This window comes from Blastomyces dermatitidis (assembly GCF_000003525.1).
Source record: "Blastomyces dermatitidis ER-3 genomic scaffold supercont1.4, whole genome shotgun sequence".
NCBI classification, from domain to species: domain Eukaryota; kingdom Fungi; phylum Ascomycota; class Eurotiomycetes; order Onygenales; family Ajellomycetaceae; genus Blastomyces; species Blastomyces dermatitidis.
Window position 1 is genome coordinate 4,834,681 of NW_025544777.1, and position 247,848 is coordinate 5,082,528.

The 247,848-nt window shown below is 39.4% G+C and overlaps 45 protein-coding genes and 1 pseudogene across 54 annotated transcripts; 26 read left to right on the plus strand and 20 right to left on the minus strand.

The window, feature by feature from the left end:
* Positions 1–6,608: 6,608 nt before the first annotated feature.
* On the minus strand, positions 6,609–6,697 carry BDCG_16942 (annotated as a pseudogene). The gene has a single exon. The product of its transcript is annotated as a tRNA-OTHER (tRNA).
* Positions 6,698–31,425: 24,728 nt separating this feature from the next.
* On the plus strand, positions 31,426–34,805 carry BDCG_04472 (uncharacterized protein). The gene is made up of 2 exons (XM_045420132.1): positions 31,426–34,600; positions 34,656–34,805. The coding sequence occupies exon 1, from the start codon at positions 31,700–31,702 to the stop codon at positions 33,785–33,787; it is 2,088 nt and encodes a 695-aa protein (XP_045276295.1). The 5' UTR covers positions 31,426–31,699; the 3' UTR covers positions 33,788–34,600; positions 34,656–34,805.
* Positions 34,806–35,330: 525 nt separating this feature from the next.
* BDCG_04473 (nitrogen metabolite repression protein nmrA) lies at positions 35,331–36,601 on the plus strand (the record flags this gene model as incomplete). Its single annotated transcript, XM_045420133.1, has 2 exons — positions 35,331–35,977; positions 36,100–36,601. 2 exons carry the CDS (start codon positions 35,331–35,333, stop codon positions 36,599–36,601), a joined length of 1,149 nt encoding a protein of 382 aa, XP_045276296.1.
* A 480-nt stretch (positions 36,602–37,081) lies between these two features.
* Positions 37,082–38,838, plus strand: BDCG_04474 (serine/threonine protein kinase). Of its 4 annotated transcripts, XM_045420134.1 has the most exons (5): positions 37,091–37,364; positions 37,442–37,492; positions 37,596–37,737; positions 37,787–38,004; positions 38,063–38,838. In XM_045420134.1, exons 1-5 carry the CDS (start codon positions 37,155–37,157, stop codon positions 38,405–38,407), a joined length of 966 nt encoding a protein of 321 aa, XP_045280894.1. In that variant the 5' UTR covers positions 37,091–37,154; the 3' UTR covers positions 38,408–38,838. The 4 variants fall into 4 exon arrangements, with proteins under 4 accessions (XP_045280895.1, XP_045280894.1, XP_045280896.1 ...); XM_045420136.1 differs by having other exon boundaries at positions 37,442–37,737; XM_045420137.1 differs by lacking the exon at positions 37,091–37,364 and adding an exon at positions 37,375–37,397 and having other exon boundaries at positions 37,466–37,737.
* Positions 38,196–39,423, minus strand: BDCG_04475 (uncharacterized protein). The gene has a single exon (XM_045420138.1). It carries the CDS (start codon positions 39,303–39,305, stop codon positions 38,880–38,882), a length of 426 nt encoding a protein of 141 aa, XP_045276297.1. The 5' UTR covers positions 39,306–39,423; the 3' UTR covers positions 38,196–38,879.
* A 3,536-nt stretch (positions 39,424–42,959) lies between these two features.
* On the plus strand, positions 42,960–45,273 carry BDCG_04476 (NAP family protein). Its single transcript, XM_045420139.1, has 4 exons — positions 42,960–43,180; positions 43,465–43,643; positions 43,825–44,778; positions 44,874–45,273. The coding sequence occupies exons 2-4, from the start codon at positions 43,508–43,510 to the stop codon at positions 44,993–44,995; spliced, it is 1,212 nt and encodes a 403-aa protein (XP_045276298.1). The 5' UTR covers positions 42,960–43,180; positions 43,465–43,507; the 3' UTR covers positions 44,996–45,273.
* On the minus strand, positions 43,030–46,264 carry BDCG_04477 (syntaxin-t-SNAREs). The gene is made up of 3 exons (XM_045420140.1): positions 46,113–46,264; positions 45,362–46,032; positions 43,030–45,273 (listed from the first exon to the last, which is right to left on the minus strand). Exons 1-3 carry the CDS (start codon positions 46,154–46,156, stop codon positions 45,197–45,199), a joined length of 792 nt encoding a protein of 263 aa, XP_045276299.1. The 5' UTR covers positions 46,157–46,264; the 3' UTR covers positions 43,030–45,196.
* Positions 46,265–46,324: 60 nt separating this feature from the next.
* On the plus strand, positions 46,325–49,401 carry BDCG_04478 (uncharacterized protein). The gene has a single exon (XM_045420141.1). The coding sequence runs from the start codon at positions 46,533–46,535 to the stop codon at positions 48,519–48,521; it is 1,989 nt and encodes a 662-aa protein (XP_045276300.1). The 5' UTR covers positions 46,325–46,532; the 3' UTR covers positions 48,522–49,401.
* Positions 49,402–49,904: 503 nt separating this feature from the next.
* On the plus strand, positions 49,905–53,279 carry BDCG_04479 (kp-43 peptidase/serine peptidase). Its single transcript, XM_045420142.1, has one exon. It carries the CDS (start codon positions 50,788–50,790, stop codon positions 52,873–52,875), a length of 2,088 nt encoding a protein of 695 aa, XP_045276301.1. The 5' UTR covers positions 49,905–50,787; the 3' UTR covers positions 52,876–53,279.
* A 353-nt stretch (positions 53,280–53,632) lies between these two features.
* BDCG_04480 (mannosyltransferase) lies at positions 53,633–56,603 on the minus strand. The gene is made up of 4 exons (XM_045420143.1): positions 55,653–56,603; positions 55,331–55,594; positions 54,643–55,261; positions 53,633–54,555 (listed from the first exon to the last, which is right to left on the minus strand). The coding sequence occupies exons 1-4, from the start codon at positions 55,801–55,803 to the stop codon at positions 54,399–54,401; spliced, it is 1,191 nt and encodes a 396-aa protein (XP_045276302.1). The 5' UTR covers positions 55,804–56,603; the 3' UTR covers positions 53,633–54,398.
* On the plus strand, positions 56,016–59,423 carry BDCG_04481 (gamma-tubulin complex component GCP5). The gene is made up of 2 exons (XM_045420144.1): positions 56,016–56,262; positions 56,318–59,423. Exons 1-2 carry the CDS (start codon positions 56,191–56,193, stop codon positions 58,964–58,966), a joined length of 2,721 nt encoding a protein of 906 aa, XP_045276303.1. The 5' UTR covers positions 56,016–56,190; the 3' UTR covers positions 58,967–59,423.
* BDCG_04482 (phosphoribosylformylglycinamidine synthase) lies at positions 56,677–64,273 on the minus strand. The gene is made up of 2 exons (XM_045420145.1): positions 63,648–64,273; positions 56,677–63,578 (listed from the first exon to the last, which is right to left on the minus strand). Exon 2 carries the CDS (start codon positions 63,532–63,534, stop codon positions 59,443–59,445), a length of 4,092 nt encoding a protein of 1,363 aa, XP_045276304.1. The 5' UTR covers positions 63,535–63,578; positions 63,648–64,273; the 3' UTR covers positions 56,677–59,442.
* A 1,109-nt stretch (positions 64,274–65,382) lies between these two features.
* On the plus strand, positions 65,383–66,039 carry BDCG_04483 (MFS multidrug transporter; the record flags this gene model as incomplete). Its single annotated transcript, XM_045420146.1, has 3 exons — positions 65,383–65,405; positions 65,469–65,788; positions 65,906–66,039. The coding sequence occupies 3 exons, from the start codon at positions 65,383–65,385 to the stop codon at positions 66,037–66,039; spliced, it is 477 nt and encodes a 158-aa protein (XP_045276305.1).
* A 1,610-nt stretch (positions 66,040–67,649) lies between these two features.
* Positions 67,650–70,513, plus strand: BDCG_04484 (fungal specific transcription factor domain-containing protein; the record flags this gene model as incomplete). The annotated part of the gene is made up of 4 exons (XM_045420147.1): positions 67,650–68,467; positions 68,584–68,843; positions 69,131–69,221; positions 69,298–70,513. The coding sequence occupies 4 exons, from the start codon at positions 67,650–67,652 to the stop codon at positions 70,511–70,513; spliced, it is 2,385 nt and encodes a 794-aa protein (XP_045276306.1).
* An 898-nt stretch (positions 70,514–71,411) lies between these two features.
* On the minus strand, positions 71,412–73,719 carry BDCG_04485 (cytochrome c oxidase polypeptide VI). Its single transcript, XM_045420148.1, has 5 exons — positions 73,690–73,719; positions 73,160–73,576; positions 72,947–72,992; positions 72,701–72,818; positions 71,412–72,586 (listed from the first exon to the last, which is right to left on the minus strand). Exons 1-5 carry the CDS (start codon positions 73,713–73,715, stop codon positions 72,465–72,467), a joined length of 729 nt encoding a protein of 242 aa, XP_045276307.1. The 5' UTR covers positions 73,716–73,719; the 3' UTR covers positions 71,412–72,464.
* A 1,800-nt stretch (positions 73,720–75,519) lies between these two features.
* Positions 75,520–76,754, plus strand: BDCG_04486 (fatty acid elongase 3; the record flags this gene model as incomplete). Its single annotated transcript, XM_045420149.1, has 3 exons — positions 75,520–75,927; positions 76,008–76,290; positions 76,363–76,754. 3 exons carry the CDS (start codon positions 75,520–75,522, stop codon positions 76,752–76,754), a joined length of 1,083 nt encoding a protein of 360 aa, XP_045276308.1.
* A 2,774-nt stretch (positions 76,755–79,528) lies between these two features.
* BDCG_16943 (uncharacterized protein) lies at positions 79,529–79,747 on the plus strand (the record flags this gene model as incomplete). The annotated part of the gene is made up of 1 exon (XM_045426122.1): positions 79,529–79,747. The coding sequence occupies one exon, from the start codon at positions 79,529–79,531 to the stop codon at positions 79,745–79,747; it is 219 nt and encodes a 72-aa protein (XP_045276309.1).
* A 1,147-nt stretch (positions 79,748–80,894) lies between these two features.
* Positions 80,895–83,795, plus strand: BDCG_04488 (uncharacterized protein; the record flags this gene model as incomplete). Its single annotated transcript, XM_045420150.1, has 6 exons — positions 80,895–81,343; positions 81,438–81,485; positions 81,997–82,194; positions 82,245–82,850; positions 82,982–83,061; positions 83,130–83,795. Exons 1-6 carry the CDS (start codon positions 81,202–81,204, stop codon positions 83,793–83,795), a joined length of 1,740 nt encoding a protein of 579 aa, XP_045276310.1. The 5' UTR covers positions 80,895–81,201.
* Positions 83,796–86,214: 2,419 nt separating this feature from the next.
* BDCG_04491 (uncharacterized protein) lies at positions 86,215–90,834 on the plus strand. Its single transcript, XM_045420152.1, has 2 exons — positions 86,215–87,903; positions 87,961–90,834. Exon 2 carries the CDS (start codon positions 88,124–88,126, stop codon positions 90,086–90,088), a length of 1,965 nt encoding a protein of 654 aa, XP_045276312.1. The 5' UTR covers positions 86,215–87,903; positions 87,961–88,123; the 3' UTR covers positions 90,089–90,834.
* BDCG_04490 (uncharacterized protein) lies at positions 86,870–87,422 on the minus strand (the record flags this gene model as incomplete). The annotated part of the gene is made up of 1 exon (XM_045420151.1): positions 86,870–87,422. One exon carries the CDS (start codon positions 87,420–87,422, stop codon positions 87,141–87,143), a length of 282 nt encoding a protein of 93 aa, XP_045276311.1. The 3' UTR covers positions 86,870–87,140.
* Positions 88,357–93,420, minus strand: BDCG_16944. 2 transcript variants are annotated; one of them, XM_045426123.1, is made up of 3 exons: positions 92,971–93,409; positions 90,832–92,884; positions 88,357–90,744 (listed from the first exon to the last, which is right to left on the minus strand). In XM_045426123.1, the coding sequence occupies exons 1-2, from the start codon at positions 93,125–93,127 to the stop codon at positions 91,368–91,370; spliced, it is 1,674 nt and encodes a 557-aa protein (XP_045280898.1). In that variant the 5' UTR covers positions 93,128–93,409; the 3' UTR covers positions 88,357–90,744; positions 90,832–91,367. The 2 variants fall into 2 exon arrangements, with proteins under 2 accessions (XP_045280898.1, XP_045280899.1); XM_045426124.1 differs by having other exon boundaries at positions 90,729–92,884; positions 92,971–93,420.
* A 245-nt stretch (positions 93,421–93,665) lies between these two features.
* On the minus strand, positions 93,666–93,879 carry BDCG_16945 (uncharacterized protein; the record flags this gene model as incomplete). The annotated part of the gene is made up of 2 exons (XM_045426125.1): positions 93,666–93,707; positions 93,739–93,879. The coding sequence occupies 2 exons, from the start codon at positions 93,877–93,879 to the stop codon at positions 93,666–93,668; spliced, it is 183 nt and encodes a 60-aa protein (XP_045280900.1).
* Positions 93,880–95,113: 1,234 nt separating this feature from the next.
* On the plus strand, positions 95,114–95,708 carry BDCG_16946 (uncharacterized protein). The gene has a single exon (XM_045426126.1). The coding sequence runs from the start codon at positions 95,178–95,180 to the stop codon at positions 95,634–95,636; it is 459 nt and encodes a 152-aa protein (XP_045280901.1). The 5' UTR covers positions 95,114–95,177; the 3' UTR covers positions 95,637–95,708.
* Positions 95,709–95,714: 6 nt separating this feature from the next.
* BDCG_16947 (uncharacterized protein) lies at positions 95,715–96,176 on the plus strand. The gene has a single exon (XM_045426127.1). It carries the CDS (start codon positions 95,757–95,759, stop codon positions 96,015–96,017), a length of 261 nt encoding a protein of 86 aa, XP_045280902.1. The 5' UTR covers positions 95,715–95,756; the 3' UTR covers positions 96,018–96,176.
* Positions 96,177–96,225: 49 nt separating this feature from the next.
* BDCG_04494 lies at positions 96,226–98,333 on the plus strand. Of its 2 annotated transcripts, XM_045420154.1 has the most exons (2): positions 96,248–97,517; positions 97,596–98,324. In XM_045420154.1, the coding sequence occupies exons 1-2, from the start codon at positions 96,632–96,634 to the stop codon at positions 97,811–97,813; spliced, it is 1,104 nt and encodes a 367-aa protein (XP_045280903.1). In that variant the 5' UTR covers positions 96,248–96,631; the 3' UTR covers positions 97,814–98,324. The 2 variants fall into 2 exon arrangements, with proteins under 2 accessions (XP_045276313.1, XP_045280903.1); XM_045420153.1 differs by having other exon boundaries at positions 96,226–98,333.
* Positions 98,334–98,408: 75 nt separating this feature from the next.
* On the minus strand, positions 98,409–103,271 carry BDCG_04495. Of its 2 annotated transcripts, XM_045420155.1 has the most exons (7): positions 101,784–103,271; positions 101,417–101,691; positions 100,814–101,363; positions 100,462–100,748; positions 100,309–100,409; positions 100,141–100,239; positions 98,409–100,032 (listed from the first exon to the last, which is right to left on the minus strand). In XM_045420155.1, the coding sequence occupies exons 1-7, from the start codon at positions 101,853–101,855 to the stop codon at positions 99,809–99,811; spliced, it is 1,608 nt and encodes a 535-aa protein (XP_045276314.1). In that variant the 5' UTR covers positions 101,856–103,271; the 3' UTR covers positions 98,409–99,808. The 2 variants fall into 2 exon arrangements, with proteins under 2 accessions (XP_045276314.1, XP_045280904.1); XM_045420156.1 differs by having other exon boundaries at positions 100,814–101,691.
* A 211-nt stretch (positions 103,272–103,482) lies between these two features.
* Positions 103,483–106,288, plus strand: BDCG_04496 (uncharacterized protein). The gene is made up of 5 exons (XM_045420157.1): positions 103,483–104,464; positions 104,528–104,695; positions 104,793–105,115; positions 105,221–105,290; positions 105,399–106,288. Exons 1-5 carry the CDS (start codon positions 104,176–104,178, stop codon positions 105,530–105,532), a joined length of 984 nt encoding a protein of 327 aa, XP_045276315.1. The 5' UTR covers positions 103,483–104,175; the 3' UTR covers positions 105,533–106,288.
* Positions 106,289–108,893: 2,605 nt separating this feature from the next.
* Positions 108,894–110,430, plus strand: BDCG_04498 (uncharacterized protein; the record flags this gene model as incomplete). The annotated part of the gene is made up of 6 exons (XM_045420158.1): positions 108,894–109,092; positions 109,161–109,180; positions 109,244–109,280; positions 109,349–109,416; positions 109,523–109,998; positions 110,070–110,430. 6 exons carry the CDS (start codon positions 108,894–108,896, stop codon positions 110,428–110,430), a joined length of 1,161 nt encoding a protein of 386 aa, XP_045276316.1.
* Positions 110,431–110,905: 475 nt separating this feature from the next.
* Positions 110,906–111,181, plus strand: BDCG_04499 (uncharacterized protein; the record flags this gene model as incomplete). Its single annotated transcript, XM_045420159.1, has 1 exon — positions 110,906–111,181. One exon carries the CDS (start codon positions 110,906–110,908, stop codon positions 111,179–111,181), a length of 276 nt encoding a protein of 91 aa, XP_045276317.1.
* A 1,508-nt stretch (positions 111,182–112,689) lies between these two features.
* On the plus strand, positions 112,690–113,182 carry BDCG_04500 (uncharacterized protein; the record flags this gene model as incomplete). Its single annotated transcript, XM_045420160.1, has 2 exons — positions 112,690–112,861; positions 112,959–113,182. 2 exons carry the CDS (start codon positions 112,690–112,692, stop codon positions 113,180–113,182), a joined length of 396 nt encoding a protein of 131 aa, XP_045276318.1.
* A 197-nt stretch (positions 113,183–113,379) lies between these two features.
* BDCG_04501 (WSC domain-containing protein) lies at positions 113,380–117,248 on the plus strand. The gene is made up of 3 exons (XM_045420161.1): positions 113,380–115,263; positions 115,373–115,529; positions 115,633–117,248. The coding sequence occupies exons 1-3, from the start codon at positions 115,098–115,100 to the stop codon at positions 116,795–116,797; spliced, it is 1,488 nt and encodes a 495-aa protein (XP_045276319.1). The 5' UTR covers positions 113,380–115,097; the 3' UTR covers positions 116,798–117,248.
* Positions 117,249–117,547: 299 nt separating this feature from the next.
* Positions 117,548–118,685, minus strand: BDCG_04502 (oxidoreductase; the record flags this gene model as incomplete). The annotated part of the gene is made up of 4 exons (XM_045420162.1): positions 117,548–117,814; positions 117,924–118,127; positions 118,309–118,556; positions 118,646–118,685. The coding sequence occupies 4 exons, from the start codon at positions 118,683–118,685 to the stop codon at positions 117,548–117,550; spliced, it is 759 nt and encodes a 252-aa protein (XP_045276320.1).
* Positions 118,686–119,868: 1,183 nt separating this feature from the next.
* BDCG_04503 (uncharacterized protein) lies at positions 119,869–120,156 on the minus strand (the record flags this gene model as incomplete). Its single annotated transcript, XM_045420163.1, has 1 exon — positions 119,869–120,156. One exon carries the CDS (start codon positions 120,154–120,156, stop codon positions 119,896–119,898), a length of 261 nt encoding a protein of 86 aa, XP_045276321.1. The 3' UTR covers positions 119,869–119,895.
* Positions 120,157–120,158: 2 nt separating this feature from the next.
* On the plus strand, positions 120,159–123,368 carry BDCG_04504 (cytochrome P450, family 3, subfamily A). Its single transcript, XM_045420164.1, has 5 exons — positions 120,159–120,974; positions 121,072–121,860; positions 122,025–122,339; positions 122,446–122,612; positions 122,771–123,368. The coding sequence occupies exons 1-5, from the start codon at positions 120,906–120,908 to the stop codon at positions 122,928–122,930; spliced, it is 1,500 nt and encodes a 499-aa protein (XP_045276322.1). The 5' UTR covers positions 120,159–120,905; the 3' UTR covers positions 122,931–123,368.
* Positions 123,143–127,889, minus strand: BDCG_04505. Of its 2 annotated transcripts, none has more exons than XM_045420165.1 (2): positions 126,265–127,889; positions 123,143–126,200 (listed from the first exon to the last, which is right to left on the minus strand). In XM_045420165.1, the coding sequence occupies exons 1-2, from the start codon at positions 126,359–126,361 to the stop codon at positions 123,928–123,930; spliced, it is 2,370 nt and encodes a 789-aa protein (XP_045280905.1). In that variant the 5' UTR covers positions 126,362–127,889; the 3' UTR covers positions 123,143–123,927. The 2 variants fall into 2 exon arrangements, with proteins under 2 accessions (XP_045280905.1, XP_045280906.1); XM_045420166.1 differs by having other exon boundaries at positions 123,217–126,196; positions 126,265–127,789.
* On the plus strand, positions 126,654–128,331 carry BDCG_04506 (mRNA splicing protein Yju2). Its single transcript, XM_045420167.1, has one exon. The coding sequence runs from the start codon at positions 126,997–126,999 to the stop codon at positions 127,831–127,833; it is 837 nt and encodes a 278-aa protein (XP_045276323.1). The 5' UTR covers positions 126,654–126,996; the 3' UTR covers positions 127,834–128,331.
* On the minus strand, positions 127,955–140,765 carry BDCG_04507 (transformation/transcription domain-associated protein). Its single transcript, XM_045420168.1, has 4 exons — positions 140,191–140,765; positions 139,885–140,042; positions 129,176–139,789; positions 127,955–129,115 (listed from the first exon to the last, which is right to left on the minus strand). The coding sequence occupies exons 1-4, from the start codon at positions 140,282–140,284 to the stop codon at positions 128,435–128,437; spliced, it is 11,547 nt and encodes a 3,848-aa protein (XP_045276324.1). The 5' UTR covers positions 140,285–140,765; the 3' UTR covers positions 127,955–128,434.
* Positions 140,766–140,790: 25 nt separating this feature from the next.
* BDCG_04508 lies at positions 140,791–146,534 on the minus strand. Of its 2 annotated transcripts, XM_045420169.1 has the most exons (9): positions 146,083–146,502; positions 145,477–145,655; positions 144,960–145,361; positions 144,224–144,832; positions 143,798–144,151; positions 143,552–143,722; positions 143,354–143,481; positions 142,872–143,283; positions 140,791–142,343 (listed from the first exon to the last, which is right to left on the minus strand). In XM_045420169.1, the coding sequence occupies exons 2-9, from the start codon at positions 145,498–145,500 to the stop codon at positions 142,083–142,085; spliced, it is 2,361 nt and encodes a 786-aa protein (XP_045280907.1). In that variant the 5' UTR covers positions 145,501–145,655; positions 146,083–146,502; the 3' UTR covers positions 140,791–142,082. The 2 variants fall into 2 exon arrangements, with proteins under 2 accessions (XP_045280907.1, XP_045280908.1); XM_045420170.1 differs by lacking the exon at positions 140,791–142,343 and having other exon boundaries at positions 142,429–143,283; positions 144,960–145,352; positions 146,083–146,534.
* Positions 146,535–146,685: 151 nt separating this feature from the next.
* BDCG_04509 (RNA polymerase III transcription factor subunit) lies at positions 146,686–149,614 on the plus strand. The gene is made up of 5 exons (XM_045420171.1): positions 146,686–147,174; positions 147,247–147,601; positions 147,682–147,759; positions 147,843–147,951; positions 148,010–149,614. Exons 1-5 carry the CDS (start codon positions 147,028–147,030, stop codon positions 149,286–149,288), a joined length of 1,968 nt encoding a protein of 655 aa, XP_045276325.1. The 5' UTR covers positions 146,686–147,027; the 3' UTR covers positions 149,289–149,614.
* A 567-nt stretch (positions 149,615–150,181) lies between these two features.
* Positions 150,182–151,766, minus strand: BDCG_04510 (uncharacterized protein; the record flags this gene model as incomplete). Its single annotated transcript, XM_045420172.1, has 2 exons — positions 150,182–151,602; positions 151,664–151,766. The coding sequence occupies 2 exons, from the start codon at positions 151,764–151,766 to the stop codon at positions 150,182–150,184; spliced, it is 1,524 nt and encodes a 507-aa protein (XP_045276326.1).
* A 702-nt stretch (positions 151,767–152,468) lies between these two features.
* Positions 152,469–152,842, minus strand: BDCG_04511 (uncharacterized protein; the record flags this gene model as incomplete). The annotated part of the gene is made up of 2 exons (XM_045420173.1): positions 152,469–152,767; positions 152,836–152,842. The coding sequence occupies 2 exons, from the start codon at positions 152,840–152,842 to the stop codon at positions 152,469–152,471; spliced, it is 306 nt and encodes a 101-aa protein (XP_045276327.1).
* A 29,674-nt stretch (positions 152,843–182,516) lies between these two features.
* Positions 182,517–183,324, plus strand: BDCG_16948 (uncharacterized protein). Its single transcript, XM_045426128.1, has one exon. It carries the CDS (start codon positions 182,729–182,731, stop codon positions 183,137–183,139), a length of 411 nt encoding a protein of 136 aa, XP_045280909.1. The 5' UTR covers positions 182,517–182,728; the 3' UTR covers positions 183,140–183,324.
* An 8,156-nt stretch (positions 183,325–191,480) lies between these two features.
* BDCG_16949 (uncharacterized protein) lies at positions 191,481–191,965 on the minus strand (the record flags this gene model as incomplete). Its single annotated transcript, XM_045426129.1, has 1 exon — positions 191,481–191,965. The coding sequence occupies exon 1, from the start codon at positions 191,919–191,921 to the stop codon at positions 191,481–191,483; it is 441 nt and encodes a 146-aa protein (XP_045280910.1). The 5' UTR covers positions 191,922–191,965.
* A 13,577-nt stretch (positions 191,966–205,542) lies between these two features.
* Positions 205,543–207,367, minus strand: BDCG_16950 (uncharacterized protein). Its single transcript, XM_045426130.1, has 3 exons — positions 206,768–207,367; positions 206,388–206,707; positions 205,543–206,327 (listed from the first exon to the last, which is right to left on the minus strand). The coding sequence occupies exons 1-3, from the start codon at positions 207,315–207,317 to the stop codon at positions 205,857–205,859; spliced, it is 1,341 nt and encodes a 446-aa protein (XP_045280911.1). The 5' UTR covers positions 207,318–207,367; the 3' UTR covers positions 205,543–205,856.
* A 27,287-nt stretch (positions 207,368–234,654) lies between these two features.
* Positions 234,655–234,987, plus strand: BDCG_16951 (uncharacterized protein; the record flags this gene model as incomplete). Its single annotated transcript, XM_045426131.1, has 1 exon — positions 234,655–234,987. One exon carries the CDS (start codon positions 234,655–234,657, stop codon positions 234,985–234,987), a length of 333 nt encoding a protein of 110 aa, XP_045276328.1.
* Positions 234,988–238,762: 3,775 nt separating this feature from the next.
* BDCG_04513 (ribokinase) lies at positions 238,763–240,606 on the minus strand. Its single transcript, XM_045420174.1, has one exon. The coding sequence runs from the start codon at positions 240,524–240,526 to the stop codon at positions 239,153–239,155; it is 1,374 nt and encodes a 457-aa protein (XP_045276329.1). The 5' UTR covers positions 240,527–240,606; the 3' UTR covers positions 238,763–239,152.
* Positions 240,607–247,848: the final 7,242 nt, after the last annotated feature.

Here is a 247,848-nt window from a genome sequence, read left to right on the forward strand (position 1 = left end):
GAATAATCTTCATAAAAGAAGTTTCAGAGGACTTATCAATCACTCATAGAATATCATTCTCTACATCTGTGACAGAGAAACTCTCTGAATTCATGAATAAATCAATCTCAGTGAAGAACATTCTTGAGCATCTCTCACAGAATTAAGCTATTTTTCTACAAGAAATGCTTACTGTCTGCAAACACTCTCAAACTGAGTCTCTAGACATAATCTTCAGAGATACTCATGAACTGAAAAGAAACTTTCTTAAGCTGTGATCACTTAAGATCACTTATTGAATCACAATCTATAAAAGCTTTTATAAGTTTGTATTTGAAATTGACTTACAAGCCTGACTGTGTAATATGAAAGATGAAGAAGCTGTCATCTATATAATAACAGACCTCTATTACACTGAAGTCAAGAACTGACTGAATTATCTAGAGAATGATTATAAGAGATTCTGCTGATCTGTTCTCAAGATCTATCTAGAGAATAAGTTAAGAGACTCTGTGAGCTAAACAGAGAATACCTGAGCTGTGATCATTAATATTAGAAAAAGAGATGAGAAATCTGATGAAGACTACTCACAGTGCTTTATAAAATTATGATGCAAATTGAGATCTGTGAAAACAGGGCTCTGAAACAAGACCTGAATAATAATATTTATAAAGAGACTGAATAAAGATATGCAGAACAAGCTCATTGAGTAAGACTCTAAGCTCTTGACTCTGAAGAAACTGATGACTCTCATTCACTGCTTGTAAATCACTGTGAGAGTCACAGATCTGCAGAGAGCAGATCACTGATCAGCTCTGCAAGAATCAGAATAACAGAGAACAGATTTATTAGAAAAAGATGATAAGATACAGAGAGATTTGTATCTGACTGCTGAGCAGAGAGAGAGAGCTTCACAAGCTTCTGTAAACAGAGTATATAATAGAGAGATTAAGAAAAAGAAACTCTGCTTCATCTATTCTAAATCAGAACATCTCTGCACAAACTGTCTGAATAAATTAAAATAGAAATTTAAGAAGTTGCAGACAGAGTCAGCAACAGTCTTCTTAAGAGTCTTGAAGCTGACATCTGAATCTGTTACTCTCTTAATAAAAATACTTACTTATAAGAAGAGACTGCACTGTAGTACTACTGCTCTGCAAGTATGAAAAGTATTAATAAACTCAGAATCTCAGATCACTGTGATGTCTCTAAAGCTCATAGAATAAATGAGCTGAAAGATGAAGACTGAGAACCTGCTCTTATAATAAGTAAAGTGTGAGAACTCAGATCTGAGAGCTGAGAGACTCACAAGAGTCATCTTTGAATTACAAGATCTCTCTGAAATCTGAAGAAGATTTGTAGAAACTGTGATTATCACAGATATTACAGATGACATGTACTTGAGACTTGTATGACTTTAAAGACATAATCTGCACATAGCTGTCTGTAAGTCAGGTTTATACTTCTGATCAGTGTTGACAGACTCACTTATAGAGATAGAATCAGTTAATGCTGCAGAGTTGATTAGAGAAGATAAGCTTATCTATATAATGACTTTATGAGTGTCTGAGAATCTTGCAGTCATGAAAACTGAGCTTCAGATATCAGAGAAATACTGAGATCTTGCAGAGATATTCAGCTCAGTAAAGATAGCTGAGCTTTCTTCTTACTGTGAGAAGAATCTGATAATAGATTTAATAGAAGAGCAGAAACTCTTCTGAGAACTAATCTATAAGCTCTCTTATTATAAGACAGAGATCTTGTAAATCTATGTAAAGAAGAATCTGAAGAATAACTTTATCTGATCTTTACAGACCTTCATGAGAGTCTCTGTGATGTTTGTGAAGAAGAAGAATGAAGATCTCAGATTGTGTATAGATTACTATGACCTGAACTTCAAGATAATAAAGAGCTGCTATTTCCTGTCTCTGATTGAGAATGTGATCAATTGTCTTGTGAGAGTTGTTATATTTATACAACTGAATGTGATCAATGTATATACATAGCTGTAAATACAGTCTGAAGATAAATAAAAGACTGTCTTTAGAACTGCACTGAGATTGTTTGAATATCTAGTGATGTCTTTTGATCTGACTAATATTTCTATAATATTTCAGTCTTTCATTAATAAAATACTTCATATATATCTGAATATCTTTGTAATAATATATCTGAATGATGTGATGATGTACTCTGTGAAGAAGAAAGAACACACTGAGCATGTATGAAGTATATTGAAGATCTTAGATGAGGCAGAACTGTATATTAAGCTTATAAAGTGTAACTTCAGTACTCACTGAATTAATTTTCTAGAATATGTAATCACTGCAGATGATATTCAGATAAAATCTTCACAGATTGAGACTATTCTATCATGACTGAAGTTAACTAGTATTTATGAGATTCAGATCTTTCTGAGCTTTGTAAATTTCTATAGATAATTTATCTTTGTGTTTGCAAGAATCTTCTTGACTCTTACAGACATACTGAAGAATGAAAATAAGAAGAAGTCATTTCATAAATAGAGAATGAAAAGATTGTTAAGAAGAAAGAACTGTAAGAACTTTCTTATCTCAGAAGCTCACAGAGTCTTTGCAAGATTGAAATAGATATTTATAAATACAGTGATACTGTTTTACTTTGATTTCTTACTCTTAATCAGATTGAAGACAGATGTCTTCTTCTTTATAATTTCAGAAATAGTCTCATAACTACAGTTAAATGAGAACTGAGTTTCAGTGATCTTTTTCTCACAGAAGATGTAATCTGTGAAGATCAACTATGACATTTATAATTAGAAGCTTCTCATGATAGTGAAATTCTTCTGTCACTGATATTACTATTTTAAGAGCCTTATAACAGTGATTACTGTTAGAACTGATCATGATAGCTTGTAACAGTTTACTTCAATCAAGAAACTCTCACAGTGACAGATTCACTGAGCTCAGAGACTGAGTGAGTTCTGATTCAAGATAGAATATATTAAGAGAATTAAGAACTCAGTGAACAGACTCTTTCACAGGCCAGACTATGTTAAGAAGATCAGAGTGATAGATACAGAGAGACTAGAGAAGACAGAAAAGCTTCATAGAATGCTTAAACTGAGTGTTGTAAAGAGATTGACTGAAGAGTCTCTCAATTCTCTGTAAGAGAAGAGAGAAGAGAGAGGAAAGAAGCCTGTACAACTACTTCTTATAACACTGAGAGTCAACACTCTGAGAATCTTCATGAGAATTCTTGAAGAGAGTATCTATAATCTGAAGAGTTTGCAGGCTTTGAGAAGTATTATGAAAGACCTGATGTAAGAGAAAACAGAGTATAAGTCTTTATAAGATCTTCTATTCAGATTGTCTGAACTACAACTAAAGAATAAATATACTCAGTATATTTAGAAACTGCTTATGACAGAGATCAATCCTGCAGAAATAAAGAATTGAAGAGACTTAAATAGTCTCTTGTAAAGAGAGAGCTGAATTTATATACCTGTGAATAAGTTTCTATGTGTAGAACTTATCAAAAGATATCATAACTCTTCTCTAGCAGGTCATTTTACAGATACTAGAACTTATGAGTTGCTTATAAGAAAATACTTCTGACTGAAGATGCAAGAACTTATGAAGAAGATAGTGAATTCTTACACTGTTTATCAGAATTTGTGAATAGTGTGATTCAGATCATATAAAGAACTTACTTCTCTATTCATCTCATAGAAACCTTGGAAACAGCTAGAAATGAATGCTCTTGTGAGTCTCTCTGAAAGTAAGAACATATATGATATCTGCTTTGACAGTGTACTGATGATAATGAATCACTTTATCAAGATAATACACTTTATACTCATCTGTAAGAACTTGAAGTTAAAGAATTTGACTCATATCTTCATCTGTAATGTGATCTGATTGCATGAATTATCTGTAAACATTATCTCAGATAGAGAATCAATCTTCACAGAAGAGTTCTGATCTGATCTGATGACTATATTAAAGATCTCATAAGATCTAAGTACAGCTTTTTATTAACAGATAGATGATCAGATAGAATACCTGATAAGTATATTGAAACAGTATCTGCAGTGCTTTGTCAATTACAATCAGAATGACTGAATACATTGATTATCACTCACAAAGTTTGTATACAACAACTCAAAGTATGTCAGCATAGATAAAACTCTCTTTGAGATGCTCACTGAGACTTATCTGTAGATGATCTTGATAAACCTGTGAGAGTACACTATAGAGTGTGGTAATGCCTGTGAACAGGCTGAGAGAATTCAGGAGATTTAGAAGAAAGTCTGTGAATTCTTGAGAAAGACTCAAGAGTATCAGAAGAGATACTATGACTTCAAGTATATTATAAAGAGTTTCAAGAAAAGTGATAGAGTCTGACTGAGTCTAGAAAACATCATTATACAGAGATTTAGCAAGAAGCTGAATCTCTTGTAGATAGAGTCTTGTAAGATTATGAAGAAAGTTAGCTCATAGTTCTATAGATTGAAACTGTTATCTAAGTTACAGATATAGAATATTTTTTATATCTCTTTACTCTGCAAATATAAGAAATTCTTAGAAGAGAATTCTGTGACTTATCACTCTGTTCATGAAGTACTAGAGAGTGAAAGAGAATATCAGGTCAAAGAGATTATTAACTCAGAGAAGTGAGATTGTGAGCTCTGATTCAAGATTCAGTGATAAGAATATTCTGATAAGATGAATAAGTTCACTTAAGAATCATCTGAGCAGATAAGATATCTGCAGAAGCTGAGATATAACTTTCATACTATAAATTCTGATAAGTCAGAATAATGCAGTCTTCACTAAGAATCTGATTGTAATAAAGATATTAACAATGTTATTTATAAATTCTAGTCTATAAGATGATGAGTTTCTACTGAAATGAACAGTCTGTGATGTATATAAGAAAAGAAGAAATTATATTCTTATTAAAACTAAAAAACAGAAAATAAACAGGGCTGTAAACACAATTTAAAGACTAACAAAGAAAAAATAAAGAAAACTCATATTTATACTCTTAATATTCATGACACTCAATTCTCTTACAACTATCAATTTCTCTCTTCAAAGAAGCAGAGAGTATTATGTCTGCAGTACAGATAATTATTACATTTGATGCAAAGATTATTAGAAATGCACAGACTTTAGAGAAGTCAGATATCAGAGTGTGTACAGTTGCAGCAGAGTCTTGAGAACTGACTGTCTATATATATAATCAGATATCTCTTACAAAGCTGTGTCTGCTTCTTCAGTTGTGCTGAAGTATTCAGTCTGAAAATAATTAAGACATAGAGAGAGAACTCATCTGCTCAGATTAACTTCTGTTACAAATTCATGACATTTGCATTGTCTTAATTACTCAGATTTTGTAAGTACTCAGAGACTTATCTCTCATTAATAATGAGATTACAGAAATGTGTCACAGTACAAGAATCATTGATAGAGAATCTAGACATATTTGTATATGTCTGATCAGAGATTGTGTAAGCAGGAAGAGAGTGATTATAGACTCATGAGACTGCAGAAGACACTGATAACATCAGAAGCTTTATAAGAACTATCAGCTAGAGTCTGTAAGGAATTACTTATAAGAAGACTTACAGTAAAGAGAGAAACTATACTGCTTAAAGTCAGAGACTGGTCTGAAAGAGACAGGGAATTAGCTGCTGATCTGAAGATCGGGTGCAGTGACAGAGCTAAGAAGAATAAAGACACAGTTGTGAGTGACAGTGTTCCTGCTTCATCAGCCAGTAAAAAGTGATCAGAGAAGTTATAGAAATACTTATAAGAAGCTCAGTGATGACTGAATATTGTTTATAAAGAGATTAAAATTGAAAAAATTTTTATTCTTGAGAAGTTCTTGAATCAATATATAGACATTGTCAGGAACACTCTCTCTCTATTATCTGAGTGAAAATACTTCACAGATGAATAAGAATACTCACAGTTTGTAAGAATAAGAGCTGTTATAGAAAAAGAGAAAAGAAGATAAGATTTCACAGACAGATCTGAGATATTTATACTACTCTAGAGAGATTTGCTTACACTGTGAATGATTCTGTGAAACAGTCAGATTACTCTAGTAAATAAGAGTGATTATAAATTACAGGTCTGAATCTTTCTATATAACTATAAAGAGTGATTACAGACTGTGAACATCTTGATTCTACAATTCTACAGATTTGATAAAAGAATGAAAAATTTCTCATAATTCTACAGTGTTAAAGAACAATGATTCACAAGAATGAGTGAAAGATTAACTTATAAATATTTCTCTTTAATAAGAATGATCTCACAGAGAGTGATTCATCTGTGAGATGAATCTGTGTGATTATTATTATTATTATTATTATTCTTTCATTATACTCATATGCAAGCGGAGCTTATGATGAGTCCTTGCGTGATGTTAAATACAGGCCAAGTGTTGATTATACAGAAGGAAATACAGGTGTTGTAACCACACCAAGATAACAAGAACATAGGAAATACAAAGAAGTGACAATTAGATACATGCGATAATAACTTCCCAGCCCAGGAACATAGAGTGATTTTATTGAAGCGATTTGTACACCTCTGTATTTATTAGAAACCTGAGGTGCTTGAGTTCCGGATTTAATGTATCCCCTGCGGGTTTCGAACCCACACGCCTTGGTTTCCCACGCCAAGGCGCTACCAGGTGGCCGCATTAACCATTCGGCCACCGGGGCGAATCTGTGTGATGATCACATAAAGAATCTTGTAAAAATGATTAAGAGTTAACTGAAACTCTTCTGTATGAAAGATGTGAGATGAATCTGTATAATAGTCAGAGAAGAATCTGTAAATCATAAAGAATCTCATGAAACAAGAAACTGAGTGACAGACTCTTTTCTCTTCATAGTAACAAGGGATTTTTCCTCACTGAGATTTTTATAGATGTGAAGGATTTTTAATGAGTATCACTGCAGTGCTGAGCTGATTCTATGAAGTCACTCAGTGAAAGAGTTCACAGACAAAGTCTTAGAGAGGAGAAGAAATATAAGAAATCTCACTTCTTATGAATTCTTTATCTCTATTTCTATCTCTCATGTAATTAATAGAGCTAGCAGCTCTTGACTACACACAACTATATACACTGAAGTTCATGAATACTATTCATAACTCAGCTTGAATGCTATTATACATTTAATCTCTACATTTTATCTTTCTACTGTGAATACTTCTAGTAGTTAATAGTACATATCACGTCAAGCTGCAAACACCCGAATAATCGCCTGCGAGCACTTATTCTTACAAATGTCTGTGATAATCACAGTTTCTGTAAATCTTCTTCAGATTTCAGAGAGATCTTACAATTGAAAGATAATTCTTATAAGTTTCTCAGCTCTTACATCTGAGTTCTCACACTCTGCTTATTATAAGAGCAGATTCTCAGTTTTTATCATTCAGCTTATTTACTCTGTAAACTTTAGAAATACTACAGTGATCTGAGATTCTGAGTCTATCAATACTTTTCATACTTGCAGAGCAGCAGTACTGTAGTACAGTCTCTTCTCATAAGTAAGTATTTTCATCAGAGAAGTAACAGATTCAGATATTAGCTTCAAGACTCTTAAGAAGGCTGTTACTAGACTGGCCGCTGAGACCATGAATTTCACATTTAATCTCATTTAGTCTGGTCTCATACATTTCTTGGCGTGAATCCCGCTGGGACTGGCTATTAAAAAAACATGTAAAGTGACTATATATCAGATCTTAAAATGAAACCATGACTTGAAAAAAATAAGAAAGTGATCTCATTTGGTCTCATTTAGTTCCATTCTTGGCATAAAGTTACTATTTTTAGACATTTTAAGGTTTTTTTTAGACTATTTTTAATTTTTTAAAAAGTAACACTTTTTGATAACACTTAAATGAGATTTAAAGTCATTTAAAGCAATAAAAATAATTTAAATTGAGAAGTGGAAATCATGATCTCATTTGAAAAATGTGATAAGAGTAGACAGTAAGTCTCACTGAGACAGTATGAAACTACTATCTAATGTTAAAACTGTGTAATGGGATCAGTTGAATTGGTAATGAAACTATCAAAAAATCTGGTCCTGGTCTCAGACACGGTCACACGGTCAGTCTAGCTGTTACTAACTCTGTTTATAACTCTTCAAATTTCTATTTTGATTTATTTAGACAGTTTATGTGAAGATGTTCTGATTTAGAATAGATAAAGCAGAGTCTCTTTTTCTTAGTCTCTCTATTATATACTCTATTTACAAGAGCTTGTAAAGCTCTCTCTCTCTACTCAGTAGTCAGATATAAATCTCTCTATATCTTATCATCTTTCTCTGATAAATCTGTTCTCTGTTATTCTGATTCTTATGAGACTGATCAGTGATTTACTCTCTGTAAGTCTGTGACTCTCACAGTGATTTATAAGCAGTGAATAAGAGTTATCAGTTTCTTCAGAATTAAGAACTTAGAGTCTTACTTAAAAAGCTTGTTTTATATATCTTTATTCAGCTTCTTTATAAATATCATTATTCAGATCTTATTTCAGAGCTCTGTTTTCACAGATCTTAATTCACATCATAATTTTATAAAGCACTGTGAGTAGTTTTCATCATATTTCTCACCTCTTTTTCTAATATTGATAATTATAATTCAGATATTCTCTGTTCAGCTCATGAAGTCTCTTAATTTACTCTTTAAATAGATTTTAAGAACAGATCAGTAGAATCTCTTATAATCATTCTCTAGATAATTCAGTCAGTTCTTGACTTCAGTGTAATAGAGATCTGTTATTATATAGATGATAGCTTCTTCATCTTTTATATCACACAGCTGAGCTTGTAAGTCAATTTCAAATACAAACTTGTAAAAGCTTTTATAGATTGTGATTTGATAAGTGATCTTAAGTGATTACAGCTTAAGAAAGTTTCTTTTCAGTTTGTAAATATCTCTGAAGATTATATCTAGAGACTCAGTTTAAGAGTGTTTACAGATAATAAGTATTTCTTATAGAAAAATAGCTTAATCTTATAGAAGATACTCAAGAATGTTCTTCACTAAGATTGATTTATTCATGAGTTTAGAGAGTTTCTCTGTCACAGATATAGAGAATGATATTCTGTGAGTAATTGATAAGTTCTTTGAGACTTCTTTTATAAGAGTTATTCATGATTCAGATGACTGCTTCTGAGTGTCTGCAGTAGAGTTTACAGAGATTGAAGTATATAAGTTTCTAGTTCTTTCAGTTATAACAGGTAATTACTAACTGACTGAGCTTGAAATATAAGAATAAGTGCTCACAGACAGTTATTCAGATGTTTACAGCTTGATATGATATATACTGTTAACTACTAGAAGTATTCATAGTAGAAAGATAAAATGTAGAGATTAAATGTATAATAGTATTCAAGCTGAGTTGTGAATAGTATTTGTGAACTTCAGTCTATATAGTTGTGTGTAGTCAAGGGCCACTAACTCTATTGATTATAAGAGAGATAGAAATAGAGGTAAAGAATTTGCAAGAAGTGAGATTTCTTACATAATCTTTATTAACAGAATGTTGGCCGTTACGGCTGTTACGGTTAGCAATTTCACTAGATCATGTGACTCACCACTATATTATGTTCTTATAGATAGATCTATCAATACAACCTTCAACTATTCTACAGATTATAGTCTGAATGATATGTTTTTCTTTTTAGAATGTTATATCAACATTTTTTAACACAGATAGTTCATCTTTTTTAAAAAGACTCTCACTCTTTATTAGAGATATTTCATTTTCCCTGAATCTGCTGATCAGCAGATTTATATACTTTATATTTTTAAGAAAGTGTGTTCTTCATTGTGGAAAATATCACTCTTTTTTTTTTATACCTAGAAGAAGCAGAGTCATCTCAATATGAGTGATACATCTGTTACTTCAGAGTTCAGCTCAAGGCTCAGAATCACATGCTTCACTAGATAACTTATTGATAGAATAATCACTTATTATGAGAAGGCTTCTGACTTGCAAGATGAGACTGAGGTCAGTTTTCATCAGAGTATGGAATTTGATGATGAGACAATGAAGAAACTTCAGAACAAAGAAAAGCAGAGTTAACATTCATCTACAGAATCTGTTCATTTCAACTCATTAAATTCTTCACTGTCTCTTATCTCTGAAATGCTAACTTTTAATGATGATCTGAATCAATCTATTTATTACATCACAGGCAATCTTATAAATCTTATGCAGATGATGCTATAAAACTAAATGACTACAGCTGAAATTACTTAATATCTCACTATACCTGTCTCTGCACAAAGAGACACTACAAGAGATGAGTTGCAGAAATATCAAAAGAAAGTCAAATATACACTAAATATTAAATCAGTGACCACATTTAATGACTCTAATTATAAAGTCTGATATATTGATATATTGACTGATACAGAAGTTATTGATAGAACTGACATTCTATTAAGAACTCAATGAGAATTCTCTTTTACATGTCATATCAACTCTGAGAAGTGAAGAATTCATTTCAAGTCTCTATATAGATGTATACTATCAAGTCTTATTAGAAATGTTTGAATCACTATTGAAATCTTGAAAGCTGATAATGCTGCAGCTCTGTGAGATAAGATTAATATTAAATATACAATATCACTGACAGAAGAATGAGTTAATATCTTCAAGAAATTGATAAAATTACAAGTCAAGAAGAATGATTATCTTACTTTTCAGAGATATTTCTGCTATCTTATTACTTATTATAAGAAGCTCTGTCAGAGCACTGAGAATGTATATCATAATCTTTTCCTTAACAATCTACAAGATTATCAAAGACTGTTTGTTAAGATACATTTGAATGAGTTTTTCTTCACTGATCAGAGACTCATTGTTAACATTGATATCAATGATTTGATGAAGTAACTGATCAATCATACATTCAAGAAGATCATCACTGAGTGAAAAAAGCAGCCTCAGACTGATTCTGTGACTGTGAAAAAGAACAAGAACAAAGATAAGAATAAAGATGAGAATAAAAGTACATCTGTATAAAAGTGCACTCACTGTAGAAGACATGAACATACTATTAATAGATGTTTCATCTTACACTCTGATAAAAAGAAAAAGAAGAATGACAAGAAGAAAGAGAAGAAGAATGACTTAACAAGTTCTTAATCAGCAGTAAATGCAGTAATTACAAAGATTGAGTTCTATTTCTCTTTCACAGTCATCAGAAAATCATTCTCTAGATCTTGATATTTAAACACATGTGCAAGCCTGAATATGATGAGTGAGCTTCATTCTTTTTCAAATATCAAATCTTTTAATGATAATATCTCTGTTGATTCTGCAACTGAGGAAACTGAGTTTATCAAGAAGATTGAAACTGTCACCTTGAAGATTGAGAGTGATGATGTTAACTTGTAGAATGTTCACTATATTTCTAATATTACAGTTAATCTGCTCTCATTCACAAAGCTTGAAGATCAGAGATTCTGATTTACATTGTCTTTTACTATTCTCTCATTTTTCATTTACAGAGTCTCAAACAGCATTATTTTTCATACAGTTCAGACTGCTCAGAACAACATATATAAGATTAATAAATGAGAGTTCAATGAGAATTTCAATCATCTGAATAAGACAGTTAAGTATATTACAATGCCACATAAGTACAATTTTAACTGAAAAGTTAATCTTTCTGTGACTGCTGTTACTACTGTTAATAACATTGATTCTACAGTTCTGAATGCAGGCCTTAAGAATATAAGAATATCAAAGACTCTTTTAAACTGACACTGTGACCTTTATCACATTTACACTGATGCTATAATTGCTATGATCAAGGATTCTCATACTAGAGTCACAATTAAAGATTCTAAGACTAAGTTCTTTTGTAAAAAATGTGTCAAGACAGATATGACATAAGATTATTTAAAAACACTAATGCCTAGATCTATTCAACTCATTGAGAAGATTCATATTAATCTTGCAGATGATAGATATACATTGAAAGACCTCTCTGACTACTTCTTAGAGTTCTGTCAGAGAATTAAATACTGAATACTTATCATCTGTGATGCAACTCACTACTGTTGAGTATATTTTTTAAAGTTCAAGAATAAGACTGTTCAATACTTTGAATTATGACTCAGATTCATGAGTAATTTCAGATATACAGTCCCTGCTTTTCTACAGACTGATATTAATAATGTTTTTCAATTCACACATATACACACAGTTATGAATTCATATAATATCAAATGAGAATCAACAGCATCACATTCACCACATCAGAATGATATTTTTAAACATGAGATTCACACTATCATGATTCATGAGACAGGTTAGAGCTGCTCTTTTGAAAGATAATCTTTCTAAGAAGTTCTGAGCAGATATTCTAGAGACAGTAATTATAATAATTAATAATACTTTCATATCTACAGTTCTTTGTAACTCAAAATTTTGATCCTCTACTACAGAGACTTCTGTGATTTCAAGTTTATATAAGATTTCTTAATGTGTACTTACAAATATCTCACTGAATGTAAGATATTTTCACTGATTGAGTGCAGAGGTTTTTATTCACTTGCATGAATCTCAGCAGTTTATAAATAAGCTTTCTTTACATGCTGATTTCTATCATATCATTGAATTCAGTGATACTTTGATATATCACCTATGATATTCTGAATCTGATAAGATTATTATCAGTAGTGATATGAGATTCTTAATCACTGAAAAATCAGTCATTATATCTGTGAAACTCATTAATCATGTTGTTGAACCAGTTGTCACATCTGTGACACTTATTAATAATGCTGATGAACTAGAACCTGATATTCATCTGATTAATGATGAAGATGCTTCTGATATTGATGATCCGAATTCCATATAATTGCGGCCCGCGAAATCGCTGACTACATATACTCTGAGTCTTATTACAGGTAATCTTCTGAAGTTCTACAAGAATGTCATATCACAGTCAGAGAGAGTAGAAGATTATTGAAAGAAGTTCATACAACACAAGATTACTAATCTGAAGAGATGTAATACATGAAGTTTGATCTCTAGATCTGATGTCTCAAGAGATGAATCAATTGCTTCAGATCATTGAGTGTTTCTTGAGAAAGATAGGCCTGTGGACCTGAATACTGATTCTGATAGTATTCTTAGAAAATCATATTAAGTGATTTATAGTAACTGACTTAAGAAGAATTCTAGAGAAGAGATCTATACTTCTGTCATCACTGATACTGTTAATCATATTCTTTTTGTAATAGCAGTACTACACAGTTGAACACTTTGTCAAGTGAATATAGTGATAACATATCTGCATAAGTGTCTCACTAAGAAGATCTATATAAGACAATTCACTGAATTTGAGACAGATTCACTGAAAACACTTATCTGTGCAGTTGAGAGTAGTCTATACAGTCTGAACTCTGTGACAAAGATCTGATATGATTACTTAACAGCTCTGTTAAGCAATCTTGAATTTACAGTCAGTATCTATGATTCAGCACTCTGATATTATACATTCAGACATCATCTCTATATAACAATCTATATTAATAATCTTAATATCATATTCAACGGTTCTGAGAATACTGATTAACTAGTGAGTATACTCAGTGAGAAATTGAAAGTCAAGAATCTACATCAGTCAATCAAGTATTTAAGTATAAAGATCAATTATTCAGACAAGAGAATTGATTTAATATATTATCAATATATTAAATATCTTATTGAAGATTTCTATCTTAATGATACAGCTGTTGTCAGAATATTAATGAAGAATGAATTCTGTATTAATAATTTCTCTATATCTGAGAAAGAGACTGATTTCACAATTCAGTAATATCAATATAATGTGAATTACTTACAATATCTTACAGTTAAAACACATTCTGGTATCACTCACACTGTCTCACTACTCACTCAACATCTTCTATTAAAGCAATGGAAATTGAAGCTTCAATTCCTCCTCCTGCTATTAGATTTGAAAAGGCCTGTATGAACTATGCTCTGAGAGTTGTAAAGATGAGCTCAAATCATATAATCAGAGAAAGAGTCTCTTCTTCATTTTCATTAATTAACTCTGGAAATGAACTGGATTGGAATAGATTTCTTGATTGAAATGAAAATAATTCTTCAAAGAAAATGCCTTCTCAACTGTACAGACTATGCTCTCTAATTAAAAATCAATTTTCTTCTTTAAATGTTGAAAAAGTTGATTATGAGAAGTTATCTCTCTGAAGAGAAAAGCTTGAATCTCTTATAGACTTACAAATAAGTGAACTATCAAAAGAGAAAGAATATGAACAGCATTTGAAGAGAATTTCTACAATCAATATAAAAGACTCTATTCTGATTTATTCAGATGACTCAAAAAATGAGAACTTGAAAAGATGTGATTCAAAGGTTGCTTAAGCTAGCGTACGATTACAGGCGTACGCCGGCTTCTTATATATTGAATCTCATATGCTAAATTAATTAGCGGCTGCTAGGGCCCCTTTACATTTGTACGCGTACACTAGTAGTTCGGAAGCAGCTGTGTTATTATCTGACAGTCATATGTTCTTCTGAATCACATTCTCTCTCATCAGATTCAGTCACGCCCATGTGACCATATTGTATGCCCTAGCTTCATGCGGATTAGCTCACCACTAGTGTTTCACAATCATGTGACCTATTCCTGATTCAGCTAGCATTCTGCATACACTCTTACAAAGAAACTTCCACTATATTACATCACTCATTTACTAACTTTTCTCATTCTTCAATCATCTTCTTCATCATCATCATCATTGAATATCACTATTTCATTCAAGATTCCTGCCTCTTCTTCTGTTCAACTCTTTTCATCTGTTCATCTATCATATCATACACATTTCTGACAATGGCTTCTCATTCTCACAACAAGCATTATCATAGTGCTCATACCAGGCAGTTCATTAGCAGTAAGTGTAACGCATTGTGAAACATATGTGGCCAGAACTTGTTTATCTTCTAATGATTGCCAGAATGTACTATCATGAATGGCACATCTTCTTCACCTCCTTGTACATAGACTGACCGTGTGACCGTGTCTGAGATCAGAACCAGATTTTTTGATAGTCTCATTATCAATTCGACTGATCTCATTACACAGTTTTAACATTAGATAGTGATTCCATACTGTCTCAGTGAAACTTACTGTCTACTCTTGTCACATTTTTCAAATGAGATCATGATTTTCACTTCTCAATTTAAATTATTTTTATTGCTTTAAATGACTTTAAATCTCATTTGAGTGTTACTAAAAAGTGTTACTTTTTAAAAAATTAAAAATAGTCTAAAAAAAACCTTAAAATATCTAAAAATAGTAACTTTATGCCAAGAATGGGACTAAATGGAATCAAATGAGATCACTTTCTCATTTTTTTCAAGTCATGATTTCATTTTAAGATCTGATATATAGTCACTTTACATGTTTTTTTAATAGCCAGTCCCAGCGGGATTCACGCCAAGAAATGTATGGGACCAGATCAAATGAAACCAAACGTGAAATTCATGGTCCCGGCGGCCAGTCTACTTGTACACTCTCTTCACTTTCTCATACACTCTTGATCATTTCTCTTCTCAGCAGGTTTCTGATCATGTTTTCTGGCACAATTTTGCATAGACACAGATGCTGATATGTTTGTTTTTATTGATGTAGAATCTTCATGTGTTGACAGATCTGCATCTGCTAATGATAGTGAACTCAATATTGAATCATTGATTGAGAACTTGAAGAACATGATAATGAAGAAATTGTCTGTGTCATGTGTGACTGAGTCTCCCGCGTTCTCCCCTGCTCTCTCTGTTTCTTTCTCTGCTGCTCTCTCTCAATCTTCTACATCTGTCTCTGTGTCTGATTCTCCTGCTCCTGCTACCCCTGGTTTTACTGCCTCTGCCTTTGTTACCAGCTCTCCCTGTTTTAAGAAGATGTTATATAGACTTAATGAATCATATCTCTCAGTGTGTATGCTTCTGCCCTTCTTACCAACTCTCAGAATAATTTATTGTATGAAGACTGTGTATAACACAACTATCTGAAGCTCAGTTACAGACACTGATTATTACATTCATTTTAAATATTCATGATAAGACAATTATTCATTCATATCAGAGAATCACCTCTCTTCTCAACAGTATCAAGATTATAAGTCTTTTTCTTTTCATCTTTTCAATCTGATGCTGATTTTTCTATTCTTAGAGAAAATCATTATGAATTTTACTGTGCATGAAGTCATGATATTCATAGATACTAAGAAACTTTTCATGACTGTAAAGTTCAATATTGCTGAAACATTCACTCTGATGAATTTCTTTGAGATGATAGATCTGTATCAGCCTATTCTCTGACATCTGTTATCTGACTTCATGATGCAGACAAAAGATATCTGTGTTTTCAGAAACAGGAACACAGATGTTGTACTCTTTTACACTCACAGGCGTGAGACTTGTACATCTTGTCTGAGATGTCATCATAGAAATGAGCTGTTTGCATGCTGTGTTCTGCTTCCTGCATTCTCCTGTGTTTCTCTCTCTCTTTCTAAGAAGTCTTGTGCATGTTGTAATTGTGTGTACAACTCTAAGATCAGTGAGTGTTCATTCAGTAACTGTTTCCATCTCTGATTTTATAATTTTCATATACTAATAATAATTCTTAGTTGCTCTGGCATCAGAGGCTATTCTGATCAAAGATAATAATATCACTGAGACTATTCTCTTTCATTTCTAAGCTTCTTCTGTCACTTTCTCTCCCTTCTCTGTGGAGAAGGTTATGCACACACTGAGTTGTAAGCATTCAGCTCTAAGTGACTCTCATCATTGTTTGTCTGATTCTGCATCTTCTTCTTCTTCTGTTTCTTTTACCTTCACTCTCTCTGCTCTGACTCCTGATCCTGCAGGTTCTGCACTCTTCTTCAATTTCTCTATATATACACATGCGCATTTCTATATTGGCATTCCAGTCAATCTTGCAATAAATGACATTAATGTTATACACAGAGTGATAGAGAAATCAGAGACATGCACAGCATTGTTATAAGAGTAGCTTGCAACTCTTGAATTTCTTACAGATCTTGAGTTTTGAGATTTTCTTTGTTTTTAGCATTTTTCAGATGGTGTGATATTGAAAATAGATTAAATATATAATGTATGAAAATGAATGAGATATATATGATAACATTTGTCTTTTACAGCTGACTCTTACAGTTAATGATTAATTCATTATTTCTTTTCTTACACTTTTTCTTTATCTGCTAGTCACTACTCTTACATGATCTCTATATAATACAGTATTCAGTGACTAGATTCAGTAGCTTTCATCTTTTGTGATTCTGTCTCACATATTATACTGTCTCTCTTCACCTGCTCAGATCACTACAGTGAACAGCTCATTGAAACTAATCTTACTCAATCTCTGAGCATTCTCAGAGATCAAGATAACTTGGTCTTACATGTCTGTAAGTATTTCAGATAGTTCATCCTCTGTGATCTCTGCAATTGAACTGATGTAAACAGTTAAATTCAACTCTGAATTTCTTTTTCTTCTGCAATCTAACTCATATACAAGTCTGCTACTCTGAGATTACTCTTTACTGCATTGTATTCACTGTCTGCAGCATGTTATTATACAATCAGCTACAGTCTCATTACTTATTAAAGTGTGATATTCATCTGATTTCTTCATTACTTCTCATTCTTTTCTTATAATTATAAAAAGATCAGAATAAGTGAGATTATCTGATTTGTAAGTATCTATGATTTCTCTTACTTTGTGAGACTTTTCAATTATAAGTCTCTTCTTTTTCAACACTGATGATAGTGCTGTAGATAATTATAATTCACTCAGATCTTGCATCTTTGCTTTCACAAGTTGTGAATTATTAATTAAGTTATGTAAGACTCATCTCTCTGATTCTTTCAATATGTACATTCTCAGAGAATGTAATTTAAGTATCTTATATAGCTCAAACCATCTAGATTGAAACTTCTCAGAACTCTTATTATGTACAAGAACTCACATTTTCATCTTAAGACTTGATTTCTTAATAAGTGAGTCTCATATTCTTTTTGATTGAATTGCTCAGTTCAGAAGTAACTTATTAGCTTTTGTGTGTGTGTGGCTGATCTCTTTCAATCTTGGTTCTGTGTCCATGACTGCTGTGTCTGCAACTGCTGTTCCTGCTGCATCTGCAACTGCTGTTTCTGCTGTGTTCACAACTGCTGTTCCTGCTGTGTCCGCAACTGCTGTTCCCTTTCTCATCTTTTCCGAAGCATTCTCCGGGATGCGCGGATGCAATCCATACAACAGGTAGAATGGTGAATGCTTGGAGACTGCATGCTGTCAAATTCACATGGTCAATAGTGCCTGTCTGAGATATTCATTTCATAGTCTCATAGGCTTATTCACTAGATATTTCATCAGCATGTTACTCAAGATTCTATTCAAGTGTTTCATCTTTCTGTTTATCTGTGAATGATATAGTGTTGTTCTACAATGTCTTGTCTGTAACTGGCTCATGAAATGCCTTATCACTTCTTCTACAAGATTCATATCATTATCAGTTAGAATCTCGCGCAGCATTTCATAGTTGATATAGATCTCATTATATAGAAACTTCACTATTATCTTCTCTGTCATCTCTGAAACTGCTTTCACAACTGGCCAGTCAGTAGTGTAATCAATAGCAGTGATTATTCATCAATTTTCATTTGATATTTGCAGTAATATGTCTATGAGATTCATCTCTTATCATTTGAACAGTTATATTATACACTTTATCTGATATTGTACTTTCTCATATTCTAACTCTTTCTTAGATTCTTTCATGACCTGGCAATTCAGGCACTTGTGAGTGTACATCTGAATATTCTCAGTCATGCTTGATCAGTACACTCTTAGTTCAAGTACACTCATGAGTTCAGAGCTTTCTAAGTGACTGAATTCTTTGTGCATGTGAGTCATCACATCACATTGAAATGAAGATTCTAGATAGAGAGCTTCTGCATATTCTAGATTACAGTAAAGCATAACATTGTTTTTCAATTTTCTCAGCTTAAAGTTCAGAAGTATCTCTTCTACTACTTTCATAAGATACTTATTATCTGACATCTTGTCATTCTCTAAGTGAGAGATCATGATATTCACTTATTCTGATTCCTTGCATCTTCTCAGTGCATTTAATATAAATGTCTCTTATGCCTGGTTTGCAGAATTCTCATCTATGAAATTGAGTCTGTGACTGATTGTGTTCAGCATCACTGTGTCTGATTCTTTTCAGTATTTGATATGAAGATTGTATACTTAAAACTCCAAGATTCAACATACTAAGTATTTGAAAGATTTTATTATTAATTATAGATAGACAAGGCTTTCATGATTCATAATCACTGTTATCATATGTCTGTTGTTGATATATCTATCTCATAACACTAGTATGTGCTTGATCACTAGCAATTTCTTTTCATACACTGGATAATTGAGCTCAGTGCCTGATAGTTTTCTACTATTATAGATCACTGAGTGCAGCTTGTCATTCTTGCTCATCTGTAGAAGAGTGTCTCTGATAGCTCATTCAGATGCATCTGTCTTGATGTAGAAAGGTTTATCACAATCTGATTAAATAAGCACTGAGAATGTTATTACACATTTTCTCAGTGTGAGAAAAGCCTCTTTACACACAGTATTTCAGATGATTGAATAAAACTTCTTCTTTCACAGATTTGTATTCATTTCTCTTAAGAGATCTGAGAGTGATGCAGATATTTGTGTGAAATCCTTAATAAATCTGTGATAGTATGAGATTAACTCAAGAAACTGTTGTATATGATGTACATTTCTCAGCCACAGCTAATTTACTATAACATTCAATTTCTTCAAAATAAGATGTATACAGTCATCACTCACTACATGTCTCACAAACTTCAACTCTTTCATTTCAAACACATACTTGATTGATTTAACATAGAGCTTATACTCTGCCAGAGTTATAAGCACTTTATCAAGATGCTTCAGATGTTCATTGTATAAGTTTGAAAAGACTAGAATGTTATCAAGATATACAAGATATAAGGTTTTATTCTGTTTATGAAGAATTATATTCATCATCATTTGAAAGATGACAGATGCATTTATCAGATCAAATGACATTGCTAGGAATTCAAACTTTCTTCATTATATATTAAATACAGTTTGCAGAACTGATAGTTCATCTACACAGATCTATCAGTATTCTGAGAGAAGATTAATCTTTGATAGATATCAGACATTTCTGACTGTATTCAACTGTTATTAAATTCATGACAGTGAATATTCATTCTTGATTGTAAGCTTATTGAGTGCTTAATAATCAATACACATTCATCACTTCTCACCTGCCTTTTTCATAAATAGAACTGAAAAGCCTCACACACTTGATGAGAATTGTATGAGATCATGTTCTAAAAGGTCTGTGATCTGACACTTCTGTTCTTCAAGATGCATTTGTGACAGAGAGTACACATTCTGATTGACTGGTTTTACATCTCTCATGTCAATCTCATGTATAAATCCTCATTTCAGTGATAATTCTGATAAAAGATCTGTTCAGAAGATCTTTTCATACTTCTTCAGAAGCTTCTTCATACACTTGTTCTTCTGCATATTCTTTATCTTGGTTTTCTCTGCTTCTGAGTTCTGTATGACATACAGAATGCTTTCAGATGAGATCTTATGAATTATTCTCTTTACTTGTTAATATATAAGCAGATTTAATCCTTCTATATCAGAGACATGGAATGTCCTTCTCATATCAGTTGATAGAATTGTATGAACCATTTTCTTTCTATCAGTCAACTGCATATGATATGTACATCATTGAATCTGCAGATTGAATCTTTGAAATCAATCAAGTCTGAGAATAAGGTTGTATTTCATGTTCTGCAGCTCTCACGCTTAAATATAGCAAGATCATTCTCTGAAGTGTAAGAAAACTCTTACTTTTGTAAGTAATATCAGATATCAGTTATCAGATAATCTTATATATCAGAGATTCTTCACTCAGCAGATCTCTTTCAATCTTTGAATTATATAATTATTAATATATTGTGTAGAAGCTTCTGTGTTCACTAACACTTTTACAGTCATCTCTTGATTCTTACTCAAGTGTTCTCTATACATTAACATTTTAAGTCTCAAGACATTGAGATAAGTATTCACTTTATCATTCTCATCTATATCTCATTCAGAAGTCTGCTTCTTCTTTACATTCACAGAATTCAGAGAGTCATCTAACACAGACATCTCTTTCACTTTAAAGACTTTTCATAGAATATCAGTGAGTGTCTCTGAGCTCACTGATTCTGCTAGTTTTTTGACTCTCTTGCTTCTCTTGACTGTGCACACTGAGTGTAATCTTTTATATCATGATTTTGACATCTGCAGTTGAAGCAAGCTCAATACTTATAATATCAAGATTTTCACTCAGAGAATTTCTTTTTCAGAGAATTCAGCACTTTAGCAATGACATTCAGATCTAGATTCATTGTGTTCAGATATATAACTTGTGTCATAGAAGTCTGATTATTCATTCTCTGCTGAGATATACTCAATTACAGTATTTTCTGTCACAATTGACTCACTTGTTTCTATATAATGAGAATGTTATATGCTTCTTTCATCATGTCTGACTGTGAGATTAAGCATTTTCATTCTGCTCTCAACTCAGATGTAAGATCATGAATGAAGATCTATAAATAGAAAGATGTTGAAAGCTCTTCATTCAATATAAGATAGTGTAAACTGAAGTGTGTGAAGTATATTATAAGATTATTCACTTATCTACACTCAGTGAAGCATTTATAATACTTGTCTTATATATTCACTTTCTCAAAGTTGTATAAGATTCACTTGAAAAACTCATTTCATATTCATGAGAATGAATATCACTTCAGATCTGTGAGATTCATCTTTTTATCAGTTATTCATAATAACTTTGCTTTTTCACATAGAAACACAGCAAATCTTAAGACTTGTTAAAATTCTGTTAACTGTCTGTCTGTGAGTTTACATTCAATCTGATAATATGATTGCATCTGACTTAGTCAGCTGATTACAGCATCATTTTTTCAGTTGCTATTAAAGCTTAATAACTTCAGCAGATCTCTCAGCTTGATATATTTCATACTCAGATTCTCATTCTGTGCAGCAGTCTCTGATAATGTGTATATTTCTAAAGAGATTGTGAACAATCATGATAAAATCTTCAGATTCAGTGTAGTTGTCTGTCTGTATAAATATTTAATCTTCTGCTGCAGACCTAAGATCTGATTTTCTCTATTCTTATTGATGATGATGATTGCATCAGTGAAGCTCTTTATAGTGAATGCTTAATCTGCAGTAAATGTCAATTGTTGTTTAATCTCTGTCTCAGCCTGTCACTGCATATGCAAGACCTTGATCTTGTTTAGAATCCTTGTACATGTACAGAGCTTCAATTCCAGTTCAGCAGTCTCAGCTGCTTTTCTTACTACTTTGAGTAAATTCTCTGAGAGATTCTGCATATCTTTCAGTTCAGATAGCAGAGAAGAATGTTGTTCATATCAGCTAGAAGAGATATTCATTTCAGTGATTTCTGGTTGATCATATAATGTCTATTGTTATATTGCTATATCACTGTATCATTCTATTGCTATATTGTTATATGATTTCTGTTATCATTGTATAACTCCGGTGATGATCACTTTCTTCTTTTATCCTTCTTTTGAGTAGGGAGCAGACTTCTTTGAATCTGGTTCACTGCTCTCATTCTCTTTCTCACATCTCATTCATTCGCGTCTCATATGTGGCATGTGTCTGAGTGTGAAGTGTTCCTCCAACAAATGAAGCAGCATCAATCAGATGCTCTTTCACTCACTGCTTTTCATACACTATCTTTTGAGGCATTTTCTAGAATCACACTGGCATGATAACTATAAATCACTTCATAGACAGAATTATCACATTCTGAAGAAGCCTGCACTTCTCACCAGTTTTTAGACATACTATCAGATGTGATTCAAAGGTTGCTTAAGCCAGTGTATGATTACAGGCGTACACCGGCTTCTTATATATTGAATCTTGTACACTAAATTAATTAGCGGCCGCTAGGGCCCCTTTACATTCGTACGCGTACGCTAGTAGTTCGGAAGCGGCCGCGTTATTATCCGACAGTCGTACGTTCTTCCGAACCACAAAGATTAGACGCAGGCATTGCTTATACTGAAGATAATATTAATTTTATCTCAGATTTCTGGAATCTAGGCTCTGAATGTGAAGTCTTTGATGCTGAACTATTTGCAATAGTGAAAGCTTTCAAACTTATTAAAATAAAATCTCATAAAAGAGGAAATTGTTTGAAAGAGACATGAATATTCTCTAATAGTCAAGCTGCTTTAAAAAGACTTAGAAATAGTCAGATTCATAATGATTAAATGAATCTTGAACTGATTTTAAACTCTGTTTTAAAAATTCAAAAGAGAAGAACATCAAAGCTGAGAATTCATCTACACTAAGTTCCTGCTTATATGAATATTCATGACAATGAATTGACTGATTCAGCTGCAAAAAAGAGTGCAGAATTAAGTAGATCTATTTAAAAAATTGTATCCTGGTCTTTTATAAAGAGAAAAATAAAAGAATCTTATTTAGATAAGTGAAATGAAAGCTGGTAAAAATAAAAGAAGAGTATACATTATTCAAGATTTGAAACAAAACTCAAGTGAAAATCTTGTTCAATTAAATATAAAAAGAAAATATTCTCATCTATAATACAGCTGAAACTAGGACATGGCTATTTCAAATCTTATATACAAAGATTTGATAATAGATTTGACTCAATAGAATGCTCATTCTGCAATACAAATAAGAATTCTGAGCATATTATAATACACTGTGCATTATACAATAGTCTCAGAGTCAGATTGAAAGAGAAGTATGATCTAAATCAATTAAATATGAGATTCTTATTCTCAACTGAGACAGGAATTAAATACTTAATAGACTTTCTATCAGAAACTCAAGCAGCTATAAGAAAATGACTAAATTCAGAATTATCTGAATATGAAGAGGAGAAAATCAATCAGATATAGTCTGTTAAAACAGCTATACACTCTCTTTTAATAACTTATTTTATTATAGTCTCTCTTTACTTTATCTTTTTCTGTATCTTTTTCTTTCAATTTCTTTCTATCTATCTATTTAATGTGTCTATCTTTGAGACTGTATTCTTTCTCTCTTTTCTTTTATCATGATATTGTCAAATGATTTCAAAGTATTAAAAGATGTTAAAACACTGCAATTTATAAACAGTTTTTGTATTCTGAGCTGGAATTTTCTGATTTTGCATATCTGAAATTGATGAATGTACAATAGTTAACTTTACAGACATAGAAAAAACCCTGAGAACTAAAGTTCTTAGGTAGATGTCATAGTCTCTGACTGCATACATCTATAATTGAAGAATAATAATAATAATAACGGCAACTACTGCCGCGGCTGCAAGAGAAGCAGAAGAAGATGTGACAATGAGAGCAGTGCTTCTGCAGCTCATTGACACTGCCACCTCCAACCTGGCTTTCTTGACGGCCACGGAGGCCGCAGCTGCACCATGAAGATGTTTGTTACTCACTAGAAAACATCAGAATAAGATCCTTATTATCTCCCAAGAATGATACTTCCATGCACTCACTATTGCAGATGAGAGAAGGAGGAGAAAAATATATCATAAAGAGAGAAGATCTTTTTGAAAAAATTCTGTCACTACTGTTAGCTTTGTCTCTAAAACACATCACTTTTGCAGGGAATTTCATATATAGAATGAAATATGTTGAGAGATCTGTAAGTCACTTATTAACTACATTTTTCACATTTCAAATTAATATATAAGAAACCCACTTATCATGCATTTGATTTGAATGAAGATGAGAAAAGAAAGATCTACACAGTCAGCAGAACAACTCACCTATTTCTTTGTACAGCATATACACTATCAATTGATTGATAATTATTGCTATATAACAAAGATAATTTCTAATCTGATAATCTTGAGAATATCAGAACTATACTCTTAAAGAGAAGAGTATTATCACACTCTCAGTTATATTAAAACTCTGTTACAGTTTTATACAGCTCATTGCTTTCATGCAGATAATTTCATTCTGTCTGAACCAGTTTTCAATCACTCTATAATATCATTTAACTATATCATAGAAAGATTCAATTGATGAATATAAGAATTTTACTTTTATACAAGGTCAGCAGATTACTCTTTCTTAATAATAAAATATCACTGAGATATCACTCTGACTATTCTCACTTATAAAATAAGAGAAGAGTATTCACTTATTATCTATATAGAATAGCTAGATACTGACTTCTTATCAAAGAAGTCAGTGATTCATTTTTCTCTGACTGAAATATATATAAGAGTTACTGCATGTCTTATACAATCTTCTTAGTATACTAAGTATCATATCTGTGATATTCTTGCAATAACTCTGTAGTCTACAAGCTCACTATTCAAGCAAGATAGTTAAGCTCACTTATACAGCTTCTCAAACAACTACTTCTACATGACACCGCCGACTAGCCACCGCTTCGGTTCCGCTACATTATAGTGACTAAGAAATGTACATCATGTATAACAGTTTCTTAAGTTAATCTCATACTACTGTAGATTTATCAAGAATTTCACATGAATATCTGTATCACTCTCAGATCTCTTAAGAGAAACAGATACAAATCTGTGAAAGAAGAAGTTTTATTCAATTATCTGAAATACTGCATGTGAAGAGGCTTTTCTCACACTGAGAGAATGTGTAATAATATTCTCAGTACTTATTCAATCAGATTGTGATAAATTCTTTTATATTAAGACAGATGCATCTGAATGAGCTATCAGAGACACTCTTCTACAGATGAGTAAGAACAGCAAGCTGCACTCAGTGATATATAATAGTAGAAAACTATCAGACACTGAGCTCAATTACTCAGTGTATGAAAAGAAATTGCTGATTATTATTATTATTATTATTCTTCAATTATAGATGTATGCAGTCAGAGACTATGATATCTACCTGAGAACTTTAGTTCTCAGAGTTTTTTCTATGTCTGTAAAGTTAACTATTGTACATTCATTAATTTCAGATATATAAAATCAGAAAATTCCAGCTCAGAATACAAAAACTGTTTACAAATTACAGTGTTTTAACATCTTTTAATACTTTGAAATCATTTGACAATATCATGACAAAAGAAAAGAGAGAAAGAACACAGTCTCAAAGATAGACACATTAAATAGATAGATAGAAAGAAATTGAAAGAAAAAGATACAGAAAAAGATAAAGTAAAGAGAGACTATAATAAAATAAGTTATTAAAAGAGAGTGTATAGCTGTTTTAATAGACTATATCTGATTGATTTTCTCCTCTTCATATTCAGATAATTCTGAATTTAGTCATTTTCTTGTAGCTGCTTGAGTTTCTGATAGAAAGTCTATTAAGTATTTAATTCCTGTCTCAGTTGAGAATAAGAATCTCATATTTAATTGATTTAGATTATACTTCTCTTTCAATCTGACTCTGAGACTATTGTATAATGCACAGTGCATTATAATATACTCAGAATTCTCATTTGTATTGCAGAATGAGCATTCTATTGAGTCAAATCTATCATCAAATCTTTGTATATAAGATTTGAAATAGTCATGTTCTAGTTTCAGCTGTATTATAGATGAGAATATTTTCTTTTTACATTTAATTGAACAAGATTTCCACTTGAGTTTTATTTCAAATCTTGAATAATGTATACTCTTCTTTTATTTCTATCAGCTTTCATTTCACTTGTCTAAACAAGATTCTTTTATTTTTCTCTTTATAAAAGATCAGAACATAATTTTTTGAATAGATCTGCTTAATTCTGCACTCTTTTTTACAGCTGAATCAGTCAATTCATTATCATGAATATTCATATAAGCAGGAACTCAGTGTAGATGAATTCTCAGCTTTGATATTCTTCTCTTTTGAATTTTTAAAACAGAGTTTAAGATCAGTTCAAGATTCATTTAATCATTATAAATCTGACTATTTCTAAGTCTTTTTAAAGCAGCTTGACTATCAGAGAATATTCATGTCTCTTTCAAACAATTTCCTCTTTTATAAGATTTTATTTCAATGAGTTTGAAAGCTTTCACTATTACAAATAGTTCAGCATCAAAGACTTCACATTCAGAGCCTAGATTTCAGAAATCTGAGATAAAATTAATATTATCTTCAGTATAAGCAATGTCTGTGTCTAATCTTTTCAAGTTCTTATTTTTTAAGTCATCTGAATAAATCAGAATAGAGTCTTTTATATTGATTGTAGAAATTCTCTTCAAATACTGTTCATATTCTTTCTCTTTTGATAGTTCACTTATTTGTAAGTCTATAAGAGATTCAAGCTTTTTTCTTCAGAGAGATAACTTCTCATGATCAACTTTTTCAACATTTAAAGAAGAAAATTGATTTTTAATCAGAGAGTATAGTTTGTACAGTTGAGAAGGCATTTTCTTTGAAGAATTATTTTCATTTCAATCAAGAAATCTATTCCAATCCAGTTCATTTTCAGAGTTAATTAATGAAAATGAAGAAGAGACTCTTTCTCTGATTATATGATTTAAGCTCATCTTTACAACTCTCAGAGTATAGTTTATACAGGCCTTTTCAAATCTAATAGCAGGAGAAGGAATTGAAGCTTCAATTTCCATTACTTTAATAGAAGATGATTTGAATGCTCTCAGAATTCTTCTCAAGACTCTGTTTTGCAGACTTTGAAAGAGTTCAGTGAAATTTCCTTGATTATTTCATCAAACTTAAACTTCATAATCAGCTACTGATGTAATACAGGCTATATATAACTGTCTCATAGCCTGGAAGAATAGACTCCTCTCTGTATTTGATAGTCTGATTATGTTATTCAATAGTCTTTCTGCCTTGACAGTTCTTTGTTGAATGTGATATTTAAAATTCAACTTGAAGTTTAATCATACTTCTAATCATTTGACATTTACACTGAGTTTAATCTCTCTATTTAAAAGAGTTAGAGATAGTTCTTTCTCATTGAATCTAGAAAAGAAATGAATTAACTCAGTTTTATTCATATCAAATTAAATTTGATTAATATCTGCTCTAACAAAGATTTTCTTTGCAGCTTCTTCAATTACTTTCAAATTTTCTTTGATAGTTTTTGAGCTGTAGACTAGACTAATATCATTCATATAACTCAGAGATCACACTATTCTCATATTTCTATTTTTGAATAGATATGCAGTGTATATTATAAATAAAATGAGTGAGATTGAAGATCTCTGTGATACTTCTATTTTTATCTCAGTCTTGTCTTATTTCATTTCATCAAAGAAGAGTTATATAATTCTTTTAGATATAAAACAGTTAACTTATTTTATTAGAGAAAGTGACAGTTTTAATATCTTCAATATCTGAATTAACTTTGACTTTGAAACATGATTAAATGCTTCTTTTATATCAATAAAAACTACAGTTGAGACCAGACTCTCATGCTTTGCTATTTGAATATCATGAACAACTGAGAGAACAGTGTTAATTACAGAACACTGTTTTCTATCTCTCATTTATTCACTGAATAAAAGAGAATCATCTATAGAGCTTATAAAAGATAGTTAAGTAGCTATTATCTTTTCTAAAACCTTTTCTAGGCAGTTCAATAGAGATATTACTCTATATAACTTAGAAATTGAAGTTTTTCTATTAGGTTTTATAAGAATCACTTCAGTGGCTTCTCTTCAGCATTCAGAATGATATTCATTTTTCAAGAGATTGAAAAAGAGCTCAAAATATTCATTCTTTAAGTAAGAATATGTATTTTGAATAATCAAGTGATTAATTGAATCAGAACCTGCAGCAGTTTTAACAGAACTTGAGAAGATAGCTGACTCTAATTCATCTTGTGTAAGATCAGGTCATTTTCAGTCATTTTCATCAATGTAGTTGAGAAGTGATATATTCTCTTTCTCTGAATCTGAATCTGAATCTGATGAGTTCTGAAAGAGAATTCTTATAAAAGCTTAACATTTTTTCTCAAAAGAGTTTGCTGTATATAATTTATTCTGAAACTCATATTCTAAGACTGAAAGTTTTGCTACACTTCTTGTTTTAGTATAGTTAAAAGCTTTAAAAACTCTCTTCTCTTATGCTTCTTCAAGAAATTTATTTCAGCAGTCTGTTTTAGCTCTTTTAATATCTGAAAAATATTCATTTCTGACAGCTTTGAACTCTTCATCAGATATTACATCATTCTTTCAATCTCTTCTAGCAGTAGCTAATTCTTTTCTTTTAGATGAGATATTCTCATTTCATCAAGATTTTGAATACTCAGAAGATTTTCTTTTTGAAATATTATCTCTAATACTTGTTAGAATAATAGATGTAATAAGCTTCACTCTATTCTCAAGCATTTCATTTGAGATATCTTGATCAGAATTTCAATATAGCTCATTCTATCTTTCAGATTTTAACAGTTTTATACTTTCTTCAACTGCTTTTCAATCAGCTTTTTCAAAGTTATACTGATTAGAGAGAAGAGAATTTTCACTCATTTATTTTTCACTCAGTTCAATATTAAATTGAATAATCTCATGATCTGATTCTGATATCTCATTTGAATTAATAAATCAATTTACAAGTCTTCTTTTCATTAGATTTTATGATATGAAGATTAGATCTATAATAGACTTCTGTTTCATATCTTTTCTAAAGAATGTTTGTTAATCAGACTTATTAACTAAATCTATTGAATACTCAAAGATTCATTCAATCAGATTATCAGCTCTCACTGCTCTCTTGCATTCTGAATTTCATCAGAGATGATGTGCATTGAAATCTTCTACAATTATAGAGTTTCTTGATGAAGTTATGTTCAGAAATCCTCTATCAATTATTCAGATATTGTTATTTTTCTTCAATGACTTTTCATTATAGATATTTATAAGCTGTATAGTATCAAACTCATTTTCTTTATCTATAATATCACTCATCAGAATATCAGAGTCAGACATGATATCAAATCTTAAATTAAATTAATATCTTGATCTCTTTCTTTCATAGATTACTACTCTTGACTTTATCTCAGACTTTTGAGGTAAAAAGCAGTAGTAACTTGAATGAGAAATGACATATTTTTACTCAGCATCAAAATTCAGCTTCTGAAGTAGTATAAAATCAACTTTTTATTCAAATGCAATTTGAAGATAAGAATAAATATAATTTGAGTTTCTATTCACATTATTTTGAATAAATGTGATTTTTGAAGAGTTTTTAAACTTTTTTTGTTGTTTTTGTTGTATATTCATACTAAAAGAGAGTAGAGTAGAATCTAATCACTATCATTAGATAGTAGATTATAACTGTTCTGAAAAGTAGAAATCTCAACTGCTTGCATTATATCTAGTTTATTATCAGAGTCATTTCTCAATTCTCTAATCTTAACAGAAGTTTGAAAATTCAAATTCTGTTTACATTTAGCTGAAGAATTGAAGTTTGAAGACTTAGATAGTTAAGAGTTTCTTCTTTTTAAGCTTGCAGTTGTGAGTTTTCTGACTTGACTCTTCTCTTCAGTTCTAGATTGACTTTGAGCTTCATCTTTTCTTCAGTTCTTTTGAGTTCTAGAAGCAAACAATATAATAATATAGTGAATCAGTGAATTTTGCATGTATTTCTTGATTTTTACAGTTATTACTGTACAGATGCCTTTCCTAATAAGAAAATCAGAATCTGATTGATGTAATTAATTATTATTGCATTTTTGAAAGATTTGAGGATAGAGGAGGCCTCAGGTGGCGGCTTATTATAGGTCACAGTGTAGCAAGAGTAGACTGATCATGTGACTGTGTCTGAGACCAGAACTAGATTTTTTAATAGTCTTATTATCAATTCAACTGATCTCATTACATGATTTTAATATTAGATAGTAGTCTTATACTGTCTCAGTGAGACTTACTGTCTACTCTTATCACATTTTTCAAATGAGATTATGATTTTCACTTCTCAATTTAAATTATTTTTATTACTTTAAATGACTTTAAATCTCATTTAAGTGTTATCAAAAAACATTACTTTTTAAAAAATTAAAAATAGTCTAAAAAAAACCTTAAAATGTCTAAAAATAGTAACTTTATGCCAAGAATGAGACTAAATGGGACTAAATGAGACCACTTTCTCATTTTTTTCAAGTCATGGTTTCATTTTAAGATCTGATATATAGTCACTTTACCTGTTTTTTTGATAGCCAGTCCCAGCGGGATTCACGCCAAGAAATGTATGGGACCAGACCAAATGAGACCAAACGTGAAATTCATGGTCCCAGCGGCCAGTCTAAGCAAGGGGGGGTGTTGGTGATTACTACACCTACCCTAGTCACGTGCCACCCCAACCTATTCATTTAGTGTAACTCGCGTAGTTAGATTACAACACAACAACGTTATCCTCCAAGACCCTAACCCATGACTCACACACACATATATATGTATATTAGTTGCTATCCTCCGTACATCCTCCTACATCCTCCTCCTACGCTCCCTGTTTCTTCACGGCACGTCATTTCCACAAGGCAAAGAGATTTTTTTCCTCCTGGCACAACGCAGCCATCAGATCATCCAACATGGCCTCTAATAAGTGCGATCGTGCGGAATTGCAGCGTCCACTGGCTGAAGCAATACGGGCACGACTGGAAGCTAAACAAGAACGACTGAAAGCTCAACGAGCACGACTGAAAGCTCAACGAGCACGACTGAAAGCTAAACAAGCACGACTGAAAGCTAAACAAGAAAGACTGAAAGCTGAACAAAAGTACGCCGAAGAAAAGGAGCGAGTCGACCAATTAAGGGCGAACATAGCACCGACAAATCTTGAAATATATCTCCAACTTGTCCAACAGTGGCTTGTGTCGATGCTGTCTATCGAACCAGACCCTGATAAAACTTCAACTGGCTCTGTTACATCAGTGGACGGGAAGTACTATCCACTAGAGCTTTATGTATGGGATGATTTTCCACATAACGAAACCTTTGACAAGTTTATGAACCTCTTCTCACACAAGCCACTTTTTCCTTCTAAAACCGATGTTCTCGGTGTCCAGGGCGACCTCTCGCTCAATCCCTGGAGGAATGAATATGACATTCGACCCCTTATTCGGAGTGCCATTGAGAAACCGGCGCACCGTGTTGTGACAGCTTATCTTGAACAGTCTGGCAAAGCGGATCGATTTTTCTTCATGGACTATGCTCATAGCCTGGACAACAGGGCCCCACAGGAGCAATCTGACAAATGCAAAGTCTCATCATCTTCCCAGAAACAGTCCCAGTCCCCTGAACACAAAAATACCAAGCCAATTCCTGATCGTTGGGGCATCTATGAATTCTTGTCTAGAGATGTTCGCCATGTGTGTGTGGGGGAATATAAAATAGCTCGTAAGATACACACTGAAGAAATCAAACAAATCCTAACCTCTTCGTCTGCAAACCTATTTCTGGAGGTTCTTCGCCGAAAACAGTCTGGGTTTGTCAACTCTGATATAGAGAAAACTCAGGAGAAGGTAGCACAGATTCTGTGTCAGACATTCCATTACATGATCACAAGTGGCCTTTTATATGGATATATTATATTGGGAGAGACTCTGATCTTTCTGAAGATTGAAAATTCCTCACCTCAGAAGCTGTATTTCTATCTCACCCCCCAGGTAGTCACTGAGACTGAGTCCCCCCATGAATTTGAGATTCGAAATGCTCCAGCTGCCCAGCTGGCAACTTTTGCAACTGTGGCTCTCCATTCAAAAGAGATATCCCGCGATTGGATTACCAAAGCTCAAAACTGTGGCATCTGTCGATGGCCTCTCCTTCCCCCTAGTCCTCTTATACAGGGTGCCATGCTGCAACCTCAAGGGTTTGATGAAGATCCAAGTCAGAGTAGTGAAGACGAAGATGAAGACTCCAGAGACAGCAATTACAATCCACCAACTGAGAGACAAGCAAAGACTCAATCCCAGCAAAACCAACAAATCAGTCAACGCCGGCAATCTACTCATCAACGAAACATGACTCAGCGACCGATTCTACCATATTGCACGCAGGCTTGTCTTCTCGGCCTTGTTAAAGCTTTGCCTCTTGACCTAAGTTGCCCCAATGCTACCCTACATCAACAGGGCCAGGCGTCCAAGAGGCATCTTGTTATCAAGGAAGACCTCTGTTCCCTTATCAAGGGGCAGCTTGCCTGCAGTCTTGATGAAGACTGTGAATGCCTAGATCGAGAGGGTTTATTTGGGAGAATCGGTGTGCTCTTCAAAATCACCTTGACCAAATATGGATATACCTTTGTGGCCAAAGGTGTGCAGAGTGTGGATGAGTCTTATCTTGCTCATGAAGCTTGTGTCTATGCTCACTTATCTCATCTACAAGGAATTAAAGTCCCAGTCTTTCTGGGAAACATTACCCTTGAGCAGCCATATCCCCTTGTCAGTCTTGCACTTGTCACAAAGATGATGTTGATGTCTTGGGCTGGGTGTAGTATAGGGATGAATAGCTGGCCAGAAGATGTTAATATTGAGAAGGAAAAGGAGGAGACACTACATGCATTGACGTCCTCTGGCATCAGCCACAATGACATCAGAACTGCGAATCTGGTTTGGAACCCTGAGCGAAAACAGGTGATGGCAATTGATTTTGATCAGGCTACGATTCACCACAATAAATGAAAGGCATTTATCCACCTTCAGGCGTCGCCAAGGCGGAAAATGATTGGGAATTGAGGTAAACAAAAGACATCAGGCGGGTCTCATCCAGGGATGAGAGAGCTTTGGCAAGGAGGATATGTATGGGCCCTGCGAGTCTTGAAGACTAAGTGTCTTACTGCCGGTAGTCTGTTCCTAGAATGGCACTGTCCTATTGTTGCCAGCTCCTCTCTTTTCTTTTTGATGGCTTTTTATCTTTACAAGCCTGCCACGGTCGCCCGGTTTGGTGGATTGTATTTGGGGGATTTAACAGGTTTTTCTAGAAAATTGGCTGTATCAGCTTGGGGGGATACATGGAATTCTATATGTTGAGCAAAATGAGAGCAATAGGTCCGGGTGCGTTGCTAGGATGATGTTGGTAGAGAATGTTATCGGACTCGAATCCTGCATTGTATTGGACTTTCAACAAAATGAGAGAGCCCTGCAAACACAACATGACGGCCTATCCCTATCCCCACCCCTGGCGGACATTGCATTCTAATATGTGTGTATGTGAACAATTGTTGACGCGAGATGTTCTGGCGTTGGTTGAAGTTATAATACTCTGTAGTGTTAAGTTGTCATTAGTTATTAGTTGTTTTATACTAGTTGCTGTTTATTTCATAGACGTAATCCAATCTAACTAGTTAATTACCAGCAGGGTAACTTAGTTATGTTGATATTTTAGTGCAGCTGATGCAATGACAGTAGTTAGTATCCAGCTCTCAAACCTCAATTCGCCTCTCCAATGGCACTGCACTCTCTTTCTTCTAGTAGCGTCCCCCGCATTGCTCTAAGGTAGTCTTTCGAGTCTTTTAAAAGTCTTCGAGTCTTATTTATTAACTTATATTAGCCTTTAACTATTTAGGTCGCGCCTTCAGCCCTCGGTCTTCTTGTCCCACTCCATCTCCCGCGTCCAGACCACGCAAGAACAAGATCAAAACTTGGCCCCCCCGCCCTAAATAAAAGAAAAAAAAAAAAAAAAGAAAAGAAAGAAAAGAAAACACTGCACGGGATCAGCTCAATTTTTCTCTTCTCTAGCGCCATTCTTCTGTTCTATTTCAGTGTGGCATTCCGTTTCCCTCTCTTTTTGTCTCTTTTCCCTTCATTTCCCGCTTTGGTTCTGCGGGGAAGAGAGGGTTTCTTCACGCTAACTTAGCTCAGACAACCGCGCGATATCACGATTTATTTTATTCATTTCCATTTCGCTCTTCTCTACGTGGCACCAACACGCAATATCTCTGCAATTGATGCGGCTTCTTCTCTCCTCGCGCTCCTAGAGCTCTGGTGTTGTGTGTGAGAGAGTGTGTGTCTGTCGTGTATATATATGGTGTCCCTCATAACCTCTCTCTCTCTCTCTCTCTCCCTCTCTCTCTCCTCTCAATCTCCCTTATACTAGTTGATCTCTTAAGCCCCACCGCCTAAATATTTTTTATATACTCCGTACTGCCTCCTCCCCTTTCTCTCCCCTCCAACTCCTGAGGACCCTCTATCTCCCCCTCCCCTCCCCTCTTCCTAATCAATCCATATGACCAAACCCAAAACAATCGCCATCGTCAATGCCTCCGGCCGCCAAGCCGCCTCCCTCATCCGCGTCGCCTCGGCCGTCGGCTACCGCGTCCGCGCCCAAATCCATACCCTCGAAGGCGTCATTCCGCAGGAACTCGCCAGTCTCCCCAACGTAACCCTCTTCAAGGGGCCCCTCCTCAACAATGCCCCCCTAATAACAACCCTCTTCGACGGCGCAAACCTCGCCTTCATAAATACCACCTCGCAGGCTGGCGATGAGGTCGCCATCGGCCGCGATCTCGCCGACGCCGCCAAACGCGCCGGCTCCATCACCCACTACATCTACAGCTCCATGCCGGACCATGCCGCCTACAACCCCTCCCGCTGGATCTCCCTGCCCCTCTGGAGCTGCAAGTTTGCCGTCGAGAACTACGTGCGCCAGCTGGGATTGCCGGCCACGTTTGTCTATGCGGGCATCTACAATAATAACTTCACGAGCCTGCCGTACCCGCTCTTCCAGATGGAGCTGTTGGAGAATGGCTCGTTTGAGTGGCGCGCCCCGTTCCATCCAGATATCCCGCTCCCCTGGCTCGATGCGGAACATGATGTAGGACCTGCTGTGTTGCAGATTTTCAAGGATGGACCGAAGAAGTGGAACGGACATCGGTATGTCAACACTTCTCAACCACCACCCCCCCTTCCCCTTTCCCTTCCAGTCCCCTGAAACCATATATATACAATACAACACAACTTAACTTAAATTTCTCTTTCGAAAATGAAACACACAGCATCGCCCTCTCCTTCGAAACCCTAACTCCCAACCAAGTCTGCGCCGCCTTCTCCCGCGCCCTCCGCCGCCCATGCGTCTACACCCACTCTCCCAAAATCGACATCAAAGTCTCCATCCCCGCCGGCTACCGCGAGCACCTCGAGGGCATAGAGGTGCTGTTCGGCCAGATGCAGGCGCCCTATTTCCCCCAGCCGGAATTTATCAACGCTGGCCACGACCAGGGTCAGAACCACGTACACACTCCTATCTCCACCGTAGCGACACCGACGACGGCGATGACGAAGAAGATTGCGATGATGAAGGGGACTGGTATAGGTGTAGGGCAGAAACAGGGGCACGGTACGGGGAAGGGACCTGGGGAGCCGTATGGGGGTAACCGGTCTCTGGGGCTTGTGGATGAGGCGAGGGGTTTGTGGGAAGGGTGGAGGGATATGGAGGAGTATGCGCGGGAGGTTTTCCCGGTAGAGGAGGAGGCGAATGGGTTGGATTGGATGATTTGAACTTTTTAGGGGACTGGCCAGGATGGGATGGTACGGTATGGTATGAGAGGATGAGAGCATGAGCCATGAGGCTATGAGATATGATATGACATATTGGGGATATTGAATGGCTTGCAAAGGAGGGGTGTGTGCGTGTGATGGGGTTTGAATAAGTTGAGAACGGGTATATCCTACGTTTTTTTTTTTTTTTTTTTTTTTTTTTTTTTTTTTTTTTTTTTTTTTTTTTGGTTTTGGCTATTCTGTATCCGTACGATTACGACCATGATCCTCAGTTTCTGTCTTTCTTTTCTAACAATATAATATTGTCGTCCTATTCCTGCTTTCCGTCTCTCCCTCCTCTTATTACTAACTGTAGGCTGCTGGGGCAAAAGAGCTCAGTCACCACCAGCGCACTGCTGGTAGAAGGGCCGATCAACCCCCGGGACCCCCAACAGAAACTATATGGATATAAGTTGGGTGGCACGTGATTAGGGTAGGTGCTGAGGGTGTAACTTTTGGTCGGTCCAGATCTGCTAGAATATCAACAGCACCTTCTCCGAATTGATTGCCTCTCATGCTGTCATTAGGCTCACTCTCTTTCCTGGCTGTTCGTGCTTGCAGAAACAGGGCATATTTAAATCTCGCGACACGGAACCTCTCCAACTGCAAACCGGCTTTAGTACCAAATACCACCCTTCATCGCAGAATAAACACAATGTCAACTGCCTTGACAGACTCTGCGGAGTACATCGGCCAGTCTGGCCACAGTTATAGGATTGAACAGGTGCTTCAGGAAGAGACATCTCCCCCACAGCAGGTTTGCCTTGCTACGTGAGTTGGCACTGATTACCCCTTCTCAAGGTTATGCACTCACGACTTCCTCAGCGCTGGCGACCGAAAGTTCATATTGAAGTATATTCACACAGTTAATTTCGAGGATCTTCAAGAGATAAATAATAGGCTACGCGGGGGTGCTAATCATGTCCGTCTTGTCCAAGACATCATTCCGGAGAAGTCAATGTTCGTTTTCAAGTACTACACAGATCATCTCTTAAATCTTACTCAGAAGGACTTGCCTCTCAAAGTGAAAAAGAAGATTCTCAAGTGTGCTCTTCATGGAGTTGCAGAACTCCATGATCATGATATTGTTCATACAGGTAGGTTACACCTTTCACAGAGCAGTGAGTGATGACTTATTCTGAATAGATATCAAGCCAGACAATGTTTTTATTGACTGGAAAGATGACCGGGATGGAATCATTATTGATCAAGTCAAACTTGGGGATCTTGAAGATGCCGCGCATATCCCTCCTGGGTCACATATGATTGAAAAACAGGTGGGGAACTGGATGTGGAGGAGTCCTGAAGCCCACGCCAAAGGACCAGTGAATAAGCCATCTGATATTTTCTCTTTTGCTCTTGTTGTAAGTTTGTCATAAATCTCCACGCCTATAAACTCTTGGATTCTCACTTATTATATAGTGTATTTATGCGATGCATAAACGCGTCATATTTGCTGTTGGGGAAGAGGAGTTGGACGAAGGTGTGGATCCCTTGGCTATTGTAATTGAGCGCCAAATCTCGTACTTTGCAGATGAAGACACACTGAATGGGTTTTTGAAATACCTTGGCAATAATCCCTGGGTTCGCGTGTTTGAAGTAATTCGGGATGGTTTCAACAAAGACAACCCGCGCAGACCATTTTTCCTTTGGAAGGGTGTTGACAATGATTTTAAAAGTTTTATCCGTGCAACGACAAATTTTGATCCGGAAAAGAGGATCACTGCTCATGAGGCATTGGCACACAAGTGGTTTGAGGGTGTTTGAGATGGGCAGAGAAGCAAAGACATGTGAAATCAGTTACCCTAATCTACTCTTCTTAAAATGGGTGACACAGGTGTGCATAGCTATGCAGCAACAGCAGAAGTGACCTGAGTTTCCTTGGAATTACAGAACTTTCTAATTAGGAGGAACGAGAGAGAACTCGACGTGGTGTTGAGTAAACGGGGGAGTGAAGAGACATTAGATAACATAATGTTTTTCCTTTGCCGCGAGCTTAGAGAACAAAAGAATAAGAATCCAAATTATATAGTGATGAACAGTTCCTTAATTACCTGGGGTTTGTGTAGTTAACATCGTGGTGGAAAGTGGGCTCTAATTAGCAATGAAAACTGCCGAGGCCTTATCTATAAAAATGAGTTACAGAAGAGAGCAAGGCCAGGTTTCATGAATATAATCTCAAAGTGAAATGATATCCATTCTTTCCATTGCGGTGCAGTAGGTAAACTTGAGGCTCCCTCTAACTTCTGACAACTCTTATGTACAAGGTATGCTCAGGTTTGGCACTTTCTTGCCTCCAACTTTTTGCCTTTTGGACCGTTCCCCTACCTATTTCTAGGGTATTATCCTCTCCCTCTTCCACCTCGTCTTCAATATGATCTGTAAAGCTCCATTGCGGGGCGCCCACACACTCAGCGTCCGTTTCGTCAGCTAAAGTATCAGACTCCACGCAAACTGGGCCAGCCGCTGAAATAGAAACTGCCCCATTGCCAGATGATGCAAAAGACTGAGATTCTGTACACACTCCCGGACCCTTTTCGTTCGCAACCTCAATAAGCGCGTCTCTCGCTTCCTTCGCACAGTCGCGAGCATTTCGATATGAAGTAGCTCCATGCCGAAAGGTATCTGCATTGCCAGTCATGCCCCAAGTATTGAGTTGAGTCATAAAATATTCGTCGTATGTTGATGTAATAGTATAACCCTTGTGATCATTGCAGCCTCTGATGTCTTAAACCTGCACTCTTGTATATTTTCTATATTCTTGTCAGTTCATCGCTACGGAACCCTGATTGTCATCGAGAGGCAATGAAAATAGTAACCCTAACAACGCCAGGATCTTTTTGGTTGCTAACTGTGCCATGCTTACTCACTCTCTCTAGTGAGTGCCACAGTGTACAGAAAACCACACTGTACAGAAAATATTTTGAATATATTAATCTTCAAAAATTAATTAATAATCATCATCACATCTATCTATAATATAAAGATTATCTATATACTCATTAGAAGGTGTAGAATCCACTGTAGATTGAGATTCTATAGAATTATCTTATTATAATTGAGTGACTGTAGATTTTATAGATTTGATTTCAATCAATCAAAGAGTCTTATTAAATATCTTTTTTATCTCATCTACTCTACAGATTGTGATCTTACAATTGATATTCTTAATAGTAAGAACTTCATCTACTTATATCTATCTGTGAGAGAATTTAACAATCTGATATTTATTTACTTAATAATAATCTATAAGTTCACTCTCACAGTGTGTATTTAATTTCATCTAAATCATACTATTCTTGAAGATCTTGTTCAACTATCTTATTAAATCAGATATAAGAATATTCTTCATATCTTCTAAGATCTTAACTGCTGTATTAATTTAATGATATAGTTTTACAATCATCTCTGAGAAGATTAATTATAAGAAGACAGTTAATAGTTAATCTGCAGATAATGAAGTAAAGTGATTGTATATATTATCATTATTATTGTATATATTAAGATTCAGAGCATCATCAATGATAAGAGATCTTAATTAATTAAGAATTATATCATGATTAACTGAATATATTTTACAATTAATAAAGCCAGCTCTCACAGTATCAGATTTAAATATTTACAGTCAGACACTTTTCAGATTAGTAAGAAATTATCTGTTATTATACTGCTTATATCTGTAACAGACAGTCTTATTAATAATATTTAACTAATGAATTCATATCTTAATTATCTCTTTCTGACTGTTATTCAATGCTTAATTCAGTGAAACTCTCATAGTTCTTAATTTCTTTCTATTGATTCTCTCATATAAGATAATATATAAGACTTTGAATTCTTATAACAGAGATATGATTTTTAATTTTGAATTACTTTTATATATATCAACAGCTCTTTATAACTGCTTCTCAGTATAATTAAAAGATTTAGACATAGTTATAATTAATGATGATTATTTAAAGATGAAGAATAAAGATATTGAAAATATTTTCTGTACAGTGTGGTTTTCCATACACTGTGGCACACTCACTAGAGAGACTGAGAGAGTGAGTAAGTATGACACGGTTAGCAGTCAAAAAGATCCTGGCGTTGTTAGGCGTCAATTGCCTAAGTGCAGTCATGGAACATACGTTTCGTCATGATCTACTCATCTACACGTAAGTATAAAGGAATAAAAAATATATGTAAAATATCATTCAATATTCGATCTCAATGTGAAACTTTGCAAAGAGCAATGAAGTGTTCAGAAGAAAGGTTCTCTGGACATAGAAAGCAAGGAAGGATGCATGCATGCCTAAAATTACCAAGGATAGTTTCTTAGCCAAGCCTTCTATTTCTTGTTGAATGATTGATATCAGAGATGCTAACTTCAATCAACAATTCTCAACCTGATTTGAAGAGAAGGATTGTGTGTTGCCTGCATACAACATGCTAAAAGACATGGGCCACTTGGCCTATCTCTAATGGCAAAGAGCAAGCCGCTTCATTGCAAACGCTATCACTGTGTGTGTCACTATTATAAGTAGTTACTACCATATCACTCAAACATTTGATCATTGTCAAGGTCATAATGCACTAGCAAACTTCCAACTAAGCTTGCCTATAACAACCTTCTATTCCCAGATCTCTACAGTAAGAAATGGCCCCTTAATCAGAGTGCAAGCATAAGTCTAATGAATTTGAATGCTATGATACAGGTATGAGCAATAAAAAGCGCCTATATATCTCCATTCATCACTGTGATGAAATGAGCCTTCAGGAGGGAATACGCGGAACGCACAGAGCATATCATTGAGGAGTTTTGTTAGCACCTTAAGAAGTCCAACGGCCACGATAATACAGCATTCGGTTAGATAGTGAAACTAGGCGAGATCTAAACCCGGAAAACGAAACATCTTTAAGGGTATTGCTCTGCCGGATAAGGAAACAGGAGAAAGGTGTCGCCATTGGGTTTGAAGAGCCATATCCACTCTACAAAATGTATCATTGATACCAAGCTTTGACATCAAAAAATTCAAAATCTGGATATTGGGAAATATCCGTGATTATAAAGAGACAATCTAGTGATGTACAAGATTTCCTAGTTCATCATAAAGTTCTCAAAGATGGTGTTCTGCCTCAAGCTTATCTGCATATGATATAGAAAGCTTATCTTTGATGCACTCAGGTCATTCCAGCATCTTAAATGAAGTATAATACATCTTTGTTAGCTTTCAATACTCTGGATACCAGCCTGAAAGTGCTCAGTCAACAACTCTCACAATTCTATCATCATGAATGATGATATTTCTCAGAGCTAAGTCTGTATGCATGAAGAAAGTCTGATAATTATTGCTATAACAAGATACAATATTTTCCTCAAAAATTGTAGCTGTGTTTTCTAACAGAATGCCATCTCATAGAAAAGTGTGGAAGCTAGAATGTGACTGAAATGGGCCAACTGATTGACCCCCAATCCGGTAATCAAGAATAGCATCACCTTGGGCTGATGTAACTACTCCTTCTTTTGAGGGAGTAAGTGTTCAAAGCTGAGTCAAGATAGCTATCATATCATTGACAATATTTTTCTTTTCCTTTGTTTGGTTCTAGGCGGCCGTGCATCCATAGAGTTTGAAGGTTTGTATCTGAAATGCGCTCCATTATTATATATATGCCCCCGGGTCCATTGTATATATAGTGAATTTGAGGAACTGGAATTGTAGTGTGTCCTGAGATATAACAAAGCACTTCAACCTCTGACAGATTGCATGGCCCTTTGATAATATATTTCTGATCAACTTTAACAACAGATGGACCTAGGGATCCAAAGGTTGACCGGGAGATTCTAAATAGAGTGTAAAGAATGATGCTTTTCAAGTCTAGTTTGGTGTCAGCATTGGTTTCATTGTGTGATAAGGGTTCTGGGTGGGCAAACCTTGTAGTACCATCATTTAAAGCTTTGAGGGATCAATAAACGGAATAAACAGGTGATGATATATATGAAAGGCAGGTTTAATAAACCAGTGTTCTCTGAGATTTCCGTCGTGAAATAAAAAGGGATTTATACAGAGATTTACGTGGATAAGATTAATCTCCTGCCAAGGCTGCACTCCACATAGTTATGCAACGGCGCTACACAAAACTCAACCCAGCCCAAAGCGAAGTGATAAGGCTTAGGGCTGGTGTGGAATGCGGAATTACAGTGGGGAGCTTATTGGAAATTAGGGGAGAGGAAGCTTAGCTGTTAACAGCTTAATTAGAAACTGGGGGGCCTAAACAAGGTAGCGGAGCGGAGCCTAAAAAAAAAAAAAAAAAAAAAAAAATCTGTTCATTGTTTAAGTTATTTGAGTTTTTCACCCAGGTGAAGAAACTTTCTTTTTTTCTAATTCACAATTATTAAATATTATTACATTCTTTCTCTGTATTATTTTCTTCCCCTGTGTGTGTATTTCTTCTGTGCCTCTTTTGCCTCCTTTGACAAGATAAGGTATCTCTCTGGATTGTATTCTGTTTGGACTTTATCCCTTGGTTTTGATTGAGAAAGAGAGACAGAAAGAAAAGGTTTGTATTAATTTATTAATGTTACCTATCAACCACCATCGTCAACTTGCGACAGGAAAGCATCCCAATCCCAATCTCAATCCCCATAAAAACACCAGCACCAGCACCAACACCAGCATCTATCCTCACGACCCTCATCAATTGCTTGTCCTCCTCCAGAATATGCAACCCCCCCCCCGGGTCTCTCTCCCTTACTCATTCCCAAACACAATACCGCCACCCTACCATACATAACCTCCGCCGCAGTCCACCAGATCAAATTGACCCGCTAACCCCCCAAAAAGCCTCATCTAGGCAAATAAAAAGAGTTTAGCATTACCCTTCGCAATGGCCTCCGACGACGGCCAGGTTCCGCTCCTCGAGCGCGCGGAAATGCCCGACACCACCCCTACAATCCCCAAGGAAACGGCGCGCGAAATCGCCCTGCTGGAGCGCGAGTTTGTGGAGGCGGAGGTTCAGGCGTGTACGTATAACATCTATCTACCTCATTTCGCGTATCGCCGTATCGCTAGGGAAAACATCATATATTAGTTATCGGCGTGCACGCATCAACATCTAAGAGTTGTATAATAATAATAATAATAATCATAATCATAATAATCATAATCTAATAACAAATAAATAAACCCCCAAAAAAAACACAGTCCGCGCCTCCATCCCACTCCTCCGCCCCCTCTACACCCGGCGCAATGCCCTCATAGCCAGCAAGCTCGCCGACGCCGACTTCTGGCCCCGTGTCTTTGCCTCCGAAATCGAAGCCTACCTCCTCCCCTCCGACGAAATGATCATCAGAGAGTGTCTGAAGAACTTCACCGTCGAGCGCGTCAGCGTCAACGAGGCCGGCGACGCCGGCGATCCCCGCGACGTCCGCTTCACCTTCGAGTTCGACACGAGCCCGGAGCGCAACGTGTGGTTCGGCGGCGATGGGAAGCTCGTCAAGGAGTTTTATTGGCGGAAGAGTATTGGAGTTTCGGAGAAGAGTGGGCGCAGGAAGGTGTGGGAGGGCCTTGTGTCGCAGCCTGTGCGGATCCCGTGGAGGAAGGCGGAGGTGGATCCTACGAAGGGATTGTTGGATGCGGCGTGTAACCTTGCGGAGGCAGAGGCCAAGGTCGCTGCGGGGAAAAAGATTACGCCGGAGCAACGGTTGGATTTACCCGAGTATGAGAAGTTGGTGACGGAGGTGGCCAAGGTGGAGGCTCAGGCGGGTTTGCGTGCTGAGCGTGCGGCGGATGGAGATGACGATGAGGATGAGGATGAGGATGAGGATGAGGATGATCATGAGGATGGGGGTCCTGCTGATGTGAGCTTCTTTGCGTGGTTTGGGTATCGTGGACGGGATATCTCGGCTGAGGAGTCGGAGGAGGCCATGAAGGCTGATGAGGAATATTGGGGGAAGATCGCTCGGGGAGAGAAGGTTGAGGGTGACGAGGAGAAGGAGGGTGAGGGTGATGCTGCGTCAGGCGATGAATTCGAGGAGGATGAAGATGCTGACGACGACGACGAGGATGGGCTTATGGATGCTGAGATCTACCCCGAGGGTCATGAGCTTGCCATGTCGCTTTGTGACGAAGTCTGGGACAATGCGCTTAAGTATTACGGTATGTCTCAATTTGGATCGTTATTTCTTTTCTTCTATTTTGCTTCTCCGTTTTCTTGCGTATCTTTCCTGCTAACCGTTGCTTCTTGTGTGCAGTACAATCGCTCCAGGCGCCAGAGTTCGGTTCCGATATTGATTTCGACATGGACGGGATGGAAGACGACGACGATGATGATGAAGAGGAAACTGACAGACCTCGCAAGAAGGCCAAGACTTGAGCTCCTTTTTCCCCCTTTCGTTTCGCCCTTGTATCTTTTCTCTGTTGAACGAAAATGGTTTTGATGGGATGGTTTTGAGTTTTGCGTGGAAATTCATATTTTCGTTTCGTCTTTTTTTGTCTTTCGTTTTTGTTGAACAATGTATACCAAAGGAAGGGAGAGAAAAGAATCCCCATCTAACCCTCCGTTTCGAATTTGTAGTTATAGCACAATAACCAGAATTAATAGCAGTATCAACACCATAATTAACACCGCTATACAACAGCTCGACGCCGTATCTACCCAAACACGAAGAGTAAGAGTTAGCGAAGGATCTCTCCCATATTCTCATGCAAAAAGGTACCAAGCGGATAACGAATTCCATACCTTCATTCCGCCGTATAATCTTCCCCACCCGTCTAACCCCACTCTGCAATTTGCCCCCAACCCGCTCCGCCAACGTGTCCACCTCCTTCAGCATCTCCACCTGCTCCTCCAGCTCCCGCCCCATATCATCCGCCTGCTGCCGCAGCGTGCCCACCGTCTGAAACACCCCATCAAGTTGTTGGTCCTGCTCCGCCATCAGCTCCTGCTGCCGCTGCTCCTCGAATTCAGCATAGTAGTCTTCCCGCTCGCCGTCGTCGCCGAGCAGGTGATCATCATGGAGCTCGAAGTGGGAGGGGCTGGGCAGCGATCCTCCGCCGATCCCGGTTCCAGTGCCAGTGCCGGCATGTGTGCCTCTGAGAGCTGTAGTGCTGGCGGTAACCGTCCGCTCAAGCTCCGTGCGCATACCCTCAATCTCCCTCCCGACATCCTCGACCAACTGGCGCCGGCGGCCGACTTCCTCTAGCTCTAGGCCATAGCGGTATGGATCCTTCTCGACGACGCGCACGCTTTCGACTAGGTCTTCTAGATCTGCAGAGAGTTGGCGGAGGGTTGTTTCGAGCTCTGCGCGTGCTTGTTGGAGTTCGGGGGACGACGGCGACGTAGCTAGGGAGCGGATGCGGAGATAGGAGGAGAAGAGGGGGCGAATGTCGTTGAGGGCGGAGAGGACGTCCCTGTTGGTTTTGGGGGGATAGTATCAGTAGGTGACTGCTGGGATGATGGGGAAAGCGGGAGAAGGGGCAATAGAACGTACGCTTGGACTTGGAGGAAGGGGTCTGTTTCTGTTGAGGACGCCATAGGGGTGTGTGTGTATAGGTGTGTAAATGTTGTAAATGTCTAATGATGGATGCGACGTGGATGGATGTTGGTTTGTCTCATCGTCCATTTCATTGTTGCAGGCGGCGGTAGAGATCAGGCTTGGCGCCAAGCCCGGCGGCCAAGTGCGGAGTTTCAAAATTCTACTTCCGCCAATTGACTTTGTATTCTTTCTGCTGCTGCCCTGACATTATTCATTTAATTTTTCTTTCTCTTGATACACAATTGTGTAGCTGTCTATGGCTTCCTTCTTTTGTACAATCCTTCATGTATCTAATTGCTAGATGACTAAAGCCTCCCTCCAATTGAGGAAGGCCCACAATCCCGCGCCCTACTACCCCTTGTTCCCCTCTTAACTATGCGCCCCGAAAACCCCCTCCCCCTCTCCCCCTGCTGGCCGGACACCGACACCTACATATCCTCCCTTCTCACCTTCGCAACAACCTCTACCATATTCCGCAATTTATGTGGAGGCGTACATATCCTCGATTTCCTCACGCGCGTTCCAGATCTCTACACAACCGTCCTGCCCCAGGACTGGAGGGATTTCTTCGCGCACCATGATATCGGGGTTATCTTAGACTTGCTCTTGAGAGATGACATAACACCTCTTTTGCAGGATTTTACATCTCGGAATGAGCGGAGTGAAGACGAGGTTGGCGGCGGCTGGAGAAAAGGACCCGTTCGTCCCCCGGAGAGTCTGCTGCGATATATCCATGATATACGCCGCCATTGCCTCCAGCGCGAATTCACGCCGTTACCTATGCCAGCACCCGACAAAAATAAAAGTTACAATAGCAATAATGACAATATCACTAATAATAATGATAATGATAGTAATTTCAACACCATCCCCCGCCACATCGCCGTCGGCATGAAACCTAAAAAGGCGCACGAAGTCGCCCATTTCGCGCGCTACGTCGACGCACTATCCGACCACATCGAGCAGCAAACAGGCGGGGCTGAGCGCATCTCGCACATTGTCGATTTTGGCTCTGGGCAGAATTACCTTGGTAGGACGCTGGCGAGCCCTTTATATAACCGGCACATTATTGCTATTGAGCGCAAGCAGATGAATATTAGTGGCGCGATGGGGAAGGATGTGCTTGCGAAGTTTCAGAAGTCGAAGAAGGACAAAAAGAAAGTCAATGGCGATGTTGAAGTTGGGACGGAGTCTGATTCCGCGGTGTCGACGCCGCGGAGTGGGGAGCTGGCTCATGTTCAGGGTTGGAATGAGGATGGGTTTGATCCTGATACGGATGGATGTGCTACCTGCTATACTAAGCGGACTACCCTTGACAAGGGGGCGGAGGAGGAAGACAGTTCCAAGGGGTCTATGGATTATATCGAACATGATATCCAAGACGGCTATCTCGAACCCCTAATCAGACACGTTGTGGAACCATCACCCCCTGCCTCAGCTCCAAACGATCAAAAGCCACAGGTGGAATGTACATGCACATATTCAAATTCGCTACCCGGCTCCAAAAATTATACCAACCCAGCCCGTGTGATGGTCATCTCCCTTCACTCCTGCGGCAACCTCGTTCACCACGGCATCCGGTCTCTCCTGCTCAATCCCTCCGTCACGGCCATCGCCATGATCGGCTGCTGCTACAACCTCATGACCGAACGCCTGGGCCCCGTAACCTACAAACTTCCCCTCCTCCGCTCTTTTCACCCGCGGCTCGAAACCACCTCCAAAGCCTACGACCCTCACGGCTTCCCCATGAGCAAGAAGCTGGAAACGTATCCGCACGAGGGCGGTAGTGGCATCAAGCTGAACATCACCGCGCGCATGATGGCTGTCCAGGCACCGCATAACTGGGGCCCGGAGGACAGCGAGAGTTTCTTCACGAGGCATTTTTTCCGCGCGCTGCTGCAACGGGTTCTGGTTGATTATGGCGTTGTTCCTGTTCCTGGAGTGGGTGTTCCAATTGGCGATGCACCCACGAAAGACGGGGTGAAGGGGGAGGTCCGCGGGACGCCGTTGATTGTCGGGTCAATGCGAAAGGCCGCGTTCGTCTCGTTTGCGGCGTATGCGCGAGCAGCTTTTGCCAAGTTATCGCGGGATACGCATTATGGCCAGGCTATTCGGGAGAAGGTGTCGGGGCTGCCTGAGGAGGTGTTTGGGGAGTACGAGGAGCGGTATGCGGTCCATCGGAAGAATCTGAGCATCGTATGGAGTCTTATGGCGTTTAGTGCTGGGGTTGTGGAGTCCATGATTGTGGTGGATCGGTGGTTGTTTCTGCGTGAGCAAGCTGGAGTCAAGGAGGCGTGGGTAGAGGCGGTATTTGAGTATCAGCAAAGCCCGAGAAACTTGGTTGTTGTTGGGGTTAAAGGGTGATTGTGATATATTTATTAATCTCCTTTTGCTAGGAGACTATGTTACAGTTGTCTATCGACTATCGGGAGTTTGGCTGTCGAGTTGTACTGTGGATATATTACACTCTCCTCCCACGTCCAAGTCCAACCCAGGCCCAAGGTGATGGCCATGGCGATCACGCTGAGGCCAGCCTGCCTCTCATCCTCCTGTTTATTTACCCTACAAAAGTATTATCTCTCACCCCAATTACCACTTCTGGCTTTTAAGTGGTTGAGAGGAAATTCGCCTAAATGCACTGGGTGTGAGCAGCGTCAATTCATCTGCTGGCAGAGCTCCGTGCATGGGACCAAAGGACCAAAGTATGTGGTAGGCTTATTATCAACTTGATTGATCCCAAGGATATAATACCGAGACTACTATCTAGTCCTTGTACGGCAGTCTAGTGACAAATGTGACAAATGGGTATTTTATACTAGTGTTACAATGAGCACACATTAATGATACTGATTGTATTAGCAATCAAGATCTATCTATCTCTATCCTCATCTTACCATTCTACCCCTTTCTCATCATCTCTATCACCATCACTGCCTCTATCACCCCTCTCTATCACCTTTTCCACTCTCTAGTCTCTCTATCATCATCACTACCTCTACTTGTCTCTTACTATCTCTACCACATTTTGATCACTGTGTTTATAGTATATACTGCTAAATACTCTGTAATAAAATCGCATGTGATGTCATGTGAATTATGAATGAGATTCTTTTGAATAGCTGACTCTGCAGTCTGTACAGCTCTGATTAATCTGATAATGGTGATGGAGATAATACAGAGTGAAAGAGAGTAGTAGAAGAAGTAGAGGATGATAGTGGTAGAGAGGGTAGAGAGTGAAAGAGGTGGAAGAGGTGATAAGAGAGGGGTAGAGATAGAGAGTGGAAGTGGTAGAGAGAGGGCTGCGCAAGCAGCAAAGCGAGCGTAAGCGAGCATTTGATGCTTGTGTGAAATTAAGTCTTTACACTGAAAAAAACATTGAAAAAAGCTATTTGACATATTTGTCACTATAGACTGCTGTACGTTAACTACTAACTACCTAGTCACATTTTCAAATGAGATTATGAATTTCATATTTTAATTCTAATATTGTAGGCTACTGGGGCAAAAGAGCTCAATCACCACCAGTGCAACTGCTGGTAGAAGGGCCGATCAACCGCGGGACCCTCAACAAATATTATTTAAATCACTTTTAAAAATAACTATTATTTAAGTGTTATCTAAAATAGCTCTAAAATAAACTCTAAACTTTCTAAAAATAGTAATTTTATATCAAGAAATGTCAAGAATAGAATTAAATGAGATCAAATGAGATCAAATGAGATCAAATGAGATCACTTTCTTAATATTTCTCAGTTAATCTCATTTTGTGCTTAAAAATAATAACTCTTCAAATATATACATTGACTGGTGATTATTTTTCATGTTTTATAATTGATCAGTCCTAGCAGGATTCACATCAAGAAATACATAGAACCAGATCAACTGAGATCAAACATGAAATGCATGGTTCTGGCAGCCAGTTTAAGAACAACCGACTTGGCTAACAAAGCTGCTGGAGATCTTGGTTTATTCGTCAGTCTTCCCTGCGATGGTCAGGAGTTCAATCGAGAGAAGTTGATGGCTGGTGAGACTGGCCATTGCTCAAGGAGGTGAGCCATAGTTACATATATATCTCGCTGAAGTGAATGCACTGCAATCATCTGATTGATGCTTCATGAAGAGGTGGACAGACGGACTACTCCTAAGGCAGTCAATGTCCGCCTGGCGATATGGAGGTTATATGGTCATTCCATTTCTCCATCCTATAATATATTATACATGGCGATGGCTGCGATCTGTATAGGGCAATCCCTCTTCTCTGCGCCAGATGTTCATGCCATGCCATGCCATGTATGAAGCAGGAGTGAATCGAGGCTGCTTCGACCTCCCACGGCTCTTTCCCTCCTGTCCGAGTCCAGGGAATCCTATATATTCCTCTCCTTGTCCTCTTTGTCCCTCCTTTTCTTCATCTCCTTCTTCTTCTCCTTGTCCTCCTCTTCTACATCCTCTCCGCCCTCTCTATCTTATATATCCCAGTCTCTACTGTCTTTGTTTCAGATTATATCCAGTGAATAACTTCTTTTTTACACCCGCTATTCACGTATCAAGCACATAACTACCTATCTATCTCTTCTAAACTCTTAGCACCCGTTTAAGTCCTCGTGTCCTCTAGCAGGCAGCAGCAACAATCATGACCCTTATCTCAATCAACGGCAATCAGCTTGACCCGCTCGCGCAGTCCCGGCAGCTGAGGGGCCTTGGCTTGCAGGCAGAAAATGCTTCCAAATCAGACTACATCCTCATCCAGGCAGGGCCTGACCGTCTGTCAGAGAATCAGCGCCGCGTGCTTAAGGACTTAGGTGTAGATATCAAAGAATACGTCTCTAAGGATACATACCTTTGCAGCTACAAGGGTGTGGACCTAACGGAGATCCGTTCGCTAGACTTCGTCTTTTGGGCCAATCCCTACTTGGAACAGTTTGTTGTACAGTCGTGTCTCAAGTCAAACCCACCGCGTTCCCAACCTATCTCAGCTTTCACCGCTACCCCCAAGACCAGTCGCCTCCAATTGGTCGATATCATCATGCACCACGATGTCGATGCGACGGACGATGCTGTCAAAGCGGCAGTTGCAAGGGCTGCTCGTGCTGATTTGAAGTCTCTTAAAGCTTCTGCAAGGAGCATCCGTATTCACCTGCAGCAACAGTATCTCGATGATGTAGCCGCCATCGACGCCGTCTACCTCATTCAGCAGGTCCATCCCTTCGTTCTTTGGAACAACAAAGCCTGGGAGATCCTAGACTGTGACACCACTAACATGTCTGCCCATGTAAGCGAATATCTGGGTGAGGGCCAGGTCGTCGCGGCCGCTGACACCGGATTCGATATTGGCAAAACGGATGATACTCATCCTGCTTTCACTGGCAGGGTCAAGCACCTTTACGCTCTGGGGAGACCAAATGCAACTGACGACCCAGACGGACATGGCACCCATGTTGCCGGCTCCATTCTTGGGGATGGCGACTCCCCTTCTATGGGTGGGAAGATTACGGCCGCTGCACCCAAAGCCCAGCTTGTACTACAATCGGTCCTCGATAGTTCTAATGGCTTGGGTGGCATCCCGTCAGATTTGAGTGAGCTTTTTATCGTTCCGTACGAAGAACACGGCGCACGCATACACACCAACTCTTGGGGGTCGTCCTCTCTATTTGGCCAGATTCCCTACGATGTGTCAGCTTCGCAGGTGGACAAGTTCATCTGGGAGCATCCTGATATGCTCATCCTTTTTGCTGCTGGTAACGAGGGTTTAGACCGCAACTTCGACGGCGTCATCGACCTCAGCCAGATTGGGTCACAGGCAGCGGCGAAGAACATCCTCACTGTTGGTGCGAGCGAAAATAATCGTCCTGATATCGGCGTCCAATACGGCTTTCGTTGGCCATCAAGCCCTTTCCGTACTGACCTAATGGCCGACAATCCTGCTGGAATGGCGGCATTTAGCAGCCGTGGGCCTACCGTAGAGGGGCGTTGCAAGCCTGATGTTGTCGCCCCTGGAACTGCCGTCTTGTCTTCTCTCTCTCGAAATGCCCAGGCCGACTCTCAATATGGAGAAAGCCTTGATCCCCAGTGGTGGTTCCTTGCGGGCACAAGTATGGCAACTCCCCTGGTTGCTGGATGTGCTGCAGTTGTGCGCGAATCTCTTGTCAAGAACGGCACACCTAACCCTAGCGCCGCGCTTGTGAAAGCTCTTCTTATCAATGGTGCAGTTGAGCTTGTCGGGCAGTATGACCCCAGCGAAGCAGGCCCGTCCCCGAACAATAACTCCGGGTTTGGCTTGGTTAATCTCAGAAACTCCATTATTTTACCCAATCAGGAGGACGGAGGCTTCTACGAAGGAGGTCCCTTGGAGCAGGGTCAGGGCCTGGACAAACCTATCACCGTCAACATTCCTCCAGGTACATCGGCAGAAGGTTCGGTGCTGAAGGTAACACTCGTATGGTCCGATCCACCAGGTGCAGAGCTTCAAAACGACTTGGATCTGCTCGTGAGAACTGCTAATGGCCAAGAGCGTCACGGAAATATGGGCGAGGAGACTGATTTCGATAGAGTTAACAACGTCGAGCAAGTTACGTGGACCAACATTCCAGACGGAGAAGCACAAATCATCGTAAGCGCATTCCGCATCACCCGTGATGACGCCCCTCAGCCATACGCCGTGGTATGGAGCATCAACCGGCCTATCAAGCCTACGGCCGCAGGAGGAGATAAAGCAAGCTGAAACGATGAACCTTCCCTTCCTTCACCCCCTATTAAACCTATATTGTTACGTCTGAATTTCTTGCAGATGATTTGCACATGATCAAACCACACTCCTTAATTAACCTAGGACAGAACCCTAAAATGGAGAAGAAAAAAAAGGGGAAGAGAAAGAGAGAAAACTGGCAAAAATGGAACCGAAAACTCGAAGCTTTCTCCGTTAGGGAAGACAACTTTAAGAGCCCCAGTTTGTTTTATATCTCAGGAATGGAAATTTGAATCAATTAATTGCCTTCTCGACTAATTGATGTACTGTGTAGCTGTGCAACTGCCAATCTTGTGGTATTTCAATTAGTTGTAGGCCATGGCGACCATCAGCCGCAAAATAAGCTCTCTTGTAGACGGGACTCGGTGATCTGCAATCAGATATGATGAACTAAATCTGAACCTTGACAGCACATGGTAAACAAATAGGCCTCTGCTCCTCTCCCTATTGTTTAAATAAAGTGTCAGAGAACATAAAGACGAGAAAGCTTGGTTGTATTAAAGTAGCTCTTGACGAGATCTACAGCGCAAAGGGTCACGTGCCATATAAGGACAGAAGCTAGTTTTAAAGTATTTCACATGAAAATAAAAACATATTGACGTATATTAATGACACAGGGCATCTAGAATACATTGTCTGAGCTAGCTGTGGGTAACTATTAGAAAATTAATAGGGGAGGTAGACGTGTGAAGGGACGCCAGAGAGTTTAAAAAAATTCCTCCCCACCCAAGGGAAAAAAAAAAAAAAAAAAAAAAAAAAAAAAAGGGGGAAGGAAAAGGAAAAGAAAAAGGAGAAAGAAGAAAGGAGAAAAGAAACCGAAGAATAGAGAAAAAAGAAACATGCATGACAGCTCTGGGTCCCCAACACCTCTTCCCGTCCCGTTCCGTTGAACAATTGAGTAATATGGAGAGTGTGAAGTGAAATAGTTGAATGGTATTAGCGGGTGTGCTGAATGTAGACGTTGAATGCCCCCTATTAATAAGATATGTTTGTATCCATCTATACAAAACAACACATAAATATATATATATATACATAGACCAACCGGCCATTGGTTCTCTGGCCCCGTGCTGCCCCTTCCCCCTGTCTTAGGTTGTAATGTTGTAGGCATCATGGTACAAAGATTATGAAACTTCGGGATTTTCTTTTTTTAGCTCTATCGGGGATCCATTCGTTGGGAGGAGACAAGGGGGGGGAGGGAGGGAGAAGAAGGCTAACGATTTTCTGCTTTTTTTTTTTTTTTTTTTTTTTTTTTTTTTTTTTTGAGTTATTATTTCAAGTGCCGCCTGGGGAAATGTCCGGTCCATGCAGCAGCGGAATTGGTTCGTGGGTACAGCCCGCTCATTTTACTTGGGGGGGTTTGAGGAGGCACAATTGGAGGTCAACTAGGGGCTTGTTATCTATTTCCTGCGCCTTGATAAGTGTTGGGGGGATTGTAGATGTGTGGCGTGCCAGCATCATTTCCGAAGTCATGTTATTGTTTAATGTAGATTGCGAGATCAATCAGTCCCAACGTATTTAAACCAGTTTGGTCGGCAATCTTCGAGCTGGAGGAAAGGTTCCCCGGCGTAAAACTTTCCCGGAGTGCAGCCTTTGCATTTTGGAGAGTTCGGGCAGTTGAAGTATGGGACATGTTGGTATCCGATGTCACGGAACCTAAATAAAAAAAAGTGATGGTTAGGATAAGGAATTGACATTGTGGTGGAATCGGGGCACAGAGAGGAATAAAAAGGGTTAACAAACCAATGAATTTTACTCTTGTCCTCAAATAGGCCTAGGCCGATAGAATGTACTGGTGCATCGCCCCATCTTTCGTAGAAGAAGCCTCCGGCACGATCCAAATGGTTAAAATAATCTTCATAAGCCTGGCTTCGATAGAACGACATATCCGCGATTTCGAAGTTAGACCAAAAGTGGCAAGTGGAGTACCCGTTTGCGTCCTTATTATGTTGTGGTCTTTGCTTATTGTCCACCAGCCAGTCCATTGCGTTGTTTGGATGTAGGTGATTGGGGTGCGCTTCGAGGAACTTAAGCGTCTGCGGCCATAGAGTAGCAATACTCTCAGGAGCATCATAGAGGTTGATGGTGAAGCCATAGGTTTTGTTGTGGTCTTGCATGTAGCGGAACACATCGTAGTCGACGTCGCAGAAGAAATGGACCTTGGGTTCGACTCTCCAATAGTACTGCACATTCGCCAAGGCTGGGTGTTTGTAGAACATGCCACTGTTCCAGCGGCACATTTGATGGTATGACATCAGGTTGCTGTATTGGATATTCTTCTCCTTGAGGATTTTGGAGGATTCTTCGTAGAGCTCCATACTAATAAAGTCGGGTACGTCCCAGTGCTCCTTTGGAATTAATTCTGGGTAAATAAAACAAAATTAGAGTGCCATCACGGTTGACAAGGAAGCTCAACCGCATTCATCCATACCGTAATTGCATTGTGCCTTTGTTTCAGCTTGTGTTCGAGTCTTGAACTCTTCCGTAAACTCTTTATCGTTAAAAAAAGTCCACGGGTAATTGAACTTGCTATTCCAAGTCCTTTCCAAATCCCTCATCGTCATTATTAACTCGTCCAATTCTTCGTTTCGAACCAGGGCTAGGAGCGTCGCGTTGATGCGAGCGGAATTGGGGTTGTCGGGCGCATAGGCATCATCTTTTGCCCGCCAAAGAGGCTCAGGAGGCTCTCCTGTAGCTGTAGATATCGTCAATACATATTGCATTAGGATGAGAGGAGAAGGAAAATTACTCACGATCCAAAAGAGGCTCCCTCTGGAGTCCATTATCGTATTGCCCCTTTCTTCCAGTTAGCAACGGGGGCGATTTCGAAACCTGGAAGATGAGAAATAGAGCAAGAACAAAGCAGGCGGCTAAGAGCAAACGAAGCGGTCGTGCGAGGCCCATACTGCTATTATGCGCATGGCCGTGAACAGCATAAAGAGAGATAAAATGTTTTTCTCACAGCTGAACAAAGATCGCCCCTGGTTGTTCATGTAGTTAAAAATAGGATTTGGCCGCGATGATGCTGCCAGCTGCCAGGCTGCTGAGTCAGCGCGCCCAGGGCGGCCGATGCAGCTCTTCCTGCCTGTTACGGACTAGTGTTTATCGCATAATATCAGACCTTCAGGGGATTGAAACGCGTTGTTGTTGGAGCATCGAACGAAGTATGTGTCAGAGTACTTGTTCTATAGCATATTATGGGGAAACATGAACAAGTAGACGCGTAACTGTGCATTTTCCGCCGACTTGGTGTCTGAGAAACGATTTGAGATTGCCTATGTAAGACAAGAAATGGCTCATTCAGCGAATGTCAGCGCTCTGACGGACGAGCTTATTATCATAATTACGAACACGCCAGACAAGGCGAGTATTTGTGTCAATTGTTAATAGTTTTTTCTGCTGCTGACTTTTGTACTAGGGCAGCCGTCGTTTCCACAGGTTGAAATCTCTCGTTGAGAGGACTCTGAAGCAGAACAATGCTGGAAGAACAGACCATCTGGAGGTTGCGAAGCGGCTTGATGGTCTCCAAGAAAAGTTTCAAGTTTTAGACAATGATGCTCTTTCCGACGCGCTTCATTCGCGACTGGAAGAGCTGAATCAGAGGAGGATCCACCGGGCTCCTGAAGCCTTGTCTTTACTCCTAGAACTCTCAGATAGGCCAGCAGTACATTCCACCATCGAGGACTTGGATTTACTTCGACGACCAGCTTCACCACCTCCTTTAACATGGAGTGATATTTATGCATCTGACCCTCTAAGTGACGAGGAAGAGATTTGGCAGGATATTGATTATGCTGCACTTACCTCCGGTGACGATCTATCAAGCACATCGAGTGGCGTATCTATCCCCCGAATTGTTCCACAGCGGTCCAAAGTTCCCCTGGATGATTTTAAGACTCCAGATACTTGCTTCTTACCAGTTGAAGATGAGATATTGCTCTCACGCATTCAGGATCTTGAGCTCTGGAGAAATAGGGTCGCGCAAACTAATCGACCGACGAACGATGATGACTTGTATCTTACAGAGTTACAAGTAATAAGAGAGACGATATTTATGCTTCAGGGCCTCCCCACCACCTTATTCTGGTATTTAGACGATAGCGTTGAGGTTGATCGAAGATTTAGATTGCGTCATGCATCACCAATCGCCTTTGGGAACTTGCTTCGCTCATTTAGTGTCCTAGGAGCCCAATTACATGTTATTCGGCGATTTGCACAGCATCCCCAGAAGCTTCAATTTATGCAGATGTTTCAGCGTGAGGTGGAATTTCACTTGTGTAGATTTAACAAAGACCTATCGAATATGGAAGCAGAACACTCTGGAACAGCTGAGTCTTCTACGCCGAGTTTGATTCGACTCTTCTCAAATGTGTACGAGGAAACGTCTCTGCTACGAGAACTGTCAGATCTCATCAACAAACTAGCGGATCAGTCGCCAAATGAGGCGTTCCAATGCCTAGATCTGCTCTATGATCTTGTTTGTTCGAAACAGGCATGCGGAGACGATACAACTTTCCAGCATGTGGCTAAGATATTTTTCAAATGCTTCGAAGTCTACGCAAGGCCAATAAGACTGTGGATAGAAAAAGGACAGCTGGACAAGACTTTGGGTACATTTTTTGTCTCTGACTCGGGAAAGCAACTCACCGACCTGAGAACACTCTGGCACGAATGGTTTGTACTGGATGAGGTTCATGGACGACTTTATGCGCCTGATTTTCTACGTCCTGCGGCCAAGAAGATTTTTACCACTGGCAAAAGTATGATATTCATTCGCCGCCTTGGCTTGGATCCAGATGTTTTAGAGACTCCAAAATGTATGAACATTTCATATGAGAATATCTGTTCATCCGACCACTTCTCCCCCTTGCTACCGTTCCCAGTACTGCTAGAGTACTCATTCGATCGACTCATTGACTCCAACCACACTTTTGCTTCGAACTTGCTTCGGAAACAACTTGACGAGCAGTGTGGCCTGTGGATTTCGTTGGAGGCGCTTGAATACATATACCTAGGAAAGGATATGTCACTTTCCTCGATAATCGATCACGAAGTATTCGACTTGATCGATAAAGGAATTCAGTCCTGGAATGATAGGTTCTTCCTTACCGAGCTAGCACAAGGAACATTCGGTAGCCTAGCATGCATCGACCCCAGTCGCCTCATAATCAGATCGAAGCAGATCGGGCTACAGGATTTTGAATATCACTGTCGCTCCGCCCAGATCTTGAAGGCGATCGCCATGGACTATATTCTTCCTTGGCCAGTGGCTAATATCATCACAAAACAGTCGCTTTCGGCATATAGACGTGTGTCAACCTTCCTAATGCAAATACGACGAGCCAAGTACGTCGTGGAGCGACAGCGTCTCCTGAGATCGCTACATTCCGAGACCGAAAGCGAGAAGAAAGACGATATCCTCGGGTATAGCATTCGACACCACCTCCTCTGGCTTCTAAACGTCCTCTACGCACATCTCACACAGCTTGTCATCTGCACCTCGACTACAATCATGAAGGAAGCGCTATCGAAAGCGAAAGATGTAGATGGGATGATAGCCGCTCACGAATCGTACACCTCGTCATTGGAAGACCAATGCCTCCTGTCCCCCAATCTCACTCCTATTTACCAAGCGGTCATATCCCTTCTTGACCTGTGCATACACTTCTCTGACATTCAAATCTCACGTCACGGCGACAACCAATTCGACCAGGGAAACAGGAAATCATTCCATTCATCCTCCGGGCGTCGATACAGGACTAGTGGTAGTCTGCATCAGCGGCGTCGTCGTTCACGGTCCCGAGAGATTGAATCTAGCTCTGTTGCAGATGATGATAGCGTAGATGATGCTGATGATAGCATGATGGACGAGGGAAATTTAACCAGTGTCTCCTTTATTGAGACCTCATATAGGAAACGATTAATAGGCGTTAGGGATAAATTCGAACATCTATGTTCGTTCATTACGGCAGGGTTGCGGGGAATGGGACGGGTGGATGGCCACAATAGTTGGGAGATTCTCGCAGAGAAATTAGAGTGGAGGAAGAGTAGAGGTGGACATGTATGATGAGTTGTCGAAGATAGAGTTAGAGGCATCCTATGTCCGCCTGGCAAATGCAACGAGCCAGGTTGATTACTACATATATTGTACGCCCTATAATTATCGATACCGGGGCTTCTGATGTAGATACTCCCGTCGATCAGAGCTATCCTGAAATACTCATGCCAAATACCCGAAGAGCTAGCTTAACGAGATCCGCGTCCTTATATACAATCAAAACTCGAGTCTGTTTATATGTTTTCTATAATTACCCAGTATGAATATGAACATGCGACTCTCGGTGCTCAACATGCAAAAGAAATAGAGAGGTGCGTAAGAAAGAAGCCACAAGTAGGGCGGTAGTAGATGGGGAACATGACAATTGGTACACTTCGTAGCCAAGAATGGAACAGCAGAATATATCAGGGTGACTTTATAACTAGAACAAACCTAGGTCACGAGAGATGTAATGACAATCAAAAAGAAGCAGCTTTTAGAGTAATCTAACCAACCCATCTTCTTGCACTGTAAAACATCCGGCCCCAGGGACCGATATTGCCCCATTCCTCGACCTTTTCGGGGGGTATCCAACTTCCAACGCCTGCCATTATAGTCCGCTCAGGGTGCGGCATTAGCGCCAAGACCTTACCATCGGGCGTTCGGACTCCAGCTATACCTTCTGGGCTACCATTAGGGTTGAACGGGTATTTCGTTGTAGGTTTTAGCGAGGAGTTATCGACGTAGCGGATCGGTGCGAGATTCTGTTTCACAAGGCTCTCCGCGTTTGAGCTGGAGTTCGTGAACGATGCCCGGCCTTCGCCATGGGCGACGGCGATGGGCAAGCTAGAACCGTGCATCCCGTGGAGGAAAACACTGGGTGTTGCCGGGTCCGGATCGCTGATGCCGACCATGCAGACGCGGCCTTCGTACTGTTCACTCGCGTTTCGTTCAAAGCTAGGCCAGTCCTGTGCGCCTGGGATGAGTTCCTTGAGACGACTAAGGAACTGGCAGCCGTTGCAGACGCCAAGGGTAAAGGTATCTGAGCGCTGGAAGAAAGATTGGAATTCGTTGCGGGTGTCTTTATGCAGGAGTACTGATTTAGACCAGCCCTGGCCAGCACCGAGGACATCACCATATGAGAACCCTCCGCAAGCTGCGAGGCCGACAAAGGATGAGAGAGAAACTTGTCCGGAAATAATATCTGTCATGTGCACGTCAACGGCAGTAAAGCCGGCCATGTTGAAAGCGAAGGCCATTTCAGCTTGGCCGTTAACGCCCTGTTCACGAAGGATCGCAACCCGTGGTTTGGCGGAGAAGGGGGAGAAGAGAGAAGTAAGGTTGGTTATCAGGGGCAACACGGTTTCCTTGGGGTCAAAAGAGAGGTTGTATGATAGGCCCCGATCTCCGTCGTCAAGGATATTTGCGTACTCTTGCTCTGCCGCTGCGGGATTGTCTCGGAGTCGTTGCATTTGGTGGGATGTGTTGGCCCATGCCTGTTGAAGATTGGCACGAGAATTCCGATAGATCGGGACTACCGAACTGTGGTAAATTACAAGATCTTGATCAGATTTGATGGGTACCTCACCGATTCGGAATATCAAGCCAGGTGGAGGGCCACAGGTTGCAAAGCACTTTTTGAAAAGATTCTCATGCTCTTTGCGCACCTGGAACACAGCGCCAAGCTCCTCGTTGAAAAGAGTCTCGAGAACATGACGAGTATCTGAACTTTGACATATACCATCGAGCATAATGTGTAGCCCACATCTACCGGCAAACATCATTTCAGCGAGAGTTGTGAAGAGACCGCCATCTGATCGATCGTGGTAGGCAAGGACGATACCGCGCTCTTGAAGTTGTTGGATAGCGTCGAAGAAGTCTTTCAGAAGCTGGACTTCGTGAACATCGGGGCATTGATTTCCTACTTGTCCGAACACCTGCGCTAATGAGGACCCCCCAAGAGCCTTGCGACCGAATGAGAGGTCAACAAACAGAAGAACAGTCTCGCCCACCTCCTCACGTCTGCGGAGTGCTGGTGTCCATGTTTTACGTATGTCGCCAACAGGCGCAAACGCTGAGATAACCACGGACAACGGGGCAGTAACTTCACGTGGTTCTTGAGACTTTTCATCTTTCCATTTCATCTTCATTGACATTGAGTCCTTCCCAACAGGAATACTAATACGTAGCTGTGGACATAGTCCCATCCCAATGGCTTCAACAGCTTCGTATATGGCCGTACCTTCTCCAGGATGGCTTGCCGCTGACATCCAATTGGCCGAGAGCTTGATACGGGTCAATTGGCCAAGCACATCAGCGGCGGCAATGTTCATAAGTGATTCTGCAACAGCCATTCTTGCAGAAGCAGCAGGTGAAATTAAGGCCAGGGTTGGTTTCTCTCCTATAGCCATAGCCTCACCAGTTTTCATTCCCTGCAGCAATGATGTTGCCGTAACAGAGACATCTGACACAGGAACTTGCCAAGGTCCAACCATTTGATCTCTCGCCGTCAGTCCACCCACGGTTCTATCGCCAATGGTAATGAGGAACGATTTCGAACCAACAGCCGGTAGATTGAGGACTCTAGTGACAGCTTCGCTAAACAATCCATCCTTAGGGAAGTTGGGCAGATAGGTTTTAAGGCTGGAGTCGAAGGGAGGAAGAGGAAGTTGTCTAGATGTAACGTTCCTCGTCATTTTCGGTGGTTTTCCGAAGAGTACGGAAAGGGGGAGGTCGATTGGGTCAGGTTGGTCTTTAGAATCTCGGTCAAGAAGAATTAGCCTCCTGTCTTCTTCAGGTTGACCCAGTCCGCGGCCAACAACTGAATAACCGCAACGTTCCCGTTTCGCGATCGCCACGAATTTATTCATGCTTTCCTCTCCTACAGCCATTACATATCGCTCTTGCGCTTCACAGCACCATATCTGCATAGGACTCATCCCTTTATCTGCATTGTCAATCTCACGGAGCTCAAATTTTGCTCCCAGCCCAGCATCATGAATAAGTTCAGGTAAAGCATTAGATAGGCCTCCTGCTCCGACATCATGGATGAACTTAATGGGGTTATCGGCTCCCATAGCCGCGCAGGCGTTAATGACTTCCTGTGCTCTCCGTTGGACTTCTGCATTTCCTCTCTGGACGCTAGCAAAATCTAAATCAGCGGAGCCTTCTCCAGATGCAATACTGGAAGCTGCACCTCCACCCAAACCGATGAGCATGGCCGGTCCGCCAAGGACCACCAAATATGAACCCGGTTTGACAGTGTGTGGATTTTTGAGTGCGTGCTGTGGCCGGACAGTCCCAACGCCACCAGCAATCATAATGGGTTTATGATAGCCTCGGAGCTCCGATTCTCCATCCCCGATATCGATTTTGGTGAGGAAGGTTCGGAAGTAGCCGGTTGTACACGGTCTTCCAAACTCGTTGTTGAATGCAGCACTGCCGATCGGGGCCTCAAGCATAATATCCAAACTGCTTGCGATATGATTGGGCTTTCCAACATCGAGTTCCCAAGGTTGTCTATGCCCTGGAATCAATAGATCCGAAACGCAGAAACCACTAAGACCGGCTTTCGGCTTCGAACCTCTGCCAACAGCTCCTTCATCACGAATTTCACCTCCAGATCCAGTTGCGGCACCAGGGTAGGGTGAGACCGCGGTGGGGTGGTTGTGCGTTTCGACTTTGGCCAAGTAATGAACCTGCTCTTTTGTCTGAGTCCATTCTCCGTTCACCGGGCTAGGGGCCCAATAACTGGCTATTTCTCCTTCTAGAACAGCAGCATTGTCGCTATATGCACTAATAGTGTGCTCCGGGGTTTTTTTGTGGGTGTTTCTGATCATACCAAATAGAGTATGGGGTTTCTCCTCGCCGTCAATGATCCAGGTAGCATTGAATTGTTTATGGCGACAATGTTCAGAATTTACTTGCGCGAACATAAACAGCTCGACGTCGGTGGGAGGGCGACCAACTGGGCCATCAGGCGCATACGCATCGACCAGGTAGTCGATTTCGGATTGGTCCAATGCCAAGCCAAGTCGGGTATTTGCTTTTTGTAGAACCTCAACCGGGGATTTGCCCTCTCCATAAAGAGGTATCGTTTCAAGGGGAAGAGGTTGATGCTCCGAGAACATGAGGTGAAGATCTGGTTCATCTTTCGAAATGATTTGAGTCATTCGATCATGAAGAACGTCCAACGCAGCCTTATCCAAGTCTTCGCGTCCTTCAGCAAGCAGGCACGAGATTCGCAAGCCGCGCTCAATGCGCTTGACGCTACTTTTAAGGCCACAAACATGGGATATCCCGGTAGCTTGGGAACTCCATGGGGATATGGTGCCGGTTCGTGGAGTAACGTGATAAACTGTGAATGGTCCATCTGTTGACTCGAACGATGAAGGAACGCCCACAATATCTCCGTAATGTAGAAGCTGTTCTAGCACCGCGCGCTCGCTTTGCTGTAAATCCCCAGCAGCATGAACATAATGAACCCACTGGGCACGCACCTCCTTCACCCCGATGCTTTCCGCAATGGAGCGGCTCCGGGATTGAGAAAAGGCAATTGAGCCCGGGATTGTGAGATAGGTCGACTGCGAGGAAGTCATTGTGAATGCCAGTCAATGCAGATGGGTATCTGAGCAAAGTGCAGCTGCTCAAAATTCATGTATTGTTAGCCGATGTGGGATGCCAAAGACACACTCGGTGCAATTTGACTCACTTGGACGAGCTAGCGAGAAGCTGGGTTCGATAGGGGGATACCCCGAGCCAAGGGCTTTTGTAAAGAAGGGATTCGCGCTATCTAAACATCTGGGAACCCGCCATCAGCAATATCAACTCTCCAGTTGCTGTTCCTAATGAGTCGGTGTTGCGCAAAATGTTCCCCGCCAAGCGCGAGAATTTGTCCGTGATGGGTCACGTGGTGATAGGCTTTTGGCCCCTCATTAGCGATGAGTCAGCCAGGAAAAATATAAGTCACATGACTATGGTTAATCCACGTCATTCCTTCAACGTTCGAGAAACAAAAGACGAAGTCATACAGCCAACCAACTGCTCGCTGGAGTGTCAACACGGAATCGCTGCTGTTGGCAAGTTACTGAACTCAACCCACTGCTTCATTCATCTTCTTCTGGCTCTTTCGCAGTAGCTATTTGAATCTGCATTCGTCTTGAGGAACCTTGTCCGGCTGGACAAGAGTGTGAGTTCCCAGAAACATTCCTAGACTTTGCGGACTCCAAAATACGACTTGTTTCTGGCAAAACTTTTATCTCTTACGAGCGAGGTGTCTTTCCTGGTCAGCTACTGTTGGGGGTCCCGGGGGTTGATCGGCCCTTCTACCAGCAGCGCTGGTGGTGACTGAGCTCTTTTGCCCCAGTAGCCTACAGCTACCTAGGTCCTTAGTCTGTTGATCACGTGATAATCTCTTTCATAAACCCGGCACAAGGGAGGGGAGACGAGCGCTTTTGTTCAAGAAAAAAATGCCGTGGAAAGTACGAGGAAGAAAAAGTACTCATATTGAAGTTTCGATTGCCAAACCTGGTATTCCCTCATTCTGCGCGCTTGCTTGGCGCTCGAGAGAGTCGAATCGCGCAATCAGCGAAGTAGCTCAAGCTTACAGCGAACGACTTACCCAAACACCTTCTAACATCGGTTCCTGGGCTGTTTGATCCGGAGAGATCCAGCTTTCATTTGCATGTCCACCGGACACCGGAAGAAGGACCAGTCCAGCTGCCCAGGTGGCGCGCCCTACCTTACTAGGTCCCGTCGACGACCCGGGCTTTTTAAATATTGCGCGAGGAATACGTATGTACTGTAGTGTACATGCACATGCCAGTTGGATACATCGGCATGTAGTTGATAGGCGAGAAGTTGCTAATTTGCTAATTATTTATTCCCACATTCATTCTGTTAGATTTTCGATTTCTCAACGGCAACTGAAGTCTTTCTTGATATTTCGTTCGTAGCAGCAGACTATAACATTCTCGAGCCGACACCAAAGAAATCATTCAAGCCTGGTTTGCCCTCTGAAAACTATTGAATCCGACATCATTAGCTTTGAACCCCTTGCTTTGTTCTCCTATTTACACCTGATGTTGTAAAGCCACATTTTTGAGCCCCTTTACGCAGCGTAAACTACTCGAACTGAGGAGTTGGCTACCTAATCATCAAAGAAAAAGAAACTGAGTCTCTAATACATGATGCTTACTTTATCTTCCAACCAACAGTAATCAAGCTTCATACACTCGCAAACATAATAGACTGGAGTTCAACCCTTCTCTGTATTAATGGGGCCCCGAACAGTTCCCGAGATTGCACCGAGCGCCGACAGAGAAACACCTACACCTTCTCTCTACGTTTCCTACAATGCTTTATATATCCAATGACTACTAAACAAGCATAAAAACTTGTATTTGCTTCATTTAGGTATATGGCACTATCTCGTGCCTGTTCCCACAATGAAGTCACCGATACCGCCGAGGTGCCGCGTTACCCGGGCCAGAATTTTACCCCCCTGATATATATAAACTTGCCGGGCGCCCAGTCCATCCCGCATTCTCAGGCCGACCGCTACCCTTGAGGCATCTACGACAGAAACTCAGGAAGGCCGGATCATAAAGCCAGTCAGATCTAACGTTACTGGGAAGATCGAGGACCACAACCTCATTACTTTCAAGCTCAACGATCCAGAAAACCCTAAGAACTGGAGCAAAGCGCGGAAATGGTACATCACGAAGGTTGAGCTATATCTTGCTTCCTTCGTCGTCGCTTTTGATAGTAGTGTGATCACAGCTGGTATAGGACAGGTAGCGGAGGAATTCGACATAGGGGAAATTGTGGACCTCCTTACGATTACAGTCTGTGGTATGTATTGGATTCCAAAGTGTTGGTAAGTTTGGGGTTTCGCCCCTTTGAAAATTTGGTCGTGTCGGATGGAAGTACCTAGGCGTATTTTCTTGACATTAAATATGTCATTTACAGAGCCAATGTCAGAAATGTTTGGACGAAAGCCAGTATATGTCCCTACACTGTCGGTCGCTGTTGTCTTCTTGATTACGGAGTACATAGTGTCAGGAGAGGGCTGTGTGGGCGCTAGTCACGTTCACCGCCCCTGAGACGTCCACGGGTACACTCCCACGCTTCTCGTCAACAGGGCCAAAAAGATGAGAGAATGAGACAAAGAACGATAGATACGTGACAGAACAAGACCTTGATTCTAGATCATGAGGGGAGGAGAACCTGTGCTTGTTCCTTTTCCCGCCGTTCCAGCTTTCTTTTTGGAACCAAATCGTTTCGATTTGTATGTCCATTCTATACCGGCTGTTTTACATGTTTTTTCAGTGCGTAAGTTGCCTATGGTGGAGTAGAAATTTTGGTTTACCGGGAAAAAGTGACTAGTTAACTCCCTTTCCAGATTTCCGAACGTTTATCACAAAAGGCTATTCTGCCGGTATAGTACTTGGCCTGATGTTTATTCCTCTCGCAATCGGAGTCTTACCAGCGCTTGCTGTGCTCCACTAGTCAACAACCAACTACATAAAGCTGAGCCAAAAAAAAATATGGCGGGAAGCCCCATGCTGAGATGGGTTTGATTCCTAAGATGATGTCCTGCTGGTGTATTCCAAGAAATGTTCATTTTTGCGTGGACCTCATATTCTTGCATTCATTGGATTGGGCCGACAATTGGAGGTTTCCCAGTTGGATTTGGATTCATTTTCTTGGTAACAATACGCTACCTAAGGTCCCGTCCATTCAAATGGTTTGGGCTATGACATCACGCTAACACAATTTCCGCAGTTGACACCTATCAACATCAGGCTACTTCCCGCGCTTGCCGCCAAAACCTTTCTACGATCCATGTCCTTTAGTTAAACGTTCGTTACCAGTGCGCAAGCTCATTTATCCCGTTCCTTGGTTGACGTGCTGCGCAATCCCATTCGCTTTCTATTTCAAGGGAGGCGATTCCGAAGCACTCCAGATATGCCTTTTGTTGACCAGAGAAATAATAATCTAACAACACAATCCGTTCGGCCCACATTTGTTCTCTAGCAGCAGACCATGCGGTTGGAATTAATGGCCAACTACTTCGTGGACTCCTGGTATTCGTGGTTTTTCAACACGAGAACCAAAAATGCTGGTCATTTCAATGCTTCCTTCGACAATGCTTCCTTTTCTACTTTTCTGTTTCCTTTTCCTCTTATCTTGCACTGCCCTGTATTTCCTACCACCCGGTACTATCTTTCGGTATTTAATGTCTTTCACCCCTTTTTCTTCATCAATTGGTTTACCTCGTAGCATAAAAAAAACATTTACTGAGCGGGTTGTTTCATTTGCTTCTCATTGCCCTATTGATTTGGCGAAAGGTGCAGCGCTTGATACCATTTCTAGAGCATCGATGATAGATCAAAAACGTATATAGTGTTCTATTATTATTGTCCATATCACAGTTAATAAAAATAATTCAAGAAAAAAACTTTAACTATTTCTTCCAGTTATTTTACATGCGCCACAATCGGACTATCATTGGTCCGGAGGGGAGTCCATCTTGAAGCCCCCCATCTAAATCCGCTTTTCCAACTCCCTCCGCCGCCCCGAGATGCCAGCGACTATGTATTGACCAGCCAAAATACCAGACTCCTATATAGATTCTTTTGTCAATAGTAACAATGATCCCAATGCCTTTCATTCTCAACAGCATACCCTTTTTATAAAAGCTCAGCCGATCATGTCGCTACAACTTTCCACTAGTGCCGCCGCCACCACCTCCCCGCTTACATCCATCTCAACCCCTGTTTCCGAACTCCCCCAGGCGCAGGTGGATGCAATCATTCGCACCAAACGCAAGGCGCGCGAACCCAAAGCCTGCTACCCCTGTCACACCCGCAAGGTAAAATGTGATCGCAATCTGCCCTGTGACGGCTGCGTCAAGCGAGACCATGCGGATCTGTGTTCGTACGAACGGCCCTCGAAAAAGCGGCAGGTTGCTGCAGCCCAAGCGTATGTTGCAGCTGCAACGACAGCAGCGACCACCAGCAATGGAGCTGAGCCTGGCAGTCTCCAAGTGAGCCCGACGGAGCTGCAAGTTGCCACTACGGGTGCTGCAGGTAAAGTGGCTATTCCCAAGGAGGAATGGGAGACAGTCTGCGCCAAGTTGAAGGATATGGAAAATATGATCTCATCGCTTCGGATGGGTCTCGAGCAGGTGGAGTCTGCCCAGCCTATACCATCAACGATCCCAAGTGCTAGTTCAGGTGCTCGTTCGGCGGATAGCTTTCCAGACCGCGAAGGAATTCATGCGTCGAATGAGCTGGGGAATGGGACCGTACATCTGGGATCAAGGTCCGTCTTGGCCTACCTGCTTGGTCGATCAGGCACTTCGCAAGAAGCTTCCCAGGCGTTACTTGAAGGGGGCATTCTTCCGAAGCTGGGACTTGATAATGAATCGGCTACATACCCGTTCGTTGATCTCTGGTCAACGGATATACGTACATTCGACATGCGTGCTGTCTGTGCGGTTTTACCCGACGATGACCAGTGCAGGATGTAAGGTTTATTTTATTTTGTTTTATTTACTTTTTTGTCTTCTTCCCTCTTCAGCTCCACAAGCACATTTTTGCTAAATAGTAAAACTCTTGTTGGTTCTATTTCTTCTACCTTAGGTTCATTCGAAGTTACCGTGATATCAGCACAACAATCTATCCGGTTATTCCTGATATCGATCAGTTTGAAGCGAATCTAAATACTCTCCTGCAAAACAGGATGCTGTGGGGCGGTCTTCAGCAAGGATCTAGTGAGGATACGGACAAGCCCTACGGGATGAGCCTGGCTTTTGTTGGGTTGCTCTTCGCCGCACTGGCTGCGGGGTGCCAATCATCCGACCTTCCTAGCAAGGAGAGGGAGTTGACCTCCCAAGTTTACGGTATGTCTCCTTTCTGAATCGCCCCCGCCATACTCCCAGTTTCCATTGTAAACAAATCTAATACATGTTTTAGTATGCTGCTCATATCAATTTTTACGAATGACGAATTTCTTGTCTCAACCGACGCTCGAAGCGATACAGACATTGCTTATTATCGGCAACGTCCTTTCGTACAATATGAATCCCGGCGTTTCTTACGTTTTACTGGGTGAGTATTCTGTCAAATGCCAATTACTTCACCTCAATTACTTAAGAAGTATACAACGATACTAACCTTTCTTTCACAGGTATGACTCTAAGAATGGGTCTTGCTCTTGGTTTACACGTAGAGTCGAACAGGTTTTCATCTGCTGAAAGATACATTCGGCGAAGAGTTTGGTAAGACTCAACTATCGCCTCTGGTGGTGGTCATTTCTGTAGCTTGTTTCGTCCTAATGCTTACTTACTTGCACAGGTGGTCGATGGCATGGCAAGATAGTCACTTCTCCTTGTCGTATGACAGGCCATCCACGATGGCGTTTAGCCAACCAGATATACCCTACCATTCGACCTCACAGCCAGGGCACCGCTCTTACTTCGAAACTCTCAGCCGGATAATCTCACTCACCTTGGAAATTCTCAAGGGGCGCATGCTATCACCGCAGTCGCACATGGGGGTCACTGTCATCCAGGCATACAGGGATGAACTTCAAAAAATCATGACAGATGTATCCCCACACCTCCGCGACCCGGCATCCTGCCTCACCCACTTCGACCACATCCAAAGATTAGCATTGAAACTACACTCATCTTATGTAACGTCAGAACTCTGTCGACCCGCATTGAAGAATGCCGAGTCAAAGGACCCTTCCTGGGTAGCCATGCGCAAGGATTGCGTCGCCGCCCTCGCCCGCACCATCGAGGCCTATATAGAATTATATTCGATCAGTCCCCAGGCTGGGCGATCATGGATCGGTCTGCAACGCGCAATCAGTTCCGCCTTCCTCCTCGCCGTGATTGGCGAATCTAAAAACGACCCGTACATTTTGCAACTACTCCGCCGGCTTGAATCAGTGATAGCAGAACGTGCAGCGTCTGAAGGTGCCTTTAACGCCCCTGCTACCGCTACCGGCCCAAGCACAGCTGGCACTGCAGGGATGCACTCACCGCAACAGGCATACCGTGCCACGAAGATAGAGCGTTCTGACATGATCAATGGCACTACAAACATATCCACTCCAAGCTACGACCCGGTATCAGTCTCCATCGCCTCTACTGCCCCGCTCCCCATCTCTGTTGTAGCCGACACTCAGACCCAGTGGGCAAAACCCTTAACCAAATCGCTCCGTGCCCTGCAAAAACTCAACGCCGCCTTCAGCATGCAGGCGCAGCACAAGAAAAGCCCGTCGGCGGCGCCGCTGCATATGGTCGTTCATGGCTGCGCTAACACTGGCAGCACAAACAACACCGGCACCGCCGCCATACCCACGCCGTCGTCCACTTCCCCGCCTAGTGTTGGAGGTGGGTTCGCCGTGTCGACAACGGGAAGTAGCGCTGCGGGTCTAACCCATCCGGCAAAGCCTGAGTCGCTCCCGCCACATACGCCGGAGAGTACGACGAGTGGAGAGTGGACGTTGCCGAATTTGATGGATCGGGCGGCGGAGTATATTCATCCACCGTTGTGGGCGTGAAGGGTGTATTATATATATATGTATACACTCTCGACATGGAGGCTGAACTGGGGTTGCGGGTGGCCTGAGAGATGAAAACGGGCTCGCGGGAGAATATGCCACGAGCACAGAGAGGGGAAACAGGAAAAAAAGGGAAAAGGCAAGAAGTGGAAAAAAAAAAAAAAAAAAAAAAAAAAAAAAAAAAAAAAGAGGAAAAGAAGACGAAGACGAAAGCAAAAGTTTGGAATAAACGGGCTTGGAAGTACGTTCCCTTTGTCTCCCCCCCACGCACGTACCTATAGTCTAGTAGGTACTTAACTCTTTACTATACGCTTCGTATGCATCTTATCCCACCATCCCATCGTTTGGGTGTCGTTTATTCCTACATTCACGTCCCCCCCGCGCCCCGGCGGCATACGACAACGTACTATATTTTTTTTTAACTTTCCCTATACACATCCCTACGCAGTATATTTTTTTTCCCCTTTCGCTTTACTTTTTTTAAAAGTCCTTGAGCAAGATCATCATCGGAGCCATTCGTCACCACTACCAGCACACCATGTTCAGCCTGAGATTTTCTTTTTTTTTCTTTTTTTTTCTTCTTCTTTTCTTTTAATATGTAACTTCTTTCTATTATTATTAATGTCTTCGGAGGTTGGCGCATGGATAAAATTAAAAGGGGTTTCTCTTTTAAAAAGTTGAAAACAAGGGGCCGGCGCAACAAGAAACGGAGAAACGGATTTTTTTTTTTGTCGAGCGTTTTATTGGAAGTTGGGAAGGGAAGAAAAATATTGAAAAAGGATAGACTAATCTCTAACTCACTCTCTCTCTCTTGCACAAAAGTTATAGATGTGTGTACATGTATGTACAAAAAAAAAAAAAAAAAGAAAAGAAAAGAAAAAAAAAAGTTCATAATGGAGTAACTTATTCTATTAACTATCTGTTTTGAAAAATGGTATGAAAAATGGTCTCATTGACACATTAATTTATCTATGCAGCATTCAGATGAGTGTAACAAATTGTTGGAATCCCATCTTTTTTGCATTTCCTGACTTTCCTTTCAAAGATGGCAGAGAGGGAGAGAAGTAATGAAACAGGGCTAAGAGAGAGACTCTCATTCCACAACTACAATAAATCACCACTATATATATATACATCCCTACTTGTTTTTCTCCGCTGCCTGTTCTTACAGCTAAGTTGTGGTTTTGGTTTTGAGGCCATCACAAAAGAAAAAGAGTATGGAATAAATAGTAGAAATAGTAATAATAATAAAACAAGAACCTATTGTCATCCCCCCCGCTTCTTCCTAGTGTTCATATAGTTACATGTACATATATGCAAGTCATTTTTGGGTGTTTTGTGATGAGTGAGAGATTGCTGGCTAGTGTGTGTATGTATGGTGTATGTGTGTGTGTGTGTGTTTGTTTTCCTTCTCATCTTCTTTCTTTCCTTCTCTTCTTTCATCTTTTTTATTTTTTTCCATTTCCCCATTTTCGCATTGCAATCAATAATCGCCATCCCTATGGCTACCCTACCCCCCATTCATCACCATCTATCTCCCTATAACAATTCATCCCGTTCCTGCTCCCGCAATCCACATCTATGTCCTTGCCCTCGCCACCCCCACATTACCCTCGACGCTTTTTCGTTTTCTATTTTTTTTCCCGGATATTTTAGGGGTTCGGGGTGTATGTATTATATATTTGAAACAATGATGGGACCGCCAACCCCAATTCCAATTCACCACTTTAGAAATGCGAGTTGTCTGGTAGAGGAGGAAAACGGAGGCAGGCAGGTGACAGGAGAGATATTACAGATGGGAGAGAGCGGAGAGAGGGAGAGAGAGAGAAAGTAGATAGAGAGGAGAGGGCGGGAAACCAAATTGATATTGAGTCTTTTTCGAAACGGAATAAAAAACGGTTTAAGGAAAGGAGAAAGGAAGAAAGGAAGAAAAAGAATGGCGGTGGGTGCTTTATTTCTGCTCCTGGGGATACAATTCCTCCTGGAGCGTGACTCCGAGTTCCTCTCGTAGACTCTTCAGTTCTTCGAGGTACATTTCGTATTGGGCCTTGTTTTCGACCTTGGCTCTGATGCCTGTGGGTGTTTATTTTTCCCGATTGGAGTGTTTGTCAGTATTCTGGTGTGAAAGTGTGATTGCTGAAATTGCAATTGGCATTCTTGTTCGTGTGTATGGGAAGCAAAACGAACCTTCGAAGATTCTAACGGCGGTGGGGAAGTCGTTGACTCTGCGGGCAGCCTTGAGGGCGGCGGTCATGACGCTGACGGAGGGGACGAGATCGTAGGCGAAGGCATTGTTAAGGTTTCGCTGTATGGTTTCGACAGGGAGGGTAATTATTAGCCTTCAGCTATATTTTTGTGAGGGAAGCGGGATTCAATCGGCAATTGGAATTCCCGGAATGATAGGATAGGAGAGTTTGGGGAAGGGTTTTATACCTGCAGTTCGAAGACATCCTGTACACCATCGAATTCCTTCTCATATCTATTGAACAATTTTGGAATTGAGGGTTAGATGGGTTGTAAAACAATATGGATATAAATAACCAAAAGTAAAAATCAAAATCAAAATGAAAATAGAAAAGAGGCTCATTAGTTGCAGGCGATGTCGGAGGGTGTGCGGATCGGGAAAGAGTTGTTACGAGCGCATACCTGGCAGAGAACTCTTCAAAAGTCTCCTCCTCATGGCCCATAGCTCCGCTGGCGCATTTGGACGACGAGCTGAAGCTGCTCACTCCTCCAAAAGCGACAATGGCGGGAGCGGCGGCAGCAGCGAAGACGGGCGCGGCAACTCTTGATCGGGCAGAGTAGGAAGCTCTGAAAAAGCCGACTGGGGCTGTGCGCGAGGCAATGCGGAAGAGGGTGGTGGACGACATTGGGGGGAGAGAGGTTGCCGATTGAGCTAGACTGAGCGGGATTGGGAGATGTTGGACAGCGCAGAGGAGCGGTGGTGGTGGTGGTGGTGGTGGTTGTGGTGGTGATTGTTGGGCGAGGAGAAAAGGCGAAGTGGTTGATGGTTGGTTGTGGTTGGTGGGAGTTGGCTGTGGGAAGTTCTCGGAGCGGTTTAGCCTGGGGCGGGTTTGGTCAGCAATTTGGCCCGACCTGGTTGGGTTCCATATATCAGATCACATACAACATACAACATACAACATACAACATACAACATACAACATACAACATACAACATACAACATACAACATACAACATACAACTGTTGTTAACATACAGCATCAAGCAGCTCAAGAGTGCACCCCTCTCAAATTGCTGTAGTTAGGCAGTGATAGATAGCCGTGGTTCGTCGCAGAGTATCGTACACTACGAGGACAAGAGCCTGTCTAAAAAAAAAAAAAAAAAAAATTATTCAGTCTAACCCTCAACCCGCGGAGGCTGCTGCTTGCTCGTCAAGCGCTGATAGCCAGCAGGAGAGTGCAAGAGATGGCAAGTAGGTACATGTAGATACACTCGTTCTCATGAGCAGCTTTGTTCAGTTGAAAGGATGCCAATTAATATCTATAGTACAGAAGAAGCGCTCTCGTTCTTCTGGCTTTGCTATGTAGCTGCGGCTCTGCTAAGTCAGATATATATATATGTACTCCGTATTGTTCACAGTTTTTCTCCCAATCGTATATGACTGACTGTTGTTCCAAGAAGCCTCATGCTACTTGGATGCACTTTTTAAACCCTGCAATTCTCTTCTCATTTCTTTTCTTTTCTTACCTTCTTTTTGCCATTGTACCACCAAATCCAAGGGTTTTGAATTCGACATCTTGGCTGGTAGAGAACCATGCCATGCCCATGCCCATTCTGCATCTTCTGGTCAACCTTGAATACTTTCAGCAACTACTTTAAACATTCTTCTTCAACTCATGGATGCCCCAATTCAACCTTTTTCACCTTCTGACGAGGGGTTCATCTTTGGGTTTGTTTTTTCCTTTTACCTTTTCCCAACTCTGGTCTGATTTGACGTAATTTTCGGCATCTTGCTTTTCCTTCCATTGTAATAATCTGTATTATCGGATGTAATGACGGGACTGTAATTTACCTAGGTAGTCGTATGACCAGTTCCAGCCCAATCACATGCCATGCTGACCGAAATGCCCAGAGCCCGCCAAGTAGGCCAATGTCGCCGTGCGTACTGGCCGATACAACCAAGCAGCTGTCTGTTGCCATGCTTCTTGTGTGCGTTGCCCCTGTTGTCCCTACTACGGGCTTGGGCGGATCGAGGTAGTGTAATTTATTCTTTCCAAGGGCCGATTGTACTGTGGGGGGTTTAAATTACGCTGTTACATAGAGTTTACACTGAGTGTACACTGAGTTTACACTGAGTTTACACTTTACTGCTCGTTGAGAACCCCGTCCACAGTACAGTGCCAGTACCACAGATCCATCCCCCTCCCAATCGGGCCGCAATCCCCTGTCACACGCGTACATACCATACCATTCCAAACCATACGATACCTCCTTTTTTTTTTTTTCCTCTCCTCCTCAACTCTACGCCGACTCGCTATATTTCGCTTCATCTTCAAACTTCATTTCTTTCTTCTCATTATTGATTTATTTCTCCCAACTTCTCTCCTCTCCGCGCCTTTCTGCTGCCTGTCCTCTCTGCAGCCCCCGCCTTTTTGTTTGGCGTCTTCTTCTTCTTCCACTTCTTCCGCTTTTTCCTCTTCTTCTTGTCACTCCTTCATCGGTCCCCGTTTCCCTACCACTTTTTTTTTTCTCCCTCTTCTCCTTAACATTTTTTTTTTCTTTTTTCTTTTTGGGTGTGGCTCTGCCTCTGCAGATCGATTGGATCGCCATTTGGATCTGAACAGCATACTACATTACATACCGTTATATATAAATTCCCGCATTTAAACCCTGTCGCGCCGTGATCAATTTTTATTATTTTATTTGTGTACGATTATATGTGTATGCGTTTGACTGAAACTACTCCTTGCAACGCTCTCACCCTCGAAAACTGCCATCTCCTCCTGTCATCCTGACCATAACACACACACGTCTCTTCGATATGTCGTTCGACCTCAGCTCCATCCCAATTCCAACCCTCGACCGTCCGTTCGGCATTGAACTATGGCCGCTCTTCTCCAAGGCTTACACGGCAGTCGCGGGGTTCTCGCCGGAAGACTTTAAATTCACTCAAGGCCAGACTCCCATGTCGACCTTGAACGGAACCCTCATTTCCCTCGCGTCCTACTATATCATCGTCTTTGGCGGTCGAGAGATCATGAGAAACCGCCCCGCGATGAAGTTGAATGGTGTTTTCCTCATACACAATCTATACCTGACCTTGATCAGTGGAGCGCTACTGGTTCTGTTTATCGAACAACTTCTTCCGACGCTGTGGAGGAAAGGCGTTTTTTATGCTATTTGTGACGTTAAGGGTGGTTGGACGGCTCCCCTGGTTGTTCTATATTATGTATGGCACATATTCCTTTTGTCGGATATATATTATGTTTGGTTAAACGTAAAGTGTACCCGCTAACACTTCCGTTATAGTTGAACTATCTCACCAAATACCTGGAGCTCCTCGACACCGTCTTCCTCGTCCTCAAGAAGAAGCCTCTTACTTTCCTCCATACCTACCACCATGGTGCCACAGCTCTTCTGTGCTACACGCAGTTGATTGGTCACACAGCTGTCTCCTGGGTGCCCATCACCCTAAACCTCCTGGTCCACGTCGTTATGTACTGGTACTATTTCCAGAGCGCCCGGGGCATCCGCATCTGGTGGAAAAAATGGGTCACCATCCTCCAGATTGTACAATTCGTCATTGACTTGGGTGAGTAATAAAATAACAACTCAACCCCAACAAAACAATCCAAAACCACATGCAAACTAATACACTCTACAGGATTCGTGTACTTCGCATCCTACACCTACTTCACATCAACCTATTTCCCACACATGCCCAACGCAGGGCACTGCGCCGGCGAGGAATTCGCCGCCTTTTCCGGTCTAATCATCCTTTCGTCCTACCTCCTCCTCTTCATCTCCTTCTACTTTGCCACATACAAGAAATCAGGCAAAGCTGGCCGCCCACGCAGAAATACCGGCAAGCAGGCTGTGATTGATATGCGCAATATGGAGATTCCGTCGGTTGGTGGAAAGCCTGCGGCTGTCACAACGACGGCGACAACCAATGGCACCGCCAATGGAAATGGCCATGTCTACGCGACGAACGGATCTGCGGTTACCTCAGCGCGTTCGAATGGTGGCCCCGTCACGCGGTCGAGAAAGGCCTAGGTATAAAAGCAAAGTGAGCGTAGGGGCTTGCTTTGCTTTTTTGTTTTCCAAAGACAGAACGAAGAATTCAAGTAGGAGAAGATAAGGGAGGGACACACTGAACTAAACACGGGAAAACGAACACGGAGTGGGACTTATTGAAGCAAAGAAGGAAAATTAGCTTCTCTGCCGCTAATTTTTTTTTTTTTTTTTTTTTTTTTTTTTTTTTTTTTTTTTTTTTTTTTTTTTTTTTTTTTTTTTTTTTTTTGAAATCCGACACGCCTCCCTTGCCCCCAGTCGCCAGCTACCATATAATGAGTGCAGATCATTTTATTGTTTAATTTTTCTCTTTTTTTTAATACTTACATTTACATTGCCTTTTGGTCGAATCTAATCAATTGATCATTGTCGCTTTTTTTCCAACCCCGCTGTGACCAATTTCATCACTTGTCGATTGAGATGATTTTTCTTTTTTTTTTTCTTTCTTTTTTTTTCCATCTTTTTTTAACTTCTGAATGAGGTTTGAGGTTTGGAAATAATACTTCTTTAATACCCAGTTCGTTCTGGTGTTTTTCTTTCCTCTTCTTTTTTGCCACGGATTTCTTTCAGGTGATTTTTCCCTCCATCCTTTTTTTTTTCTTTTTTTTCTTTTTTTTTTAAACTTGGTTTCTTGCTTGGTGCTTATTATTTTCTCTCTGCTTGAACATCGTCGCTACATCACATATCAATCAAATCACACATATATATCACCTACCACATATTTTTCCTTGTCTTTTTTTTATTTTAATTTTTTCTTCTTTCTATTTTTGCCTTGCCTTTAAAACTATATAAACGCGAGGAAGAGGGATAAACGGATAAAAAAAATTACCAACAAGTATTGATGTATTGATTATATTATGATTGGGGTTGCACATGCCTTCTTTCCCTTTGTTTTGACTATCTTTCTGTGATGTACATGTACATATTCTTGTTGGATTTTGATGTACTTTTTAACCTTCTTTCTTTTTTTCCCCCCTTCTGTACTGTTGAACTACTGGGAAAGGGGATTCTGTTTGGCAGGTTCGATGATACTAAGCCCGCAATCCGAATCAACTCAATTGGCAACAATTCTCTCAGCCCAACGGACAAGATGAAACCGCACGCGACGAGGCCGCTGTTGACAATGAGCTCCCATTCCATGTCCTTACGCGCTGAAATCACCACGCACATTCATTCTCCCAAACCCCTACCCACTGTTCTTCCGAGTTTTGGATTCCACCCACCCTTCACATCCCAGATATCTATGTTCCAGATTCAGATTCATTTTTTACTCGTTCCTCCCTGCCTCGCCTATCCAGCTACCTCTCATCGCCTACATCACATCGCAACGATGGTGCAACGACATTTCGCTGTTGATGGGCTATGGGTGGAATGCAATGGATATTGAAAGGTGAGAGGGGAGTGGGGATGGGGTTTCTTATCTCCATACCTATGTAGGTGTATTATTATATATCATTGAACGTACATCATTGTGAGTTCTGAGAAAGGCCCGACGCCCACCTACCGTCTTCCTGCTTTTTTTGCTCTGGTGGGGCGCTCCTCATGTCGCTTTCATTTTTAAATCATGTTTAATCCTTTTTCTTTTTTTTAAAAAAAATTGCTCTGGTTTTGGTGTCTTGGTTATCATTGTATTTTTAAATTGTGATGTCTATTTAATCTAATGTTAACTTCTATTTGCCTGGCGTTAACCTGGTACAACTCGCTCAAATGCTTCGATGCACGGTATGATCTATGATCTTTAGCTTAAAAAAATAAAAAAAAATAAAAAAAAAAAAATAAATCTTCTTTTCCCTTTGTCAGTGGTGGTGGGTTAGCTATTATTATTAACTAACTAACTGGATATGGCCTCTATTCTGTTCGATCTTTCTATATAGCATTAAATATGCTGGACAAAAATACTACATATCCCAGCCCCTTCTGCATCCGTTTTCAAAAGCCACATCTTCCACACATCATGTGCGGTGGAGTGCACCGAAAGGAATGAAGATGAAGCGTACATGGCGCTGGCGGCCACCGCTCATCTGCCTACATCTACATCGGTGTCTATAGTATCCTCCTGCTTGGGAAATTGTATCTCCGTTTTTTGATGTGGGTGCATGTATAATGGGAGGCGTCCTGTGCCGTGGGGAGGGTGAGATTTACTAACGTTACAATGTGAAAGAATCAGTTTTGAGTTTTCGTGTTTCCACATGTTAAAGGGCTTGGTCATTGGGTATAGATAGACAGTGAGGAAACGGAGGAGAGCGCGATTGGGGGGGTGGTGTGGAGTGGTGTGTGTGAAGTGCTGGACTGTTCACAGCTCTGGTTGTGAGTTCCCGAGTCAGAGTGTCAGATAACGAAACGCATCGCCTCATTGGCATGTCTTGTGATTGATCTCTGGCAATCTGTTTGCCCCTAGCCAGCGAACAGTACAATATCGTATTTACAAGCAGAACCCCGAAAGAAGGACCACAACGGGGCGATGGAAGGTCAAGATTTAGGTAGGAGCAAGAGCCTAGATAAGCGTCCATGTAGGTCTTGTCATATTTCGGAATCTCTATCGATATTCACAATTTCAACAGGGACGTCAGAGACTGGGAATCTATTCTAAATGTCGACCGCATAAGCCGACAGCATGTATCTCCTATAAAGCAGGGTTGTGAAGAGCATGCTAGCGCCACATAAGCCAATGGTCCAAGGCCGCCGTTTTCTAGAAGAAATCAATGATGGAGAAGGCTTGGGCTTCTTCATCTTTGTATAGCGAGTTATCGTGACGCATGGCTGGTCTCGTCGATAGTCGCGATTTCTCGGGGAGAGATTTGCATGGGACATTTGCCATAGCCATCTCGGTTGATAATCCGGCATCCGGCCGTATCCCAGATCTCATTTGCGGCTTTATTCAAGATGATCTCGAGGAGTACACCGGCATCGTGTGCTATGGTAACCCAACAACATGGCCACATCAATTACTGATTTCCCCTGCCTCATCACAATGAGGGCGCACGCTGAAGTTGATCAAGAAGAACCTCAACTCAGGCCGGCCGAGGCAGCAGTGATAGTCCTAGCTGCCCTCTATATAAGGGTTGTCCAAAAGCTGTGGACCACCTCTTAGGGAATATATCTGTTATACCAGATCGATGGAGCTGGTTGCGGTTGACCTGAGGACTTGATTTCTCACAGAGCTAGAGATCGGAGTTCCAGTTCTGCAGAATCAGTGAATAGGCGATCTTGCAAACAGTGTCACCTCAAGACTTCCAGATAGCCCTATTTTAGATATGGATGATAATTAGAACAAACTCGGATGCGGCTGAATATCTTTTGAGATACTGTGGTGTGAATGGAATCACGGCCACAAATGTTCTGTTGTTGAACCAGGGAGATAGAATTTCTATATTTATATTGAGATGGAACAAGGTTCACGCTAATCCCAGTTAGTTCTAAGCGAAAGCTTGGCACCGAGTCCTTCTCCAACGACATGAATCAATGATGAGGTTGCTCTGCATAGCTAAAATGCCAATCATGAAATCCGAGCTTCCTACATCGATAGCATGTAGATAGTGGAGTAAAAAAACCCCAGCCCAACGGAGGCCCGTGTTTTCCCAGGTGCGCACTATGGTGTGCAATGCGTGCTCGGATGGGCTAGTTACAGCAGGCTGGGATACGGCTGAAATACGGGGTAGGGTTGGCAAAGTTCTCTCTCAGTCATCCCGCATTACAATCAGCAAAGCAACGCTGTCCTGAATTAGCCAACTTTAACTGTGGCCAGATTCAAAATCGGGCGCGGGATCTCTCACTGGCATATGGCACCCCTGGTTCTCCGGTCATGCTAGCTCTGCAAGTCGTTAATGCGATTATGACCTTCTGTCGCGGTCCCTACAATAGTTTCATCCCATGCTGAGAATTTTGGGTCGAGCAGACGTTTTGCACAGGTCGTCAACTCCGAACATCCGGGTAGACAGACATTTTATGACTCAGGTGACTGTATAGCTAGACGAGCTCGTTTTCGCAGGCGCTTTCATCTCTACCCGGGTTTCTAGTGCAGCAGGGCGTCTTGTCCCGGGATATGGGGGGGAAAGTGTCCCTTTTTGAATTTTTTCCTTTTTTGATAAGTCAGAAAGAAAGAAGAAATAGAAAAGAAAAGCTCCTGAGGAGAGAATTGATGAAAAGGTAAGTACTTTCATATTTTTTTTTCATTTTTCTTAAACCATGCTGCCAAGTAATTGCCCCTTTTTTGCTAGGATTGCCATCTACAATTCCCCGCATCTCCCTTCTGTTCCCATCATTCTTTGTACCCCATCCTTATATCCTTTAATGGCACCCGAATCCCCTCGAGTGCTCTGTTCTCTTGCATAAAACTACCAAACCATACGCAATTTCCACCCAACAAAGTCCAAATTTGACACTCTGAGGCTCTCTTGCCCTGGCCGTTATCTTTCCCCATCAGCAAAGCATGTCTGATCAGAACAAAAAGTACACCGTCGGCCGGATCTGTGCCATACCTACGGACCTCGTTGCCGCGCAAGCTTTTCTCGACGAAAAGCACGAAGGTCCAGTATATGTGGATCCCAACGATGCCAAGAGCTACACATTGGGTAGGATTGGGGGGGAAATAATGTCGCCATAGCTTGCTTGCCCTAGCAAGCACTGATGATAGGCTATATTAAAGATGATTCATTCATCCCTTAGCTGGTAAAGCAAATGTTGCGGCAACCTGCGCGGAAATCTGCGATAAGAGTCAGTTGGTACCACGGCCTGAACGGCTGAAAAAGATCATAATCCAGCAATTCACCCTGGCCTAATTGCTTCAGCGAACCAGGTGATGAAGGATGCTTCAGTCAAAGAGATGAACTTTCTGCAGAAGGGGATGTACTGTGTTTTGAAATGGAGGCAGGTGACTTAATGACTACTTTCCCCTGTTTAGTCATTCGCAGTATATGTGATTACTCAGATTAGCATAAAATAAGGATTGGCAGGGATATGCAGCGATGGCGGCGGCAGCATATGCAAAAGATCTTTGATGTAAAATCCATCCACGCAGAGTTGAGGCTGAGAGAAAATCAGCGAATTTCGATCTGGTTCGTCTAAGTGTGTCGCGGAGTCTTGTAATTCATAAATGCTAACCTATGCAATCATTACAAGTCTCCAAGAAGTTGCAGTAGAGCACGGGATATTTCACGAAAGCATCTTCAACTCCAGCAAGAGACGGCCAAGTAGAAGCTATTGACAAGCAAAAAAATTGTCTCAGCTGTTCCGTCTCACCAAGAGCACCGAGGATGCAACATAAACAAAAACCGCGTGGAAGACCGAGTAGAGGGCACATACGAGTGGTTCCTCGGACACAACAACTTCCGGAAATGGTTAAAACAAGAAGAGTCGGGGCCGGTGCTGGTCTCAGCGGACCCAGGGTGTGGAAAATCGGTCTTGACCAAGTACCTGATTGACCGTGAGTTACCAGGGTCGGCGACTATTTGCTACTTCTTCTACAAAGATCAGGACCAGAACACCGTGCGCCAAGCACTTTGTGCACTTCTTCACCAGCTGTTCTCCCAGAAGCCTTCACTGCGATAAAACCATGCGACGAAAACGGGCCAGGTCTTATCAACTCAACTAACCCTCTCTCTCTGTGGACTATCCTAGGAGATGCTGTGCGGGATCCCGAGGCCGGACCTGTTATCATTGTACTGGATGCCCTGGACGAATGCGATGCGTCAGAGTTAGCGGACTTGGTGCGGAATGTGTCAGGCCAATTCCGCAGCAGCCAGTTAGGCTATGGAAAGTTGAAATATATTCTAACGAGTCGCCCGTATGAGCAGATCGAGTCCAAGTTCCAGGCCCCTGTCGGACTGTTTTCCGCCAATCCGTATACCAGGGGGGAAAAGTCGGAAAAAATTAGTGAAAAGGTGGATCTCGTCATCAAATACCGAGTCAAACGGTTGTCAAGGGAGAAAGTGCTATCAGCCCAAATAAAGAGTCACCTGGAGAATAGATTGCTCAAAATTCAGCACCGTACATACCTTTGGGTATATCTCGTGTTTGATTACTTGAGGGCAGAAGACTCTAAAAAGACATCAAGAGGAGTCGATTCCGCTGCCAAAGAGTGTCAACCAAGCATATGAGCAGATTCTCAACAAGTCTACTAAACATTCGTTTGTTCGGAAAGGCTTTAAATATTATTTTGGCCGCACAACGGCCTTTAACGCTCTCGGAAATGAACGTTGGCGTAAATATAGATCACAAATCAGAGTCGATTCACGACCTCGACCTAGAAGAAGAAGGACTTGAAGGTTCGCCTCAGATATTGGTGTGGATTGTTCGTTTCAATCTATCAGGGCAAGGTCTACTTCCTTCACCAAACTGCTCGGGAGTTGTTCCTCGCAGATCTGCCATCATCTACGACTATTCCCAAGGACCTACACTAGCATCACTTTATCACTATCCATAATGCACACCGCACCCTTGCAGAGCCCCTGTGTTCGCTATCTTAACCTCTTCAACTCTGAAGCTAGTCTTGTGACAGATACAACTGCGGAAGCCAGCCCCCACATTGCTAGACACGCCTTCTTGAACTATTCGGCCGAACTTTGGACTCTTCACTTCCGCGAGGTCCATATCAACAATGACGATGCTACCATAACACGTCTCGCCTTGAGAATATCTGACCCGGATTCGAGGGCCTATTCAGTGTTGTTCCGAATTTGTTGGCGCGCTGGACGGCATAGACATGTGCGATACCCTGGGTTTTCTATAGGTCTCATGGTGGTATCATATTTTGGACATAGTGCTGTCGCTAAGCTGCTGGTGGATAAAGACGCAGACCTGGAGCCAGCAGATAAATATAGCAGGACACCACTATTTTGGGCTGCAAGGGCTGGGCAGGAGGCAGGTGTCAAGCTGCTGCTTGAGAAGGGTGCCAATCTGGAGTCAAAAGATGAAGGTGACGATGTGACACCACTTCTATGGGCTACAAAGACTGGGCAGGAGGCAGTGTCAAGTTGCTGCTTGAGCAGGGCGCCAATATGGAGTCAAAAGAGAGATACAGTCTGATATCACTATCCTGGGCTGCAGAGAATAAGTATGGGACAGTTGTCAAACCGTTGCCTGAGCAGAACAATGAAGGATCCCAAATAGTACGTTAGATTTAATATTAGTAACTGGAATAGAGCGAAGCCAGGGAATGATGATGTTTATATACTATTAGAACGTTACCACCAGTTCTTCCCGTCCTTTCCATATACCCCCTTCTGATTAAATTATTCCAGAAAACTCCTCATCTACTTATGCAACTCTGATTCTTCCTTTAGCATAGCCATGCAATTGTTTGGTAGGTCTGTGGCAAATAAAAAAAGGTATGTCTTCCCGAGTTGATCGGGCTCGTTTCAAGGCGACAGACCTAGCTGAAACCGGTTGAACGGGTCCAGTTGCGTGGCTTTCAGGCAGCAGACTCTTAAGAGCACAGAATACTTTAAAATCGCCGCCGCGAGTAGGGAGGGCGATCGGCTATAGGGTCGTGTTATGCTTCAAACTGTGAGACCCATAGCCCGCGCTAGCTTGCTTAGCTGAGATAGACAGCTATGATTTTTTTTTTTTTTTTTTTTTTTTTTTTTTTTTTTTTTCCCCTCACTTGACTTGACAACACGGTGATCCGAAAGAAGAAGGGACGGTCGGAGGTTCAGCATGCTAATTTATATACAGACTTTTCGACGGATGAGTGCTGTTTTCTTTATCAGCCTTAACCAGGGTATATTTGGTTGGTTGCGAATGGCAGTGCTATGCGGTAACATCCACGAGTGGAATGTGATATACGGCGGATCCGGGTTCCCTTCCCAAAGAAAGTGATGCAAGGACCTCAGTTCGGATGGGGCGCGAGGAATTGAACCTGACCCTACTCGAGTGGGACATGCATCAAACGCGCAGGCATCATAATGCGAGGCATGTATGCACAAGCGAAAACGGCCCATCGTTCGTTCTATTAGACCTGGATGTAGTCGGTGCCAATCACGTACCTAGATACCAAGCTAGCTGTGTACCTACCTCGCCCAGGAAAGGAGATAAAGTATGACAAGGATGTTGGTACGTATGAGTTTGGTTATGCTCGTCCGAGGGCCATGGCGTTAAGGGACAAACCGAGTGCCTGTTATAAACACAGCATATTTAAACGTGAGAAAAAGTGTCGTGGTATGCTTGCTGTGGGAAGTAGCTCTATTTTTCTCTGCTCACCGAAGAGTCAAGATCCAACCGATCTGTCATCTGCAATTCCCCTAGCAGATTGCTCAGGGTTGGGCTATGGTGCACGTTGTTTGACTCATCATGTCGGGGGCCGGTCCTGCTCCCTTCCACGGGATTACATCGATCCTGACACCTTCCTGTCCCAAGAGCTATCTGAAAGCAAAGCTCCCGACAACTTTGTGTGGCAGTGTTGATATTAATAGGCGGCGGGCAATCGTTCTGCTCTGTTGCTTCGACAGGATATCTAGAGACAGCCTCACCGAAAGAACCCGTCTTCGTTTGTCCAGTCACCGTCAGAAGATCTCTCTGTGCTCCGTATTGGCTTCCACGACAAGTCGCTCCCAGAAGAACAGAAAGGATGGAATGAAGAGCCCGAACGAACGCCTAACTTGGTGACAAATACAAACAAGTAACAGCAGTGCCTTGTGGACATCCTCGATGATAAAGTCTTTATTGCAGATAGTCTAGGTTTCATCACCTCGGAGGTCAAAGGTAGGAGAGCTCTCCCCCCACAGGTTTGTATATGAAACCGCATATTATGAGCTTTTGCTATCAAAAAAGAAAAGAAACATCAAAACAAGTTGTTCGACTACTGTTCAAATATGCTCGAATATGAGAGCATTCGGCACAGGCATAGCGAACTTTCCGGGGTTGATGATATCTTTGGGATATTCCTATCCGGGAGAGACCTTGCCTAGCGCGCATTAAAGCCAAAACCCCTGTTTCTGAATAGAAGGGAATCTGAAGTTTAATCGAACGTTCAATTGTGTGACAAAAACGCCATGAGAAATTTCTGCCTGTCAAGTTATTGATGAAGTAAGCTGGTCGTATGGTCGCTATATTTCTTTGATTGCGCCGTACATTGGAAAATCTTTTCCGTAGATTATGACGTGCCTGTGATAGCTGAGTGTGTTGCTTCTCTTATTGTTTGATCGAAGGAGACCCATGGTTTCTTGTTTCCAGAGATAGATCTATCAGTTAAGCTAAACCCTCTATTGGCTCGCATGGCCATTCATCTCCGGACATTTTCGATGCGGACGTTAACAATTTTTGTTTTTAGTAGAAGGTATCAAGAACAGACCGACTCTGATGAAACGCGCAAAATAGTCGCAGAACGCCGCTTGATTGGCTTAATTTCGTAATGAGATATCGGCATTGGAGAGCATGAAATAAATCCTTTTCGGTTTGTTTTTCGTAGCTGATCATATCATCTTTATCAATCTTAGGGATAGAGGGTGCGGCGCACCTCATGCCATTGAAGCATATGCAGTCCATTCTGTGCCAGAGCTTCTGAAACGTGATTGACAGTGATCCTGAAAGATCATCAACTCGGAACAGCCGAGAAGCTGGAAAAAATATAGCGATCAGGAGGGGTACATGAGATTTTCCGAGAGGAGCACATCCAGCTGGTTCAGCGATTCATCCCCTGGTTGGTCAAAGGCTGTGGGAAATAAATTATCAGCTGGAAGCAAATTGAGGATCTGCCGCCACATCGAACGTCAAGCATTCTGTAACTACTGCTTAATAAACCTGGAAGAGGTTCGATCGCGTTGGATGTTGGCAGCCAGTCGTGAGCGAAAGGTGCCTGTTGTCATCCTGGGCTAAAAAAATTGCTGGAGGCGAATCAGACTGCACGCCTTACATATATCCAGCGAGACACCCAAGGCTTACCACCGATTTACTGTAGATGTTGGTCGCTTGCTTGCGAAGATCCCAGGAGAAGATTTGATATCGTTGGAGATATGGGCTTTGCCCTGACTTTCCATAGTTGGAATGTAGTAAGACCCTTGGATTGTCATTATCACCAAGCAAAGCCTTTTGCCGGCCATGACAACTTGCGGGCTGAGTTCTACATACCTATACCAGGACGGAAGCCCCCAGAATGGATGTGTTGGACAACAGGACTAACTGGAGACACGCATGTCGGGTTATAATTAACTATCCCAGCATATACTCTGTACAACGGTGTCGATCAGGATTCAGGCTACTTATAAGTTATGCCCGTCGAATGCACTGTGGGATGTTGGGACACACAACGGGGCTTACGGACGCACTGCATATTTTGTGCAGAAACACAGGGGATCTTGATATCCCGACTTCGGTCAGAATGAACACCACCCACACGATGTTGATGGCTAACTAGCTAAACTATTTTTGAAATAGCTACAAGTTGAGGGGGAATGACGGGTGCAATCGAGTCGCTTCCCCTGGCCTAAACTGGCGTCGTCGGGGTGTCGCATCTTTGAAGCCATCGTCATCCACAATGTTCTCATTGGCACGCTGGCGAGGCGGATGACTTGGAGGGGCTCTTCGCGTGTCTTGGCTGGCTTGGAACTGGCGGTTGGTTTGCCCACCGGGATCACGGAGAGAGCGAGAGCCTTTGACAGTTGCGAAACCTCCCCGTCCGCCTCGTTCGCCTGCTGGTTGTGGCTGTACACTCCGCATTTTTGTTCAGCCATCATCTGGATTCGGTTCTCGACCCTGATGCCATCTCGCCCTAAAAGTCAGACGTGGTCCAATCAGTATCATTTTTTTCAAGCCCCTTCAAGCCATCTGCTTGGACTTCGTTGAATTCTAGACGAAATGCACTTTATTTCAGGTACCATGCCCTGTTGGGGGGTTGGAGAGGGGGAGGCAAATTTCTCGAACGATCCTAGGATATAGTCATGACCCTCGCACCCCTCCCCTTCTGCCGTCTGGGATTCAACGAGGAGCTGCTGGGTTCGAGTCTTCACAACCGAGCAGGGTCATGATACATCTCATACCTCACCGTTTGTGTTTGGGTTTCCTTCCTTTACAACCCCAGACATGGTCGCCGTTCATTCGTGTTATAGAGCAACCTTAGCTCTGTACTCATGAGAATTCTGCGTACATTTACTCTTTCTGAAGCTCTGCCGCCCTAATATTAGAGCTTGGAGTTTACCTGGTGAGCTTTTACGTCTTCAGAAGCATCGCACGCTGGTAGCTGTTAACCTAATATCAGTATTCAAGTTCTTGTTACACCTCGTGTCCTAGTTATTTCACCTTGATATATGATCCGTACATAATCTTCGATTTATTCCAGCCCTTATCCTCTTGGCTTTTCCCTGCTGCAAATTGAATCAACAACAGCCGGCGGGGATTTCCAAAGGTTTCTTTCTCTAGCCATGGCTACCGCCGCCGCACAAGCAATGAGCTCTTCTGAACTTCATAGAAAGTTCAGTAATCCGAGACCTTCAATAAATGTGACCGATATTCGACCAGCGGATATATACCCGAGATATGAATCCGAGGAAGAGGAGATATCTGAAGCTGAGGTGTCTGGGCGGACGGAGTCTGTATTTTCCCCCATAGAAAATGACAGCGATACTGGTGTCTCCGAACCTGAAGAGATGGGCTCCGATTCACCCCACTTAGTTCACCAGAACTATACGTCGGAAGACGAATTTCCTTTGCAAATTCCCATTTTCCCAGCCTCAGAAGCAACCATATCTAGAGCCGGTTCAATTAACACCGTCAAAAGGGCCAGCTGTATCACATTGATGCCTCCTCTCCAACCGCAACCGACGAAGCCGATCTCAATGGCCTCATCAACGTCCACGTCAACCTCGCCGCCTATGTTTCCAGCTATCGAGCCAATATTTTCCACTAACCATGCCGCAAAAACGGAAGCTCTTCAATACTTCCGTTCTTTGTATTCCGAGACAGCATCCTCGGATGACGAGGATGTTGCACATACGTCCTTTCTCATTGCAACTCCAGTATCCTTCTATGCGCCAGAAAGTAAACCGCAAATGATATCTATAGAACCTCCAGCTTGCCAAAACTCGAAAGGACGAGCAACAGAAACCGAGCAGAGACGAGAACCTACCAGTATCACAGGTCAAACGTCCCCCAAGAGTAGTCCCAGCAATTTAGGCATGAAAAATCGCATTTCTAGCTTGAAGTTAGGAAAATATAGCAAAAAACGGAGCTCCACCCAGCCAGCCTCTGAGTCAACCTTTCCTATAAAAACTAAATTTTCGAATGCATCCATTCACTCTCTTTCCAATCTAACCTGGCGTTCTGGAAGCGCTCTCTCCTCGAACTCGGAGCCCGAACCCCATTGTTCTGCTGCCTCGACGGAATCGCGCAGTGCAACGCCATTCCCCCAACATAGGCGATCTCTATTGCCGTCACCTAGGATGTCAGAGCAGAGGTCTACTAGAAACCGTCACCAGACAACGGAGAGACGAGTCATAAATGAAGCTATGTTTGAGGGAAATACCCGTGGAACAGATGATAGAAGAACTAGTAAGGCCAAAAAGAAGGACATCATACCACCCGTACCCCAGATAACGGGACTTGCGATCTCGTCAGATGTTTCGTCCCCAGGTTCTGTTGAATCATCTCCAAATAGCTTTCCATCCACGCCCTTGCGAGATCCACGACTCACAGCCAAACCCCCGTTCCCAACACATGGTGCATCTCGCCGTGGTAGCAGTATTAAAAGCCCGATAAACTCTTCACCATCGCCTATCACTCCAATGGACTTATCTCCCAATTTCCCCTTTCCAGACATACCCAATTCAGACTCATTGCAGACAGCAACGAAAAGAAGAGGCTTCCATGAAAGGACCCACTCGATCAACAGTTTGACAAGTACATCCAGCATGCCAAACTTTGCCTCCCTGGATAATTCTTCACCCCGCTCCGCAACCCGCCGATATAAACAGCGATTTTACCCAGCAGACGATTTCCCATCCGAACGGCATCCGTCACATGAGAGTGTGAATCCAGCCATCTTGAAGGCTAACTCCCGGAACACTTACACCTTTACACCGCGTGGAAGCATATCCACCGCCAATCTGAGCAATTTATCATCAGTATCGACAGCGACCTCGAGATCTAACTCTCCAGCTGATGGTAACAATTTGTCTTGGAATTACCACACAGGTACCTGGAACCCCTCCGAAGCCCCGAGAGCGGACAGCGTAAAAGCTCCGCTGAGGAAGTCGGCGCACTCGAAGGGTATTAAACGTCTGTATGAGACAAGCGAATCCGTCTCTCGTGTAGGGACTAAGGCCTTTAGCGGCCTTGGGTCTATCTTGCGGAAGAAGCACGTTGCGTCTGGCGATGAACGGTGGGGCTGAAATCGGGTGGTTTAAAAGTTATGGCGATTGGAGTTATCACTTTACGTACTACAGTACAGTTATATCAGCGATTATTTTGGGGTCTGGCACCTTACCTGGCTCTATTATTTCTTTTAACTGGGGATTTCTTGCTCTCACTTCCTTGCCTGTTGTTCCTGGCGACCCCCTCTATTTTTCAACCTCCTTCCCTCCCTGTTATTGGACGACCCCTTCATTACAAAATTACTCTGATATTTGCCGTCTCTTCCTCTCTCTTGCAAAAATACATCACATCACCGAATCAATCCTTGATCCACCACCGTCCTTATGCACACTATTCCAGACTCTGCCTTACCACATCGGAGTGCCTGAGATCTGTCACTCCTACCTAATACCTCCCACACAGCCCTACACCCCAGATCTATTCAACCCCATGCTGAACCTTCGGCAGGAGGTATCCTCTTTTGAAACAATACTCGTTCCAAAATGACGTTTGCCCAAAGTTTCATCTTCTGTCTTCGTTAACCCTGGTCGAATATGTTTTGGATTTTAGGTTTCCTTTTTTTTTCTTTTTCGATTTCTTGTTGTTATTCTTTTCCCCTTCTGTCAGGAACATGTGTATTCATACCCAGGAGCGTGTTGTCTATTGTGGTGATACAGCTGCTTCATTTATTTCACTTAATATTATATTTAGTTAATTATCTGTTCTCGAGTTGATATTGAATAGTAGTTAGTTATATAAATATGAGACTAACTTTCCATACCTCTCTAATTCGAATTTACTCTCTTGGTGTGATGGTGGTGGGGCCGTTCTCAGATTCTCAGATATTAACGTTTGGCACATCTAAAGAATATGTACCTATGAATTCACTAAAGCAATCTCATGGAAGAAATGGGGCGAGGAGATCTGACAGCAGACGAATTTCCTGGACGTGCGAGGATTCGAAAATCAAGCCATTTGAACTTCCACACTATCCGGTCTGAAACTCATCTCGAGCTTTATTTTCTGTTGGGCAGCGGCTACGGCTAGCTCAAGCTTAGCTCTTTTTTCCCTAATGACAACTCCCTGAAGTAGGATCTCGATTCTGATGCAGAATCAACGATTCGCAGAATTGTTCATTACCTCATTACTTCGTGTGGTACAGTATAGGTAAACCCGCATCGAGCCCGCTCCGTTTCCAAAGTCAAACTATGAACCACGCCAACATATAACGCGTGGCTAAACACATCCCGAAAGGTATCGAAAACCTAATCCCCGACATAAAAAGGAAAGAAGAAATAAAGGGAAGAACATCGCCCCCTATGAATCATCTGCCTTCCAGAAAATATTCAGAGCTTGCTGGCTTTCGCTAAGTCGATTTGGCTCCCCAAACATGGGGACCAAGCACAACTCATTTTCTGGTTCGGGAGACCAAGATGGCGGAGACTTCTTTGATGGACACCACTTTATATACTCACCAGATGCTCTATTTTGAACCGTTAAGCATAGTGGGGAGCTAATTTGGGTGATTTGGTAGGAATATGTGTCGATCGGACTGCTTGTATCGTAGATATCGCTATCACGATTGTTATTTCTATTCTTTTCGCAGAGGCGTATTTTTGAAAGGCAGTATGTGCGGAAGAGATACGAGACCCTCGCACATGTTAAAAATGTGGTGTTGTCGGTGTAGTCGAGGATCATGTAGTAGAGTTCATTCGGCAAGCGGCCCTGGGTCTCCGGACCATGAGGCTTTAGGCGGCGGAGTGTAGCGGTTGTGAAGAAGTTCGAGAGCGCCCTGAAGCTTTCTTTGCTCTTCAGTAGTGGAGGAGATATCTGAAGTTTGCCCAACGAAGTGTGGATGGGTGACTCGGGTGACGAAATGGCTGGGCCTTTACAGTTCTCGAATAACTCGAGGGGCTCCGTGTATTTCACCACCGGGATTCCATGCACATCTTCAACGTCAATAAGTATCACGGTTGATAGAGACAGTAAAATGGCTTGGAAGGCAAGTTTTCCTTGCTGAAGCCCAAAGCTGACAGTCTTGTCGACATAGATATGCCTCTGTTGTGGAACTTCCGGAACTAGGCTGACTAGGACATTATCAAACCAATAAATTGTTTCTTCAGGGGCAGATCCTGGGAGATGGCGTGCTAGATGGTATCCAAAGGCAAGCTCGGACGGCCAAGAAGCTTCATTTACTGGGTAGTGATCTGTCGACTCCCCAATTCGAAAGTACACTCTCCCGGATGCAAAAGAGATGATAGCATATCCAAGTTCCCGGAACATGAAATTAAGTGGGGACCACCTGGTGTATTCTTGAGAGATAAGTTGAGAATATACTCTTTTGAACTTGGAAAACGCCAGATCATGAAAGGGACAAAACGAGTCAAGGTCAGTAGATAACCATCTGCTGGGTGAAAGAGGAATTGTGCGATACTGGGTCTCATATTTGCCAAGATCACATTCCAATGCAACCGGCACGGTCGATGGAAACGGTATGAGGTAATGTGCTGCGATTGGGAGGCATGGCCAACGAAAGGAGGGAGCAGAAGGCGCAGCAAAGAATTTGTCACGGTCCTTGGGAAAATTGGTCAGACTGAGGTGTATCGTACGCCCAAAAGATACTACTTGCATGTCTAGATCAACTGTGAAAAGCGCAGAATAGTTGCCGCAACGTTTGGGTGGGAGTGGAGATGGTAAGAGGTAAAGGCCAACCTCCCGAAGTTTCCACTTTACATACTCGGCGCCACGGGGTTGAGAACTATCCAGGGTAAACACGAAATCTTCGAGTAGTTTCTCCTTCGCAGCATACTCTTGCCGCCTCTCCTTAAGCCAAACTATAGTATCGAAGTAGTCGTTCGGATTAGCCTTTGCCTTCTGTGAATCCTCGGTTTGGCTTCAAGAAAGCTGGCATGTAACCTACTGATATATTCCACCTTATTTGCAGGTATTGTACAAAGGATATCTGGACTATATGCGCCGTCAGAATTTGCAGAAATCTTTTGCACGTAGTATCTGCCACGATATACGACGACATAAATCCCTTGCTGACGAGGAGTTTGCCATGAGGTAGGAAGCATGGTGAGCAGTTTCCCGGCTGCAAGGGCTAATGTTGATATGGTCTCAGCGCCTATATAGCCTTTACAACGGTTCCGAGTAACGGGAATCTTCTTCGTTCGCCAAAAGCTAGCGGTCCGTCCCAAAGAATACTTGAGCGAAACTATGCTGTTCTCTGCTTCATAACGAGAAGGGCATTGCAATACAGCACGCAAGGCTTGGCATGTTCCTGTTCATTGCGATAGCGTAGATGCTGCTGGCTTGCCTGCGACGCATAAGTAATAACTAGCTCAGTACGTACTGCGTAAGCTGGGAGTCAGAATAACTTGCGGCTCTTCCGATCTTCCGTTAAGCTTAAAGAGTGAGTCTAACGCGAACTAGTTAGTTAGATGGCCCCACCCTTTAGTTACTAGTTGATTCTTCGTTACGGCCTCCGACCTGTGAAATGATGAACTTTCCTCTGCAAGGGCCAGCGGCGAGGGTCAGCGGCGGAAGAATTATTTTTTCCCCCACTCTTTCTTTGGCTTCATGATACATTGAGAAAGCCGGCAATTTTCCTCTCTACTCAGCCTTCCAATTCGATGCCCTCACTTTACTCACATACTATGTATGGTAGATCAATCAATGATTCAACATTATGGTTGAAAGATGACTTAGGGGAAATAATCCTACTTCTTTGCTGTCCCCAGAAAATCGCAACCTTCTCAGTGGCAATGTATTCGACTTTATCAATGTGCGGGAGCGTAGTGTCGACACCCCTTGTGGCTCTACTCATGTTATACGTGTACGGAGTACAGTAGTAGTGTAGTTGTTAAAGATGGTGGGTGCATTCATGATACAATCTCAAACGCTATGATTGTCACAGCTGTCAATAGCCTCACCTCTGCTAGCCGGAGATATTATTGATTGTATTGCGAATTTCTGCGAACCACCTACTGCCATGGCGGAGTCAAATGGTGCCTACAGTTGAACACGCGAAATCGGTGACCTTCTATTTATTCTTTCCAAAAGCTACCCGTGGTATATAGACAGATTCTTAATACGAAGTGACGCAGAAATTTCTCCCTAATGCCCTACGGACATTGTCAGCCAGCAGTTGCTGGCGTCTCCCAACTTCCCAAGGCCCCGTAATGTCCATGGTGTGGTTAGTTGATACAACATGCCTGCAGCACGGCGAGAGGATCAGAACAGTCTCGGCACTGGTGGTGTAAATCAGCTCCAACTACGCCGTACTCCGTACCTACCTGCTTCGGAATAACTGAAATCCACGCGGCCGGACATCGAGTTAATTCGACAACGCACGGAAGGTTTGTTCATGTCATTTAGCTAACATAGCCCTTACCCTAGGATGTTATATTCTTCGCAAATCTGACCAGCTGGCCTAACTACTCAGTTTCCGAGCGGGGATAGATAGAACCTTCGGCAGATCTCAATCGGACAAGCCATTGGCAACCACAAAAATTTGACACCAAAAGAAGTGCCGAGAAAATCCTCCGTAGTTCGTTGTGATGGAAGTCTGTGGCCACGAGGCGGGCGAACCCTAATGTGAAATAATTGCTAAACTTTAAACTTTGCTTGATTTGTTCAAGTAAACAGCAGGAGATTATTGAGAGGCGTGTTCGGTTGCACGTTTAACCTCGTATAACCTGCACGCGAAAAGTGGATTATTATTAGCGTACTGCCGGCGTCAAATTATTGATTGCCACCACACAGTGACGACAGGCAGACCTTTCGTATTAAATATTATTCAATCCACCCTCATCCTATTTTGTATGATAGAGCTGTGCAAAATGCCGGGCAGTGAGTCTTCAAATAATGACAGGGTTTTTGAACCTGAAGTAGTGCCAATGTCAATGGCCTACCTCACCCTCACCTGCGTCACCGTCACCTGCATTATTACCTCCCACAACGCCTGTGACGCCAGCAGCTGCAACGTATGCGGATGATGATTATTCCACCCAGTTGAGTGTCCTGCCTGCTTTTCAAAGCTCCCAATCCACCTCCCAATCCACCTCCCAAACCGCCTCCCAAACCGCCTCCCAGTCCCGCCTACGTATTTCATGGAGTTCAGCAATGGATGAAGCTATGTTGTTGGGGCTGCTTGACGCGAAAAAGGATGGCTGGGAAACAGACAATGGAAATTTCAAGACTTATGGATGGAATATGGCAGTTGAAGCAGTCCGACGTGCCACTTATCAAACTGTCAATAAAAACAATCTCGATAATCGATGGAGGAGTAATAAACATACATGGCAGCTGTGGATGAAACACAAGAATCAGATCTCTGGCTGGACTTGGTGTGCAGATCGTGAGACTTACATTAATGACCCAGAAGTCATGAATGAATATTTCCAACACCATCCAGATATGGTTATATTTCAACATCAGGGGCCCGCGTTCCGAGAGCTGAATGAGCAATTGCTTGATGGTAAACTTGCTACAGGGCAGTATGCAGTTGGTTCTCGAGCTATGAGACGGCAACTCGGTATAGATGATGACTTGTATCCTCCTTCATCCTCTGCGTCAAATTAACTGCCCCGGGTGTCAGGCACCACTGCAGACAGTCCTTCTCCAGAAAGAAAACGTTTGAGAAAGGGAAAAAATGAGGCATACGCTGAACCAATATTAGGGCTTGGTTCAGTGTTGCGAGAAATGAATAAGGAGATTCTTAATGCCTTACGAGAGGTCCCTGAGAAGGCTCCTGAGAAAGCCACTAGATTGTTTCTGCAAGAAGTAAATGAAATACTTCCGGAGGATTGGAAGGATAGTGATGAGGTCATTCCATATCGGCGTTATGCTGCAATTCTACGCATTTTTGCAAGCAATCCTGCAATGGCTCAGGTTTATCTGGGATTCAGTAATAGCTCGAAGGAGCAGCGATGTGCTTTTATAATGGATATACTTGAGGAGTAGGGGGGGAAAAAGTAGGGGGAATGTGGGTGAAAAGTAGGGTGGTTCGGTGAAGATCTTTGTACTGTAACTTACATAGTCAATCATAGTAGTTATAGAACAACATTCTAAGCCGAGTGGAGTTGGTTGACAAATCCAGTCCCGAAGAATCGGGCTTGGCAGGCGAAATCCTGGGTTCATCATTGTTCCACGAAGACTCGCTCTTTATGAAGCCATGAAGAGGTGCGTTTATCGAACCCTGTTTGCCTCTCTGGCCTCAATGGTTGTCAATCCGAAAGGCATTGGATTTGAACTACGAGATATACGCAATTTTTTTTTCCCTCTCCAACGCTAAATTACCCTGAAAAGCACGCAAACTAAAAATTCAATGGCAGTTCCACATAAAAAGCTTTAACATGTTGTCATACAAAGTTCTTCGGTCCCTTGGACCAGCAGAGCATATAACTATCAATAGGCCGAACGCTGGATATCGTTTTCCTCTTTTCCTCCCATATTCCTTTTAATTTTGTTGTTCTTCTTATTTTAATTTTTTGATTCACCTCGTCCTCGTCGCAAACCATACACACATCTAATGCATCAGTTTCGACGGCTCTATAAAAGAATTTTGCGTATTGCCAATGGAACCCACAAAGTCAATCGTTATCATCGGCGCTTCATGGGCCGGGGTTAAAACAGCGCACGCCATCCTGAAAAGCATTCCAGATGTGAGGGTCATCCTAGTAAACCCTTCGTCAAAGCATTTCTTCAACATCGCTGCTCCCCGCATCCTAGCAAAACCAGAAGCATTCAACCCGGATCAGTATATTCACTCCATTCCGGAATTATTCCAGGAGTACGATACGAAACTCGTCTCGTTTGTCCAGGGAGCCGCAAGATCAATAGACGTGGATGGGAAAACTGTCACCGTCGCTGCCACAGGATCTGAAGACATGGAACCTGAAGACTTGGTCATCTCCTTCGATTATCTTGTTATAGCTTCTGGAAGTACTACTTCCGCAACTATGGGCCAAGACAGCATTCTTGCACCCTTTAAAACAACCGGGTCAGATGATATCCAATCCACCATTGAGCAAACGCAGAAGACTATAGCAGAAGCCAAATCCATAATCATTGGAGGAGCTGGTGCTGCTGGTGTTGAATTTACCGGAGAGCTGGGGGAAGCATTCCAAGACAAAAAGGACAAATCTATCACCCTTTTAACACAGACAGATCGAATTCTACCTGACCTGAAACCTGCAGTCAGCAGGAAAGCAAATGATATCCTATCCAACCTAGGTGTCAACGTTCGTACATCCGCCATTGTCACCAGCGCTTCGCAAGATTCCTCCTCCAAAAAATGGGCTATAACATTGGGCAGCGGCGAGACACTCACCGCGGACGCATACATCGCAACTACAGGCGTCATTCCAAATAGCGACTTCGTTCCCACAGACCTAAAAACAGGCGAGGGGTGGGTTCCGGTTGATGCCGAATTCCGCGTCCAGAAGAAAGACGGGAAACATGGTGAGAAATTGCCCATTTACGCGGTTGGTGACATTACTACTCATACGCCTCGCATGTTGTTGACAATTGCCGGACAAGTCCCTATTCTAGTCGGCAATCTCAAAGCAGACATTGAGAAATCAGAAGGGAAGAGGCCCCAGTATTCAACGAGTGACAAAGTCCTCATGCTCGTGCCAATTGGCGCGCGGACGGGGACGGGCCAGCTTTGGTTCTTTGTTGTATGGGGATGGCTTGTCGCGCTCCTGAAAGGAAGGGATTATTTCCTCTCTAGGGCTAACGCTGAACTGAGGAGTTGATAGGGGATTGTCTCTGTCTTTTCCCCAACCCCGGCCTTCATAATATGCATGCAATCCCCTTTCGACCTCTTCCGGTTCCATCAACAATGGCAGTTTATTATATTCCTTTATTATGTGGTGGTTGTGTCGCCGGACTGGCTTTGTTCGCTTCTTGTAACTCAATAGATACTATTCCCTTTGTTCAATCACCGCCTTGTGCCCTTGTTATCTTTTAATATCATTATTATACATAATGCAAAAGACATACTCTATATTGGTTCTTTTTAGCGGACCTCTTAACCCCATTGACTCCAAAGAAAGAAAATGGTACCCATTCCGGAAATAGGGGAGTTAACATCCGCGGTCATCCTTACAGTCTCTACTAAATATAGACCAGTGTTCAACTAATCTTAACTTTTTTCTCTCTTGATTATTGCCATAATCTTAGTTAAAGAGAGTATTACACAGATAGCTGCTGAAAAGTCTAGTATTAGAGATCTTCAATATCTATCATAAGATAAATGGATAAATGTCAAGAATGTAAAAAAAATCCTTTATCAGCTGGTATTTTTATGTGTAAGAGCTTGTATAACTACACCATGTGAAAAATTCTAGTGCCGATGTGATGTTCTGTATGCGAACAAAATCTCAGATAGGGATGACTGTTGGCATTTATCTACATACACCATTATGCAACAATATAGCTTTCCGCGATCTAGGATATGAAAACAGTGCGTAGGTGATAGGAAAATGCACAAAACCAACACCAGCCTTGAACGGCACAGTTCGCTCCTCTAAATGGGCAAACGCACCCACGCATCTCCCGTGTCTCAACGTTCAGATATGCTGTGCAATCCTCCATCCTGTCAACATTCCTAGCTGGCCACGGACTGAAACCCTTATTACTCCGTACTGTCCTATGTACATGTACAACAAGGAAAGGGAAAAAGAGATAAGAAAAGAAAAGAAAAGAAAAGACTTAAAAACAAAATAAGAAATAAGAAATAAAACAAATAAACAATTGCATTACTTTTCAGGGGATCCAGGGGCTGCATATCTGGGGAGCACATATGTCTAACTGTATATGAACTGTACTTAGGTACAGATAATATATCCTGCAATGTAAACTCAACTGCATACGTGAGGATAAGTAAAGGAGTTTTGGTATATAGTCGGTCATACCCTAGGTATAGTACAAACAAATCACTACATCTTGTTCTGCTTGGTTTGATGTATATCAGGACGATATACGGAGGACAGAGTACCAACGTGTACAGCAAAGTCCAGTCCAGATCTCACAAGAGTTGATTCAGACTGCCATTGCATAGTGTTCGGGAAAAGTAAATAGGAGAACACACATAGTCAGCGGGTGCTTGCACACGTCGTGTTGGTTCCTCACTAAAGCCTAGATATAACTAATATTGCGACGAAGCCCCATACAGGACGAAACTCGTTTCTTCCATTTATAGATATCTGAATCTTATAATCTCTATCTGGATAAATGCAACATTTGCCATGTACAGGATATAGACACGAGCCTCCTAGCATAGACCACCGCGCGTGGTGATAACGACCCGAGAATGCAAGATCATGGGATTCGAACATGCGTCATTCTGCATATGTGGTCAGTCGCGTGTTCTAGAATATGATTCGGTCTAAAATATGCGTGTAAAGTTTGGTAAGTCTTATCACAAAACAAACACCAGCCAATGTAGATTATAGCCATTCGCTTTACCTTCCAATGGATAAATAGACATACTAATTAGAACAGGATAGGCTACAACATCAACGACACCCCCTGCTATCACCACTACCTTCACACTCACCAAAAACAACTGCAACAACAGGCGCAACGGGGGCGGCACAAGGGAGGCGGCAGCATTTAGCAACTATGTATCAAGCCACGGCAGCCAGCCAACCACCATTAGTGCCATAGGGGAAACAAAAAAAGAAAAATTGGTTGATTGAGAAATATAAGAAGGGGCCAAACAGGATAATGCAGGGAAACCACCTGTATCACATTGTGTCACGTCGCTGTTCAGCAGCTTCTGTAGCATCCGAATCCGACTGAGAGGTTGCAGTCGTCGATCTTGTCACACCAGAACTCTGAAGTTTGTGGTCGAGCGCTCTTCTCTCTTCATCTGCTGCATGTGGAGTGACTATCGCAACTTCCTCTCCAAAGTTTTTGGCGATTTCTTCCAACGTCAGACGGGCGGTTTCGGGGAAGAAGAAGTAGATAACTATTCATTCGTGTCAGCACGCTCTTTATGCTATGCGCTAAATGATTTTAATTGGGTGTGGGCCGACTGATAAGATGTTCGTCAGCTAGAATGGATATCCTAACTTACCCGGGATGAAGAATGCAGACCAGCAAATAATAACGAGATAGTACTTCCAGCCTACGTTGGCAAATCCTATTGGAGCGGTTTGGAGAAGAATGATCGTCGCTGCGCAATCGTTAGTAAATGAGTTTGCTAAGGCTGTATGAGTTTGTGTATCCTCAAGTGCCTGCTTACATGCGAACTGGCCGAAGAGGGAAAAGCCCATCCCAATTGGACGAATCTCCGTGGGAAAGATTTCAGACACGTATAGGTACATGGTAGTGTCACAGAAGGTACTGAGATGAGTGATTAGTTGATAAGTTTCACGAAGGACCACGACAAACTCACCCTTGGAACGCGAGATACAAAAAGATGAAGAAAATCCCCAAACCATTGCCAACTCGATTGAGTGTGCCGGCATACTTGGCGGTCATGGCTGCTAAGCATGATGTCGTCACGACGATCCCGATGAAACCAACAAGAAACATGCCTCTTCGAGAGTTTACTTTATCATGCAACCATGCTCCGCCAGGGTTATAAATAAGGCCTGCGGTGGTTAACCATAGTGCGCTAAGGAGAAGCGGCATATGGCCGGTCATGCCTAAGTTTTGATACAGCAGTACTGCATAGTTATTCTAAACGCGGCGTTAGCAATGAATCGTAGCTACCGAGCAAGTTTGCCATGTGTGGTGAAACTCACAATAATGAGGGGGCCGCCAAACTCTGCACCCCACTGCGTCAAAAACCCGATGGTCATCCGCTTTCTGTAAGACTTTTTCTTGAACACGGCAGTCCACACACCATGGCCTGTTGTAGCAAGCTTTTCGGCTTCAAGTTTGAGCTGTTCTTTGGTCTGGATAAATTCCTCCTTCGCCACTAAGTTGTCTGGATCTTCTTTTGACTGCCGTAGTCGTCGAATGACCTCCCAGGCTTCATCAAGTTTCCCTTTTGATATTAGCCACCTGGGCGATCTTGGAAGCCAAGGGGACCCTATCAGCAAAACTAGGGGGCTTAGAGTCTGCAAACACAGAGGGAACCGCCAGGCGAAAGTGGGGCTTTTTGCTGTTGCAAAGTAACACCCATAACCAACCCAGCTGGAGAGCATGTAGCCGAAGACCAAGAATATTGGATGGTGTCCCACCAACCAGCCACGTACAAAGGGGCTCGACATCTCTGCGAGATACATTGGACAGACGGTGACGAGAATTCCAATTGCAGTACCAGAGACAAATCGACCGGCTTGAAACATCCTACCTCTAAAGTTAGCTTTGAGCTGTCACCGCTGCCAAATAGTCAGCCATACTTCAAGTTAACCGCTGCTCCCTGTAGAGCACCACCTAGTACAGCTAAGAACGACCCAAGTTGGATATTCGCTTTGCGACCTACGGCTTCGCAAGACCACATCATAAACAGAGACCCAACAGCGCCTCCAGCGCTAAAGACTCCGTTCGCAGTAGCAATCGCATTGGTCGTGACCGTGGTATAACCAGGCTGGCCCTGCAATGGGAGCTTGAAAAAATCGTACCAGCCAGGTTGACCGATAGTGCTGCCTATGACAGACGCACAGTAGCCATATGTCTAAAGGATATCCGAAGCAGAGTGGTTAGCTCAAGCCAGCGTTGAAAGTACAGTGAAGCGCTAGGATATCAGGGAAAGACAATATCACGTACGAAGGACCCTAGAGCAACGAACACTATCACTAATCGATTATATCGACTAGTTTGTGCTCCGAAATTTGCCATATTGAGCCCAAGGTTGAAGAGATCAGTGATTAGTGAAGTTGGAGTTAGTGGGAGGGAGAAGGAAAGGTCTTAAAACTTAAATACCATGAAAAAGGGGAGAGGAGTGGGGACAAGAACAAGGAAGAAAGCCAACAGAAAAAAAGCCCGAGAGGTCCACTCAAAGAAAGGTGAAGAACAATGTTCTAGAGAATAATAAGGACACAGGCAATTGTAGACTGTTTTAAAGGATCAAGCAGGTTGAGATGTAGTACGGGATATGTCTCTCCTGCTTGTGCTCTGCAATACCCGAGCAGCGCTTCAAGATCACCATGCCAGGGACCAAAGAAAAAAAAGAAAAAGGAAAGGAAAAACGAGAATGAGATGTTCTCAGAACCCGATGTGAGAACCATTTGGAATGCACGAGAGGAAGACAGATAATTGATGAAAAGAAGCTGGCAGTATCGAGCTATACATTTCGCAACATTAGACTTGGCTGGTAAGACCAACCATCCCCAAGAATAGCAGGGAATCCTATAGGTAGACCGATTTGGAAATGAAAAGGAAATCCTAGTAACTGTCAGAAGTTACAAGATACATGGTCATCAAAGCCACGAGTTTCTGTGTAATCAACTGTCAGCCATTGCACCGCCTTGGGATATATTCCTTTACCGCGCAAGCCTGGACCACCACATCTCCATACCGCCAACCTGGGTGGAAATTCTCAATTGAATATTCACAAGAGAAGAAAGAAAATGAAAGAAACGGAAAGAAAAAACAAAGAGAAGAGAAGAGCTTCAAAGAAAGTCTTCAATTTTTTTCGTGTTTTAAGTTTCCGATGCAGTGAGAACTTGGGCCCCTTTTTTGCATATCGTTCCCTAACTTCACTTGTACCCGGACCATGCCCATCGGTGGTTTTCCCGGGCGCGGGAGGTAGAAACGGCATCAAGCAATTTGCCAGCATCGCCTGAGGAGGTTTGCAGTCTATACATACGCCAGTCAACGTATCTATCTGTTGCCTTGGCCGAGCTGATTGATCGCTGGCTAAATATCGGCGACGGAACAGCACACTATGCCAAATTAGCCAGGGCAGATGCCCCCCCCCCGCCAGTCAGATCATAACTTTTGGATAGACCGACGGCTAGGGCAAGTGGGAAGCAATGCTCTAGCTATCTGCCAACCCGCTTGAATCTATTTGTGGGAAGCCTGACAATTGCAATGTCGGCGATGTTTTTGTCTTGCACCTGATGACTCAGCAGCTCAGCCCCTAAACTTCCGGTGTTGGCTTGAACCAAGATCATCCAAACCACAGGAGCATTGCCGACTCGCGATCGTTCGCATTATTTCCGTTGTTTATTTTCCAAACCCCTTTGATTCCCGGAAATAAGCTGCATTGTGACTTTCCGGAACTCTCCGAGTATCAGAGGCTGTTGGGTTACCTGAGTTTGTGATACTCGCGTGGTCTGATAGCGTGGGTGATGTTGGGCTTGGATCAAGCGAAAATCTGCAGCTTAGCCCTTTACCGCCGATTTATATCGGGAACAGCAGTCTGGAAATGAATATCGTGTTTAATACTAGCATGATGGTCTCGTCGTTGGAGATGATTTCTTCCGTTCGCCAGTTTTTTTTTTTTTTTTTTTTTTTTTGCTGAGCTGCCCGTTATATGGAAATGCACATGCTGAGGATGTAATTTTCCCCGTTCTACGGAGTCTATCCACCCCCGATTTGGCCATATATTTATGTGGCATTTATCAGTGGCTGATAGAATTATTCCTTCTTGAACTAATTGAGAATCGAAGAATGCCTCTATCTACGATTATCTGTGGTTTTCGACGGTGCAAAACCGAATAACAGAACCCTCAACGCATTCAATCACACCATTGCTTTGTTATCTAACGGGCTAACGTGACAGGTCTCTGAGCATAATGCCGTTATATACGGGAGAGGTCTCTTGCAAAACTCGTGGCAAGAAGTACTCTTTTGCTATAGAGATAATTCGAATAATGGGATTATTACCACAATAAATGTTCTGCAATCATCCTCTCGCTTGGAGCACGCCTCAGGGCATTTTAATCACCTCCTAGGGAACAAATCTCACCACTCATTCATCATCAATCTTGAAGAGCCTGCTCGAGTATATAAAAGTATTGAGAGTGTCATTGTTTTGAATCGAAACCAGCATGTAGCCTGGGCCTGATTCCCTTGTGTCACACCATGATGTTGCACATAGTGGGATTGTACGACATTAAGACAAACCTCAATCTCGATTTTTAGTTCTCCCACTCTTAATATATCTCATCGACCACAAATATATATCATTGCCAAAGAACAAACGCCTGCAACCATGGCCCAGACATCGCCATTCGACACCCCCTTCGACGAGCTCCCAAACCCTCGCCAGGTATGGGTAGGCACGCCGGGGAGCCCGGAGGAAGGGATGGGAAAACTTTCCCTTTTGACTCCAGCAGTCGTCTCCGAAGCAGCAGCAGAAATCAAAACAGGCATGCGAGTGACCCTTGGTTGGGAGATGACGAAGCTTGAACTAGCAAATCTAAACCGACAACCGTGCCAGCATCATATCATCTCCCTTCTAAACGGTCTTGCCTTTGATGATGTTTACATCATGAACCCTCGTGCGTTACCTAACAAGTGGCATGTCTTTGTTGAGAGTACCTTTTAGTTAACAGGTGTATAAGAACAAAGCAGCCAGTGGGACGGGCTACGTCATTTTTCGCAATCAGTGACTGCCACCGATGGCAAGGCCGCGGAAAGAGTTTTCTATGGAGGAACAACTGCCAGTGAAATACTCAATCGATCAAACGATCGCATCGGGATGCAATACTGGGCTCGTCAAGGAATTACAGGTAGGGCTCCCCACATTCTTTGACGCGGTCTATATATAGCATTGTGATAATTCGCAAAAGCGTTCCTAACGTACTTCTTTTCGCCTCTTACCTTTAGGCCGTGGGGTTCTCATTGATTATGCCTCCTACGCCTCAAAGAAAGGGATTAAATATAGCACCTTTTCAACCCATCAAATCAGCCTATCGGATATCTTAGAGATCGCTGCTGACTGTAACCTGACATTCAAACGTGGGGATATTCTATTTATTAGGATCGGGGTGACCAATGAGTGGGACAATGTGATGACCGATGATCAAAAACGGGCATACTCGGTGAATCCGAAGCCGGAACATGCGGGCGTTGAAGCTACTACTGAAATGCTCCGCTGGCTATGGGACACTGGATTCTCTGCCGTTGCAGGTGATGCTATCAGCTGGGAAGTGAGTGCGTTTCTGATCGTTAAGCAGATCTACAACGGCCTTGTTTATAAGGGTAAATAAATATGCGTATGATCTCTTGGCTGACATGGTGTATTCCGCTTCCAGGTCTATCCTCCGCAGAACCCAGATATCTTCCTGCACGAGTATCTGCTTGCAGGCTGGGGAGTTCCAATCGGTAAGCAAACCAAGGATTCATGATCTACAGATCTACCCTGTTTATTTGGTTTGGAGCATCACCACGTCCCTGGGTTTGGTGAAGATGCTAACCTTACTTACCATATAGGAGAGCTTTTCGACCTCGAAGCACTATCACGCACCTGCCATGAACTGGGCAGATGGACCTTCTTCCTCTCGTCAGTGCCCCTTAATATGCCTGGTGGCGTTTCTTCGCCGCCAAACGCAATTGCAATTTTCTGATCGGGGTTGTCTAAATGAACATCCTCGATGGTGTGTTTCATCGCTTTAAATTGAAACGGGTCATACAGAAACGGGAAGAGAATGCAGAGTAATTTGATAAGCTTTCGGCTCCACGACCCCTTTTTTATCGAATTTCTAATATCCAATTTTCATGAGCTTTTCAGGATCTCCATTCTCCTTATCTGCATCTTCCGAAGAATTATTGGCTACTCACAAATGATTTGACTTACACTTTGAGTTTACTTTCGGAGAGGGATAGTAATCCTAACAATTATACGGCAGTTTCGGGATATTTTTTACCCTCACTAAGTTGACTTGAGTGTTGATACCATCCATATTAGTCCATGTTCTCTCCGCGTCTCCCACCCTTCTTCACCTGAAAAGATTAAAGCAAGATTTCCAATCTCCTCCCTACAAGCTTGAACGAGTATACACAGTATCAAACTACTGTTACTCTAAACCTTACGCAGCTGCACACTTCTCAAATCGCCAACCTCCCCCTATGACTCAGCCCTGCCCTACATCATCAGCTGCAATCCAATATACCGAAGCCGCAAACATGTATATTGTAAATCTACTTATCAGAAGGAAATAGTATGCGTAGCGTATAGCCTTTATATCATCCGGTCCCCACAGTACATCTATTGTGGCTAAGCCCACAGCATTTAATAAGACGCTCAATATGCAATAGTTGCTCTTAATTACAACAACTCTCTTATCATCAGATATACATCTCCAGTACACCCGCGAATTAAACCCACCCACGCACGCGTCTCTTCCTTCCCAGAACCCTGCCAGTGATTTTGTAGTGATTTTGTATGAGCTGTACATACCCGACCAAAAAACAAGGTGTCACAAGCATAAAACCCCAACTATGAAAACTATCGTTTTATATGAGTATTATAAATCATCTACTATACGTGTAATGTACTGTACATGGAGACACCTAGGTAACTTGTACAGTCCATACCCAGCAAAGTACAGTACAGGCTTGCTTTATCCCGCACGCTAGCCCAACGGTTTCAGAGGACGCCCACCTGGTTGGTGCATTTTCAAATATCTACCTATATAGTTGTTACCCATCCAGCCTGTCTGGGCTGGCTATGCAACAAAATTTCGGATTGACCGGACGACCTGGGCTTGATGCCGTTTTCATCAAACTATAACCAATTTTCTTGGGAGGGACATGCCATGACCCCTCCGCTCGGGTATGTCGATGGAGTTTCGAATGGAAGGGCTGGGAAAAGGCGGCAGTTAAGTGGATGGGGAAAACGCTGGTTCATGTATATCATATATATATATAAATGGATAGACAGATTGTGTCAGTTGTTTAGGAGTCAGCCCTAGGCCCCTAGCCCTATAATGAGAATGGATAAACACATGAGAAACCAACTCTATTATAAGTGGCGGAGTATTTGTTCGGATAACAGGCATGAGTTGCAGGATAAAGAAAGTAAAAAGATGTCTTTGGCACAATATTGCATTTGGATGCACATGGCATATATGTATCTATGATGTTATGAGTGCTGTCAATTGCTTTCTCAAGTTGGCAAGCAGAAAGATACCGATACCTAGGGACTCGCTCGCATCTTGCTCAGTCAATTATTCTATGCTAGGTAGAAATGTCCCTGTAGATTCTCACCAGCAGTAACACATAAAATAACTCCTCACGCAGCTACAGCCCTGAACACCTCCGCACCTGGGCCTTTTATTAATGGGCGCTCATTATTCAGAAATATCCCATATCACGGGAGACGGGCCACACATGACGGAGCCCAAAATAAGATAGATACGGACTCCACCGTCGTGGCAAAGCACCCCGGCTTCCCGGGAACTCGAAAATTCTGTATCCAACGCGGCCAAAACCAGGTCCCCGGCGGACCTTGCACTTGTAACCGGAGCTGCACTGGATCTTGTATCTCAACCCCCTTGGCCCTGGTATTTTGTATCTCCTTGTAGCTGTTTTCCCAGCAGGCATTGGTCATTGGTCATTGGTCTTGCTCTGCCGGCCCTTGTACCCCCTTTATCCCTCCTCCTTGAGACACGACTGGGCAATGCGGGGCGCGAAGGGAAGCCGTCGCTTACTTGGCTTTTAGCAGGCAGAATTAACGGCCCTCTGCTATTACACATGTTCCACACCCTAATTTAGTACAAGCTCAGACCATCGAGTTCTTAATCGGGTCCCTCAAAGTGGGAGAAGGCCGAGTCTTGGGACACGGTATAGCGACGGGGAAAGGAAAAAAAAAAAAAAAAAAAGCCTTAACCCATAGTCTCACGGATGCACATGATAGGAGAGGCAGAATGTGTAGTTAACCATCGATTCTATTCGGACTCGGAACAAAACGCAGGGGTCATTTCTTGTTCAGGCGCAAACACATCAAAAGACCTACACAGGGTTCCCCTCTAGCACAACGCAGCACAAGAGGTAACACCATGTTAAACCCTCAATGTAGCGAGAGTAGCTCATAGCCAAATTCGATCATATCGATTTCAAATAGGAAGAAAGGAACAAAAATACATGCACATTTCAATGTATGATCCGCGTGCCCAGACCCTGGCATCTTGTTATATTCAGTTTGTCCGCTTAGACAAACATAGAGAAGGACTGAGGGGTCGTTCTGAGAGGTATGTACATGTACAAAACATACCTGCATTAGCCATAAGTATAAAGGATTGGTGTTAATCTGTTTACTCATTCGGCAACGGCCGTCACACACGGTGATCCAAACGGTATTTCCTCCTCCTTTTCAGATGTAAGATAAGAAGGGGACAGGCTCACTCTTCATTTCCTCCAGACATAACAGAGCAATGATATTTTTTTCCCACTTCTATTTCCGTGTTGGCAAACCTAACCGCTGATAATGAAATTGTGGGATCAATATCGGAATTTTTGTTAGGTGTGGACGGAGACTGGCCCGGACGGAGTTCAAAGAGAAACGAGGGAGACAGCAAAAAATAAAATCACACTGTTTCAAGGACAGAGATCAAGCAACGGCGACTAAACCTTGCTATATATCATCTTGTTCCGGCGGGCGAGCCTCTCCTGATCTATCCATCCATCCATCCATCCAGCCAATCCCCGCCCCCCCCCCATCCCACCCCCTCTTTTTATATATTTCCCTTTTCTGGTTCGTTTGTTGAGTTTTCATGATTTGTCTGACTCGGAAGTATATGGTTTGATCGAGGGTTATTGATTGAAAAGTACTTTTGCTTTTCGCCGTTCGTTTAACACTTTTCGTCGACGAGGGCAGGATCAGAAAAGGAAGAGGAAGCACAGAAAGGGGTAAGAAGGCAAATAAAGAAGAGATAAGCAGTATACCAGGTAGCCTCTGAAGGGGAAACCACGGGGGAAACCCGAAATATGGCATCAATGGCCGCCGCAACGGAACCAGCTCTGGCGCCTCCATTGGGCATCGAGTCCAACTTCGACGGGCAGGAGGAGGCATTGCATGTATGGAATCTCGTCACGCAGGGGCTCTGCATCTCCTTAACGTCGATATTTTTCTTCTTGCGGATGTACGTTCGAGTCTACGTTAATAGGGGGTTCGGAAGGGAAGACTGTAAGCTGCAGCTGCTTGTCCTGACCTTCATAATTTGCCGCAAATAGGAGCTAACGAATATAAAAAAGGGTGTTGTTCTCTTGCCTGGGTACGGTCATCCACAAAACGTCTGTTAAGCCACAGGGACAATATAGCTGACTTAGCTCTTTAGTTTCTCGGAGTTGGATATTCCATCATTGCGATTCTGAGTCCGTATTCCCCTGAAATATAACCCATTTGTTTATTCCATTCAGTAGACTGACTCAGATCCTTGCAGTGGGTAAATATGGTGGTGGGTATCACCAATGGGATGTCCCGAAGTCGGACATTGTCCCGTTCAACAAGGTACGTAAAAACATAGCATCAGACACATAGTATCATATCACCCATCAGGGTGTAGTGCGCAGATACTAATGACATAAAACCGCCATCCATCGAGCAACAAAAATAGACCGTGTACGGAACAATGGTCATATACGGGCCGGCCGCATTTCTCACGAAGGCATCCATCCTCCTCATCCTAACCCGAGTTTTTGCACCTTACCGCAAGACAGTAAGGTTCATATACGTATATTTTGGGGTCCTGCTCGCATATTATGTCCCCGCGATCATCGTTAAGGTCCGCATCTGCATGCCCATCTCGTACTTTTGGATGGGCCAGGATTCGGAGGGATCCTGCTTGGATGAACGCGCGATTATTCTGGCCGATGCAATTATCAGCGTCGTGAGCGACCTGACGATCCTGGTCCTGCCGCTTCTCCTGACCCATTCGCTGCAAATGTCTCTCAAGAAGAAAATCCGCGTCATTGGCATCTTGGGGGCTGGTGGTTTGGCTTGTGCGTCGAGCATTGTGAGACTGGTCCTGATTGTTCAGAAGGGGAACGCCAAAGACCAGACTTATGTGTTCATGCAAATCAATCTCTGGGGGTAAGCAATTAATAAAGTGCAACCCGCTCAACTTATCTTTTAGGTAGCTAAAATGAAATCGACAAACATAGTAACGCGGAAGTGAGCATCGGAATAATCTGCGCCTGTCTCCCATCCCTGGCCGCGCTGCTCAACCGCATATCGAACGAATACATGTCGCGCAATGGCAGCCGGAGCTATGACTGCGAGCTTGCTGGAACAGACACACTGACAGGGTCCAAAATAGCTGGGTCCCAAGGGAGCTTTAACGATGCAGGATCTGAGCAAGAAATCCTAGCCTCACACGCACAATCAGACATGAAGGTTGAAACTGCTATCCGAGCAGACGAGCCAGGAACGATGCATTCGCACCACCGCGCGCTTCACTCTTTTACCGGCCGTGGGATCATGAAGACGGTTGATGTTTCGCATACAATCACCACCAAGGAATAAATTCTGAGGGAAGATGTCGAGCGGATTGGAAGTGGTTGGTGCTACGATAATAACTTGATCGGTCCCTGGTTACGGAAGAGCGAGATATTGGCTGGACTGACAATAACGCAACTTCATTCAATTTCAATAACCAGTTAGTTATTTTTTTTCTTCTTTTTGGCAGAATTCTGAATCGATCACAGTGTGTTATAGCTTCCGCGTAGTTTTTTCTTCTCCAGAATTTGCTCTTCGTGTGGTGAACGGAAAGAAAAGAGAAGAAATAGCTGTCATCCATGGATCTCTCTCATCTCATCAATCCACGCCTCAATCCCGTTCCCAATGCTGAATGGCTAGAGAATTCTATGTCGAGAATTTCCGTCAACGAGAGCCCCTTTCCCGCCCTCTTCATCTTCATACATAACTGCATTGCGAAGTCAGTCAACAGCTGTAAATCCTCATTTCATCCACTTGACGCGTTGTGTCATCGCGTCTAAACATGGCATTCTTTGACGCACCCCTGGGAAGCACTGGGACACCGCCGAGATGCTTCTCGTTTCACCAATCGTTACTCCAAGTGCCAGGCCGGCTTCGACTCCCCTCCCCTTCCAAAAGATGCAAAGTCACACCATTAGCTGAACCCTCGTCTGCGAAGAAAAATCGCGCTCATTACGAGCACCGCTTCTGCAAAAGTTTGTCTAGAGACTGTCCAGCGGTCGAGCTTCCCAAATCCTCTCGGATGGCCCTCTTTTACCCCTCAAGCTCGGATTGGTAAGTATAACATAAGCGTCCGAAGTTTCTTTCATCAAGAAGAACAACCGACTAACGCTATTGTTGTAACGTTATAATAATAATTGTTGTAGATGGGAGTCGAACCTTTCTCCCACATCCACAATGCGCGTCATGAGCGCCTCAGCAACCTCCCCTGTCACCGGTACGACATATTACTCTCCCGTTTGACCTTCGAGATGACCCAGGCACATTTGAAAATACCGAAAACAGAAAAATGTCCCGGAGAATATTTTCTCGGGGCCGAACCTATGGCATGTTTCTCTAACGTTAACTTTAAAACTATCTCCTTCTATTATTATCTAACCAAGATGTCGCCCAAGCCTTTGCCAAGAACAAATAGCGGGACCTCAAATCTCCGGAGCGGGCCCAGCATATAAGCCTCGAATTGAGGGGGACGGACTGGGAGCCTTTCTTTCACAATATCAGAAACCTACTTCCAAGACCAAGGCATTTCGATCGCTGAGGTGATGTACAGAGTACTTGACTGGTTACCGTCGTCATCGCTTGCCACATCCATCAGGCGGCGAAAATCACCTGTTTTTACACGACAAGCACCGTCCAGGAAGCAATGTATATAGAAGCGCTCTTTGGAATGAAGATGGGGACGTCCTTGGGTTTTCAGATATGCCCTAAAAGCCGGGGGAAGTTAATGAAGGATTGGATTGGATTGGTGTACTGGGATCGCGGCCGTGGAGCTTATTTATCGAAATAAATAGGGCACAGTAACTCATTTTTTACAAAGGCATTACTGCAGCTGGTTTATCCAAGATAATGCAAAAGCACATACAAACTCATGTGCGTGTCTTTCGTGGCATTTTTCCACGTCATTTTCTTTCTATCTTTAGACTGACTGATATGCAATAGAGTTAAGATATGATTTATGAAAACCACCTTCCTTTTCCAATACTAAACAAAAAGCACGAAGCTTGTTGTTCGTCTTCGCAGTGTCTACTGCAGTCAACCACTACTATATTTTCGTTCCTGGCTTCCTGACATTAGTTGTATAGAGCCCTACTAACCATACAATAAACCTGTGCTGGGAGATCATTGCTGTGAAACATTTATTATTAGTCTCTCACTCTATCTATTAAGCAAATAGTTCAATAGAAAACATTGTTCTTGTAGAGTAGAAAAGCTGCTCATTCTGGCGAGTACTCTGTACTGGGATACATGAACACGATTAATCAGAGTTAATGACAAGAATTGAATATAGCATCAATCTTGAACTTCTCATTCGCCCGTAAACCGTGTAGAGGAGAATGGATTGGATGTGTGTGTACATTGTATATAAATGGTTGTACCTTACATTCAAATCCATACATTTATGTATGGATAGAATAATAGTAATTCAAATAATAGTGAGAGGTCTTACTCCGCAGGATGTTACATCTACAGACAAATATCAAGCTGTTCTCAGGGAATCATTTACCATATAGACATTGAGGTACATGTACATATGCAGACACACGATTGGAAGTGATAGAGGACAGTATGGGACTTGCCATACTTCAATCCTTCGTAGTAGTATTAATAATTACAGATGTACGGAGTACAGCGTACTGCGAACGGCACACACCGGTGAGCTACATGCGAGGACCTCGGAAAAACGTAGTCCGCCAAACGCATTGCAATCGGCCCAAACCCAAAGCAGCAGCAGCAACAGGTAAGATTTGGCGCCACCCACCCAGTGACCGACCCAGTAGTAGTGTCCCACCATCTGATGTCGGGAATGAAGGAATGACGGGGGTTGAAAGCGGTAGAAGGGGGGGTTGATGGGGTGCAAGAGAGGGGCGCCCACTTGGCAGCGGCTCTGCCCAGCGATTCAGCGAAAACGGGAAAAGCCACCGGTTTCATCAGTCCAGGAACAAATCAGGGGACATCGCATGCCAGAGCAGCTATTCTGTTCGTCCAGGGCACGTCGAACGGTGGTTGGCTGGTACCTGAGCAGAAGGCGAGAAAGTGCACCAAACGTGGAGCCAGCTAACTTGCTTTGCTGGGGGCAGATTCCTCCGATTTCTTACCCAAATCCTGTCATGTCATGGCCCTAGTGGCACGGCAAGGCAAGGGGCCAGGAGAGAATGGAGACTGGCGCATTGTCCTAGGCCGCACTAACGACAGACGGGGCTAGCTAGGGAGGCATGGCAGGCATGATGCTAATAAGAAGTTCGGCCCCCTTGCTGGGCCGCCTTGGACAAAGGGAGGGGGCGGAATCCCCTACATACCATACTGCAGTTTTTTTAGAATTTTTAATTTTTCTGGCTCTCTTTCTTTTTGGCTCCGGGGGCAAAAAACAGTCAAAGAAAGAAAGAAAGACAAATAAATACCCATCCCCTCATTCGCGCAGGCCTATGAGAAGGCAAATTAGGATCGATCGGGGATGTTCATGCTTGCGTGGTGTGTGACAATTCACATCACACACAAGCTCACAGCAGGGACCGCTGGAACACATTACTCCTCCTCCGTCCTGCTAAATAATCTATTCTTATGGAGCCAAGATCCGTAAACGGCTCAGGCAGCAGAGCGGATCGTAGGTGATGGATAGAGAATATTCTCGAGCCAAGATGTGCCACATGGAATGCTAAGTACAGCGCGTACACCGTATCGTGCCAGGCGAACTCGGGTTGGGCCCTTGATTCTGGGGGGAACTCACTCAGGAGCAATCAGGAGTCACTAACTAATAAGGAGTGGGAACAAGGAGGGAGGAAGTTTTAGCTGCGGATTAGCAAATGTCAGAAGTTATATAAAGTCCCCGCTGGATAAATTTGGATGGTGTTTCAAACCCCCTCCCTGCGAAGTGCTGACAGCAGGCAGTTTTTGTATGATGTAGGTGAGCCTGCCCTATCATCATCAGAATAAAAATAATAAATCTGAACCAAGATCCTCCTCCATCTGTCTGTCTGGATAGGATAGTCTGTCCGGATAGGATAGTCTGTCTGGATAGCCTGGATAGGACAATATGCCCAGCTGCACTAGGTGTGTTAGCGCTCAGGATCTGAAATTTCCCGTGCGAATCAAGCGGGTTTTAGTTGCAAGGGGAAATTGATCATCGACTGAAGTCTTCTTGCGCTTTCTTCCCGTCTCATCTCATCCTCAAGTCTCTCCATCTCCATCTCTCTCCGTCTCTCTCCATCTCTCTCTCTCTCTCTCTCTCTCACCACCACCTCTACTGCTTTCTTCCTCTGCATCCCTCTGCCCGTCCCTTCGAGGCTACATCTCCCTTTTTTCAAAAGGAAGACAGTCAGCTGGCTGAAGCTATTCATTCCTTTTGCCTTCGTGCACTTACCGCCTCAAAGAGGACTCGCCCTTTTGCTTCTTGTTCTTGTTCTTCTTCTTGTCGTTCGTTTCAGCCGTCCATATTTCCCAATTCTCCATCCTACCCTCCCTTCAAGACATCACTATACAACCGTTGACCTGAGAGAGGCGGACTGTATAGACAAAGCAACAAAATAGACAATAAAAAGGGAATTGGCATCGCCACTGGGATATACTCACTGGGAAAGGAAAGAAAAAGGAGCAGTTGTTTCTTGTTCTGAACGAAACGAAACAACCTCATCCGCTGTTTATTCACTGCGCACCGTGTTCTTTTAGGGGGGTCTTATTAATGTTTTAAAACATCCCAATCCACTTCCCAGCTGGATGACTCGATAAACGTCACTCCTTTGATTCATCAATCATCCCATCAACACACTCCTTTTTTTCTTGTCGCGTCTGTCACTCTTTACACTGTTTCGCCCCGAGGGAAATTGAGATTGCAGGCTTTCCAATCGTTCCTCCACTTTCATTATATACGACGAACCTAGACTTCATCCAGAAAAGCAACCTATTATCGATATTCCCGAGTCCGGACTCGATACACACCGCCATATCATAGGCAAACCATATACATATCTATACCAAACATGCATTTGGGCATCGTTTTCACCGCAGTTGTTGCGGCGACCATCTCCCCGGCGTTGGCGTTCTGGCGTCTGCCATGTCGGGGCCGTCTGGGCGTGGCCCGTCTTGATCCACTGGTCAATCCGGGTGCCATCTCGTCTCACGCACACGTTATTCACGGTGCCAGCAGTATGTATTGATCTGGAGAACTACTTGTTTTCTTTTTTCTTTCTGTCCTTTTTGTGCTGGTGGAATGTTTATATACATATACATATATATAATACTAACTGCTTAATAGACTTCGGCATGAGCGTCACTGTGGATTCACTGTTAGCGTCTGACTGCACTTCCTGCGCTGTCAAGGAGGATAAATCCATCTATTGGACTCCCGCAACCTACTTCAAATACCCCAATGGCGATACTGAATTGGTGGACCAAGTCGGTGGTATGCTTGTGTAAGTTTAATCCCCCTCCCCTCCCCCCTTCCCCTTAACACAACATAGAAAGCTACCGCTTTTGTTTTTCCGCCGTATCTTCTAATATGTCCACATTCTGCAGCTACTATCTGCTGCGCGGAGATAACGTGAAGGCCTTCCCAAAGGGCTTCCGTATGCTTGCCGGTGACCCATACCAGCGTAACTTCACCTGGCCAGTTCCAGACCCTCCCAAGTCCTCTTGGTCGGGGGCTCAAAGCTCCCAATTTGCCCTCTCCCAAAAGGCAATCGGTTTCAACTGCCTGAACTACGCGGGGGGCAAGAATGAACCCACCCTCTTCCGCCACACCCTGCCAGACAAGAGCTACATCGACGCCCACTGCCCTGATGGCGTCCGCATGGAGATGATGTTCCCATCCTGCTGGAACGGCAAGGACCTCGACAGCCCCGACCACAAATCCCACATGGCATATCCCAGCCTTGTCGAGGACGGTGTGTGCCCCCAAGGCTTCGAAACCCGCCTCGTATCCCTCCTTTACGAGACCATCTGGAACACCGCCAAGTACAGGGGCGTCGAGGGTGAATTCGTCCTCTCCAACGGCGACCCCCAGGGAAGTGGCTACCACGCCGACTTCATGGAAGCCTGGGAGCCCGGCTCCCTCGAAAAAGCAGTGAAGACCTGCAGAAACCCCTCTGGCCGCGTCGAAGACTGCCCCGTCTTCACCCTTATTTCCCAAGGAGAACAAAACAAATGCAAGTTCAAGATGCCCTCCATCCTCGCCAACGAAGACTGCCAGTTCACCAAGGGCGGGCTTCCCGGCGCCGTCGAGATCCTCCCCGGCCCCGCCTACGCCAAATTACCCAAGATCAAGGTCCCCGAAATCAAGGCCCCGAAAATCAAGCTCCCCGAGCTGAACGCCCCAGCGAAAGATGCTGCCGGCCCGCTGCCAGCGGCATCCACACCACCCCCGCCACCACCACCACCAGCACCAGCCGCAGCTACCCCTCCCCCTCCCCCTCCCCCACCCCCACCCCCACCTGCCCCCAAACCCTCCACAACCCCGGCCCCAGCCCCCGGCCAATTCTTTGCGCCCAAAGAGGACTACAACGGAAACGCCACCCCGATCTCCACGAGCACGTACACTGAGGGCAACGTCGTGTATGAGGTTGTCATCATGGAGGAGAAGGTGACGACGACCATTGAGCTGCCGGCGGGTGCGACCCCGCCTGCTGGAGCCAAGGCTGTGCGGAGGGCTCATAAGCGTCATGGACACGGGCATTTCCATTAAAAAGAGCTGGAGGGATGGAAGCTTGTGAAGCTTGTTTTTGTGTTTTTTTTGTATCTTTTTATTTTCTCATACTTTATGGTGTGTGTGTGTGTGTGTGTGTGTGTGTGTGTATGTGGTGGTGTCTAGCTAGCTGGGCGTGTGATGCCCTGGTTAGATTCGGGGAAGCAGGGGAAAGAGATGGGAGTGGGTAGTGAGATGCCTGTAGTTTTTAGGGAAGAGGAGAAGGATATTTTTTTTATATTTTTTCACATATTTTTCACCATCTATTTTATCTCAATAAGTTAGCTAGCCTCTGTGGAATGTTAAATAGGGTTGTATTGTTTCCCCCCCTTGATTTTGCCGTTTAGTTTTCACCCTTAGTATCATGCATGCTCCACCTATTTCTCCGAGATCTCGTGCGGCTATTGAAGAATCTATACGAAAAGTGAAAAGGGGTAATAATAACTTTCTTTCTTTTTTTGTTTTTTTCTTTTCAGTTGGATCTTCCTATCCGTCTATTCACCCGTTGTACACCTTGGAAAGGTCACCCAGCACGCCTAAACGTCACCTGAATTGAATAAAAACAGGCAAACAGCTCAAACCAGAGGTCATAGTTCTCTAATAGCTCAAAAAGCTCTCCCATCCCATCCCCAACCCTATGAAAAAAACCACCCCATCTCTATCCTATCTCTAATCTCTATCTCTAAAAAGCAAAAAGCAGTCAAATTGAAATCCCCCCCCCTTTCAACATAACATATCCCCCCCCCCAATCTAAATACACTTCCCCCCATCCACAATCATATCCGTCCCATTAATAAACGCCCCCTCCTCACTGCCCAGATACAAACACATATTCGCCACGTCGTCCGGCTCCGTCAGACGGCCCAGCGGCACGTTGGAGATGAACTGCGCCCTGTTCTCCGGCGTATCCGGCACGCCAACGAACATCTCGAACAGGCCCGTGCCCGAAAGTAAGGGGCAGACGTTGTTGACGCGGATCTGGTGCGGGCCGTATTCGGCGGCGAGGCCTTTGGTTACCTGTTGTGTTTTTGTTTTTGTTAGTTCTGGGTTACTTTGTTTTGTTGGTTGGCGGGTAGGGTTGAAGAAGGACAGTGTGTAAAGGGGAGGGGGAAGACTGGAGTCTGACATTAGAAACAGCGCCCTTGGAGGCATTGTACCAGACAAGGCCAGGCCTGGGTCTGGAGGCGCCCGTGGAGGAGATGTTGATTATGGAGCCGCCCTTGCCCTGTTCGAGGAGCTTGGGGATGAAGGATTTGGAGGCGTGGAAGATGGATTTTACGTTGACGTCGAAGACGCGCTGGAATTCATCTATTGTGACTTCCACGGACGGCTGTGGGTTGCATTTTTCTTCATGTTAGTTTTAATTATATTTCTGTATGGCGTAACTCTGCGTGGCGTTGGAAGTGGGAAAGAAAAAAAAAAAAGTAAATAACTGAGATATAGATAATTTGTAGTTCTTTTCTTCTTTCTCTCCCTTTATCCGTCGAAAAAGAATTCCAAACAAAACTCACCTTATTTCTATACGTCGTGCCCGCATTATTCACCAGGATATCTACCTGGCCAAACCTGCTCGCGGCCTGCTCAACCACGGCCTTCCAGTCCTCTTCCTTGGTCACGTCCATTTTCATAAATATGATGCTCTCTGGGTATTCCGAAGCTATTTTCTCGCCGCCGGCAACGTTGATATCGCCAACGACCACCTTTGCGCCCTCCTGCGCATAGCGTCTGGCAATTGCGGCTCCAAATCCGGAGCCACCACCTGTTCGTCAATTTCTTAGGGAATGCGGATTTGAATAAAACAAAAAGAAACGGGATGACAGGTTTGTGTGGATTCAGAGGCACACGTACCGGTGACGATGGCAACCTTGCCCTCTAGACGGGGGGCCATGATGTTTTTGCTGAGGGGTGTATAGGCGGGTTACTGGCAGTCGGTCAGTAGGAGGATAGGGATATCAGGGCTGGTGACGGGATTCTAGAAAAAACGTCAGCCGTTGCAAATGGTCTGGTCTCCTGGAGCCTCCTTTTAAACCGTCCTGCAGGAGATTTTTTCTCTTCTTCACCACGTGGAATTGTGAAGGCCGTGAGTGAGAGGAATATAGGATATAGTACTTTTCAAGTACCAAACTAGCTCCGTTGCAGCGCAAGAATACTTTTCCAATAGCGCGAAATGGGCGGGGTGACAGGGAAAACATTGCACATACCGTTCTGTTTGCAATACTTTCAATAGTTCGAGCGGTGGTCGTTCAATAAGAATAGAAGAAGAGACGCGAGGGAAGAGGTTTTAGGTATTTTAGCAAAACTATTATTATTATAGCGGGTAAAAAGGCATCATCTGCGTGGGATTTTGATCTTTTAAACTTCTCTGTTGCCGAAGAGCGTCTTTGTTTCTTCGGCATGATTAGTGTTTCGGAGGGGTTCTACAGACTACGTATTTACTATCAGACTACTGGTTAGTTATTATTATTACCCATTGCCATTATCATGACAGGGGGAAAAACATGCGGGGGAAGCTTCTAGCCAGGCTGGCGAGCTTCTCCACAGCAAGTTTTCAGCAAGTTTATCAATGTGGGTGCCAACTTTAGTAAAGAGAGAATGACAATCCTAGTTACTAGTATCAAGACGGAGCCGTTGAATTTTTCAACACTCTAAGCAAACATCGCACCCGCCGGATATCATGGGCGTCGTCCCGGCTCTCGATATCGGGTTGCCCTGCGCCATTGGCCTTTAGCCATTAGCCGTGAGCCGTGAGCCGTGCTCGCTGCCAAATTGCCAAACCAGACCGGCAAAACAACCCGTGCGTTCGGCTTCTCGGTAATGCCGGCCAATCGCCAGCGTTGCCGTGGGGTTAGCAGCCAGCCGATTTGTATCCAGAGAATGAGCAATAGGATTGATAGATAGATGAATAGATAGAGGTAGCTGCCGAAAGGTTGCAAATATTTTCGTTGGATCAGCTATTGTTGAAGTGCTCACTCCCGTGGCTACAGAGGGCCTGAGAAGCATACACTTATGCAGATAATATAATCTGTCAAATGATAGACTGTTGGTCTAATCATCGCACGGCAGTTATTGCTTCAAGAGATAGTAAGAAGTTAGCGAAATCATTCATTCTTCATCGAACGAGTCTTACCCAAACAAAATCCTTGACATCCATTCCATTCCCGCCGTCCTTCTTCGGCAATGCTTCCCGGCACGGTCAACTTTTCCATTTCCGGACTGTTATGACTGCAGACATGCTCGATCTGCGGTAAGCTGGCTAAATTGATATTGGTTCTCTCTGCTATCGCGACAACCTCTTCGTGGCCAATGGAATAATGGATTACCCAAAAGACGAAAAGAGGTGGCAGACTTCGTGTCATCATGTTGATTATCGAAGCTCTCTACTATATCAATGCAGGGGGGTATTCTGAGCGTGCTATCTCCGCCTGCGTATTGCCTGTGGCGATCTCCCTAGATCACGTGACCAACCACTATATTGTGTAGGCTACTGGGGCAAAAGAGCTCAGTCACCACCAGCGCTGCTGGTAGAAGGGCCGATCAACCCCCTCAACCACTATATTGTACTCCGAACTCCGTATACTGTCACACATCATTGAAGTTAAATACTGCTGATTTATAAGATCTTGGCAAAAGATGCAAGTACAGCCACTCAATCCACTGAACACCTGGGCCTTTTTCATCTGTACTTTGCAAAAAGCAGCTGTAATATTAATTAGTACAGATGCTCTGCCCACTGAACAGTCATGATATTGGGGCTGTACTTTTTTTAAAAAAAGTGGAGATCTGTACAAAAAGAATGAGTACACACGGCCGCACCGAACAGGCCCTAAGTGCTGCGGCGCAAATAGCTCCCTAGACAAGCCTAGTCTGATTCCCCCCTCCCAATCTTGGGCATAAAAGTATCGATTGGAATTGGAGATATCTAGCAGGGTTCCAATGCAGCAATGGGTTAAGCAGAAGGCACCACTGTTGCCATTAAGGACAATGATTCACAAAACAAAAACCTGCGAGCAAGGAATCTTATTTATTGAATGTTTGTTCATTCTTATGTGTTTTTATCTCATATCTGTTTCATTCCCACTCCGTCTTTGTTGACATAGGTGTACCGAGCATGGCGGTGATATCGACAATCCAGGAACTCGTAGGGAATCCATTTATGCTTTCGACCAGCCTTGCTATTGTAAGTTGAAAAATTACTGCCTCCCAAAGGGGATAGCTAACAGATAGGTTAATTGCTGAGACGTATAGCTTGCAGTTTCACTGATAGAAATTTCTAGGTCATACTATATCTCAGCAGTAAACTCGTTTACAATGTTTTTTACCACCCACTCCGCTCATTCCCTGGCCCAACCAGCCATGCGATGAGCCTTGTGCCGTATATTTACAAAATCCTTCGCGGGACTCTAGAATATGACGTACTAGACCTGCACAAGGCTTACGGCGACGTGGTACGAATCTCCCCTCATGAACTGGCTATCTGCGGCCCGGGCTCCTGGAAGGATATATTGGGAAATCGCAAAAGTGGCGAAGAACAACTAGAAAAGTTCTGGCAGTATTATCGTCCTGGGGGAACGGACGAGTCAACTAGTATCATTAACGCAGATCGCGAGGAGCACAGTCGCCTGCGCCGTCAGCTTTCCCATGGCTTCTCCGATAAATCAATGAGGGAACAGGAACCCCTGATTACTCGGCACATCGACCTCATGATAAAGAGATTCCTTGAACTGGGTGGAGCGGGTTCGAAGTCTCTCGACCTTACGCAGTGGTATAATTATGCCACGTTCGATATCATCGGAGATCTGACGTTTGGTGAATCGTTTGGATGCCTCGAAAATGCCTATTTCCACCCCTTTGTCAAGCTTATGCTTGCATCAGGGAAAATTGCTTCATTCCTGCAATGCGCTGGTTATTTCCCGACATTTAAGAAATTTTTGTTGAGCTTAATTCCAAAGACAGCAATGAAACGTCAGGCGAACGTCGCAAAGGAGAAAATCCTAAGGCGGATGAACGCCGGTATAGAGCGCCCGGATCTAATTGAGGGATTGTTGAAGAAACAGGAAGAATGGGTAAGTCACTGCTTCAAGACAAGAACTGAAAATATCTTCTCCTATTATACGTATAACAGGTAAACACTCTGTTGCAAAGCAAACTCCGCCCTTGGGAAATAAATCCCTAGTTCTGGGATACCAGATCGCTTCTATGCTAACCATGACTCCCCTTTCTCCTATAGAATATGAGCCTCGATACCCTCTCAGGAAACGCTCGACTGATCCTTGTCGGCGGCTCCGAAACAACCGCAACACTTCTGTGCGGCGTAACATACCTGTTGCTATCGAACCCTCAAGCCCTTGCAAAGCTGACAGCGGAGGTCCGCTCAGCTTTCAAAAGTGAAGACGATATTAACATGAACTCCGTAAACGAGCTGGACTACATGCTTGCATGTCTTAACGAGGCAATGCGAGTGTATCCACCCGTGCCGCTCGGGCTCCCCCGAGTGATTCCCAAGGGCGGTTGTCAGATAACTGGACAATTCATTCCGGAGGATGTAAGACGTTCCTCCCCTCCTTCCTTCCCTCCCTTCCCTCCCTTCATCTCTTCTTCTGTATCGAGATGTGAGACTGACAAAATATTCCGTACGCTGGTCATAATAGAGTGTGGTCGCGATCCACCACTGGGCCACATATCACAACGAAAAGTACTTCACGGACCCGTTCGCCTTCCACCCGGAACGTTTCCTAGGGGATCCCAAGTTCGCCAACGATAAGCGCGAGTTGCTCCAGCCTTTCCATGTCGGACCGAGAAATTGCCTTGGCAGAAAGTAAGTGAAGCACGCATATTATAATATCAATGAGAAAGAAACACAACCCCTAATATAACTAACTCCATTATACCCCTTTACCTCCTCCTACTTGACCCCTCAAACCCAACCTGGCCAAAAAAGCTAACCACTTCTTATTACTTCTCAAAACGGACTAGCCTCGCATACGCCGAAATGCGCCTCATTCTCGCGCGCCTGATCTATAATTTCGACATGAATCTCGCGCCAGAGAGCGCGAACTGGTTGCGGAAACAAAGAGTATTCCTCTTCTATACAAAACCGCCGTTGAATGTTTATATGAGGCCTGTGAAGAGGTAGACTAGTAGGTTGGTAGGGTTCTAAAAAGGGACTTTGTTTTAAGAAAAGAAATGTTGGGCGGGCTGCTTTCTATCGTTGTTTAGATTGCATTTTCCCAGTCGTTGTCTTTTTGGTTTATTTTATTGATGAGATGGGGAAGAGAGACACTGCTCGTGGTAAGCCTTGGATTTGAACGATTCCTTCATGACGGTCTCTTTTTGCTTAAGATGGCATGATTTCACAGCTATTAATTTGGTTGATACACGTATCTATGTACTCGGACGACATGCCTAGAAAAAAATAAATTCGTGGACTCAAAAAGTCGACAGGAGATCAAAGGAAATCTAAGCTTCTGTGATTTTCAAATGTTGTTTTTCAGGAAAAACTCTTTTATAGAGCTAATCTCGATAATTTAGATAGCTAGATTTACAATATTTTCCCTACAAGGGCTTCCTCATAATTGGTACCTCACTTTTCCCTCCCCCACCCGGCCCTCCTAACTTCCCATACCATACACCTGCCTGCCTGTGCACCATTTTCTCGGACATTCTGCAAAAACACAGCTACTATGTCATCATGTATCATCAAAGGTTACTTCTGCTACGTCAAACCTATCTTGGTACCTCTATATATATACACCCGTTCAGTTCTTTTCTGCAACACCCCAGAATGCTTGCTTTGAAGGTGCATGAAACAAAATATATAAGAAAACAGGGTGAAGGCGCAAGACACCAACTTTATCCAGAGCAGTGCAATGAACATTATTATCCTTGCCCACTCTCTTACCTAGTCCGTCGTATTCATACTGCATACAAGAAAAACACAAACCTAAAAAAAAACCAATGGGTATCGGCTACCAGCATGTCGAGCTCCCTAATTCCAGTGTCCCAAACCCAACACGAAAGAGAAAAAAAAAAGGAAGTAAGAAGAAAAAGACATGTATAAAAATAATAAAGTTTTATAGTTATCAAGTAATCTCAAAGAAGTGGGCGTAATTTGGGTATTCCATCATTCCGCATCATCCACCAGGCCCACGGCGGGCAGGGCTCCTCCGCCTCCCCGCAAACCTAGTCGTACGCGATCTCGAAGATTCGGCTGGGACATTTGGCGCCTGGGTCGTAGTCACACCGACACCACGCCTTGCTCCCGCCGTAGCGTCATCGGGGCCCCGTTGCCTAGTAGCGTGTCTGGATCTAGCACGGTTCAAAGCCGGGTTTAGCAAACCTTCAGCTTCACCATCCAGTTCCATTTCAACACTTTGATTCGGGTCCTCGACAAGACCACTGCGTTCGTTCGTCCATTCTTCTTCATGGGTGGCCCGCCGGTCCAGTCCACGTGACTTAGTCCGCGTGGCTGCTTTTTCCCTTGACTTCTCTTTGCTTTTGGACGTAGTCCTTTCTCTACTGCTAGCACCAGCAGCAGTTTGTCGGGTGGTGGGTGGCGGCACGTATTCCTGCTTCTCCTGTTCAATTTCCCATATTTCAAGTGCTCTTGAGAGTAAAGTTCCCGCAACGCCAGCACCGGCTGCAGCGTCACTGCCGCTAGCGCCTAAGACGCGAACCGCCTCATGTAATGCGGTGACCGCTTGCATAGTCCGTCCTAGTTCAAGTAACACAAGGCCACGGGCCGTATGTAAGGACCCGGTAAGGCCCCTATCTTCATAGCCACCAACGCTCGTAGAACCAGCAGATACAAGACCACCCGCTCCTGCACCTGCGAGTGCCGCTCCATAACCAGTCGCAGACCCGCCGGCTCCGATTCGAAGGGATTCATCAAACTCCGCCAGTGCTTCTTCAAAATGTCCCAAACGACGCAGAGCATGCCCTAAATTAGCTCTCGTGGCGAGCCACGCACCTGGGTCACAATTTAATGACGAGGCCAAGGCTAGCGCTTGGCGAAATAATTCGACGGCACCTTCAAGGTTATTTTCGTGGTATAAAACGACCCCTAGTTCATTAAGCACCAGTGGGTCGCCACCTGATGGAGCAGGCGATTGAGATAATGACTCAGTAGAAGATGGAATGGTATCAGACATTGAGCCGGATGACATTGAATAGGCGGCAGACAAATACTCGTGAGCCAGAGACATGTTGTTTAGAGCAAGATGCTGCATTCCCAAAAAGAGTTGCGGAAGGTGACTTCCTTGGAATAACCTCGCAGCAGTACTGTATGCTGCAATTGCCTGGTCATGTTCACCCTCTGCAGCGAATGTGTGAGCAAACCCGATCCAGGCTGGGGCTGAATGAGGATCCAAAAGGGAGGCCTTGGAGAAAAAGCGTCGGGCTTCAGAAATTTTACAAACAGACATGTAGTATACACCAATAGCGAGATATGTATATGATTCCCCTGGAACGTTATCGGCAAGAGTATGGGCAAGCAGAAATAGAGCGTTGGTGGCGCCCGTCTCATATAAACATGCGAGATGGAGAGGGTAAACGGCAGGCGAATGGCCAAGGTTATGACCTTGACTTCCCTGTGAGGCAAGCATGGGTCCAGAATCATCAGAAGATGAGAGAATAGAGGATGTAAGTGACAATGCCTCGGGGAATCGACACTGAGTATAGAGAGTTTCTGCACGAGAGAGAAGAAGATCAGGGTTATCGGCAAGATTGTAATGTGTGGATAGCGTTTCTGTAGCGTAAGAGAGAGCATAAGGGGAGGAGTATTTCGATAGGCGAGTTGTATATAGGAGTTTCATAAATTCAGCGGCTTCTTGAGCTATTGATGGGTCTGTACAATACGTAATGGAGTCGAAATCGAGGGATTCTAAGAACTCGAGCTCCTCCGCTGGAGACATAAGAGAGTTTTTCATAAGTTGATCGAATGCCTCAAAGCACTGCACATCAATTCGCACAGCATCTTTATAACAGTCCCTGGCTCTATCGAAAGCGTTTTGTCGGGCATAGCATAATCCGCGCAGGTAGCACATGGCAGCCTCAAACTTGATGTTTTTGGCATCTTCCCGTTCTCTTTCTTCGCTTCTTTCAACGCGATCTGCCCGAGAGGAAGCACTTTTCCCATTGCGCAACGTAATATTGAAATTCCCATTCAGATGCTGTAATTTCCGCCGGGTATTGCTGGAGGAGGCTACAAGGTGGGTAGGGTTATTGTCACCAAGAATGGTGAGGGCTTGGTCAAATTTGTTTTGCTTGATATAGCAATGCGCTGCCAGATATCTACATGACGAACTCCGGGCGATCAAATCTTTCTTCGATAGTAACGCTAGTGCTCGAGTATAATTGTTGTTTGAGAAATGTACCTGTGCAAGCCAGAATGCATCATTGTCACTGTCTGGGAATAAATGTCAGTTCACAGTGAAATGCACGCCATTGAACTAGAAATTGAAAAGCCTCACTTGTAAGGGCGAGCACCTTGTCGCCTATGTAGATAGCTGCATCATGCTGGCCTTTGTTCAGGGCGTCCTGCCGCCAGCTGCGGAGAAAGGACTCCATGAAGCGTCAAGCGCGGTACCCCTCAAAATTCCGTGTTCAGGGACAGTCACTCATCCGGACTGAGTTGGACAATTCATGTAGATGGTTCCCCCGCGTGCTTACTAGGTAGAAGGTTTGTTTTGTTGGGATGTTGAGCTTGTCGCAAAAAGCTCGCTGTTGATGTTTCCCAGCGAGGAAGAAGCAATCGAGATGTGGTCTGTGCGTCTGTTGACATCACATGGCGGGTATCGGTACGGTAATCTGTGTATTTGTATATTTAGCCGACAAAACAATACCTAGTATATTGATGTACTGTGTACTTCATATATTTTATAACAGAAGTTCTGTTTACTCTTGTGATGAATGGACAAAGTAGAAACAACCTTCGAAACTATATCCTAAATTCACTGGTACTTTGTTTGTCGAGGTTCTGTTCTTGCTCGGAGCTACAGGAGGGAGCTGAATACCACGTGTGATCTTGAAGCCTCCCCCAAAGTTCGGTGGCGCGAACCTCAACCCTGCCACAATTCACGCCACGTCTGCTCTTCAACCACCTCATTCTAATCTGCCAAAGTGATAAATAGCCTCATATATAACTATCCGTTACTAGTTATCCACAATTTCACTGAGAAAGACGCTCATTTACTTAGCCCACCATGTCTGAACGCAAAGTGCTCACAAAGTACTATCCCCCGGACTTCGACCCGTCCGTCATAACGCGGACACCTAAACACCTACGGGCAACGGGTCCCAAGCTCCTAACAGTCCGCCTGATGGCTCCATTCAGTCTAAAATGCACAAATTGCGGTGAATACATATACAAAGGTCGCAAGTTCAACGCGCGCAAAGAAACTACAGAAGAAAAATATCTAAACATCCCCATTTATCGCTTCTATATTCGCTGCACTCGGTGCAGCAGTGAAATAACCTTCAAAACCGACCCCAAGAACATGGACTATACGTGCGAACGCGGTGCTAAGCGTAATTTTGAGCCCTGGAGGGAAGCCAAGGAAAGTGAGGTCAATGAAACAATGGATGAGACGCTGGATAGGTTGGAGAGGGAGGAGGGAGACAAGGAAGAGAGGGAAGAGCGGGATAAGATGATGGAGTTGGAGGAGAAAATGCAGGATTCGAAGCGCGAGATGGCAGTGGCGGATGCTTTGGATGAGATTCGGACGAGAAATGCGAGGATTGAGCGGGGGGAGAGAGGGGCTGGTGAAGAGGCGGCGTTGCTGAAGGCACAACGAGAGGCGGACGAGGAGAAACTTAGGGCTGAGAGGGAGGATGAGGAGGCTGCGAGGAGGGCATTTATGACAGATGGTGGAGAGAGGGTTAAGCGACTAGTGGAGGATGAAGCCTCTTCATCGGGTGGGGCGACACCGGCTGTTGAGAAGTCCGATATGCCACCACCTCCCTCGTTTGCTAGGGTGCGAAAACCGAAGAAACCGTTTAACGCCGGTCTTGGGATTAAGAAGAAGCCGCCGCTGGTTTGAAGTTCGTTTATGGTTCATAGTACTTGCATCTGGTCTCGAGCATATCTGGGCGTTTATCACTGCGGTTGGAGCATTGTCATTGGATACATACCAAGGGAGTTATACAATTCATCAATAAAGGATGTGAAATTTTTGTTTTTTAAGTATGTTCTAAGCCAGTTGGATATGATGTATGAGTAACATTTATAGAGAAATTTAAATGTAATTTCATCAATACATACAGATAAATAAATACTAAAATTATTCCTAGGCCTCCATAGAATTAACCCCACAAACCCCTGACGCCACGCTGAGCAATGATAGACAGACCATTGCCTGCATTTTCCGTCCCCAGTTCATTTCAGAGCCGTCATTGCGTTTTACAGTATTCGAAATAAAAATAAAAAACAATAGGAGGTTGTTACTAACAATAAACAACTGAAAGGTAAAAAAGTCGGATCAATGTTTTTAAAAAATAGTACAAAGGAAGTTAGAAATTGATAGAAAGAGAAATCACAAAACAACCACAATGATAAAAGGGTGAAAAAGAAGAAACCACAAAGCAATATCACAGAAGGGGTACTGAGTAAAAGAAGAGAGAAAACAATCCATGAGCGGCACATCACAAATAGGGCATCCACAACGCGTCACTCTGCGCTAGGTTCTGCGGATTAACCGCCCTCGAAATAAGGTCAATGACGGATTGGTTGGCAGGCAAGTTTCCGTCAGGTGGGCTCGCAAGGCTAACAGCCCTATTGACAATGAATTCACAATTGCTCTGTACCATATCTCGCAGCTGGCTCTCAATCGGCGAAGCTCGCTGCGCGGTGGACCAGAAGATCATTTCGTCACGGACGAAGAGGCTCAGTTGCTGCTCCAGCTCATGTCGTGGCTCAGTAAGGCAACGGGCAATTGCCATCACTGCACAGGCGAAGATACCTTCAGTGGCCAAGGGGCCCATCAATGTTTGGATATTTGGTGTAAGGCGGAAAGGCACGTGTTCAGGGTTGAAGAAGAGAGGTTTGGCTGTGTGCATGTTGGGGATCAATTCGGATCCCCAGATATCTCCTGTGGCACGGGAGATGGAGATCTTGTTCGGGTAGCGGTTGGTCATGTGCATGACATATGTCATGAACGCGACTGCAGCATATTGGTAGGAGAATTGGCGACGGAAAAGCCAGAAATCAGCGAAGTTGGGATATGTTTGCTGGAAGAACTCGAGCAGGATCGTGTTAGGAACCCATTTCTGTTGGATAGCGGAGAAGATTTCTGACCGCAGAACTAAGGACTGTTCAGACGTGCGCTGTTCATTATTACGGTTAGTAAAGGGTTGTGGTAACGATTGCGATCCAAAATCACTCACATTTAGTTTCGTCTCGGCCAGCGACCGCATCTTTTCCATGGTGAACAGCACAGGCTCGTCTTTGCTCATGCCGGTCCGTCGGCAGTGGTCCTCATAGACTCCCTGCAGCGAAATATACGACGGATCATCCTTAACAAGCCGGATATGAGGGGCGAGGGGAACCATGAGGGGGAGATGGAAATAAATATTGCGACGCCGGCTCTCCTTTCGTTTAGAGAGGATGCCGTTGAATATCCGGAAGAGTTGCAAAATCCGCTCCTCCCGGCGACAATGGCGTGCAGCAGGATGTTGAACAGCAAAGCAATGTAAACTACCATCATGACCACGCATCTTCAAACGTCGGTGGCAGACCCCGATCCCACGCACAAGTTCAACATTCGGTAGGAAGCGATCGATGCGGATAAAGTCCTGGTTTTTATCTCTGTACTCCAGGTATTGCCCGGGAACTTCAATCTCATCGAATTTGAGGAATTTGAACTCGCTGAGGTGAGGAGAGAATGCTTCGAGGGATTGTGTATGTGGTCGTCGGTCAAGCTTTTCTTCGAACTTATCCCGCCATCGTCGTAGCTTGTGGATGTACTCGTGCATGGTCGGCTTCTTGACAACGAAATCAGCCTCGAATGACTTGCGGATATGCGCGGGAAGAATAGTCTCCGCGAAGCGAGTAATGTTGCCCTCTGTCGCTGGAGGAAGTTTGAAGTCTTGTGCATACGAAGCAGGCATCCGACCCACATAAGCAAGACCATCATTAAGTAAAGCAACGATAAGTCTGTATGCATCTTCATCCGGCGGGCACTTGAAGTTCTTGTGGATTTGGTCGACCATTGTCTCCATCGAAAGCGCTAGGAGGGGGAATGCGGTTTTAAGGGTAGCCATGACATCTTCCGCGTATTCCCACGATTTCTTAAGCGGCTCCTTCTGTGGAGCGTCTGGGTCTGGCTTTTGCTGCAAGGGATTCATGGCGCCTGGTTGTCCAGGTTGGCCGAGCTGGCCTACTTGTCCCATCTGCCCCGGTTGCCCCATCTGCCCAGGCTGTCCTACTTGTCCCGGCTGTCCCATTGGTCGGGGTTGTCCAGTTTGGCCAATATGAGGCGGCTGTCTAGGTGAGGTCTGCGCATCTGTGGTACCATTAATCGCAGAACCATCAGATCCGGCCGTTCCAGGCTTCGACTCCGGTGTGCTATCTTTGATGCCGATGCCCGGAGATTGTTGCTGCTGCTTCGCCCGGTTAAGCCTCTCCTGTTTCTGCTCATGCGATCTGCGGATAGAAACTAAATCCTCACGGCATGTCCTTAACAAGAAGAACAGAGATTGTGGGTATAACTTGGCGATCTTGCTTAGAACTGCTTTGGACAATCTTGCTTCACGGTGGGATAGACTAGTGAGCAGCTGTGGGATGAAGGTAATCCAGTACCAGACAGGCGTATCACCCTTGAAATTTTCAAAGGCGGAGGCAATTTTCCCTTCTTCGTTGTCCAGACTCAGCAGCCAAAGAATGCGACTCAGAAGCTTTCTTGATTTGGAACTCTTGTATAGACCAGCTGCCTCGAGGTAGCAACTAACGGCATTACTTGCAAGTTCTATTTCCTTAGGAGATTCTTTGAATCGTTGATCGCTGTATTGACCCCATTCAGCCCAGGCTTTGGCGAGTCGTAGATCGTAGTATAGAGCAACCCCAAACGCTTCGTTGGCCTCATTGGTGTGATTGAGCTTAGCCAGGAACATCCCCTTCAATGTATAGAATTCGGCCTTTTGTTGGGCGTTGAAGTAGTTCAGGTTCGTATTGTTGATCACGTCGAGTCCGCTGTTAAGTTCCTTCGGGTTCTGGTAATGGCACTTGGCTTGCTCTCTTAATTTGAGGAAGGCTTCTTGGATCTCAATATTTGGTAGTGTGTAGATGCGACTAAGCTGGTTGATACACACTTCGGGCATTTGGTGTTTCCGTGCAACATGAGCAAAGCGGTTGATAATCCAGGCTGTCTCGTGATAACCTCGGTAAGCGTATGAATTGCTAGTAACAGTATTTGACTGGGGAAGAAGGCTGAGATAAGTCCCATTAATTAACTGGAAAATGTGCTGTCGCCACGTAACTAAGTCTTGCCAGGCATTAATATCGTCCCACACGTTTGGTAATCGATCACGCCAGGTTGCCAACAACATCTTCAGCTCCCCAGACTTGGTGTCTAGATTCCTTTCATTTGTCTGCGCCAAGCTGGTACAGATAACGCTTGCATCGTGGAGCTCGACTAGCTGCTGGAAATTCTGAAGAATCGGAATATGTGCGTTCGTAATCCGTTTGGGAAGCTGGTGCCACTTTCGGATCGACAACTGAATGGATTCATCGCATATATTATTAAACTCCTGGGGGCCATCTTGCTTCCCATGGAACTTGAGAAGAGACATGAAGGCCTGGAAGAACGTCCGTCGAGGAGTTGGGGCATCGGAAACAGATTTTATCAGGGAATCCAACTGATCGCGATTCGCTTCGCCCTGCCAGTTGTCAAGGTTTCTCCAGGTCGCTTCCAAGAGAAGGTCGTTGAAGTTTTCATGTTTCGCGAAATCGCTAAGTATCTCCCATTGCTGCAGCTTCTGCGCACAAATCATCCAATGGTCCTCCCAGAGGAAATACTCTCCTTGCGAGAATGGAACTGCCCCAGTACGCGCCTTGATTTGAGCTGACTCGTACAGTTGCTGTGCCTTATCCCACATTCCCTGTTGTTCATAAGACAGCGCAGCATTGGTTTCGACAAATTTACACCGTCTTCGCCAGGTGCCGTAGAACAAATCATCTTCCTGTAAACCAGCGTAAAGTTCAACAAGAGCGTCGAGGTTACTTTCACGCACGGCGGGAGTGTCGATCAGCGGACTAATAGCCGATTCCTCAAGGGCGCAAGCAGCAATATACCAAGCATCGTACGTGCGACTGAGATACTTCATGACATGCGGTGGGATCTTGAAACGCGGCTTAGCTCTGACCACACCTTCGAGAAGTGCTTGGATAACATTTGGTCGATCGTCAATTTGGCCGCGATTATACTCGCGCGTGAGCAAAGTTACCATGCCTTTCTCCAAGTCGCTCCGCTCATCCCGATTCAATGTAGACCAACAAACAGTAAAGAGTGTCACCCAGATCCGATAAGCAAGTTTGGTATCTGCATGCTGGAGCTGCGAAAGGGGCTCCAGAATATCACGAACTTTAACATCACCCAGTTCCTGGCAGAATTTTCTGTGGTCTGAAATTAGAGACTCCAGATTGCTGTCCACCATCAGACCATCCTTTCTGGGATCTTTCTCTGAGCTTCCGAAGAGGAATGCAGTGGGCGAAACCGTAAAGTCTTCCTGGTGGAGTCGAGCGGGCGTGGTCATGTCTATGGAGCCAATAACCAACTGAGACGCCTGTGTGAGCCAGAAGGAATCGGCAAGCGTGTCCCAATTTTGCGACGTTAGTACATAGCTGAGCCGAGTATTTGCCGATCGTGTCAAGCTACGGTCAAAAATGGCCATGAAGCGATTGCGCATTTCGACATCTTGTGCGCGGGTGCCTATGAGGAAAGCGTGTTCCAACCGAACCGTCAACTCGGTTCTCGTGATCTTAGGGTCCTCGTAGATGCGAATGACTAGCTCTAGGAATTGTTTGAGGGGTGTCTGATCTGGCCTGGATTCGAAAAGCAGCATCTTATGCAACACTGCAGTTTTCTCCTTGAGCGTCGGCCAAGACTCCGTGGAGTCGAATATCCAAGACTCAGCCATTCGCAGGATCTTAGTACAAAGGCGGATGTCTTGAGAGCGCTCGACAAGCTGAGCAAGCACGCTAAGGAAAGGTCTCCGCTGTTCTCCTAGGTAGGACATCCTCGTAGCGAGGAGATCAATAGTCTTCGAAATCAGGTCGACGCCAATTTCAAACTCTGGATCATCAGAAGAAGGGTGTTGTTGTTCCCCAGGCCGCATATTGGCCATATTTCCAGCAGGATTGGCAGAGTTATTATTGCCGCTGTTCGCGTACGCAGCTACATGATCCTTCGCAAGCTTTAGTGAGAATATCTTCATGACGTGAAGAACATGCTGGTCGATCTCTGCTGGTTTGCACTTCGACAAGGTCCAAAGGATGTTGATGGCCGCAATGTAATTGGTGGCGGACAACGCCTCTGTGGCGATTGCGGAGAGGTATGTAACAAACTCGGAAGGAGAAGAATCAACATCCATCGCATCTTCATCTTCGGGCTGGTCATCCGCAGGCATTGCATCCAAAACACGCTTGACCGGTGGTGGCAATGAAGCGGTATCCGTCTCATCCATGTTTCCATGTAGACAGTCCTGGATCTCGGGATTATCTGATCGGAGAGGCTTCTCGAATAGCTTCTGCAAAAGCGTAGAACGGCTCACTATCCATTCATTAGGTTTAGAAGCAAGTAGAATGCGAATAACCTGAAGAGCATTGATCATGTTGCTCGTATGCTTCTCATCAGGTTTGTCAGCTTTCTCCCCACACAGAATGGGTTCCGTCACTTTTTGATACAGATCGATATCCAAGTCACCCCAGTACTCAGAAGACATAAGGCCTTTCAATAACTGCATAGCCTTCTTAATCATCTCGCCATGGAGAATAGGGAGCGCAGATCGCAAGGTGCTTTTCTCCCGGAACCTCGACGCAGGGACTTTGTACCTCTCGGGAAGGCCACAGATAAATGTAACGAGATACTTGACAAGGGCGGTGCGGAGATCAAGAGGAACCATGTATTCAGGTCGCTCTCTCATGGCAGGCGGGGCCAAAGCAGCGGACGGGGTAGCCTGAGCCTCTTCTGTAGCAGGTGGTGGCAGCACACTAGCCTCCCGCACACGCCTTTCTTCCCACGTCCAGATAAGCCCGATCAAGTTCAGCGTCAGCTTCTTACTTTCGTTGGACGGGTTTGGAGGTCCGGCGATTTTGATAAGAGATGGGACAATGAGGGGCACGAAGTTTTCTCGAGATTCATAGAATAAATCTGGTTGTCGAACGAGGAATTGGAAGATACTCTGTACTTGTTGTAGGTTTGCCGTCTCCTCAGCCAGAATGCGCCGTGGCCACCTAGACCATAAAGGGTACCGCGAATCTCCTCCTGAAGTTACCCGCTTGGGAAGTACAGGGGATAGAATTTCCAAAGCCTGGGTCACCAGCGCCTTGCCTTCGTTTTGATGGGCTCGCTGCAAGGCGACGTATATCTGTATTACGATCTTGGACGGTGTCTCATAGTGCGAGATAAAGTAGCTGATTAAAACGTAGCCACCGTACTTGTTAATAATATCCTCCAGGCGAATATAGCTCCAGGCAAACTTGATGATATCTTTTCGTGTATCTTGAACGATTGTATGATGATACTTGATCAGCAAGGCGGACAGCTGTAGCAGCTCCATGCGCGAATGGTCCACACCTGGCTGACTGGACTCCTCACTGATGTCACCTAGCTGTGGCTTCCAGAGTCTGTTATGGATGGCCTCGGTCATGGTCTTATCCACTAATCTCGGGCCAGTAGTAGACTGTTGGCCCCAGTTGTTCTTCACGTCCATTGCGAAGATGGGATTGACTAGGTTGTGGAATACATAAGTTTTCATTTTCTGTGACACGTTGCGCTGGCCATAGAGGTCCAAACAACGCATGATAAGCGTCCGCCGATAATCAATCGATTCGTTCGTGATGATGTTTTCATAAAGGAATTTGGGAAAAGCAAGAGTCGTCTTGAGCTCACGCGCAGACAATCGATTGATGATTTCAAAAAGGAAATCCATGTCATGTAGTGAATGCGTCAGGTATGATAAGAAAATATCTATGAGCTGATCTTGAGCTTGTTCAACACGGAGACGCTCGTTGGGCGGCAATTTGTCGGCGCGGAGCTTACTTTCGAGGTCCCGTCCGGCGTTCATGAGGTGTCGTTTAAGGTCGGGATTGTTTTTCAGCCAGCTCTTGGTTGGATCATGGTAACATATTGCGTAGATAACATATATGGCATTAATAACGACAGTGTTCCTGCCGCTGTCGACAGGCTCCTGTACAAAGGCAATGGAAACCAGCGTATCACCCTCCGTCACAATGGTGGACCGTATGGCTACGCTCTCCGGGTTCATCAGTATCTGGCCAAAGAAACGACCATATCTTTCGTCATTCAAGCGAGCACGGAAAAACTCCCATGTTTCCTTCGCATATCGGTTGAGATATTTCACGAGCGGTTTTCTAAATGGGCTATTCGACGTTCTCCGCAATCGTTCTTCTAAGGCCAAAACCTTGTTCACCAATCGCTCCATAAAAGTTGTCGCAGCCGGAGGCAAGAGATGGAAAATATTAAAGGTAGCGGCGACAATTTTCATGGATGCGCTCTGTTCAATGAGCGTAAATGATACTCGTTGAAGAATATTATCATCGGCTATGACCTTCAAGTGGTCAAGCAATCGAGAACCAATTTCTACCTTGAAATAGTTTGTGAGCAGCGTCAGCAGCCTGGCTAGGCCATCAAGCCCCGCAACACTCAACCGCTTCGGATCCTGCAGGTTCATAAGGATGGGCCGAAGACCGTTCTGTAGTAGATCCTTCGGTAACTTATTCGTCTGCGTCAAAACATCTCGCAGACCAGAGTTTGCAGCCTCGATAATTTCCGGCGAGCGAGAATAGAGCGATTTGAAGAAGACGGCGATGACACGTGCACGCCCTGTATTCTGCGGGCCGCTCGCGAAATCCGGGAAGCTCATTGCCATAGATAACAAGCGGAGGCAGGAGACTCGGAGGTTCACAATTTGCTCTGCGGTCTTGAATTCATTTGGCTTCGGCGCAAGAGACTCGTCGTCGACGTCAACCAATGCCAATGATTCCATCAGCAGTCTATTTAACTGATCGTTGAACGTCACGATTCCATGATGAAGACCGAGGCAAAAGGTGATGGCATCGATAAATCCAATCTCTGTAGGAAACGGCAAAGCACGCAGCGGTTTATTAAAGATCGGCTGTAGAAGCCTATCCTTGACAGGAGCGAGGAGCTCATGCTTCTCAGCACCAACAGCTTGCGCAATAGTCTCAAACGCCTGCTGAGAAGTCTCGCGGACATGTTTACTCATGTGCGAGAGCTCGTAACTGAAAAACCCACAGAGACTGGTCAGCCTGCTCTTCTCATTCTTCAAATCCTCCTTGGACACGCCAGTTTGACATCTGCGGAGAATTTTATCTAGCGTATCCCGCGCTTGTACTCTAGTGCTAGCAGGCAAATCCGTCGGCGTATCCTTGATGACATACATGAGGGCCCTGACGAACTCCGCCTGCCGATCAACCAACCATGGCGTGCCGAGGTCAAGCTCCGTGACAAAGACTTGGATCCCAAGACTTCCACCGGCTTTCGTAAACCACTCTTCCTCATGGCAGTTGTGGCAAAATACTCGCGCAAGGTGCGAGAAGAAGGAGAGTTTGGCAATTTTGTCCGGAGAACCGAAGATAACAGCGGCTGTATCACGCATAGTAAGCATGGCGCTCTTCGCCGCGTCGCGAACATTACGATGATCAGACGAAAAACATTCCACGAGGGCATCCGCAAGCACTCGGGTGTCTAGGTACATAGGACCTTCTCCTGAGTTAACATTGAAAGGTCTCCTGGCGTGTCTCGCTTGTGCGAGTGATCGACCAACTTCAACGATAGTAAAGTGCCGGCACACGTCCGTGACGAATGCAGTTGCACTCTGTTTCAGGTCCGGGATAGTTGTCGCGATAATGCAGGCTTTCAGTAACTTCCTCATTGTCTCCTCCTGGGCCGTCTTCTTCGGAATCGAGCCACTCCGTTCAGACTTTTCCAGAATATCCGGCCCGACTAGTCTTCCTTCAGCCAAGTCGTTCGCTTGCAATCGCACCAGCGTAGCCAATTCCTCAGGCGGGTGTTCAAGGCCAATATAAAGCTTCAGCTGAGAACTCAGCATATGGTACGCTTGCTGTTTGTAATGTGCATCAGTAGCTTTCGCTGCCGGTGTCCTAGGTACTTCAAGCAACTTCCCCAGTGCCAAATCAATCCCAATATCCAGGGGAAATGCACGTTCCTTGCTTGCACCACCAATAAGTTTAACATCAATGCTGGGAATATCATCGGCAAACGGCTGAAAGGACAATTCTGGTGGATGGTTGAGGAATTTCCGATTACGACCACCTAGTTTACCCAAGATTCGCATGGTGGTATGAGCATGGAAATGGCTGTAAGGGTTTGGACGAAGATGGTCCCAAAGGGCAGTCATGAGTTCGTCTACGATCGGCGCCATTATTGGGTCTAGATAGGCTGCGGTCAAGTTATCAACACAAAGCTCGAGTGTGCGGAGACCTTGGCCAACGAGTTCGGAGCCAGCCCGAAGTGCAACGACAATGGGGCGCATGAGATGACTGAGATGGGGGAGTAGATGGCTGAGACGGGCAGGGACTGTTAATGTGAGTTCAACGTAAAGATCGCGTTCTTGGGGTTTCCGAGCGCTTAGGAGGAGGTTATTGAAGGTCTCGAGAAGCATCTCCAGGAGCGGTAAGATTTCCTTGTATAGGAGTTCGAATCTGCCTCCACCAATACTTCGGAACAGCGAGCGGAGGAGGAGGAAATAATTCATCGGCTCCTCAGCTGTAACGGAGAGCTCTATACACTTGGTAACGATTTTAGTGAGGTGGGGATGCAAGACCTGCTCGTTCTGTGCTGAAAAAAGCGTGACAGCCATGAACGATAGCTTGAACATCCTCAACAGGATTCTCGATTTGGATACATCTGAGGTCCCCACCTCATGAATTCGATCCATGAGGTATTGCAGCACCATCCCAGCGAAGGCCGGAGACGTAGCTTCACTTGCGAGGAAGAATTGGGGCAAATGCAATAGCGAAGAATGTTCAAACATAAGCTCATGAAGATATGGAATCTCAGTCTCAAAAACCTCATGGAACGTAGCTGTGTCGATGCAATGGAAAATCGTGCCGAAGGTCTCCAGAAGCTCTTTCTCCTCTTTACCCATCTGCTGCATATACTGACTAGCAAGGAATTCCAGCGGTGAAGAGTATTGCACTTCAGGTTCTGGCTGATCGATTCCGTAATATTTGAAAACCCTAGCCCCCTCATGGAACAGCTTCTTGATCACCGCGACCTCCTCGGCTTTGTACCCAAACGAAACTTCGGGCCAATTGGGCGGAACGATGGTCTCATCGATGTTGATATTGTCCGGATTAGTTGCTTTCAGTGTATAAAATAAGCTCTTCAGCCCCTTCACAAGATTATTGAAGAGAAACTTATTATCTGCAACGGGATCGGCATTGCGCTCTCGCGGGTTTGAGGTCTTTATCGGAGCCGCGGAAAAGATATCGATTTCATCCCAATCCGGTGGGTTATCGATTTCCGCGAGGTATGATTCCCTCTGGTTTTCTGGTTGATTCTTAAATGCCCGTGATATCTTAACAGCATTGTCAAATTGGTGATTCATGGCAGCGAACTTATCCCCAATAGCGTCAAGAATCATGACCAAGAAGTATCTCGCATCCTGCTTATCCTGAAGCTTCGCTATACGCTCTGCCATATTCAACAACAATTTGGCACTCATGGTCTGGAAACTAGTGCCAGGGAAATCGTCGTGAAGATTCTTCGTGTACACTTCCACGGTCCGACGAATCTGATCGCGATTAAGTGACTCGCGGACATGATGTATGAGATCAGCAAGCATGCTGTATGCTAGTGGTCGCATCGCCTCATAGACAGTTAGCCCATCACCAATCAACGTCCGCTCGTCCAGGAGCTCGTCAATCTTATCTAAGAAGATCTTGCGGTAATTAAAGTTGATAATATGACGTATGGCGACAAGCAACTCCTTTCTAGAACTTGATTTCTCGCGCGGGCAATCCTGCAAAAGACGCACAACGACACCCGGCAGAGATGGGAGAAAATCCTGCAGCTGGTTCGCATACATCCGGAGCAGGTAGGCGAGAAAGCTCATCGTCTTCACTTGCGCGGTGATAAATTCACCAAAGGCCGCTCTATTCTTGATCTCTTTGCACACGCCAGTGAAGATCTTACCCTGAGCTGCGGCCTCTGCATGTGCCTTCTCCTGTGGCTTCGCCTGCAGAAGTAGAATGCCCTTGATTAGGGGCACGAAGACTTTGACGCTGGCAGAAACGACGCTCCGATGAGCTTGAAATATCGAGACGACGATGATCGGGCATTCCGCTAAGACTTTAAAGGACTGCATTCCTCTCAAAAGCTGTTGATTCGACTGCTGGTCGGGACCGAGATCAGAGACGGAGGTTGCGGGCGAGCTGGGCCGTGGAGACTGGAAATTCTGTGATGTTGCGCCCGGCGTTGATGGCATGCCTTGTCCTCCCGATGCAGGGCTATCGAAAGTATCTCGAACGACCTGTTCCATTGTCTCAAACATCTCCTGTATAAGTTCCAGGAATGGCTTGACTCTCGTCTGTGTTGCCTTGGCCTGCCGTCGTTCCAGATCCATGATTGTCTTCATACAGAGGACAGCGTTGTCCTCATTCTCAACTCGAACAACTTCTAGTAGGAGATCGACCATATCACCAGCGTACGGTTCGACATCGGGGAGGTCTAGAGGAAGTCGATGGAGGATTTCAAGGACACAGTTCCGCAGTTTCTAAAACCGCTCGAGCAAAAAGAATTTGAATCCTTAGCACTCCAACAACGATAGTGGAAAAAGTCGCAGAAGATATACATAAATGTATCCCATACCTGTTCATAAGACAAACTAACAAATACCGGTTCGCCCTTGAGGATCTTTTTGAAGACCGGCCATAGCTTCGCAAGAAAAATGGGGTAACTGGGGCCGGAACATAGCTGCTCCAGCGAGTCGCGCAGCTCGATCGCGATATTGGTTCTGGTCTTAGTTTCTGAAAAGAAGAAGAAAATAGTTAGCAATCGATGTGGCGTAAGTTTTAACACTATGCCAGTAGACAGACATGCGGAACAAGAGCCCGCAAGTAGGACCGCGGTATACACCAAAGATGAAGCAAGAAAAATCGTTGAAATGCCCCATACCGATATTCACATCTGCCAACCGGGTCGCATAGACATCAATATTCCGCTCCATCGCCGCCGTCGCGCTAGGAGAGCTAGCCATCGTCGTAGCCATTGCGCCTTACTTCTCTCTCCAAAAAAAAGAGAGAAACGACAGGCAAGCGAAAGGAATAGCTATTTACGTAGAACGGAGCTTAGTTAGAACCGCCAGGCCCCCTCCAGTGGGGCCTTGCGCTAGTTATTGTCCACCCAACTCTCTAGCAAGTCTCCATTCGGAGGGGTGGTGTCGTTGGTGTCTCGGTCCGTTGCTCAGGCTCTTTTTACTGTTGCTGCCGCGGAGCTGCGTTGACTTCGGTTCAACCACGCGACTAGAAGCGCTTAAGCGCGCGCAGAGAGAATGGCACAATTAAGAAATATATTTTGGTCAATGGGTAATAATTAGTAAAATTAAAACAGTGGGGAGAGGAGAATCATGAGTCGTGATGGGGGGGGGTGGGTGGAAGGGCGGAGACTGCGGGCGGGAAAGAGACGAAAGAACGATGGATTGAATTTCTTCTCCAGGCTGGGGGGAACGGCAGAGACCCCGTAAAATTCACTAGGCCTGGATAAGGTTAGCGTTTGGGTTTGTCAGGTTCGGATAAATATTTTCCCGCGCCTACTGCCGCCTGGGATGCTTAGTCAGGTGCTTATTAGCCGCAGAGAAGAATGCATGCTTGATTCTGGGTGGAAAGAGGATGGTCAAATTCATTATTGTCAATCTTGCAATTTATGAAGTCCCTTTGAGGCATATATGTGTATAGCTGTTTAAAAACAAGGACAAGAAGAAGTAAAAAAGCAGAGAAAGGGAATGAAAGGCCTGCAAAGAGAGGGGAGACAAGACATATATGAAAATTGAAGCAAACAATACGGAAAATAAGGGATGTACGGGTGGTTTATAAGAGAAAAGGAAAGGGAAGAAGGGAAAAAGGGAAAATAATTTTCATCCCATAGACGTCTAGGCCAACGAGCCAAAAACAAGGAGAACGGGTAAACGCCATCCACCAAAACCAGCTATATAGTATGTCTTTTATTCCTCCCTTTTGACAACCCGGGCAACAACACAACACAGCTCTAAAAGCGAATGCCAAACCGCGGACAAAAGAAAAGAAAAACGGTAAGAACAAAAAACCACTAGATATGAAGAAAGAAAACTAGAAAAAGAGAACAGTCTCATAAAGATTTTCTACTGCGCTTAACAGAGCAACACAAAACAGTAGGACAGAAGAATGAATAATGAATAATGGATTGGAGAAAACATATAAATCAGCAACACATGAGCACATGCACACACAGCACACAGACAAAACCTACCCATAAAAATAATGTTCATGAATTGATGGGTGTAAATAGGGATGGGCCAGGGACGGACGGGCGATAGGAGGAAAGCGGGGAACTGTAACAAAAACAGAACATTGTAAAATGTGTATCCGAAGTTTAGTAGTAGTAGTAGTAAAAATCAAGATTTACAAAACAGTGGGCGTTCAGAAGTAGAAGATAAATATCAAAAAGTGAAAAAAATAAAGAGTAACAAGAGAACATCACAACATCATCACAGCATGCTAATTGCTATGCCTTTCATTCATCAAATTCCGAACAGAACTTTGTAAGGTGTATGAAGAGGTTGTGTTCACTGGCACAAAGCCAAAAACAAAGAACAGAGAAGAGAAGGGATCCAGGAATTCATGAAGAAGAAAGAAAAGAGAATGCAAAACAAGAAACAGCCAAGGGGACGGCCGGTGAAAGGGGTGGGGTGAGGCAAGTAAGAGAGAAAAAATGAAAAAAGGATACCTCATATCAACCGAGAAAGAAGTTCCAGGAAACCAAACAACAACCCATCAATATTCAATCAATCCATCTAACCACTCCACTCCACTCTACCTCATCGAATTGCTCTGTGCCACAGTGGGCATCTGTGTTGAAGATGGGAACCCTCCCCCACCATTATGATTATCAGTATTAACGCTTTGGCTTCCAGAAGAACCCTTCCGCTCCCCCCGTTTCCTACTGCTGCCACTACCACGAGTTGCAGCGGCTGCAGTGCCAGGATTCTCACCACCACTCCCATACCCCGATCCCGATCCTGATCCTGTCCTGCGCGAGCGAGTGTCATCGTACGATCCGTGACGGCGCCTCTGCTGGAATCAAAAAACGGGGGTAATAAACCACGGCGTAAATGTTAGAAATTATTTGTCACATACATTTAACAGCCCACGCACGTTGAAAAAAGAAAAAGAAAAAGAAAAAGAAAAAAGAAGAAAAGAAGAAAAAAAAAAAAAAAAAAAAAAAAGGAAAAGGAAAAAAAAGGAAAAGGAAAAAAAAATAAGGAGGAGGAATTCTCGCTCTGGCTATGCAAGAAAAGCAAGCAAATACAGAGACAGAGATGGATAGAAAGAAGAAAATGAAAATGTATATGTGGTTATTTTTCGTTTTTGAAATAAGTCATTCGCCATGAGAAGAAACAAACAAAATTGCAGAAATTGACAAAATGGAAAATGGTGAATGAAAAAATGAGTCGTGACATTGTGAAAAAGGTGCATGAAATGCATGAAATGGCTGGCTGCAGATACAAGGGATCTCGCTTTATCTCTCTTTCTATCTCTCTTGTTCTTCTCTTCGCCCCTCTAACTCACTCAAGTCCCCTGTAAATCTTATGAAGCACTAACCGAATTCAGGTCTTGCCCATCCCGCTCCCGTAACCGCCGCTCCTTACTCGACTCATCTTGTAGTTTCAGTGCATTAAGTCGCTGTTGGCTGTCGTGGGTAACCGTGTCCATATCGTCCGTATGGCGAGATGATATTTGTGGTCCATCAGATGATGGTGTGGAAGATGATGTAGTCGCACCAGCATTAGTAGTAGTGTTGGCCAATAGTGGAGATGGGCCCGTTCCTGTTCCTGTTATGCTCTTTCGAGATTGAGCTAGCAGCTGCAGCCTGTCCCATTTGCCCTGTCTATTTTTCTCGCGGGCTTCTGCAGTCGATTGCAGTTCTGTGTAGTCGTGGGAGCAATCGTCGAATAATTGTGGGTTGATTTCCATGAAAAGTTTCATCGCGTTGTATACCATGCTATGGATGGTCCTGTGGGGACGGGTGGAGATAAGTAAAGTGTGCGTCATCAATTTTGCAAGTTCAGGAACATAGATCTTACCTGTTCCAATGCCCTTTTGAATTTTCGTATAGCGGAGCAAACATGATAGGCAGGATAGTTTCTACGTTATCGGTGACAAGATTACAGAAGTATTCATTGTTCCAAAAGTATAATGCCCGTTCAGCCACCTGGATAGAGATATTATTAACAAAAACGACCCACAGACAAATTTATTTTCGGTGGTGAAGCGGAACATACCTGAAAATGGGGGCTGGCCACCGATTTTGCCAATTGGTTGAAAAGCGGCTCCTGGACTTTGGCGAATTCCGTGGGGTCCATAACTTCAAAGATATCCTCGACTTCATTCAAAAACATAACTTCCTTCGTGCTGTTTACCTTCGGCCAGTATCGGAGCAACCCAAGAACGACCTAGGAAATAAACGAGTCAATTTCAGCGAGAGAAGGAAACCGGATGTAAGGGGCGAATGAAAGGGTTAGAATTACTTCTTCAGTGAGTGCAGAGTCCTTTTCGAGGAACTGAACGATGCAATATGCCAGCTGGGGGTGATACATGCTCAGGCTCTTCACTTTATGTAGGGGAATCAAGACGCGCGTTAAGAAGAGTTTGTGCTCCTCCTTTAGTGGGAGCGCGAAGCCATTAATAATAGAACCAAGAATCTCGAGCAGCTCTGCTACTCCATTAAAGCGTTCCGTTTCGTACATGAACTGGAAGAAAACATTGTTGATCGACCGTCGAATGTAAGAACGTAGGTTAAGGAATTTGCCGTAGATGCGGTGGAGGGTTGTTTTGAGAAAGTCTCGTTCGCGGGGGTCTTCAGAATCAAAGAGTTCCAGTAACTTTCCCATAGGTCAGTATTTTTTTTATAATTCCAGAAAAAGCTGTGGGAATAAAAGCACAAGTCAACATACTTGTAAAACAAACTGATGGTCGATATATGCTTTTGCTATATTGGTATTGAAATCTTGACTCTCGATGAAACGGAGGAAAAATTCATAAACCACCTGAATATGCGGCCATGCAACTTCAAGAACAGGCTCATCCTCTTCCGGGTCGAAAGCGTCCCCTTGAGGGTTTACTGGGGGAGGAATAGGGCGAAAAAGGTTTTTGGCAAACATATCCACCACGCGGGGATACATGGGGTCGGTGATAACAGATCTGTTGTTCGCCACGTAGTCTAATAATTCATGCAGGGCCAGTCGCTTGATCTCCTTGGATTTCATATCGCCAGTCGGATCATTAAAATCGAAAATGATATTGCACTGGTCAATTTTTTGCATGAACAAATCCTGGCGCCGGTTCGGAGGGACTTCGTGGAAGCCCGGGAGCTTCTCCAGTTCTCTTTGGCGCTGATCAGATATGTCGAACCTCGAGGAGTGTTGTCGTTTGGGTGTTCTGATACCTTCTGGAACATCCTTGGGAGTTGTTTGTAACCGATCGAAAAGGTTTGATTTTTGGCCAGCCTTTGGTGGCTGGAGATCTCCAGGCATGGTCTCTGCAGCCCCCGGCGGAGGAATGTGCTAAATTTGTTTCTCGTTCGTCAGCAGCTAGTTATCCACAGCACATAATATCCAATGCTATATGAAGTGAACCCAATCGCTCCGAAAGGATGAGCAGTGTGGGAGAGGGAAAAATGGAATAACATACCGGTGCGCTAGGGCTAATGATTACACTTGGAGCAAGCGGCTGTGGTTGTCGAATCGGTGTTCCGGGCCCATTTCCGGGCATTTGACCCGAATGACCTCCCATGTTTTGTCCTGGAGGCATAAAAAGTTGGGCGCTTTGAGGGGCGCTTAGCTGTGACTGAGCATTGTTATGGATAGCGCCAGCTGGCGGTCCACCACCGTTGCCGCCTTGTAGTCCAGCCTTCCCTTTCATATCGTTCAATGAGGTGGTCGAGGTGGTAGGGGTGCCATGATTGGAGTTGGCCGGGGAAGGGCTAGGGCCTGTCGAACTGGAGGTTGTGTTTTGACTTGGGGAGGATGTCCCGGAAGAATCTTTCTTCTTAGAAGACTTGTTTGAATCTTTCGCACGGGACAGCTGTTCATGCTAAAGCCGTCAGTCAATGCCGGGTTCTTCCTACAACGAAACAAAATGTGTCCATAGCTCCAAGACACATAACACAAACACCCACGCGGGGCTGGTTATGTGTGGGAGCTCTTACCACTCTCTGCCTGAAACCCTTCATGGTAGCTTATATCGGTGTGGCGGCCACATGTACAAGATCCGCCAGTGTTCAGCCAGTCGACCACGATTATCCGACAGTCAGCGGAATAGTCGTGACCAGCAGCTGTGTGAATTTCGAGGGGGAACGGAAAAGGCGACCCGGGCGGTATATTTATTCTAGAATGGCACATGAGTGAGCACACATTCCCTAGCGCGGGTTTAAGGGGTGCCAGAGACGAAGAAAGCGCTCTAGCTTATAGGTGGCAGGGTTAAGTTGACCCCAGGGCGAACAATCGCCATGAAATCAAGGTGAAGAAAGTGCCATCTTCGAATAGAAAACAAACGGGAAGAAAGGGATTAGGCTGTGCAGGTTGGTGTTTTCTTGCACAGGAGCAAAGGGGAGTGGAAGAGGAAGGGATGCTGCGGCTCGACAGTGGGTAGCGCAGTGACGGGGTTGCACGTTTGCACTCTCCCGAACGAAAGACATACAGAAGCTGAACGTTTAGGGGAGGGAGGGGAGGAAGTGGAGGGGGGGAGGAGGGAGAGGAGTGGAGACATATCAAGCCAAGCCTCAGGACCTACCGAGTAGGGTCACGTAACGTACCTTAACAAACAAGCAAAGACAATTGGAAATCCCAAAGTTCTGAATAAAAGGAGGAGGCAGCTGGTTTGATATTGTGGCTTGAGGGAAAATCGACCGGGGTGGGCAGTAGCGGAAGGGGATGTGAGCGACTTCAGGGGCGGTGGTGGCAGGGCGGGGAGTCAATCCCAGCGGGCCGTATGGTTCGGAAGGGAGGGAAACAAGGAGGGATCAAGCGCGAAGAGGCATGGGGTGGGAAGGAGAGGATGAAGTAGGATCAGTCAAGGGAGAGACGAGCGCTGAGCAGAGGTAGAAATAAGGCAAGACAAGATAAATGACAGCGGGTGCAGCGCAGACAGGAGCTGGATAGAGGTGTGGTGGGAGTTGTAGATGTCGTCGCCGTTGGAGGTGGATGTTGTCGTCGTCGGGGCGGGAGAGTTCGAGTAGACAGACTCCCCAGAGTGGCAGGAGCAGGCATGTCTTGGCGCCACTCTTCTGCGGGTTGTAGCTGTGGTTTGGCTTGGCGCAGGCTGCCTGATGCGGCTAGCGGGGGCGGGTCACGTGGCGAATCCACTTGATAGAAACAGCGTGGGGGATGAGTTAGATATAAATTGTATCTACAGTATGTATAAATATACTCATACGAACATGTGGATTATACAGAGTACTCTCTCATTGTGATTCTATCTTTCTACTCTGCCGTCAGTAGTTAGCGCGCTGGTCCAGGGAAAAGGCAAACCCTAAGTCAACATTAGGAACCCAGCACCTGCATCCGCCCGTATAAATACATGTATGTCAATATATGCTCTATCCACCGTGCGTGCTGGGCTACAAACAGGCAAGAATGGAAATGAGCATATCTATCTGTGTATCCGTTTAAATCTATATACTCCGTACCAGAATTACACATCCTTCAATTACCCACTTGCCGTATGACTGTTTTAGCCACCCTGGTAAACCCCCTTCAATATGTCGCAAACGCCTCATGCCCGCGATCGCACTGCCCCTTGGTACTCGATTCCAGCGCGTGAGATCGTTACTGTGGAACATCCATGCGTGGTGAAGAACATAGACAAAGGGATCGAAACCCTTAGCGGAAACGGCGGCATTCCAAGGGCAAGCAGACCAAGTTCCCCCCCCTCTTTCAACCTATATAAACAAAGCCTGCAACTAACATGCCGTTTGTAGCTTCTAAATCCGCCACGTCAGGATTCCTCGATCAACTTATTCTTATCTCCCGAGGACGGCATGAGCAGACCTTTGTCTTCAATCTGTAACCCTGCAAATAACATCTTGCTGAAGATTACCGTCCCCAAGAGGACTGGGCGCAAGCGCAAACGTGGTTCTGATGAGCCCTTCACCAACGTCCTCAATGATGTTGAAGAAGCCAGTGAACCTGCCAGCCCTACCACTAGTAGAAGCAGTGCTACAGTGCCGTCCCGTGCTCTAAACGCGCGGGCCTTGCTGCGACGACTCCAGGATAACGTGGGCAAATACGAGGTCGAAGCGATTGGCTGCGTCGAGCGAATGCACAACTTCCGTGGTATGTCGTGTAGGCCCAATGGATATAATATATCCATCAAGACTTCAAAGTTCAATGCTTTAGTGCTGATGAAGTCATAGGAATGCCGGATTTCGTCTACTCGACAATCTCTAGCCCCTTTATGACGAAATTCAGAGAGAATGTCTTACCCTTCCGATGTATGTGGTGCTTTTATATCCCCTTGAACCCCAGTCATTTTACACCATGTTTCTTCCGATAAATGCTAATCTTCCCTATATAGACGACAAGCTCAAAGAGTTCCAATTCGATATGACCAAAGGGTCTACATCGAACGTCGACATCATACCACCGCCAGCCTTAAGCCGTGGAGACGCCCCCTTCAACTACCTGTATGTTCACACTCATTTCTCCCAAATTACACTATACCTAACACATACCCCAACACAGCTATCGCCAAAACCCCACGGTCAAACAATCCATCGGCCCATCCGGCGAAATAACAACCACAAACACCCAACAAATCGTCAAAGTCCTCACCCACCTCGTAGCATGCGACGTCCCCTCCGTCCCAACCGCCCCTCGCGAAAATTGCCCCCCAATCCACACCCTCGACAAACCCCTACAGGAAACCATCGCAATCCTCCAATCCCTCTTCGAAACCCGCCCGGCCTGGACCCGGCGCGGCCTACGCAACCACCTCACGACCAATGAGCAGAAATACGCCCTCCGCCTCGCCGTGCCGTATGTCGGCTACATCTTCCGTTCGGGCCCCTGGCGCGACGCCATTGTGAAATTCGGCCATGACCCGCGCCTCCACCCATCCTCCTGCGTCTACCAGACATTTATGTTCCGCACGCTGCCGTCCAGTATCACCGAACAGCTCGAGAATGACCATGCCGGCACCCCGGCGCCGAGGAACACATCGACGACAACATCGGTGTCAACTAGGCGCAAGACCCTCCCGCGCGCCTCCGCCACTAGCACCGGCGGCGACCAGAGCGCGGCGACCCGCCCCTCCCATATCTTCACCGGCCAAGCCCCGCTCCCCCGCGACGGCAAGATGTGGATGATATGCGATATCACCGATCCCATCCTCGCCCGCCTTCTCAAACCACCGGCACCCCCGCCATCACCATCACCATCATCAGAAGCCCCATCCCCATCCCCATCCCCCATCCTCGCTGCATGCGACATCCTCTCCTCCGGCTGGTACGGCAACGTCACCCTCGCCGTCGCCAAGACGATCATGCGCGCGAAGATCCAGCACATGCTCGAGCACGGCACGACGCCGGCGGCGGCGATGGAGGAGGATTTTCTGCCCCTGCTGGAGTTTCCGGCGCGGGTGGGCGGGGACGAGGAGGTGGGGAGGAAATGTGCTATTGGTCCTGGTGCTGCTGGTGGTGGGGAGCGCAGGGTTAGTTCGAGATGTATGGCATTGGCGGCGGAGGTGAGGGCGATGGTTCGAGGGGCGCCGGGGCGGAAGGTGTTTTTGGAGAGGGGGAGGGGGGGTGGTGATGGTGGTGATGGTGATGATGGAAGGGGTGGGGAGGATGGGGGTCGAGGGAAGAGGGTTAAGTGGGAGGATGAGGTTGGAGGGGTGGGAAGGGAGAACGAGGATGAAGGTGAAGGGGAGGAGGAGATGGGCGAGTCTGGAGAGGAGGAGGGGGAGGAAGAGGAAGAGGAGGGACAGGGAGAAGGCGATGATGTAGAAATGTCAGGTCTATAGCCACCAGATTGAAAATTTGGTCCAGGGTGTTCCTTCCACTTGACTTATGTACTATATGAATGAAGCATCTTTACCAGGAGATCTCAGGGGCTATCCTCAGACATATATATACCAGGCGGGCAAGCACATCCATGCAACGCAAACCACACCAACCCGGCCAAGTTAGTTTACTTAGTTCGGTAAAATAGTGATCTCAATCTACTATGGGAAGCAGGGCCACAGGACAGGCAGATAACACACCGGACATGTACATGTAGTAGCAATTCCAATAGTTACCAATCATACATTCCTTCAGTAGTCAGTCAAGCAGCCAAAATAAACAATAGATATAAATTGATTATACGTAGCGTTCATGTAAGAAGTTGGTCAAAAGAAAGAAATAGCTACAATCCCATAAAAATACTTAGATGGACAACAAAAAAATATTCCTAATACATAAAACATATAATGAAAATTGACATTGAAAGCTAAAAAAACAACAATGAACTATTTAACTGTATTAATAACAACTATCATGGCCAACAGAAAAAAAATATATATATATATACCGCAGATTAGCAACTCACACCATAACAGCGACAGATTCATGGAAAACAAGAAAACAAGTAATTGAAGACAATGAAAAAGACCAGAAAATAGCGTCGAAACAGAAACAGAAACAAACAGGGATGAACCAAACTCCCAAGGATTTAGTTATCCCAACAACTCCCGATCCGAGCGCTACATCCACAGGCGAAAGAGAAAAAAAAAAAAAAAAAAAAAGAAAAGCAAAAAAAAAGAAAGGGCCGGCTAGTATATAAGGTTCTATATGCTTTACTTCACCCCATTATTCATACTCCACACTAATACTATACCTACATTTTCCAAAACAAAAGATATTAAATAAAACCTCGTTACATCAGGGCGTCAGCCTCAGCTTCGTCCGCCGCACTCTCACTTTCCCAAATCTCTATCTCGTTGCTTGCTGCGAACGAAGAACAAGAGGTGGTAGAGGTGTTGGTGGTACAAGTGCTGTTGGCAAGGGGTGGTGCAGAGTTAGATATCAGTGCAGAGATGGCTGCGTGGCTGGCGAGGGTGGGATGGCTTGGTTTGGGTTGGCTTTGCTGTTCGTCGTGGTGGTTGTGATGAGGGTAGGATGGGTGGCAGTGGGAGGGATGTATTGAGGGGGGAGGTGGTTGAGATTCAGGCGGAGATCGAGAGGGTGGTGGTGGTGGTGATGATGATGATGATGTGCTGACCGCCGTTTCTGCTTCTTCTCCTGATGGTTTCTCATCTTGCGATTGGGAATGTTCTTCCCCCGCAGTTGGGGGTGGTAGTGGTATAGCCGTTGGGTCGATGGTGTTTAGTACATGTGCATGGTCATTTGAATTCTCACAGTCATGCCACCCACCCTCAGGTCTGGACTCAGACTCAACCACGGTCACGAACCGCGTAACATCCAACTCCCCAAGCGCCGAGCGCGGCTCATCTGTCATTTCCACATTACGAGTACGATCCTCCCCTTCCATCTCCCCCGCGACAGCCGCTTCATCTTCTCCGCCCATCAACCCCCGCTGTCCCACAAATTCCACGGGGGGAGGAATATTCTCCTTCCCGCGATCATCTTTATATCGCGGCTTCTCCTCATCGTCACTAATATCCAGCACGCACGTTGAGTGCTCCATCAGGTTCGCCATCTCGTCCTGCTCGGTATCAGTGTAGATCTCGAAGTCCCAGGCTTTGGGGTGGTGTTTGATATTATTATTATTACTCCTGGTGCTGCTGCTGATATTGACATTGAGATGAATATCGTCCGGCGCGATTAGTTTTGTACTCTGCAGCCTCTGCGTCTGCGAAGTAGCATTGCGCGCGTTGGGGGCAACACTGGTATTGAGCATACCGAGAGTTCCATGAAGGGCATCGGCGATGGAAAACGGCGCGCGAGGCGCGGCATGGGCTTTTGTAAATGAAGGCGGGTCAATGCGTGTGTATGAGCCAGTGCTGCGGCGGGAGAAGGCACTTGCGGGTTTTGATTTCGGTGAGCGCCCTGCTGGAGCACGGAGCGGGGCCGAGTTGGGAAGGGCAGCTGCCCGCTTGATTTGTGAGACAGGTGTTTGGAGGCGTCTGGGGTTTGTGGTGATGGGTTTGGCGGGTGCGACGAAGGAGAATTTGTTTGTTGTTAATGTGGTAGCTGGCGCTGTTTTGGACACGTCCTCATCCAGTGCGTTTCTGGTCCTTTTGGTGCTTGGGGTGCCGAAGGAGGAGGGGTCTAGGTTTTCCGTGTCGGATAGGTCTGTCGTTTCTAGGCGGCGTTTGAGAGAAGGCGATGTTATTCCTATCAAGTGGGAATTGTTAGCTGGTTAAATATACAACCACAACGTGGAATTGTAACTGACCATTCTGTTGGTTTTTCGCGCTCTGCAGAAAACGCAAGCGTGAGGGATCAATCACTCCGAATGGCTGCCTCACAGGCGAAGGCATGGACTGGGTAAGGGCCATGTTTAGAGTGAAATCGCGTATGTGCTATGTATTGTTGCGGCAAGGTTCTTTTCTATATCTACGCTCCTGAGGGCGCGGGCATGAAGGGGATCTATGTGGGATGCTACCAAGGATCTCCAGCTGGTATGACGCTGTGAATCACAGCAATGGCCTGTTTGACGACTGGATAGGTCCTTTTGATGAATCCAGAGTTGGAAAATAAAAGGCAGATCAAAATCCAGGGGTTGGTTGGGGTCAATATGGGTTCCTCGCTAGATGTAAACAATGGCGGTATTCAGCATACGAACAGGCAGAATGCTAAATGCACACGGACGCAACTGAGAGGAGATATACAAGTATGGTTGAGAAGAGAGGAAAGCAGGCAAGGTCCGAGATACAGGAGAAGAGAAGGGAAGGGAAGAAAAAACGGGATGTGTGTTGCTCTTGTTTTGCGAACAGAAAGAGGGGAAGTTGGAGAGTTATGAGGAGTTTGTTTTGGCCAAGGCTGGATGGAGCGCGTAGCACAGCGAGGGTCGATGCAGCAGAACTGTGTATTATTATTGGCTCCGTGCAGCCCTCCCTTGCGCCGATTTATTTAGCCTTGCTAGTGAACTGAGCTAAGGCGCGAAACTGATCTGCTCAACAGCGGACTGTTCTGATTCGGCGTGTGTAACTAACGGGAGGGAGGTTTTGGCTGGAAGCTGGAGGGAGGGAGGAGGAACTTTACTGTGTAGGTAGCCGGTCGGATTGGCTGGCGTGGTCCGGGGTGAAATGCCTCAGGAGCTTGATGCGCGTAAAGGGGGAGAGGATAGCATTGGCGAGTGAGCTGTCTGCGGGTTTCAGGGACTCGAGATACGAAGATGCAAGATCCCGGCTTGCGAATTGGTCGGTGGAATGTGGAGGAATGTGAGGATTGTGGAGGGTTGTGGAGGAGGGTTTGGAAGGACTTCGGGGCGCCGTGACAATACGGTATGTTACCAAGAGTCGCGTTGGAGCGTGTTGCGGTGGCGGAGTACGGCAGCCTATAGTGACATTTGGGTCAAATGGATATTTTTGAGTATTTTATACTAGTGTTACCATATACACGCACCAATCATATTCAGGGCCTGTTCTCTCCCTTCACTTTTTTTAAAAAGTACAGTACAGTCTCAATATTACAACTTGTTCAGTGAGCGGAGTGTCTGTACTAATATTACAGCTGCTTTTTACAAAGTACAGATGAAAAAGATTAAATATTTAATAAATTAAGTAACTGTACAGAGTACTTACATCTTTTATAAAATTTTTATAAATAAATAGTATTTAATTTTAATAATGTGTAACAGTGTAAAATAGTACTTATATTATACTCTCAACTGTGTCAAGACTCTGTTATAGTTTCATACACTTTATTACTTTTCTGTGAATAATTTCATTTATTTTATAGACTGTTTAAACTGGTTTTCAATGACTTTATAATATTATTCAGATATAATATAGAAAGATTTAATTAATAAATATAAAAACTCTACTTTTATACAAGATTAACAGATTACTCTTTTATAGTAGTAAGATATTACTGAGATTAAACTAATTATATAATTATATCTAAAATTAGAATTAAACTTTATAGTTATTATATTATTTAAAAGTATTACTTCTGATTATAATTTATATTTATTATATTAATTTCAAATTATATTATTTTAAATATTAAAGATCTCAGATTCACTTTTCAAATAAAAATCTAGTCTTAAATAAAGAATATATTTAAATTCTTAGTCATATTTTCATTCTGATCTTATTATTAAGAATGATATTAAATAAGACTATGAAATTATTTCTTACTTATATAATATTATAATATAATACTCATTTATTGAAAATTCAATAGAGAGTATTATTAAATATTATTACTTTTCTAAATATAAATTATAATTTATATAATTTTAATTATGAAAAAAATAAAAAATATAAAAAAAATAAAAAATAAAAAATAAAATAAAAACAAGAAAAAATCACAATGAAAAAAAAAGAGAAAGAAAAAAAAATAAAAGAAAAATAAAAAAATAAAAAATAAAAATAAAAAAAATCAAGATTGCAGAGCTGTAGTATTTTTAAAATACTTATTTCTCAGAGTCTTTATAATATTTATTATTAATTATATATCTTTTATAGTAAGAGTAATACAGTTATAATAAGTTATAATCTTAATATTATCTAATAAATAATCAGTATATATCTGTATAAATGTGAATAATTAGAAAATATATACTTAAAAAGTGTAATTAGAGTGAACTCTACTATTACTTAAATAATATCAAGAATAGAATACTGAAATTAATAATTTCTCTTATTAATTTCATAAATAAGATATGTAAAGATAATCTTAAAAAATATAAGATTTTCTAACTTCTGATAAAAACAGATCTCATAGAAAGACTCTATTTTTATAATATTAGAGACTGAATATTATTAAAAAGTATTACTTTTATATAATATATATATACTTACTGCAGTAATTCATTCTCTATATATATAACTAAGAGTTATAGCTGTGATGAGCTGCGTCTGATTAATTATATAGACTATTTCATTACACTTCACAGATTTCAATCACTTCATTCTCAAATGTATACACTCTGATTCTCAGTCATTTTTAATTGCTGATTCTCAGCTGCTATAAATATGTGTATATTCTTCTGTTCTGAAGCTTCACCGCGTACATCATCACATACATGTATAAATATTTATCTTAATTATTAATTCTCATACTTTCTCTTTCTTTTCTTCTCTAACATTTTTATCTTTATTATATAAGATCTATCAATATCATACTGATCTATTCAGTATAGGTCTCTTATACTATAAAAATGTTTATTGTCTTCTTATTAGAAAATAATTATTCACACATTATCTTCTCATTAGAAATGATTATTTATCAAGAGATATCTGAACATATAATAATATATAAGAAATAGAGAAACAGTCAAACAGTTAAACAGACACTGAGTTCTCAGATAAAAGCTTACTCATCAGTTACTCTGACTCTGTAATAAGATCTTATAAAGAGAATAAAATCTTATAAGAGAATATCAGTGAAAGATCTAAGAGTTCTGACACTCAGATATATGAGAATATAATTACACTTCTTCAGATTTTATAAATATTACATATCTGATAATTGATATAATCATGTCTAATAATAATATAAAACTCTTGAGTATAAGTATAGAGATAATATCACAGTGACTCTGAGCAATGTTGAAATTATAATAATAATAAATAGCTGATATGTATGTAACTCAACAACTTCAATACAAAGAGATTTAATAATTAACTTATACAATTTCAATATTTACAGAATTGAATATAAAAGTGCTGAAGAAATGCTTAGATACTTCTATATATGTTAATACTTTCAATCTCACTCTCTACTCATTATGAAGAATGAAAATGCTTGTAAAACTGAGTGTAGATGAAGATTTCATCAGTTCATTAATTAATCAAGATTAATATATCAATGAATGATTGAAAAATCATATAAAACAGAAGTTTCATTCATGAATAGAAGTATATGAATCAGCATTATAAATACTTAATAATATTATCAAATATTTTAATATTCTGTTCTGAGACACTGTTATGTAATAGAAAGTATTAGATTGATTACAGAGTATCTGACAGAGAAATACTTCTCTTATAATATTCATCTCTGACTTCAATATCAAGATTCTAGAAGCAGATAATCAATCTTGAGAGAATTGAATAAAGATTAGTATACTTAAGAAGATATTGACTTTCAAACTCTTACAGACTCTTATAAGTGTAGATAAAGATCAGACTTATAAAGGTTTCTACACACAGCTCTGAACATTGAATGATCATCTTATTAAGCTTAAGAGTATACAGAACAGTGATAGAAGATATTACACTTACACATCTGTGCTGAGAAATAACTCAGTCACTTACACATCTGTGCTGAAGAATAACAATGATGCAGATGTCATGAATTGAATAGACTCAAATGTCTATACATAAGTAAGAGTTTCTACTGCTTGAACAGGCTTCTGAGTTCCTGAGATCACTTCTGAAGAAGTTATCAATTAATATCAATGTGAAGTATGCATTAACTGTAACTAATCAGAACACATTGCTTTTAACTATTAATTAATCTATATATCTTTATACTCAAGAGAAAGATCAGTGTCTGTTCACATCAATTATATTATGTTAGAGAAAGATTTAGATAATAACTATAAGAATATCTCAGTGAAATAGAGAAAAGATTAGCTTCTATTCAAATTTATAAACAGAAGCTTGAAGAGGTTGAATAACAATAATTTGAAGAGAAAATGACAATGAATGCAATTCTTGTATCTACTATAGTTAATAATATGTATAATATTGTAATGTGGCGGAACTGAAGCAGTGGCTAGTCAGTAGCATCATGTAGAAGTAGTTGTTTAAGAAGTCATATAAGTGAGCTTGACTATCTTGCTTGAATAGCAAGCTTATAGACTACAGAGTTATTGCAAGAATATCACAGATATGATACTTAGTATACTAAGAAGATTATATAAGACACACAGTAACTCTTATATATATTTCAGTAGAAGAAAAATGAATTGCTGACTTCTTTTATAAAGAGTCAGTATCTAGCTATTCTATATAAATAATGAGTAGATACCTTCTCTCATTTCATAAGTAAGAATAGCTGAAGTAATACCTCAGCAGCATCTTACTATCAAGGAAAAGTAATCTGCTGATCTTATATAGAAGTGAGATTCTTATATTTATTAATCAGATCTTTCTATAATATATCTGAATAATATTATAGAGTGATTGAAAACTGATTCAGACAGAATGAAATCATCTGTATAAAAGTAATAAGCTATATGAAATTATAACAGAGTCTTAACATAGCTGAGAGTGTGATAATATTCTTCTCTTTAAGAGTATAGTCTCTATACTCTTAAGATTACTGAATTAGAAATTATCTTTGTTGTATAGTAACAGTTACTAACTGATTGACAGTGTATATACTGCATGTGATACAAAGAAATAGATGAGTTTTTCTGCTGACTGTGTAGATCTTTCTTTGCTTATCTTTATTCAAATCAAACATATAATAAGTGAGTTTCTTATATATCAATTTGAAATGTGAAAAATGTAGTTAATAAGTGACTTATAGATCTCTCATCATATTCTGTTCTATGTATAAAATTCTCTGCAAAAGTGATGTGTTTTAGAGACAAAGTTAACAGTAGTGATAGAATTTTTTGAAAAGATTTTCTTCTCTATGAAATATTTTTCTTTCTCTCTCTCTCAATTGTAACAGTGAGTGCATGAGAGTATCATTCTTGAAGAATAATAAAGAACTTATTCTGATGTTTTCTAGTGAGTAAATGTCTTCATGATGCAGCAGTAGTCTCTGTAACTGTTAAGAAAGCTTGATTGAAGATGAAGACAGCAGTGTCACTGAGCTGCAGAAGCACTGCTCTTATTTCCACATCTTCTTCTTCTTCTTCTGCTTCTCTTGCAGCTGCAGTGATAGTTACTGTGCCTTGCAGAGAGATATCATTTCTTCTGTCAGTTAGTTCATCTGTGTTCAGTTCTTTCTCTGCCTCTCTCACTGCTGTTGCAACACCACCCCCTTTCTCAGTTAATACAGTGATGTATAATCTCATGTGATCATTCAGAGAGGACTTCAGAGAGAGCTTAGTTTCAGAGACAGTGACTCTGAGAAGCTTAATCTGTAGTTTCTCTTCTACAGCATGTCTGAGCTCTGCTCAGACTGCTACTGAGTTGAGTCTGCAGAATTCTGCAGTTTCTTTGTCTTCTCTCTGTGAGAAGGCTTCAGTGCAGTCTCTGATCAGTATTACTACTTATCTGCACTGCATTAAGCAGCTGAAGAAGAGAGGAATTTTATATATCTATCTCTTCTTTCACTCTCATTGTTTCTGTTATATCTGTAATAATAACTTCTGTCTTTCTGTAAGTATTATCTACTCTACAAGAAGATGTCATATCAGCTCTGATAAGAAGCTCAGATACTTAAGCAGTACAGAGTAAGAGTCTCAGAGCTTCAAGTGTTAATAAATTCTGTCAAGATTAAGAAGATCTCTCTTACTCATCTGTAAAAGAAGATGAAAGTATAAATCTCTGAGATGAAAAAACACCTCAGAATAACTGATCTCAAGAAGAGATTAGCTGATACTATTATTAAAAGTATCACAGAGATCAATCACTGATTAAAGAGAATCTCACTTCAGCTGAAGCAGATGACTGAGATGCTTTGTAAGTTGATAAGTTAATATTTTATATATTTCTCATGCTCTTCTGCAGCATCACAGTACTAACTTCTCAGCAGATAAAGATATCAGTACTGAAGACTTCAATGATGAAGAATGAGTTTGATAAGAATGTGATTATTAATGAGTAGACTCTGATCTCTCTTTTTACTTTTTCAGCAGACTGCAGCTCTATTAGAATAGCAGCAGTCTGCAGATTAATAATATTAATCTTTTTATTAATTTTCAATATCTCTTTTCTCTAACTGCTTCAGGAATTTTACACTTGTATAGTCTTATTAAACTTCTAAAAAACTCTTTGAAAGAAAATAGAAGAAGAGTGTTACAGAGCTTATAAGATACTGACTCATTATTATAAGATTATCTCTAAAAAATTCTTTAAAAAAAATGAGAAGTCTTAAGCAGTATTTCTTACTCAATATCTCTGATATGTAACAGAGTAGTCTCTACTAGCTATCTTATAGCTTGTCATCTCTTTCTCAGTATTTTTCAAATACTTAAGCAGTTCTCATGAATTCTCTGATAATGAATATTTTTCTTATTTTACAAGATATTGAAGCTTACTGTAATATATTCACTTATTCAATATTTTCTTCATAAGATATTCAGTATCACTCTTAATCTCAATGTTATCTGATCAAGACAGCTTCACTCTGAGACATTGCTTATAGAGCTTTAAATAGAAAATGTGAAAAATAGAATGAATTGATTTCAATTCTGTGAATAATTTTAACTCATATATCTGTTTACTTATCACTCTTATTACTGAGAAAGATTCTAGTCACTGATCACTGAGCTTCTTACATAGTCTTATTATCTTGATATTCTTTGCTAAAAGTAGCACTTGATTCTCTATTGAGAACTTCATTGAAAAATGTTTTTAATTATAGTATTTCATCTGTCACTTCTGAGTGTGATAGATGCTTTTCATCATCTTCTCATGAATTTTGTTTAAAAGTTTTAATCTTGCTTTTACTTCTGACACTGAGAAATACTCTGTTCTCTGTATCTGTCTGATATTCTGACTATCTATTTCTCTCTTTGAAACATCATCTGCAATGTCACTGAGTAATGAAGAATTATATTCATAATAAGCATAGAAAGAAGATATCTTTAAGATTGCATTCTTTGCATTGTTATATATGAATTCAGTGATTAGAAGATATTTAAGTCAATTATTCTGATAATATGAACAGAATACTTGAAGATGCTATTCTAGTGTCTGATTCTGATATTCAGTCTGATCATTGATCTGTGAATGAAATGCAATACTGAGAAGATATCTTATTATAAGATGATAGTAAAAAGCTGATCAGTATTTACTGATGAAGAGGAATTCTCAATCTGTTATCAATGATTTCAGAGCACTGTGATTATAAATAATGATATCTAAAAACAGATCAGTCAATTCAGAGACTTTAATCTTTTTATAAGTAGAAATATATCTGATCATCTTCATGAAGCAGTTAATAATAATCAAAATTGAGTTATATTCTTTGACTCTTATTGACTTCAGCAGGTCAACTATGAAATTCATCAATAGATTCTGTCATGAGCTTTTTGAAATAGACAGTGATGTCAACTCACTGTATTACTTATATCACAGAATCTTTATTCTTTGATAGATATTATAAGTCTCAATATACTCTTTGACATCTGTCTGAAGCTTGTCTTAAATATATTTACATTTTAGAAGCTTCTCAGTCTTCTCTAATCTGAAGTGCTCTGTATGAGAATTATTATAATGAATTCTCAATAACTTCTAACACATCACTCTACTATGAGAAACAAAGACTGAATCATTCAGCAGTAGAAGTTCATATTCTTCTAGTTATCAGTGACTTGATTTCTTAGCAGTATTATTCTGCTCAGAGCCTGTTTCTTTCAAGTTTAAATCAAATTCTTTCTTCTTCAACTTCTGAATTTAAGCTGCAGTAGAGATGTCTCTCTTCTATAACTTATTAATAAATTTCAAAAGTAGTCAGATTGAAAGATTGTAGACTGTTTCATTCTTTATCAATTCAATAATTGTAAGATGTGATATGAGAAGCTCATGATCTTCAGTATCAGTTCTCTGCAGAGACTCAGATTTTCTTTCATCTTCTATACTGAATCACACAGCTGTCTCTCTGACGCTGTTCTCAAGCTTCAGAGAATCTTAATTCTCTGCAGTCAGCTTCTTCTACAGTAATGACAGAGGTTCTTTTATAGAATTCTTCTTCACATCAATGATATTATAATCAGACTGTCTAGATAGTGTGTCAGTGAGGTTAAGCTGATCTGAACAGTATCAGATATAGAAATCATACTCTGAAAGCAGCTTCACTCATCTGGCTTGATATTCTGTCAAGCTCTTTGTTATCAAGAAGTAATACAGATTTACATGATCAGTGAGAACTTACACTGAGTATTTACTACTCTGAAGATAATGTTATCAGATCTTAAAGAATTTGACAATTGCTAATATCTTCTGATCATGAGTATCATATCTTCTCTATATAAGTGATAACTTCTTAAAGAAGAAAATCACTGATCTTTATTCACAGTGTTTTATAGACTCTGTGAAAAAGTCTTCTTTCACAGATAATTCATTATCTGTTTTCTCAGAGATAATTATTCTCTGATTCTTTCAATGTTGAAAGGTCTTCAGTGTTAACTGTGAAAAGATTTCACAGATCTCATTTCTGAATACATCAGTCTCACACTGACTGAATAAGTTGAGATTAAAGTGATTCAGTATTGTGACATCTGTGAAAGCTTGTTTCAATTCTGCAAACACCTGCATGGCATCTTGAGTGAGAGTAAATGATTCTGTTTTTCTGTCTTTCACACTTCTCTTTAACAGATCTGTAAGAGGGACAGTAATTCATGAATATGCATAGATGAATTGTCTGTAGAAATTCATAAATTCTAGAAACACCTGTACCTCGCAGTACATCTGCAGTGTCAGCCAGTTCTCAATGACAGAGACCTGACTTCTGTTCATTGAAATGTCATTCATCTCAATAATATAATCTAAGAAATCAATCTTCTGCATGTAGAATGAGTATTTTTCAGTGTTTGTATAGAGTTGATACTATCTCAAGTGACTCAACACTTCTTGAACATGAATATCATGTTCTTTCTCTGTTTTTGAGAAGATTAGAATGTTGTTTAAGTATACTATACAGAAGACATTGACAAGATCTCACAGTGTCTCATTTATATAGATCTGAAAGATGGCTGAAGTATTACAAAGACTAAAAGATAAAACAAGATATTCAAAATTGTCATACTTGATATAAAAAGCTGTTTTTCAAATATCATCTTTATTAACTCTGATTCTATGATAGGCATTCTGTATATCAATCTTTGAGAACATCTTTGCTTCAGATAATCAATCAATTATCTTATCAATTAACAGTAATGAATAGTGATTCTTAACTGTCATCTTATTGAGATCTCTGTAGTCTATGCATAGATGTAGTCTATCATTCTTCTTAGACACAAAGAGTATAGATATCTCTGCTGAACTCTTTAATGAATATATTCAGTTCTTTGATTGCACTTCTTTAAGATATTTGTGCAGAATATTCAATTCCTTTACAGATAAGTTGTAAAGAGGCCTGTATAACACTGTTACACTGTCTTCAAGGCAAATCTTATATTATATCTTGATATCAGAACACTTCACTGCTTCTCTTTCTGAAAAGATATTCTTAAAATCTGTAAAGAGACATCATGTACATCTGTCTTCAATGACAGATACTGCTGCTAATCTTACAGTGAGAATGATGACTTCTTCATCTATTCTCAAGTCTCAATCATCTGTTACACAGTATATTGACTTAATCTTTTTCTCAAGATTCTTTTAATGAAACTCTTCAGATTTCTCTATCACTGTCTCTTCATTAGTAAGATAATACTGTCACATCTGAATAACTCAGTTAATGAGAGAATTGTTTTCTCTCAATCACAGAAGATCTAGAATGATGTTCTTATCTATGATATTGACTATATGAAGAAGTAGACTGCTTTTCTTGAAGATTTCTTCAGAGTCTGTGATTACACACTTTACTTGAATTATGTTAAAACAGTGACATTTCATTTCATCAGTAAATTTTACATGATCTGACAGATCTATCTTCTTTCAACTCTTTATCAAAGAAAAGAAATAGAATATGAAGTTAGTATTCACTCTGAAGTTAAGTAGGTATCTCACTGATATCTTCTCATTCAGAGTATACATTGTGATTGTAATATGAACTTAAAGACATGAGAATTGTCAATTCTTCATTTCTTTCTCTTTGTTATCTTCTGCGGATACATTTGTCAGAAGAGAAGTTAACTTTGAGAAGATGTCTTCTCAGTTTCTTCTCTTCTTCAGCTTCTTACAATCACTAATATAGTGTTCATCAGCTCTGCAGTTGAAATAGAGATCTTTATCAAATCTTTTTTAATATTTCTTCACAGTGAGTGAAGAATTAGAACACTTGAAATTCTTCTTTACTTTCTTCACATTGAAGCTGTCACAGCACTGTTTAGATTCTGTCATGAGTTACTTAGAAGAGATCTTATTGACCTTTTTCTCAGAGAATTGATTATTCAAATAGATCTGAAAAGCCAGATTGACAAGCTCAGTGTAATTGATTAATGAACTCTGATATTATGATATTATTATTCACACCTTGTGAGTCAGCTTCACAAGATAAAGCTGTGTTTTTAATTGATTTAAATTATCAGCTAATTCCTCTTAATATTCTTCAAATCTTGTATTGAAATCAGAAGAATTCTCATTATCTTGTTAATATAATGAGTTGAACTGCTGTATCACTGTGAAGTCACAGTTGCAGTGATCTTCAATTTAATTCAGTAGAAAGTTCTTGAATTCTTCTCAAGTCATAGCAGTATTGATATGCTCAAGCTCTCTCTTCTTGATAACTCAAGTAGTCACAGAGATGCCTTCAAGAAGGTTGATGATGTATATTACTCATATCTTATGAGTATTATACTGGCTCAGATTAAGGCGGAATTTCTGTTCAAGAATACAGATAAAGCTGTGAAATTCAGATAAGATATTTCTCTCATATCTCAGTAAATCTCTGATCTTAATCTCTCTATCTTCATGATAGATGTAGGTGTGTAGAGGCCGCGGTGATGACAGAGCAGTTGAAGAGCTCATGTCAAAATGTGCAGTGAGTTCAGAAATCTTGAATTTCTGTCAGAGTAGAGATGTATACACTCTAGAAGATAGTGTAGTATTTCTTCTAGAGAATGAGATCAGGTCAGTCTCAGCATGAGTGCATGAGATTATATCAGTCTATTAGAGCTTGACTGATTCAAACTTGTAATCAGATCAAGTGATTCAAATTGTAATATGACAGAATTAAAGTGATGACTAGTCAGCAGTATTATATAGAAGTAGTTGTTTAAGAAGCTGTATAAATGAGCTTGACTATCTTGCTTGAATAGTGAGCTTGTAGACTACAGGGTTATTGCAAGAATATCACAGATATGATACTTAGTATACTAAGAAGATTGTATAAGACATGCAGTAACTCTTGTATATATTTCAGTAGAAGAAAAATAAATCACTGATTTCTTTTATAAGAAGCCAGTATCTAGCTATTCTATATAGATAATGAGCAGATACCTTCTCTCATTTCATAAGTGAGAATAGCTGAAGTGATACCTCAGCAGTGTCTTACTGCTAAGAAAAAGTAATCTGCTGACCTTATATAGAAGTGAGATTCTTATATTCATCAATCAGATCTTTCTATGATATATCTGAATGATATCATAGAGCGGTTGGAAACCGGTTCAGATGAAATGAAATCATCCGCATGGAAGTGATGAGCCGTGTGAAACCGCAACGAGGCCTTGACGCGGCCGGGAGCGTGATAAATATGAAAGCCATGATAGATAGCAGTCTATACTACTATGCAATGATTAAATCTTCAGTTATAAGATATTATAATCTTCAGTATATTCTCTTATCAAAATTCTGACTTCTTGCAGAATTTAATGATTCAAAAGATGTCTGCACTCATTATATGATGAAACTAAACATAGATATTAGAGAACATTAGTGTGAAGATGCTTATGTATATAAAGTTGATAATCTTGATTATAATCTTATATTAGAACTTGTCTGACTATCTGAATAAGACATCTTATTAAATACTTGAAACAGGAGTTTAATATTCTCTAACAATGATAGAGTTCATAAGAATAACATTTATAAAACTATGAATCTGACACAGATCTCTGTCAATGTCTATAAAATACTCAGAAAAAGAAGTCACTGAAAGAATCATCAATAGTAGAATTATATATCAATCTATTTCACCAGTTTGACTGATATTAAAAAGGCTCTAGAAAAGTTATTTCATGTTATAATAACAGACTCTCATACAAAACTCTCTTAATAATATCATGAATATCTAGATATCTTTCAATAAGATAATAATGCTACAAATCTACCTCTCTTACAGAGTTCAGAAGTGAATCACAGTATCAAGTTAGAAAAGAAGAACAGTAAGAACTCTGAATCATTATAAGACTCTCTTTATAACATGTTTCAAGATGAACTTCTTCTTCTTTGAAAGATACTCAATAATCTGTTGAATAAAGAATTTATGTATATTAATAACTCTTCTGCTGCAGCCTCTATTCTCTTTGCAAAGAAATTAAATAAAGAACTCTGATTCTGTGTGAATTATCAAGAATTGAATAGATTAATAAAGAAGAACTGTTATTCTTTATCTCTTATCAATGAAACTCTAGCTTATATTGAATAAGCTTAATAGTTTATAAAGTTAGATATCATCACTGCATTTCATAAGATTCACATCACTGAAGAAGATGAGTGACTTACAGTATTCTGAACATGATATAATCTCTTTGAATGAGTAGTCACATTCTTTGAACTGACTAACACTCTCAGTATATTTCAGAAGTATATTAACTGAACACTCTGAGATTTTCTTAATGAATTCACATCTGTATATCTGAATAACATTCTCATCTTCACTGATGAATTCAGAAAAGAATATCAAGAATATGTATGAAAGATATTACAACAGCTATAAGAAGTAGAACTACTGATAGATATTAATAAGTGTGATTTTAAAGTCAAGAGTATCAAGTATCTGAGTTTTATTATTGAAGCTGGTAAGAGAATTTGAATGAATTCTGAGAGAGTCTCTGTCATTCTTGAATGAGAAGCTTTATATACTGTGAAAGATGTATAAAGCTTCATCAGATTTACTAACTTCTATCAGTGATTTATATGAAACTTCTCAGATACTATGAGATCACTTATAGATCTTACTAAGAAAGACTCAGTATTTCTATGATCAGCAGACACTGAAGCTGCATTTATACAGATAAAGAAGATATTCATGAATACTTCTCTACTGATAATATTCAATTCTGATCATGAGATAGTTGTTGAGACTGATTTCTCTGACTATATAATAGAAGAAGTGATACTGTAATATGATGATAAAGATATTCTATAATTATGTATCTTCATGTCTAAGAAACTGAGTTCTGCTGAATATAATTATGAGATCTATGACAAGAAACTTCTTGTAATTATACACTGTTTAGAAGAATGAGACTCTGAACTCTGAAGTATCTCTGAATTTAAGATAGTCATAGATTATAAGAATCTTAAATACTTTATAACTATCTATAAATTTACTGAATGATAGGTACAATGATCTGAGTTCTTAAGCTGCTTTTATTTTACAATACACTACTATTCTGACAGTCAGAACTTGATAACAGATACTCTCTTATAATAAGAGTAAGATATGCTATCTGATATAACAGATACTCACTGAATGAACTGAGAGTATCAGCTCTTGAATCTGAAGATATTAGTTAATCAAAATAAAACAGCTTATGATACTATACATGCTTCTCTGATTAGAATTGATATTGATATCTTCACTTTCTCTACACTGAATGAACTGTGGTATACAGCCGCTCAGACTGATGAACTTCTTCAGATTCTCACTGAAGTAGTATATTAAGAAGTACTCTGATTCTTTTCAAAACTATGTATAAGAACTGATATCTTAAAATATTCAATCAATGATAATAACACTCTATGATTCTGTGAATAATACTGAGTCTCTCACTTCAAACTCTTATATATTTAGATAATGTAAGAGATGCATGATTCATATATAACTGATTATTCAGACTGTGAATAACTGTATAGAATGATCTCTCAAGAATTCTACTGATCTGAAATATTAAATAGTATCAGATACTTTATCTGAAACTATAATTACTGTTCTTCTATTATCTTATAAAAGAACTGTAAAAAAGATCTACTGAAATCACTTAATATCTCTGATAGAATCTGATAAGATGTAGTGATTGACTTCACTGTTAATTTATCTAAGAGTAAAGATTGTAGAAATATTCTTAATTATTATTAATTAACTAAGTAAGAGTGTAATATTAAAATTTTATAATAAGATAAACACTGAACAAGTTACTGAAGTCTTCTTACAGAGTTCATTCTATTAGATGTATGAATTACTGAGATTAATAGTATCAGATCAGAGCTGCTAATTTATAAGTACTCTCTGAATAAGAATCTCTTAAGTTCTTAAGATTATATACTATCTGTTAACTGTCTATCACTCTGAGACTGATAGTGTATCAGAATAAATAATTCAGACTGTAAAGAATTATCTTTATAAGTTCTATAATTACTTATAAGATGATTGATATGATCTGCTTCTATATACAGAGATTACTATCAATGAACAAGATATTATTTTAATAGATATAAGCTTATTCTTTCTTATATATAGTTATTATATGAAAGTGTTGAATCTTCTAGAGATTACATAGTTTATACTAAACTCTCATAGTCTGATTCAGATTACTGATAATATAGTAATAAACCTCTGAGATATCTGTGATTAAGTAGAGATCTTTATAGTAAGTATGAAATAAGATTAAAAGAATTAAATTAATATTCACTGAGACTCTGCAGAGCAGTATAAGATAGAAGATCTTGTATAATTAAATCTTAAGAATATATGAATTATATATTCATCTTGTACACTAGATTATTGTTATATTAGATATAAAGTGATAGAAGTTCTAGATAGTCATAACTACTATCTTAATATATTATCAGAAATTCATGATATATTTTATACAAGCTTGTTTCATTATATTATCATTGATTTATTCTCTTCTCAGCTGAGTTCTGACTGACTGCTGTCAGACATTATAGAAGAAGATAATGAGCTTGAGTAAGAGATTAAGAATATTCTTAATAAGAGATCTTATAACTGCAGCTGATAATATCTTATGAAATGAGTTAACTATAATTAATCAATCTGAACTCTGAGTTCTGTGTTATCTGAAACAGCAGCTTTTAACTGATTAGAACTGCTTCTGAAAAGAAGAGACTAATGTGATGAGCTGTGTCTGATCAATTATATAGACTATTCTATTACACTTCACAGATTTCAATCACTTCATTCTTGAATATGTATGCTCTGATTCTCAGTTATTCTCAATCACTGATTCTCAGCTGCTACAAATGCGTGTATATTCTTTCATCTCAAAGCTTCACCGCGTACACTATTACATACATATATAAATATTCATCTCAATCATTAATTCTCACACTTTCTCATTCTTTTCTTCTTTAACATTTTTATCTTTATTATATAAGATCTATCAATATCATACTGATCTATTCAGTGTAGATCTCTTATAATAGCTTTCTCACACTGCACAGCTATTATTATTATTTATTATTATTATTCTTTCATTATACTCATATGCAAGTGAAGCTTATGATGAGTTCTTACATAATGTTAAATACAGATCAAGTGTTAATTATACAGGAGAAAATACGGTTGTTGAGATCATATCAAGATAACAAGAACATAGAAAATACAAAGAAGTGATAATTAAATACATGTGATAATAACTTTCTATCTCAGAAACATAGAGTGATTTGTTGAAATGATTTGTACACCTCTGTATTTATTAGAAATCTGAGATGCTTGAGTTCCGGATTTAATGTATTCCCTGCGGGTTTCAAACCCACACGCCTTGGTTTCCCACGTCAAGACACTATCAGATGACTGCATTAATCATTCAGTCACTGAGGTCATACTGCACAGCTCTCTCTGAGATGCTGCTATCAGTTTGCAATTCACACAGTCTCTCAGTTCAGTATATGCTGTGTGTATACAGCTCTGTGTACTGAGACTGTGTTAATTATTATAATCTGATATGATACTCACTTTTTACAGATCATGTTTCATTTGAGAAAGAGAAGAGAAGATATAACTGTTATTTTATTAAGAGAGAGATAAATAATTAGTATTATTAAATATAATTTAATTTATCTGTATTTAAAATTTAATTAGTTTATACTCTTTAATGTGAGAATTTCTAAGAGTGTTTTAATAGTTTTCATACTAGCTTGAACTTAGTGATGAGTTGAAGAAGAAGAGAAAAGAGAGAAGAAAGAAATAAGAACAACTTATTATTATTATTATTATTATTATTCTTCAATTATAGATGTATGTAGTCAGAGACTATAATATCTACCTGAGAACTATTAGTTCTCAGGGTTTTTCCTATATCTGTAAAGTTAACTATTATACATTCATCAATTTCAGATATACAAAATCAGAAAATTTCAGCTCAGAATACAAAAACTGTTTACAAATTACAGTGTTTTAACATCTTCTGATACTTTGAAATCATTTAACAATATCATGACAAAGGAAAAGAGAACACAGTCTTAAAGATAGACATATTAAATAGATAGATAGAAAGAAATTGAAAGAAAAAGATAAAGTAAAGAGAGACTGTAACAAAAAAAATTATTAAAAGATAGTATATAGCTGTTTTAACAGACTATATCTGATTAATTTCCTTGTCTTCATATTCAGATATTTCTGAATTTAGTCATTTTCTTATAGCTGCTTGTGTTTCTGATAGAAAGTCTATTAAGTATTTAATTCCTGTCTCAGTTCAGAATAAGAATCTCATATTTAATTGATTTAGATCATACTTCTCTTTCAATCTGGCTCTGAGACTATTGTATAATACACAGTGCATTATAATATTCTCAGAATTCTCATTTACATTGCAGAATGAGCATTCTATTAAGTCAAATCTATCATCAAATCTTTGTATATAAGATTTGAAATAGTCATGTCCTAGTTTCAGCTGTATTATAGATGAGAATATTTTCTTTTTATATTTAATTGAACAAGATTTCTACTTAGGTTTTGTTTCAAATCTTGAATAATGTATACTCTTCTTTTATTTCTGCCAGCTTTCATTTCACTTGTCTAAATAAGATTCTTTTATTTTTCTCTTTATAAAAGATTAAAACACAATTTTTTGAATAGATCTGCTTAATTCTGCACTCTTTTTTACAGCTGAATCAGTCAATTCATTGTCATGAATATTTATATGAGCAGGAACTCAGTGTAGATGAATTATCAGCTTTGATATTCTTCTCTTTTGAATTTTCAAAACAGAGTTTAAGATCAGTTCAAGATTCATTTGATTATTATAAATCTGACTATTTTTAAGTCTTTTTAAAGCAGCTTAACTATCAGAGAATATTTATATCTCTTTTAAACTATTTTCTCTTTTATAAGATTTTATTTCAATGAGTTTGAAAGCTTTCAATATTGTAAATAGTTCAGTATTAAAGACTTCAGATTCACAGTCTAAATTTCAGAAATCTGAGATAAAATTGATATTATCTTCAGTATAAGCAATGTCTGTGTCTAATCTATTCAAATTCTCATTTTTTGAGTCATCTGAATAAATCAGAATAGAGTCTTTTATATTAATTGTAGAAATTCTCTTTAAATACTATTCATATTCTTTCTCTTTAGATAGTTCACTTATTTATAAGTCTATAAGAGATTCAAGCTTTTCTCTTCAGAGAGAGAACTTCTCATAATTAACTTTTTCAATATTTAAAGAAGAAAATTGATTTTTAATCAGAGAGTATAGTCTGTACAGTTGAGAAAACATTTTCTTTGAAGAATTATTTTCATTTCAATCAAGAAATCTATTTCAATTCACTTCATTTTCAGAGTTAATTGATGAAAATGAAGAAGAGACTCTTTCTCTGATTATATAATTTAAGCTCATTGTGATTCAAAGGTTGCTTAAGCCAGCGTACGATTACAGGCGTACGCCGGCTTCTTATATATTGTAATATCATACACTAAATTAATTAGCAGCTGCTATGGCCCCTTTTACACTCATACGCATACACTAGTAGTTCGGAAGCAGCTGTGTTATTATTCAACAGTCATACATTCTTCTGAACCACATTCTCTCCCATCAGATTCGGCCACGCTCATGTGATCATATTGTACACCCTAGCTTCATGCAGATTAGCTTGTCACTAGCATTTCATAATTATGTGATCTATCTCTGATTCAGCTAGCATTCTGTATACACTCTCACAAAGAAACTTTCACTATATTACATTACTCATTTACTAACTTTTCTCATTCTTCAATCATCTTCTTCAACATCATCATCATTGAACATTATTACTATTCAAGATTTCTATTTCTTCTTCTATTCAACTCTTTCTATCTGTTCATCTATCACATTGTATGTGTTTCTGGCAATGACTCTCTGTTCTCATAATAAGTGTCATCATAGTACTCATACTGAGCAGTTTGTTAGCAGTAAGTGTAACATGTTGTGAAACATACATGATCAGAACTTGTTTATCTTCTAACAATTGCCAGAACATACTATCATGAATGACATATCTTCTTCATCTTCTTGTATATCTCTGATCATTTTCTTCAGCAGGTTTCTGATCATGTTTTCTAGCATGATTTTATATAAATGCAGATACTGATATGTTTGTTTTTATTTACATAGAATCTTCACATGTTGACAGATCTGCATTCACTGATGATAGTGAACTCAATGTTGAATCATTGATTGAGAACCTGAAGAATATGATAATGAAGAAATTATCTGTATCATATGTGATCAGATCTTCTGTGTCTCTTTCTACTTCTTCTGTTTCTTTCTCTGTCACTTCTCTTCAATCTTCTACACCTGCCTCTGTGTCTGATTCTCTCACTCTCACTATCTCTGTTTCTGTGATTCTCACTTTCACTACTTCTGCTTTCTCTGATTTTGTCATCTCTGCTTTCATTACCAGCTCTCCCTGTTTCAAGAAGATGTTGCATAGACTTGATGAATTACATTTCTCAGTGTGTACACTCTCACTCTTCTTACTGACCTCTAGAACAATCTATTATATGAAGATAGTATATGACATGACTATCTGAAGCTTGGTCATGAATGCTGATTATTATGTTCATTTTAAATATTCATGATAAAGTAATTATCTATTCATTTCAGAGAATCACTCTCTCTCTCAACAGTGTTGAGATTATAAGTCTTTTTCTTTTTTATCTTTTCTTTCTGACACTGATTTTCCTGTTCTTAGAGAAAATCATTATAGATTTTACTGTGTACAAAGTCATAGCATTCACAGACATCAAGAAACTCTTTACAACTGTAAAGTTCAATATCATGAGAATATTCACTCTAATGAATTTCTTTGAGATGATAGATCTGTATCAGCCTATTCTCTGACATCTGTCATCTGACTTCATGATGCAGGCAAAAGATATTCATGTTTTCAGAAACAGAAACATGAATGTTGTACTCTTTTACACCTGTGAGTGTGAGACTTGTATGCCTTGTCTGAGATGTTATCATGAGAATGAGCTGTTTGCATGCTGTATTCTGCTTTCTGCATTCTCTCATATCTCTCTCTCTCTTCCTGAGAAGCCTTGTGTGTGTTGTAATTATATGTATAATTCTAAGGTCAGTGAGTGTTCATTCAGTAATTGTTATCCCTGCTTTTATAATTTTCATATGCTAACAATGATTCTTAGTTGCTCTGACATCAGAGATCATTCTAATCAAAGATGATAACACTGCTGAGACTACCTCTCTCTGTTCTCAAGCTTCTTCTGTCACTTTCTCTTCCCTCTCTGTGAGGAAGGTTGTGCGCATATCAGGTCATAAGCATTTGATGTCAGATAGCTTTCACTGTCATTCATCTGATTCTGCATCTTCTCCTTCTTCTGTCTCTTCTGCCTCTGCTCTCTCTGCCCTGGCTTCTGATTCTGCAGGTCCCGCACTCTTCTTCAATTTCTCTATGTGTACATATACACATTTCTATATTGGCATTCCAGCCAATCTTGTGATAAATGACATTAATGTCATACACAGAGTGATAGAGGAATCAGAGACATGTACAGTGTTATTATGAGAGCAACTTACAGCTCTCAAATCCCTTACAGATCTTAAGTTTTGAGATTTCCTTGTTTTTGACATTTTTCAGGTGATGTGGTGTTGAAAATAGATTAAACATGTAATGTATAAAAATGAATGAAGTGTGTATGATAACATTTGTCTTTTACAGTTAACTCTTACAGTTGATAATCAATTCATTATCTCTTTTCTTATGCTTTTTCTTTATCTGCTAGTTACTACTCTTATGCAATCTCTATATAATACAGTATTCAGTGACTAGGTTCAGCAGCTTTCATCTTTTGTAATTCTGTCTTATGTATTATACTGTCTCTCTTCACTCACTCAGATCACTACAGTAAACAGCTCATTGAAACTAATCTCACTCAATCTCTGAGCATTCTCAGAGATTGAGATGACTTAATCTCACATATTCACAGATGTTTCAGATAGTTTGTTCTCTGTGATCTCTGTGATTGAACTGATATAAACAGTTGAATTTAACTCTGAATTTCTTTTTCTTCTGTGATCTGACTCACATGCAAGTCTGCTGCTCTGAGATCACTCTTTACTATGTTGCATCTGCTGTCTGCAGTGTGTTATTGTACAATCAGCTACAGTCTTATTACTTATTAAAGTGTGATGTTCATCTGATTTCTTCATTTCTTTTCATTCTTTCCTTATAATCATGAAAAGATCAGAATAAGTGAGATTATCTGATTTATAAGTATCTATGATTTCTCTTACTTTATAAGACTTTTCAATTGTAAGTCTCTTCTTTTTCAACACTGATGATAGTACTGTGAATAATTATAATTCACTCAGATCTTACATCTTTGCTTTTATAAGTCATGAATCATTGATTAAGTTGTATAAGATCTGTTCCTCTGATTCTTTCAATGTGTACATTTTCAGAGAATGTGATTTAAGTATTTTATATGACTCAAATCATCTAGATTAGAACTTCTCAGAACTCTCATTGTGTACAAGAACTCATATTTTCATCTTGAGAGTCAATTTCTTAATAAGTGAGTCTTGTATTCTTTTCAATTGAATTGCTCAGTTCAGAAGTAACTCATTAACTTTTATACATGCATGGCTGATCTCTTTCAATCTTGATTCTGTGTCTGTGACTATTGTATCTGCAACTGCTGTTTCTGCTGCATCTGCAACTGCTGTTCTCTTCCTCATCTTTTCTGAAACATTCTTCAGAATGTGTGGATGCAATTCATATAACAGATAGAATGATGAACACTTGAAGACTGCATACTGTTGAATCCGCATGGTCAGTAGCACCTGTCTGAGATATTCATCTCATAATCTCATAGACTTGCTCACTAGATATTTTGTCAGTATGTTACCTAAGATTTCATTCAAGTGTTTCATCTTCTCATTTATTCACAGATGATATAATGTTGTTCTATGATATCTTGTCTGTAACTGACTCATGAAATGTCTCACTGCTTCTTCTATGAGATTTGCACTGTTATCAGTTAAAATCTCATGCAGTATTTCATAGTTGACATAGATCTCATTATATAGAAACTTTGTCATCATCTTCTCTATCATCTCTGAAACTGCTTTCATAACTGGTCAGTCAGTAGTGTAATCAATAGCAGTAATTATTCATTGATTTTCATTTGATGTCTGTAGTAATATGTCTATGAGATTCACTCTTCATTATTTAAATAATTGTATCATACACTTCATCTGATGTTGCACTTTCTCACATTCTAATCCTTTCTTAGATTCTTTCACAACCTGGTAATTCAGGCACTTGTGAGTATACATCTGAATATTCTCAGCCATGCTTGGTCAGTATGCTCTTGATTCAAGTACACTCATAAGTTCAGAGCTTTCTAAGTGACTGAATTCCTTGTGTATATGAGTCATCAAGTTGTGTCTAAATGAAGATTCTAGATAGAAAGCTTCTGTGTATTCTAGATCACAGTAAAGCACAATGTTGTTTTCTAATTTTCTCAGCTTGAAGTTTGAAAGCATCTCTTCTACTACTTTTATGAGATGCTTGTCATCTGACATCTTGCTATTCTTCAAGTGAGAGATCATGATGTTCACTCATTCTGATTCCTTGTATTTTCTCAGTGTGTTTAATGTGAATGTTTCTTGTATCTGATTCACAGAACTCTCATTCATGAAATCAGATCTGTGACTGATTGTATCAGGCATCACAGTGTCTGATCTCTTTCAGTATTTGATATGAAGATTGTATGCTTAAAACTCTGAGATTCAACATGCTAAGTGTTTGAAAGGTTTTGTTATTAATTGTAAATAGATGAGACTTTTGTGATCTGTGATCACTGTTATTGTATGTCTGTTGTTAATATATCTATCTCACAACATCAGTGTGTGCTTGATTACTAGCAATTTCTTTTCATACACTGAGTAATTGAGCTCAGCATCTGATAGTTTTCTATCATCATATATTATCAGATGCAGCTTGCCATTCTTGCTCATCTGTAGAAGAGCGTCTTCAATAGCTCATTTAAATGTGTTTATCTCAATGTAGAAAGGTTTATCACAATCTGATTGAATAAGCACTGAGAATGTTATTACACATTCTCTCAGTGTGAGAAAAGCCTCTTTGCATGTGATATTTCAGATGATTGAATAAAACTTCTTCTTTTACAGATTTGCATCTGTTTCTCTTAAGAGATCTGAGAGTAGTGCAGATATTCATGTGAAATCCTTGATAAATCTGCAGTAGTATGAGACTAACTTAAGAAACTGTCATACATGATGTATGTTTCTCAGCTGTGATCAATTTACTATGACATTCAATTTCTCTGAAATGAGATATATACAGTCATCACTCACTACATATTCTATAAACTTCAACTCTTTCATTTCAAACACATACTTGATTGATTTGATATAGAGCTTATGCTCTGTCAGAGTTGTAAGCACTTTATCAAGATACTTCAGATGTTTATTATATGAGTTTGAAAAGACTAGAATATTATTGAGATATATGAGATATGAGATTTCATTCTGTTTATGAAGAATTGTATTTATCATTATTTGAAAGATGATGAGTGCATTTATCAGACTGAATGACATTGCCAGGAATTTGAACTTTTCTCATTGTGTATTAAACACAGTTCACAGAACTGACAGTTCATCTATATAAATCTATCAGTATTCTGAGAGAAGATTGATCTTTGATAGATATTAAGTTATTATTATTATTATTCTTCAATTATAGATGTATGCAGTCAGAGACTATAACATCTACCTGAGAACTTTAGTTCTCAGGGTTTTTTCTATGTCTGTAAAGTTAACTATTATACATTCATCAATTTCAGATATGTAAAATCAGAAAATTCCAGCTCAGAATACAAAAACTGTTTACAAATTGCAGTGTTTTAACATCTTTTGATACTTTGAAACCATTTGACAATATCATGACAAAAGAAAAGAGAAAAGGAACACAGTCTCAAAGATAGACACATTAAATAGATAGATAGAAAGAAATTGAAAGGAAAAGATAAGAAAAAGATAAAGTAAAGAGAGACTATAACAAAACAAATTATTAAAAGAGAGTGTATAGCTGTTTTAACAGACTATATCTGATTAATTTCCTCCTCTTCATATTCAGATAATTCTGAATTTAGTCATTTTCTTATAGCTGCTTGAGTTTCTGATAGAAAGTCTATTAAATATTTAATTCCTGTCTCAGTTGAGAATAAAAATCTCATATTTAATTGATTTAGATTATACTTCTCTTTCAATCTGGCTCTGAGACTATTGTATAATGCACAGTGCATTACAATATACTCAGAATTCTTATTTGTATTGCAGAATGAGCATTCTATTGAGTCAAATCTATCATCAAATCTTTGTATATAAGATTTGAAATAGCCATGTTCTAGTTTCAGCTGTATTATAGATGAGAATATTTTCTTTTTATATTTAATTGAACAAGATTTCCACTTGAGTTTTGTTTCAAATCTTGAATAATGTATACTCTTCTTTTGTTTCTGCCAGCTTTCATTTCACTTGTCTAAACAGAATTCTTTTATTTTTCTCTTTATAAAAGACCAGGACACAATTTTTTGAATAGATCTGCTTAATTCTGCACTCTTTTTTGCAGCTGAATCAGCCAATTCATTGCCATGAATATTCATATGAGCAGGAACTCAGTGCAGATGAATTATCAGCTTTAATGTTCTTCTCTTTTGAATTTTCAAAACAGAGTTTAAGATCAGTTCAAGATTCATTTGATCATTATGAATCTGACTATTTCTAAGTCTTTTTAAAGCAGCTTGACTATCAGAGAATATTCATACCTCTTTTAAACAATTTTCTCTTTTATAAGATTTTATTTCAATGAGTTTAAAAGCTTTCACTATTGCAAATAGTTCAGCATCAAAGACTTCACATTCAGAGTCTAGATTTCAGAAATCTGAGATAAAATTAATATTATCTTCAGTATAAGCAATGCCTGTGCCTAATCTATTCAAGTTCTCATTTTTTGAGTCATCTGAATAAATCAGAATAGAGTCTTTTATATTGATTGTAGAAATTCTCTTTAAATGCTGTTCATATTCTTTCTCTTTTGATAGTTCACTTATTTGTAAGTCTATAAGAGATTCAAGCTTTTCTCTTCAGAGAGATAACTTCTCATGATCAACTTTTTCAACATTTAAAGAAGAAAATTGATTTTTAATCAGAGAGCATAGTCTGTACAGTTGAGAAGACATTTTCTTTGAAGAATTATTTTCATTTCAATCAAGAAATCTATTTCAATCCAGTTCATTTTCAGAGTTAATTGATGAAAAAGAAGAAGAGACTCTTTCTCTGATTATATAATTTAAGCTCATCTTTACAACTCTCAGAGTATAGTTCATACAGGCCTTTTCAAATCTAATAGCAGGAGAAGGAATTGATGCTTCAATTTCCATTGCTTTAATAGAAGATGATTTGAATGCTCTCAGAATTCTTCTCAAGGCTCTGTTTTACAGACTTTGAAAGAGTTCAGTGAAATTCTCTTGATTATTTCACCAAACTTGAACTTCATAATCAGCTACTGATGTAATACAGGCTATATATAACTGTCTCATAGTCTGGAAGAATAGACCCCTCTCTGTATTTGATAGTCTGATTATGTTGTTCAATAGTCTTTCTGCCTTGACAGTTCTTTATTGAATGTGATATTTAAAATTCAACTTAGAGTTTAATCATACTTCTAATCATTTGACATTTACACTGGGTTTAATCTCTCTATTTAAAAGAGTTGGAGATAGTTCTTTCTCATTAAATCTAGAAAAGAAATGAATTAACTCAGTTTTATTCATATTAAATTGAATTTAATTGATATCTGCTCTAACAAAGATTTTCTTTACAGCTTCTTCAATTACTTTCAAATTCTCTTTGATAGTTTTTGAGCTGTAGACTAGACCAATATCATCCACATAACTCAGAGATCACACTATTCTCATATTTCTATTTTTGAATAGATATACAGTGTATATTGCAAATAAAATGAGTGAGATTGAAGATTTCTGTGATACTTCTATTTTTATCTCAGTCTTGTCTTATTTCATTCCATCAAAGAAGAGTTGTATAATTCTTTTAGATATAAAACAGTTAACTCATTTTATTAGAGAAAGTGGCAGTTTTAATATCTTCAATGTCTGAATTAACTTTGACTTTGAAACATGATCAAATGCTTCTTTTATATCAATAAAAACTGCAGTTGAGATCAGATCCTCATGCTTTGCTATTTGAATATCATGAACAACTGAGAGAACAGTGTCAATTGCAGAACACTGTTTTCTATCTCTCATTTATTCACTGAATAAAAGAGAATCATCTATAGAGCTTATAAAAGATAGTTAAGTAGCTATTATCTTTTCTAAAACCTTTTCTAAACAGTTCAATAGAGATATTACTCTATATAACTTAGAAATTGAAGTTTTTCTATTAGGTTTTGCAAGAATCACTTCAGTGACTTCTCTCCAGCATTCAGAATGATATTCATTTTTCAAGAGATTGAAAAAGAGCTCAAAATATTCATTCTTTAAGTAGAAATATATATTTTGAATAATCAAGTGATTAATTGAATCAGGACCTGCAGCAGTTTTAACAGAACTTGAGAAGATAGCTGACTCTAATTCATCTTGTGTAAGATTAGGCCATTCTCAGTCATTTTCATCAATGTAGTTAAGAAGTGATATATTCTCTTCCTCTGAATCTGAATCTGAATCTGGTGAGTTCTGAAAGAGAATTCTCATAAAAGCTTGACATTTTTCCTCAAAAGAGTTTGCTGTATATAATTCATTCTGAAACTCATATTCTAAGGCTGGAAGTTTTGCTACACTTCTTGTTTTAGTATAGTTAAAAGCTTTAAAAACTTTCTTTTCTTATGCTTCTTCAAGAAATTTATTTCAGCAGTCTGTTTTAGCTCTTTTAATATCTGAAAAATATTCATTTCTGACAGCTTTGAACTCTTCATCAGATATTACATCATTCTTTCAATCTCTTCTAGCAGTAGCTAATTCTTTTCTTTTAGATGAGATATTCTCATTTCATCAAGGTTTTGAATACTCAGAAGATTTTCTTTTTAAAATATTATCTCTAACACTTATTAGAATAATAGATGTAATAAGCTTCACTCTATTCTTAAGCATTTCATTTGAGATATCTTGACCAGAATTTCAATATAGCTCATTCTGTCTTTCAGATTTTAACAGTTTTATACTTTCTTCAACTGCTTTTCAATCAGCTTTTTCAAAGTTATACTGATTAGAGAGAAGAGAATTTTCACTCATTTGTTTTTCACTCAGTTCAATATCAAGTTGAATAATCTCATAATCTGATTCTGATGTCTCATTTGAATCAATAAACAAGTTTACAAGTCTTCTTTTCATTACATTTTGTGATATGAAGATTAGATCTATAATAGACTTCTGCTTCATATCTTTTCTAAAGAATGTTTGTTGATCAGACTTATTAATCAAATCTATTGAATGCTCAAAGATTTATTCAATCAGATTATCAGCTCTCACTGCTCTCTTGCATTCTGAATTTCATCAGAGATGATGTGCATTGAAATCTTCTACAATTATAGAGTTTCTTAATAAAGTTATGTTCAGAAATCCTCTATCAATTGTTCAGATATTGTTATTTTTCTTCAATGACTTTTCATTATAGATATTTATGAGCTGTATAGTATCAAACTCATTTTCTTTATCTATAATATCACTCACCAGAATATCAGGGTCAGACATGATATCAAATCTTAGATTAAATTGATATCTTGATCTCTTTCTTTCATAGATCACTGCTCTTGACTTTATCTCAGACTTTTGAGGTAAAAAGCAGTAGTAGCTTGAATGAGAAATGACATATTTTTGCTCAGCATCAAAATTCGGCTCCTGAAGCAGTATAAAATCAACTTTTTATTCAAATATAATTTGAAGATAAGAATAAATACAATTTGAGTTTCTATTCATATTATTTTGAATAAATGTGATTTTTGAAGAGTTTTTAAACTTTTTTTGTTGTTTTTATTGTATATTCATACTAAAAGAGAGTAGAGAAGAATCTAATCACTATCATCAGATAGTAGATTATAACTGTTCTGAAAAGTAGAAATCTCAACTGCTTGCATTATATCTAGTTTATCATCAGAGTCATTTCTCAATTCTCTAATCTTAACAGAAGTTTGAGAATTCAAATTCTGTTTACATTTAGCTGGAGAATTGAAGTCTGAAGACTTAGATAGTTGAGAGTTTCTTCTTTTTGAGCTTGCAGTTGTGAGTTTACTGGCTTGACTCTTCTCTTCAGTTCTAGATTGACTTTGAGCTTCATCTTTTCTTCAGTTCTTTTGAGTTCTAGAAGCAAACATACATTCTTTTGAGCTAGATGCATGTTTTTCTTTGCAGTTAGAGCACTTAAGCAGAGTATGTTGACAAATTTCATCTCTTTTTGAGCATGTTTCACATTTATACTCACTAGTTTTGTGATCTCTGGCACAGAATGCACATTTTGAGTCTCTAAAACATGAGATTGCAAAGTGTTCATATCTTTGACAGTTTGAACACTGTGTTTGAGCTTTGAGATTCATTCTCAAGTCTTTGTATTCATGAACTCTCATTTTCGAACCTGCTACTCTTACTTCAGAGATCTTTGACTGTTCAAGTGTTTTTGTATATAGTAGAACAGAGGCATTTCTTCTGCTTTGTCTGAACTCAATTGAATTTAGCTATACAGACTCCTTTCTCAGTTGAATAGAGTTGTATTCTTTCAATTCATTTTTAAGAAGTAGCATTTCTTCTTCACAGTCAAAAATTTCAACTGAAATATTATAAAGAATGAATTTGTTCTACTTTTCATCTCTTTTAGATAGAATTGTTGTGTTTAGTAAAGATTCTACTGCTGACTTTCAGAGATTCTCATTCTGAATAAGGAATTCAGCACTGAATTCAGGCATTGTAGTCAGAATGATGAAGTTTTCAAAGAATGATGACTCAATTGAAGCTATAACTGATTTTTGAACTTCAATATCAGTCATCAACTAAGAAAAGAACTGCTGATTAATTTCATTTCTGATTCTGAAAATAAGATTTGAGTTTAGCTTGTTTCTTTGCAGACTGTTCTGATTTAAGACTTTGAGAATAAGTCTTCTATTTCTGAAGATTTGAAAGTTTTTCTCTTTTTACATTTTCTTTTTCACTTTTCTATGAATAGAGGCATGAGCAGTATTCTTCTCAGTTTTCTCAGGATTTTGAGCAGATTTTGAGACAGCAGGTTTAGAGACAGCAGATTCAGCTGCTTGAGCATATGTTTTCTTCTGATTCAAAGAAGAAGAAGAAGTAGAAAAAAAGAAAGAAGAAGAGCAAGATAAAGAGTCAGTGATTGTACTAGGAATTTTCAAGGTTTTTTGAACTGTGTTTGAGATTCCAAGTTTGAACTTGATCATCTCCTGTAGTTATCTAGCCTGAGCATGAAGAATTAACAGAACTTCTTCATTCATCTCACTCAGACACTGCTTTTCAAGAATCTTGCTTACTTTTTCAAGTTTCTGTATTTCAAGAACTTGTTATTTCTCTATTTCTTCTTTCTTTCTTCTCTTCAGAATTTCAATCTCAGAAATAGCATTTGAGAAAGCATCTTTTTCCACATCAACTGAGTGTATTTTTGAACTTGTTGTTTTCACTCAATGAAAAGTTGGTCAGACTGTTTCAATTGAGATATTTCTAAGTCTGTTTTCAATTGAAAAGTTGATCAGACTGTTTCAAAAGAAGAATAAAAGACTTTTGTGTATAAAACATCTGATTTTTTTTCACACTAGTTCAGTAACTAGGTTAGATTTTTGAAGAGAATCTAATAAACTAAAATTGATTTTTAAGATAAATCACTAAAATCTTTACAATCTCTTTCTTGGAATACAGTGAGAAAAAGTATGATATCAATTGATAATAAATCAGATAATATGACAGTTTTTAAGAGAAAAACTGACAAAAAATAAATCAATTTTTTGCAGAGAAATTGATTAAAACTATTCAATTTTATTCTAAATCATTCAATTCTTCTCACACAACAAGTGTGCAACTCAAATCAGTTAATAAAGAGTGTAAAAAAGAATTAAGTATTAATGAAAGCTCTTCAGCCACTGAAAAAGTAATTCTTACTTAAAAGAATATGAAATTATGACAGAAAACAACTCTGTTTTTAATTCTTTGTAAGAATATTGTGTAAAACTCAGAGAAAAACACCTTACTTTTTCAAGAGAAGTAAAAAACTATTTCTAAGATCTTTTTTTTTTTTTTTGCATTAACTGCTGCAGAAGAATGAGATAGAAACTGCTAAGATATACACTACTGTATACTCTCTATCAAGACTTTCCCTCTTCAGAGTCTTGATATTATAGAGAATATAAGTCTGTTTCTATATAATAATATAAATATTGCCAGCGGGATGTAGAGGAACTGGTTATTTATATTTTAAAATAGAAGACTTTGTCAATGATTATATCAATATAGAGGTAATTCTCAAATTCATAGAAACCTAGTAATTGCTGGTTCCTCAATCCCTTGGCGGAATCTTATTGAATATTGAGGTATTAAAACTAGATTAATCATATCTCCTCGTCCGGGATCAAAGGCTCAGTCACACCTTGAAGTATACTGATTTTATAGTTGTTGTGTCTGCCGATTATGTATCGAGTACAGTTGCTGAGGTATCTTTTTGTACTTTTCTGTTGGGAATGGGCCAGATTGAGAGGGGTGGTACGAGGGTGAGACTTGGTGTTGATGTCTAGATACACTGAAGACAGACCGCGGAGGTTGCACTTCAGAAGTGGCTGTTGATTATGTGCTTGATATTATCGCTGAGGTATCTTTTTGTATTTTTCTGCCGGGGATGGGCCAGATTGGGAAGGGCGGTACGAGGGTGGGACTTGGTGTTGGTGTTTTGGAACATCAAAGATGGACAGGGTTTTCGCGGAGGTCGCTCCTCAGATATCTCCACAACTACAGATCGGGGATCTTCCAAAATCGAGAAGATTGGTGCATATGGCTAGGTCTCTTCACCTTACAATTTGTATGGCAATTTGGCCCGGGGTTGTGGTGTGGTAGGGGAGAATGGGGGATAATCCCACGCAGGAGTTCTGAACGACGTCTGGTTCACGTTTGGCTGGATAACTCCACCACCACACGGGGTATGCGGTCGGCGATGGGGTCAAAATGCTCGTATGATCGAGGGCTTTTCGATGGATCTATCGGCGGGTTCTTATTCGAAAAATCGAGCGAGTTCGTGATGGAGCGGTTGTGAGATAGAAGCAGTTGATGCTGCAGAGTTGATTGATAGATATTAAGTGTTTCTGATTATATTCAACTGTTGTTGAATTCATGACAGTGAATATTCATTCTTGATTGTAAGCTTGTTAAGTGCTTGATAATTGATACATATTCATCACTCTCTTCCCGCCTTTTTCATAAATAGGACTGGAAAGCCTCACGTGCTTGATGAGAATTATATGAGATCACATTCTAGAAGATCAGTGATCTGACACTTCTGTTCTTTGAGATGTGTTTGTGACAGAGAGTATGCATTCTGATTGACTGGTTTTGCATCCCCTGTGTCAATCTCATGTACAAATTCTCATTTCAACAGCAATTTCAGTGAAAGATCTGTTTAAAAGATCTTCTCATGCTTCTTCAGAAGCTTCTTCATATGCTTGTTCTTCTGTATATTCTTTATCTTGGTTTTCTTCACTTCTGAGTCTTATATGATATACAGAATGCTTTTGAATGAGATCTTACAAATTATTCTCTTTGCTTATTAATATATAAGCAGATTTAATCCTTCTATATCAGAGACATGAAATGTCCTTCTTATATCAGTTGATAGAATTGTATGAATCATTTTCTTCCTATCAGTCAACTGCATATGACATGTATGCTATTGAATCTGCAAATTGAACCTTTGAAATCAATTGAGTCTGAGAATAAGATTGTATTTCATGTTCTGCAGCTCTCACACTCAAATATAGCAAGATCATTCTCTGAAGTGCAAGAGAACTCTTACTTTTACAGGTGATATCAAATATTAATTATCAGATAATCTTATATATCAGAGATTCTTCACTTGACAGACTTCTTTCAATCTTTGAATTATATAATTATTAATATATTATGTAGAAGCTTCTGTGTCTGTTAACACTTTTGCAGTTATCTCTTGATTCTTATTTAAGTGCTCTCTATACATTAACATTTCAGGCCTCAAGATATTGAGATAAGTGTTCACTTTATTATTCTCACTCACATCTCATTTAAGAGTCTGCTTCTTCTTTGTATTCACAGAATTCAGAGAGTTATCTAACACAGGCATCTCTTTCACTTTAAAGACTTTTCATAGAATATCAGTGAGTGTCTTCAAGCTCACTGATTCTGCTAGTTTTTTGACTTTCTTGTTTCTCTTAACTGTACACACTGAATGCAATCTTTTGTATCATGATTTTGATATCTGCAGTTGAAGTAAGCTTGATGCTCATAATATCAAGATTTTCATTCAGAGGATTTCTTTTTCAGAGAATTCAGCACTTTAGTGATAGTATTCAGATCTAGATTCATTGTGTCTGAGTGTGTAACTTGTGTTATAGAAGTCTGATTATCTGTTCTTCACTGAGATATACTTAATTACAGTATTTTCTGTTGCAATTGACTTGCTTATTTCTGTATAATGAGAATATTATATGCTTTCTTCACTGTGTCTGACTGTGAGGTTAAGCATTTTCATTTCACTCTCAACTCAGATGTAAGATCATGAATGAAGATCTGTAAATAGAAAGATATTAAAAGCTCTTCATTCAATGTGAGATAGTGTAAGCTGAAGTGTGTGAAGTATGATATAAGATTACTCACTTGTCTATACTCTGTGAAGTGTTTATAACACTTGTCTCATGCATTCACTTTCTCAAAGTTGTGCAAGATTCATTTGAAAAACTCATTTCATATTTATAAGAATGAATATCACTCTAAGTCTGTGAGATTCATCTTTTCATTAGTCATTTATAATGACTTCACTTTTCTGTGTAGAAACATAACAGATCTTAAGACTTGTTAAAATTTCATTGACTGTCTGTCTGTGAGTTCATATTCAATTCAATAATATGATTACATCTGACTTAGTCAGCTGATTACAGCATCATTTTTTCAGTTACTATTAAAGCTTGATAACTTCAGCAGATCTCTCAGCTTGATGTATTTCATACTTAGATTCTCATTCTGTGCAGTGATCTCTGATGATGTGTATACTTCTGAAGAGATTGTGAACAATTATAATGAGATCTTCAGATTCAGTGTAGTTATCTGTCTATATAAATGTTTAATCTCTCACTGCAGATCTAAGATCTGATTTTCTCTATTCTTATTAATGATGATAATTGTGTTAATGAAGCTCTTCATAGTGAATGCTTAATCTGCAGCAAATGTCAATTGTTGTTTAACTTCTGTCTCAGTCTGCCACTGTGTATACAAGGCCTTAATCTTATTTAGAATTCTTATACATGTACAGAGCTTCAATTTCAGTTCAGTGATCTCACCTGTTTTTCTTACTGCTTTGAGTAAACTCTCTAAGAGGTTCTGCATACCTTTCAGTTCAGGTAGCAGAGAAGAGTGTTGTTTGTATCAGTTAGAAGAGATATTCATTTCAGTGATTTCTTATTAATTGTATGATATCTATTATTATATCACTGTATTATTATATCACTATATTATTCTATTACTATATTATTCTATCACTATATCATTATATCACTATATTGTTATATGATTTCTGTTATTATTATATGACTCTGATAGTGATCACTCTTCTCTTTTATTTCTTTAAGTGAAGAGTGATCTTCTTTGAATCTGGTTCACTGCTCTCATTTCTTTTCTCACATCTCATTCATTCACATACATGGCATTTGTCTGAGTATGAAGTTTTCTCTTAACAAGTGAAGTAGTATCAATCAGATGCTTTTTCACTCACTACTCTTTATACACTATCTTTTGAGATGTTCTAGAACTACACTGACATGATAACTATAAATCACTTCATAGATGAAATTATCACACTCTGAAGAAGTCTGTGCTTCTCACCAGTTTTTAGACATGCTATCAGATATGATTCAAAGATTGCTTAAGTCAGTGTATGATTACAGGCGTACACCGGCTTCTTATATATTGTAATATTGTACGCTAAATTAATTAGCAGCTGCTATGGCCCCTTTTACACTCGTACGCGTACGCTAGTAGTTCGGAAGCGGCCGCGTTATTATCCGACAGTCGTACGTTCTTCCGAACCACATCATCTTTATAACTCTCAGAGTATAGTTCATACAGGTCTTTTCAAATCTAATAGCAGGAGAAGAAATTGAAGCTGTAATTTTCATTGCTTTAATAGAAGATAATTTAAATACTTTCAGAATTCTTCTCAAGACTCTGTTTTGCAGACTTTGAAAGAGTTCAGTGAAATTCTCTTAATTATTTCATCAAACTTGAACTTTATAATCAGCTACTGATGTAATACAGATTATATATAACTGTCTCATAGTCTGAAAGAATAGACCTCTCTCTGTATTTAATAGTCTGATTATGTTGTTCAATAGTCTTTCTGCCTTGACAGTTCTTTGTTAAATGTGATATTTAAAATTCAACTTGGAGTTTAATCATACTTCTAATTATTTAATATTTACACTGGGTTTAATCTCTCTATTTAAAAGAGTTAGAGATAGTTCTTTCTCATTGAATCTAGAAAAGAAATGAATTAACTCAGTTTTATTCATATTAAATTAAATTTAAATGATATCTGCTCTAACAAAGATTTTCTTTGCAGCTTCTTCAATCACTTTCAAATTCTCTTTGATAGTTTTTGAGCTGTAGACTAGATTAATATCATTCATATAACTCAGAGATCACACTATTCTCATATTTCTATTTTTGAATAGATATACAGTATATATTGTAAATAAAATAAGTGAGATTGAAGATTCTTACAGTACTTCTATTTTTATCTCAGTCTTGTCTTATTTTATTTCATCAAAGAGAAGCTGTATAATTCTTTTACACATAAAATAGTTAACTCATTTTATTAGAGAAAGTGACAGTTTTAACATCTTCAAAGTCTGAATTAACTTTGACTTTGAAACATGATTAAATACTTCTTTTAGATCAATAAAAACTGCAGTTGAGATCAGATCTTCATACTTTGTTATTTGAATATTATAAACAACTGAGAGAACAGTGTTAATTACAGAACACTGTTTTCTATCTCTCATTTATTCACTGAATAAAAGAGAATTACTGATAGAGCTTATAAAAGATAGTTAAGTAGCTATTATCTTTTCTAAAACCTTTTCTAGACAGTTCAATAGAGATATTACTCTATATAACTTAAGAATTGAAGTTTTTCTATTAGATTTAACAAGAATCACTTCAGTGACTTCTCTCCAGTGTTCAGAATGATATTCATTTTTCAAGAGATTGAAAAAGAGCTCAAAATATTCATTCTTTAAGTAGAAGTATGTATTCTAAATAATTAAGTGATTAATTGAATCAGGCTCTGCAGCAGTTTTAACTGAACTTGAGAAGATAGCTGACTCTAATTTATCTTGAGTAAGATTAGATCATTCTCAGTCATTTTCATTAATATAGTTAAGAAGTGATATATTCTCTTTCTCTGAATCTGAATCTGATGAGTTTTGAAAGAGAGTTCTTATAAAAGCTTGACATTTTTTCTTAAAAGAGTTTGCTGTATATGATTCATTCTGAAACTCATATTCTAAGATTGAAAGTTTTGCTACACTTCTTGTTTTAGTATAGTTAAAAGCTTTAAAAACTTTCTTTTCTTATACTTCTTTAAGAAATTTATTCCAGCAGTCTGTTTTAGCTCTTTTAATATCTGAAAAATATTGCCCCGGTGGCCGAATGGTTAATGCGGCCACCCGGTAGCACCTTGGCGTGAGAAACCAAGGCATGTGGGTTCAAAACCCGCAGGGGATACATTAAATCCGGAACCCAAGCATCTCAGGTTTCTAATAAATACAGAGGTGTACAAATCGCTTCAATAAATCGCTCTATGTTCCTGGGCTGAGAAGTTATTATCGCATGTATCTAATTGTCACTTCTTTGTATTTCCTATGTTCTTGTTATCTTGGGCATGGTCTCAACACCTGTATTTCCTCCTGTATAATCAACACTTGGCCTGTATTTAACATCATGCAAGGACTCATCATAAGCTCCGCTTGCATATGAGTATAATGAAAGAATAATAATAATAATAATAATAATAATCTGAAAAATATTCATTTCTGACAGTTTTGAACTCTTTATCAGAAATTATATCATTGATTCAATCTCTTCTAACAGTAGTCAATTGTTTTCTTTTAGATGTGATATTCTGATTTCATTAAGATTTTGAATACTCAGAAGACTTTCTCTTTGAAATATTATCTTTAACACTTGTTAGAATAATAGATGTAATGAGCTTCACTCTATTCTTAAGCATTTTATTTGAGATATCTTGATCAGAATTTCAATATAGCTCACTCTGTCTTTCAGATTTTAACAGTTTTATACTTTCTTCAACTGTCTTTCAGTCAGCTTTTTCAAAGTTAAACTGATTAGAGAGAAGAGAATTTTCACTTATTTATTTCTCACTCAGTTCAATATTAAATTGAATAATCTCATAATCTGATTCTGATATCTTATTTGAATCAATAAATCAGTTTACAAGTCTTTTTTTCATTAAATTTTATAATATAAAGATTAGATCTATAATAGATTTCTGTTTCATATCTTTTCTAAAGAATGTTTATTGATCAGACTTGTTAACTAAATCTATTGAATGCTCAAAGATTCATTTAATCAGATTATCAGCTCTTACTGCTCTTTTGCATTCTGAATTTCATTAGAAATGATGTGTATTGAAATATTCTGCAATTATAGAGTTTCTTGATAAAGTTATGTTCAGAAACTCTCTATTAATTGTTCAGATGTTATTATTTTTCTTCAATGACTTTTCATTATAGATATTTATAAGCTGTATAGTATCAAACTTATTCTCTTTATCTATAATATCACTCATCAGAATATCAGAGTCAGATATGATATTAAATCTTAGATTAAATTGATATCTTGATCTCTTTCTTTCATAGATCACTACTCTTGACTTTATCTTAGATTTTTGAGGTATAAAGCAGTAGTAACTTGAATGAGAAATAACATATTTTTACTCAGTATTAAAATTCAGCTTCTGAAGCAGTATAAAATCAACTTTTTATTCAAATGTAATTTGAAGACAAGAATAAATACAATTTGAGTTTCTATTCACATTATTTTGAATAAATGTGATTTTTGAAGAGTTTTTAAACTTTTTTTGTTGTTTTTGTTGTATATTCATACTAAAAGAGAGTAGAGTAGAATCTAATCACTATCATTAAATAGTAGATTATAATTATTCTGAAAAGTAGAAATCTCAACTGCTTGTATTATATCTAGTTTATTATCAGAGTCATTTCTCAATTCTCTAATCTTAACAGAAGTTTCAGAATTCAAATTCTATTTACATTTAGCTGAAGAATTGAAGTTTGAAGATTTAGATAATTGAGAGTTTTTTCTTTTTGAGCTTGTAGTTGTAAGTTTACTGACTTGACTCTTCTCTTCAGTTCTAGATTTGCTTTGAGCTTCATCTTTTCTTCAGTTCTTTTGAGTTCTTGAAGTAAATATACATTCTTTTGAGCTAGATACATGTTTTTCTTTGCAATTAGAGCATTTAAGCAGAGTGTGTTGATATATTTCATCTCTTTTTGAGCATGTTTCATATTTATACACACTAGTTTTATGATCTCTGACACAGAATGCACATTTTGAGTCTGTAAAATAGAAGATTGTAAAGTGTTCATATCTTTGACAGTTTGAACACTGTGTTTGAGCTTTGAGATTCATTCTTGAGTCTTTGTATTTATAAACTCTCATTTTTAAATCTGCTACTCTTACTTCAGAGATCTTTAATCATTCAATTATCTTTATATATACTAGAATAAAGGCATTTCTTCTACTTTGTCTGAACTCAATCGAATTTAGTCATACAGACTCTTTTCTCAGTTGAATAGAGTTGTATTCTTCTAGTTTATTTTTGCAAAGTAGCATTCCTTCTTCACAGTTAAAAATTTCAACTGAAATATTATGAAAAATGAATTTATCTCACTTTTCATCTCTCTCAGATAGAATTGTTGTGTTTAACAAAGATTCTACTGCTTATTTTCAGAGATTCTCATTCTGAATAATAAATTCTGCACTGAATTCAGACATTGTAGTCAGAATAATAAAGCTTTCAAAGAAGAATGACTCAATTGAAGCTATAACTAGTTTTTGAACTTTAACATTAGTTATTAACTGAGAAAAGAACTGCTGATTAATTTCATTTCTGATTCTCAAAATGAGATTTGAGTTTAGCTTGTTTCTCTGTAAGATGTTCTGATTAGACTGACCGTGTGACCGTGTCTGAGACTAGAACCAGATTTTTTGATAGTTTTATTATCAATTTGACTGATCTCATTACACAGTTTTAACATTAGATAGTAGTCTCATACTGTCTCAGTGAGACTTACTGTCTACTCTTATCACATTTTTCAAATAAGATTATGATTTTCACTTCTCAATTTAAATTATTTTTATTGCTTTAAATGACTTTAAATCTCATTTGAGTATTATCAAAAAGTGTTACTTTTTAAAAAATTAAAAATAGTCTAAAAGAACCTTAAAATGTCTAAAAATAGTAACTTTATACTAAGAATGAGACTAAATGAGATCAAATGAGATCACTTTCTTATTTTTTTCAAGTCATGATTTCATTTTAAGATCTGATATATAGTCACTTTACATGTTTTTTTGATAGTCAGTCTCAGCAGAATTCACGCCAAGAAATGTATGAAATCAGATTAAATGAAATCAAATGTGAAATTCATGATTTCGGCGGCCAGTCTAGTTCTGATTTAAGACTTTGAGAATAAGTCTTCTATTTCTGAAGATTTAAAAGTTTTCCTCTTTTTACATTTTTTTTCACTTTTTTATGAATAGAAGTATGAGTAGTATTCTTCTCAGTTTTCTCAGAATTTTGAGCAGGTTTTGAGATAGCAGATTTAGAGACAGCAGATTCAGCTGCTTGAGCACATGTTTTTATAAGAAATCCCGCTTCTTATAAATTCTTTACCTCTATTCTTATCTCTCATGTAATTAATAGAGTTAGCGGCCCTTGACTACACACAACTATATAGACTAGAGTTTATGAATACTATTTATAACTCAGCTTGAATACTATTATACATTTAATCTCTATATTTATCTTTCTATTATAAATACTTCTAGTAGTTAACAGTATATATTATATCAAGCTGTAAATATCTGAATAATTATCTGTGAGTAGACTGACTGCTGAGATTATAAATTTCACATTTAGTCTCATTTAATCTAATCTTATATATTTCTTGATGTGAATTTCACTGAGACTAATCATTAAATAAACATGCAAAGTAACTATATATCAGATCTTAAAATGAAATTATAACTTGAAAAAAATGAGAAAGTGATTTCATTTAATCTCATTTAGTCTCATTCTTCAATCACTGTTATAAGATTCTTAAAGTAGTGATATCAGTCAACAACCGCTCCACCACGAAGTCGCTCGATTTTTCGAATAAGAACCCGCCGATAGATCCATCGAAAAGCCCTCGATCATACGAGCATTTTGACCCCATCGCCGACCGCATACCCCGTGTGGTGGTGGAGTTATCCAGCCAAACATGAACCAGACGTTGTTCGAAGCTCCTGTGTGGGATTATCCCCCGTTCTCCCCTACCACACCACAACCCCGGGCCAGAGTGCCATACAAATTGTAAGGTGAAGTGACCTAGCCATATGCACCAATCTTCTCGATTTTGGAAGATCCCCGACCTGTAGTTGTGGAGATATCCGAGGAGCGACCTCCGCGAAAACCCTGTCCATCTTTGATGTTCCAAAACACCAACGCCAAGTCTCACCCTCGTACCGCCCTTCCCAATCTGGCCCATCCCCGGCAGAAAAATACAAAAAGATACCTCAGCGATAATATCAAGCACATAATCAACAGACTCTTCTGAAGTGCAATCTCCACAGTCCGCCGCCAGTGTATCTAGACTTCAACACCAAGTCTCACCCCTGTACTACCCCTCTCAATCTGGCCCATCCCCAGCAGAACGATACAAAAAGATACCTTGGCAACAGTATTCAATACATAATCAGTGAACAATGAGTCAACAGCACATCAACAACTATAAAATCAGTATATCTCAAGATCTGACTGAGCCTTTGATCCCTGCACAGTGAGATATATTAAATCTAGTTTTAATATCTCAATATTCAATAGATTCTGCAAGGGATTGAGAACAGCAACACTAGGTTTCTATTGAATTTGAGAATTAACTCTATATTGATATAATCATTGACAAAGTCTTCTATTTTGAGATATAAATAACCAGTTCCTCTACATCCCGCTGACAATATTTATATTATTATATAGAAACAGACTTATATTCTCTATAATATCAAGACTCTGAAGAGAGAAAGTCTTGATAGAGAGTATACAGTAGTACATATCTTAGCAGTTTCTATCTCATTCTTCTGCAGCAGTTAATGTAAAAAAAAAGATCTTAGAAATAGTTTTTTACTTCTCTTGAAAAAGTAAGGTGTTTTTCTCTGGGTTTTACATAATATTCTTACAAAGAATTAAAAACAGAGTTATTTTCTGTCATAATTTCATATTCTTTTAAGTAAGAATTACTTTTTCAGTGACTGAAGAGCTTTCATTAATACTTAATTCTTTTTTACACTCTTTATTAACTGATTTGAGTTGCACACTTGTTGTGTGAGAAGAATTGAATGATTTAGAATAAAATTAAATAGTTTTAATCAATTTCTCTGCAAAAAATTGATTTATTTTTTGTCAGTTTTTCTCTTAAAAACTGTCATATTATCTGATTTATTATCAATTGATATCATACTTTTCCTCACTGTATCTCAAGAAAGAGATTGTAAAGATTTTAGTGATTTATCTTAAAAATCAATTTTAGTTTATTAGATTCTCTTCAAAAATCTAACCTAGTTACTGAACTAGTGTGAAAAAAAATCAGATGTTTTATATACAAAAGTCTTTTATTCTTCTTTTGAAACAGTCTGATCAACTTTTCAATTGAAAACAGACTTAGAAATATCTCAATTGAAACAGTCTGATCAACTTTTCATTGAGTGAAAACAACAAGTTCAAAAATACACTCAGTTGATGTGAAAAAAGATGCTTTCTCAAATGCTATTTCTGAGATTGAAATTCTGAAGAGAAGAAAGAAAGAAGAAATAGAGAAACAATAAGTTCTTGAAATACAGAAACTTGAAAAAGCAAGCAAGATTCTTGAAAAGCAGTGTCTGAGTGAGATGAATGAAGAAGTTCTGTTAATTCTTTATACTCAGGCTGAACAACTACAGGAGATGATCAAGTTCAAACTTGAAATCTCAAACACAGTTCAAAAAACCTTGAAAATTCCTAGTACAATCACTGACTCTTCATCTTACTCTTCTTCTTTCTTTCTTTCTACTTCTTCTTCTTCTTTGAATCAGAAGAAAATATATGCTCAAGCAGCTGAATCTGCTGTCTCTAAATCTGCTGTCTCAAAATCTGCTCAAAATTCTGAGAAAACTGAGAAGAATACTGCTCATGTCTCTATTCATAGAAAAGTGAAAAAGAAAATGCAAAAAGAGAAAAACTTTCAAATCTTCAGAAATAGAAGACTTATTTTTAAAGTCTCAAATCAGAACATTCTGCAAAGAAACAAGCTAAACTCAAATCTCATTTTCAGAATCAGAAATGAAATTAATCAGCAGTTCTTTTCTCAGTTAATAACTGATATTGAAGTTCAAAAACCAGTTATAGCTTCAATTGAGTCATCATTCTTTGAAAACTTCATCATTCTGACTACAATGCCTGAATTCAGTGCTGAATTCCTTATTCAGAATGAGAATCTCTGAAAGTCAGCAGTAGAATCTTTGCTAAATACAATAATTCTATCTGAAAGAGATGAAAAGTGAGACAAATTCATTCTTCATAATATTTCAGTTGAAATTTTTGACTGTGAAGAAGAAATGCTACTTCTCAAAAATGAATTGAAAGAATATAACTTCATTCAACTGAGAAAGAAGTCTGTATGACTAAATTCAATTGAGTTCAGACAAAGCAGAAGAAATGTCTCTGTTCTAGTATATATAAAAACACTTGAACAGTCAAAGATCTCTGAAGTAAGAGTAGCAGGTTTGAAAATAAGAGTTCATGAATACAAAGACTTGAGAATGAATCTCAAAGCTCAAACACAGTGTTCAAACTGTCAAAGATATGAACACTTTACAATCTCATGTTTTAGAGACTCAAAATGTGCATTCTGTGCCAGAGATCATAAAACTAGTGAGCATAAATGTGAAACATGCTCAAAAAGAGATGAAATTTATCAATATACTCTGCTTAAGTGCTCTAATTGCAAAGAAAAACATGTATCTAGCTCAAAAGAATGTATGTTTACTTCTAGAACTCAAAAGAACTGAAGAAAAGATAAAGCTCAAAGTCAATCTAGAACTGAAGAGAAGAGTCAAGTCAGTAAACTCACAACTGCAAGCTCAAAAAGAAGAAACTCTCAATTATCTAAGTCTTCAAACTTCAATTCTTCAGTGAAATGTAAATAGAATTTGAATTCTTAAACTTCTGTTAAGATTAGAGAATTGAGAAATGACTCTGATGATAAACTAGATATAATGCAAGCAGTTGAGATTCCTACTTTTCAGAACAGTTATAATCTACTATCTAATGATAGTGATTAGATTCTTCTCTACTCTCTTTTAGTATGAATATACAATAAAAACAACAAAAAAAGTTTAAAAACTCTTCAAAAATCACATTTATTCAAAATAATATGAATAGAAACTCAAATTGTATTTATTCTTATCTTCAAATTATATTTGAATAAAAAGTTGATTTTATACTGCTTCAGAAGCCGAATTTTGATGCTGAGCAAAAATATGTCATTTCTTATTCAAGCTACTACTACTTTTTATCTCAAAAGTCTGAGATAAAGTCAAGAGTAGTGATCTATGAAAGAAAGAGATCAAGATATCAATTTAATCTAAGATTTGATATCATGTCTGACTCTGATATTCTGATGAGTGATATTATAGATAAAGAAAATGAGTTTGATACTATACAGCTCATAAATATCTATAATGAAAAGTCATTGAAGAAAAATAACAATATCTGAACAATTAATAGAGGATTTCTGAACATAACTTCATCAAGAAACTCTATAATTGCAGAAGATTTCAATACACATCATCTCTGATGAAATTCAGAATGCAAGAGAGCAGTGAGAGCTGATAATCTGATTGAATGAACCTTTGAGCATTCAATAGATTTGGTTAATAAGTCTGATCAATAAACATTCTTTAGAAAAGACATGAAACAGAAGTCTATTATAGATCTAACATTCATGTCATAAAATCTAATGAAAAGAAGACTTGTAAACTGGTTTATTAATTCAAATGAGACATCAGAATCAGATCATGAGATTATTCAATTTGATATTGAACTGAGTGAAAAACAAATGAGTGAAAATTCTCTTCTCTCTAATCAGTATAACTTTGAAAAAGCTGATTGAAAAGCAGTTGAAGAAAGCATAAAACTGTTAAAATCTGAAAGACAGAATGAGCTATATTGAAATTCTGATCAAGATATCTCAAATGAAATGCTTGAGAATAGAGTGAAGCTTATTACATCTATTATTCTAACAAGTATTAGAAATAATATTTTAAAAAGAAAATCTTCTGAGTATTCAAAACCTTGATGAAATGAGAAAATCTCATCTAAAAGAAAAGAATTAGCTACTGCTAGAAGAGATTGAAAGAATGATGTAATATCTGATGAAGAGTTCAAAGCTGTCAGAAATGAGTATTTTTCAGATATTAAAAGAGCTAAAACAGACTGCTGGAATAAATTTCTTGAAGAAGCATAAGAGAAGGAAGTTTTTAAAGCTTTTAACTATACTAAAACAAGAAGTGTAGCAAAACTTCCAGCTCTAGAATATGAGTTTCAGAATGAATCATATACAGCAAACTCTTTTGAGAAAAAAATATCAAGTTTTCATGAGAATTCTCTTTCAGAACTCATCAGATTCAGATTCAGATTCAGAGAAAGAGAATATATCACTTCTCAACTACATTGATAAAAATGACTGGGAATAGCCTGATCTTACACAAGATGAATTAGAGTCAGCTATCTTCTCAAGTTCTGTTAAAACTGCTGCAGATCCTGATTCAATTAATCACTTGATTATTCAAAATACATATTCCTACTTAAAGAATGAATATTTTGAGCTCTTTTTCAATCTCTTGAAAAATGAATATCATTCTGAATGCTGAAGAGAAGCCACTGGAGTGATTCTTACAAAATCTAATAGAAAAACTTCAATTCCTAAGTCATATAGAGTAATATCTCTATTGAACTGCCTAGAAAAGGTTTTAGAAAAGATAATAGCTACTCAACTATCTTTTATAAGCTCTATAGATGATTCTCTTTTATTCAGTGAACAAATGAGAGATAGAAAACAGTGTTCTGTCATTGACACTGTTCTCTCAGTTGTTTATAATATTCAAATAGCAAAGCATGAGAATCTGATCTCAACTGCAGTTTTTATTGATATAAAAGAAGCATTTGATCATGTTTCAAAGTCAAAGTTAATTCAGACATTGAAGATATTAAAACTGCCACTTTCTCTAATAAAATGAGTTAACTGTTTTATGTCTAAAAGAATTATACAACTCTTTTTTGATGGAATGAAATAAGACAAGACTGAGATAAAAATAGAAGTACCACAGAGGTCTTTAATCTCACTCATTTTATTTACAATATACACTGCATATCTATTCAAAAATAGAAATATGAGAATAGTGTGATCTCTGAGTTATGTGAATAATATTGATCTAGTCTACAGCTCAAAAACTATCAAAGAAAATTTGAAAGTAATTGAAGAAGCTGTAAAGAAAATCTTTGTTAGAGCAGATATCAATCAAATTCAATTTGATATGAATAAAACTGAGTTAATTCATTTCTTTTCTAGATTCAATGAGAAAGAACTATCTCTAACTCTTTTAAATAGAGAGATTAAACTCAGTGTAAATGTCAAATAATTAGAAGTATGGTTAAACTCTAAGTTGAATTTTAAATATCACATTCAACAAAGAACTGTCAAGACAGAAAGACTATTGAACAACATAATCAGACTATCAAATACAGAGAGAGGTCTATTCTTTCAGACTATGAGACAGTTATATATAACCTGTATTACATCAGTAGCTGATTATAGAGTTCAAGTTTGATGAAATAATCAAGAGAATTTCACTGAACTCTTTCAAAGTCTGCAAAACAGAGCCTTGAGAAGAATTCTGAAAGCATTCAAATCATCTTCTATTAAAGCAATGAAAATTGAAGCTTCAATTCCTTCTTCTGTTATTAGATTTGAAAAGGCCTGTATGAACTATGCTCTGAGAGTTGTAAAGATGAGCTCAAATCATATAATCAGAGAAAGAGTCTCTTCTTCATTTTCATCAATTAACTCTGGAAATGAACTGAATTGGAATAGATTTCTTGATTGAAATGAAAATAATTCTTCAAAGAAAATGCCTTCTCAACTGTACAGACTATGCTCTCTGATTAAAAATCAATTTTCTTCTTTAAATGTTGAAAAAGTTGATCATGAGAAGTTATCTCTCTGGAGAAAAAAGCTTGAATCTCTTATAGACTTACAAATAAGTGAACTATTAAAAGAGAAAGAATATGAACAGCATTTGAAGAGAATTTCTACAATCAATATAAAAGACTCTATTCTGATTTATTCAGATGGCTCAAAAAATGAGAACTTGAATAGATTAGACACAGACATTGCTTATACTGAAGATAATATTAATTTTATCTCAGATTTCTGAAATCTAGGCTCTGAATGTGAAGTCTTTGATGCTGAACTATTTGTAATAGTGAAAGCTTTCAAACTTATTAAAATAAAATCTCATAAAAGAGGAAATTGTTTGAAAGAGATATGAATATTCTCTGATAGTCAAGCTGCTTTAAAAAGACTTAGAAATAGTCAGATTCATAATACTCAAATGAATCTTGAACTGATCTTAAACTCTGTTTTAAAAATTCAAAAGAGAAGAATATCAAAGCTGAGAATTCATCTGCACTGGGTTCCTGCTCATATGAATATTCATGACAATGAATTGGCTGATTCAGCTGCAAAAAAGAGTGCAGAATTAAGCAGATCTATTCAAAAAATTGTGTCCTGATCTTTTATAAAGAGAAAAATAAAAGAATCTTGTTTAGATAAGTGAAATGAAAGCTGGCAGAAACAAAAGAAGAGTATACATTATTCAAGATTTGAAACAAAACCCAAGTGGAAATCTTGTTCAATTAAATGTAAAAAGAAAATATTCTCATCTATAATACAGCTGAAACTAGAACATGGCTATTTCAAATCTTATATACAAAGATTTGATGATAGATTTAACTCAATAGAATGCTCATTCTGTAATATAAATAAGAACTCTGAGCATATTATAATACACTGTGCATTATATAATAGTCTCAGAGTCAGATTGAAAGAGAAGTATGATCTAAATCAATTAAATATGAGATTCTTATTCTCAACTGAGACAGGAATTAAATACTTAATAGACTTTCTATCAGAAACTCAAGCAGCTACAAGAAAATGACTAAATTCAGAATTATCTGAATATGAAGAGAAGGAAATCAATCAGATATAGTCTGTTAAAACAGCTATACACTCTCTTTTAATAATTTGTTTTGTTATAGTCTCTCTTTACTTTATCTTTTTCTGTATCTTTTTCTTTCAATTTCTTTCTATCTATCTATTTAATGTGTCTATCTTTGAGACTGTGTTCTTTCTCTCTTTTCTTTTATCATGATATTGTCAAATGATTTCAAAGTATCAAAAGATGTTAAAACACTGCAATTTGTAAACAGTTTTTGTATTCTGAGCTGGAATTTTCTGATTTTGCATATCTGAAATTGATGAATGTACAATAGTTAACTTTACAGACATAGAAAAAACCCTGAGAACTAAAGTTCTCAGGTAGATGTCATAGTCTCTGACTGCATACATTTATAATTGAAGAATAATAATAATAATAATAATAATAATAGTCTCATTCTTAGTATAAAGTTACTATTTTTAGACATTTTAAGGTTTTTTTTCAACTATTTTTAATTTTTTAAAAAGTAACACTTTTTGATAACACTCAAATAAGATTTAAAGTCATTTAAAGTAATAAAAATAATTTAAATTGAGCAGTGAAAATCATGATCTTATTTGAAAAATGTGATAAGAGTAGACAGTAAGTCTCACTGAGATAGTATAAAACTACTATTTAATATTAGAACTGTGTAATAGAATCTGTTGAATTGATAATGAGACTATCAAAAATTCTGATTCTGATCTCAGACACGGTCACACGGTCAGTCTATCTGTAAGTACTTATTCTTATATTTCAAGCTCTGTCAGTCAGCAATCATCTGATATAACTGAAAGAATTAGAAACTTATATACTTCAATCTCTGTGAACTTTACTGCAGATACTCAGAAGTAGTTATCTGAATTATAAATAATCTCTATAAAAGAAGTTTCAGAGAACTTATTAATTACTTATAAAACATCATTCTCTACATCTATAACAGAAGAACTCTCTAAACTCATGAATAAATTAATCTTAGTGAAGAACATTCTTGAGTATCTTCTATAAGACTAAGCTATTTTTCTATAAGAAATACTTACTATCTATAAACACTCTTGAATCAAGTCTCTAGACATAATCTTCAGAGACACTTATAAATTAAAAAGAAACTTTCTTAAGCTATAACTACTTAAGTGTGGCGGGCTGCGCCTGATCAATTATACAGACTATTCCGTTACACTTCACAGATTCCACGTACACTCCGATCCTCGGCCATTCTCGATCGCCGATCCTCGGCCGCTACAAACGCGCGTATATTCTTCCGCCCTGAAGCTCCACCGCGTACATCATCACATACATGTATAAATATTCATCTTAATCACTGATTCTTGCACTTTCTCTTTCTTTTCTTCTTTAATGTTTTTATCTTTATTATATAAGATCTATCAATATAATACTGATCTATTTAATGTAAGCCTCTTATACTATAAAAACATTTATTGTCTTCTTATTAGAAAATAATTATTCACACATTATCTTCTTATTAGAAAATGATTATTTATCAAGAGATATCTGAACATGTAATAATATATAAGAAAGAGAAAACACAGTTAAGCAGATACTGAGTTCTCAGATAGAAGCTTACTTATCAGTCACTCTGACTCTGTAATAAGATCTTATAAAGAGAATAAGATTTTATAAGAGAATATTAGTAAAAGATCTGAGAGTTCTGACACTCAGATGTATAAGAATACAATTACACTTTTACAGATATTATACATTCAATGATTGATATAATTATATCTAATAATAATATAAGAGAATCTCTAAATATAAGTATAGATACAGTATTACAGTGACTCTGAGTAATGTTAAAACTATAATAATAATAAATAGCTGATATGTATGCAACTCAATAACATTATTATTATTATTATTATTATTCTTCCATTATACTCATATACAAGCAGAGCTTATGATGAGTCCTTGCGTGATGTTAAATACAGGTCAAGTGTTAGTTATACAGGAGGAAATACAGGTGTTGAGACCATGTCAAGATAACAAGAACATAGGAAATACAAAGGAGTGACAATTAGATACATGTGATAATAACTTCCCAGCTCAGGAACATAGAGCGATTTTATTGAAGTGATTTGTACATCTCTGTATTTATTAGGAACCTGAGGTGCTTGAGTTCCAGATTTAATGTATCCCCTGCGGGTTTCGAACCCACATGCCTTGGTTTCCCACGCCAAGGCACTACCGGGTGGCTGCATTAATCATTCGGCCACCGGGGCAACTCAATAACATTAATATGAAGAGATTTAATAATTATTATAATAAGAAACTCATGTAATTTCAATATTTACAGAATCAAATACAAAAGTACTGAAAGAACACTTAGATACTCTTATATATTTCAATACTTCTAATCTCACTCTCTACTCATTATAAAGAATGAAAATGCTTACAAAACTGAGTGTAGATAAAGATTTCATTAGTTTATTAATCAATCAAGATTAATATATTAATAAATAATTGAAGAATTATATAAAATAGAAGTTTTATTCATGAATAAAAGCATGTGAATCAGTATTATAAATATCTGACAATATTATAAGATATCTTGATATTCTGTTTCAAGACACTGTTATATAACAGAAAGTATTAGATTGATTACAGAGTATTTAACAGAGAAACATTTCTCTTATAATATTTATTTCTGACTTTGATATCAAGATCTTAGAAGTAGGTGATCAATCTTGAGAGAATTAAATGAAGATTAACATACTTAAGAAGACATTAACTTTCAAACTCTTACAGACTCTTGTAAGTGCAGATGAAGACCTAACTTATGAAGATTTCTGCACACAGCTTCAGACATTGAACAATCATCTTATCAAGCTCAAGAGTATACAGAATAGTGACAGAAGATATTATACATCTGCATTAATAAATAACTCAGTCACTTATACACTTGCACTGAAGAACAATGATACAGATGCTATGAACTAAATAGATTCAAATGTCTATATATAAGCAAGAGTTTCCACTGTTTGAACAGGCTTTTAAGTCTCTGAAATCACTCTCAAAGAAGTCACTGATTGATGTCAATGTGAAGTATGTATTAATTATAACTGATTGAGATACATCACTTTCAACAGCTGATTGACCTATGTGCCTTCATACTTGAGAGAAAGATCAGCATCTTCTTATATGAAGAATGAATCAGTGTCTCTTCACATCAATCACATTGCAGTGAAGAAAGATTTGAAAGATAACTATGAAAATATCTCTATGAAACAGAAGCTTGAAGAGGTCAGATAATAATAATTTGAAGAGAAGATGACAATGAATACAATTCTTGTATCTACTGTGATTGATAACAAGTATAAAATGAAAGTCATGATAGACAGTAGTCTATGCTACTATACAATGATAAAATCTTCAGTTATAAGATATTATAATCTTCAGCATATTCTTCTATTAAAACTCTGACTCATCACAGAATTTGATAATTCAAAAGACATTTGTACTCATTACATAATGAAGCTGATCATAGATATGAGAGAATATCAATATGAAGATATCTATACATATGAAGTTAATAATCTTGATTATAATCTTATGTTAGAACTTATCTAGCTATCTGAACAAGGCATCTTGTTGAACACTTAAAACAGAAGCTTGATATTCTCTAATAATGATAGAGATCAAGAAGATCAAATCAACATCTGATAAGATTCTGCAGAGCAGTATAAGATAGAAGACCTTGTGTGATTGAATATCAAGAATATACAAACCACACATTCATCTTGTACGCTAGACTATCACCACACCAGGTATAAAGTGATAGAAGTTCTAGGTAGTCACAACTACCGCCTTGACACACCACCAGAGATCCATGATGTATTTCACACAAGCTTGCTCCACCGCGCCGCCACTGATTCATTCTCTTCTCAACTGACCTGGACTCCGAGTTCCGCATTATCCGAAACAGCGGCCCTTAACTGATGGGAACTGCTTCTGGAAAGGGGGGGCTAATGTGGCGGGCTGCGCCCGATCAATCATATAGACTATTCCATTACACTCCACAGATTCCATGTACACTCCGATCCTCGGCCATTCTCGATCGCCGATCCTCGGCCGCTATGAACGCGCGTATATTCTTCCGCCCCGAAGCTCCACCGCGTACGCCACCACATACATGTATAAATATCCATCTCAATCACTGATTCTCGCACTTTCTCTTTCTTTCCTTCTTTAATGTTTTTATCTTTATTATATAAGACCTATCAATATAATACCGATCTATTCGGCGTAGGCCTCTTACATTAAGATTACTTACTGAATCACAATTTATAAAAGCTTTTATAAGTTTGTATTCAAAATTAACTTACAAGCTCAGCTGTATAATATAAAAGATGAAGAAGCTATTATCTATATAATAACAGATCTCTACTATACTAAAGCTAAGAACTGACTGAATTATCTAAAGAATAATTATAAGAGATCTTATTAATCTATTCTCAAGATTTATTTAGAGAATAAGTTAAGAGACTTTATAAGCTGAACAGAGAATATCTAAGCTGTAATTATTAATATTAAAAAAAGAAATAAGAAATCTGATAAAGACTACTCACAGTACTTTATAGAATTATAATATAAATTAAGATCTGTGAAAACAGAGCTCTGAAACAAGATCTGAATGATAATATTTATAAAGAAACTGAATAAAGATATTGTAAGAAATCTCACTTCTCATGAATTCTTTACCTCTATTTCTATCTCTTATGTAATTAATAGAGTTAGCAGCTCTTGACTACATACAACTATATAGACTGAAGTTCACAAATACTATTTATAACTCAGCTTAAATACTATTATGCATTTAATCTCTATATTTTATCTTTCTACTGTAAATACTTCTAGTAGTTAACAGTATATATTATATCAAGCTGCAAATACTTAAATAATTGTCTGTAAGCACTTATTCTTATATTTCAAGCTCAGTTAGTCAGTAATCATCTGTTATAACTAAAAGAATTAGAAACTTATATACTTTAACTTCTATAAACTCTACTGTAGATACTTAGAAGCAGTTATCTGAATTATAAATAACTCTTATAAAAGAAGTCTCAGAGAACTTATTAATTACTTATAGAATATTATTCTCTATATCTGTGATAGAGAAACTCTTTAAACTTATAAATGAATTAATCTCAGTGAAGAATATTCTTGAGTATCTTCTACAGAACTAAGCTATTTTTCTATCAGAAATACTTACTATTTATAAATACTTTTAAACTGAGTTTTTAGATATAATCTTCAGAGATATCTACAAATTAAAAAGAAACTTTCTTAAGTTATAATTACTTAAGATTACTTACTGAACTATAATCTATAAAAGCTTTTACAAGTTTATATTTGAAATTAACTTACAAGCTCAGCTGTGTAATATAAAAGATGAAGAAGCTATTATCTACATAATAACAGATCTCTACTATATTAAAGTCAAGAACTGACTGAACTATTTAGAGAATAATTATAAAAGATTCTACTGATCTGTTCTCAAGATCTATCTAGAGAATAAGTTAAGAGACTTTATAAGCTGAATAGAGAATATCTAAGCTGTGATTATTAATATTAGAAAAAGAGATAAGAAATCTGATAAAGATTACTTATAATACTTTATAAAATTATAATATGAATTAAGATCTGTGAAAATAAAGCTTTGAAATAAGATCTGAATAATAATATTTATAAAAAGACTGAATAAAAATATATAGAACAAGCTCATTGAGTAAGACTGTAAGTTCTTAACTCTGAAGAAACTAATAACTCTCATTTACTGCTTATAGATTTCTGTGAGAGTTATAGATCTGTAGAGAGTGAATCACTGATCAGCTCTATAAGAATTAAAATAACAGAGAACAGATTTACTGAGAAGAGATAATAAAATATAAAGAGATTTATATCTGACTACTAAGTAGAGAGAGAGAGCTTCAGAAGCTTCTATAAACAGAGTATATAACAAAGAGATTAAGAAAAATAATCTCTGCTTTATTCATTCTAAATCAGAATATCTCTATATAAACTATCTAAATAAATTAAAATAGAAACTTAAAAAGTTATGAACAGAGTCAGTAACAGTCTTTTTAAGAGTCTTGAAGCTGATATCTGAATCTGTTACTCTCTTAATGAAAATATATACTTATAAGAAGAGATTACACTGCAGTACTACTATCTCATCAGTATGAAAAGTATTAATAAACTTGAAATCTCAGGTTACTATAGTGTCTCTGATAGACTGACTGTTAAGATTATAAATTTCATATTTAATCTCATTTAATCTGATTTCATACATTTCTTAGCATAAATTCCTAGTCATTAAAAAAACATGTAAAGTGACTATATATCAGATATTAAAATAAAATCATAACTTGAAAAAAATAAGAAAATGATTTTATTTAATCTCATTTAGTTTCATTCTTGATATAAAGTTACTATTTTTAGACATTTTAAGGTTTTTTTTAGACTATTTTTAATTTTTTAAAAAGTAACACTTTTTGATAATACTTAAATGAGATTTAAAGTCATTTAAAGTAATAAAAATAATTTAAATTGAGAAGTTAAAATCATGATCTCATTTGAAAAATATAATAAGAGTAGACAGTAAGTCTTACTGAGATAGTATGAGACTACTATCTAATGTTAAAACTGTGTAATGAGATCAGTCAAATTGATAATGAGACTATCAAAAAATCTGATTCTGGTCTCAGACACAGTCACACAGTCAGTCTAGTCTCTGAAGCTTACAGAGTGAATAAGCTGAATAATAAAAACTGAGAACCTGCTCTTATAATAAGCAGAGTATGAGAACTCAGATCTGAGAGCTGAGAAACTTATAAGAATCATCTTTGAATTGCAAGATCTCTTCAGAATCTGAAGAAGATTTGTAAAAACTGTGATTATTACAGATATTATAGATGACATGTACTTGAGACTTGCATGACTTTAAAAACACAATTCATACATAACTGTTCATGAGTTAGGTTTATACTTTCAATCAGTGTTGATAGACTCACTTATTGACTTCTTGAACGTGGAAGATGTCCTTCTTTGGGGTCTTAGCTGTCGGAGAGATACATTGATTGCCTATAAAAGAATGGCCTAAAAAATTATATACAATATTAAAATACAGGCAAAGGGTTCACCCAGCCACCAAGTTGTAAACTCATCATGTGCCCCAAGTTTGTTGAGCCATCCGCCCTCACATCATCAACCTCCTCCAAGTCTTGGAGGATCGTGTCTATATATTCGCCTGCGCCGCTAAGTTTCATAATCTTTGCAATGGCTCGATGGACACCAAGGAGCCGAGCCGATGGTGGATCAATGGTATGATTGGGACTAAGAGTGAGTGTGCGAGTAACGGGGAATAGCGGATCATGTAGAAAAGGGCTTTGCTCCATTGAATCAATTCTGTACTCATATGGTTTGCTCGTTGGTTCAAAATATATCTGGAATTCACTGAACGACTGATGGTGATCATGTGTCAAGGTAAGAGCATTCAACGGGCTGTCGATCTTCGGGCCATCAATGAGATGAATAACGCCAGAGTCAAACATATTTAAAATCCGGAGTACGTTCTTCTTCGAGTCGCTCTAGGGCCTTGTGTCAGTTATTCTAGTCAGAGACACGAGGTACATTCACTGCAGACATACCAGATCAGTGTCCTGGGAAGAAACCGTAGTTAGACAATGTGGCAGAATGTGAGCAACCTCCAGATATTGAAATCGGTCGCTTGATTCGTTTTTCAATGGATTTCCATCATCATCCTTGCAATCTTCCCCATCCTGCTTCCACCGCTTGCCGGCTTCACTTTTATCAAACTTCTGAGAAACCACGCACCGGTGATGATCACGCACAAGACAACTTTGTCGTAGAATAGATACACGTTGTGTCGTTCCAGTAGGTGTGGATGCCTGTATTGAGGACAATGACCTTGGCGTTGGTTGCGGGGTCTTCACAGAGGAAGCTCTGACTAAATTATCCGTATTAACATATGATTCTGGCGGTGGGGAAGTGTATATTGATAGCATACGTGGAAGAAGGAAGTTCTCAACAATGTACTCAGCAAAGCTTTCAATGGCACCATCAGTGTTCTGCTTTTGATTCTGATCCCAGCTAGAGAAACCATTGAAGAAGGACAAGGCGACAGTAATGTCAGAGTCAATTGAATTTGCTACTCCTGAGCATAGGTTTTCATAGATGTGTGAGAAAAAGAACAAGAGGAATGCATCTTTAGAAGTAACATGCTCAAATGTGGCCTGGATAAGTGCTGCAGGTTTGTAACCAGGCTGTATAGTCTGCTCCAAGCCATAATGCTGGATCAGGTATCTGAAAAGGGTTGTTGCCGCTTGACATTGTTGAGGAGTTAGTGAGAACGGTTGCGAGAAGTCCAATACCTTTTCTAAAGATGACTGATGCCGATGCAAAGCCATGATTGATAAAATCGATAAAGAGGTTGTGGTAGGCTCTGCGTGAAGAAAGCGGAATGGAAAACTGTCGGCTTCGTCCGCATTTGGTCGCGAGTTAAGAGGCCGAGAATGACGTCTGCCGGAAATAATTTTTCCGCTCCGGTTCCTGCCCATATGACCCACTCTTCAGGCATCTGGGTCATCAAGCACAAGTTTTGGCATCTTCTTTGGATAACCTTTGGGAATTGTAAAGCAATGGAGTATTTTTATCCTGATCGCAATACAAAATTCAAAAGAAATTGATTCTTACCACCACTGGTATACTTGTAGGTTAAACAGTGAGAAGTAGCCAGACTCCCCAGGTCATATAAAGCAATTTTGAAGAACAAGATACAACAAGCCCTACACTAAGTTCTTTCAGTTTATAGAACGACGAGAGCCGGCAAGGCACTTGAAAACCCTGACTGTCCCAACAACTGTATTACATGATGTATATTACTATAGATGCTCATCATCTGCAAAACTGCTGAAAGAAGAAGACTTGCTGACTCAGAGAGGTTGCTGGCCAGGAAAAATCACTGACCCGGGAAGGTTGCCGGCCCAGGATGGCCAGGAATTGCATTCTTATTTGATGAACAACTGCTGGTCTAGGGAAGATTACTGGCCCAGGAACAATCACTGACCCGGGGAAGATTGCCGGCCCAGGATGGCCAGGAATTGTATTCTTATTTAATGGGAAACCACCGGCCCAGGGCATATTTCTGGTCTAGGGAAATTGTTGACCCAGGGAAGACTCTTGACTCTGGAAATAGCAGGACCCGGGGAAACTGCTGGCCCTGGGTATAATTCTGCATTCTTATTTGATGGACACTACCGGCCCGGGGCATACTTCTGGTCTAGGGAGATTGCTGACCCAGGAAGATCACTAACCCAGGGAAGATTGCCGCCCAGGATGGTCAGGAATTGTATTCTTATTTGATGGGAAACCACCGGACCGGGGCATACTTCTGGTCTAGGGAGATTGCTGACCCGGGGAAGATTGCCGGCCCAGGATGATCGATTGATTGATTGATTGATTGATTTATTGATTTATTCATAGACTGTCCCAGCTTATCTCAGCATGCTCAGCCTCTCTTCTCGATATTTTCGGATTAGCGCGACCAACTAAACTCCTTTAGACTTCTGCCAAGTCCTGCTAACTTCTGGACCAATAAGAGACTTCACATGTGCTCACAACCTAATATCTTGTAGAGAGTCTGAGAAGAAACAGTTTCATTATGTATGAAAAATCAACTTCACTCATATAAAATATTTAATTGACTTTGAAATCATATATCTACTCTAAATATCTGCCTGATCATCATCAAACTGATATTTTTTGAATTCTCAGTTATTCTGCTATCATCTCTGCTATTTTACAACTCACTATCTCTTCTCATCATGTCACAATCATTGACAAAAGACAGTGTGTCTTTTGAATCTCAAGATACTCAATGTCAGACATGCTTCAGTCAATATTCTTTATTACTTAAAGATAAATTCTCTCTACAATCACTACAGTCTCTTAACAATGTAGATAATGAATATGACACATCAGACAGTGACTTAACAGAGCTTGAATCTATTAATACTTCTTCAGAATTCAAGATCACTGATACTGATACTGATACTCTGTGAGCTTGTTTATAATCAAACTGCTGTGACTCACAGCATCTGTCTACAATGTCTTATAACTGACAGAAAAGACAGTTGAAATTATCTTACATTGTCAGAATATTACAGTAAAACAGTTGAGAAATGAAGATCTTTATAGAGGCTTGAATTCAGAGTTCTGATATCTTGACTCATCAATGATACAGTACTTCTATAAAGCAGTGAAATATACTATATTCAGCACTTTTCAAAGCAGAGATATTCAATAATAATCAATATTATACTGTCTTACTTAAACAGAAGCTGAAATGTCTTATCAACACTTTCTTCTTTATAAAATTCAATCATGATTCTGATCTGAATATCATTGACTTTCAGACTGCTTTTGAGATTATTCAGACTGACATGTCAACCTGATTTAATCTACTTACTTCTGTTCTAAAAAATAAACATGTCAATTGAAAGAGCTATGAATGAGACTCAGATGAAATAACAGCTATTAAATAACTGTTTATTATTATGAGTATTATATATCACTCTTATTTCTTGAAAAACTTGAACTTCTTCAGCTCTATTCTCTCTGTATATTTTCATGACTCAGGAGTAAAATGATGAGTGATAGAAATCATTTCTAACTTTGAACTCTGTCACAGCTATGTGATGAGAAATAGATTGATAATAGAAATTGTTAAATAAGAGAAGATATGACTTAATATTCTTAACTTATTAATATTTCTATCTAATATCTCAAACTTCTAGTAATCTCTGATAATATCTGTTATTTTCTGACATGTTCTTTGAACTTCTATCAACTTCTGATTCAATCACTTGACTAATTCTTACTGTTAAATTAAACTTCAGCAGCTTGTCAAAGATTCTTGAGCTGTTATAGTCTATGATAATATGAACTTCAAGAAGACTGTATGAGATGAGATAATCAGACACAATGATTTCATAACTGCTGTGACTACTGCTGCTGTGATTATTTCCTCTGATATTTCAGAAACTGGTCTAACTCAGATCATGCATAATTTCATAAGACTGTTAATACTGCAAGAAATCATTGATGCATCTGATGTGACAGACAATGATAATGAGCTTCAGAAGTAAATAACATTATGTCTTATTTCAGATGCTGTTTGAAAGATTTATAATAATGAGATTAAAAGTGTTTTCAGTACTGCAAATGATTTATTATCTCAAATGTCTGTTATTAATACACTTTCTGTGCATAGAATGTGTTTTCAGCAGTTGAGTGCTATTTTTGAAAATGAGAGCACTATTGCGGGAACTATGAGAGTTCATGAGAAGATATTTAATGATTTTCTTGATTTATCAAGAGATTATACAGCATTTTCAACTCATCTCTTTTCAGTGTATGAAGATGCTTTGATCACAAAACTCATTCAGTTAATCAAGATAAAGCAGTCAAAATCTACAGATATCTTTGAACAGTGTAACTGACTTCATTCTATTTCTGAATAATTTCATATTCAAATAAATCTACTCTTCATTATTGTTTATACTCATTTTGAAGCTGAAGTCTCTGAGAAGGCTCATCACTATATTCAGTTCAATCTCACTTGTTGAAACTGAAATTCTATGACTGCTGCCAATCTGAAATATCATCTTCTTGAGCCAGTGATTTCTCAGAGCTTTGCATCTTGAAGTCTTACTCTATTTTATACTGTCATACAACATTGAGATTATTCAGTTAGCAATCTTGAGCACTCAGAAGATATCAATTCTATTATACAATAGCTTAGTTCTTCACAGTATCTTCAGCTTATTGAAGATGTATATATCAAAGCATTTACTCTTGATACCTGGAATGAAATTAACTCTCAAATCTCTCAGCTTACTCAAGATATCAAATTCTGTATCATATGTCACCTTCTCTGAAAATGTGAATTATTCATTTGAATATGCTATGCTGTTAAGCATGATGATATTAAACTTCTTAAGTACTTTATTTCATCTCTGATTATCTTCTTTCTTAATGCTGATTAACATAATTATGTCACTGAGATGCTTCATTATTTTTAAATACTTCAATCTGTCAAAACCTCTTCTCTGTATTGAGTGATTATAGCTGCAGGTCTTGTCAACTGATCTGAAAAACCTGGCTTCTTCAAAGCAATTGATCTAGGCATGGAACATCTCAATGATAGCTGTAAGCTGAAGATGAAATGCTATAAAAATTCAACAAAGAATACCTATCTTATATTTGATTGAGTCTGTCTGTCAAATACATGGGTTCATCAGCTACAGCGGATTTTAGAGTCTATCTTTGAGTGTTCACTTACTGGGGAATATACAAGTGCTGTTACTAAGCTCGAGATATTCTCTACTGTGTGATTCGGAAGAACGTACGACTGTCGGATAATAACGCGGCCGCTTCCGAACTACTAGCGTACGCGTATGAGTGTAAAGAGGCTATAGTGTACACTAATTAATTTAGTGTATGAGATTACAATATAAGAAGCCAGTGTACACCTGTAATTGTACACTGACTTAAGCAACCTTTGAATCACATCTGGTAGCATGTCTAAAAACTGGTGAGAAGTGCAGGCTTCTTCAGAATGTGATAATTCCATCTATGAAGTGATTCATAGTTATCATGCCAGTGTGGTTCTAGAACATCTCAAAAGATAGTGTATAAAGAGCAGTGAGTGAAAGAGTATCTGATTAATACTGCTTCACTTATAAGAGGAAAACTTCACACTCAGGCAAATGCCACATATGCAAACAGATGAGATGTGAGAAAAGAGATGAGAGTGATGAACTAGATTCAAAGAAGATCACTCTTCACTCAAAGAAATAAAAGAGAGAGGTGATCATCATCAGAGTTGTACAATGATAACAGAAATCATATAACAATATAGTGATATAATGATATAGTGATAGAATAATATACTGATATAATAACACAGTGATATAATAATAGACATTGTACAATCAATAAGAAATTATTAAAATAAATATCTTCTCTAGCTGATACAAACAACACTCTTCTCTGCTATCTGAACTGAAAGATATACAGAACCTCTCAGAGGGTTTACTCAAAGCAGTAAGAAAAACAGCTGAGATCACTGAACTGAAATTGAAGCTCTGTACATGTACAAGAATTCTAAATGAAATTGAGGTCTTGTGTACACAGTGACAGACTGAGACAGAAGTCAAATAACAATTAGTATTCACTGCAGATCAAGCATTCACTATGAAGAGCTTCACTGATGCAATCATCATCATTAATAAGAATAGAGAAAATCAGATCTTAGATCTGCAGCAGAAGATTAAATGTTTACACTGATAGATAACTACACTGAATCTGAAGATCTTATTATAATTATTCACAATCTCTTCAGAAGTATACACATCATTGAAGACTGCTGTGCAGAATGAGAATCTGAGCATGAAATACATCAAGCTGAGAGATCTGCTGAAGTCATCAAGCTTCAATAATAACTGAAAAAATAATGCTGTAATCAGCTGACTAAGTCAGATGCAATTACATTATCAGATTAAACATGAACTCACAGACAGACAGTCAACAGAATTTTAACAAGTTTTAAGATCTATCACATTTCTACATAAAAAAGTGAAGTCATTATAAATAACTGATGAAAAGATGAATCTCACAGACCTGAAGTAATATTCATTCTTATGAACATGAAATGAGTTTTTCAAATGAATCTTACATAACTTTGAGAAAGTGAATGTATGAGATAAGCATTACAAACACTTCACTGAGTGTAGATAAGTGAGTGATCTTATATTATACTTCACACACTTCAGCTTATACTATCTCATGTTAAATGAAGAGCTTTCAACATCTTTCTATTTACAGATCTTCATTCATGATCTTATACCTGAGTTGAGAGTGAAATGAAAATACTTAATCTTATAATCAGGCACAGTGAAAGAAGCATACAACATTCTCATCATACAGGAACAAGCAAGTCAATTATGACAGAAAATACTGCAATTGAGTATGTCTCAGTGAAGAATGAATAATCAGACTTCTACAATACAAGTTACACACTCAGATGCAATGAATCTAGATCTGAATGCTATCACTAAAGCACTGAATTCTCTGAAAAAGAGATTCTCTGAGTGAAAATCTTGATATTGTGAGCATTGAGCTTGCTTCAACTGTGAATGTTAAAATCATAATGCAAAAGATTGCATTCAGTGTGCACAGTCAAGAGAAGCAAGAGAGTCAAAAAACTAGCAGAATCAGTGAGCTTGAAGACACTTGCTGATATTCTATAAAAAGTCTTCAAAGTGAAAGAGATGCCTGTGTTAGATGATTCTCTGAATTCTGTAAATATCAAGAGAAAGCAGGCTTCTGACTAAGGTGTGAGTGAGGAGAAAGTGAACACTCACCTCAATACCTTGAGGCCTGAAATGTTAATGTATAAGAGACACTTGAGTAAGAATTGAGAGATGACTGTAAAAGTGTTAGCAGACATAGAAGCTTCTATGCAATATATTGATAATTATATAATCTGAAGATTGAAAGAGATTCACTGAGTGAAGAATTCCTGATGCATAAGATTATCTGATAACTGATATTTGATATCATCTGTAAAAGTAAGAGTTCTCTTGCACTTCAGAGAATGATCTTGCTATATTTGAGTGTGAGAGCTGCAGAACATGTAATATAACCTTATTCTCAGACTTGATTGGTTTCAAAGGTTCAATTCACAGATTCAATGGCATACATATCATATACAGTTGACTGATAGGAAGAAAATGATTCATACAATTCTACTAACTGATATGAGAAGGACATTTCACATCTCTGATATAAAAGAATTAAATCTGCTTACACATTAATAAGTAAAGAGAATAATACACAAGATCTCATCTGAAAGCATTCTGTATGTCATACAGGACCTGGAAGTGAAGAAAACCAAGATAAAGAATATGCAAAAGGATAAGCATATGAAGAAGCTTCTGAAGAAGCATGAGAAGGTCTTCTGAACAGATCTTTCATCAGAATTGCTGCTGAAACAAGGATTCATACATGAGATTGACACAGAGAACACAAAATCAGTCAATCAGAATGTATACTCTCTATCACAAATGCACCTTGAAGAACAGAAGTATCAGATCACAGACCTTCTAGAATGTGATCTCATACAACTCTCATCAAGCATGTGAGGCTTTTCAGTCCTATTCATGAAAAAGGTGAGTGAAGAGTGATGAATGTGTATTGATTATCAAGCACTTAACAAGCTTATGATCAAGAATGAATATTCACTGTCATGAATTCAACAACAGTTGAATACAGTCAGAAATGCCTGATATCTATCAAAGATCAATCTTCTCTCAGAATACTAGCAGATCTGTGTAGACAAACTGTCAGTTCCATGAACTGCATTTAATATGCAATGAGAGAAGTTCAAATTCCTGGCAATGTCATTCAGTCTGACAAATGCACTCATCATCTTTCAAATGATGATGAATATAATTCTTTATAAACAGAATGAAATCTTATGTCTTGTATATCTTGATAACATTCTAGTCTTTTCAAACTCATATAACAAACATCTGAAGCATCTCAATGAAGTGCTTACAACTCTGGCAGAGTATAAGCTCTATGTCAAATCAATCAAGTGTGTGTTTGAAATAGAAGAGTTGAAGTTCATGGAATATGTAGTGAGTGATGACTGTATACACCTAGACTGACCATGTGACCGTGTCTGGGACCAGGACCAGATTTTTTGATAGTCCCATTATCAATTCGACTGATCCCATTACACGGTTTTATCATTAGATAGTAGTCTCATACTGTCCCAGTGGGACTTACTGTCTACTCTTGTCACATTTTCCAAATGAGACCATGATTTCCACTTCTCAATTTAAATTATTTTTATTGCTTTAAATGACTTTAAATCTCATTTGAGCGTTACCAAAAAGCGTTACTTTTTAAAAAATTAAAAATAGTCTAAAAAAAACCTTAAAATGTCTAAAAATAGTAACTTTATGCCAAGAATGGGACTAAATGGGACCAAATGAGACCACTTTCTCATTTTTTTCAAGTCATGATCCCATTTTAAGATCTGAAATATAGTCACTTTGCATGGTTTTTTGATAGCCAGTCCCAGCGGGATTCACGCCAAGAAATGTATGGGACCAGACCAAATGGAATCAAATGTGAAATTCATGGTCCCGGCGGCCAGTCTATATACACCTCATCTCAGAGAAATTGAATGTTATAGTGAATTGACTGTGACTGAGAAACATATATCATATACAACAGTTTCTTGAGTTAATCTCATACTACTGCAGGTTCATCAAGAATTTCACACAAATATCTGTATCACTCTCAGATCTCTTAAGAGAAATGAATGCAAATCTGTGAAAGAAGAAGTTTCATTCAATTATCTGAAATGCTGTGTGTGAAGAGACTTTTCTCACACTGAGAGAATGTGTAACAACATCTTCAGTGCTTATTCAATTAGATTGTAATAAATCTTTCTATATCAAGACAGATGCATCTGAATGAGCTATCAGAGATGCTCTTCTACAGATGAGTAAGAATGACAAGCTGCACTCAGTGATGTATAATGATAGAAAACTATCAGACACTGAGCTTAATTACTCAGTGTATGAAAAGAAATTGCTAGTGATCAAGCATGCACTGGTGTTATGAGATAGATATATTGATAACAGACATACAACAATAATGATTATGAATCATGAAAGTCTCATCTATCTATAATCAATGATAAAACCTTTCAAATGCTTAGCATGTTGAATCTTGAAGTTTCAAGTGTACAATCTTCATATCAAATACTGAAAGAAATTGAACACAGTGATGTCTGATGCAATCAGTTGCAGATCTGATTTCATGAGTGAGAATTCTGTGAACCAGGCACAAGGGATATTTGTGTTAAATGCACTGAGAAAATGCAAGGAATCAGAATGAGTGAATGCTATGATCTCTTACTTGAAGAATGATAAGATGTCAGATAACAAGTGTCTTGTGAAAGTAGTAGAAGAGATGCTTCTGAACTTCAAGCTGAGAAAATTGAAAAATAACATTGTGCTTTACCATGATCTAGAATATGCAGAAGCTCTCTATCTAGAATCTTCATTTCAACATAACTTGATGACTCACATGCATAAGAAATTCAGTCATTTAGAAAGCTCTGAACTCATGAGTGTACTTAAATCAAGAGTGTACTGGTCAAGCATGGCTGAGAACATTCAGATGTACACTCACAAGTGCCTGAATTGCCAGATCATGAAAGAATCTAAGAAAGGATTAGAACATAAGAAAGTGTAATATCAGATGAAGTGTACAATACAACTGTTTAAACAATGAGAGATGAATCTCATAGACATATTACTGTGAATACTAAATGAAAATTGATGAATAATCACTGCTATTGATTACACTACTGACTGACTAGTTGTGAAAGCAGTTTCAGAGATAACAGAGAAGATAATGACAAAGTTTCTATATGATGAGATCTATGTCAACTATGAAATGCTGCACAAGATTCTAACTGATAACAGTGTAAATCTCATAGAAGAAGTGATGAGGCATTTCATAAGCCAGTTACAGACAAGACATTGTAGAACAATGCTATATCACCTGCAAATGAACAGAAAGATGAAACACTTGAATGAAATCTTGAGCAACATGCTGATAAAATATCTAGTGAGCAAGTCTACAAGATTATGAGATGAATATCTCAGGCAGGTGCTATTAGTCACATGAATTCAGCAGCATGCAGTCATCAAGTGTTCATCATTCTACCTGTTGTATGAATTGCATCCGCGCATTCCGGAGAATGCTTTGGAAAAGGTGAGAGAGGAAGCAGTTGCAGATGCAGCAGAAACAGCAGTTGCAGACACAACAGTCACAGACATGGAATCAAGATTGAAAGAGATCAGCCATGCACATGTAAAAGCTAATGAGTTACTTCTGAACTGAGCAATTCAATTGAAAAGAATATGAGACTCACTTGTTAAGAAATCAAGTCTCAAGATGAAAATATGAGTTCTCATACACAATGAGGATTCTGAGAAGTTTCAATCTAGATGATTTGAGTCATATAAAATACTCAAATCACATTCTCTGAGAATGTATGCATTGAAAGAATCAGAGAAACAGATCTTATACAACTTAATCAATGATTCACAACTTATAAAAGCAAAGATATAAGACCTGAGTGAATTATGATTATTCACAGTACTATCATCAGTGTTGAAAAAGAAGAGACTTATAATTGAAAAGTCTTACAAAGTAAGAGAAATCATAGATACTTACAAATCAGATGATCTCACTTATTTCAATCTTTTCACAATTATAAGAAAAGAATGAGAAGAAATGAAGAAATCAGATGAACATCATACTTTAATAAGTGATGAGACTGTAGCTGATTGTACAATAATGCACTGTAGATAGTGAGTGTAATATGACAAAGAGTGATCTCAAAGCAGCAGACTTGTACATGAGTCAGATTACAGAAGAAAAAGAAATTCAGAGTTGAATTTAACTGTTTACATCAGTTTAATTGTAGAGACTACAGAGGATGAACTATCTGAAACATCTGCAGATATGTAAGATCAAGTCATCTCAATCTCTGAGAATACTCAGAGATTGAGTGAGATTAGTTTCAATGAGCTGTTCACTGTAGTGATCTGAGTGAGTGAAGAGAGACAGTATAATGTGTGAGACAGAATTACAAAAGATGAAAGCTGCTGAATCTAGTCACTGAATGCTGTATTATATAGAGATTGTGTAAGAGTAGTGACTAGCAGATAAAGAAAAAGTGTAAGAAAAGAAATGATGAATTGATTATTAACTGTAAGAATCAGCTGTAAAAGACAAATGTTATTATACACACTTCATTCATTTTCATACATCACACATTAATCTATTTTCAACATCACATCATCTGAAAAACATCAAAAATAAAGGAAATCTCAAAACTCAAGATCTGTAAGAAATTCAAGAGCTGTAAGTCACTCTTACAACAATGCTGTGCATGTCTCTGATTTCTCTACTGCTCTGTATATGACATTAATGTCATTTATTATAAGATTGACTGAAATGCTAATATAGAAATGTGCACATGTATTATGTGTAGAGAAATTGAAGAAGAGTGTGAGACTCACAGAATCAGAAGTCAGAGCAGAAAGAGCAGAGACAGAAGAAACAGAAGAAAGAGAAGATGCAGAATCAGATAAATGACAGCAGAAGTCACTCAGAGTTGAATGCTTATAATCTGATATGCACATAACCTTCTCTGCAGAAGAGAAGAAAAGAGAGAAAGTAATAGAAGAAGCTTGAAGACAGAAGAGAGTAGTCTCAGCAGCATTGTCATCTTCAATCAGAATGGCCTCTGACACTGAAGTAACTAAGAATCATTGTTAGTGTACAAAAATCACAAAAGCAGAGGTAATAATTACTGAATAAACATCTGCTAGTCTTAGAATTGTATGTGTAATTACAACACATATGAGGCTTCTCAGAAAGAGAGAGAGAGATATGAAGAAATGCAGAAAGTAGAACACAGTATATGAACAGCTCATTCTCATGATAATATCTCAGACAAGGTGTATAAGCCTCACACCTGCGGGTGTAAAAGAGTATAATATTCACATTTCTGTTTCTGAAAACATGAATATTCTTCACCTGTACTATGAAGTTGAATGACAACTGTCAGAGAATAGACTGGTATAAGTCAATCATTTTAAAAGTATTAGTCAGAGTGAATGTATCTGTAATATTGAATTTGATAGTTGTGAAAAGTTTCTTAATGTCTGTGAACATCATGACTTCATACACAGTAAAACTCATAATAATTTTCTCTAAGAACAGAAAAATCAGCATCAGAAGAAAAAGATGAAAAAGAAAAAGACTTATAATCTTAATACTGTTGAGAAGAAAGATAATTCTCTGATATGAATAAATAATTATCTTATCATGAATATTTAAAATGAATGTAATAATCAGTGTCTGTGACTGAGCTTCAGATAGTTATATTATACACAGTCTTCATACAATAAATTGTTCTGAGAGTCAGTAAGAAGAACAGAAGTATACATACTGAAAGAGATAATTCATTAAGTCTATACAATATCTTCTTGAAATGGGGAGAGCTGGTAATGAAAGCAGAGACAGTAAAACCAGAAGTAGCAGAAGTAAGAGTCGCGGGAACAGGAGTAGCAGAAGAGGAACCAGGCACAGAGGCAGATGTAGAAGATTGAGAGAGAGTAGCAGAGAAAGAAACAGAGAGAACAGAGAGAGATGCAGAAGACTCAGTTATATATAACATGAATAATTTCTTCATTATCACATTCTTCAAGTTCTCAATCAATGATTCAATACTGAGTTCACTATCATTGATGAATATGAATCTGTCAATGTGTGAAGATTCTACACAAATAAAAACAAACATATCAGCATCTGTGTTCATATAAAATCATGTCAGAAAACACAATCAGAAATCTGCTGAGAAGGAAATGATCAGAGATGTATAAGAAGATGAAGAAGATATATCATCATTCATGATAATATGTTATTCTGACAATTGTTAGAAGATAAACAAGTCCTGATCATGTTTCACAATGCATTACACTTACTGCTAACAAACTGCCTGATATGAGCACTATGATAACACTTGTTGTGAGAACAGAGAGCCATTGCCAGAAATGTGTACAATGTGATAGATGAACAGATAGAAAGAGTTGAACAGAAGAAGAAGTAGAAATCTTAAATGATGATGGCATTTGATGATGATGAAATGAAGAAGATGATTGAAGAATGAGAAAAGTTAGTGAATAAGTGATGTAATATAGTGGAAGTTTCTTTGTGAGAGTGTACATGAGATGCTAGCTGAATCAGAAATAGGTCACACAATTGTGAAACACTAGTGATGAGCTAATCCACATGAAGCTAGAGTGTATGACATGATCACATGGGTGTGACTGAATCTGATGAGAGAGGATGTGATTTGAAAGAATGTACAACTGTCAGATAATAATGCGGCTGCTTCCGAACTACTAGCATATGTGTATGAGTGTAAAGGGGTTATAGCGTATGCTAATTAATTTAGCGTACGAGATTACAATATAAGAAGCCGGCGTACGCCTGTAATCGTACGCTGGCTTAAGCAACCTTTGAATCACAACTGCTAGAAGTCTGTTGAAGAATGATTATATCTCATCTTGAGATTTACTTTTACTGTCAAAGAAATGTATGTTTGACTCCTTGAATATACTTTTGATTGGAGTGAAAGGTCTGAAGAAGAAGATTGAGCACTTTAATCAAGTATGAATTCAGCAGCAGTTGATTGTAATGAACTTGAATTTGAATGATATGATTATTGATGCTGAAGTTGAGTCTTATTCTGAGAAATTCAATAACAATATAGAGTAAGATTCTATTTTCATTGAAAATATACTATCTTTATCTACTGTAAATAATCTATCTGATACTTTGAAAACAATTCTGAAGAAGAATAACTAAAATTAATAAATATACTGAAGCTTTACTTACTTCATCTTTCTTTGATATACAATATTACATTTTCACTGATAAATATATTAATAATAGAACTTCTGCATTATTCTGTCAACTTGTGAGTCAATCAAATATCAAGATTTAAAATAAATATGACTAACATCTGACAAATTTTATTTTTGAGATATCATTTTTCAATATCAACTAATTTACATTTATAACTGATACTTGTAAAGAATACTTATATAGAATCTTCAACATATTCATCTGTATAAATTACTTGTTTATTAGAGTTCTACTTGAAATCTTCTTCACAAAGCAGAGCAGTATAAATAAAATAAGAATCTAAACTGTCAGAGCACTGCTTCTCAGTGAAGAAGAAGATGACCTCTTTAGCAGCAACTGATATGACTGTGTCAGTGAGAATGCACTGGAATTCTTGAGCTTGTATTTGAAGATGCTACACCTGCTCTTGCATGCAACAATCTGACAGTGAGAACAAGAATTTCTGAACTTGGCTATCTGAGCTCTTCTCTTCTCAGAGTACACTTAACATTTCTCATTGTTCTCTTGACAGACAGCACACCTGTTCTTCCTCAGCAGCTGCTCACTCAGCTCTGTCTTCATTATTCAGTCAATATAGCCTCACATTCTCTGCTTCTGTGAAGAGAAGCACTGAAACTTCTTGTGAGAGACTGATCATCATTTCTCTGATTTCTGAGGCTGATAGAATAATGAGCTCTTGCTCATCATTCAATTTCAATCTTATCTTGACTGGCTTGTCAGCTGTGCCTGCTCTCAACAGACACAGCTGGTGAATGAAGTGTTGAGAGAAAGGAAAGCATCATATAATGTTATTAGCAGTGGCAGTGGCAGTGAGAGAGAGAGAGTGCTCAACACAGAAGACAGCTGAGAGAGTGAGAGAGGTGAGCTCATCAGTGCAGGGAGTAAGAAGAGCAGAGAGAGTGAAGAAGGTCATAATAACTCTGAAGAGAGAGAGGAAAAGCTAATATAACATGTCAGTGATTGATTCTTTCTCTATCACATATATCTCATTCATATTCATATTGCTTACTTGATTGATTCTGACAAAACTTCTTTCTCTGCAAAGAACAGAGAAGAGAAGAAGCCTGAGAAAGAGAAAGAGAAATGAGAGTAAGAACTGCTATACAATAATATTAGCTTCTTATTCTCTTATCATATTACACTCATTTAGAGAGAGCTTTTCATGTCTATCTGAACAAGTCCAGCTCATCATCTTCATTCTTCAAAGAAGAGAGAGAAGTCTCAGGCACTTTCTCACCCTCACTCTCACAGGCGAGGGCGAGGGTGAGGATGAGAGCAGAGGAATGAGAATGAGCATAGGCACAGGCACAGGGAGAAGAGCTAATTGTCAGAGTTAGTATTTTATTTCATTCTCATTATACTTTTCATACTGAATAGATATATACAGTGAGTAATGAACTTCATCAGAGTGAAGTTATTCACGCGGAATAGCTGCAGCAGCAGCAAGTATATTCTTTTCACTGATGAAAAAGCAGGGTGAGTGCATCTGCATCAATGTTGTGAGAGAAGAGAACATTATATTGATTTTTTTGAATCATGAAGAAGAAGAAAAGAAGAAGAGAAGAAGAGAAAGAAAGAAAAAAAAGATTTAAAAATGTCAGTATAGTGTTATTCATTTCTTCTTCAATATAGTAAATTTATCTTCTCACTCATTAACTAATTTGATAGGCTCAGAAGTTCACACAACTTCAAAGAAATTCACAGATGTTTACAAAAGATCAGTGAAGTTAAAAAAAGATCAAAGATCTCATCATCTTGCAGCATCAATTCTCTCAAAGATCTCATTATCTTACAGTATCATTTCCCTCAAAGATCTCATTGTCTTATAGTATCAATTCTCTCAAAGATCTCATCATCTTGCAGCATCAATTCCCTCAAAGATCTTATCATCTTGCAGCATTAATTCTCTCAAAGATCTCATTGTCTTACAGTATCAATTCCCTCAAACATCTCATTGTCTTGCAACTGCGCGATGATCAGCATTTCCTCATTCTCATTCTCAGAAGTTAGTAAAAGTTGTTAGAAATTGCAAGAAGTTTACAGAAGATTTATTATAGAAGATGTCTAACTACTTAATAGTGTTATTTTCTATAGAGAAGTTGTCTCTTTCTCTGCAAGAAGGAGTTTGAACACAGTCAAAATAAGATATCTTTGTAAATATAATATCTGTGTTTGCATTCTATTCATCAAATGATGTTTGTTTGTAAGAGATTTGAATATCAATACTATTATTATTACTTCACTGCTTGAATGAAGTGTGTAAAGTATGAACTTGAGCAGTTGTAGATATGTGAACTCATGAACTTGAAGAAGAATGAACTCAGAGACTTGAAGAAGAAGTGAACTATGAAGTAGTGAAAGCACTGACAATAGATATGACTAGAGCAGCAGAGGCTTCAGCAGTAGTAACAGCAGCTGAAAGAGCTGTAGAGATCTCAGTGAAGATCTCATTAAGTTACTGTGCTCTTTTTACTGTGTATTGAGCAGTTATTCAGGCCAGATTATTGTCTTTCACATGTCATACAGCTGTGAGCTGCTGAGCTGCTGTTATTTTGCTGATTAAATCACTACTTAACATTTCAGTAGGTACTGCTATCTCTGCTACTCTCTCTCTGTTTCTGATTGTCTAATATTAATGTCTTTCTATGAGAATAGCTTCATACACTTTATTTACAGCTATAATTTGACTTGATAGAAAGCTGTGAAGCTGATCTTCAAATTCATCTTAATAGCTTTAAGTCTGAAGAAGATTGACAGCATTATATAATTCATTTCAATTGAATTTAAAGGTAGATGTCTTCTGATGAAAAAGAGCAGCTATCTGTCACTGACATTGAGTAGACATAAATTGTAAAGCTAGTACTGAAAAGTCTTGATCATGATAATACTGTTTCTTCACATGTTTAATATATCAGTTCTTAAGTTCTGACAGCAGAATGGCACTGTGACTATTATCTTGAGATGCCTTGATGATGTTTGTAGTGAGTGACTGTTTAAATACAGATATATGACTTGAATTGCATCTGCTGCAGCATTTCTTCACAGAAGTGTTCATTCTATTTATATTAAATGAGAGTTGATTCTCTTCAAGATAGATCAGAAGAGCTTTTCAGTGATATGAGTTATTGATGATTCTCTTTCAGTCAGTGAAGAGATTAACTTATCTTTGCATTTCATTCTCTGTTCATGTCTTCACAGTGATTGTTCTACATTGACTTTGACTCTGACTTATCATATTTGATGCAATACTTTCAGCATCAGATATATTCTTTAAGTTCATGAACTGTGATAGCTGACTGATCTGATATTAAGTTCTTTGCTGAGATCTTTGTTTCACTGATAGTTAAGAAGATTGAACAGCTTTCTTTTCATAATCTTCAGAGTCAAATGCTCAGTAGAAAAGAAGAATCAAGATATAACTTTTTTAATCTGATCTGTGACTCTCTCACTCATATTATTATTAAACATCTGTGATATCATCTTTTTTAATAGAAAATCCTCATACAACAGTACACTTGACATCTGAAATATTTATACTCATACTCAGTGAGGTTGTTATCATCATGATTTGTATTTTCAATATTGATTTCATGAACTTCTCAAAGTGAATATTCTGATTCACTTCAGATACTTGAGATGTGAAATGCTGAATGATGTTATTAATGAAAGAGATGTCAGTATTATTAATATTCTATCTGTTATTCTGACAGATCTGAAGAAGTATTAATCAGAAATATTGTACTGCTTATTGAATCTTGACATGACTGTTAATAAAGATAATAATCTTTAAAATGTGTTGAGATATGATCTTTTCATCTGTATCAATGACCTCATTCAATAAAAAATATAACATATCATAGAATACAAGTTTACTGTGTGAAATTGAATATACACTGATAAAGATATCAGAATAGTTAATAAAAGTTTAAATAATCTGAGTCTGCTATGAGTTTACATCAATAGAATGAAATTCAGTCTCTTAAAGAATGATATTTTCAGCTTTACTACTGAGAGTTATAGAACAGTCAAATCAGATAATATTCTTATAAAGAAGCAATCTCAGATGTCTCAGTCTGATAAACTGACTACAGAATTAACTTCACTGTGTGATAAGATGATACTTATTGATAGCTACAAGCTCAATCTTTTCTTGTAAAGTAGAGTCTTGAAGAACATGCTGAAATCACTTACAAAGAGCTTACTCTGAACTGAGTAGTATATGTGTATACTCACTCTGTTGAATGTGTTTGAGTAAGTCTTCTTATCTCTGAAGATTATCAGCACTGATCAGACAAGAATTGATACTGAGAAATCATGCTATATCTCTTATTTACTGATTATCAAGCTTGTTTAGAGAAATCAGTTGAATAATTATCTTTTCTATCAGAATTGTATAGAATTGAAGAATAAGACTCTTTTCATAGCTAGTTCTGATAATGAATAAAGTGTTGCTATATTCATATATCATATGCTGAAGTATACAGACTTGTTCTATGTATAACTGAAGAGTACACTCAGAATCTGAATGCAGATCTTGAAGTATTCATTGAAGATAATACTGAATAACATTCTGTTATTTATTAATACTATCTGATCTAATATAGCTTATAACAAGTTATAACATATCTTCAATATTCATTGAAAGTATTTGCTTTAATGATGACTTTTAAAGCTGCTGTTATAGCTGACTTACATATTTTCTTCAATTTCTCTTAATTATATTTGATACAGTTGATGAGATGTTGTCTGACTCAGCTGTTAAAAAGAAGTATTATATGATTAATTCAGAAGTTGTTAGAAGATCTCAGAAGTTATCAGAAGTTGTCATAAGTTAATATACTATGTGAGATTATCAAGAGATCAGAAGTTGTTAGAAGTTGTTAAAAGTTGCTGAAAAATACACTCAGTGCTTTGACTATAGTCTCTAATGACTGAATAGATGTTTTAATAGCAAGATCAAGATATTGAATGACTAGATATAATCATGATTGAAAAATTAGCAAATTGTTTCTGTATTTAAAATCATAGTAGCAGTTTTTAATATGATACTTTATACTCAGAATATATATATTTTCAGATAAAAATTATATTAATCAACAGAAAATTGAAAAATTAATTCTTCAAGATAGTAGAGAAATAATCTATAAGTGATATTATATAGTGATTCTATCTTAAATATTATAATTAAAACAAATTGTTCCTGTGTTACTAATAAATAGAAACTGTTTTTTCTTAGACATGTGATTCAAAGGTTGCTTAAGCCAGCGTACGATTACAGGCATACACCGGCTTCTTATATATAGAATCTCATACGCTAAATTAATTAGTGGCTGCTAGGGCCCTCTTTACATTCATACACTAGTAGTTCAGAAGCGGCCGTGTTATTATCTGACAGTTGTACATTCTTTCAAATCACATTCTCTCTCATCAGATTTGGTCACGCTCATGTGACCATGTCATACACTCTAGCTTCATGCGGATTAGCTCGCCACTAGCATCTCACAATTATGTGACCTATCTCTAATTCAGCTAGCATTCTGTGTATGCTCTTACAAAGAAACTTTCACTATATTATATCACTTATTCACTAACTTTTCTCATTCTTCAATCATCATCTTCATCATCATCATCATTGAATGCTACTATTTCATTCAAGATTTCTACCTCTTCTTCTATTCAACTCTTTTCATCTGTTCATCTATCATATTATACATGTTTCTGATGATGGCTTCCTGTTCTCATAACAAGTGTTCTCATAGTGCTCATATCAGGCAGTTTGTTAGCAGTAAGTGTAACATATTGTGAAATGTACATGACCAGAACTTGTTTATCTTCTAATGATTATCAGAACAATGTATTATCATGAATAATAACACATCTTCTTCATCTTCTCATACACTCTTGACTGTTTCTTCTTCTCAGCAGATTTCTGATTGTGTTTTCTGACACAATTTTGTGTGAATGCAGATGCTGATATATTTGTTTCTATTCATATAGAATCATCACACATTGACAGATCTGTGTCTGCTGATGATAGTGAACTCAGTATTAAATCATTGATTGAGAACTTAGAGAATGTGATAATGAAGAAATTGCTTATATTATATATGACTGAGTCTTCTGCATTCTTTCTTACCTCTTCTGCTGCTTCTCAATCTTCTACACTTGCCTCTGTGTCTGATTCTCCCGCTTCTGCTACCCCTGTTCTCACAACCCCTACTTCTGCTACTTCTGGTTTTGCTGTCTCTGCCTTCATTACTAGCTCTTCCTGTTTCAAGAAGATGTTGCATAGGCTCAGTGAATCATATTTCTCAGTATATACACTTCTGTTCTTCTTGCTGATCTCTAGAATAATTTATTGTATGAAGATAGTGTATAACATGACTATTTAAAGTTCAGTTGCAGACACTGATTATTATATTCATTTTAAATATTCATGATGAGACAATCATTCATTTATATCAGAGAATTATTTTTTCTCTTAACAATGTCAAGATTGTAAGTCTTTTTCTTTTTCATCTTTTCTTTCTAACACTGATTTTTCTGTTCTTAGAAAAAATCATTATAGATTTTACTGTGCACAAAGTCATAGTATTCACAGATATTAAGAAACTTTTTATAACTGTAAAGTTCAATATTACAGAGATATCTACTCTAATGAATTTCTTCAGAATGATAGATCTGTATCAGTCTATTCTCTAGCATCTGTTATTCAACTTCATGATGCAGATAAAAGATATTCATGTTTTCAGAAATAAGAACACAGATGTCATACTCTTTTACACTCATGAATATGAGACTTGTACATCTTATCTGAGATGTTATTGTGAGAATAAGCTGTTTGCACACTGTGTTCTGCTTTCTACATTTCTCTGTGTCTCTCTCTCTCTTTCTGAGAAGCCTCATGCATGTTGTAATTATATATACAATTCTAAGATCAGCAGGTGTTTATTCAGTAATTGTTATCTCTGTTTTTACAGTTTTATATGCTAACAATAGTTCTTAGTTACTTCAGTATCAGAGATCATTTTAATTGAAGATGATAATACTGCTGAGACTACTCTCTTCTGCTCTTAAGCTTCTCTTATCACTTCTTCTTTCTCTTCTACAGAGAAGATTGTGTGCACACTGAGTTGTAAGTATTCAGCCTCAGATGACTTCTGTTATTTGTCTGATTCTGCATCTTCTTCTTCTTCTGTTTCTTTCATCTCTGTCTCTTCTGCTCTGGCTTCTGATTCTGCAGGTTTCACACTCTTCTTCAATTTCTCTACATGTATGCATGCGCATTTCTATATTAGCATTCCAGTCAATCTTACAATAAATGACATTAATGTTGTACACAGAGCAGTAGAGGAATCAGAGATGTGTATGATATTATTATAAGAGCAGCTTATAACTCTCAAATTTCTTACAGATCTCAAGTTTTGAGATTTTCTTTATTTTTGATGTTTTTCAGGTGGCGTGGTGTTGGAAATAGATTAAATGTATGATATATGAAAATGAATGAGATGTGTATGATAATATTTGTCTTTTACAGCTGACTCTTACAGTTGATAATCAATTCATCATTTCTTTTCTTATGCTTTTTCTTTATCTGCTAGTCACTACTCTTACACAATCTCTATATAATACAGTGTTCAGTGACTAGGTTCAGCAGCTTTCAACTTTTTGTAATTCTGTCTTATGCATTATACTGTCTCTCTTCACTCACTTAGATTACTACAGTGAATAACTCATTGAAACTAACCTCATCTGATCTCTGAGTGTTCTCAGAGATTGAGATAACTTAATCTCATGTGTCTACAGATGTTTCAGATAGTTTGTCCTCTGTGATCTCTGCAATTGAACTGATGTAAACAGTCAAATTCAACTCTGAATTTCTTTTTCTTCTGTGATCTGACTCATGTGCAAGTCTGCTGCTTTGAGACTGCTCTTTGTCACATTACATCTACTGTCTGCAGTGTGTTATTGTATGACTGACTACAGTCTCATCACTTATTAAAGTGTGATATTCATCTGATTTCTTCATTTCTTCTCATTCTTTTCTTATAATTGTGAAAAGATTGAAATAAGTGAGATCATCTGATTTGTAAGTGTCTATGATTTCTCTTACTTCATGAGACTTTTCAATTGTAAGTCTCTTCTTTTTCAACACTGATGATAGTACTGTGAATAACTATAATTCACTCAGGTCTTGCATCTTTGCTTTCACAAGTTGTAAACTATTGATTAAGTTGTATAAGATCTGTCTCTCTGATTCTTTCAATGTGTACATTCTCAGAAAATGTGATTTGAGTATCTTATATAGCTCAAACCACCTAGGTTGAAACTTCTCAGAACTCTCATTGTGTATGAGAACTCATGTTCTCATCTTGAGACTCAATTTCTTAACAAGTGAGTCTTGTATTCTTTTTGATTGAATTGCTTGGTTCAGAAGTAACTCATTAGCTTTTGCATGTGTGTGGCTGATCTCTTTCAATCTTGGTTCCGCATCCGCAACTGCTGCGTCCGCAACTGCTGTTCCTGCTGCATCCGCAACTACTGTTTCTGCTGCATCCGCAACTGCTGTTTCTGCTGTGTCTGCAACTGCTGTTCCCTTTCTCATCTTTTCTGAAGCATTCTCTGGGATGCGCGGATGCAATTCATACAACAGGTAGAATGATGAACACTTGGAGACTGCATGCTGTCAAATCCGTGTGATTAATAGCACCTGCCTGAGATATTCATCTCATAGTCTTGTAGGCTTACTCACTAGATATTTTGTCAGCATGTTGCTTAAGATTTCATTCAAGTGTTTCATCTTTCTGTTCATTTGTGGATGATATGACATTGTTCTATGATGTCTTGTCTGTAACTGGCTTATGAAATGTCTCATCACTTCTTCTACAAGATTCACACTGTTATCAGTTAGAATCTCACATGATATTTCATAGTTGACATAGATCTCATTATGTAGAAACTTCACTATCATCTTCTCTATTATCTCTGAAACTGCTTTCATAACTGATCAGTCAGTAGTATAATCAATAGCAGTGATTATTCATTGATTTTCATTTGACATTCACAGTAATATGTCTATGAGATTTATCTCTTATCATTTGAATAGTTGTATTATACACTTCATCTAATATTGTACTTTCTCACATTCTAATTCTTTCTTAGATTCTTTTGTAATCTGATAATTCAGGCACTCATGAGTGTATATCTGAATGTTCTCAGTCATGCTTGATCAGTATACTCTTGATTTCAGTACACTCATGAGTTCAGAACTTTCTAAGTGACTAAATTTCTTGTACATGTGAGTCATCAAGTTGTGTCTAAATGAAGATTCTAGATAGAGAGTTTCTGTGTATTCTAGATTACAGTAAAGCACAACATTGTTTTCATTTCTCAATTTTCTCAGCTTGAAGTTTGAAAGCATCTCTTCTACTACTCTCATGAGACACTTGTCATTCAACACCTTGTCATTCTTCAAGTGAGAGATCATGATGTTCACTTATTCTGATTTCTTGCATTTTCTCAGTGTGTTTAACATGAACATTTCTTGTGCCTGGTTCACAGAATTCTCACTCATGAAATTAAGTCTGTGACTGATTGTATTCAGTATCACTGCATTCAATCTCTTTCAGTATTTGATATGAAGATTATATGCTTGAAACTTCAAGATTCAACATGCTAAGCATTTGAAAGGTTTTATTATTGATTATAGATAGATAAGACTTTTATGATCTGTGATCACTGTTGTTATATGTCTGTTATTGATATATCTATTTCATAACATCAGTATGTGCTTGATTGCTAGTAATTCCTTTTCATATACTGAGTAATTAAGCTCAGTGCTCAATAGTTTTCTATCATTATATATCACTGAGTGTAGCTTGCTATTCTTACTCATCTGTAGAAGAGCATCTCTGATAGCTCATTTAAATATATCTGTCTTAATGTAGAAAGGTTTATCATGATCTGATTGAATAAGCACTGAGAATATTATTACACATTTTCTCAGTGTGAGAAAAGCCTCTTCACACACAGTATTTCAGATAATTGAATAAAACTTCTTCTTTCACAGATTTGCATCTGTTTCTCTTAAGAGATCTGAGAGTGATGCAGATATTCATGCAAAATCCTTGATAAATCTGCAGTAGTATGAGACCAACTCAAGAAACTATTGTATATAATGTATGTTTCTCAGCTATAATCAATTCACTATGATATTCAATTTCTCTGAAATGAGGTGTATACAGTCATCACTCATCACATATTCTATAAACTTTAACTCTTCTGTTTTAAACACACACTTGATTGATTTGATATAGAGCTTATACTCTGTCAGAGTTGTAAGCACTTCATTGAGATGCTTCAGATATTCATTGTATAAGTTTAAAAAGACTAGAATATCATTGAGATATACAAGATATGAGGTTTCATTCTGTTTATGAAGAATCATATTCATCATCATTTGAAAGATGATGAGTGCATTTATCAGACTGAATAGTATTACCAGAAATTCAAACTTCTCTCATTGTGTATTAAACACAGTTTGTAAGACTGACAGTTTGTCTACATAGATCTGTCAGTATTCTGAGAGAAGATCAATCTTTGATAGATATTAGATGTTTTCAACTGTATTCAACTGTTGTTGAATTCATGACAGTGAATATTCATTCTTGATCATAAGCTTGTTGAGTGCTTGATAATTAATACATATTCATCACTTCTTATCTGTCTTTTTCATGAATAGAACTGGAAAGCCTCACATGCTTGATAAGAGTCATATAAGACTATGTTCTAGAAGGTCAGTAATCTGATGCTTCTGTTCTTTGAGATGTGTTTGTGACAGAGAATATGCATTCTGATTGACTGATTTTGCATCTCTCATGTCAATCTCATGTACAAATTCTTATTCCAGTGACAATTTCAGTGAAAGATCTGTTCAGAAGATCTTTTCATACTTCTTCAGAAGCTTCTTCATATGCTTATTCTCTCACATATTCTTTATCTTGATTTTCTTCACTTCTGAGTCCTGTATGATATACAGAATGCTTTCAGATAAGATCTTGTGAATTATTCTCTTTACTTATTGATGTGTAAGCAGATTTAACTCTTCTATATCAGAGATGTGAAATGTCCTTCTCATATCAGTTGATAGAATTGTATGAATCATTTTCTTTCTATCAGTCAACTGTATATAACATGTACATCATTGAATCTATGAGTTAAACCTTTGAAATTAATCAAGTCTGAGAATAAGGTTGTATTTCACATTCTGCAGCTCTCACACTTAAATATAGCAAGATCATTCTCTGAAGTGCAAGAAAACTCTTACTTTTGCAGATAATATCAGATATTAATTATCAGATAATCTTATATATCAGAGATTCTTCACTCAATGAACTTCTTTCAATCTTCAAATTATATAATTATTAATATATTGTGTAGAAGCTTCTGTGTCTGCTAACACTTTTACAGCTATCTCTCAATTCTTACTCAAGTGCTCTCTATACATTAACATTTCAGGTCTCAAGACATTGAGATAAGCATTCACTTCATCATTCTCGCCTGTATCTCATTTGAGAGTCTGCTTCTTCTTTGCATTTGCAGGATTTAGAGAGTCATCTAACACAGACATCTCTTTCACTTTGAAGACTTTTCATAGAATATCAGTGAGTATCTCTGAGCTCACTGATTCTGCTAGTTTTTTGACTGCACATGCTGAGTGCAATCTTTTACATTATGATTTTAACATCTGCAGTTGAAACAAGCTCAATACTTGTGATATCAAGATTTTCACTCAGAAAATCTCTTTTTTAGAGAATTCAGTGCTTTAATAATGACATTCAGATCTAGATTCATCACATTCAGATATGTGACTTATGTTATAGAAGTCTGATTATCTGTTCTTCACTGAGATATACTTGATTGCAGTATTTTCTGTTGCAATTAACTCACTTATTTCTGTATAATAAGAATGTTATATGCTTTCTTCACTGTGCCTGACTGTGAGATTAAGTATTTTCATTTCACTCTCAACTCAGGTGTAAGATCATGAATAAAGATCTGTAAACAGAAAGATATTGAAAGCTCTTTATTTAACATGAGATAATGTAAGCTGAAGTGTATGAAGTATGATATAAAATTACTCACTTATCTACACTCAGTGAAGTGTTCATAACACTTATCTTATACATTCACTTTCTCAAAGTTGTGCAAGATTCATTTGAAAAACTCATTTCATATTTATAAGAATAAATATCACTTCAGATCTGTGAGATTCATCTTTTTATCAGTCATTTATAATGACTTTACTTTTCTGTGTAGAAATGCAGCAGATCTTAAGACTTGTTAAAATTCTGTTAACTGTCTGTCTGTGAGTTCATGTTCAATCTGATAATATGATTGCATCTGACTTAGTCAGCTGATTACAGTATCATTTTTTCAGTTATCATTGAAGTTTAATAGCTTCAGCAGATCTTTCAGCTTGATATATCTCATACTTAGATTCTCATTCTACACAGCAGTCTCTGATGATGTGTACACTTCTAAAGAAATTATGAACAATTGTGATGAGATCTTCAGATTCAGTATAGTTATCTATCTGTGTAAACATTTAATCTCTCACTACAGGTCTAAGATCTGATTTTCTCTATTTTTATTAATGATGATGATTATATCAGTGAAGCTCTTCATAGTGAATACTTGATTTACAGTGAATGTCAATTGTTGTTTGACTTTCATCTCAGCCTGTCACTGTGTACACAAGATCTTAATCTCATTTAGAATTCTTGTACATGTACAGAGTTTTAATTCTGATTCAGTGATCTCAGCTGCTTTTCTTACTACTTCAAGTAAATTCTCTGAGAGATTCTGCATATCTTTCAGTTCAGATAGCAGAGAAGAATGTTATTTATATCAGTTAAAGAAGATATTTATTTCAGTGATTTCTAGTTAATTATACAATGTCTATTGTTATATTACTTATATCATTATATTACTATATCACTGTATTATTATATTACTATATTGTTCTATCACTATATTATTATATGATTTCTATTATCATTGTATAACTTCAGTGATAATCACTTCTTCTTTTTATTCTTCTTTTAAGTAGAAAGTGAACTTCTTTGAATCTGATTCACTGCTTTCATCTCTTTTCTCACATCTCATCTGTTTGTGTCTCATACATGGTATTCACCTGAGTGTGGAGTTTTCCCTCAACAAGCAAAGCAGCATCAATTGAATGCTCTTTCACTTATCACTCTTCATACACTATCTTTTGAGGTATTCTAGAATCACACTGACATGATAACTATGAATCACTTCATAGACAGAATTATCACACCCTGGAGGAGCCTGCACTTCTCATCAGTTTTTAGACATACTATCAGATGTGATTCAAAGGTTGCTTAAGCCAGTGTACAATTACAGGCGTATGCCGGCTTCTTATATATAGAATCTCATACGCTAAATTAATTAGTGGCCGCTAGGGCCCCCTTTACATTCGTACGCTAGTAGTTCGGAAGCGGCCGCGTTATTATCCGACGGTCGTACGTTCTTCCGAACCACAGACACTCTGTGAAGAGTTTGCTGGGAATGTCCTATTTAGGTTTAGTGTAAGCTCTGTGACAGTTGATTGACTCAGATGTTAGCAGGACTTGACAGAAAGTAGCAGTAGTTCGGATTGAGTTAGCTCGGAGTGAAGTGGCTGAGTTTACTGAGATAAGTCCCAGCCGCCCTTAGAGTTGAGTTCCCATCACGTGACATATATGTATGACTAAGCTGATGTGGCCTGTTAGGCTGCCAGCTAGGCTACCAGCCCCTCAAGGAAAGTTTATTGATTGAAACAGTTATAGGTAGTAGTTTCTATCCTCATAGATAGATATAGAAATATATACACTTGTATGCCAGTTTGAGGTTTCAACTCTTAGGCAGCTATGCAATGCACTACTATACATACAGGAGTTTCTGCTCTTTTCCTTGGAAATTCACTTATTCTTGCTGAAAACTTCCAGTTGGTAGTCCGGTTATTTCTGCAAGAATCACTTCATTTCCACCTGAGCTTCCTGTATCCATACTCTCTCTATCTGTTCTGTATCTCTGCCTTGTTAGGTCTTTCCTGACCCTCCTCAACTTCTGTCTACTGGTTTTACACTTGTATGCTAGTTGTCCCTTGGACAGGACTGCCTGGAATTGACCCAGGAGGCCTGTCCTGATCATCATCTTTGCTGCTTGTACCGTCATTAACGAGCTACAGAGAATGCGCTTGATGTTCACGCATGGAGACTTGCTTACCCACATTCAATGTTGTTCTTCTACCCAATTCTGATACTCAAGGAGGATGTGTCGCACGGTCTGCGGTCCGTAGCCGCATTGGCATTTATCAGTGTCGACCTTATTGATGTCGTGAAGATACGCACGGAGGCCGATCTTGCCTGTACTGCTTATGATCATGTCCCCAGGGAAAAGAGTGTCCCCAGGGAGAGGAGTGTCCCCAGGGAGGGCAATGTTTCCAGGAGAGCGGCGCAAACGGTGCGCAAAAAGGACTGCAATAACAATTGGCTCGCGCCCAAAGAATGGACCCATTTCAGGAAATCCACAGCACCTGCTCTTTCACCACAGCAGGAACTGAAATAAATCCGGAGTCATTCCTGTAGCGCGAGCTGTACTTGCATCTCATTGTTCTCTGGTTCCCCTCTTGCTCTCAAGATGCATAAATACCATACACTGGTGTCTATCAAATAGATCTGGGGTCCTGGTTCACTCAGTCCGCACGCATAAAGAGAATATAAATCCCAGCCAACAGATGCAGCCCATTGAGAAGATTCAAACAAAGAATGTGACTATACACCCCGGGGCGAAGGTCACATATGTGGGATGGCTGACAAGGACTGGGGCGAAGAAACCGACCTCCTCTCTGTTGGTTGAACTCATCATCAAGGAACATGCAGACCGAGCAATCAGAGAGGGACTGGTGCTGAATGCCTGCTACCACCGCTGGTAGAGTCAGCCTCCGGCCTTTTTAAATGACCCAAGATCTTCTAAAGTGAGAACTTAACAATTGAATTTCTTTCTTCCGTTTCCTCCTTTCGTCACCACGGTGGTGTGTCATTATCGGGAGACATAGCTTGGTAAGAGCATGGCTTGGCGCGCTCCTACCCCCAATAAAATGGGTAACCAAATCACGCCTTGGCGTCCTCCTGGTCCGGACCGCGACGGGCACAGTTCGATCCATGCCCCCCGGAACCATGGCAGAAGCCAGTACTCAAAGGCATCTACCTCGACTCCGACAGGGCCAGAGCCATCGAGAGAGCTACGAAAATAATGGAGAACCCAGCCAAGGCAGTCTTCACCGATGCCGCAAAGGAGAACTCGGCGCTTGGAGCAGCGGCGCTGATCATGGACGAATCATACCACATCCAGTATGGCATACAAGTTGGTGTTGGGCGAGAAAAGCACTGGACTGTCACAACGGCTGAGCTGCTAGCGATATACCATGGACTCTACCTGGTATGGAGATCTCACTCAAGTGAGGGGACACCGACCCCCCACCAACGACACACATACACCATCCTCAGCGACTCCCGTACCGCTCTTCGAGCCATCGCAAACGCCTCAAAACAAGTCGGAGGACAGATAATCCAGAACATTCTGCACACAACAAAAGAGCTGAGATCCATAGGCGTAGACCTCTGCCTCCAGTGGGTATCAGGACACAGTGGAATCAAGGGAAATGAAATGGCCGATCAGCTCGCCAAGCAGTCAATCAACCCAAACCCAACGCATGGTTTCCCAAAGCCTGCCTCACACCTTAGGGAAGCCAGCCGCAACAGCACCACACAGGAGTGGAGAGATGAATGGTCCTCAACGGCAAAGGGGACTCACCTGCGGAAGATAGACGCAGCCCTCCCGGGCCGACATACCCGCCGTCTATATGCCACCCTTCCAAGGCCTCGAGCAAGACTGTGTTCATAGCAGCCGAGGATCGGTGATCGGAACATACATGTTCATGGCGGCCGAGGATCGGCGATTGGAAATGGGGCGGTAGAAATCTATGAAGTGTACGGAATAGTCTATATAATTAATCGGGCGCAGCCCGCCACAATTATCTTGATATAATCTTAACATCTGTATTTGTAGACTACTGGGGCAAAAGAGCTCAATCACTACCAGCGCACTGCTGGTAGAAGGGCTGATCAACTGCAGAACTCTCAACACCCTCTCTCAGACCAGCTATCACAGAGTACAGTACTTTCTCTCAGTGACTCTCTTCAGTGATCTTCCCACAATGACTTCTTTTTAATAATGAACTCAGTCAGTTCTAGAGCTCACAGAACTTCTAGAGTATACTTCTGAGATATCTCTTAATACTATTAAAATGTTCAGAGTATTTATTAGGAATTTTTAAGTTCATTCTGAGATCAAACTCATGCATGTTGATCACAGCAGAGCTCACACTTAACAGTCTCATAATCTGTAGACTACTGGGGCAAAAGAGCTTGATTATCAGAATGAACTTAAAAATTTGTTAAGAGTTTCATGATTAGTCAGCTCTTCTACCAGCAGTGTGCTGATAATGACTGAGCTCTAGAACTGAGTGATTCAGTTCATTATTAAAAAGAAGTCATTGTAAGAAGATTACTGAAGAGAGTCACTGAGAGAAAGTACTGTACTTTATAATAACTGATCTGAGAGAAGATGTTAAAGATTTCACAGTTAATCAGCTCTTCTATCAGCAGTGCACTGATAATAACTAAGCTTTAAAACTGACTGAGTTCATTATTAAAAAGAAGTCATTGTAAGAAGATCACTGAAGAGAGTTACTAAGAGAAAGTACTGTACTCTATAATAACTAATCTGAGAAGAGATATTAAGAGTTCTGCAGTTGATCAGCTCTTCTATCAGCAGTGTACTGATAATAATTAAGCTCTTTTATCTCAGTAGTTTACAGATTATAAGACTGTTAAGCATGAGTTCTGCTATAATTAATATACATAAGTTCAATCTCAGAATAAACTTAAAAATTTCTAATAAATACTCTGAACATTTTAACAGTATTAAAAGATATTTTAGAAGTATACTCTAGAAGTTCTATAAGTTCTAGAACTGAGTAATTCAGTTTATTATTAAAAAGAAGCTATTGTGAGAAGATTACTAAAGAGAGTTACTAAGAGAAAGTACTATACTCTGTAATAGCTAATCTGAGAGAGAGTGTTAAAAGTTCTATAGTTAATTAACTCTTCTATCAGCAGTATACTGATAATAATTAAGCTCTTTTATCTCAGTAGTTTACAGTATTTTCTTCTATATAATTAATACTTAATCTGTATTTAATATTACATAAGAACTCATTATAAGTTCTGCTTATATATAAGTATAATAAAATAATAATAATAATAATAATAATAATAATAATAATAATAATAATAATAATAATAATAATAATAATATAATAATAATAATAATAATAATAATAATAATAATAATAATAATAATAATAATAATAATAATAATAATAATAATAATAATAATAAGTCACTGAACAGGCTTTTACAGACTGTATATAATAAGAGATTTATAAGAGAAAGCTAAGATATAACTCTTTCATATATAGTAATATACTAACTACATTAGAACTAGTGCAATTCATGCGTGATTATAAAATCAGTATTATGTGGAATTAAGCCATTACACTGAAAATACATTGACAAAAGCCATTTGACACATTTGTCACTATAGACTGCCGTACTCTTGAACTTTCCGTTCACGTCCCTAGGTTCAACATGTGTGTGGGTGCTGTAATTTTCTGTAATATTCCTGTATTATATTGAATTATTTCCACATTGACGCGACGCGCTGCATGCATATGCTGCGCAGAGTTTCAGACAGACATCATCCGGTTTAGTGATGCGCACCTCGCTAATCATAGCGCAACGACTGGTCACCAACCTACATTAGGTGGGGAGATGGCTGGGGGCGTGGTGGGAATAGCCCATTTTTGGGATTTGGCTGACAAGAAGGACGAGGAGGGGGTTTTTGCTTGTCCCAATCGATAACTAGTTGATAGTTGCCTGGGGAGCTGTAGATCATGGCATCATGGCATCATGGCATGTGATATGATAACTGGCGGTGGTGAGCCTCTGATGTTCGTTGTCAATAATAGTTAGAATGGATGGAACAAACATCAATAACTAACAGATATTTGCTCCTAGAAGACAGATTCGCTATTCAACAGGATATTGTTTCATGGCCATATAGAGGCGCAGTTAACCTCGTTTCCCACTCACACTGAGAAACAGGTTGGAATATCCTGTTTCATCTGGAGCTCCGGGGGGGGGAGCACTCCTTTGCCATACCGTCTTACGCAGCGTACTTGCTTGCTGACAGGAGAAGTCTTCTCAGGCCAATGATTGGACTGCCATCTATCTGATTTGCATATGGTGTGGTGTGGTGGTGAACCCCGAATTCGTATTGCGAGAATTAGAATTGGAGTTAGGCAAGACAATTAAAACACAAGACAAAATGTTGTACCCAGACAAAATATGAATTAAATAAATGAATGGAAATGGGGCAGTGAATTTATTTGATGGAGAGAGTGCACAGTTCTTCCTCCACTCAACAAGCCTCTCCTGGTAAATGGAACTTGTGAACCTCCTGGGATTCTGCTATCTATATAACATAAGTGTGTAAAAGCTATGTACAGTGTCACATAAAATACATGATATCCATTATTCATTAAAAATGTTCCTCTATATCAATCCGTACTATACCGTTTTTTTTTTTTATTTTATAAAAGCCACAATCATATCTCATCTTCCCAAGGTATACTATCCATCGCTCCACTCCGCTCCACACACCTCGCCGACGCCCTCGTTGCCCATCTAACAGCTTGTTCCATGGCGGACCCATACCTTTCTTGCCTCTCCTCAACCGTCAATTGCTCTCCGCCCCGGCCCGCCGCCCTCCTAGCCTCCTTCCACCGCGCAATCTGCACCGAATACCCGCCCACAAACGTATCCCCCGCCGCTGTCGTATCAACCACCTTTTCCACCTTGGCCGCCGGCACCTCTCCCACAAACCTTACCCACCCTCCCTTTGCATCTCCTTCTCCCTGTCCTCGCTCCTGTACATCTCTCCCCGCATCACCAGCGCTATACCACACCCCCTTCGCCCCCAACGTAACAATCACATGCCGCACCCCCAATGCATGAAAATGCCGCGCAATCCTATCTCGCCTCTCGGGTGACGTTGCCGCCGTCTCCTTCTCCTGCCCCGCGCCCTCCTCCACCAACCCCGCCGGCGCCATAATCTCACACTCCGTCTCATTCATCACCAAATGATCAACAGCCGCATACACATCGACCGGCAAGCCCCCCTCGGGCGCCGGGGCAGGGTTAAACACAACCTCCACATCCGCCTCCATCCCCACCCCCCTCCCTTCCACTTTCGCCCTCGCCTCCCTCCACCCATTCACCCCCCTCAATATCCCCACAACCGTCTCAGTCGGAATCTCCGCCTGCAACACCAGCACATCCGGCACGGCCGGCGTCAGCGAGAGCGACAACTCAAGCACGTCCGGCGCACACTGCATGCCGGCATAGTTGGAGCCGGGGGAGTAGAGGATGCGGTTCTCGCCGCCGGCGGAGGTGTCGACAATTATCACGGCGACGCCCGTGTGGGCGTTGGGGATCTGGCGGATGCGGGAGGTGTGGACGCCGGAGCTGTGCAGGGTCGGTTGGAGGAGGGTGGTGAAGTGCGTGTCTAGCTGGCCGGTTGCGCCGAGCATTTCGACGTGGATGTGTGCCGGGCTTATGGTTGGTGTGATGGTGGTAGTGGTGGTGGTGGTGGTGGCGGTAGTGGTGGTGGTGTTAGTGGTGTTAGTGGGTTTGGGGCGCGAGAGACGGCCGCATGCTACTGCTTGGTTGGCGCCTTTGCCGCCGGCGTGGATGCTGAAGGAGGTTGATGTGAGGGTTTCGCCTGCTTCGGGGAAGCGCGGGGTCACAGAGACCATGTCGACGTTTAGGGAGCCGATGATGCGGATTGAGGGGACCATTTTTGGTTTTTCCTGGGAGTTTTTCGTCCTTAGTTTTTCAATGGTAGGTATGGTGATTAAGGATAATCTTCGGTTGTAATAGACGTGATTCTGTTCTTTCAATGGCGAGTGGTCTGTCTGCATAGTTAGAAACTCGAAGTATAGTAGTATAGTATGGGAAACGATGAGGTTAGGAATTAGTTATGTAACTAAGCAACTTACTTAACTAGTTACTTGTCTGCCGTAGTTAGTTATTCTTGGAGGATAACGTTGTTGTGTTGTGTTGTAATCTAACTACACGAGTTACACTAAATGGATAGGTTGGGGTGGCACGTGACTAGGGTAGGTGTAGTAATCACCAACACCCCCCCTTGCTACACCGTGGCCTATAATAAGCCGCCACCCGGGGCCTCCTCCATCCTCAAATCTTTCAAAAATGCAATAATAATTAATTACATGAATCGGACCCTGATTTCCTCATTAGGAAAGGCGTCCGTACGGCAATAACCGTAAAAATCAAGAAATACACGCAAAATCCATTGATCCGCTGTATCATCATTACCATTCATTCCTTCTTCTCAATTTCCTGAATGCCAACCCTCTTGACAAATTCTTCAAATGCAGGCTTCACCAGTGGCTTGGTGAGCCTGTCAGCTATGTTCACTGTAGAATCAACATGTTCCATCATGATTTCCCCTTTTTTCAACCAAATCGCGGAGAATATGATATCTAATCTCAATGTGGTGCGACCTTCACATTAAGGATTTCCCCTTTGCTAGATCAATTGCTCCCTTATTGTCAACTCATAGGTGTGAGCATATTTTTGCTTTTTCATCATTCATCAACCCAGCATCATATAACATATCATTCAATCAGATTATCTCACAAGCTGTCTCACTAGCTGCAATATATTCAGCTTCTGTGATTGATTTAGCAATAGATGTCTGTCTCTGTGACTGCCATGAGATCAGTGACTCATTAATCAATATAATATAGCCAGTAGTCAATTTGTATTGAGAATCTGCCTCTGCTCAGTCTGAATTGCAGTATATCACAGAACTCAGATCATCTTCTATCTCCTTCTTATACAATATGCTATGGTTTTTCATCTTCTTAACATAACATAGGACATGCTTCAACACTGCTCAACATGCTTTGTGTGAATGCAAGTTAAAACATAAGAGATAGTTGACTGTGAATACCAGGTCTGATCAGCTGCTTGAGATCAAATACTGCAATGATCTCAATCCTTGACAATATCTCATAGCTGTAAAGTTGTCATTCAATTTATCATTCTCATCAGATGAAAATTTCAGTCATATACCTGTCATCATAAAGGTCTCTGCAGGATTCATCTTATTCATGCTGAAATCTTCAAGAATCTCCTCAATATAACAGCTCTATATAACTGCTAGATTGTCATTTCTCTGGCATTTAATCTTCATCTTCAGATAAGGTTTATTCTGTTTGACTTCTTTTGTCTCAAATCTTTTTCTGATTTTCATCAAAATTCACTCAATTTCACTCTCTTCAGACTCTGTGATTCAACAGTTATTAACATATAGTGTCAAGAATAACTTGCAAATTAAGTGATAAAGAAATTCATCATTGTAAGATAAGATCTTGAATTCTAGATTTATCAAGTATTCTGTTGTAAGAAAATATCATGTTCTTACTGTCTGTTTCATTTCATATAAGCTCTGACATACAAGCTCTATCAATTCATCATGATTATGCTTAATTCCTGTGAGTAGTTGTATAAATATCATCTCATTCTGAGGCAATACCTCATTTAAAAACACAGATACATAGTCAATTGATCTGACTTTTCAACTTCTTACTATTGATATAGTAAATAAGCTTCACAACATAGATTCAGATATCACTGCTGTATATAACTTATTATAATGAATATCTTATTATTGTAGAAATTCTCTAATCACTCAATAAGCTCTAAAGCAGATGATTTCATTCTTATTATTCAATTTTCAATTATACACTCATTTATCTGTAAGAATGTTCATTTTCAGAGTCTTTTCAATGATAATATATATCTTCTTTCATTTAAAAGTTTTCACTTTCTTTCTCATTGTCTGATGTCAATATTCTCAGTCATGACTTCTTTTAACCTCTGTCAGTGTGATCAGACAGTCATTAAGAACACTGAGTACAGAATCTTCATCATTCACAGAGTTATTCATATTATTATTAACAAGTTCTGTCTCATCATCTAGTAGATATATCAGTTTCAGTGCATCATTCATATCACTATCAGCAAGCATTTTTAAAACATCAGGTTTATTCTTTGTAAGTCTTCTTAGAAGACAGTGTTATTATTTCTTTATAGTATTAAAAACATTCAATTTCTCTGACAGTTTGACTGCTTCTCTAATGACATTCATCAGTGCTTCTTCTATTGTTAATTCTTCATCAAAAATAACATCTCTTACAATCTCAAGCTTTCAGATTGCAGGGTTTCAGATACAATATTGATGCAGTTCTTAATATTCAACTAATTATCATTACTTATCATCAGTTCTATTCACAAGCTTATTGATAATCTTCAGATTCTTCTTATACATCTTATATTCTCATCTGCATATTCAATGAGCAGAAGGTTGAACACCTGTTCAAGCTTTAAAAGAGAATAATGAGATCTCTCTCTGACACCTGTAAATCTTCATTGATATTGAGAATGTGTTAATTATTATAACTGTGACTTGAATAGCTTCACTTCAAAGTTCTCTTACAAGCCTGCTGTTGAATAGTAAGCTTCTTATCTTTTCATCTACAATACAATTGACACATTCTGCAGAGCTGTTGAACTGTGATGTATCAGATATAGTAATCTTATATATAATCTCTTTCTGTCAGCAGTAGGTCTTTAATTCATCACTTTTAAATTCATCTCTGTCATTCCAGTGTAAAGTCTCAATTCAACATTGAGTAGTGGCCTTAATTCTGTCAATAAAGATTATCAAACACACAGTAATCTCACTCTTTAATATTATAAGAATAATTCATCTGTAGCATGTAACATTATCTGTAATACTCATTCAATAATTAGCTTCTTCATGAGTAGAAAGATTGATTTCATTATATAGTGTACAGTCATTATCTACAAGATTCATGAAGAATCTTATTACAGATTTGATAGTTCTTGTCATTGATGTAAATGTTGAATGTGTTATTTTTATCTGTACACAGATCTTGTAGAACAGTAAAGCTCTGTTATTCTTAATTCTCATTCTCAGTTATAAATCTGCTGCTAATTTAGCAATATTCACAGAGTTGAAATGATCAAGCTTTTGATATCATTATAACATTGTATGTTCAACAATCTTGATATTCTTATTAAGCAATGCTAGCAGAGAATCTTTTTTCTCTGCAGACTGTAGAATTTTCACAGATTTAAATTTATTATTTAACATTGCAAATTGAATCAAGTCTCTAGTCATTGATTGTTTTTCTAGAATATAGATGTTCTTATCACTTAATTTAACAGTAAAACTCAACATCTTGTCAGAAGAGATTAGCAAGATTGAATGAGTGTTTTCATAGATCAGTTGCTTATATGTATAGCTCTGATATACAAGCTTCTCAAAACTCATAAGATTCATCTTCAGCTTGAAAACATAGCAGATGTTCTGCAGCAGCAGATTCACTTCTTCAACTGATATATTCATCTTCTCTATAGCTGTTGCAGAAGCTGTCAATTCATCAGTTATCTTCAATATAATATTAATCTTCTACAGTACTATTAATATGAGATTCTTGTAAGATGTAGCATAAGCATCAGATTCAGAGTTCAGAACTCAGATATCTTTATCAGTTTAATCAGTAGAATAGACTGTTTCTGTTGTATGAAATACTTACTCAATAATATTATGAACTGACACTGAGTCTATTTCATTCTTATTCTTATTCTTATCACAGCTAGTAGAGTGTTTTTCAGGAAATTTCAATCAGTAATCTGTTTGAATGTGATTAATCTTCTAACAATAATAACATGTTTTAATAGCATTATTACTCTTTCTATTCAGCTTAGTGAAATCTTTGTTCTTATTCTCAGAAACCTTCTCTTTCTTCTTATTCTTTTTATTCTTTCTGTTGAAATCTTGAGCATTATTTGCAGAGATCTTTTCATTAAAGATGAGAGATTCATCAGTAGCTGACAATTATAGAAGAATATCTCAACATAATTTCATGAAATTATCTTCAAGTGTTCTAGTATTCTCATTTTTCTCTATTACATTCATTTAATTCTTTATAAAAGACAATCAATCTTTACTAATTTCTGTAAGAAGTCTGTTAAAAAACATGAAATCTTTAATATTATATCTCAATCAGATATAATCAGTTCTGATTGTAATTAAATATTTAATAAATGCATGATCAGAACTCTTTGATTTTAACATTATCTCAATTAATTCTTAAAACAGATGAGTTCTGCAGACAGCAGGCCTTTCAGTGAAATTATTCTCTATGACAGATTATAGAGAATAAGCAGATAGTTGAGACTTCTTAAGTATAATAAAGTGAGATTTGATCTGCAGAGTGATCACAGATTATATATAGTTATATAGTCAGATATTCTATTCTGATCAAAAATGTTATATATTTATACTGACATTCTCATTAGAATTGATCTACTTATTATTAAGAATATCATCTGTTTCAGATTATCTTACTGTAAGCAGAATCTCTTCTTTTCATATAGAATAATTTACAGAGTTAGTGAGTATAACAGACTTCTTTATAGATCTTACTTAATTTCTGAATTCATTAAGAATCTTTATCAATGCAGATGTTCTATTCTTCTATTAAAGATAGTTTATTAAATCTGTACTAAGCTCTTCATTTTCATTTCTATCTGTCTTCATTCACTTGACTTCATGCTGAAGTCTTGTAATTTCTAGTCTTATATAAGTCTTCTCACTCACAGAGTTATTGTCATTTCAGTCACTTAAGCTCTCTGCATTGTTTAATATCTCACTGATATTTTCAATTAGGTCTTTGTATTCATTGTTGAACTCATCAGACTGTTCTTCTACAATTATGTCATCCAGCTCAAATGTAAGAAATCCCGCTCCTCGCGGATTCTTTACCCCTATTTCTATCTCTCATGTAATCAATAGGGCTAGCGGCCCTTGACTACACACAACTATATAGACTGGAGTTCACGAATACTATTCACAACTCAGCTTGAATGCTATTATACATTTGACCTCTACATTTATCTTTCTATCATAAACACTTCTAGTAGTTAACAGTACATATCACATCAAGCTGCAAACACTTAAATAATCACCTGCGAGCACTTATTCTTACATTTCAAGCTCAGTCAGTCAGCAACCACTCATTATAACTGAAAGAACTAGAAACTCATATGCTTTAACTTCTGTGAACTCTACTACAGGCACTCACCCATCTGAACCATGAATAACCTCCGTGGAAGAAGTCTCAGAGAACTCATCAATCACTCGCAGGACATCATTCTCTGCATCTCAGACAGAGGAACTCTTCAAACTCACAAATGAATCAATCTCAGTGAAGAATATTCTTGAGCATCTTCTGCAGAATCAAGCTATTTTTCTACAAGAAATACTTACTGTCTGTAAACACTCTTGAACTGAGTCTCTAGACATGATCTTCAGAGACATCTGTAAACTGAAAAGAAACTTTCTCAAGTTATAATCACTTAAGATTATCTATCAAATCACAATCTATAAAAGCTTTTGCAAGTTTGTATTTAAAATTGACTTACAAGTCTGACTGTGTGATATAAAAGATGAAGAAGCTATCATCTATATAATAACAGACCTCTATTACACTGAAGTCAAGAACTGACTGAATTATCTAGAGAATGATCATGAGAGATTTTAATAATCTATTCTTAAGATCTATCTAGAGAATAAGTTAAGAGACTCTGTAAGTCAGACAGAGAACATCTGAACTGTAATCATCAATATTAGAAAAAGAGATGAGAAATCTAATAAAGACTACTCACAGTACTTCATGAAATTATGATATAAATTGAGATCTGTGAAAACAGAGCTCTGAAATAAGACCTGAATAATAATGTTTATGAAGAGACTGAATAAAGATATACAGAATAAGCTTATTAAGCAAGACTCTAAGTTCTTAACTCTGAAGAAACTGATAACTCTCATTCATCACTTACAGATCACTGTGAGAGTCACAGATCTGTGAAGAGTGAATCATTAACTAATCTCACAAGAGCTAGAATAACAGAGAACAGATTTGTCAGAAAAAGATGATAAGACACAGAGAGATTTATATCTGACTACTGAGCAGAGAGAAAGAGCTTTATAAGCTTCTATAAACAGAGTATATAATAGAGAGACTAAGAAAAAGAGACTCTGCTTTATCTGTTCTAAATCAGAACATCTCTATACAAACTATTTAGATAAATTAAAATAGAAATTTGAGAAGTTACAGACAGAGTCAGCAACAGCCTTTTTAAGAGTCTTAAAGCTGATATCTGAATCTGTTACTCTCTCAATGAAAATACTTACTTATAAGAAGAGACTGTACTGCAGTACTACTGCTCTGCAAGTATGAGAAGTATTGATGAACTCAGAATCTCAGATCACTGTGATATTTCTAAAGCTTACAGAGTGAATAAGCTGAAAGATGAAGACTGAGAATCTGCTCTTATAATAAGCAGAGTGTGAGAACTCAGATCTGAGAGCTGAAAGACTTATAAGAATTATCTTTGAATTACAAGATCTCTCTGAAATCTGAAGAAGATTTGCAGAAACTGTGATTATTGCAGATATCACAGATAATATGTATTTAAGACTTGTATAACTTTAAAGACACAATCTGTACATAGCTGTCTGTAAGTCAGGTTTATACTTCTGATCAGTGTTGACAGACTCACTTATAGAGATAGAAGCAGTTGATACTGCAGAGTTAATTAGAGAAGACAAGCTTATCTATATAATGACTTTGTAAGTGTTTGAGAATCTCATAGTCATGAAAACTGAGCTTCAGATATCAGAGAAATACTGAGATCTCACAGAGATATTCAGCTCAGTTAAGACAGCTGAGCTTTCTTCTTATTATAAGAAGAATCTAGTAATAGATTTAATAGAAGAGTAGAAACTCTTCTGAGAATCAATCTATAAGCTCTTTTATCATGAAACAGAGGTCTTACAGACCTATGTGAAGAAGAATCTGAAGAATGACTTTATTCAATCTTCACAGATCTTTATGAGAGTCTCTGTAATATTTATAAAGAAGAAGAATGAAGATCTCAGATTATATATAGACTACTGCAATCTGAACTTCAAAATAATAAAGAACTGCTACTCTCTATCTCTGATTGAGAATGTAATTAACTGTCTTACAAGAGCTGTTATATTCACACAACTGAATGTGATCAATATATATACACAGCTGTGAATACAGTCTGAGAATGAATAAAAGACTGTCTTTAA

Coding starts and splice junctions, on each gene's coding strand:
- BDCG_04476 (XM_045420139.1), top strand. CDS start 43,508: ATGGCCTCCGACGACGGCCAGGTTCCGCTCCTCGAGCGCGCGGAAATG. Junction 43,644..43,824: donor GGAGGCGGAGGTTCAGGCGT/GTACGTATAACA, acceptor AAAAAAACACAG/TCCGCGCCTCCATCCCACTC. Junction 44,779..44,873: donor CAATGCGCTTAAGTATTACG/GTATGTCTCAAT, acceptor TCTTGTGTGCAG/TACAATCGCTCCAGGCGCCA.
- BDCG_04494 (XM_045420153.1), top strand. CDS start 96,632: ATGGAACCCACAAAGTCAATCGTTATCATCGGCGCTTCATGGGCCGGG.
- BDCG_04505 (XM_045420165.1), bottom strand. CDS start 126,361: ATGGAGTCCTTTCTCCGCAGCTGGCGGCAGGACGCCCTGAACAAAGGC. Junction 126,201..126,264: donor CAAGGTGCTCGCCCTTACAA/GTGAGGCTTTTC, acceptor ATTTATTCCCAG/ACAGTGACAATGATGCATTC.
- BDCG_04480 (XM_045420143.1), bottom strand. CDS start 55,803: ATGGGCCTCGCACGACCGCTTCGTTTGCTCTTAGCCGCCTGCTTTGTT. Junction 55,595..55,652: donor GAGGGAGCCTCTTTTGGATC/GTGAGTAATTTT, acceptor CGATATCTACAG/CTACAGGAGAGCCTCCTGAG. Junction 54,556..54,642: donor GACAAGAGTAAAATTCATTG/GTTTGTTAACCC, acceptor TTTTTTATTTAG/GTTCCGTGACATCGGATACC.
- BDCG_04496 (XM_045420157.1), top strand. CDS start 104,176: ATGGCCCAGACATCGCCATTCGACACCCCCTTCGACGAGCTCCCAAAC. Junction 104,465..104,527: donor TGTTTACATCATGAACCCTC/GTGCGTTACCTA, acceptor CAGGTGTATAAG/AACAAAGCAGCCAGTGGGAC. Junction 105,291..105,398: donor AGGCTGGGGAGTTCCAATCG/GTAAGCAAACCA, acceptor CTTACCATATAG/GAGAGCTTTTCGACCTCGAA.
- BDCG_04509 (XM_045420171.1), top strand. CDS start 147,028: ATGTCGCAAACGCCTCATGCCCGCGATCGCACTGCCCCTTGGTACTCG. Junction 147,602..147,681: donor GCGAATGCACAACTTCCGTG/GTATGTCGTGTA, acceptor ATGAAGTCATAG/GAATGCCGGATTTCGTCTAC. Junction 147,952..148,009: donor GACGCCCCCTTCAACTACCT/GTATGTTCACAC, acceptor ACCCCAACACAG/CTATCGCCAAAACCCCACGG.
- BDCG_16950 (XM_045426130.1), bottom strand. CDS start 207,317: ATGGGCAGGAACCGGAGCGGAAAAATTATTTCCGGCAGACGTCATTCT. Junction 206,708..206,767: donor TGAGAACTTCCTTCTTCCAC/GTATGCTATCAA, acceptor CGGATAATTTAG/TCAGAGCTTCCTCTGTGAAG. Junction 206,328..206,387: donor CTTCCCAGGACACTGATCTG/GTATGTCTGCAG, acceptor ACAAGGCCCTAG/AGCGACTCGAAGAAGAACGT.
- BDCG_04479 (XM_045420142.1), top strand. CDS start 50,788: ATGACCCTTATCTCAATCAACGGCAATCAGCTTGACCCGCTCGCGCAG.
- BDCG_04482 (XM_045420145.1), bottom strand. CDS start 63,534: ATGACTTCCTCGCAGTCGACCTATCTCACAATCCCGGGCTCAATTGCC.
- BDCG_04507 (XM_045420168.1), bottom strand. CDS start 140,284: ATGGCTACGACGATGGCTAGCTCTCCTAGCGCGACGGCGGCGATGGAG. Junction 139,790..139,884: donor TTAGTTTGTCTTATGAACAG/GTATGGGATACA, acceptor GAGCGGTTTTAG/AAACTGCGGAACTGTGTCCT. Junction 129,116..129,175: donor TGGCCGAGACGAAACTAAAT/GTGAGTGATTTT, acceptor AATAATGAACAG/CGCACGTCTGAACAGTCCTT.
- BDCG_04474 (XM_045420134.1), top strand. CDS start 37,155: ATGCTGTCATTAGGCTCACTCTCTTTCCTGGCTGTTCGTGCTTGCAGA. Junction 37,738..37,786: donor TCATGATATTGTTCATACAG/GTAGGTTACACC, acceptor TATTCTGAATAG/ATATCAAGCCAGACAATGTT. Junction 38,005..38,062: donor TTTTCTCTTTTGCTCTTGTT/GTAAGTTTGTCA, acceptor CTTATTATATAG/TGTATTTATGCGATGCATAA.
- BDCG_04478 (XM_045420141.1), top strand. CDS start 46,533: ATGCGCCCCGAAAACCCCCTCCCCCTCTCCCCCTGCTGGCCGGACACC.
- BDCG_16946 (XM_045426126.1), top strand. CDS start 95,178: ATGGATGAAGCTATGTTGTTGGGGCTGCTTGACGCGAAAAAGGATGGC.
- BDCG_04508 (XM_045420169.1), bottom strand. CDS start 145,500: ATGAAGGGTTTCAGGCAGAGAGTG. Junction 143,284..143,353: donor TCAAAAGGGCATTGGAACAG/GTAAGATCTATG, acceptor CCGTCCCCACAG/GACCATCCATAGCATGGTAT. Junction 142,344..142,871: donor ATGGGCAAGACCTGAATTCG/GTTAGTGCTTCA, acceptor TTTTGATTCCAG/CAGAGGCGCCGTCACGGATC.
- BDCG_04504 (XM_045420164.1), top strand. CDS start 120,906: ATGGCGGTGATATCGACAATCCAGGAACTCGTAGGGAATCCATTTATG. Junction 120,975..121,071: donor TTTCGACCAGCCTTGCTATT/GTAAGTTGAAAA, acceptor AGAAATTTCTAG/GTCATACTATATCTCAGCAG. Junction 121,861..122,024: donor TGAAGAAACAGGAAGAATGG/GTAAGTCACTGC, acceptor TTTCTCCTATAG/AATATGAGCCTCGATACCCT.
- BDCG_16944 (XM_045426123.1), bottom strand. CDS start 93,127: ATGCTTCCTACCTCATGGCAAACTCCTCGTCAGCAAGGGATTTATGTC. Junction 92,885..92,970: donor AAATAAGGTGGAATATATCA/GTAGGTTACATG, acceptor TCGATACTATAG/TTTGGCTTAAGGAGAGGCGG.
- BDCG_04495 (XM_045420155.1), bottom strand. CDS start 101,855: ATGGCAAATTTCGGAGCACAAACTAGTCGATATAATCGATTAGTGATA. Junction 101,364..101,416: donor GGAGCAGCGGTTAACTTGAA/GTATGGCTGACT, acceptor CTTTAGAGGTAG/GATGTTTCAAGCCGGTCGAT. Junction 100,240..100,308: donor CCTCTTCGGCCAGTTCGCAT/GTAAGCAGGCAC, acceptor ACGATTGCGCAG/CGACGATCATTCTTCTCCAA.
- BDCG_04491 (XM_045420152.1), top strand. CDS start 88,124: ATGGCTACCGCCGCCGCACAAGCAATGAGCTCTTCTGAACTTCATAGA.
- BDCG_04506 (XM_045420167.1), top strand. CDS start 126,997: ATGTCTGAACGCAAAGTGCTCACAAAGTACTATCCCCCGGACTTCGAC.
- BDCG_04501 (XM_045420161.1), top strand. CDS start 115,098: ATGCATTTGGGCATCGTTTTCACCGCAGTTGTTGCGGCGACCATCTCC. Junction 115,264..115,372: donor CGTTATTCACGGTGCCAGCA/GTATGTATTGAT, acceptor ACTGCTTAATAG/ACTTCGGCATGAGCGTCACT. Junction 115,530..115,632: donor CAAGTCGGTGGTATGCTTGT/GTAAGTTTAATC, acceptor CACATTCTGCAG/CTACTATCTGCTGCGCGGAG.
- BDCG_16947 (XM_045426127.1), top strand. CDS start 95,757: ATGAATAAGGAGATTCTTAATGCCTTACGAGAGGTCCCTGAGAAGGCT.
- BDCG_04513 (XM_045420174.1), bottom strand. CDS start 240,526: ATGCAGACAGACCACTCGCCATTGAAAGAACAGAATCACGTCTATTAC.
- BDCG_04475 (XM_045420138.1), bottom strand. CDS start 39,305: ATGACTCAACTCAATACTTGGGGCATGACTGGCAATGCAGATACCTTT.
- BDCG_04477 (XM_045420140.1), bottom strand. CDS start 46,156: ATGGCGTCCTCAACAGAAACAGACCCCTTCCTCCAAGTCCAAGC. Junction 46,033..46,112: donor CCCTTCCTCCAAGTCCAAGC/GTACGTTCTATT, acceptor CAAAACCAACAG/GGACGTCCTCTCCGCCCTCA. Junction 45,274..45,361: donor GATTATACGGCGGAATGAAG/GTATGGAATTCG, acceptor GTGTTTGGGTAG/ATACGGCGTCGAGCTGTTGT.
- BDCG_16948 (XM_045426128.1), top strand. CDS start 182,729: ATGGGCCAGATTGGGAAGGGCGGTACGAGGGTGGGACTTGGTGTTGGT.
- BDCG_04472 (XM_045420132.1), top strand. CDS start 31,700: ATGGCCTCTAATAAGTGCGATCGTGCGGAATTGCAGCGTCCACTGGCT.
- BDCG_04481 (XM_045420144.1), top strand. CDS start 56,191: ATGGCTCATTCAGCGAATGTCAGCGCTCTGACGGACGAGCTTATTATC. Junction 56,263..56,317: donor TTACGAACACGCCAGACAAG/GCGAGTATTTGT, acceptor CTTTTGTACTAG/GGCAGCCGTCGTTTCCACAG.
- BDCG_04485 (XM_045420148.1), bottom strand. CDS start 73,715: ATGTTGTATGTTGTATGTTGTATGTT. Junction 73,577..73,689: donor TATGTTGTATGTTGTATGTT/GTATGTTGTATG, acceptor AACCCGCCCCAG/GCTAAACCGCTCCGAGAACT. Junction 72,819..72,946: donor AGGATGTCTTCGAACTGCAG/GTATAAAACCCT, acceptor GAAACCATACAG/CGAAACCTTAACAATGCCTT.